The sequence below is a fragment of the Amphiura filiformis genome, chromosome 14 (genome assembly GCF_039555335.1).
Source record: "Amphiura filiformis chromosome 14, Afil_fr2py, whole genome shotgun sequence".
Classification (NCBI taxonomy): Eukaryota; Metazoa; Echinodermata; class Ophiuroidea; order Amphilepidida; family Amphiuridae; genus Amphiura; species Amphiura filiformis.
The window spans coordinates 33,925,241-34,161,420 of NC_092641.1; the positions used below are offsets into that span (position 1 = coordinate 33,925,241).

The 236,180-nt window shown below is 36.7% G+C and overlaps 5 protein-coding genes, 1 long non-coding RNA gene and 1 pseudogene across 6 annotated transcripts in view; 5 read left to right on the forward strand and 2 right to left on the reverse strand.

Moving 5' to 3' along the window:
- Positions 1-18,980: 18,980 nt before the first annotated feature.
- LOC140169373 (uncharacterized) lies at positions 18,981-22,978 on the forward strand. Its single transcript, XM_072192631.1, is given in 6 exon segments — positions 18,981-19,122; positions 19,846-20,205; positions 20,529-20,710; positions 20,712-21,968; positions 21,970-22,454; positions 22,456-22,978. Coding segments are annotated over 6 exon segments (2,949 nt in total).
- Positions 22,979-41,927: 18,949 nt separating this feature from the next.
- Positions 41,928-94,285, reverse strand: LOC140169375 (uncharacterized). The gene is made up of 11 exons (XM_072192632.1): positions 94,154-94,285; positions 89,119-89,203; positions 87,011-87,242; positions 85,874-86,057; positions 85,194-85,464; positions 67,782-67,888; positions 55,873-55,988; positions 48,440-48,612; positions 46,903-47,862; positions 44,911-45,037; positions 41,928-42,101 (listed from the first exon to the last, which is right to left on the reverse strand). Exons 1-11 carry the CDS (start codon positions 94,183-94,185, stop codon positions 41,968-41,970), a joined length of 2,421 nt encoding a protein of 806 aa, XP_072048733.1. The 5' UTR covers positions 94,186-94,285; the 3' UTR covers positions 41,928-41,967.
- Positions 58,777-61,554, forward strand: LOC140170001 (serine/threonine-protein kinase pdik1l-like). The gene is made up of 2 exons (XM_072193313.1): positions 58,777-59,627; positions 60,709-61,554. The coding sequence occupies exons 1-2, from the start codon at positions 58,993-58,995 to the stop codon at positions 61,136-61,138; spliced, it is 1,065 nt and encodes a 354-aa protein (XP_072049414.1). The 5' UTR covers positions 58,777-58,992; the 3' UTR covers positions 61,139-61,554.
- On the forward strand, positions 62,544-65,389 carry LOC140170003 (uncharacterized). Its single transcript, XR_011861454.1, has 3 exons — positions 62,544-63,093; positions 64,080-64,180; positions 64,927-65,389. It is a non-coding gene; the product is annotated as an uncharacterized lncRNA (long non-coding RNA).
- A 7,887-nt stretch (positions 94,286-102,172) lies between the features above and the next one.
- On the forward strand, positions 102,173-186,505 carry LOC140170004 (uncharacterized; annotated as a pseudogene).
- A 23-nt stretch (positions 186,506-186,528) lies between these two features.
- On the forward strand, positions 186,529-202,111 carry LOC140169376 (uncharacterized). The gene is made up of 16 exons (XM_072192633.1): positions 186,529-186,550; positions 187,131-187,303; positions 188,234-188,409; positions 190,044-190,127; positions 191,549-191,569; positions 192,393-192,541; positions 193,562-193,818; positions 194,440-194,544; positions 194,872-195,096; positions 196,080-196,236; positions 197,382-197,553; positions 198,247-198,356; positions 198,852-198,905; positions 199,982-200,221; positions 200,745-201,071; positions 201,997-202,111. The coding sequence occupies exons 1-15, from the start codon at positions 186,529-186,531 to the stop codon at positions 201,044-201,046; spliced, it is 2,247 nt and encodes a 748-aa protein (XP_072048734.1). The 3' UTR covers positions 201,047-201,071; positions 201,997-202,111.
- A 27,234-nt stretch (positions 202,112-229,345) lies between these two features.
- The window catches only part of LOC140170005 (uncharacterized), a 12,949-nt gene continuing 6,114 nt past the window's right edge, over positions 229,346-236,180 (reverse strand). The window contains exon 4 of the mRNA XM_072193314.1: positions 229,346-229,731. Within this exon, the coding sequence (XP_072049415.1) occupies positions 229,601-229,731 (131 nt within the window). The 3' untranslated portion in view covers positions 229,346-229,600. The remainder of the gene's footprint in view (positions 229,732-236,180) is intronic.

The following is a 236,180-nucleotide window of genomic DNA, read 5'->3' on the forward strand; positions in this document are numbered from 1 at the left end:
AAACGCAAAATCGGAATCAATTGAAATTTTGGAAATAAGCTTTTTTCGTGGATAGCTACTGAAAAATGTCATAAAAAGAGGATGCTAGGATCACAAAATCCTCCTTTAATATCACCACAGAGAAGACATTTTATCCTTCCCAGTATCCCTTCCAACATGATATATTGCTTCATTTCATCAAACGATACTCCTACTGAGACTGGTTAAACATTGGTCGATAGTCAAGAAATAAACATATTTTGCAAGATCTAGACGTGCTGTTTATTTAGGTACCTTTAATCACTACCGACCTATGTTGAACTGGATTGCCAATCAGTATACAGCTCAACTGATCATACTTTTCCTACATTCGACCTTTCATGATTTTTGAGTTGACACAGTCATGAAAATAACTATAGATACTTGACAGACCATTAGTAGCCCAGTTCTGAACCTTTACATTGATCATTCATAACAATAGGTATCTGATGGATCAGTGAAAATAAGAAGGGATTATAATATATCCGTAACCTTGATATTATAGTATATCTCGAGGAAAAGTGCAATGGACATGTTTTCATTTTATGTTTCAAATATCCCGCATGAAAATTGAGTATTTAACCCAAAATGGAAAATGGAACAATTTATTGGAAATCTGTTTAACAGATTTTTTGACATCTTTTTCTGCACTGTATTATACCTAAATTAAGAAATTTTTATAAATATTCAAAAAAAAATATAGGTCATCCAAAAAATTGTGATTTTTACACATTTTGGGGCAAAAAAGGAAACATAAGCAAAAATATCAAAATCTGTTTAACAGCTTCATTCATCAAGTCATAACAAATGGCCTACATGCTTAATTTCTAATAAAATATTGAAATTGTGAAAAATATAGGTATTTATTGATTTTCATGTTTTTTCTTGCAAATATGCTAATAATATGCAAATTATGAAATTGCAAAATAAAGTTTCTACATACCATACATCTTTCAAGTGTGATGTTCAAAATGACAGACATCAAAAAGAGATTCGATGAAATGTAAAGGTGTAGTAACAATTTTGGCATGGACTGTCTGGTCAGGAAAAGTACGGTAAGTTGAGCTGTAAAACATTAAAATTGTAGGAATGTACTGAAGGACTTGTTTAATTGTCGGAGTTTGACAGAATTCTGCTATCTACGTAATGCGATAACAACCTACCTGCTATCAGCAGTATGAGCATTGATAAACTGTCTGGCATTGTCAGCACTAGATATAGGCATTGATAAGCTACTTGCTATCAGCAGTAGATGTGGTCATTAACAAACTGCCTGGTATCACCAGTAGCATTGGTAAACTACCTTCTATCAGAAGTAGATATATGGGCATTGATAAAACTACCTGGTATCACCAGTAGATGTGGGCATTGATAAACTACCTGGTATCACCAGTAGATATAGGCATTGATAAACTACCTGGTATTAGCAGTAGATATAGGCATTGATAAACTACCTGGTAATGTATCAGCAGCAGATATGGGTATTGATTAACTACCTTATATATCAGCAGAAGATGTAGGCATTTTTAATCTACCTAGTATCAGCAGTAAGTATGTCAATTGATAAACTACCTGGTATCAGCAGTAGATTGGGAATTGATAAACTACCTGGTATCAGCAGTAGATTGGGAATTGATAAACTACCTGGTATCAGCAGTAAGTATGTCAATTGATAAACTACCTGGTATCAGCAGTAGATTGGGAATTGATAAACTACCTGGTATCAGCAGTAGATATAGGCATTGATAAACTACCTGGTAATGTATCAGCAGCAGATATGGGTATTGATTAACTACCTTATATATCAGCAGAAGATGTAGGCATTTTTAATCTACCTAGTATCAGCAGTAAGTATGTCAATTGATAAACTACCTGGTATCAGCAGTAGATTGGGAATTGATAAACTACCTAGTATCAGCAGTAGATTGGGCATTGATAAACTACCTGGTATCAGCAGTAGATTGGGCATTAATAAACTACCTGGTATCAGCAGTAAGTATGTCAATTGATAAACTACCTGGTATCAGCAGTAGATTGGGAATTGATAAACTACCTGGTATCAGCAGTAGATTGGGAATTGATAAACTACCTGGTATCAGCAGTAAGTATGTGCATTGATAAACTACCTGGTATTGGCAGTAGATTGGGCATTGATAAACTACCTGGTATCAGCAGTAGATATAGGCATTGATAAACTACCTGGTATCGGCAGTAGATTGGGCATTGATAAACTACCTGGTATCAGCAGTAAGTATGTGCATTGATAAACTACCTGGTATCAGCAGTAGATTGGGAATTGATAAACTACCTGGTATCAGCAGTAGATATAGGCATTGATAAACTACCTGGTAATGTATCAGCAGCAGATATGGGTATTGATTAACTACCTTATATATCAGCAGAAGATGTAGGCATTGATAATCTACCTAGTATCAGCAGTAAGTATGTCAATTGATAAACTACCTGGTATCAGCAGTAGATTGGGAATTGATAAACTACCTGGTATCAGCAGTAGATATAGGCTTTGATAAACTACCTGGTATCGGCAGTAGATTGGAAATTGATAAACTACCTGGTATCAGCAGTAGATATAGGCTTTGATAAACTACCTGGTATCGGCAGTAGATTGGGCTTTGATAAACTACCTGGTATCAGAAGTAAGTATGTGCATTGATAAACTACCTGGTATCAGCAGTAGATTGGGAATTGATAAACTACCTGGTATCAGCAGTAGATTGGGCATTGATAAACTACCTGGTATCAGCAGTAAGTATGTGCATTGATAAACTACCTGCTATCGGCAGTAGATTGGGAATTGATAAACTACCTGGTATCAGCAGTAGATATAGGCATTGATAAACTACCTGGTATCGGCAGTAGATTGGGCATTGATAAACTACCTAGTATCAGCACTAAGTATGTGCATTGATAAACTACCTGGTATTGGCAGTAGATTGGGAATTGATAAACTACCTGGTATCAGCAGTAGATATAGGCATTGATAAACTACCTGGTATCGGCAGTAGATTGGGCATTGATAAACTACCTGGTATCAGAAGTAAGTATGTGCATTGATAAACTACCTGGTATCAGCAGTAGATTGGGAATTGATAAGCTACCTGGTATCAGCAGTAAGTATGTGCATTGATAAACTACCTGGTATTGGCAGTAGATTGGGAATTGATAAACTACCTGGTATCAGCAGTAGATATAGGCATTGATAAACTACCTGGTATCGGCAGTAGATTGGGCTTTGATAAACTACCTGGTATCAGAAGTAAGTATGTGCATTGATAAACTACCTGGTATCAGCAGTAGATTGGGAATTGATAAACTACCTGGTATCAGCAGTAAGTATGTGCATTGATAAACTACCTGCTATCGGCAGTAGATTGGGAATTGATAAACTACCTGGTATCAGCAGTAGATATAGGCATTGATAAACTACCTGGTATCGGCAGTAGATTGGGCATTGATAAACTACCTAGTATCAGCACTAAGTATGTGCATTGATAAACTACCTGGTATTGGCAGTAGATTGGGAATTGATAAACTACCTGGTATCAGCAGTAGATATAGGCATTGATAAACTACCTGGTATCGGCAGTAGATTGGGCATTGATAAACTACCTGGTATCAGCAGTAAGTATGTGCATTGATAAACTACCTGGTATTGGCAGTAAGTATGTGCATTGATAAACTACCTGGTATTGGCAGTAGATTGGGCATTGATAAACTACCTGGTATCAGCAGTAGGTGTGGGCATTGATAAACTACCTGGCATCAACATAAATGTGGGCATTGATTTATTATTACTTGACATAATCAGAGATGTGGGCATTATTAAACTACTAGTACCTGTTATTAGCAGTAGATGTGGGCAACAAACACTTACAGAAAGAATTACTTGAGTTCTAAGGAATTATAATAATGCTAACATTGACAATCTTACAAAGAAAACACATACACAAATTTTTGTTCTACAATCAGCTTTTATTTCCTCTCTCAAAATCTCTTCATTCTAATAGAGTATTTGACCATATTAATTAATTATCTCACCAATTAAGCAACATCCACAGCCAGGATTTGCAAACTTTGTCTACCTACTTTGTGAAAATTCACAAAAAGTAACAAAAATATCACATTACACCGTCTGTTATGTTAAACAGATGACAAAGCATCATAACATTACTTTGCATTGTTACAAATGAACAGGCCCTATACCATGTAATACATAACATATTGTTGTTGGCTTTCATGCTGACAAATCCCAGCTAACTATAACTGTCCATTTATATTTATACTGTCTAAAGACAGTGGATGATGCAATGACATTTTTTCAGTGTTAAGCCGATTTAGCCATGCTCCCTGCCCACATGCCACAAATTATGAATAGCTATAGAGACTGTTTGTAGTAATGAGCTATTCCAGTTGAAATCCAAACACCCCTTATGGAAGACATGACCTTAATCTCCCACACAGGGATTAATATTTCATATGTGACATGATCTGGTCCATGGGGGCCAAAGGCGGCAAATTTGAAATTGAGATAAAGGCAAAAATATGAAGTAAAAAACAATAAAATACATAAGAAAATAGACCTCACAAACCGTAAGAACTTAGAACCAAGTATGTTAGACCTTGTGTGTTTTCAGTATATGATAGCCTAATATTATTTTGTGTAAGGTAATAATTATTGTAGCCCTCCTTTGGCCCCCCTGGAGCTGATTGTGTCACATATTGGGTTACCTAAATGGGTGACTCTATTAGAAATCTACACCCCCTGTATATGTACAAGCGATTAAGATCATGTCATCCATAGCAGGTGTACGGATTTCAACTGGAATAACCCATTATGATCTTTACATGATATATTTACTATTTTCAATCATTATTTAGATACATTAAGGCAGGTCGGATGGCAGGAGACATATTTGTCCAAAAAATGCGCTGTACTTCTTAATTTCAAACTTTTAATACAAGCTTTTAATGTGATATAAGCAAATTGGTCTTAGAAGCTAATAATCATAATTATATTTCCATAGGTCTTGTGGTTTTTAAGTTCAGGCTAAAAAATACACCAAAAGTAAAGTTTTGGATGTCCCCCCTCCTGAGAAAAATCATGGAAACAGGGCAGAAATGACACTCGTTATATAAAGCCTTTAGATCTTCTTTACAGAACTCGTCACTTTCCTTCAATTACTTGTCTCAATATTTGAGCGCACACACTGCTAGGCCATGCTTCCCTCAGACTTGCCTTAACCATGTTAACATTGTTGATTAATACAGACCTGACAAGTACCGTAACCACCCGGGTATAAGCCCACCTTCGGCTATAAGCCAACCCCTATTTTTCAAAACATTCTGGGAACAAGGGTGCACTCTGGTATAAGCCCAGTACTAAATTTTGGCCAAGTTCTCAAATCAAATCAATGCTTTGCTCTCATATTTAAGAACAAATAAAAAAATCGGTTGATAATTAACATTCCACACTTATAATTTTAAGAAATTGACATAAATGATAGAAATTTCTGGTACATTGGGCATATACAAATGACAAATGGGGGATGATTGTTCTTATTTTTAAATTCAAGCACTAGCCCTTCCCCGGTTATAAGCCCACCCCCATTTTTGAAGTGAAATCTGCCATCTAGGGGGGTGGGCTTATACCCGAGTGGTTACGGTACTTACATAACAACCTTTAAAACTTACACAATTGGAACAATAACATACATCAAAACAATTATAATTCAACACATTTTATTGGCAAAATTATGAAAGGGTTGTCTCAGTGTCGCATGTGAATAGCTTTTAAATATTCACATTTTATCACATATGTTTTGAGGAAATGTTTAAAGTTGGAAAAAAAAATTGGCAATTGGCCATATGGGAAAATAAGGGGGGGAACAGATGCAATACAAATCGAGGGTTGACAAACATAAGGCCTTAACTCACTTTTGGCCATTTTGAGATTTTGGTACCAAAATAATCTGTAATACCCACAGATTCTTAAAATCATAAGCCTTAACTCAATTCAACTTCCTATTGCATCTATAGCACAATAATACTTGGTCACATCTCAATGCAAAATATTATTTTTACTCATTTTTCTCAAAAAGTGTGTTAAGGCCTTCTGTTTGTCACCCCTCGAAATAAACTTTTGGGGCAAAAATCACAATAGAGACTAACCTCTTTATCTGCTTAATTAATCACACATCTTAGTATTCTTAAAATCTTTATAGAATGTCGTACATACTAGCTTCTTAAGTTTAGTACTGGCTCTACTGACTATAATTAAAGCAATATAAACCTGGGGTGTATTTTGCTTACATAATTTATGTTGGCTGATCCATACACCCCACATGGAAGGCATGACCTTAATCTTCCACATATGAATAGATGGATGCATGACAAGAGTGATTCTTGATTGACACTAAAATACTAAGATACCAAGACTAAAGATCTATGGATTCCTTATTGCCCTTGTTCAAAGATGCATCCCTGTTGAGATTGCGGTCAAGATCCACAAAATCATCAAAATGAAAGTTTAGTACCCCTCCCCAGGATCTTATTCCATAATCTTTAAAATATTAATTCATATGCACATGTCTCTTTTCTACAGTTGCTCCATGAATTTGAAAGGATTCATGGTACCAAGGGCTCAGATGCAAGGGCTCTAACTCTGTTAGAGGAGGGCCTTTCAAAGTATGCTGTATCTATCATGAAATCTACAATTCCAAAACGAATGAAGAGATTTGAGATAAACAAGGAAAGAGGTGAGCATAGCAAGAGACTCCATTTGACATTCACACTCCCTGTGTGGGAGAATAAGGTCCTGTCTTCCATAGAGTGTGTATGGATTTCAACTGGAATAGCCCATTGCAAGTCTTAATCCTATTGTAAGTCCTAATGATTAACAATGGGTTTAGACAGACTTACGATGGGTAAATGACTTATGGTGTGTCATAAAGTGTAGTGAAATGCACCCTGGGATGTTTTGTGAAGATGGGAAAAATTCCAAGATTTTACAGGAATCTGTTAGCATGTCATGTGTACAACAATGCCAATATGTACCTGAGAGTTGATGCAACAGTTCACATTGGAGCTAGGGTCCCTTGTTAACAAGGGCACAGTTTTTAAATGCCAAACGGCTAATGATGATTGGCAAGAAAAAAATGGTACTAAGATGTTTGTACACTAAGAACCAATTCAGTGACCATGATATCAAAGTAGCACAGGATAATTATAGTGCCACAATTTTGGAGCTGTTGAAGAAGCATGCACTTTACAAGGTTATGAAGCACAAAGATTGCCCAGCTGATTGTTAATGCTACACCTGCAACAAGCCTGACCATATATCAAGAAATTGTCCCCAGAAGTCAGGATTGACTTATGAAGTATGCACGATTAGTGTGTTGGTTGTAACATTGTTCTTGTCATTCTTGTCTTTGTATAGGTTCTGAAAGAAACTTTGACTGAAACATACGTACACTGGGTAGGATGGAACAGATATTAGGATTGTTGAGTGCCTAAGAAAGACTTAGTGAACTTCCCGAATTCTCTCAGGCTTTGACAGGTGATCTAGAAGCTGCCTTCTTATTGTATTTTACCCAAACATTTCTATTTTCATTGCCTTTTATCAGCCCAGACTCAAATGTAGGTCATTACAGACAAGATGAAGGAAGAAATAAACCTGGAGTTACGAGAAGAAACTGGTAATCTTAGAGAAGCCAAGAACTTTTTACTGCAGTGAGAAAAAAAACCTACCACTCAGGTATCGTGAATCGACAAGAGGTAAAACTCAGACTGAAGTGCGAAAAGATGATTATGACAAGGTTCATATCACACTACGCATATGACTGACAATGCCCCTGCCAATGCACCTGATGCAGACACAAAACAGAAAAGGAACGTACCGTCCAACATGTCCAAGAAAGTTGAAGATCTGTGGCTAATTGTCACACTTGACAATATCATTGGAATATGTCAAGATATTGATGTTAACGTTCCAGATGGCGAGGAAAGGTTTAAAAAAGACCATTGATGCTAACGTTCCAGATTGTGAGGAAAGGTTCCAAACAGAAAGTTATGGCGCCATGGCAGAATGGCTTTGAGTATGAAACCATCAATGGCGATATATTTCCGCAACTCCAGCAACATTTTTTTTCAGTTCTAAGCAGGGATTTGGCAATTAAGACGTCCTTGCAAAGCATATATGGACCACAAAAAATAATAATAATAAGACAGGCTTCACCAGATGCAGACGACACAAAACAGAAAAGGAACGTCCCATCCAACATGTCCAAGAAAGTTGAAGATCTGTGGTTAGTTGTGACAATATCATTGGAATATGTGAAGATATTGATGTTAACATTCCAGATTGTGAGGAAAGGTTAAAAAAAGACCACAAAGTTATGGCGCTATGGCAGAATGGCTTTGAGTATGAAACCATCATTTTAGAGGTCTGCAATGGCAAAAAAAGGGCAACACAGATGATGAGGGCAAAGAAGCTGAAGAAAAGATATAAGAATCCTAAATTTGAGGAAAGACTTCACATTTGTAATTGACGACAATGTTTACATTTGTGTAACCAAGAACTGAGTACTGAAAGAATTTCTATGAGCAAGAACATAGATTTACTTTCCATTTTGTGAAAATGGAAGGAGTCACTGAAAAGTTAGACACTATATTTAAAAATAAAGTGGTCAGTGTGAAACTTTTTGGACTATTATTTCAAGTAAACTAATCAGAATGCATACAATGTATCAGGAACGTCCCATCCAACATGTCCAAGAAAGTTGAAGATCTGTGGTTAGTTGTGACAATATCATTGGAATATGTGAAGATATTGATGTTAACATTCCAGATTGTGAGGAAAGGTTAAAAAAAGACCACAAAGTTATGGCGCTATGGCAGAATGGCTTTGAGTATGAAACCATCATTTTAGAAGTCTGCAATGGCAAAAAAAAGGCAACACAGATGATGAGGGCAAAGTAGGCTGAAGAAACGAGTAAAAAGAGTGACAAGGGAAGAGCCAACAAAAGAGCACTGACAGATGACACAGAAGATGAGACATCAGTTGAAAAGGATCGTGGGTACAGTTTAAAAAAAGACAACACTAAAAAAACACTCACAATGGAGACAGACAAGCAAAAAGCAGCAACCAAAAAACTGCCAACTGTGACAAAAGTCAAAAAGGATGGGTAACAAAGGCAACTGAGGAGCAAAAAGAAGAGCCCCAGAAGACAAAGACCAAGTTATCAGAAGAAAACTTGACCGTGTTGGGCGGGTATAAATGTGTGTTGCAAGGTGTAGACAATGATGAATATTGGTACAGCATGACGGATTTAGAAATTTAGATATATCTAAAGAATAGGGATTTGGATTGCCTTCTTGGTCATCCACTGGGATATAAGAATCCTAAATGAGAGGAAAGACTTCAATTTTGTTCTTGACGGCAATGTTAACATTTGTGTAACCAAGAACTGAGTACTGAAAGAATTTCTTTCAGCAAGAACCAATGATATTGGAATGGATGGCATGGAAAGCAAAAAAAAAAAAACTGTCGACAAAATGCAGCAAGAAAGACTTTAAAGTCAACCACCATGCCAGAAAGTATGGTAGCTGTATACCAATCAATTTGGGATAATAGGGGTAACAGCTGAAAGGAAACTGTTTGAACATTATTGTTCACTTCAGTGAATACATTATTTGATTGCTTATGGTTATCCTTTCTCTTGCACTTTGAAATTACATGTATACAGAAACATAATTCCTGAATCTTGAAACGGGATGGGTTGATTGGTAGCCACAGGCAGAGAAAAAAATCACAGAAGACATCTACCACAATCTGGCACATTTGTCACAAACATCTGAAGTCACACGGCACATTGTGTTTGCTCCTCCAACAGGATTTTGCATGAGGTGTGGTGATGGAACTTAAATGCTGCACAACAAAGTCATCAACACCAAGTTCTTTGGAATGGATGGCATGGAAAGCAAAAAAAGTTGCCTACAAAATGCAGCAAGAAAGACTGTAAAGTCAACCACACTAAATGATGATGACCACACATTATGGGCTCGGTTTCAGTTACCTACAAACAAGGGGGTTGCCAACTTGACAGAGTTGTGTCAAACCCACCCCTGACAGGCACCAATAATGCTACAAGCACATAATGAACTATTACTTCACACAATCCAAAGGAACAAGCCCCACCTCATTCATAACTGCCCAGCCACAACCACACTAAATGATGATGACCAAACATTATGGGTTTGGCTTCAGTTACCTACAAACAAGGAATCATCTGTATGTAGGGGATTTGAAGAAGATGGTGACCCATTTTAAGTCATATTACCACCCCCTCCCGGGCAAAATTCTGTCACTTCAATCTTCGATTGATCAACCTGAAAGAAGCATGTAGCCAAACGCTTATAATATTGTTATACCACTGAAAGCTTTCAAATTTATACTTAATATTCATAAAGCTGTTGGTCTGGATGACATTGCACCTCGATTTTTGAAAGATGGTGCAAAACAACTCAGCCCAATAATTACCCATATTGTTAACCTCTCCATCGAATCCTGTACCGCTCCTCAAGACCTAAAACTTGCCAAGGTCATTCCTCTCTTCAAAAAGAACAGCCGTCTGGAAGTGGGCAACTACCGACCTGTCAGCCTTCTTAGCACAGTTTCTAAAATTCTTGAGAAAAGTATTTATGTACAATTGGAGCACTATTTGAGCTCAAATAATTTAATTTACCAATATCAATCTGGTTTCCGCCGTGGCTTTTCAACTGAAACATGTTTGTATAGTGATGTGCGCCCTTAAGGTGCAAGCGTTGGATTGCGCATGCGCACTACTTAATAAATGGCCGACATTTATGGCTGACCTCGTGACATGAAATACTCTTCTTCTTCTATATTTATTGACTCAATTATTGACTCTAATGTTCCCAAGAACATATCGTTACATGGTGTCAAGAAGTGGGATTTAATCGTGCCATCACACCGCTAAATCGCAACTCGAAGTGTGGGCTTAATTGCATCTCAAAGTGTCTCTCAAACGCACTCGCAATGTGGGCTTTAATCTTCAAAGGTCAACGCTGCTTGATTCCGCGACAACTAAGACCATCCATACGCAGTAAACTACACGCAGCCCACACCGGTATACAAAGCACGCTACGCTTTGCACGCGAGACTGTATTTTGGCCAGGTATCACAGCTGAATTGAAGGACTTAGTTGCTAAGTGTGAAACTTGTAACATGTATTCCAGCAGCCAGCCAAAAGAACCAATGATCAAACATCCCCTCCCTGATCGCCCGTGGGAAGAGATCGCGTGTGACATTTTTACACTCGACGGAGATGACTACCTCCTAACAATTGACTATTACTCAGACTATTTTGAAATAGATCGTCTGACCAAGAAAGACTCAAATAAGATCATACCATTGCTGAAGCAACATTTCTCAAGACACAGAGTTCCTGACAAACTCTTCTCCGACAATGGTCCACCATTCAGTGGAAACCAATTCAAGGAATTTGCACAAGCATACAACTTAACCCATAATACAAGTTCGCCTATTTACCCCCAGAGTAATGGCAAGGTAGAAAATGGTGTAAAAACAGCAAAAAAGCTGATGAGAAAAGCCAAAACAAGCAATGGAGACCTACATATGAATCTGCTAATATGGCGCAACACGCCGACAGAGGGCCTCGACAGCTCTCCATCACAGAGACTATTCTCCAGAAGAACAAAGACTAACTTGCCTACTGCAAAATCTCTACTTCAGCCAAAAGTAGTACATGATGTAAAAGTCAAAAAAGAGCAAAGCAAAACTAAACAAGAGAACAATTACAATAGAGGATCAAAAGCATTAGAACCTCTAAGAACAGGAGACACTGTAAGAATCAAACCAGTTACAGGAAACAAGTGGGACAAAGCAAAAGTAATTTCTGCATCGGGTTTTAGTTCCTATAGAGTGCTCACGGAAAATAGCCGCGTGTACAGACGAAACCGAAGACATCTAAGAAAAACTGCAGAAATCTTCCAAGAAGATGCAGCGGATGATACGCCAGCGAACTCATCTGACGCGCCCAAAATACCCACTGCTAAGCCAAATGTGACAATCCAAGAACCAACAAGCGAATTACGTCGCAGTAACAGAGAGCGAAAAGGTACCCAAGTACCTGGAACAATATGAATGCTCATAAAAAAAATAAAGGACAAAGACAATCAAGAACAAAGACTACAAATGTTTGAAATTATATGTTTTAAGTGTTGAAATTACATGTATGTTTAACAAGTGACAAGTGATCATAGACTAATTCCAATCAGCCGTCTACACTTCGCATGTACTGTCATGCTTCGTAGTGACGACTGATTATCTTACAGCCCAAATCATGACGGACTTCTGAAAACTATTCAATGCGACTTTGGTTATGCGCCGTGGCGATATTGACTAAGCGGCGCCCGTGTACGGCGATCACTGTACCGCGCCGCTGTGACAAGATCGCGCTTCGAACTTCTAAAAACAACAAACTTCGGTCAAAAGGTCAATTTGGACACAACTGCGCACGCTCTACCTGCTCTATGCCACAGGAATCCTGTTGCAAAATCCGTCACTTTTTTTCCACGTAGTTTTCTCAGTCGTCAATCCAGACGGTTGACGACTGAGGGCAGCAGTCTAAAGTGATCACAAGTGTTTCCAAATTATGGTTTTCATATCTCAAGATCATATGTTTTGAAACTTATGTTTAAGCAATTTGGAAATTTTGGAAATGTAATCACCAATGTTTTGGAAATCAAAAAAAAAATGTGATAAGTAATCACCAATGTTTGGAAAGTTCAGAAATGTGATAAGCAATCACAAAAGTTTTTGAATTCTTTAAATTTGTGGCAAGAAACCACACATGTTTTGAAAATGTTAAGTAAAGTGAAAAGGAATCACATGTTGTGTGTAGACCTTACCAAGTGGTTAAGGTACCAATAGTGTTTAAAATGTTTGTTCTAGTTCAAAGTGCTGAGCACTTACTGTTGTTTATTCAAAGTGTATGGTTAAAGCACTTACTGTTGAAAGTTGTGAAAAAAAGGCAGGATGTCAAATAACTGCAAATTTGAAATGTTTGCAATGTTGCCAGGTAAGAAAACAAAAATGGTATTTGTTTATCTGTACTAGATCCAGTGTACATGTATTTCAGCAGATGCAAATAATCAGTGTACAAGTGAAGTTTATCAAGCAGAGTTGAAAGCAATACTTTTTGTTTTAAAACAGAAAAGATGTATAGTGATGTGCGCCCTTAAGGTGCAAGCGTTGGATTGCGCATGCGCACTACTTAATAAATGACCGACATTTATGGCTGACCTTGTGACATGAAATACTCTTCTTCTTCTATATTTATTGACTCAATTATTGACTCTAATGTTCCCTAGAACATATCGTTACAATGTTTGATTTTTATAACAGACTACATTAGGACTCAACTCGATCTTAGCAAATATGTTGGCATGCTTCTTTTAGATGTCAGAAAAGCATTTGACAGTGTCAACCATAATGTTTTGTGTTATAAGCTAGAGGCTATGGGAATCGAATCTGCTTGGTTCAAATCTTATCTATCTAACAGGCAGCAGCTTGTCAGTGTCTATGGCGTTTAATCTCCTCCGCAGGGGAGCTTGCTTGGTCCCCTGCTATATTTATGTTATAGCAATGACATGGTTACATCTGTGAAAAACAAGTTTCTCATGTATGCTGATGATAGTGTGATCATTTCTTCCAATAAGAACCCAGATGTGGTTGCACATGAACTAAGCATGGATTTGAGTTCCTGTAACAACTGGCGTATTAACAAAAAATTATCATTACATGTTGGTAAAACCAATCTCATTTTATTTGGTTCGCACAGAAAACTTAAAAAAGCTTCTGATTTCCACATCTCATACAATGGTCATACAATTAATCCTGTCCCATCCATAAAATACCTTGGTGTCACACTAGACAAACATCTATCTGGTGAAGTTATGGTTGATTCTCTTGTTAAGAAAGCTATTGGCAGGCTCAAATTTTTATATAGACACACACAATATTTCAACCAAAAGCTTGAAAAAAATCTCTGCTCTGCATTATTGCAGTGTCATTTAGATTATTGTAGCACCTCCTGGTTTACTGGTTTATCAAAGGAAAGTCAACGTAAGCTTCAAATCACTCAAAACAAAATGGTTCATTTTATTTTGAACTTATCCTCGAGATCATGTTGGTCAAATCAATTTGGACAATGTCAAACTGCTTGATACCCAAAACAGGGCTAGACAACTAAGGCTAAATCACATGTTTAATATTTTTCACTCACTGGGCCCATCTTATCTTAATCAATTCTTTACAAAAATATCTCTTGTTCATAATCATACCACTAGGTCAAGTGCTTCGAATTTCCATGCCCCTTTTTTCTATCAAGCCACACTTGATTGGAACAATTTACCATCCCAAATCAAATCTATTCTTGACAAAAATACTTTTAAATATGCCACAAAAAACACCTTGCCAGAAGTGCGATAACCCAAGAGTCAGCTTCATTTGTGTAACCTGTTCCTTTCTGTCCTTTGTGCTTGTTTTGTCCTCCGTCCCAGGCACTGTCTTGTCTTTATGTAGGACCCCATTGGAAATAAGTTTACACATTTGCAGCTAGACTTTATGGGTTATCCTGGCATTTAGGTGTCTTTGCTTGTATCCATGTATTTCATGTTTGCTAAATTTGTAATGATTTGTGTGATTGATTATATTTATTGTTCTTGCTCTGCAAATGAAGAGCTATATTTCCAAACCGTGTTAAGTCCACAAGATTCACTTTGAAGAAAATCAGGAATTTTCTTTATGGCAATGAAATAAAGTTCGATTTATATAAAATTACTGTGAAGTGAAGGTGATATATAAAGGACCATAAATACATGTTAAGTTAAAATCTAGAGACTTTTGATTTTTTTTAATGAATTAATTTATTTTAAAAATAGCATGGACTTAACACGTTTTGACACAAAATGCAATTTCTGGCACGGACTTAACACATTTTGACACAAAACATAGCATCTGTAACGCAGAACTAACCATATTTTTCTCAAACTAGTCTTAAAAGATAACAAATTTATTATAAACATACAAAATGTGATTCCCTCTACTATAAAACACAATTTTGCAACAAAACACCTTGCATTATATGGAACCCCCTCCTCCCGCCCATTTTTTACCAAAATTCGATGTTTAAAATAGTTCAAAATTCAAAACTGAGTTGTATTGCATTTCTCAGAATTGAATAAACATCATTTCACTGACAATAAGTGATGACCCGAAATACCCACTTGTTTTATCACATTATCAGTTATCACAATGCCCCCCTCCCTCATACTGCCACCCTAATCTCATATTGACAGCCGTAAGTTTTTAAGTCTTTAAGTCCGAATTTTTTTTTTATACCTTTAACTTTGAAATAATACCTTGAATTTAGTAGCACATTTTGATAATCATACAAAATAATAATATCAAAAACTAACTCTACCACCATCCTCTAACATTAATTCTACCATCACAACCTCTCCCTCTCCCCCTTCCCACCCTTTTCATGTCTTTCTGGAGGTATCTACCAAATATTTAAGAAATCTCATACAAACTAGGCCTACTAATTTTTTTTTTTTTAAACCAACAGCAAATTCAGGTATACTAGTCTCAGGACCAAACAAGAACGAAGACGCAAAGCAAGGCAATGTTATTAATCATGCAGAACTTAACGATTGACTATTGGAAGCCCTATGCCGTGCTACTTGCCTACAAGCTGCCCACAAGGGCATTGTTCATGGACTTAACACAGTTTGCTACCAAACTGGATTGGACTTAACACGTTTTGGAAAAAAATCGATACTTTGTGTGTCAATATTTCGGGGCTTGACTAATTTTGGAAAAAAACACACACATTGCTGGATAGCCCTAGTTACTCATTACCCATTTTCATCAAAATCTCAATTTTGAAGGTGGGTGGACTTAACACGGTTTGGAAATAAGCTCTTCAAATATTGCCAGGATTTTAACAAGACACCTTTTGGATGTGATACCTGGCTGTGTTAGAATACAGTTGGATGAGACATATGGCTGATAAAGGGGCGCAGACTACCCTTGACACATATTTCACTGAAAAATCTAGCAACTGCAGGCAAAAGAATACCTGCCCCCTCTGTGGTAACTGCCTTGTCAATTACATAGTATATAAAGCTAAGGTTACCACTGATCAAACAATTGCCAGTTATATTGAGCTGGCAAGTGCTAGTTTTAAAACCAGGTACAATAACCACACCAAATCTTTCCGTCTCGAATGCTATGTAAAGGAAACAGAACTTTCAAAATATATCTGAGGTTGAACTACTCGATCTCATGGGAAATTCTCAAGTATTCTAATACCCATAGGCGCAGTTCAGGCCAATGCAATCTCTGTATGGAGGAAAACTTCACATCTTATAATTGCACCTTCATGTCCGCATGCCCTCTAGATGGCAATAGTCTTACACCATCAGTCATTTACCAGGCTTCTAGCTCAGGATGATACTCAAACAAAGGGATCTTATACTGGACTAACGAACGGACCATTCAAGACTATAGATTCTACTGCCATACAAACTCATTCAAGAATGAAAAACAATGTAACGCCACCACTCTCAGCCGATATATATGGTCTTTAAAGGACAAGAATATTAATTACTCAATTGCATGGAGAATAATCACACGTGCCAAAGCCTACTCTCCGAATACAAAGAGATGTAATTTGTGCTTGACTGAAAAATATTATATTTGTAAAAACCACTTATGTCAACTCTTAATAATAGAAATGAACTTGTGAGTGTTTGTAGACATACGAGGAAGTACTTATTGTGTTAACATTTGAAACCTTGACTTTTACCAAGGCCTATGCCTTTTATTGGCACTTATCTTTTGCTATCATTGACTTTTATAGTCGCTCATATTTTATGTCACGCTTTTTATAGACACTTTAAATCAGCTTCAGGATGTGTTTTTGGCCCACCCAGCCAGGTATATTTTGCTTGTGCTCTCATTCGACTGAGGAGTGAAGGTGTCCAACACCTATACAAAACAGTGCTGTATCAAATGATGGTTTAAATACCAAGATTCAGTACATATATTTCTGCTCCTTTTTAGTTGAGCACTTTATCTGTAGTGATGGTTTCATCCAAGTTTACTCTTGTTATATATATATAATACTTTCACAAAACTGTGGATATGGGGATATTTGTGGGCATAGGACATCAACCGATTACTGGGACATTTTAGTGTCCCTGTAGACATGTCCCCTATAAATGTCGCAATATCAACAGTTTTATAAGGTATATAAATTTGGGGAAATGTCCGCACAAAAAACCCGAACTGTGATGCAGTGTAACGTGTAATCTCTAAAGAGGGCGGTATTAATTTTTTTCTGTTCCTGCGCATGCATCGTACCCCAGCCTTTCCGCCATCTTGTCCCGGGTACAACAACACAAACAAGCCAAAGGCGGTGCATTAAAACATATCACAACCAGTGACAAGATCCACGAAAACACCAAATGCAGAATTCACATAGGCTTCAAATCACTCACAAGTAATCGACAAATGAAGAGCAACAACCAGCAAAACTGGAGATAATACCATGCCAGAATCCAAAATCATGTCATCTTCTTGTTTCTCCTAATCTGTCGAAATTCGGAAGCCATCGCAGATCGTTCTATTGCTGGAAAACTGTACATATGTATGTATTATATCTTTGATGTTTGTTTCCTGCATGCATCCCTACCCAATTACTAACTTAACTTCCTGCTTGCTCTATGTTATTACTAATGCTATGGCAGAATGGCTTTGAGTATGAAGCCATCATTTTAGAGGTCTGCAATGGCAAAAAAGAGGCAACACAGATGATGAGGGCAAAGTACATGTAGGCTGAAGTAAAGAGTAAAAAGAGTAACAAGGGAAGAGCCAACAAAAGAGCACTGACAGAAGACGAGACATCAGTTGAAAAGGATTGTGGGGTACAGTCTAAAAAAAGGCAATGGAAATCAACAGTCAAACTATTAACTGGTTTAAGTCAATCAAGAATAAGAAAAATTGCAGCTTTATGGTTTTCGACATAGTAGACTACTATCCATCTATTACAACCAATCTTACAATATTACAACCAACTAAAGCAATTAATTTTGTGATAACATTCGTCCCTATACTAGATTCTGAGATATAATTTTGCACTCGCGCAAGTCCTTAAGTACTTCACAGCAACTTACACACAAACATCGACGCTTCATAATTCTTGTTTAATGACATTTCAGCATCATTTGATCTGAAGAAGAACATTTTAAATGTTTGAAAGCTAATCAATTTCGAATTGTGCCGTTGTTATGATTTTCTGCTACGTTCGCATGCTTGAAATCCAAGAATGCGGTGCCATGTCTCTCATGGTTGAACAGGGGTATTCAAGTTTGGTTTGGGTCAATTTTACAGTGGATCCATCCATATATAAATTTACCCAGAATTTTGGAGCTATCGCTATACCAAAAGTCACAATTTTCTGTCAAATTTAATACAAATTGCCAAAATTTGGCAATATTTCTAGACAAGATTAGGAACATTTTGTAAATGGGTCAGTGATATTCCAAATGGCCGAAAATGCAAACCATATCCGGCACATTCCTGTATGGTCCCATGGTTAGGAACCATGGTCAATCATGGTTCAAAATGTGGTATTTTGGGCACTTTTTGCCAATATCATCAAAATGAATTTGGCCTTATAAAGGCCCATGATCAAATATAATTCCTGCTCTAAACTGATTTATATGTTTGAAGAATATGGTTTCAGACTAAACTGCATCATATATAACTGAAAAACACTGTCTTAATATTATGTTCTATGTCATTGGTTTTTTTTTTATAGATTTAAGAAATGGCAATTGAAAATAAACAGGCTGCTAGTAGAAGGTTGAAAAGGGTGTTAATAGCCCATGATATGGTAGATGGGTTTCACCCTGACGCTACTATAGCTGATAAATCTTTGGAGAACCTCACTGTAGACTGCAAGGTTTCATGTAATAGAACTTGGAAGAATAGAGGGTTTGACTCACACCACTGTGTCACATCAGTTATTAGTATAGACACTGGCGAGATTCTAGACTATGAATACATCACAAATTCTTGTGTGTAAGTTTTCATCTCAACAGCCTTTCCCTCAGCATTTAGAAGGAATGTGCGAAAGCAATGAAGGACTTAACTGAAACTAGTGAAGAACATTCACTGAATGCAGTAGCTCCTGTGGACAGATGCAGTAGCTAGTATTGCCCATCAATCAGCAAGTGAGCATAGGTTCAACAAGAAAGACCTGCTGCCAGTAACCAAAGATTTATATAGCTTGAAGAAAAATTGAAAATAAACAGGATGCTAGTAGAAGGTTGAAAAGGGTGTTAAGGGTGGTCTTAACCCTGGAATTATGGAAACTTTCGGGCTTCATAACTGCTAAATTATTAGTCTAAAGAATATAAAAGTATACATTTTAGACTGGAAATGACTTGCTGAATTCATCTGTGAGGTCCAGTTTGGGCAAAGATGTTCATTTTGAGAAAATCTCAAAAACAGGTTTTTGGCCCAAATTTTTTGTGCAACATAACAAAAAATTAATAAGTTAACCAAGTTTTTATTGCTTGGTTATAGATTTGTCATGTGACTATTATGTTTACCACATGTTTTAATATTGCTCTACACGAACTAGTTTTTACAATGGTATTTTATGATTTATTTTGTTTCTTTATGCACAGGTCCAGGACCACAGACACCCCAGACATCTTCCACTCTGGCCCTTGTTGCTCCCTCTTCCCAATCCCCAGATGCTGCCTCATCCAAGACACCAGATGCTGCCTCACCCAAGACACCAGATGTTGCAGGACCACAGACACCCCAGACTTCTTCCACTCTGGCCCTTGTTGTCCCCACTTCCCAACCCCCAACTGCTGCCTCATCTAAGACACCAAATGCTGCTACATTGCCCAAGATATCAGATGCCACTCCGTCATTGACCACACCAGACACTGCTCCACTGTGTGAAACTCCAGATGCTGTGCCATTACCAAACACGCCAGATGCAGAACAGTTACCCGGACCTTCCAAATGTATGGGAGGTAAGTGTATGCTCTATAAAATTCTGAGATATAGTTTTGTTTTTTTGTGGTGCAGAATTCATCAGACTCCTGACTATAATTTCAAGCAGTGATTCAATTCAGTTTAATACCAGTTTATTCACCTATTGATCCTTTTCACACACAAAAAAAAAAATAAATATGGTGATTTTAGAAATAAAAATTAATTGCATAAAGCTTTCATAAATCAACTAGGATACAACATATGAAAATATATCTCAGAAGAATAACTTTATTGTAGCTACATAATGAAGGAACAAGTTACATGTAAGAAATGGTTACAATTTATTGTTATTATGTTTCAGACTTCAATGAAGAATCTACAGGTACCAGGACTGAGAAAGAAGCGCTATCAATCCGTTCATCCAAGCGAACAGAGCCAGACACTCCACAAAAGAAACAGCTTAAGAGAAGACTGAACTTTGTAACTAAAACCAAATCTGAGATGAAAGCAAAACATACAAAGAAGGTTGAAGAGTTGCAATCAAACAAAAATTGATTACCCAAAAATACACACAGTAAAAGAGCTGAATCGGAAAGTTGCACGTAAAGATAAGTCCGTAAAAAAGAAGGCCATAAAAATTAAGAAGCTGAAATCAAAGTTCAACAGCACAGAACAAGCTAAAGAAATCAATGAACTGACAAAGAAGCTAAAAAATGAGAGGAAAAAACATAAACGTAGTATGAAAAATCTGAAGAAGAACCATGAAGAGTCTATGTTACAACTCAAAAGTGAAGTTGAGAAACTGAAGAATGAAGTACAGGTAAAGAAAGACAAAATTGAAGGGTTAGAGGATGAAAATTGTAAATTGAAAGATCAAATTGAATCTGCTGAATCTCAACCATCTCAATTTCAGAAAGACAGCAAGTCCTACTCAGTACCTACCAGAATGTTTGTTTACGATTGTATCACCAGTAATGTCCCAACCAACAAAGAACCTGGACTAATTCAAAACTTTGCTAAAAGAGCAGGTTGTCAGGTAAACCAAATACCACACAGAAACACGGTTGAATTTATGGCAAAAGAACTGGGTACCGTGTCCGATCTTATGAGTGCAGAGGTTCTTGTCAACGGGGAGAACATAACCTTGGGCTTTGATGCCACAACTCAAGAAGGGGTACATGTGAATGAAATTCACATCACCACACAGAACAAGTGCCATGTTTTAGCAGTAGATGAGTTGGCTGGTGGAACAGCAGATGACTATTTCTCCCACATCAACGACACTATAAACAATTTGACTGATACATATTGCCTATATTACAGTACAGATTTCACTGAAACTAGAAACAAGATTATAGGCAACATTAGTAATACCATCACAGACAGGGCCTCTGTTAATCATGCCACAATTCAGCAACTTGAACTGAACTGGAACACAAAGTTAAACGAGCTGAATTGCCATCTCCACCCATTGGACACCATCGCAAGTTCAGTTCGTAGTTCCCTTAAGAAGACAGAACCAGCTGACATGACACAGAAGCAGTATGGCCACGAATGCATTGCACATCAGTGTATCTTGAACATGGATAAGATGAGATTCAAAGATGGTAAAGGGGATCCGAAAGGATTTAAAAGCGCACTAAGAAGCCATGAGCTCCCGATGGGATTACTGCCAAGATACCGGGGTAACAGACTCCACATCATGTTCGACATCAGTGGAAAGCTAATCCAACATGAAAAGTTCTTCACCAGTCTCCTGACCGAATCACCGCTGACCTGTGGAGGGCTGATACCAGATGTGCTACATGTACATGACTTTTAAGTCACCTGTTGCTCAAATAGAATTTCAGGTGTTTGGGCTTCTTGGGAAGCTTGTGACCGGCCCGTGGATGCACAAGTTTTACACTTCTCACGAGTCGGAGCTAAGCCACGTAGATGGCATCGGCCTGGTAAGAGACGTCGTGTCGGTAGCAAAGGATTTTGCATCTAAACCTGAAGACGCATTGACTACCACTGTCAATTTCTTTGGAGACCAGTTGCCCAATGATGATGCCACACTTAAGTCTCTTCAGGAATCACCGTGTGATGCCTCTTTACTGAAGATGGTGGAGGTGTTGGAGCGACAGTATGAGAGGTATTTTGGCATTGATGTGTCGGAGGTGCTCCGAGCGGAAACCGAGTCAGCAAGATGCCACAACATTGACGCAGAGACTGTCATGGGGATGTTCTCGGCAGCGAAAGACCATGCCCCCAACGCCACTATGTCTTTCATGTCAGCTTCAATCCGGGTATCTTGACAACCTGGAAACAGAAGAGAGAACGAAAGTTGTTAAAGTAGCTGTAACAAGAGGACGGAAAGAAACACTGAAGCAAAGAAAGAAAGCTGCTCAAATACAGAAGGAAATAGCCACAAGAATGAAGCAGACACTTCAGAAGAAGAGAACGACAGACCGCAACAGAGTGGAGAAGCAGGTTAAGGGGTGTAAGGTTGCCGATATCGGTACTGTCTTTCCTGATTTGGAGGAGAAGACGAAACAACAACTCACCGACCTACTGATGGGCAAAGTCACTGGGCAGATCATATACCACATTTGGTATGACGACGACACACAAACCAAGACAATGTACCTCGGAAAACTTGAAGAATGTTCAGAAGTAGCAACAAGAGGCAAGAACCCCTACACCTACAAACAGTACCAAATTGCATACTGGTTAGAGGGAGAGACGTATGAACGTGATGCAGAGGAGTTTGATGTGCGCGCCACAGAATTGGCAGCCGATCTCATTTGTGGCGATTTGACCATGTCCTAGTTATAGCAATGTACAAGTTTTCGACGTATTCCACAAATTGCATATAAATATGTTTCATAAAATTCAAGATTGTGATGCAGAAAGATAACCGTAACAAAATAATATAACATTCTGCAGTGTACAATTCAAAGATCAATATACACTAAGCCAAAAAAGAAAAAGTTCATGATATCACCAAAAGAAAATTTGTGCATGAAAATGTACCAAATTTGGATACAATATTGCTCTAATGCTTAGCTTTAATGTCCTTGAGTTTCCAATTGTTCGCTTCATTGACACCAGAGAAATGTGCACTGATATGGAACAGCTTCTTTTCAACAGTTCACAGTCATAAGATGCAGTTACTGTAGCATGCATATCAATGAATGAAACCAAAAAATGTAAAGAGATTGGCACCCCTAACCATGCGCATGAATGGGTCTGTAAGGCAAGTATGGGTTTGTACTGGGGATTCAGTTTGCAAGTCTTTTTGCAGAGTTACACAGTATAGTCTTTCTGAGTCTGGAAACAGATATGCCACGACTATCAGAAGACCAGTGCGGAAGGGCTGTTGGAATGTTTGAGGCTGGTATGACTCAAGAAGAGATAGCGGAAATCTTTGGATGCTCTCAAGCTGCAATTTCGCAGCTCATTGCCCGTAGGATTGAAACCGGAACTGTAATGATCGTGATCGCAGTGGACGACCAAGAGGTACCACACCAGGTCAAGATCGCTACATTCTCCTGCAACACCTGCGTGACCGCTTTCGACAGCTCCAAGAACTGCATCAGAAACAATTGGTACCCACAACAATCCAGTAACTGGCCAAACTGTTCGCAATCGCTCGACGAGCAGGGGTTAGGTTCTCATCGTCCAAACCGATGCCCGATATTGACTCCAGCACATCGCAACACGAGACGTGATTGGTCTAGGCGTCATAATGATGGAATCAGCGTCAATGGAGCACGGTGTTATTCAGCGATGAGTCCAGATTCTGCGTTAACAGAAGTGACGGTCGGCAACGGGTATGGCGCAGACAAGGCGAACGAAACGCAGACTGCTGCATCAGAGAGACCGACAATTTTGGTGGTCCGAATGTGATGGTTTGGGGTGCAATCTCCCGGAACTATAGGACATCCCTTGTTTTTGTGGAAGGAAACCTAAATGCCCGTCATTACATACACGAGATTCTGCAGCCGCAGCTAGGTGGTACCATTCATGGCAGCTCATCCAGACATCATATTGTTCCAACAGGATGGTGCCAGAGCCCACACTGCACGTCTGACCATCCCCCAGGTCACAATCGCAAACTTGATCGGAAGCATGCGGAGAAGATGTACAGCGTGTCTGGAAGCTCGCGGTGGACATACCCGTTACTAGGGACTCTTTATTATCTGTTTAAACATGTGACATTATCATCTTGGTAAGGTTATTTTGACTCTTTATAATGTTTGTTACTTTGTGATTCACACAAAAGGCACCGTTCTGGGACAGTGCACATTTCTATTGTTTCAAGAAAGGAAACAATTTGGTATTACTTGACATTGAAGCTAAGCATTGGAGCAATATTGTATCCAAATTTGGTACATTTTCATGCACAACTTTTCTTTTGGTGATATCTTGAACTTTTATAAGTTTCTTTTTTGGCTTAGTGTAGTTTATTTATTTGACAAAAAGCTTTGCAAAATTTGGGAATTGCTTTATAATACAAATGTTGGCACAATTTTTCCTCAAGTAAATAAAATGTAAAATGTGTCAAGGTTAATCCTTTAACTATAAATGTTTTGTAAAAGACAATTATGATTTGTTCAAACTTGTGTTAATGTGTGAAGAAACAGAATATTGCAATTTAGTAAATAAATATTTCTGAAAGTATTTTCGTTTAAGTTGGTATGGTTATTTACAAAGTTGTACAAAACCAAAATAAGAGAGTTCTTAATCTAATGGAAGCAGTTAATTTAATAGTTAATTATTAATTAATTTAAAATAATTAATAATTGATTGTTAATGAAGATTGTACATGTAGATTAATTAATTTTATCTACTTGTGTTTACAAATCGGGTTGCATTTTTCAGAACTCATTTGTTGTATCTATGCATTTTCAAAAGGACTCGTCATTGGCAGATTTGAATTATTAATTATTAATTACTATATTAATTACTATTTTTTAATTCTCAAATATACATAAATTTTATTTTATCTTTCCTTTAGTTGTAAAAATCCAATCTGATTTGCTTACACTTTTTTTTAGTCATTTTTACACATTTCGATGAGATTTTCATTCAAATTGCGAATTCAGCTATTAATTATCAATTATTAATTATTAATTATTGATTTTTTAATAATTGATCATTAATAGCAGTCAAAATAATTTTATGTCAGCTTTGTTCCTCAAATATTACACAGTAGTTTGCTTTTTATCCCATCTAAATATCTTTTAAAATAAAGATTTTACAACAATTTATGTAAAATTTGTGACGAAAACTTGGTTAAAATGGTACCACCTTTTTCGTGGTTTCCCATACGTTACGAGGTGCCAATTTTCGACGTAAATTTGGCGTTTCAAAAATCCATAATTCCGCTTCTACTTGTCCTATGACATTGGTTGAGGTGTCATTTTAAAGCATTTTTCATGCTCTTTCCAAAAATACAAACTTCAAAGGCATAGGATGGAGTTGGAATTTTTTGTCACGTACCTACATAATGCATGTCTTTCCCTCCTCTTGGTAAACTAAAAATAACTGAATCAGATGTGATTTCCACAATTCAATGTCTTGTTTTACTGATCTGACTGCGTAGTTCAGGTCGTCTCTCCCCTCAGCAAATGGGGAAAGATTTTGGAGGCCTTCTTCAATGTCTTAGATGACAGTATGTATTCTTTGACATTGGCTGCATGCATCTTGATGCTCACCTTCACACAGCTCTTCGAAGTTTGAATCAGAAATATAACTTGAAAAAAAGTGAACTGTCACTGAAGATGCATTGGTCACATGAACCTGTTTAAAGAGATTAAGTATGCCTGTGGTGTTTTAGCAAGCTGTTGAATCGCATGGAGGCGTACCTGGAGTCAAGGTGTTTGCGTCCCAGGGGGGCCACTTATATAAAAAGTTGTAAGCATGCGTGTGAACAAAAACGCGGAATATGGGTGGTTTTTTCTACTGCAACACGGGCCCGCACCGGCCCGTGTTAAGGGTCTCAAAATCATTGATTATAGCAAATAAGGGTGTCATTTTCTTTTTTGACACCATGTGTCCGTGCTAAGGTAGTTAGATCTAATCACATTCCTACCCCTACAATCGTCATAATAAAATATAGGCCTACTGCCCTAATAATGCAGGCGATAATTATGTTGAATAATGATCACTGAGTAGGCCTAAGCCTACCAAATCCAGTTAGGAAGTATCCAATTAGAGTATTATAATAATAAAGGAAATAAGAAACCTTGACAGTTGATGTCTTTTACTTTTTTCTTCAAAATTCATGCATCCTTGCTAAGGGTTGGATTTAATCCACTTGAAACTTTGTCCTTGTTAAGGGTATGGTTAACAAACCATTATCCTTGTTAAGGGTCATTTTAAAGACACAATGGTTGTCCTTGTTAAGGGTGCTTTTCTGAAGTGCATTCACGCGCATGCTTACAACTTTTATATATGAGTGGCCCCCCTGGGGTTTGCGTGCAAAGTACAAGATAAAGTAGCAGCACCTAGGGCAATTGTTGGCATACGACAGTTCACAAATTGCCAGTATATGGAAGCGTAACTTTTGATGTGGAAAGCCTTTTCAATCGGCAGGGTAAAGCTGCTCAAGCAAGACATGCTGGATAATGTCACACCACCTCAAATGGTTGTAACAACTGGAGCTTCTTCTGTCAGGTTCTGTCAGTGAGTTCAAGCCCATAAAACCCAGGTGCAGAAAGCAAACAGAAACAGTGAAAAGTCAGATGATGATGCAGATGATCTTGAATGCTTGGAATCACAGGCAAGTACTGATATACTGTTCCCAAGCCCAGAAGAAGGTTGTGTAAAGGTTTACACAAGATTCTTCAATCTACAGAATCATTTAACTTATGGAAATCACATGCGAATGAGTGACAAACAAACATTCCACAATAAAGCAAAAACCCTCTATGGAGAACTACTATCCTCTGATGCCAAAGCAATACCAACCCTCAGCACGTCTATTTCTGACATCCCACAAGAGAAAATTCCCTCTAAAGAGTCGAAGGGTGGGCACTATCGAAGAAAAGACCACAGTCAAGATTTATGGAGAACCAAAGGAACTACTTGAACAGAAGATTCAATGAGGGCAAAACCACAGGCTCCAATGTGGGCCCTAATGGTGTATCAAAAGAAATGAGAAGACTATGATGGGAGGAGAATGTTTCTGTGGTTCAATGTTTGGGGTCCACGGATCCCCATTTTCCAATGAAATTCTTAACACAAATTTCGGATAACGCAAAGTTCTGCTGCCAGCCCGGGTGACTTTGTGTTAATGCACAGTTTGCAGCAGAAACTTGTCATCTGGAAAGTTAAGCCAGTGCAACTTATGAATGGTGAACAAGTTATCCCCAATATCGAGATAGAGAAAGATGAGTTGCTTGACTGTACGTTTGCGCAGATGGAGGATATCAACTTCCATGGCATGTGTGCACAAGCCATTGAACTAGTATGCTATGCATTGTTGCTTATCCTTGAATGTCGGCATCATGACAACCAGATGAGGTAACAGAAATGCTAAACTCAATATCATCCAAAACTGAGAAAATCGAGGCCTGCAAAGCACAGTTACGTTTCCGTCAGAATTGCCTACACCAAACCAGCAACCAAAAAGCTTACACCTTTTCAGAAGTAAGAGATGGAGCCAGAGTTCAATATACATGGGAAGAACTTAAAGAAAAGGTACTGATGAACCTAGTTAAAGAGGCATTTAGTAATAGACAGTGAAGCTCACCATACAACGCCTGATGCTGCCAGATCATCACATCCACTTCTTGTAGGAAAAAGGGTGAGCAACACACATCTGTTACATGATCATTTTTCATTTCATGCAGCATGTGTTACTAATTACATTGTTCGGTTCTTAACCTCTTACATCATAAAGGCACCTACTGGCATATTTTCAGCTTCAAAACTTAAGATATTTTGTAACAATAATCACATCTAGTATCCATGAATGTTGGCATCATGACAACTTGCCAGGTGGTAAGTACTGGGATCCATCAACAGCTACCCAAGAACGCTTTGCAAATGTGGCGTCTACGAATCTCATTAGTGAGCGAGACTTTGCAATCCTTGATATGCTAGTCAGACAAACAACTTCTGCTGAGGTCCATCAACAGCCATCCAAGAACGCTTTGCAAATGTGGCATCTACGAATCTCATTAGTGAGCTTAGACTTTGCAATCCTTGATATGCTAGTCAGACAAACAACTTCTGCTGAGGTCCATCAACAGCCATCCAAGAACGCTTTGCAAATGTGGCGTCTACGAATCTCATTAGTGAGCGAGACTTTGCAATCCTTGATATGCTAGGCAGACAAACAACTTCTGCTGAGGTCCATCAACAGCCATCCAAGAACGCTTTGCAAATGTGGCGTCTACGAATCTCATTAGTGAGCGAGACTTTGCAATCCTTGATATGCTAGTCAGACAAACAACTTCTGCTGAGGTCCATCAACAGCCATCCAAGAACGCTTTGCAAATGTGGCATCTACGAATCTCATTAGTGAGTGAGACTTTGCAATCCTTGATATGCTAGTCAGACAGAAACCGTCTGCTAGGACCATTATTTTGGAGGCCCTTGTCATGTGGATGAACAACGGTACAGTAAAGTGGTTGGACAGCCTTGACCAGGAGACAAGGGATGGGTACATGGAAGCTGTAACAAGACACACAGACACTGCAATTGAACATTATAAAGAGCATATGAAGAGCAAGTTGGAGATATGGGAGAAGCTGTAGGAGAATCAGAAGAGTTGAGAAGAGAAGGAACAAAGGCTGTTGAGGACAAGGTGAAATAACTGAGGATGTGGGTTAGGCAGAATGCGTACAAAAAGGGTGAGCCAAACATGGCAGCTTATGACTTCTGTAAATAGGTTAACTGTTAACTTTTACCTACATGAACCTTGAACTAGGGTTTCCAAGATCAATTTCAACAGAAACGCCCCCTGGAGGGAATGTGTAGCTTCATGAACTCGGCTTTACACAACATGATAAATCAAGTAAGACGATGTACACTGAGGGACATGAACGTAACGATTAGGGTGATTCACAAAAAATGAAATTGGTATTTTTCAACGGGACACCCCCTCATTTTGTTCATTTTGATAATAAAATCATACCTGCAAAATATGAAAAAATTCAAAAAAGTTTAGGGGTGCTACCGGTCAATGAACTTTTGTACACAAAGTCAATGGGATTTATGAGCCATTTTCTTTACAACACGAAAAAGCCATGTTAATTTTCCCTGATTGTGCCAAAAATATTTGATCATAGTGTGAGTAATGTCCTTAAAATAAATGCTAAAGAAAATTGTAAAAATGTTAACCCGCTTTCCAGAAAATTGCATTTTGTGAAAACTGTTACATTTGGGGCAAGGCAGTTGCTGGAACAGCCAAAATATTATGAACTGGCCACTATCCAATGTTGTGACCCCAATTTATATACATTTCTTTTCAACCATGGTGAATCTAATCCTTCCTGTGGTCATTCAATTCAAACAATACAAATCTTCATCAGGTATGGGCATAATGACCACCCCTGATACAGATGTATGGATTTTGATAGTTACTATTACATAAGATTTCAAAAGCTGGTATCACCATTGGGGTAAACTAATATGTGAAGAATTTTAATCTTTTTTTATCAACAGTTCAGTTCAATAAGGTATAAATTTGGGGTGCCTGGTGGGATTCCAGGGGATATCCCAGGGTATTCTTTTCTTGAGCTACACTCCCTCTGTCACTTTTGAAACATTTTTTATTATTACAGTCAACTATGAACTTTAATTTGGTAAAAACCCATGTTTTCACAAAGTTAGGTATATCATTGAACATTTACTTCAGTTTTGCAAGCCTGGTAGACTTTTTAGGCCCTGAAATAAGCATTTGAAATTTTTGACAAAAAATCCCATTGACTTTGTGTACAAAAGTTCATTGACCGGTAGCACCCCCTAAACTTTTTTGAATTTTTTTCATATTTTGCAGGTATAATTTTATTTTATTATTACCAAAATGAACAAAATGAGGGGGTGTCCCGTTGAAAAATACCAATTTCATTTTTTGTGAATCACCCTAGTAACGATGTTTTGAATTTCACTAATTTTGCTTTTCTCCTTTGCAGATTTCAATGAAACAGTACCATGTCCTTCAGTGCAAACAATAAGGTTTGTGTTAACTTTCCTCTGAACATTATGTCAGCAGAAGTGATGCGCTATATGTTGGAATACAAAGGCCTTAATAGAGGTAGTATCATAACTGGTTTATCAACACATAACCAAAGAATAGACATATATTGGAGAGATTTTGTGCAGTGTGTTTGTACCATATTTGCTGAAGTGTTTTCCTTCATGAAGATTCAAACAACCGCACTCAACAGTCTCCCGCCAAGGATGCCCAGGACCAACAGTCTCCTTCCATCTTCCATGACTAGGACGAAGGGGACATATGTATCCTGATCCACCACCAGCCAGTCACCAGTACCACTTGACGACCGTGAACATGAATCTGCCACCATTCCTCGTTCCTTCAAAACAAGAAACCCTGACCGATATGCTGGAACCACACCCTGGTTACAGTACATGGCCCACTTTGATACGATATGTTCCATCAATGCCTGGTCAGACGAGCAGGCAGCAAGTCACTTAGCCGCCAGCCTCAGAGGCAGTGCTTGCCGGGTATTATACCCAAACCCAGTGTGCAATGGCAGAGAAAGACCATTCCGTCTCCAGGAGCTAATTGATCGACTCCGTCGTAGGTATTGCCCGGGGGAGATGGCGGATAATTATCTGACCATTTTAAAGCAGCGGTCACAAAAACCTATGGAGACATAGCAGGAATTGGCCGAAGACATCCAGGAGCAGATCTTGAGGCAGCGTGGAAATTTTTGGAGCGGTTAACCATCACACATTTCAAAGATGCCATCAAGAAAGCGGAAGTTTGTGATATGGTCCACCTAGCAAAATCATCGACTTTGGATGATGCCCTTAATGCGGCTCTGGAGGCAGACAATTGGCGACGACTGGAGATGAAATGGAACACAGACTTATATATTTACTACAGGTGCAACAAACCATATTCGCTCCAAGCTAAAGACAATGTTTTGTGTTGGCCAGCTCCAAAACCTGGCAATAGAAGATGCCGGGCCGAGAAAGATCTCACGGTCACTATTAAGTTAGGGAATGTGTGGTCTACTAATCCCAATTGCGGGATTAATAGTACAATTGTAGACTTTTATGTCAGGTAAGAAAACACTCTTTCATCAGCTTTAAATTACTTCAGTTTATGAATTGTTCTTGTTTGTATCTTGGTATCTTCTGAAACACAGACATTTGCTGCCATCTAGGTTATAATATATAATATCATAAGCATAAGTTCATCAGGTTACATTGCTACAGACTGTTTCATGTCACGGTGGCAATCATTAGGCAAATGATCTGTTCTTATCATTTTTTAAGACTTGATATCGCATGTGTGTGATCGAATGCACCACTGAGTGCATATGAAACAGCGTGAAAAGTCTAAAAATTAAAAGAAGAACTTATCTACCTACCCAAGTTGTAGCTTACTTTTAAAAATCCCTGGACATGATTAATTCCACATTTCTCTAAATCTTGTGTTTTCATAAAGCTGTGAAAGCTGTGAAAAATGACAACATCAAGAAGCACTGTCTATCCTCAACTGAAAAGCAACTGGGAAAAACCTATACCTCTAGTTGAGGTAATGAACAGGGGTGTGATTGGTGCTTTCTGAAAAAAAACCCAAGCAAGCAATGAAATTGCGGGCGTAGCGAGCGAAGTTTAGCGTAGCTCTCGCCTGTTGCGCGCGGGGGTCCAGGGGCTCGCTTAAGGGCCCCTGGTGGGTCCAGGGGCAATGCCCGGTGAAGTTGACGGGCCAAGCCCCCAAAGCCAGAGGGTTTTACACACTTGAGCACCACTGGAGATGCAATTTCATGGGGTAAAATGCAAAATGAGAAACTGTTAAAATACTTCACTTTATAGTATCAAAACATTTATTATCTGTGAATAGATACTTCCAGTATCATATCATTCACATACACATGAGAAATTGCATCACCATTTTTGCACAGTACAGTGTGTCTATAAATCATCCAGTCAGGGTTCTAAGGAATTTTCATTTTAAAATTGGAGAATTTCACATAACCAAAACAAAAAATTCTAGAAATGTAACATCTCTGTTAAGCATTTAGCTCTTGGTCCAGGGCCACTCCAAAAGCGGGGAAAAAAAAAAATTAAAAAAAAAAAAATTCGGAAAAATCCCACCCCTGAATGAATGACACCCCAATAGGAAAAGTATAAAAAAGCATGCAGCAAAAGATATAGAGAAGGTAGACAGATTAGTCGACATTGCCAACTCTCGGCACAGAAGGAGAAACCTTTCAAGTTCTTTCCAGATGTGGTGGAACTGGAGAAAAGACATAGCGTTTATCTAGGAAACACATACATCAACGACAAGTATGCAGCTGAATTTACGGACTGCATTGCCCAAGTGAAGTAAACAATGGCATTATCACACCCATTCTTATGAATCTGCACTGGCTTTCCGTAAGTGAAAGAATGGTATTTAAAACTCTTCTTCTCACATGGAAAGGATTAAACAACATTGCACCTTCTTACATCACAGACCTTCTTGTTCCATACACACCTGCACGCACTCTTAGATTGTCAGACAAATGTCTATTAAAAATTCCACAATCTAATTATTCTCTGGGAGACCATGCTTTTTCTACTGTTGCACCAAAACTTTGGAACTCACTTCCCTATAATCTGAGACAATCAATTTCTGTTGATCAGTTCAAATCTGGACTCAAGACTTTCTTATTCAATGTTGCGTATGTCAGTGTTTGATGTATCATGCTTTTATACTGTTCTGTATTTTTGTTTTACATGTATTAAGGATTCTTTGGTTTCATGTTGATTGTATTTTGTATGAAATTGTATTGAGCTAACAATTTGGATAGCTGATTTGTTTTAATCAGCTATACTTTTTTGTTAACTCTGTTTTCATGTTTACTTGTACGTGTATCTTGTTTTTTGTGCCTTGGATTAGATTTAATTTTCTAGATAAATGGCGCATTATAAATGCTTATTTATTATTATTATTATTAAAAGAAGTGTGATTTGATATATATCAGAATAATTCAAAAGGACTTAAACTTTCCAAATAAATTTTTTTTTCATGTGAGTCGATGTGTATATTGGGTGACTTGTTATGGCATTTCTGTGGATTCTTCTACATTGAAAGCAATGGTGGAGAATCAAAATTTTGGCAATGTGCTGTGAAAAATACTTGGGCAAATGAGTCTGAAATCTTTTGGTAGCCTTGATTGACACACACTGGCTAGAGGCGGGGCTTAAGGTGCAGGGATCATGTTACTAAAAGAATTTCAATTCTTCATTTTACATCCTGATATACTCGCACACATGAAGAACAAACATCATCAATGATGCTGATGAGCTTGGCAATACTGCACTACATGCACATTAAACTATCCTAAAAAGGGTAGAGAAGCAGAAACGTTATCGAGAAAAGAAGAAAGCATCAGGAACATATGCTGAATACAAACACTGTAATGCATCACACTCCAGGAAATTCCGCGCAAATTAGTGACAATCTGTTGGACTGTTGCTGGATTGGTTTACCCAGAACAGCAATGAAAACTTCAATGGGAAACTTGCATTTCAAGAATACTCACACACATGAAGGACAAAGATATCAATGCTGATGAGCTTGGCAATACTGCTCTACATGCACATTAAACTATCCTGAAAAGGATTTGGAGGATGCATGTGAATCTGCACATACCTTATACAAGAAGCTTCACCATACGTTATGCATTTCAAAGAAGTCATTAATACTCAGACACATGAAGGACAAAGACATCAATGATGTTGATGAGCTTGGCAATACTGCACTACATGCACAATTAACTATCCTGAAAGGGATTTGTAGGATGCATGTGAATCTGCACATACCTTATACAAGAAGCTTCACCATACGTTATGCATTTCAAAGAAGTCATTAATACTCAGACACATGAAGGACAAAGACATCAATGATGTTGATGAGCTTGGCAATACTGCATTAAATGCACATTACTATCCTGAAAAGAATTTGTAGGATGTATGTGAATCAGCAGGTACCTTACAAGGAGCTTCACCATATGTTATGCATTTCAAAGTCATTAATACTCAGACACATGAAAGGACAAAGACATCAATGCTGTTGATGAGCTTGGCAATACTGCACTACATGCACAATAAACTATCTTAAAAAGAATTTGTAGAATGCATGTGAAACTGCACCATACATTATGCATTACAAAGAAGTCATTAATACTCGGACACATCGAGGACAAAGACATCAATGCTGTTGATGAGCTTGGCAATACTGCATTACATGCACAATTAACTATCCTGAAAGGGATTTGTAGGATGCATGTGAATCTGCACGTACCTTATACAAGGAGCTTCACCATACGTTATGCATTTCAAAGAAGTCATTAATACTCAGACACATGAAGGACAAAGACATCAATGATGTTGATGAGCTTGGTATACTGCACTATATGCACATTAAACTACCCTGAAAGGGATTTGGAGGATGCATGCGACTCTGCACATACCTTACAACGAGCTTCACCATACATTATGCATTGCAAAGAAGTCATTAATACTCGGACACATGAAGGACAAAGATATCAATGCTGTTGATGAGCTTGGCAATACTGCACTACATGCACATTAAACTATCCTAAAAAGGATTTGTAGGATGCATGTGAACCTGCACGTACCTTACAAGGAGCTTCACCATACATTATGCATTTTAATCACTTGCTGAAGGTGTGAAGATGACTCTGCCAACATTTTCAACAGATATTGAGGCTTTACTCCACACAGACCAACTGTGAGCAGGGATGGACCACATAATAGAGCAAACAGCTTACTGGGTTTGGGGACATGGAAACATGAAAGACAGATATGACTATGATGACTTTGGAGCAAGAATGGTTGCTAAATACCTCCTTTTAATTAATTCTGTAAAAGTGACCATGAAATCTAATAACAGTCCAGGGGAATAGCAAGGTGATGAAAACAAGAACAACAATGAAACCTTCAATGGAAAACTCTGAACAAGTACTTGAAGGCATCTACTCAAGGACGTGTCTCTGCAACTCAACCAGAGCAACTCCAACATTTTTATAGTTGTATAATATTTACATTTTTGTGTACAAAGGCCTGCATGTGCTTTGAAGTTATATTAACTTGTAAGCTAGTAAGGTTTCCGTCAGTAGATTAGGTTATTAACTAATTTAAAATCTATTTAATTAGTTTTGCTTTCTTTGGTCAAGCTCTTGCCAAGCTGGTACATGGACTGACACGACTCAAGTGTCAGTGTGTGATTTCTTAAGTGATGGTGCTCAAATTTATTTAACATTTAAATGCACAAGGTCCCGTTAGCGTTGATGCGTAACCGAGAGTTTCCAAGACCCCCCACCTGTTCCTTAGAAGGGAGAGTGTCAACAAATGGTATACATGCATATAATCCTTGATTTGAAGACTTTCTGTGCAATTAGAGCAGTTATTATTCACCGGGACAATTCTTGAAGTATCCAGGTCTGTGGTATGGATGTTATTGCAGCACTGCCCTCTAAATTAGAAGAGGAACATCTAGAGAACCTCTTTACTATGGCCAGTAGCCCTAAGTGGTAATCCAGGGTGTGTCATTGCTTCAATCTGGGCGGACATTCAAAAACTACCAAGGGGTACCAGTAGCCATGGTGACTGATAAGTACACCATAAAGACAGATGATGGTACACATGTATGTACTATACGGCATTTGAAATGTCAAGGCATTGCTATTAATGGCAAGAGATGTGCCGTTTACAATCGATACAAAGATGACTTGTATACGAGGGAACAGCAATAAAAACCCAAATTTATAGGTCATTCAACCTCACATCAGCCATGGTCAAGAAAATTGGAACTCTGAAACAAGACAATATTAATCTCAGGCAACATGTGCAAAAGCTGAAAGAGCATGTGCAAACTGAAATGACCACTGAGTCAGTTGCAATAGATGGGCCTCAGGGACCATTTGCTAAATGACATTTTTCATCAGAATTCCACATGATCTTATCCTACAAGCTGGCTCCCCACAACAGCTTCTTTGGGAACAGCAAAAACAATACTTAGCTCTGTCTGATCCGAGACAAATGCGTTGGCACCCCAGCATCATTCGTTGGTGCCTAGCCTTATATAGTACATTGCCCGTTGCATATAAGACTATGCGTAAATCTGGATTCATCAAGCTGCCACACCAGTCAACTTTGTTTGACTACACTCACTTCACAGAGACCCGTAGTGGTATCAATCCAGATAGTTTGGACAGTTTAGTGTCTGATGAGGCATAAATTCACAACGCTAAAAACTATCAATATATTCTTCTAAATCTTCTCCCTGTTAAAGTCTTCATCACCAACGTAAGCTGCCATATTAAAAGTCCACCTTCAAATATTCAAAGTATGCTTCATGCATCTCGAAGTACTAGTGGTATTTTGTGTGCCATAGTTGCAACAAACATGTTCAGGATGCCGTATCTTTCCACAACTGATTCAAATGTTGCCAAAACATCAGAAGCATGTACAAGTGCATTCAGACATCGCGGTGTGATCTATAGGTTTGTTGCGAGCTATTTCCGACATGTGTGTATCTCCGCTGTGTCACAAAGAACCACACCTCAGAATATCCACTATATGTCTTGTACATGCTTCTGATGTCTTGGCAACGTTTGAAGCAGTTGTGGAAAGATACGGCATCATGTTTGTTGCAACTATGCAGGGATGCCAACCTTGCAACTCAAGAAACTGTACTCACAGACCCCAAAAACTGTATTTTGCCATACAAAACTGTATTTTTTAGGGAGCGGCGACGGTGCATCGCACATGCAGCCGGGGTCCAGGGGCCGATTAAGGCTCCCTTGGTGGGGTCCAGGGGCAATGGCCCGGTGGTGGTCGAGGGAGCGAAGCCCCCCGAAGCTGCAGTTTCTACACTGTAAAAACCCTTTTAAGCCCCTTACAGAAGACAAATTTTATAGTTAAAATGCAATTTTCAAAGAGGCTCCATTTTGGAGTTATAGCACTTTTTAATGTCCACTATCCTATACTTAACCATGTACAAGGCATTTTTGAAACTGCTGCACTGGCTTTATTACATGATTTGCATGGCTGGCCTTCATATATATGATGCACTATTACAAACTGATAATTCATTGATTCAAGTGGACCATTCCACCAGAAGTCAAACACCCACCTCCCCACCCCACCCGGGGCTACTGGTGATTACTATTTTTCACAGCAAGGACAAGGTATGTATCTTCAATAATACGGCGTCCACCGATAACTGAGGCTCCATTTTCGAGTTATAGCACTTTTAATGTCCACTTTCATATACTTAACCATGTACAAGGCATTTTTGAAACGGCTGCACTGGCTTTATTACATGATTGGCGTGGCTGACCTTCATATATATGATGCACAATTTCCTACTAATAATTCATTGATTCAAGTGGTCCATTCCACCAGAACTCAAACACCCACCTCCCCCACCCCCACTGGGGTCACCTGTGTGGCCTACCTCACATCATAGATACATGCTTGAAACGCTGAAGCATGTTTGAAAAAATATTAATGTGCCGGCACTGCCTGCACCTGTGCACCGTTATTTTTTTTAATGTGCATGCATCATCCGAAAGTCGGCAGTTAGGAAACCATCTTGTAGGCCTATTCTTTTGCACAAATAAATAGTTGACTAAATACTTTCAGAAGACATTGCATATGTATCAGTTAGATAGTTAATAAAAATATTAATGTGCATGAACCATCTGAAAGTCAAGAACAAATTATTTCGGAAACCATATTGTAGGCCTATTTAAACATGTTAAATATTTTTTAATGTGCATGCATCATCCGAAAGTCGGCAGAAAAACGCTGTAGGAATCCATTTTGTAGGCCATTCTTTTGCACCAGTAGAGCTAAATAGTTGACTAAGTACCTTCAGAAGACATTACATAGGTAGCAGTTAGATAGTTAATAAAAATATTAATGTGCATGAACCATCTGAAAGTCAAGAGAAAATTATTTCGGAAACCATCTTGATAGGCTTACTAACCATGTTAAATATTTTTTAATGTGCATGCATCATCCGAAAGTCGGCAGAATGCGTGATTAACGGGCAGTGGAGCCCGAACGAAGCCCGATTTTGTTTCAACTTGTTATACGTGAGTGAAATTGACATCAGTCGTTTACGTTTTTTTTTCTTTGATAGGCTAAACGGAAAATCATATTTTTTGAGGGGAAAACGTAAAATCGTATTTTAAACAAAAAATCGTACAAAATACGGCAAAATCGTACTAGTTGGCATCCCTGAACTATGGTACAAAAAATAAAAGATGGTTGTGTGCATTAATAGTATCATTGCTGTGTTGGAGCGTCAATACCACTGGTATTTTGAGATGAACATAACTGATCAACTTGTAGAGGAGACACTTGCAGCAAGAAACCACAACATCAATGCTGAAGAAGTCATGGGGAATGTTCAATGCGGGAAAAGAGAGGGCTAAAAATGTCAACCTTGACTTCCTGATGGCCAGAATGCGTGCCAAGAAAAATCATGTGGTGCTCTAATTTCATGAAATGAGTGAGTAAAAAAGTGAGCAAGATATAACATGAGCTATCAAGAGAGGCAGACAGGTGAGAAAAGTGGACAAACAAAAGCAGGATGATGTCAAAAGGGAACTCTCACAACGAGTCCAGCTGAATATAATTTGATGAAAGGACTAATACACTAGCCCTCAGAAAGTTCTCTGCGACAAAGTATGCCAGAATCTTTTATAGGATTTTTAAAGAATTTTATAGAAAGAGCTGCATTATTATTGATTGTACAGAGATTTTCATAGAACAACCAAGTGATTTGCTGGTCCGGGCCCAATACAATCATCATAACCCAATTAAAATCTGATCGGAATTACGCCGCAAGGTACGGTATTCTTCTTGAGCAAAAGCTGGGGAGGTAGAGTTTCTGACAAGGAAATTACTGAGATTTTCATAGAACCAAGTGATTTGCTGGCCTGAGCCCAGACGTGGTCACAATACAAACATCATAACACAATTAAAATTCTGATCGGAATTAGGCCGCAAGGTACAGTATCCTTCTTGAGCAAATTTTGTGGCGGTAGAGTTTCTGACAAGGAAATTACTGAAACTAGTGGACTTTTACAACATTTACAGCCTGGGGACTTAATCATCGCCAATAGTGGATTCACCATTACCTTCAAAATTTCAGTGGCGTAGCATCATAGGGGTAGGGGGTTACATATCCCCCAATCAATTGCAAAATGTAGAGAATCTAATAGGAAAATTGTCAAAAAATGGCTCATGCCCCCATCATGTTTGGTGCGCCCCACCCCAACATTTCAAATGTCACCACCACATCTCTCGATCCAAGTTTAACTCTCAGTTAGTGTTGCTCCTTATCCCCCTGCAAGAGCCAGTCTACATGTAGCATTTGATACCATAGTGATAGGAAAATGTGATATTTTCATCGCATATTTATAATTGAACAGATTCCATCATTCAATTTTTCATTGAGTAAATTCTATAGAATAATTTACCAAATAAATTATCCTCAAATAAATTCCAACAAATTTAAATTCATAAATTTAACCAACTAAAATTTCATTCACTAAATTTCATTGACCATATTTCATTGCATTTTTGTCCAATCAGCCTTTTTATGTCATTCATACATGTGGGCCTAATAAACACATACATGATTGGGCATACAAACTGCCTTTAGAGAGCAAAACTTTCATCATTAAATGGCGGCAAGTGCATGTACTACAGGTAGTAAATAGTCGGTCTTCAATTTAAAACTTAAACTTGAAGAATAGGAAAACTTATGATATGAAAGCAGCCAGTGTGGGTACTAGTATTCAACAGACAGGTCATAATCCAACATGGCATGCTGTGCAATATCATCACCAGATACAGAAATAATCACCTAAAAATACACCCAAGAATTTGCAGAAATTACACTAGAAATCAGTATAGGGAGGTTCAATTCACTGATGGAAGGCTTATGTAGATAATGTGACAACCTTAAATTTTAAGGATTTCAAAATGCAGTAGAGCCAGTACTAAATTATTACATGGGCACGAGTCATTTTCATCAGGTACATGAAATCATAACTAAACAATAATGTAACAAACATAATTTAGGTAAGAATTTCTTAATCCTCACCATGGGCTTATACTTACATGTACTACTTAGGTTACGTGGCAAATAAAACAATATTTCTTCAAATTAAAATTACAATTTCACAGCTAGGCAATACCTTCGCTTCATATGTAGTGCTAGATTTGTATAACATTTAATATTATGTCATACTTTGAGATGTATAAAATATATAATGAAGATATTGTCAAATGGCTATAGGGCAGCTTTGCCGTAGGGACATCTTGCACTGTATCACAATAGCTCTATTGTGATAGGTCCGTCTTGTTTACCAATCAAAGTAAAGATATTGCCCAGTATTAACTTTACAAAACAAACTTTTTCCTGTGTCTCTCACAAATTTCCATCTTGCTAAGTTTGCATTCCATCAAAGTTGGCTTGCATCATGTAAATGTCAGAGTCTGGCATGGCCAAATATTCCTGTTACAGTTAAAATAACCTGGGGAAGACAAAGTGCAAACAAAAGAATATTATTTATTTGTGCGAAGCTGTATACTTTTCCTTAAACAGTGGTGAAGACAAAACATTTGCTGTTGAGAGGATTAAGTCGTCTGGATGAGCCTATTTCCAGGGATGAGAATGCTTATTTTTTTAACTGCCTGAAAAAGCATGCGAATTTGGCCTTAAGGCCCAAAACAAGCTGAAAAAATAAAATAAACTGCATAAATCTGGACAACAAAACTGCCTGAATTCCAGCAAAAGCCTGAAAATTCTCATGTCTGTATTTCAGATTTGTATACACAACCTTCTGAATTATGACTTTCTGGCACAAAACTGCTATAAAAGTCACAAATAATGCTTAGAAATTCAGCTGGAATTTCAACAAAACCCTATGAAAGACACAGCTTAAATCAGGTAAATGTCCCATTTAAGACAAATGACCCATAAACCTAACCCCTAACCCTAATTTAGAGCATATGGTGATGTTTCTGTCTTAAATGACACATCTACCTTAAATTGTGACTTGCAATCAGGGTTAAATAGTTATATAGTGTCATTTTGGTTCAATATTTTGGACAGACATCACTTTAAAAAAAATTTTTTGAAAGTTACCTTAAATAGCCAAGTGCATCATGTCAGGTTCCCATCTTCAAAACAGGTGGATCTTCTCTCTCCAATTATTATAAGTTACCTGCAATAAATAAACAACAATAATATAATTTGACATGTGCTGTGCTATCATGCAATATTGAAAAAATGTGTATTTGAGATAAGGCTGGCAGAATGTTGTTCAGTTTATCCCAGCAATCATGGTTTTATGTAGGGAGCCAGGTCCCTTCCATCCAGTAACATTTGACACATTTCCCCCATCCCAAACTTGTCCCTGTTTCTGAACCAGAGCTTGTCCCTTTCCATCTGAGATATACATACTTACTTTATCTGATCATATCCATTACAGAGTTGAATCAATGTAAAGTTTAACCAATTTCTCACAACTTACTTGTTTAGCTGTGGTGGCCTGCGTTACAGAGTTGTTCTCTTATTGTGCTTTTTCAATGAGTTGATCAAGATGTTGCAGCTGCTGCTCGTATTCTGCTCGGCGGCGGCGTAACATTTGTAGCAGCTCATCATCTCCAAATGCCCCATCTGATGATGTAGATTCACTGTCATCATCTGTCACAAAATGCAAATATTTGATATACGATTAAAAAATCATAACTGGTGGTTTGATTCTCTTAGGGCTCATATTGAAATTCCCTTACACAGGAAGGTGTGCGCCATCCTGCACCTTTCCTGTGCTAGCCTTCTTTTGTTAAAATCCTGTGTGATTATAACACTGCAATTAGCCACTTAAATTAGAAGCGCGCTTTCCTGGGTTGTGCGATGAGCCGATTAGTTCAATTAGTTCAACAATCAATAAAATTGCCAGTCTTTGATAAACTTTTATTATAATCCTTGTCACCAGACCACTTCAAAAGGCAGGGTGTATCACTGATGCATATAATCCATCCGCTTTTATGACCGAGCTTTCCTGAGGCGCTCGCTTAGCGAGGGGAATCCTGCCTTCTTTCTGTGTGAAAGTAGGTATGTCACAGTGGCTGCACAATAATTCTGCTACACTGTGCATGCAAGCATAACAGTGAATTGAAAAGGGCGCGCTTCAAATTTGGCCAATTTTAGAAAACATCCATGTCATTAAATGAATTTCTTCATATGCTTCATTTATCCAAATTGTTTAAATTTTTAATATATGGTGTGTGAAGCCTTTCCGAGGCTAACATCGGGTCCTCAAAAATTAAAAATTGTTTTGTTTAAGAGCTACTGACTGTTTTTATGGATTTTTGAAGATCGCTCATAAATCAGTAAATATAGGCCTATTGAAATAAAGGAACTAACACCATTTAGCTGAAATACTAATCTTTCTTAGCATGTAAATTAATTCCGTCGACAACGAATGAAACACTTCCCTAAAACTAGTTGAAGCAAAACATTAATCAATGATATTTTTAGGGAGTAATTTTCCAAACCACAATAGCACTAAGCCATTGTGTGTGTCCAAGGCCATACTATTTTTGTATACGCGGTACAGTAAAATGGCTATTGCTTTTACTGATTGTCCTCCCATGTTAATCCAGATGACAAAATGTTAATTTAAAGTCTCATTGCAACTGAATTTTAATTTTTACTTTTCAGACTTGGCTTTGAGTAATGGTGACACATACCATGTTTACAGTAAAAATTAAAATTATATTCCAGACACCGTCAAAATGTCAAACTTTTTATTTTTTTTGTATTGTTTTTAAATAATTAACTGCAGTTCATTTATTCAACCTCATAACAGGATCATACTTAAAAAATTTATGATGAATGAACAGACGTTCATTAAATATTGAAAAAAAAACCTAAAATTACTCATGCCTAATTTGCATAATAAAATCATAAATACATAATTAGCTGTAATTACCTAATTTGAATAATTAATTACTTTTTGTGTATTTTTTGTTATCAATTGAAAGAACTTTGCATACATATGTGTGCAAAAAAACCCGCACCTTTATATCATGTACGGTTTTCTATTGGCATCAATTTTGCATATTAATTAGCTGAACTTAGTCATTTTTTGAGATTTAATTTGTCTGCAGATTGGCCGAAATTGCTAAAATAGTATATTTGGTTAATTTATTATTATTATTCAATGATAGATTTTTTTAATTTTGTTTTCTGTAACGAAGTCAGGAAAGATAGGCATTTAACATGTGATATTTATATTAACGCTGCTTTTTCAAGCAAGCGTCCAAATATACCTTCAAAATCTCGAAATGTGCCAATTTTGTCATTACAGCCATTTGTGGCAGGATTTCATTCCATCTACGAGCATCTTTAAATTGACACTACGTCACAATGCATTGACCGATTTCAATTCTGTTTTTTGATTTTTGATGCTTTAATAAAGCTCAATAATGTAGGAACATTAAATAACGTGTTTCTGCTGCGATTATTTTTGAGGTGATATGCCTAGTGAAAGCGTGGTAGGGTATTTCAATATGAGCCATTACTTCTAGCGCTAAAAAATTGCTCTGATTACTATCACTTGTGAATTGTAAATAAAGAGTATCACATCACATGTATAACTACAATGTCATCATATCTTGGCGTATATTATTCCTCCAGTACTTCAAATATAAATTACTAATTATTAAATCAAAGCTGGAAATGAAATGTCAACTCATGATGCTATGTTGCCTTCTGAAACACCTGACTTCTTCAGGCATCAAACTGATAGTGATGTAATAGATTCAGGGATTCAATCATGTTTCACCATTGTTCATCACCGTTTAACAATGATGCATCCGTGTCGTCTGTGTGGTTTACTTCGTGAGGGCAGCTTTAGCATTTCACCCTACACTACTGCAATGTCATGGGTTTCAAGTATTCATGTTGCGTTTAAGCTTTTAAGTGGCCGATTTGATCAGAAGCAAATTTGAAACTGAACATTAATATTCATCAAACTTTTCTTGTTAAAATGAAAAATAAAATAACAAATAACAAATAAAATTCAACTTCTGCAATTTTTCATGAGCAAACATGCAGCATAAATCTAATGGCCATGGGGGAAATTATACAAAACTATTTTTTATTGGGCCTAAACAGTTTTGAATTCACCCATAACTTGATGGTGAGTAATTTAATACCATTCTCATGCAATTGCTGCATCTTTGATTTACAGGGAATGGAATTCCAAAGAAGTGTATAGGAAGTATTAAAGATAGATTAAAGCTATAATTGAAGACCAAATGAAAAAGTTTGTGTCTGACATCAGGGCAAAGGCGCGATGTGATTGGTTGCTGACCTGCGCAGTACAGCATTTTTGATCTGGTTGACAGGACGTCATACACAAACTAGTCTTTTTAAGTCGGTCTTCAATTATACCAACATCCAACACAGGGTAAGGAAAGTCCACAAAACATAACCTATGTCTTACCATTTGCTGGGATACTACCACTCTGGGTAGAGGGTGAGTGTTGCATGCTGGGAAGAGTATCCACACTGGATTCAGGTGAATGTGTCCCTGGTGTAGGTGTACTTGTGAATAATCTTGATGATATAACCTGGATAGTAGTACAGAGAAAAAATATGTTATTACACTTTGGGTACACTGTTCCACCTGCTGGGCCATATGGAAGAACAGAGGGATACTTATATTTCGCTCTAAATATGGACGCAGGATAAACATAAATAAACAAACAAACAAACAAACCAACAAACAAACAAAAGAAAAAAACTTTGAATGTGTGAAACTAGCCATGTATGGATCACTGTGGCTGGTGAAGTAGTGTTAAGGCAGAATTCAAGAGAGGCATATGAGACTTGAACTACACTAGCTTCCCGAGAAGAACATCACTCTATTGCCCGTAGTGAGCGTACTACACAGCCTAAACGCAAATGTGGGATCCGATTGGCTGATTCAATCATAGGCCGGTATTTGATTGTCCAATGTGTGTCAAAGCTCAGTATGGCCCAGAGTAGCGATTTTAGTGAACATAAATTGTCAACGACATCTTCAAGCACATCTTCCAGGCGTCACTTATTAACAGAGTGCATGCATCAATTAGTGCAAGAGAGTGACCGATTTTCTCTGGAAACTAGTCTAAAGGAGAAAGCAAAGGGAACACCTTATGTTAAAGGAATGACCTTCCAACTTAAAGGTCCGTAACCCGATCGACAGCATCATCCCCCCGATTTTTTTCATTGTTGATGAGGTTTTGATATCACATAATAGATACTATTTTTCTCATTACTATTCTGAAATTTGACGCTCCAAGTCGATGTATTTCCGGAGAAATCATGAAACACAGCGGTTTTTACAGGCTACCAGTTGTTCGCATTTTACACGACACAGGAGTTTTGGGTAGTCATAGAATGAAATCGGAATAGATTCGGAAGACTTCACCCCAGTACCAATTCGTCATCAAAAAATACATCAAATAGGCCCCTAATGTCAAACTATAGATGGCGCTATAATGATATAAAACAAAAACAAAAATAAAGAAATACATAAGAGGCGAAATAAATAAGGAAACATGACCTATATTGTCAAGCATGATACGAAAAAAAAAAAAAAAAAAATTATGAGAGCACCTCCCCCCCATTAAAAAATTAGTTAAAAAATAAAACAAAGAAAAATCATAAATATGTGAAAATGTGCATCATATAGCTAAAAATAAAGAAATAATTAAGCGAAGTAAATACAGCATGGGCTATCTTGTCAAGAATGATAATGAGCGCAGTGATATGTAATGTTTTTTCAGATTAATCAGTATGAATAGAGGGTATAAAAGTGTACAGGGGCGAGCCGGTTTTCAGTGCCAAGGCGAACACTTCCTGTTTCCACCGGGACATGCACTCGGCCGTTGTTTCGGGATGCCTGACCAGAATGCAATTCACACGTACCAGTGTATTGGCTTGCTAATATGCTAATTATTCACATTTATGCTGATATTGTTCCCGTTTTCTCACATACATGGATAAAGGGGACAATATTTGACATTGTATGTAAGTTTGAAGAGAATCCATATCCTAAACCGATAGGGTTACCCCCCTTTAAGGGAAACACTCTCATTTTCAGCACATTTAAGTAGAATTCTTTTGAAAAGTACATATTTTATGAAAATAGTGATCGGTACAAAAAACTGCATGTATTATTATTCTCAACATAAAATCATGACAATAAAAAAAAAAAAGAGAAAAAGTCATGCCACCTACTTTTTAATTTTATTTTAAATATTGAGGGAAAATATAACCAGATGCACCAAAAATAAATGTCTTGGGTGCCCCATGCCTTTGCCTTGGTGGTGCCAAATGTGTAAATTCTTCACCACGTGATTGCCTTGGTGCCCAAACAAGCTTTAGCTTTAGCTGAATTTACCTGGCTGCCCTAGAAAAAGCCAAAATGAACATTTTACCCTGAACATACCTGACCAATAGCTGAACTAACTGGAGATGGCGCCACATGCCTCATTGGTAGCCTTTCATCTCTAACCATTCCATCATCTACACCATGAACTCTGACCTTTGTCAGCCTTTGTGGAGGAGTACTAGGTGATACATCAGCCACATTCTCAAAGTCTAATCTTTGTCGTGGATGATTTTCTAACCTTTTTTGTCTCTGGCTTTCTTCCACGTCATCTCTATCCTGAAATTGTGGATGAATTTTAGCATCATCTTGAAGTACATCAGTCCCTTGTTTCACAGTTTTCATCTTTCTACCATGCTGATCATGTCTAGTTCTTTGATGCTCTAAATCCACACCATGGTGATATGGTTTCTTCACACCTATATCCCCACTCTGTTCTTTATGTGATAAGCCGTCTCTGTCACGCTTCTTTGCCGCATCCTCACCATGCTTGTGAGGATTGCTCTGCTCGCATGGAATAATATCACAAGCCAAATGCCAATGTGGCGCAACAGATGAACTTTGCCCTCTTCCAGGGGCACTAGTTCTCTCAATATGAGGGCTTGCAATAATGTGCTTTCTGCCTCCATGTCTTGCATCAAAAACAGTTTGATCTACTGTCTCAAATTGTGACATTTTGCCTCTTTGTGACTCTGCATTGTCTCTCACAGGCACATCTTGTTCATACCCAACATATTCATCATGTGATCGACCTTTTGCGACTGGCACTGACTGAATGTTATCTGGTGGATTTAGCACATTGTGGCCACTAGAGGGCAGCACACTGGTACCACTAGAGGGCAGCATACCATTAGTCTGTGTTGCAATGGACTGTGGTATGGGGTCCGTTCCCATGTGTCGTACAGGCTCATTAGTTTCTACAGGTAAGGTTGTGATACCTTGACGAGACTGTGACAACATCTGCTGCTGTTTAATACGTCTGCGGAAATCTTCTAACTTGGAGTTGTCATCTTCAGATTCCTGTAACGAAAATATATTTTTAATTCAATACTTCAAAATCATGCACATAAGTACATGTTTCTCTGGCTCAAATCACAGACATGCACAGGACTATGCAAGTGCAGACAATTTTGTTTTTCTGAAACTGAAACACAGTATAACACTACAACATGTTCCCGGTGCAAATCGCTGATTATGAAAGTGCGGATATCCATAGCCAATCAACATATGCCTTTTAGGATTTCCACCATTTTGTATCTCTTCATTTTCACAAAAATTGAAGCACAATATATTACTAAAACAATGGGAGACATAGGGCTCAGATACATGTTTACAGAGTCTCTAGTTAACATTATATGAACATGGACGGTTTGTTGTTGAAAGTGGGTCTGGAGTTGCATATGAGTCTGCGATTACATGTGAGAATGTGCTATCATCCTTGATTGACAGAATTTATCTAAGTACACAATCACAAAGTACACATTACACAGAAGTAAACATTCTGAATTTGTTCAATCATTCTGAAATGTTCTTTTCAAATCAAAATAATTTTGAGTACAGAATACCAATTTCATCAAATACATAAAATCCCCATTACCTTGCTTTGTACTCTAGTAATATGGAGTTCCCCACGGTTCATACCAGGGTCCACATTAGCTTCAGAACGTTGCCTAGCTTGCTCAAGCCGCCTTCTCACTCGCCACTGGTACAGTATATCATCCTCTGGCCTCACAGTGCTTTGGATATCTTGCCTTATATGGCTCTCTGTATCTGAAATTAAAAGTGTTACACGTACATGCAAAATTATATTAGTAACATCAGCTGAATGAAAGTAGTAGCCTTCTAAGAACTCATGGAAGAAAAGTAAATGACAGAGCAAAAATGGGTCGATTCCAGAGACTGAATGTAAATACAAGAAAATGGACCGTGCATGTTACAATCCAGCCATTTCAAGGTCAACTGGTTCACACCAACTACATTCCGAACCATGATCAAAACGATCACAACACACACCAAATGTGTTGCTAACAGGTATGGAAACCAAGTGTACACCAGACCAGTAACCAAGGAATGATGTATTCACTATGGCAATGTATTCACACTGCCTTTGAATCTGACGTTGTTTTTTCCAATCAGATTACTACATGGTACACGCATGTAAAATCAATGCATGATGGTCATATTTTTTTGCCCGATCTCTATACTATGACTCTCTCATGACCATGTTTAGATAGATTGAATGACCATGTTTAGAGTATTTTGGTTATTTTGTCTTGCATTAATGCTTATGATGGTTATTGTACTATATTCTCTATGCATTATTGTTCTACGCTTATACTGTTGGCTTATAATAATCATCTCACCAATGCATGTTTTTATATTAACTAGAAACTTGATCTTGATTGCTCATCCCATTCTCACATGCTGTTTGTGCTACCAATATTGTAAACTCAGTTCATGATGCTCATGTCTTGACTGATCTTGCTATATTTTCTGTAATTGCTCATGCACTGAGTATACCGTTAGTTTCTCATTTCTGACATATTGTTTACAATCCAAATAATATGCATGTATCCATGATGTACTTTCCTACTGTGTTTATTGACTTCAGCAATTATCATCAATCTGAATTTTCATGTTACCGTATTCAAAGTTTCTATTGTGTATGCTTTTTTGACTGAACACATAATTGGTTGTTTTTTTTTTTTTTTATGCTAGCGTTCAATATGCTTTGGTCGTAATCCACTTTGCCAACATGTAGCTATGTTTGTCAACTAGCATAATACTCTCTAATTGCCGTATTTTGTATCATTTTAATACTTTTCTTTTAGCTCATATTGTGTTAGTGTACCAGGGCATAATCACCAGTCATGTATTCTGCATGCATTCATGTTTAGGCACAATGTAATCCCTTCTGTCCACCCATGCGCCAATTATATTATATAGCTGTGAATTGCTTTGCGATTGCCTTGATAACTAAGCACGATATGGGCCTAATTGACTTTTTCTGTTTCCCCATAAATGATTTTTTGCTCTGCTTCGCTTGGATTTAGTATCCCTTTTGGTATTTTCCTATATCATTTAAGCTTATTTGTTTTGTAAGTGTATTTTCTAAGTGTATTTATATGTTCCCCCATGCTGTGTTCCCATTGTTGTAAACATTTTTCAGGATCTAAGGACAACTCCACCAACTGTGCCATCTGTGGTAACCAATCAATTCACGATCATTGTTTAAAAATCCTTGATGAGAATCACACTCTCATCTCCAAACCCTGGTACTGTAAATACTGTATTGGATCGATTTTACCCTTTAATCATATCATTGACGATGCAGAATTTTTGCATGAAATTAATCAGCTAAATCATGATCATACTGTTTCCTTTACATATCTTCAAAAACTTAACATAAATCCCTTTGATCTAAACGACAATAATGATAAAGATGACGAACTAAATAAAAATATGAAGTTAATAATAATAACGATAAATGTAACTATTACTGTAGTGACACATTTAATGAACGCACTAAACATCTTAATAACTCTAATCTAAGTTTAATTCACTTCAATTCCGCAGTTTAAATAAAAACCTTGATAATATCACTGATTATTTAAAAACACTTAATCATAAATTCCCACTTATCGCATTCAGTGAGTCCTGGCTCAATGATAACAATGCCCTACCGCCTCTTATCAACATTGATGGTTATAATATTGCTCATTTCAACAGAGTTGGGAAAAGAGGAGGTGGGGTAGGGTTGTACATATCTGACGATCTCAACTTTAAGGTTCGTGATGATCTAAATCTAATCCCTAGTCAAGATTACGAGTCAATTTTCATTGAAATCGAAAGTGAGACTAAAAATACCATAATTGGAGTCATTTATAGACCTCCTGACAGATGTGCTCAATCCTTCATCACTAATTTGTCTACTACCATCAACTTGATCAATAGAGAACACCTCCCAACCTTCATTTGTGGTGATTTCAACCTTGATTTACTAAATACATCCACTCACTCAGTTTCAAATGATTTCCTCAACACACTTTATGCCTCCTCATTTTATCCACTAATCGATAAACCAACCCGTGTAACCACTAAGAAATCATCTCTAATCGATAATATCTTTTGTAATATTTTGAATCATAAAATAACTCCTGGTATCCTATTTAGCGGCGTCACTGATCACTTTCCTGTATTCCAAATAATAAATAACGATAAAAATAATGTACCTAATTCTAAAGTCAATCGCTACTATACTAAAAGAAATATAACTAAGACCACAATAACATCTTTCACGTCTGAACTAAATCAAACCAATTGGGACGAAGTCCTAAATAACCAATCTACTGATCAATCCTATAACGTCTTCATAGATAAATTTACTAATATATATGATAAACACTTCCCCAAAGTTAAGAAAAAAAAAAAAAATCAAAAAGCGCCAGCAATGTAAACCCTGGATCACTCGGAATTATCAAATCCATTAAAACTAGGAATAAACTCTACAAGTCGTTCATTAAATACCCTAATGAAATAAATAAAACTAAATACGTCAAATATAGAAACAAATTAACTCATCTGATTAAGATTTCCTGTAAGAATTATTATTCAAATAAATTTAACACTTATAAATATAATATCAAAAACACATGGCAAACAATAAATAACGTTCTTGGCAAAACAACTAAATTGAAAAACCCCTCCTATTTTTTTGATGGTACCTCAAAATCTCCGACCCGTAACATTTCCACAAAGTTTAATTCTTTTTTTGCTGAAATAGGTCCTAAACTTGCTTCAAACATTCATTCTCCCTCTTCCTTCTCTGATTTCCTTAAGGACCCACACACTAACTCCATCTTCCTCAATCCCACTCACGAAAGGGAAATCCTAGACATTGTCAAGAAGATTAAGAATGGCAAGAGTTCCGGCTACGATGACATCAGCCCAACCATTGTTAAACATATCATTCCCCTTATCTCCAAACCCCTAGCCCACATTTTCAACCAATCCCTTTCTACAGGTGTCTTCCCTTCAGCCCTCAAGATTGCGAAAGTCATCCCTGTCTTCAACCACACGACCCCCACACCTTCCCTAATTATCGTCCCATTTCTCTTCTACCATGCTTTTCCAAGATCCTTGAACGCATCATTTACAATAGGATTGATAAATTTCTCTCTCACTTTCATATTCTTCACAACAATCAATATGGCTTTCATAAACAGCATTCCACTGATCTTGCTCTTCTAGATATCTACAACAATATTTCCTCCTCTCTTGCTCTTAATCATCACACTATTGGCATATTCCTCGACCTCTCCAAAGCCTTTGATACCATCAATCACAACATTCTTCTTACCAAACTCCAACACTATGGTATTCGTGGAACAGCCCTTAATCTTCTCTCTAGCTATCTGTGTAACAGATATCAATTCACGCCCTTTGACTCACATTTCTCTGATCTTCTTCCAGTCTCTTGTGGTATTCCTCAAGGCTCTATCCTGGGTCCCTTGCTCTTCCTTCTTTATGTTAATGATATCCCCACTTCATCCAAAATCCTCTCTTTTGTCCTTTTCAGCCGATGATACGAACATCTTCTTATCTCACCCAAACCTTAACACTCTCATAAACACATTCAACGTAGAATTAGTCAATGTCTCAAACTGGTTCAAATCCAACAAACTATCCCTAAATGTCAGCAAAACTAACTACATCCATTTCACCAAACAAAAACGAAAGCAAAAGCACGCCACTCCACCAACACACATTATGATAGACAACGTTGCAATTCATCCTGTAGATAACACAAAATTTCTAGGTGTAATAATTGACAAAAATCTTTCCTGGAAAGACCACATCCACAAAATTACAAATCAAATTTCTAGGAACATCGGGATTCTTAGAAAACTTCGTCACATTTTACCCACACATATACTATTCTCACTCTACAACACCTTAATCCTGCCTTACATATCCTACAGCAACATAGCATGGGCGATATCTGACAACACCCTTGACCTTAACCACTGTCCATGGACTTCTCCTAATTCTACAAAATTGGACAAACTATTTAAACTCCAAAAAAGAGCAATCCGTATCATTAACAACTCTGGTTACCTATCCCACACAAAGCAAATTTTCCATAATTTTAAAACACTAAATATCTTTGACATAAATAAATTACAAACAGGTCTCTTTATGTACCGCTATGAGAACAAAACCCTTCCAAAATCATTCTCCAACTTTCTTTTAAAACACAGTGACATTTACAACTACAACACTAGACATGCTGAGCATTTTACTACAGTTAAACACACATCTAATTTAATCAAATACTCGATTAAAGTATCTGGACCTAAAACCTGGAATGGATTAAACAAAGATATAATAAACTCAAAGAATATATTAAGCTTCAAAACTAGCTTGAAGGACCGCCTGATTAAAAAGTACTTATCTAAATAAAATAAACCTATTATATAATTTTCAAGTATCATATATCATTTTCTTTCATCTTATAAATAGTTCAATATGTTTTAAACAAATACTGCCGTCAAATCCCGATGTTGGTTTTGGCTATAGGCCTCGCATTACCGTGCACGCAAGCATATTTTAAATAGGCCTATTTGAAATCGATCCACTACATTGTCAACTTTTTTGGTTTTTGACTGGTACTGCATTGTATTATCCCTGTCCGGATTGATTCTTTCCCGCCCTTCCCTGTCTCGTCTTGTCCTGTCTTGTACTGTTCTGTCTTGTCATGTTCACCCCTCCCTATTCTAATATTTCACTTTCAAATTTGCTAAGGTGGGACCAGCCTTAAAGCCCTTTGGGCTTATTTGGCCTCTCCTTCACATGTTTTTTTTTTCACCCTTTCATATTATTCTCTTTCGCTTTTCAAAATCTACTGAGTTACTGGTACTTTAATTAACTTTTTGTACAAATTAAATTTGTATCATTAATTTATTTGCTATTTAATCATAATCGTGCTGTGTAAATATTTTTATATAAATTTGTCCTACTATATATAATTTCGGAAATTGCGATTGTGATTTGTAATATAACCATTTAATTCTGTATTATCCTTCAGATACATTTCATTATGTTACCAACTTAATTAAATTTGTTTTTGTTATTGATGCTTAAATTTTGTATATAATACATATTATATATATATATATATGATTTTGGAAATATTGTTATCTATATATATGTGAAATCATGTGTGAATAAAATTGAATGAATGAAATTGAATGAAATACAACAGGACATTATAGTCTGTAGAATATCAAGGCAAATACATATATGGGACAAATATCCTATGATTCCAATCAACAAGAATCACAATTATTCTTCCATTGCTCATTGGCTAAAAAATGCTCCCAAATGAAATGAATTCAAATGAATGCATTTTCAATGTTTCAAAAGCTGAGGAGCAGTAAAAATGAAAAATGATCTACAAAACATTTCACAACATTCTTAACCATTTCCTACACAAAACAATACCACAGAATTCCATCCACAAGTATATGCCTCTAAATGAGGCTTCTTATTGATGAAAGAGACAAAAGGCAGACACCCACCACAAAAGCACTTGGATTTGAACAACTATATTACTGATACAAGTGTCTGTACAAACAAGTTTTATTGTAAGATCAATTTCATGTAATGCCTTTGGTTTCTTTCATCAAAAAATCCCAGGCATATATGCTTGTACAGGGTGTCCCAGAAAAAATTACCGGGCGAATGAATTTGGAGGTAAGTCGAGAAATAGACATCGGAAACCAAAATTCTAAACATCAGCGTGTAGCCCATCTTATTCTGCATCTGATACGCCAATTTTACTGGAATCGGTTTATTGATCGTGAAGAAATGAGCGATTACATAACGCATGTGTCAGTTCACTTCATTCCAAGTTTGAAAGAAAGATCATTCAACACAATGCGCACTAGTGGTTAACTTTCAATGGGCTTCATATTTTGTTCTGTGAAATCGCTTTCATTCTTTTTAAACAATCTGTTTCTTGTAAAACATTTCATTACGTTTTGTTCAAATTTGAAAGCCTGCACGATATTGAAAATGAAAGCTTGCATGTAATATGATGCTCAGTACTTGCAAATATATTTTTTCGTTAATGTTGCATAAAGAATTCCAGCTGGCTTAAAATATTTCTCACACTCATTAATGTTTTTGGAATATTTCCAAGAAATTATAATGCAACGTTTAAATCTTTTAAAACTTCAACATTAATGTTGCATGGTATCAAAAATCACACGTAAAGCTGTAAGCACTTCATCATAATGTCATTCTTGGCTCAAATGTTTTTTGGAAAGTTAAAATATAACATATTTGCACAACATAAAGAATTAAAGTTGAAAAGCTTCCAATTGCAGAAGTCAAAGTTTTCTCGGACAAACTGTTATTCATCTTCATGAAAGCATGAATGACATAACACCGTCGGATTATAAAATAAATAATGTGGACTAAATTTGATGAGATACACAAACTTTAGGAAGCGGTGAGCGAGTATGAAAAAAGCGCCTGTTGATCAAACTTGAATGAACTGCATTAATGCACGCATTATATAATCGTTCGTTTCTTCGCAACCAGTCAACCGAATCAAATAAAATTTTCGTATGTGATGCACAACAAAATAGGCTATGCGCCACGTTTTAAATATTTTGATTCTGATGTCTATTTCTCGACTTACGTTCAGTTTTATTCGCTCGGTAATTTTTTCTGGGACACCCTGTAGATGGAATTCTATGATATAACTTACGCTATACTTGCCACAAAATTGTTATGCCAAAAGAAAAACATACTCCCTCTATAAATACCAACTCACCTGCTTGTGTGTGTGGTATCTGTGGTATATAAAAGGAGTCATCTGTAGTGGCTGAGCTAGGAGATAAACCTACTCCCTCTAAATACCAACTCACCTGCTTGTGTGTGTGGTATCTGTGGTATATAAAAGGAGTCATCTGTAGTGGCTGAGCTAGGAGATAAACCTACTCCCTCTAAATACCAACTCACCTGCTTGTGTGTGTGGTATCTGTGGTATATAAAAGGAGTCATCTGTAGTGGCTGAGCTAGGAGACAAACCTACTCCCTCTGAACTCACAGCAGGCTCACTTAACAGGGTCGATTCACTGTAATAAAGCACAGCAAACATCAAATGTTAAATTTTAGTGCTTCAACATAAATTTCCAGTAAAACCAGAATTATGTAGTTCTCGGCTTGCACAGTTCTCAATGCAAAGTGTCTACTTCAATGCCTCCACCTTGCCGTGCATCATCTTAACCGGAACAATTTTCAAAAGGAGCTGTAGAATTTTTCCAAATAAATGAAGACGTCTGTATGCTTCATTACAGCAGGTTTCACTTTCATTGTCATTTTACCAGGCGCAAAAATTTAAAAATAAATAAATTTAAAAAAATATTTTAAAATTTACTTAAAAAGAAATCATTAAGAGATAATCACCAGGGGAGGGATCACTGGGGTAGTGACAAATTTGAAAAATGTCATCAGGTGAGGAAGAGGTCCATATGCCTCATTCCACCAAGTTTCGCTACCATATGCCTTAACAGTTCAAAAAATCATGCTCACAAGTTTAGCTATATGCAAATGAGCTACCAAATTAGATTATTTTGCTACTGAATTTTGAAGCCCACCAATTACCACCCCTTTACCAAGTCGCATCGCTATACACTCATTACATTTTACCAGTTCAAATTGCACTCACAAGCTAGCAAGGATGGAATGAGAAATCGTGCTCACAAGTTTTGAAAATGCAAATGAGCTACCAAATGAGCATATTTTGCAAAAAAATCTTATCTTAAGGATATCAGCAGTGATTAGCAAGCTACATATGACAAGCTTATTATACTTACACCAACATCAAAAACAACCTTTGCTTTATTTATAGTCATATTATACATGTATACCAGTTTGCCTTACATTTTGGCTTTGCACCTGTCAAGTTATTGATTAGTTAGCATTCAATAGCCTGTCTCCACATCACATATCCTTTTTAGCTATTGCCAATAAGATGATTCAAATTCTCACAATAATATGGTTTCATCTATGAATCAAGTGCAGTGGAACAAACATAAAACCAGACAAAAGAAAGCAAATAAATAATAAGAAATAAATAAAATAAGAATATTACCTACATACTTATAAACATAGTACATACAAAATAACACATAAGTGATTTCCAAGCAAGCTGAATGAACAAATATTTAATATTTAAAGGAACCAAAAACGATAGATGTTGGGTTATTATCTACTAATTAAGGGGGCTTGGTGATGTGTTTAGTTTTAACAGAACAGTGCTTAATTAGGGATTCCAGGTGTTCACTGGTGCATGAACATTTATTTTGTTCATTGTTTTCATAATTCAAATGAAAATCAATCACAGTACGTATCTAATTATGGTAGCCATGGTACTATGTATCCATGGTGAACAGGCCATATAGCTAGTGCAGAACAATGGTGGGTTTTCCCCACATTACGTGTACAATGAGATTGCAATGTAATATCTAGACACGTCATCTGCAATGACGTGTACCTTGAGAAAGATATTAATATAGCACGCATCCCATCTTCCTGTTAGTGTCTAAACCGTAGCAATTGATGCTTTTAACAAGAGAGTTACTTGATGTGTGAGAAAAAGTGGTAACCATGAAATGCTGAATTGATGCATAGGCCCTACATGTTTTTATGCAGATAAATACACTTCAATATGAAGACATCAGTTATTGGGTGTTAGCTGCAGTGTGGATTGATGACTTTTTGTTTCTGCCCAGACAGCTATTTCATGTATAGCCAACTGACCAACCAACCATCAACACATTGTTGTGGAGGCCAAAAATGATTTTGGGCTTGCTAAGGAAATTTTGACACGCCAATGCTCAAGCCGACATGGAAGTTAGAATAATTCTTCATTTCTAGTCCTGTTGGATCAAAATACTCTTTTGCACAAAAGAGAATTCACGCATAAGTCAAGCACTCAGTGTACGCTCAGATGAGTGATGTCGCCAGCTCCAAATGCTGTACCGGTGTTGGCCTAATTCAAGCACGCTTAGAAGGCATAGGCATGGAACATTCCAATCTATGTGTTTTAATCTATGAAGCAACCACTCTGCTAATGGTTAATTACTTTGGTGTTTGCACAACTCATGCCAGTAATGAACTTCAAAGGACATACATGTATGACTGCTCAACCATGCATACTTTAACACATTTACATTACCAAGACCAAATGTGCCCATCCACCACAAACTGGTCGTAAAGTCGGCATTTTCCATTTTGAGATACAACCAAAAACAGTAATTGGATTTCTATGTTGAATATACTAGGAATTTGACCTTTCATGAACTATAACTTCACTTCCAGATGTCCGATGAAGCTGGTTGAGGTGTCATTTTGAAGCTGAAAGTGAATTCTTTCAAAATCTGCAATAAACAGAAAATGATCTAGAGCCGACTTTACTACCACTTCGTGGTGGATGGTCACAAATTATAATAAATCTTTGTTTCCAGTTCTCTTACCAACTGTAAAAAAACCCAATATTTTAGCCAGAATGTTCAGATGGTCACTTTATTTAGACATCTGACAGAATTTTGTTGGAACAGGTGCATTGAAAAGGGACCAAGTTAGGTTAAATATGGTAATTAGGTGATATTACGTGCTTAGTGACTGATTATACTTTATATTGACTGTAAATGGTAACAGCTGTAGTATGGAAATCCAAATATCAGCTTCAAAAATTGTATTATGCAGACATCCAATATGATTTGATGTAATTGAAAAAGGAGAAACACATTGCATTATGATAAATAGCTTGCATAATATGAAAGGAAAACGCACATTGTCAAATTGAATAGCAATGTGAATGCTTTTGATTGTTTAAAACAGCACTGCATGTACTATAATGATAATGTTGTTGATGTTAGGGTGATACCTTGGTTTCAGTTTCAGTTTCATTCACCAAGTCATACAAGTCATATGATACAAGTCATATGATGTTGACCGTTGCATTGTTTTGTTGCAGCATTGAAAAGTACCTTTTATCAATTTGACACATGCTGAATTTTTGAACTAATTTCAGACTAATTAGCAACATTACATGTGACAGTTGCCATTTTCACCATGGCAGTGTCCGTTGGTGGATACGCTCCTCTCCAGGAAATAGGCAAAGGTGCTTATGGTGCTGTGTATAAAACTAAAAATCTACAAACAAAAAAACAGTGTGCTCTGAAAAGGATCGAGTTAAACATTGCTGGGGAACGAGAAGTAAAGGCGCTGTTGAAAGTCGGAAAACACCCTCTCATAGTCGAGTACAGGAAGAGTTTTCGGCGCAGAAATTACATTTGGATTGAAATGGAGTTTTACAATGGAGGGAATTTGAATGCACATTTTTGGACACAAAGGCCAAACATTCTTCAGAAGCATAACATCATGGAACAAATTGCACAAGCTGTGGCTTACTTGCACCAGTCAAGGGTTATTCATCGTGATTTGAAGCCCGACAACATATTGATTTCATATCAGAATTCTGATCTGTGCATCAAAATTGCAGATTTTGGTCTCGCAAAGGCAATCCTTTCCAGTCAGTTTTCCGGCGATATACAACAGTTCTTCATGTCTAGCCAATGCGGAACTGAGTATTTTAGAGCTCCAGAGGTATTAGATGGCCGCTACACACTGAAGGCTGATATTTTCTCCATGGGGGTAGTCTTTGCAGCTCTAATGAAAGGAACCAGTCTCTCTAAAGTTAAATCCAGGTAACTTTCTTTTGATATTGAAAATGATTTAAGGTGGTACTACACCCCCTGATAAATTTTGTGACTAATTTTGCATTTTTCTGTTAAGAAATGAAGTACATTCTAGCGGAACCTCTTTTCTTATCATAAATAATGTACCTTTTGTCTTGAGTCACTGAAATTCCAGTAAAGTAACTAGATTCCTTGCCCCTATATAATATACATAACTTTTGTTACCAGTGTGTTATTATTTTTTGAGAAAAATGCAAAACAGTCACAAATTTATCAAGGGGTGTAGTACCACCTTCAGGGATCCTAATTAACCTTATCTCAACAACTTGGAAGATAAATGGAAAAGTTAAAAATATTTGGTTATTTATGATAACATTTTGAAAACTTTGCTGTCAAACTTTTCAACTCTGCTGCCAAATTTTTCCACTTTTCTTAAATTTTTAATTATAGCGACTGTCATCTTCATAAATTCAGTATGATAAAGAAGAAAAAAAAGAAAGAAAAGTAGAATTTTGTTTTCCAGACTTATTTTGGTATTTGTAATTATGAATACTAGATCTGGTGTGGTCGAATTTGGTACAGTTGACCTATGACCTACGACGGAAGTGAGTTATTCAAACATCGCTTATTAGAAATCCATTTGATTGTCATCCTAAAGTTTTTCTCCTTTTATGAATTAAGCAGTACTTTTTGTCTGGATGATCAGGATCAAGTTTATTTCACAATATACCTGTGATGGTATTTCTTAATGTTTTAATTTGAATAATTTAATTGATCAAAAAGGTATTTTCAAGTCCATTATCAATTGCCTACACATGTCTCTTATCTAGATATCTATACACTTCTTTACTTCCTGTGCAATAAATATTGGTTTCATTTTTTACTTCACCTACATATGGAAAGGCAACTGAATGAATGAAAAAGTAAACCCACGTTTCTGCCTTTCAACCATACCAATACTCTCAATATGATCAGGAACAAATATTCAAAACCCACCAACTACCAAAGCCGAGATACAATGTACGACAGCTATTGTTCAGTGATGCTTGTAATATTTTTATGACACATTTTCACTCACTTTTCGTACTAGGTATCTTGCTGCTTATGTCCAATGTGATGGAAAGGAGCTTCCAATTGGACGATATCAACATGACAAACGCAGAGACGTTTCTCTACCTGCTCGAGTTGATATGTCAAAAACTTTGCCACAGCTAATTAAATCAATGATCCGGCTAGATGACAGCCTACGACCAACTGCTGATGAAGTGGCTTCTATACTTCAAGGTATACCAGAAGATGAACTGCAGGAGCTACATGAACACATGGAATCCTGGCAATCCAAGGATCCAAGACTTCAGCAGCTAATACAGGTTTTCTGCATATGGCTTGTCTTGGCCTTTATAGGTGGTTACTTTATTCTTGGAGTATCACTTTGGACATTGCTGGTATTCTTCATTTACCTGTGTTTTTGTTTCTATGTTCTGGTGGAATTATTCGGGCATTTGAGAGCAACTATTTAATGCACATCAGTGTAGCAGTCACAGCGAGTGATCTAACACCAGGAGCAATTCAGTTTTGGCTAGCAACTGTTGCTATGAAGTTGTCTCTAGGTGATTTGAGGATTTATTTTGAAAAAATCCAGTAAAATTATCATTTAAATTTGTTTATAAAATTGAAGTCATATTGTACCATTTCCAATAACAGCTAAACAACTGAGGTATAAAGCAAAGAAAATTGGAATTTACTACCAGTGCTGATAACACTGGTGTGTTTCACTCCATCAGTCGTGCTACGGTACAGTTTTTGATGTGTGTATGACAGTCCCACACGCCATGTACGTACTGTATTATGAACATCGCATAGGCGTTTGAATAATATTTCCATCATAAAAATAAACCACCTTGTTCAGACGGTTTATTCAAAATCTCAGATTTAGACAAAAGTCTTGATTTTTGCTGAACCATGAAATGGTATCAGCCTATATGAGTGAATGTTACTAGCTTACTAAGTTACTAGCTTACTAAGTTACTAGCTTACTAAGTTACTAGCTTACTAAGTTACTAGCTTACTAAGTTACTAGCTTACTAAGTTACTAGCTTAATAACTCACTAACAATTTGGTCTGAAATGGACATATCTCTAAATGCCACGAAGGTATGACCCCATGAGTGGTGTTATATGAAAGAGGAAAACATAAAGAATATAATAAAAATATTTCCAAACGTCAGAGGTCATCCAGTTTAAATAAGAAATAAATAAATAAACCACATGTACATCTGATTACTTGCATTAAAATTATTTCAACTCTTTCAATTCTGTCTCGGATGTTTTTAAAGTAATATATAAAGTGAAAGCCAAAATGATATTGCACAATTTGCCATTTTTTTGCCTTAACTTTGCAAAAATACTGCACCTTAGTTGTGTTAGTGATCAATATTATGAGTACATGTATATTTGAGTAACCATGGGTGTAGATTTGGATTGCATTAGTCATATTCAAAAATTGTAAATTGTTTATTATTAGCAGACTCGATAAATTGGTCTTCTCATATACAAACTTCAAAGAATCAAGAACATGGTTGCATGGCTAATTACATTTTAGACATTTTAGTTTTAGCATTCAAAAGCCTCCACGTCACATTTCCTTTTTCGCAATTGCCAATAAGAGATTCAAATTGTGAAAATAATACCAGTTCATCTATGAGTCAAGTTGGGTGGAACAAGCAAAAAACCAGATAAATAAATAAATGAACACAGACAAACATTTACATATGACCACTGATTAACTTCCAAGCAAGTTGGGGATTCCAAGTGTTCACTGGTGCATGAATGTTCTTTTCATTGAGTTCATAATTCTTTTGAAAATCATTCACTGTAACAAGGAATGTTGTATTTATCCATGGGGAACAAGGTCATAACCAACAGCAATCAAAAGTGGGATTTCCCCATACTATGTGTACAATGAATTTGCAATGTTTATGTAGAAACGTCATCTGCAACGACGTGTAGTTGTGTACCTTGAGAAAGAAAACAAAGCCATTAAAACCAGCTCAACTGATGGTTAATCAGACAGTTTCTTGGTGTGTGAGAAAAAGTGGCAACCATGGAATGCTAAATTGTTGCAATACAAAGGCGAGTTTACATAGGCCCAACATGCTTAATTTTTTAAGACATCAGAAGCTGTAGAGTGGATTTAGATTTTGCTTCTGCCGGAAAGCCACATATGTACTGCCAGACCGCTGACCGACCGACCAACCAACCAACCATCAACGCATTGTTGTGGGGGCCAAAATTTGGAGTTTTTGGTCTTGCATAGGAAATTCTTCATGTTTAGCAGTGTATGTTAGGCCATTGGATCAGAATATTTTTCACTCCTGGAGCATTTGATAGTTGTTATATTATACAAGATGTTTCTTCAATGGATATAACCTTGACTGCTTTTATTAAACCATCAACTCTGCCTGAAGTTAGCTGAGGTAAGATTTTTACGCAATAAAATTAAGAACTATGAAATAAGAAGTAACAATAAACAACAAAGGGGCAGACAGACAGACAGACATACTCACGCAGGTATACTTGTGTGTCTGTGAGACTTGTGTGACTTTTGTTGTGTGTCTTTTTGACCCGATGGACACGTGACGGACGCCTTTTTCCATCTTGTGTGTCTTTTTTGTTGTTCAGACTGGTTGTTGCTTGTGTGCCTTTTTCAATACCTTTAAAAATGACCTCTACACCCCATATACCCCCCTGCAAGAGCTTACTTCTGTGCCTAGACACACAAGAAAAAATCTCCACACAAGCTAGTTTTGTACTAAAAAAAAAGGCACACAAGCATAGCCTCGTGAGAACAGACAGAGACAGACAGAGAGAGTCAAACAGACAAAGACTGAGATTATCTTTGAATAACTTTATTTTTAAGATCTATGAATCTACATTTATGAGTTGGGTATGCACCCATTTAATTGCTCAAATAAAGATTTTAACAAAACTATGATAAACTGAACTCAAAATATATGAGCTACATGTACAGTGTGACATACTATCATTATCTTTCAAACTATTTACGATTCTTGCTGTTTTGTTTCTAGTTTGAAAAAAAAAAAAACTTCATGGTTGTAGGTTAACTGCTATAATTCTTTGTGTTAGTGTTGATGATGCAGTGCAGAGCATACACTATAATCAAATTAAGTATTTCTTGGCCAAATTGGAACACTGTGAACGCTAGTGGCTCCGCGATAATCACACGCGAATAAAGCGCGGTACAGAAGAAAGTATACATGCGTTACGCTGCGTTAACGCTTAGTACACTACATGGACGCTTAACACGCATGTTCCACTTTGGCCTAGAAATACTTAATTTGATTATAGTTGATGTGCTGTTATTTATATGTGATAAAGTAAATTGTCCAACTATATTTACAATATAGAGCAGTAACTCTTGATTTCAATATTTGTCTTGCAGGCTGATCACAAGAAATTTGTTGGGCATTCAGCTCATGTAACCAATGTCAAGTTCACATATGATGATAGACACCTTATAAGCGCAGGAGGAGATGATTGCTGGTAAGTGTATTTGTTTATTGGTTTGTTTATTTCAATGGTAGATATCCCTCCCAAAGGAATTAAGAATGGGAATCAGTTTTCTGGTTGTAGAGGAAAACCTGTGTATAACTTCAATGTAAGTGGTGAAAAACTGTCTCTAAACCTTTGAACATTGTAAGATTTCTGTGTTTTTTCTATTTTGTCTTATTGGCTTAAAAAGTCACAAGTTTCATTAATGGTGGGTGCAGAATGCAGTCAAACGTCCTATTTAGCCATTGGAGCCATTTTCTTAAAATCTACCAAATGTTTGTGCTGCATTAAATAACATGCTTTGATCATCAATGTTGGGTGGGAAGAACCCCTGACTGTAGTTTGATGAAGTTCACATAATGTGGGATCGAAGGGTTATGTAAGGGCACTAAGAGTCATTGAAGACATCTGAATAATGGATCATAATTATAGTGGTAACCCATATTGAAATGTTAGTTTTTTTAAATCATGGTGTATGTAGCTTAATTTGTATTAAAGAGCACATATTGTTAATATGGGACAAATCATAATAATACTTTTCATGCATTAGACACCGATCAGTAACATAGTCAAATCTTATTGACTTCTTAAGTTTGGAGCAATATTTCTGATATCTCAGTTGAATACACAAGGCAATTTTCAAACTATTTACGATTCTTGCTGTTTTGTTTGTTTAAAGAGGATACTACATTCTGGATTAATTGTTGGGTCATTTGTGTTTCTGTTTCTGTCCCCAGGTCTCATCATTCTACGTAATTGCTAATGGTTGCTCTTTAAAACTTCAGTAATGAACTTCAAGGGATACACAGAGATTCATCACATGCACTGCCCAACCATACACAATTTACCATATGGCCAAGATGTTTGTTTACCGTTCTCTTACTGACTGTACAAAAAGTTTCAGACAGAATGTTAAGACACATCTGGTGTATTCAATTAGGCATCTAATAGAATTTGGTTGAACAGGTGCATTGAATTGAATTAAATATGGTAATTAGGATGTTCAACAGGTCACATTAAGTGTTTAATGACTGGCAATGCTTCATATTTACTCAAGAGGTACCAGCTGGCTGCAGAATGGAAATCCAAATATCAGCTTCACAATTGTATTATGCACCAATGATCTGATGTAATTGAAAAGGAGAAATGCATTGCATTTATATGATAATAGCTTGTCAAATTGATTAGCAATGTGAATGGTTTTTTTTTTAATTATCTAAAACAGCACTACATGTAGTATAATATATGTTCTTGATGTCAACATTGATACCTTATTTTATTTTGCAACATGACATTGAAAAGTAATCAATTTGATACATGCTGAATGTTGTAACTAATTTTGCATTAAATAGCAGTTGCCATTTCTCACCATGGCTGTGTCCGTTGGTGGATACGGTCCACTAAAGGAAATAGGCAAAGGTGCTTACGGTGCTGTTTACAAAACTAAAAATCTACAAACTAGAAAACAATGTGCACTGAAACGGATCGTGTTAAACAATGCTGGGGCACGAGAAGTGAAGGCGCTATTGAAAGTTGGAAAACATCCTCTCATAGTGGAATACAGGAAGAGTTTTCGGCGCAAAAATCACATTTGGATTGAAATGGAGTTTTGCAATGGAGGGAATTTTGAATGCACATTTTTGGACACAACGGCCCAACATTCTTCAGAAGCATAACATCATGGAACAAATTGCCCAAGCTGTGGCTTACTTGCACCAGTCAAGGGTTATTCATCGTGATTTGAAGCCCGACAACATATTGATTGTATATCGGAAATCCGTTCTGTGCATCAAAATAGCAGATTTTGGTCTTGCAAAGGCAATCCTTTCCAGTCAGTTTTCCGGAGATATACAAAAGTTCTTCATGTCTAGCCAATGTGGAACTGAGTATTTTAGGGCTCCAGAGGTATTAGATGGCAGCTACACACTGAAGGCTGATATTTTCTCCATGGGGGTCGTCTTTGCAGCTCTAATGAAAGGAACCAGCCTCTCTAAAGTTAAATCCAGGTAACTTTCTTTTGATTTTGAAAACAGTTTTTGGGATCCTAACCTTAGGACAAACAAAAAAATAACATATTTTATTAAAGTTTGAAAACTTTGCTGCCACATTTTTCCGCTTCATAAAATCGGTATATTTGAAGAAAAAAGCTAGAAAAGAAGAATTTTGTTTTTCGGTTGTTTTAGTTTACATTTGAATACAAAATCCCATGCGATGGCCAAATTTGGTAAAGTTGACCTATGACCTAGGATGGAAGTGAGTAATTCAAACATCGCTTATTACGAATCCATTTGAATGTCACCAAAACCTTTATCTTCTTTTATGAAATAAGCGGTACTGTTTGTCTGGATGTTTTTGGATACTTCTTTATTTTTAAGTTGAATGATTCAATTTATCAAAAGGAATTTTCAAGTCCATTATAAATTGTCTACTCTCATGTTTCTTATTTAGATGTCTGCTTACTTCTTTATTTCTTGTGCAATGAATATTTGTTTCATTTTTTACTTCACCTACATACAGAAAAGCAACTGAATGAACGAAAAAATAAACCCACGTTTCTGCCTTTCAACCATGACAATACCTCAACATAAACAGGAATAAATATTCAAAACTGAGACACAACAGATATTTTTCAATGATTCTTGTAATATTATTATGACATATTTTCACTCACTTTTCGTACTAGGTATCTTGCTGCTTATGTCCAATGTGATGGAAAGGAGCTTCCAATTGGACGATATCAACATGACAAACGCAGCGATGCTCCTCTACCTGCTCGAGTTGATATGTCAAAAACTTTGCCACAACTAATTAAATCAATGATCCAGCTAGATGACAGCCTACGACCAACTGCTGATGAAGTGGCTTCCATACTTCAAGGTATACCAGAAGATGAATTGCAGGAGCTACATGAACACATGGAATCCTGGCAATCCAAGGATCCAAGACTACAGCAGCTAATACAGGTTTTCTGCATATGGCTTGTCTTGGCCTTTATAGGTGGTTACTTTATTCTTGGAGTATCACTTTGGACATTGCTGATATTCTTCATTTACCTATGTTTTTGTTTCTATATACTGGTGGAATTATTCGGGCATTTGAGAGCAACTATTTAATGCACATCAGTGTAGCAGTCAGTCACAGCGAGTGATCTAACACCAGCAGCGATTCAGTTTTGGCTAGCAACTGTTGCTATGAAGTTGTCTCCAGGTGATTTGAGGATTTATTTTGAAAAAATCCAGTAAAATTGTCATTTAAATTTGTTTATAAAATTGAAGTCATATTGTACCATTTCCAATAACAGCTAAACAACTGAGGTATAAATTGGAATTTACTACCAGTGCTAATAACACTGGTGTGTATCACTCCATCAGTCGTGCTACGATACGGTTTTTGATGTGTGTATGACCGTCCCGCATGCCATGTACGTACTGTATTATGAACATCACAACATTTACAATATATCCTGACGTACAAAATGCATTTCAGGCCACCTACAGGACACAAATTTTCTATTTTGTGATAGAAGCCAAAGAAATAACTGTTGATGATCCATTGCAAAATGACCAATGTAAAAAGAAACAAATGAACTAACCTTTTCTCCACTAATTTGTCTGCTCTAGCCTGTAATTGTGCTGTGGAATCATCAAGAACAGAACTTGCATAACTTGAAGAACTGGGTGCTATTGTAGTTTTGCCATTCTGCATGGGAGACACATGTAGGGAGAGAAAAATAGTACTGTGCGGTATAATATAAGGAACTTGTACTGATGCATAGGCATGTATTTCTTGAATGTTCCTTTCTCTAGTTCTAAAAAATGAATGTATTCATCTTGTAATACTTACTCTAAATATTCACTTTGAGGGTTTTGACCAAAACTTTTATTTTGATGTTGTCTTGTGACCCCTTAATCTGGAGTGGATCCAAAGATATTATACTCAGATATTACCGACTCAAAATTATACCATACATAACGCTATGGTAAATCCACCATCTTGGTTTTGTCGCTCATGGAGGCCACTTCATGTACCCCAGGCATCTTAAGCCCGGAAACGAACAATAACTTGCGCCTTTAAGTTTGAGATTTACAAATATTTGTGCATAGAGTGCTGAGCACACATTTTTGGCCCATAGAGTACCGAAAATTATCTTTTTAGCATTTCAGCATTTTCATGACCATATTTCAGTAGAACATGATAAAAACATCCACAGTCCAAATTTGGTGGGATCGGATCATGAGGGCCTGAGATATGGCTGCATGAACTCCTAATTAGCCCCATTGAAATTAGTGTAAATTGGCCTGGTTCCAAACAGTTATGAACCAGGCCAATTTACACTGATTTCAATGGGGCTAATTAGGTATTCATGCGGCCATTTCTCGGGCCCTCACGATCCGATTCCCACCAAATTTGACTGTGGATGTTTTTCATCATGCTCCACCGATACATGATATTCAAAACGCCGAAATGCAAAAAAAGTTTTCTGTGACGTCATCACATCGGTACTCTATTGTGTTACACACAGAATGCAAACAACAACACACGTTGAACTGAAGTCTGCCGGTCGTATAGCAAATAATCCAGAGGTACATGAAGTGGCCTCCATGAGCGACACACAAAACATGGCAGAGTCGGTACTCTTTGATTCTACCTCATTGGATGGATCACAAATAATTTGTATCAATTAACTGAAGTTTGCATACTTGAGAAAAAATTGACTTTTATTTTTGATAACTGTGAAGCAACCCAAAATGGTGACCAAATGAAAGATGTTCCATTTTTGAAATGTTGGCACTTTCACTTCACAAAATGAGTCAAATTATATACAGTACCTGACACGTGTAAGTGACCACGTGCCACGCTTTTTTTGCCGTGTTATTTGCGTGTTGAAAATCCTTATTATAACACGCGTGTTGACAATAAGTGGTCTCAAGCGTCTGTCCCGAGAATTCTCGGTGTTTGGCATCTGGCCCAAAGCTACCGCGATCTCACGGTACAACACGCGATCTCACGGTACAACACGCTTTAGTGATAATGTAGCTGCTGACGAAATTACCAAGTGTGAAGTGCTAATTTGCTATGTCAATAAACACTTAAAAAGTTGTTGAGTTTTCGATAACATGATTTACCCGTTTATATGTTTATCATCGCCGGTCACCGACCATGGAAATGCACCAACCATTCATGAATCTTCCATTCATCAAAAAAGGCATACGCCGGTAATTTTTAGTGCCGATTCATATGCATGTATAAATGTTCAGTTTCATAATTTTCACGCAGGGTATTGAATTATGATATTTAATTTCAATCATGTTCACTCGCTACCTTGGAGAAATTCATGTTATCTAGTAGCCAGCGCTGAGTGTAGGGTGCAGCGCTCCCCGGGGAGCGCTACACTCAGTGATCTCAATGCTGTGCAAAACACGGACCTAAAGTCATACACATTATTTTCAGTATTTCACTCTTTTTAGTTTTAAATGATAGTTTAAAACAGTCAATTTAACCATATTATGAACATGATTCTGCGAAATTTAATATTTTTTTCGTAACATAAAAAAGTATTTAAAATAACACGGGCAGTACGCATGCATGGACACCGTCAGTTCGGACTGGGGGAATTTTTAAAAACGGACGTCAATTTCACTCATCATGAACCCTGGTCCCCGAAAACTCGTCACTCGGAAAATCCATATAGTCAAGTCCTTAATTTTAGCTATCTGCAAATACAATCCCTGTTTAATTTAATTGGGTCAAGTTCAAGTAGGGACTATTTCAGTTTACTGCTGATATTATTATGATGCGATCGATATACTGTATAAATTGTATAATAAAAATGTGTGCAAATCTTCTTTCATTGGCCGAGCCGATCCGCGACTTCGGACTCTTGAGACCGCTTGAATGACAGCATCTTACCTTATTATCAAGTCCATTAATTTAACATATCTGCCCGGCTTCAATAAATTATATTCCTGAAATCAGTTGCTACAATGTGTAATATTTCCTTCAATTCTTTGTCGTCCGTTTTTTCCCAACACGATTCAAAATTATCCATTTTGTGAACGTCCGTGATGTTTCCATTCATATTGTTTTTGCCGCTTTTAAATTCCTCTTTTGATTTATTCCAGCATGATTCCAGTATAGTACGCATCATTCCAATTCAATTTTGAAATCCAGAGACCCAATCTCTAGGTCCCGGACTCCCGGCTCTAGATTTCCCCGTGCAATGTTCAAGATTATGCATGCCGATTGTGTGTGTTTCAACTCAAATAGAAGTTAAAACATCTGTTGTTGGACGCAAAGTGCACGAAGATTTATACATCCAAATGATCTATTTGCCAAGTGCACCGAAGCCCAAGAGCCCCAAGAGAAGCTGGATGAGTACCCTTGGTCTTCAGCCCGGTCTTCAGTGACTAACCCCAGCCCAGGATGCTAAGCGGCCGGCAGCTCCCCGGTCCAAACAACACAATGCACCGCCCATGCCAAGATATGAATCCGAGGACTTGCAAGACCGCACCCGGAAAGATCATCCTGCAGACTGTATTGATTTATTGAATGTTATGTTGTCATTGTCATAATTTATGCCGAAAGACCAATTATATTTATTCAATAGCCAAATACAACAGTCGTATCAGCAGATAAAAATATCTCTGAATGCGGTAAAATATCATGCACATCGTATACACAAGGGTGTGATCATGATGATGCATGATGTAAACAATAATATGTCCACTCCCAGCATTTTTGATGTCATCAACCTAAGTGGTAAATTTACCACTTATTATACATTAGAAAAAATACAACTTCGCCGCCATGAAAAAAATTTCCGCCGCATTCGGAGGCAAAAAAACCCAAATTCTGCCTGATTATAACTCCCTAGCCCCTCCTATAATATCTAATGGTGCGTACCTTCAGCTGTAAATCAATGCTGCTGTAGCATAAACCGTACAAATTGTAAAAAAATGTACATGTTTTACACACTTGTTTAATTTTCAAAAGAATAATATTTTCAATTAAAAAAAAATTAATCACTGTTTATTTTTACATCGCAATCTCCGAGTGATTTGACTTTTTGTTTATACTAAGATTTGAGTGCGGGAAGGGTGGGAGAGACAGAAAGAGAGAATGGTATAATGGTACCAAGTCGCCACATCAATGCCAAGCACAACCATAATTCCATCGAGATAAATATTGTTTGCGATAATGTTTGCGACAACCATGACAACGCCGGGGAAATCCCCAGCTCTTGCATTCATGACTGTCGTAAACTAGGTCAATGCTGCATGCATGCTAAGTTTAGGGCCGTGAGAAAGTAAAATGAATAACATAATTTGACCGCTGGGTGAACCCTGGGTTTAATTAATGTTCCTGTGAGCGGGGCGTGGCTATACCAATTGCTATACTGACTGTATGTATGCGTGTGATTGTAAAAAATAGGGGTGGGGGTAAATTTTTTGATGACCTAAAATAGGGAGTCATAAGATGACCAAAGACGGTGTGTTTATTTTATTCAAAAAGACTGATTTCAATACAATTTTAGCTTGTCTAGGGGGTAAGGTGTATCGGTGGTGTGTGGGGGGCAGGGCTGTCAACTCTCACGCATTGGCCGTGAGTCTCACGCATTGGGTCACTTTCTCACGCCAAGGTAGTATAATCTCACGCCAAGGTAGTAAAGCTCACATAAAAACTTGAAAATGAGTACAATCTCATGATCGTCATGAATAATTTGTTGCTCCTACCCCCCCACGCTTTTCACATTCTCGAGCGCCGTGGCTCAAATAATCATGGTACAAAATGAACATTGGAGTCGGCAAATCCATATTGACCACAAAGACCACCGCCCGGCGTTACCATCGTTACAACTCGATGCATGGTACCAGGGATGTGAGAGTAGCCTCAGATCCCTGATGTAAATAACATACTTGACCCGTTGATGACCTATCATCATGATCATAATTATTGGGGAGCGGTTGAGGGACCATGTGCATGTAACCATGGTAACCAGACGGAATGGCAACAACAAAGGTGTGCGTGTAAACCTGGTGTAAACATTATTTTGATATTGACTTTTAAAATTCAATATCAAAATGTTTATCCGCATGCCGCAGTGACGATATCGGGAATTATGGGAGGGGGAGCAGCGAGAGGGAAGGGAAACAGATATTGGTATATAAGGGGGCTGACATTTTCTTCGGAAGAGGGTAGGTCCCAAATATACTGGGGCTCATAAACTTTTGGAAAAAAAGGGGTCATAAAAGTTTTGATGACCAAAATGAATAGGGAGTCACAAGATGACCACAGATAGTGTGTTTTAAGCATGTTTAGAGGGTAAGTTGGGGGGGGGGAGTCATTAAATATTTGTTGTCAAAATAGGGGTCGCAATTTTATTGGCGCTGACTTTTATAAATTTGGACCCCTCACCCTTCCGAAGAAAATGCCAGCCCCATAAACGTGCGGTGAAAAATTGTTGGAAAAGTTTCCTCTGCACCCCAATCTCCCTCCCTTTTTGTTAGATTCTTGAGCTCTGGGCCCCCCAAAATCGGGTTCTGTTGGCAAAACAATACAGCAAGTCTGTGGCCATCCCCCCTTGGAGGGGGCCCCTCGGTCCGTTCTGAAAAACTGGCTATACACCAATGTGTAGTACAACTAGATATTTTAATATTTAAAAATATTGGCCAGCATTATTGTTGGGAAACAACGCGCCCTGCCTCCCCCTCCCCCGTCATAGCTACTGCAATAATAATTTGACAAATTAGAGCGCAGTGAGTATGAATTGAGTATAAAGCATGGAAGGGCTAGTACTTCCATGGTATTACATGCAGTGGCATAGATTTCTTTTTGACATGGAGGGGGGGGTGGAAAAAAGTATAAAATCAGGCCTCAGGCACCTTTTGGCAAGAGAATAAGTTTATGGTACAAATGAAAAATTGTGCCTTATTTTAAGCTATTTAACTGGTGAAAATATGGTGCAAAAGTGGAATAATTTCGCAAAAATTGGCACCAATCGGACCCAACCGGGTCTGATTGGGGGGGGGGGGGGGGGCACAAGCCGTTTTTGGGCATTTTCCTATGGCGTTTTCTAAATTTTGCAATCAATGGGGGGGGGAACACGGCCCCTTTGACGCGACGCCACTGGGAGGATGAATTTATATTTCTAATGGGGTTGGAAAAAATTCTTGGAAGTAAAGTGAATCTGAAAAATTGTTATCCCCCACCCTCGCCCCGCGGCTCATAACTATTGCACAGCCCCTGATAATAGTGATATGAACTCGTTTCCCCACACTGTGATTGGTTATACGTCCAGAGTAATGTTATGTATACCCATGATCACTGTGACCCATGATATACCAGACACCGACCACAAAGACCACCGCCCGGCGTTACCATGGTTACAACTCCATGCATGGTACGGTACCAATGGTATGGACATCAACCACAAAGACCACCGCCCGGCGTTACCATGGTTACAACTCGATGCATATGGTAATGTACCAATGATAAATTAAGGGCTTGTTGGCAATATTCCAGAGAAAATCAGCTGTTGCCCATGCCATCCAAGTAATAGTTATTCCACGAGTGGCCTTCAGGCCACGAGTGGAATAAGTTACTTGTACCAGCCCAGAGTGAGACATGGCCAAAAGGACCACTCTACAAGGACAAAACTCTAGCCAACACCTGTTTTTCATCACAGGAGTGGAATAAGTTACTTGTACCATACATGGCAAAAGAGAGCACTCTACAAGGACGAACCTTTAGCCAACCTGTTATAGCTGCCCTGTGTTAGATTTTCAATTACAATGTAATATTAAATACTTGATAAAGGAAGCAATGATCAAAAGACATGCAACAGCTATTACTATTAAAGCTTAGGTCATGGTTGTGTTCTAAAAGTACAAACCCACATGAAGTAATCTATGTTTACAAACATACTGAGGTCATGGTTATGTCCTATGTTATGTCTGGACATGGTCTGGAGTAGGATCACTCTCTGGGTGGGTCTGTTTATTTTTAAAGTTATGTACTAAAGGGTGTGACAAGTGATCTCCCATGTGACTTGTTATGTCTGGAGTGAGACATGGGAGTGGTACATGGGTTTTGACTCCACTCTAGCCAGAGTGGTACTAGGCAGTAAAATCACCAGGTATGGTACAATACCTATGATGCTATGGTGCTAAATACTAAATTGTACATGTACTGCAAGTGAGGCCTGGTGTACTCGGGTATATTTCAAAATTTCAAGCCATTTTTGCGATATCCGACGATGTACCTGAATCAGATAGTGAACTGGGATTCCATGGCGGGCCCGCCGCGCTGAGCGCTGGCGGGATCTATGTCAAGGTTGTGTTCATTGAATTGAATTTTCTAGTGTGGTCAGCCAGAATATTAGAGATGCGAACTTTTTGGAACAATACCAGCCCGAAGGCGAAAGGCTGCCTTCACCCTGATTTTCACTGATATCTCCGATAGGCTTCGTGTGAGGTTGATGTTTCGGCTCATGGTAGGCATCGGGCAGGCGAGCTGCAGTACAGGGCAATGTCCATGGATCGCGCAAGGGATCACTGATCCTTGAGCGTCCATGCATGGTCCATCATAGACTTTACGGGTCCATTTTTTTGGACAGGATATAATACCAAAGATAAAACGATGACTAGCCTACGTTTTAAAATGGAAATACGATGCAACATTCACTCTTGGGTCTTTGGAAAATGGAAAAGATAAATTAATGACCCTATGCCATCGGTGCGCATGTGTTGTCATGATGAGATGGAGAACAAGCATGACAAGTATCTGACAAGAAAAATGCCGTCATCGGGCGATTGTAAAAAAATGTAGTGGGAATATGTGCCAAAAGTACGAAAAACACTGCTGAAACGTACAAAAATTATGTCTTGAAATGATTTAAAGCAATACACGCAAGATACGTGTAACTGCGTGCCAAACAAAACTACATGTACTCATTGGCACAGCTAGCTAATGCTGCCATTTTATCGCGTTTACCATGTTTAGAGAATACGAAAGCACGCAAATCAATGTGGTTTCTTGTAGGAAATTCCTTCTATCGACGGGGCACCATCAAAGGGTACTAGTTGTATCGGCGGATGTTAACAGTGGCGTAACCCTGCCGTCACTTTTTAGGGGAGGGGCAGGACTACGCCCCGGGACTACGTGTGTATTATATCACAGTGAACTTTCAACAAAGATGAATTATTACCATGTTGACATGTTGTAAAATTTCCTTTATAATTTTGACATTTTAACGAAGAACCATGTTGTAATTTATCTTCTAATTATAGCCTTGTACTTTTGCTATTCATAAACACGCACATGTCTTATATCACAGAACTTTCAAACTAAATAATTTCTTAATGTTGACATTGTATTGAAGAACCTGTCATTTCCTCAGTAGCCTCATATTATTCTGTTATGATCCCAGAGAAGTAAACACGCAAGTTATGACAAGCTGTTTGAGATAACAAGAGTTTGTCCCAGACTGGGCCAGTTTGACCTCTGGATAACGCACGCAAATAAGGTCTTTACCCCGGGTTCTTTACTAGCAAATGGGAGGGGGGGGGTCGGACATAACCCCCGTCTTGATATTTTGAAAAGGGATGATACATGTAGACCATACCATCCGCCATGATGAAGTCTGTTTAGGCCTATGGGTTTCTGACCAACTCAATCCCATATTTAGTCATTTCGTTACTCTAAAAAACATGCTAGGACCTTGTAGCTGCGTACAAACAAAACTACTCTTTAGAACAGCTAGCGAATGCTGCCATTTTACCGCTTTTACCAAGTTTAGAGAATAAGAAAGCACGCAAATCAATGTGGTTTCTTGTAGGAAATTCCTTCTATCGACGACGGGGCACCATCAAAGGGTACTAGTTGTATCGGCGGATGTTAACAGTGGCGAACCCTGCCGTCACTTTTTAGGGGGGAGGGGCAGGACTACGTCCCGGGACTACGTGTGTATTATATCACAGTGAACTTTCAACAAAGATGAATTATTACCATGTTGACATGTTGTAAAATTTCCTTTATAATTTTGACATTTTAACGAAGAACCATGTTGTAATTTATCTTCTAATTAGCCTTGTACTTTTGCTATTCATAAACACGCACATGTCTTATATCACAGAACTTTCAAACTAAATAATTTCTTAATGTTGACATTGTATTGAAGAACCTGTCATTTCCTCAGTAGCCTCATATTATTCTGTTATGATCTCAGAGAAGTAAACACGCAAGTCTTATACTAGAATTTTGATGACAAGCTGTTGAATGGAGATAACAAGAGTTTGTCCCAGACTGGGCCATTTTGACTTCTGGATAACGCACGCAAATAAGGTCTTTACCCCATGTTCTTTACTAGCAAATGGGGGTCGGACATAACCCTCCTCTTGATATTTTGAAAAGGGATGATACATGTAGACCATACCATCATCCCCCCTCCCCATGATGAGGTCTGTTTATGGGTTTCTGACCAACTCAATCCCATATTTGGTCATTTAGTTACTCTAAAAACATGCTAGGACCTGGTAGCTGCGTGCCAAACAAATCTACTCATTGGCACAGCTAGCTAATGCTGCCATTTTACCGCTTTTACCATGTTTAGAGAATATGAAAAGCACATAAATCAATGTGGTTTCTTGTAGGAAATTCCTTCTATCGACGGGCACCATCAAAGGGTACTAGTTGTATCGGCGGATGTTAACAGTGGCGAACCCTGCCGTCACTTTTTAGGGGAGGGGCAGGACTACGTCCGGGACTACGTGTGTATTATATCACAGTGAACTTTCAACAAAGATGAATTATTACCATGTTGACATGTTGTAAAACTTCCTTTATAATTTTGACATTTTAACGAAAAACCATGTTGTAATTTATCTTCTAATTAGCCTTGTACTTTTGCTATTCATAAACACGCGCATGTCTTATATCACAGAGAACTTTCAAACTAAATAATTTCTTAATGTTGACATTGTATTGAAGAACCTGTCATTTCCTCAGTAGCCTCATATTATTCTGTTATGATCTCAGAGAAGTAAACACGCAAGTCTTAGGCCTATACTAGAATTTTGATGACAAGCTGTTGAATGGAGATAACAAGAGTTTGTCCCAGACTGGGCCAGTTTGACCTCTGGATAACGCACGCATAAATAAGGTCTTTACCCGGGTTCTTTACTAGCAAATGGGAGGGTCGGACATAACCCCCCTCTTGATATTTTGAAAAGGGATGATACATGTAGACCATACCATCACCCCCCCAATGATGAAGTCTGTTTATGGGTTTCTGACCAACTCAATCCCATATTTAGTCATTTCGTTACTCTAAAAAACATGCTAGGACCTTGTAGCTGCGTGCCAAACAAAACTACTCATTAGAACAGCTAGCTAATGCTGCCATTTTACCGCTTTTACCATGTTTAGAGAATACGAAAGCACGCAAATCAATGTGGTTTCTTGTAGGAAATTCCTTCTATCGACGGGGCACCATCAAAGGGTACTAGTTGTATCGGCGGATGTTAACAGTGGCGAACCCTGCCGTCACTTTTTAGGGGGGAGGGGCAGGACTATGTGTGTATTATATCACAGTGAACTTTCAACAAAGATGAATTATTACCATGTTGACATGTTGTAAAATTTCCTTTATAATTTTGACATTTTAACGATGAACCATGTTGTAATTTATCTTCTAATTAGCCTTGTACTTTTGCTATTCATAAACACGCGCATGTCTTATATCACAGAGAACTTTCACACTAAATAATTTCTTAATGTTGACATTGTATTGAAGAACCTGTCATTTCCTCAGTAGCCTCATATTATTCTGTTATGATCTCAGAGAAGTAAACACGCAAGTCTTATACTAGAATTTTGATGACAAGCTGTTGAATGGAGATAACAAGAGTTTGTCCCAGACTGGGCCAATTTGACCTCTGGATAACGCACGCAAATAAGGTCTTTACCCCGGGTTCTTTACTAGCAAATGGGAGGGGGTCGGACACAACCCCCGTCTTGATATTTTTAAAAGGGATGATACATGTAGACCATACCATCATCCCCCCCCCCCCCATGATGAAGTCTGTTTATGGGTTTCTGACCAACTCAATCCCATATTTAGTCATTTCGTTACTCAGGGATGTAAGTTTTCAGGATTTTTACAGAATTCAGGTTTTTTTGTAGTCCAGATTTACGCAATTTCTTTTATTTTCAGCCCATTTTGGGGCTTTTTAGCCTGAATTTACGCACCTTTTCCATAAAATTTAAAGGTTTTTTTCTTCAGGCTTACTTACATCCCTGGTTACTCTAAAAAACATGCTAGGACCTGGTAGCTGCGTGCCAAACCCGGGTGCCAAACAAAACTACTCTTTAGAACAGCTATAGCTAATGCTGCCATTTTACCGCTTTTACCATGTTTAGAGAATACGAAGCACGCATAAATCAATGTAGTTTCTTGTAGGAAATTCCTTCTATCGACGGGCACCATCAAAGGGTACTAGTTGTATCGGCGAATGTTAACAGTGGCGAACCCTGCCGTCACTTTTTAGGGGGGAGGGGCAGGACTACGTGTGTATTATATCACAGTGAACTTTCAACAAAGATGAATTATTACCATGTTGACATGTTGTAAAATTTCCTTTATAATTTTGACATTTTAACGAAGAACCATGTAATTTATCTTCTAATAGCCTTGTACTTTTGCTATTCATAAACACGCGCATGTCTTACATCACAGAACTTTCAAACTAAATAATTTCTTAATGTTGACATTGTATTGAAGAACCTGTCATTTCCTCAGTAGCCTCATATTATTCTGTTATGATCTCAGAGAAGTAAACACGCAAGTCTTATTACTCTTATACTAGAATTTTGATGACAAGCTGTTGAATGGAGATAACAAGAGTTTGTCCCAGACTGGACCAGTTTGACCCCTGGATAACGCACGCAAATAAGGTCTTTACCCCGGGTTCTTTACTAGCAAATGGGAGGGGTCGGACATAACCCCCGTCTTGATATTTTGAAAAGGGATCATACATATACATGTAGACCATACCATCACCCCCCATGATGAAGTCTGTTTATGGGTTTCTGACCAACTCAATCCCATATTTAGTCATTTCGTTACTCTAAAAAACATGCTAGGACCTTGTAGCTGCGTGCCAAACAAAACTACTCATTAGAACAGCTAGTTAATGCTGCCATTTTACCGCTTTTACCATGTTTAGAGAATACAAAAGCACGCAAATCAATGTGGTTTCTTGTAGGAAATTCCTTCTATCGACGGGGCACCATCAAAGGGTACTAGTTGTATCGGCGGATGTTAACAGTGGCGAACCCTGCCGTCACTTTTTAGGGGGGAGGGGCAGGACTACGTGTGTATTATATCACAGTGAACTTTCAACAAAGATCATCATGAATTATTACCATGTTGACATGTTGTAAAATTTATAATTTTGACATTTTAACGAAGAACCATGTAATTTATCTTCTAATTAGCCTTGTACTTTTACTATTCATAAACACGCGCATGTGCATGTCTTATATCACAGAGAACTTTCAAACTAAATAATTTCTTGATGTTGACATTGTATTGAAGAACCTGTCATTTCCTCAGTAGCCTCATATTATTCTGTTATGATCTCAGAGAAGTAAACACGCAAGTCTTATAGGAATTTTGATGACAAGCTGTTGAATGGAGATAAGAGTTTGTCCCAGACTGGACCATTTTGACCTCTGGATAACGCACGCATAAATAAGGTCTTTACTAGCAAATGGGAGGGGGTCGGACATAACCCCCTCTTGATATTTTGAAAAGGGATGAAAGTGGGAGCACGTGTGGCCGCGTGGATAAGGCGCCCGACTCATAATGCATAGGTTGTGAGTTCGAGCCCCACTCGTGCCAACGTGTTGTGTCCTTGGGCAAGGCACTTTATCCTCATTGCCTGGGGGATGTCACTGGTTGGGTTGTATTGGATGTTTGTATAGTTGTTGGCTTCAATGTTGCAATATTCGCGCTGATTAAGCTGCTGCCTGCAAATTGCATTGTGTCTGTTTAGGTGTGTTTAATGTGCAATTCTAGCAATTTGACCTGCGGGTCACCATTAGAGTTTGAAATAAAACCTTCCTTTTTTTTTTTTTTGGATGATAGACCATACCATCATCCCCCATGATGAGGTCTGTTTATGGGTTTCTGACCAACTCAATCCCATAATTTGGTCATTTGGTTACTCTAAAAAACATGCTAGGACCTTGTAGCAAATGGGAGGGGGTGGACATAACCCCTCCCCCTCTCGATATTTTGAAAAGGGATGATAGACCATGTCATCATCCGCCCCCCCCCCCATGATGAGGTCTATTTATCATGTGTATGGGTTTCTGACCAACTCAATCCCATATTTCATTTATTTGGTCATTTCGTTACTCTAAAAAAACATGCTACTTACTAGGACCTTGTACCGAACGTTAATTCAAAACGTTTTAATGACTATCATAATTATGCTGGGCTATATAAAGATCATGACATTTTTTTTAAAAATAATATTGAAAAATATTTTGTCAACACTTAGGGTCTAAATAACATCATGTTTATAATGTTTTGCGGCAAGTTTCCTAAAAAGTTTTTGGAATGCTATTTTCGGCGAAAAAAAAATTGCCCACAAAGGCAGCCAAAAAAATATGCCTGAGCCTAACTCTCTAGGCCCCCCCCCCCCAATAATATATAATGGTGCATCCCTTTATCAGCGCATTACACCGTGAGAAAATGCCATCGGATGCATTGCAATAACCCTCAAGTGAGTCAACAGATATCCCTGGTTTAAGATGGACACGCCCTATATGCCCTAATATGGGTGACTTTGACGCGCGCTATTGGTCTTTCTGCAGACCCACGTGGTGCTTTTTACGTCACTGTAATAGTGATCAGTACTGACTTTTATATAATCACGTGGGCGATGGTGGGGAAACTCCAACAATATTGCAAGATCATTAAATCACACAAGAGACGGGAAAATTCAAATGTTTACTCGATAATAAAGCTTTAATTCTGAATGAGTTGCGTCTTTTCTCTTTCTTGTTTTTCATCATGATTGTGTACATATCAATTTCATCATTTATAACATCAATAACAAAGCAAGGCAATGCATAATAAAAAGAATTAAACATGTCTAAAACATGGTGCCGGTTTATTTTTCCCTTTTTCATTTTACAATGTTTTGGCATCCGTGTTCATGGTATTAGGCGGCATATTATAAAATCACAGAGTAAAAAAGTCATGTGCGTGTGTGTGGAAACATAACAAGTTCATAACACGTGGGAACATTTAAAGCTTTAAAAACATGCCGGTATTTTACAACCAAAAAATATGGTTTACATGTCATTTGAATCCCTTGTCTATAAGAAAACAACATTGCATGTAAAATAACAGCAAAATATTCAAAATCATCATGCTATGGAATTCGTCGTAAATTTTATACAACGGCGATTCTTTTCCCTTGTCATGCTTTGGGTTATTTTTGTTATTTAAACCTTAAAAAATACAAACAACTTTCAAAAAACCTAAAATATATTGTGTCAAAGTAGAGAAGCATCCCAAATAATGCCAATATTTTGGTAAATCATTAACATTTCAAACAAAACTAATTTATGCATAAATATAAATATTGTACAACTCTCTAAACCGAGTGCTAAAAATAGACTCGTTGATGTGCAGACCTGGATGCACGTATGGAAAGATCTAAGACATAGAATTTGCGATAGATGTGTGCTCATGCAATGTCTTAGATCTTTCCGCCATGCTAGCCTCAGACGCGGCACGGCGGCAAAAATCAGAAACAAATTTTGTGAACAACATGCACTGTAAACTCACGAACTGAACATAAACATTTTAAACAAAATCCCACGATTTGATGGGCAAAGAAACATGAATAAAAGTAAACATTAAAATTTGTGTTTCAAACGAAAATAAAATTCAGAAACTTAACACAAACAACCAAACATTTTAATTATTTCAGTATTATGTCGAAAAGGGGAACACTTGCACTTGTGGTTTAAAAACAAAATTGGATAATTGCCCGCGTACCATTTATTTTTGACGAGGGGTTTTGAAGATCAAAACATGCATTGTGCATTTCACGTGAAATATCATTATCTCGGGCGTCGCGTCGCCGACTACTATCACCCTGGCTATGCACGGTGTCAGGGGAGCTGAACTTGCGTAAAGCAAGCTTGACTTTGAAAGGCCGTCAACGCAAAAATAAAAGGTAAAATACACTTTCATGATGATTGGTTGTTTATTTCATCTATGGTGAGGGGTTTTAGTCAATTTTAGAGCTATACTTTAAATTTGAAATAAATAGCGATTTTAAAATGCCGAGTTTTGGGGTATTTTCGCCCGCCAGGCGTGTGTGTGTAACTGTAAGTGAGTGTAAACACAAAGGGCAAGCAGTCGTTCAGTCCCAGTGTACTAGAGGCTTCGTTGAGTCTGTCTATCCCTGGTTGAGTTGACCATAATTACATTATTAATTACACAACAATTACGTTAATCGTCATCTTGTTTGGTTTTGAGTACATGCACTTAACAGAACAAACACAACGATATTGATTTTGAGACAAGAATTCACAACACGCTATAACACGATACACGCACGCGATCTCACGCGATCACACGGAAGACCACGGGTAATTTGCCGAGTTGTATCTCCTCGATCGACATCATGCCTCCCAGGCGGATTACAACACGCATTCAACCGCGATCAGTAATTCCCACGCGGGAGTTTTGCGTGGAAAAATTCGCGGGGCACGCGTGTTTTGGTCACTTACACGCGTCAGGTACTGTAATTATATTTTATAATTTTATGATAAGCTCATTAAAAGGGCATTTTGTGATCCACAGCCTCATCCCCCCACTTTTCTCAAAAAAAGTTGAGATTTTTATATAACTGGAAACCTCTGGCTACATAATGTTTATGTACAAAATATTTCTTGCAGATTAATTCGTTTAGCAAAGATATCATGAAATTCGTTCTGGTGCACACCAGAACGAAATTACAACGTATTGTCTATGGAGCAGTTTAATACACATAATCATGCATAACTCGCAAGCGCAATATCGGAATCAACTGAAATTTTGGGAATATGCTTTTTTCGTGGATATGTACTGAAAGCTGTCATAAAAAGAGGATGCTAGGATCACGAAATACTCCTTTAAATTGGCTTAAATCAAATGAAAGATAGAATAATCAAATTCTTATTATGTTTTCCAAATACTTGATTGGTTATGCTCATAATTACCATTGCTTTCAGTTTTATTCACTCACTCTGTGCACAACCATTATACAAGTGGGCAAAGATCCGATACTCCAATCATTATTTTAGCAAATTCTGGTTTTCATGAATTCCATGCCAGAACATCTTATCTTTGGAATAACCATGATACTCATTGAACTCACTCCAACATTGATACTTTGTCACTTGGTCCTTCTCATCCATTCTAGCAGAGCAGTATTTATAATCAGAGCCAATAATAAAGAAACTAGTTTGAGTCTGACATCACCTGTCAATCAAACTCAGAAATGGTTTGTTTACGATTTGTAGTGATGACTGAAATTTCTGAATGTAGAGCTAAAACAGTGTCTTATGGTTAATTTTGCACCCTCAAACATACAAACCATCTCAAATGTTAGGTCTTAGTAATAGGAAACTTTCTATCCTGAAGACACCATGTCCACAATGCCTAGAAAAGTTGCTTTTTGCCAACATCATTCGTCATTTTCTGCGATTCCTTTTCTCTGATGCTGGCACCAGATGAATCAATGTTCCTTTTATTTGCCATAAACCAATCACAGGCTGTGGGAGTTGATTGTCAGATGCAAATCAGTTTCTTTATCTCTGGCTCCAATTAGAATGCTTTCTTTTAATTACACATTGTTATTTATTTATATGTACCCATTAGCTTTAATGTTTTGAACGTTTGTATACCTTCAAATTTGTACCTTTAAGTGTATTAAGACTTACTTTATTTAACAAATTAATTATGGCACAGGGCCCTTATGAGTGCAATTTTCTTTGTGCCTTGTACTGAACGGGCTACCATGTATAAAGAATGCTCAAACAAATGAAAATAAATATGTAAGGGATCGGATAGCAACGTTTGCACAGTATTTTTTGTGGGACACAAGAGCACATCATCTGAATATGAGGAATGTCTTTCTGATATCAAATAATTTTGATTTTTTTGAAATTTGCGATATAATACAAATCTTATGGCAAATTACTAAAAATTTATATTTTTGACATTTAACCATCCACAAAGTAAACTTTAATACTTTAAGTTTATGTAGCTGGGAGAAAAAGCTATTTGAAAATTTTGACCTTTATCCCAAATAGACCTAAAAAAATTAAGGGTGGGGGATGTATTATTTTCAATACAAAAGGTCGAACAAAAGCTACAATCTTGTTTTAAATGACACATTCATATGCCAAGATTGACTTGGCGGAAAAATATGACCCATGTTTGCAGAAATTGCAGCACATCTTCATATGCTCATTTGTATTGAGTACTTTCCCCAACAGGGACCGCATTCTTAAAACAAATCATTAGAATCATTCATAGTTCAATTGAGCAGAAAAGGTTCTTTTTCCGATACCCACTTTTGGATCTAAATAAAGAACCTTTTCTACTTAATGAATAGGGACAGCTTCTGAATTAAACTACAATCCCGCAAAAAGTTCCGCACGCTTGTACAACACACTTGAAATGTGTTCCATATCAAAATCGGGGAGGTGGGTGAAACATGCACATCATCTACTGTATCTCAACTCCCTCACCTTTCAATGTTGGAGTGTTTTATATACCTGCTACAACATGGCTTTGTCCATCATTGAATTAGGGGAGCAAGGGAGAGATTCAACAAAAGATGGTATGAGAGCACCAACATTTTTCCGGTTGTATGATTACATGTTTCTCATGTTTATAGGGTTGCATTGATTTTTTGGTTTGGTCCCTTACCTTTTGTAAAGATGAGGATAACATAGCGCCTTTCCCAATACCTGATCTAGGTAATATGTGCCCCGCTCTATAAGGCGATCTCTGCTGAAAGTGGCTGGATCCCATTTTTCCTGATGATGACCTATCTGTGTGACGCTTTGCACTGTCATCTGTAGGTGTGGAGCTGTGTGATGGCGGGGACATCCACCAGAATTCTCTTGAGGCTGAGGCTTTGTCCCTTGCCCTCTCGTCACGACTCTTTGGTTCCGAGTGCCTGAATCTATGGATATATCTGCATGATGGAAAAAAATCAATAAAGAAACTCATCCATAGCCAGTTTATGGGTTAATTATGTAGGTATCTTTCTGTATTACATGCACAAAAAGAGAACTTTTAACACATTGTAGTGCAGGTAACCATCGTAAAATTACGATGACTCTTTAGTCCATACTTGCCAACATCAGAAAACCAGACACTTCACACGCATATGGCCAGCGCCTTGACGAGAAGCCCCTGTTGGGTGGGGTCCAGAGGCAACGCCTTGGCAGGGTCTGTAGGGCATTTAGTGTCGGCTAATGTTACTATCCAATTAGCAGAGCTACATCCCAGGATACATTACAAGATCGATTTTGACACTTACAATTTGTCTATGGCTATCATATAGGATTACATATATTTTGCAGTCCACACAAAATACTCACTTTGCTAGTGTAGATTCCTTCGATGTTGATTCCTTCTTTGCAAGAGATGACCTCCACTGCTCCACATCTCTTGATATGTCATCACTACCCCATCCTCCTACAGATGATGAGGATGTTGCAGGTCTCTTCAGATAATCACTGAGCTTAACACTGGACTGCTTGGAGGATACATGTGATATATCACCTGGTGGGAGATAAAATTTGAAAGACAATTCCCCAGCGAAGTGGTTACGTAACTCCCTAGTAACTGGATCACGCACCTTTTGACTTTGGTAGTACATGCCATAGATATGTGTTGCGATCATTTTGATCATGGTGCAGAACCTAAAAGCGAGATCCAGTTGACATGGTGATAATCGGATTACACATAACACTTTGCTGGTGAATTGAAAATCAAAAGGGAAAATAAATCAATTTGAAAATAAATCTAACCAAAAAATTAAGGTTTTTCAATTAAATCTGCTTTAGCGATCCCCTTTCAATGTTTAAGAAAGCAAGATTTCTTAGATGTCCTACAGGGCTCCTAATGTCTTTGGCTGAAAATTCTCATGCCTGTGAACATTCGCAAGAATTCATCAAAACATTGTGAGTATTGTGCATGATTGCCTAGTGTTGGCCCACCCTAGTGTTTTCAAGTTCCCCACATGGTCGATAATAGCGTCAATAATTGGCGAAAATCTGGATTGGAAACCTGGAAGTGAGCCAGAAGTCAGTGTTTCTAGTTCATATTTCATTGTTTTAGCGTTTTTTATCGTTCTAAAATTGACCTTGAATAAACGCCCCCCCCCCTTGGGAAAATGTAACGCCCCGGGGGTGCTTTTTGTAGCCAGCATAGATCTCCCCAAATTCTCTTCTACCTGGTCCTCTGTAAAATCAAGTTCCTGTGACTCATGTCTTTCACTTTGAATAATCCTTTTTTTTAAATAGTAACTTAACATCTACATGTAGCCTTATTCTACTTTTGCTTCTTGATGATTAACACTGATCTTCAAGTTATGGTCTACAAAAATTGATGAGGCCCTAAGAATTTCAGACCCATGGGTATAGGGGCCCAAAAAGTTCTTCAAAATTCAGGTTTTTATTAAACCTGATGTAGACCAAAGCTGTATTTCACCCAATAGCATAGATATCACTTACTTGGGCTTTCAATGGTTGACGGCCTTTCGCTAGTTGGCCAAGACTCATCAAATTTTGCTGATGTATCTCTGGGGCTAGGTGTATCATGAGTGGGTAATTCCCTTGCTAACATAGTATTGGTTGCTTGTAGGAATCTCCTTTCACTAGGGCTTGCATGCTTCAATGATTCTACTTTAGATTTTGATGGTGGATTAGTTTTTGATGTCTTTTGATGATTTGCTGTTAACCTCACCTGGAAGATTCAGAAAAACAAATATTAAAAAGTCATCAAGCAAGACGGGTTGTTCAATATTTTTCCTAAATCTAATCAAAATTGGAGAGCTACTGTTCCTGAGATACATGTAAAACATTCCTCCCCCTTCCACGCCTACCATAAAGGTTTCATGGTTGGCCTTATCCTGGGCAAATGAATGCATGAAGAGTTATGAGATGGTAAATATATGTTGATCTGGAGGTGAAATATGTGCAGTAATAATATCACATGGTACAGTCCGCTAGGTAATGCCACAGTGATGACATTACATCTAAAATCCTAAAAAAACTATTGCCACACCCAAACTTATTTCGCTGCACTGTGTCCCTCCCCATATTGCATACATGATTAGGACTATGTCATCAGTATTTTCAGCTAGTTTCCCAACAAGTTGGATTGGGGTACAAGCAATAATGTTAAATTGAAGATGCAGTTTCAAAGATTATACCCATGATCATTGTTTCCACTGGAGCATCTCATGATCTAGGTAGAAGCCACTCTTTCAAAATTGCACCTTACATGAGCTTATACAGTGGAAACTCGTTAATACGAGATCGCCGGGGTCGGCATGTTTAGCTCGTATTAAGCCGAGTTCGTTTTAAAAGTCAGGTACAAAATATGTGTCGGAAGACTGCATGTATTTAAGCCTAAAGTCGGCTCAGTGGGCTGTACAAGCAAAACTTCACTGGTCGAGTCTGCATAGCCATCTTCATTATTTTATACTAGATTTGCAGCCTCCGAGCAATGTCACAGTTCGAAATTCCCTCAATCGGTATGATAGGCTAATAATTGTTTTTGATTTTCGGTAAGAGGCATTTTTCTCACAGCTTTCTGATGAAATTCAGATGATTTTCTCAAGCTGATTATCGTAAACAAATAAAACTGTGATATCGGGATTTCCCCTACTTCCAGCAGCTAGTAAACATGCCTTGAACATGTTGAAGGGTTTCCCACTTTCGATCGAAGGGCGGACTTCCGCGTTTGCGATTGGCTAGTCTGATATGTCGTCAGCAATAATTGGCCTTATATGGCAAATTTCGTCATGACTTGATTTTATAACATCTAAAAATAGGAAAGGGAATCCTCATTTGCCGCTAAAGTGATGTCTCGAGCGAGTATTTTGTCAACTTCTCACATGATTTGCATCATAAATTTACATTTTTACCTTGGGAAATTAGCTTGTTTTATCCATCATAAAAACAATAGAAAACAATAGCTTTGACTGACAGCAAGTGCTCGTATTATGCGGATTTCGTGTTATTTACCTCGTATTAAACAGTTTATTTTGTACAGTAAATAATAGGGGAAAATCGGGACCATGAGTTTCTGTTCGTAGTAAGCGGTTTCTCGCATTAAGCGATCTCGTGATAACGAGTTTCACTGTAATTAGAGAGGCGGCCTATCTGCTGTGTCATAGCATGACATCAGTCAATATGAGACATGTCTCATACATTGTATGTCTCATATTGACTGATGTCATGCTATGACACAGCAGAAAGGCCGCCCTCTCTAATTATAATTAATTTACATTGGCCGTGGGACATTTACGAGAGAATAAAATCATTACATGTTCAATTCGCCGGCTGATCCGCCATGAGCTGTTATGGCGTGTGGTGGTGAGCTGAACGACATGTAATCGTTAGTGCACACTGGTTCGAATCCGAACGGTTCTGATTTTTTCTCTCCTTTATTATAATGCCAGTTTGTCTGAGCTCCATTTCTTTAATTCTTACATGAGCTTGTTTGTTTTAAACTTCACTGAAGGTTTTTGTGCTTGATTTACAATGTATATAACATGTAAACATGGGGGCTCAGGGCAAAAATTTGGTTGTAGTTTCTCCTTTCCAATTCTTACCTCCTTCTGTCCCTTAGTGAGCTGCCTCTGTGTAGAAGGATAATAATGTGCCAGAGGCAAGGCATCATCTGCAAAAGGGTTGTCTCTGTAAAGAAATGATATGAGACAGACTGAAATAATGTGCCAGAGGCAAGGCATCATCTGCAAAAGGGTTGTCTCTGTAAAGAAATGATATGAGACAGACTGAAATAATGTGCCAGAGGCAAGGCATCATCTGCAAAAGGGTTGTCTCTGTAAAGAAATGATATGAGACAGACTGAAATAATGTGCCAGAGGCAAGGCATCATCTGCAAAAGGGTTGTCTCTGTAAAGAAATGATATGAGACAGACTGAAATAATGTGCCAGAGGCAAGGCATCATCTGCAAAAGGGTTGTCTCTGTAAAGAAATGATATGAGACAGACTGAAATAATGTGCCAGAGGCAAGGCATCATCTGCAAAAGGGTTGTCTCTGTAAAGAAATGATATGAGACAGACTGAAACAATGTGCCATGTTCATGTCATGCTGTACCTGGGGGGAATTTGCCCGAATTTCACTAGTTATTGCAGGATTCCCATCCTATTAATAGGAACATTTGGAGAGAAGAATAATCCCAAATACTTTCAGCAAGTCATGTGTCATGTATTGGTACATCAAATAAGGTGGAGTAGTTACCAATATTTTTTGTGTTTGGACATCAATTTCAGTTGGAAATTGGAAGCAATTTTAAGGAGTATTTCGTGATCCTAGCATATCCTCTTATTATGACATTTTTCAGTACATATCTACGAAAAAAGCTTATTCCGAAAATTTCAGTCGATTCAGATTTTGCGTTTGCGAATTATACATGATTACACTGCTCCATAGGCTACTCTTCAAATTTCGCCATATCTTTTCTAAACAAATTGATCTCCAAGAAATTTTTTGTACATAAACATTAATCAATCAATCAATCAAATTTATTCATCCAACAATGTATGTATAATATAAATGTAAGCATATAAATGCAGTGTAATCACAGATTATATGTGGTGTAATACAAAAATATATACTAATCTGTATAGCACAGATTATACTATGCAACATGTTAGGGCCTATACATATTAAATAAATATTATATGCAAAGTATACTGAGAATAAGATAATAAACAAACATACTATAGTATATATTATGGTATATGATAATAATGACATGGTAATGATGAATTGAAACAATGGTTATAAATAAGTTATGTCTAAATACTAGTAAATAGCTAGACTATTTTTGAATGCACATACAATGGAGGATGAGGACACTGCTAAACGCAAAGCGTGAGATTGCAATGCCCTCCTACGGAACAGTACAAGACAAGACAAAAACAAAGTTATCCGACTACATTAAAGAAAGAAAGAAAGAAAGGAAGGAAGGAGAGATAGGATGAGATAATAATAAGACAAAGATAAGGACAGCTAGAAAATGATAAACAAAAAAATTACGGGGTAACGAGTAACGACAGAGCTATAACAATCAATGATGATTTTTTTCATATTATATTTGAAGGAATTAAGTGAACTAGAAGCTTTCAGGTTTGAGGAAAGACTAGTCCAAATAATTGGACCTTGAGAGCGAGATATATTACGTAGCCAGAGGTTTCCAGTGATATAAAAATCTCAACTTTTTTTGAGAAAAGTGGGGGGATTAGGCTGTGGATCACAAAATGCCCTTTTAACCTATTGCATGAAGTAAGGTATCACTTTATTGCTAAAACGTTACGGTATTTATTATTCTTAATCATATGTTTTTTGTTTTGTTTTTCATTTTCTTAGTAATATTTTTGTGAATTATATTCAGCAATCAGCATGTTTAAACAAGGTTATCTACTCAAGGGGGCCAGGATTATACAGGGATCTTCATACAAAGCCCGGCTGGCAGGGGGCCGGGACATAGTGGAATGTATACTATTACAGAATGTGTGGAACTTACTGCTAATTTGTCTCGTTGTAACCCGTACAAAACTCGGGGAGCTGATCCTGGTTGCGATGGTTATTTGTGGAATGCCTAGGGTGTGCGCTCTTGAAGCAGCAAAGTCCCTGAATTGTTGTTTAATGGTTTGTGGAATGATGTGGGCCGTAGTGGTCAGTGACAACCTGTAAAGTGTGCAGAGGCTTGTGGATCAACGTCTAGGCATTGTGCCTGTGCGTAGCGCACTATAAATCACTGCGCTTTTTTTGTGTGTGCCCCACACTGCACTGCCGGGACTATCGCAGGACATGGCAGAGGATACCACACTGGCAAAATGTATTTCCCCGGCTAAATCCCGCTAGTCCCGGGTCCCCCAGAGCAGCTATCTTAGGGACTCAAATTGACTGGCGCATTAACACGGCTGTATACTCTAGACATTGTTTCTTTCGCAAAATTGAGTGTTTCGATATGTTTGTACTTTGTTATGTTTTTTATAAATACAAGGAATGTAAATCCAGATCTGTAAACTCCAACTGCAATATTTTAAGGATTTTATTTCATTATTCCACTCGTGTTTGAAATTGAAAAGGAAAGAAAATTTTTGTTGTACCAGCAGGGTACACGCGCGCAACAACGCATCGCGTTGCGTATTGCACAATTTGTTAACGCACAAATACGCTTACGCATACGCGACCCTTATCTGCATGCGCTGCGCATCTTATGGAAACACCACGGAAGCACTGATTTCACAAAAGCCTAGTATCTTTGTATCTTATTGTTTTTATCAATAATCAATAAAGTTAATGAGCTAAAATGACTAAAGAAGCTCATTAACATATAATTTTTGCCAATATTTTGCTAAAAATCCATGCATAAATGTTCAGGGTACTTTTATTTTGCATACTTTTGCCCTGAAACTTGGTCAAAGTGTTTCTAACATGTGCTAATGTATTATACAGTGAACCCCCCCTAATTTGCATATTTGCATAATTAATTAGCATTTATGCAAATTAGCTCATTAATTATGCAGATATGCAAATTAGAGGGCGGCTTCACTATATATTACCGGTACATTAGAACATACTAGAAACACTTTGACCAAGTTTCAGGGCAAAAGTATGCAAACATTTATGCATGGATTTTTAGCAAAATATTGGCAAATGTTACATTATTAATGAGCCTTTCCAGTCTTTAGCTCATTAACTATATTAATTATTGACACAGAATTAAAACCAGAGAACCAGGACTGCATCGCGCCGTCAGCTATGGGGATAAAATTGGGGGTATTCGGTTTCCCTCGGAATGCGCTCGAGGCATTCGTTGTCATGCAAGCGCGACATAGATGATGTCAGCACCGTCGGCAAGGACCCGAATACCCCCAATTTTCTCCCCATAGCTGACGGCGCGATTGTATGTGGCGGTATAGGGAGTCCCGGTTCTCCTTCTCTAATTCTGTGATTATTGACAAAAACAATAGGATACAAAGAAAATATAAATTGATGTATTATGGAAACCGTAAGTCCGATTTGCTCCAAGCAAGGCATTTTGATCAGTGTACTTTACCCTACTCAATTAATCTGTTTAAAACATGCTCAAAGCATTTTTTAATTTCTAGAAAATGCATCCAATACCACCTTAAGATTTATTGATGTCTTGCCTTTATAAAAATGTATACTTTTATTATGTCTTGCACCATTAATTACAAAGTTATTGCACTTTTAATACATGCATGTCTGGGAGTACACAGCCTCCTTAAAAGCTGGACAACAAGTACTCCTGAAACACATAGTGGAAGATCGGGATGGTCCCCAGTAAGAGATAAATCCGCACAGCATGCTAGACTATAATCAAATGCAGCAAACCTTTGATGAGCGCGACTGCCGTGATGTTGCAAATTCAGCGCTAACAACGCGTACGGCGCACAGTTCATTCATAAATTTCCACTCAGCAACAACATATCCCCTTAGCAGCCAATCAGAGACAAGTGCGTGCAACGCAGTAAATATGTGATGTATCCTTACAATACGCGCTCGTCAAAGGTTTACTGCATATAGCACTAGGAGCCAACATGTAGGTATGCTAGGTGAATTTAAATTTGCCATCAAACTGCATCATTTTATATATCAAATTAAAGCCCTTGAGTAAACAAAGCCAAAACTGAAAACCTTTTTTTCATAGCACTTTCCGTAGCAAAGTTACATCTTGTCAAAGACTGACTTTCATCAAAAAGATTCAGTTAGCAAAATTCCCCAAAACGGCATTTCGGGGTGTTTCTAGATCTTAGTCTCATGGCTTAACGCAGCTTTTTTTTAATGGAACTGCTATCAAAATCCTCTAAAATTCCATGTGCGACTTGATTATCACCATAAAAAATCATATATTTGGGTCAAGTGAAGTATAGAAAACATATTTATGTAGGTTTCCTTCACCGACCTATTCTCGAAAAAAATTCAAATTTCTATGTAAATATGCATTGTGTTTGGGCCCCGGTCTCGGCGAATTTCGCTGACTAGCAAATGTGTTAACTAAAGGTTTGCCTGGGAGTGGGATACCTACAACATGTCAGTCACAGCGCACTGACTGAGCCGAGTTTTATTGTCGCACCCATTGAATTTGTGTGCAACTCGCTATCGGGGAAATGTACGTATAAACCATTTCCAACCGTAGCACTGTACCTAGCAGGATAGGCACCCATATGATGATAAAGGACGCAAGCCAAAGGTGGGCTGTTCCTCAATGTACGTATAAACCATTTCCAACCGTAGCACTGTACCTAGCAGGATAGGCACCCATATGATGATAAAGGACGCAAGCCAAAGGTGGGCTGTTCCTCACCAGGTGAAAGGCTGCCGAATTCTGCAACTTTACCCTAAAAATCAGTTACTTTACAAGTGTCAAATTTGGCCTTCTAATGGTCTCAGTTGTTATGAAGGAAGCAAATACCCGCACTGGGACATAAAAGATATTTAACACAGAAGAGACTTTTCGAATTTTCTCTACAAAATGAACAAATTAAAGCTGAAATTAAAAATAAACATAAAATTGAACTTCAAAAAAATCAAAACATGAAAAAATTAAAATAGCAAAATACAAAAACATGAATTCTTCACTAACCCTGGTTCATTTTTGTCAAATAAAACATCCATCGCTTCATTTTACTTGGTCGATGAACTGAACTGATATTGACATTTTGCCATCATATTTCAAGAAAGTTACCCAAAAAGTTGAAGAAGATTCATCTCCCAGCTCAGCTGCCAGCCAGCCGAAGTAAGCAAAGTTACTAAACCAGCTCGACCTCGATTCTCTCGCCCATCGTGTTTTCAGACCCACTGGAGCAGACCTGGCGCAGACCTGACATAAAACCACATGACATATTTTTTTAAAGCAAAACATCAAGGCATCTATTAATATGAATACAGATTTGGTGTAAAACAACAATGGAGAAAATCCAAGAGAAAAAATCCAGCAAATCACAAAAAAAGTAAAATGGGGGGGAAGGAGTTCTTGGTGAGCCGGGGGGGTTTGGTGAGCCGAAAAGGGGGGGCAAGCAAGTTTTGGCAAGTCGAGATGGGGGGCATGCGATTTTTGGTACACATCCATGGGGCGCCTTTTAAATAAAATGGAGAGGAGCCTGAGAGGCCTGAAGAAAACAGGGGAGAACAGAGTAGAGCAGAGCCCCGGGGGGGGGGGTAAATAATAATAAAATCATTAAAAAAACACGTAAAAAGGGTAGTCACGATACGCGCATATCGTGTTTAGGGTGTCAAAAACATGAAATATTGGAATATGGGGTAACTTTGGGCACTTTTCAGAGTTTTTAAACCACTGCTTCCAAACAAAACCAATTATAATATATCTATAAATTAACTCTTCTTTGTGACATTAATAGGGTTCCCTTCTACACCTTGAAGTTGAAAAAGATAGTTTTTTAATTATTTTGTAAGGGTGCCCTAGGGGTTAAAAATAGCCTGACCAAAGTTATCCCGCATTTGGGGTAACTTTGGTAAGAGTATTATACATTCCATGAAGAAAAAAAAAATCAAAAAAATTGATCTTCGCTGTAGATGGGCAAGTTGTTGTTTTTTGTGACATTTTACCCCTTGCAAAATTAATCAAGCACTCAGGGGCTGTGCAATAATTATGTGTAGGCCTACCCGGGGTGGTGAATTCTCAAAGTGGTCTGCCAAAAATCGCTTCCCCCCCCCCCTCGTTGGCAGTGCCAAAAAATCTTTGCCCCCCCCCCTTTCGAAGTGCCAAAAAATCTTTGCCCCTCCCTTGCACATTAAGATTTTAGGGAACCCGGCCCTAATCTATAACCTTAAATTGTCTTATCATAAATCAGGAAATTTTGCATATTTGAATGTATTCCTAATGTTTTCCTACACATTTTTAGGGCGTAATATAGAAACAATGCTCAAAATATCTGTGCCAAAAATCGCTTGCCCCCCTTTTCGACCTGTGAAAACTCGCTTGACCCCCCCCCCTTTTGACCTGCCAAAAATGCTTTGCCCCCCCTTTTGGCCTGCCAAAAATCTTTTCCCCTATAATTCACCACCCCGGGGGTACACATAATTATTGCACCACCCCTCATCCTTGCTCACAAATATCGATTTTTAGGGAGCGATCGTTATTTATGGCAGGGGGGGGGGTAATGGGTAAATTTAGGGGGAACACAAATTTTTTTGCGGTCTTGAGGGGGGGGAATCTGACATTTTAGTTGAACCAAGAGGGGGATTGTTAAATTTTAAATGGAGAAAATTGGGAAAACAAGGGGAACGCAAAAATTTTGAGCGGACGCGAGGGGGAACGCGAAATTTTTTTGTCGATATTTTTGCCAAAACACCCATTCCCCCCCTGCCGTAAATTGGACATGAGCTACTATTATTTCTTCCAAATATATTTCTTAACAAATTGAAACTTATTATTAAAATTAGAGTTGGGCGACTATCACTTTTTTCCTAGTCGACTAGTCGGCAGCAAATAGTCACGACTACGACTATAGTATTAGTCACGACTATCTGTGGTCAGAATTGGACCAAAAAATCGGGTGAAAGTTTGCTGCAAATTTACAATAACAAGTCAACAAGACCATTTTAATGATGATTTATGAACTTTTTGATTACTTGTTTGTATAGTGTTACCATGGTAGGTATAAGATAATACCTACCATGGTGTTACTATTGGTAAGACAATGACTAACGTTTTTATCACATTTTCACAGTTTATATTTGTAAGTATTTGGTTGGTTTTGGTGCGGATATCTGGCGCTTTTAACGTGATTTTGTAACATTTTAATTTATTTGCGTTTGACGACTTTTGGTTTTCAATAGTCGTAGTCACGACTACCAGTAATAGTCGCGACTAACGAGCCCACAAACTGGTCAAGGGAAATACACGGCCACCGTGGTTTTCTTCAAAACTAAAGAGACTCTGCAGCAAGAAAGAAAAGCATTATAATAAGGCAAAAAACTCAGGTAAAAAGAGTGATTGGGCCAAGTTCAACATCATCATGAAACAAGTCGATAGGGCCATTAGAAAAGCCCATAGAGACTATGTGAATGATATTATGGAATCGGACAACTCAAAAACTTTTTGGCGTTACATCCGAGCCCGTAGGAAAGACAACACTGGTATACAGCCTCTGAAAGTTGATAACAAGCTTCTTACAGATGACCAGGATAAGGCTCAAGCACTGGCCCATCAGTTTGAGAGTGTGTTTACCAAGGAAAACTTGGACCCACACTCCATGCCTTCGATGTCTGGCGAAAGTTACCCTGAGATGCCTCCCATTGCCGTTGATCTGGAAGGCGTCACAAAGCTCCTCCTGAACATTGATGTGTCCAAAGCCATCGGACCAGATATGATCCCAAACCAAGCTCTGAAAATGGCAGCAGTTGAACTGGCTCCAATTCTTTAGCACTTGTTCCAGCAGTCTCTTGATACAGGGGACTTACCACTAGACTGGAGGAAAGCAAATATTACACCAATTTACAAGAAAGGCGCCACCACAGACCCGGCAAACTACAGACCAGTTTCGCTCACATGTACCTGTTGCAAACTACTGGAGCATATCGTTGATAGTAACCTGGTGAGACATCTTTCCAGGTGGAACATCTTATCCGATAACCAGCATGCATTTCGTAAGGCCAGATCATGTGAGTTCCAACTAATTTTGACAACCAACGACCTTACCAAGCAACTGGACGACGGACTTACTACAGACATGGGTATCCTCGACTTTTCGAAAGCTTTTGATGTCATCCCACATCATAGACTGCTCATCAAACTAGACTTCTATGGTATCCGATCTGCCACCAAGAACTGGGTTTCCTCCTTCCTCACAAAAAGGTTCCAAAGGGTCGTTGTTAATGGAAAATCCTCTGCGTGGGTTCCTGTTCTCAGCGGAACTCCACAAGGTACGGTCTTGGGACCTCACCTCTTCCTCCTTCATATCAATGACATCCAAGATGGAGTGACAAGTACAACAAGACTGCCTTATCTACAAGACCATCAGATCTCCCGAAGACGAGTGTGATTTCCAGACCGACCTGAACAGAATGGTAACTTGGTCCACCAAGTGGGGCATGAGATTCAATCCCAGCAAGTGTAAAACCATGCGTATCACAAGGAGAAGAAACCCACCCCGACCTCTTACAATATGATGGGTGTCGACCTGGAGGAAACTAACAGCAGCCAATACCTTGGAATCTCCATCCAAAGCGACCTACGATGGAATAAGCAGACAGACCATGCCAAAACAAAGGCCTTCAGGGTTCTAAACTTCCTGAGAAGGAACTTCTATGACACCTCATCCTCCATCAAAGAAAGGCTGTTTAATACACTTGTCCGTCCACATGTTGACTACGCACCGCCGCCTGGGACCCTTACACATCTAAGAACATCAAAAATCTCGAAAAGGTTCAAAACGCAGGGGCGAGATATGTTACAAACACCTATGGCAAGGACACCAGTGTCACAGCTCTGAAGAATTCCTTAAACTGGCCGCTTCTTCAAGACAGACGCCGTAAAGGAAGACTGACCTGCTTTTACAAAATCCTCAACGGACAGATGGACATCGACCACACTAACTACATCACCCCCAAAATCAACCGCTCCAGAAGAGGCCACAGCAACCAATTTCAAATAAACCAGACCAGGACCGACGCATACTCAAACTCATTTTTTCAAAGAACCGTCAAGGAATGGAACTCTCTTCCACCTACAACAATCAACCAACCTTCCATAGCTACCTTCAAGAATTCCCTGACAAATGACTGTGTTCGACCACGCCTCAAAAACTAGCCCGCTCTCATCACACCTCCAGTTTAAACTCCCCAGGAGTATTTAGGAGGTTTACCAATCCAAGATCCAAGATTGGCGACTTAGTCGCCCAACTCTAAACCAAATATGACTAAGATTGAAAAGATATAGGCCTATTTGACCGACCAAAGTTACCCCGCTAACCGAAGTTACCCCATTTTACGGTAACAAAATTACAATTGCTAAAAATACGTGGAAATGAAATTTAGGGTATGAAATTTGATGCAAGCTGGAATAAAATCCCTGTTTAGGAGCTAAGTTAGGGGTGAAAACACGTCTTGTTTAGGGAGCTTTTAGGGTATCGTTTTAGCCAATGGTTAAATCCTTGTTTAGAGTGCTTTTCCAAAGTTGATTATCGCGGATGGTGTAGGCCTACACGAGCAGAGCAGAGGAGCAGAGCAGAGCAGAGGGGACTAAGAGGAGAGCAGAGGATAACTCGAGAAGAGGGAGAAGAGAAGTGGAGGGGGGGGGGTGTTACAAGTCATTCAATTTGTCATTATTTTTTAAATGAAAAATTTGGCAAAAAACATAGAAAACAGCAGCAATATTGACCGTAAAGTTGAAGCCACATTCAAATACATTAGGCCTAGCTAATTTTTCTACAGGCGTGTATATTATAGGCTTCTATTGGCAGAGTTGTGGTAGATTATAGGCCTATACATTATCAAGCATAATAAAAATATATTTTAAAAACAAGACCAAATTGTACAAATTAATTCTGTTTTCAATTGTCATAATGTGGGGCTACCAGTCACGCTGTAGATCAGATTTCATCTGGGCGAATTTATTTGGGACGAGCAATTAGTGTACCGGCTGGCCACAGTTCAAACTTTACAGCCTCATTTTACGCCACAGTTCTAAATCGTAAACTTCGCTATGTGTGGCTGTACTTGGCAGTTCGACACTCTGGCCTGCGCTCTCTACACTATGATGTTTCGGACTTTCGGTAGCAACAGCAGTCAACAACATGGCGACCTTCTGATGAACGAGTTGACCAAAAATACAACGAAAAATACAGAATATTTTGCCTTAATTTGTTACAATGAATGTATTGAAATGTTAAACGGTAGGTATGATTAATAAAAACGATTTATTTTAGATGCCGTGTCACGAATATGGATGTCACTGTCAGCCTAGAAAAAAATTCAGAAATGAAAATGATGCCAATCAATTATCAAAATTTTGAAGTAAGCTCACAGAGCTTGCATGACTCAATGTGCATGGGTAAGCTTACAGAAAAGGTAACCTTAAACCTACCATAAGCCTTCCACGAGTTGGCATGTTAGGCCAGGGCTACATAAATGAGGCCTAAAAAAGAAGAAGATCCAAAGGCAAAGCATGTGAAGCAGCATGAAACTTGGTCGGACGGTTTATTTAATATCATTTTATAATATTTAAAAAATATTTTGCCAAAACATGTTGCTCGAGAACTCTATAAAAGCTCAAGAGGGAAAGATGACAGGGGTGTCAAGAGTGGCTAACCATCAAATTAGCACACAACGGAAGTTGAACACAAGCATACTTTTGTTTTCATATTTTTTTCTTTATTACTTTATTTATTTTTCTCTTATTTTTTCATAGTTAAACTTATTGCACAAAGAACAAATTGAAAAAATTAATAAAGTACACTGAAAATAAATCAGTTTTAGAGCTTTTAGACTCTTGGTAGTCTTGCCAGCAAGACTTCAGTCTTTATCATAAACATAATGACATCTACGGACCTGAAGTCTTGCAGCGGTACATAGGGATGCACTGTACGCTTAAGAAAAACAAACTTCAAGCATCAAGAAATATACCTTGTATTTGTCAGTTTTACCTCAGAGATGCTGTAGACCCTCTCTACACAGTGTAGAAACATCACAAGTAGAATGCTGCTCAATATGATAAATCCAAATCATGAAAATAATGCAATTTTGCAGAGCAATATTTTGACCACTTTTGCACTAAGTAAATTACTCCATGAAGATTGCAGGTTTTGCCAACTCAGGGGATGTTGAACCCACCCAAAAGTTGAGATCAATGTAGATCAATTATCTCAACTTTGGTATGGTAGTATAGTATAATGGGATTAAAATCATCCATGTACGCCCAAACTCTGGTACAATGGGGATTAAAATCATCCATGCAGGCCAAAACTGTCCTTGAGAGTTCCTCGTCTACATCCTTGGAGCCCAAAATGAGCCCACATATTGTGATGTTTCTTTTTTGTGGTACAGATATGAATAGAGTGCCCTATAACTCAGTATGCTGAGTTATAGTTACTAGAACTAAGACTCTTGGTGGTAACACATTATTCGTTTCGCGTCCACCGCCTGCCTGGGTTTTGTGCCCCGCATGGATTTATTTTAATTTTATTTTTTTCCCATAAGTATGATAAAATGCTGAAAAATAAACTGCTCAAATAAAGAAAGTCCGCAGTCATGTAACCCGTTCTACATCGAAACCTGATCTTGTTATGACAATTTGATTGATAAAGGCGTGTGCAGAATTTTGTTAGCTCCAATTTGATACCACATTTGCTACCCAAAACTCTAAATTCACAGAGATTGATACCTGTATATGAAATTTGGTGCATTTTCACATAAATGCATGGAATGTGGGCTAAATACGCAAGTTGTGAACTTGACATTCACAGAGGTGCCAGTAGAGGATACATAGATTATGTCATTAAAAAAGACATAATGTTGTTAACATTAACTTAAGATTATTAGCAAAAGTCTACATGTAACCTTTTTTTGGGACACCTGGTATGTCAAAAATGGCTATAAAAAGGCAAAGTTTGGAACAAAATAAAGCTTCTTCGACGGAATGAACAGCATGTTTGAACATGTTGAACTTCTTGTGAAAGTTTGATTTGATAAATTAGCAATTTTAACCTTATTGCTTGGGTGGTCTAAAAGTCAGGATTGCCAGAGCTGTGCTATACAAATTATATAATTACACACCAGAAGTGTGCTGTACAAATTACAAACAGACAAAACATTTAACAAATTTTTTACCAAAGATAAGAAAATTCAAATTACAGGAGGGGGATGGGGGGACACGGCCCTATTTTGTCAGATATTTAGGTAGGTCGAAAAGGGCAATGTACAAACTGTAACAAAATATTTTAGGGCCGATACATATTGGCATTGTTTACTTGAACCATTGTCAAATTGAACTTTCCCATCAAGGGTAAACATAAGGCTTGATCAGCTAGGTTTCCAGAAATGGTGTGCTCAATATAAGCTCATGCAAAATAGCTGATTATTGGAATTTCTTGATTTGAGTTTTGAATTGATGGTTTGATCTTTGATGTTGACTGTTAGTTCTTCTGGTAAATTCTTCCACTCTTTGAAAGACATTCCTTTGAAGTTTGAAGCTTGATTAATGATTTGTTATGAGATCTGTGAGTGTGATGCGTACAGCTGGGGTGGCGGATTAGTGTTAGGATAGGGATGGTCAGGTAACAGTGCCATCATCATCATCCTTCAGCTGCGGAGCATGCGACTACAACTTTTCTTCCAGCTACATCGGTCTTGAGCTATTGCTGATAGTTGACCTTGACTCAGCAGGCTGTCCATCATATCCCCATAAAGACACTGGAGGTATTTCCAGAACAGTGCTAAGCTTTCTATAAGTTTAAGTTTCTTGGGCATCTTGTGATTTTGTGGCTTTGCTGAAGTGTACTCCACTTTGAAGATTTCTGAGGGTGGTATATTTATTTATTTAAAAAAGCTGTGTGTAGTTCACAGTTTACATGTTCACTAAATAGCAATAAACTATTGTTTTATTACTATTATTAAGTAATGTTTTATTAACTTTCAAATGCTTGTATAGGCTTGTATATAGTTGTCTACCCAGTCTTCCACAACAACTGAAAGTTAACCATGGAGGTAGATGAAAGACTGCGCTACCTGGAGACCAGGATTACATCTTGTTTACGCCCAAGAAATGATGACCTGAAAGCGTTGTTTTCTAGTGATCAAAACAGGTAGGTGAACTATCATATCTAATCTAAAATGGAGCTGTTGGAATTAAAGGCACTGTCAGTAATTTGCTAAATCAGCAAATCTAAAAAATCATCTAAAATCAGATCTGTTTAAAGAGAATGGATGTGCTAACATGTATACACTGCAAGTGATAAGATCAAACATCACAGCATAATAAGGGTACAATGCAATTGAATGGAGCTTCAAATGATTATCAACACTGCCATTTTCACTGGGATCAGTGATAGAGCCTTTAAGTTACTGCTCTGTTTATACAATAAGCCTGAGTTGTTAAATTCAAAATTTTTAGTCTGAGCTTTTTTATCCTTGCATCCTTGATGAGTCTTCTAAGATGGAAAGCTCAGGCCACAAACTAAAAACTTTGAATCTAATTTTTGGCAGGCTGAGAGGGAGGAGGGGGAGGGGCCCAAGCAATTTTTGGCAGGCCAGGGGGGGATCAAGCATTTTTGGCAAGCCATTTGAAAATGTTACTCCCCCCTGGCTCACAACTATTGCACAGCCCCTAAAGTGCTTAGCGAATAACAACTTGTCCTTTTTTATCCTATTGTTTCTGAAGGCATGCATTCTTGGAGTTCTGCAACAATGAAGACATCCGTCGCCTTTTCGTCTATACCACACCACCAAAATCTACCCTTGTGGCTTCCCTAATCCCACCGACAGACTTACGAAGTAAAGCCGTGTTCTTCCTAAAAACTAATCAGGCTTCCAAACTAACCAAAGACAACATACGCACAGATGTAGTGTTCACTGATTGTGATACTGCAGCACTTAATCAACTTGATCTGTTAGTCAGAGAGGTAAGTGTGTTATAGGAACAGTGGTATGATTCTCTTACTAGGCCTACCAATCAACCAGGCTTACAAACTAACGAAGGACAACATAAAATGCACAGATCTGGTATTCACTAGTTGTGATACTACAGCACTGAGTTAGCTCAAACGGATCTGTTGTGTTAGACACAGAAGTTAACTTTGTTAAATGCACCAATATGCGTAGACTATGCAAAAATACAATATAGGCCCTAATGCTGGAACAAGAACTTGTTGTGACATATTTGCTATATTTTCTATAGGTGTACCTACCACTGCTGTGCACTGATGGCCTACAGACTTACAGCGGTGTCAGTGCTGACAAACTCATGGATATTTTGCATCGGATGACTGGTAATGTAGAAGTAACCAGTGGAAATGTGGAGGTACGTAATAAAACAGCACAAAGTAACAAATCAGCAATCACACAGCCATATCAGTATCATGGTCATGCATGTTTACTTTGATTAAGCATTGATTAATTTCTGCATTGTGGCCACATGAAAACACATCTAGTGTGACAGGTCATAGCCATCTGCAGTTAGCAAGGCCAACATTGATATCACACAGCGGGACCCGATCACAGCTATCTCTGCTAGACTGTGGTCCATTTATGCTCTCACACCCAATAGAATTCTTAATTTGGCATTGAAAATGGTTTGTTAATGAACATGCAGTTCATCTTCATTGTATTCAATACGTCTGTTTGAGGAAACGTTTCCCCTAGTGTTGGGCGACGAAGTCGACTTCAGTCGGAGTCGCGACTGTTAAGAACAGTCGGCGACTCGACTTCTTCTATTGTCAAAGTCGACTTTTTACCAGCTTATAAAATGCTTATTTTGTGCTGTAAAAAATCTCCACTGCCTTCAAAAACAAAAAAGAAAAATGCTCAGAATCATCTAACTATCGTAGAATTTGTTGATATTTATTAGTTTTCTGTACTTACATACTTTGTACTTAAGTGATAAACCGCAGTGCATTTTTATTGGCTTCAAAAAACCTGTCGGAAAACCCCACTGTTTAAGCACGTACGTCATTGTTATTGACATTGCGTTGTTTATTCCCCTCCCTCCGTGTATTGCTCTTCTTGTATAGCACTATCTCTAACATGTGGAGATACAGTCGGGAGTAGTGTTATTTCCTTCAAAATCGTGTTCATTTACATCAAACATTGATAGCGCATGCTGCCATGTGCAGGCGCTGTAAGCTTCCGATAGGGGTGTGTTTGGACAATATGAAGAATGGACTACAAATCAACAGAATGTTTCACGGATGTTATAGTTTGGTTTACATGTTGTCGATGTCTTCATCGATTTATTTAATTAAATAGTTTCATATTTTATTCACATTTCAAAATGTACATTATTATTGTTTAATAATAATATTAAAATCATGTAGTACCCCTCCCCTCTGACTCAATGGAATATCCCCGATCCGAGTGGACGGCCTGCCTTTGAAATTAGGAAACCCGTTACGATGAGTGACGTCAGCGCCGGCCATGTGATTTATTCATCGTGTTTTTAATGTACAATAACAACTTGCGGCGTTTGTGCAGTGGCCATGAGATTTACCCAGCTTCAGAACTGGATATTTTTATGAAGTTGAACGGGAAATGATTTTTTGGATCTCCGATCAAAGTGTAGGGATTCGGTAACTTCATACTGCTGTGCATGTAAGCTTAACCATTAATTTTTATACAAGTTAGGTCACCAAAACATTGCGTATGCATAGTTTTCATGTCAATTTACAACAATCCAGATTCCGAAATTGTTTATCCGCCAAAGTCGCCGACTCAGTGGAAGTCGCGACTTTCAAGCTACTGACTAGTCGACTCCAGAAAAGTGCATGTCGCCCAACGCTAGTTTCCCCTACATATCACAATTTAATGAATAGAGTCTAAAGCTTGGAAGAAATGGAAAAATAATTTCAAAAAACGAATATTTGAAAAAATGAATGAAATATGATATAAAAAAAGGTTGATATAACAACACCCTTATAGGCATGATAAAAGCTTAACTTTTCTGTGTTTTATTTTCCTCTACAGGGTCAAATCATGCTTCCTCTTCCTTCCATAGAGGTTCTAGCAGAAGCAGCCACCCTGCAAACCAGAAGATCAGCTGTCATTCATGTCCTAGAGTCATCAGTAATAGGCTGGATTAAACAAATCAAGGTTTGACATACAATTCCCTGGCTTCTACATGTAAACAGCCCAAAGATGGGATAAAGTTTTGGCAATAACTTGTACACATACAGTATTAAAGAGTTACTTAAATAGCTGTTGGAAACTGGTTTTCCACAACAGTAAGCTGCGTAATGAGATTTTACAAGCATCATGAGTATTGAATCATTACAGAATTTTGTTCAGAAGCAAACAAGCACATAAAGTGTTGTGACAAGTAATTATAGACCATAGTGGAAGAAGTGTTGATGTTCAATTTTTATGTTACCATGGATATGTTTTTTATTTGATACATGTCAAAGAAATGAAGAGCTTATTTCCAAACCGTGTTAAGTCCACAAACCCATGTATCTGATTTCCCTGTGCAATATTGCAATGCTATAGGTATTATAGTTTCAAAGCAAACGCACAGTAACAATACTGTGTGGCCTTTGTTTCCCAAATGAGAACAATATAGTCTGTATATTGTTATGCAGCATTGTATGGTAAATAATAGCTTGTAGAGGGTACAACTCATTGTTCAGGACTTCAACCGGCCCTATATTTCCTATAATTCCTATATTTTTGAACTTTTCCTATATTTCCCTATATAGTTGTAAAATGCCCTATAATTCCTATATTTATTTTATCAAAATTTACGTATTTGTTTTTACATGCACTGATTGACCAAATCATTATTTCTGCTTTATAATATTGTGTCCCAATGAAGACAACTGAAGGACTGTGTGCTCTTTTGTATTTTGGCTTTAAAGTAATAGCACTGATCAAATTAGTTTACATGTAACTTAATTCATTATTATTTATGAAATATTTAATTGATATGAAGTTTTGAAATACCACATAACTTGGTGTATACATGTAGGTGGAGAAATATAATTTACTGACAATTTGTTTTCAAAAATCACTATGAGTTTAATTGACATTCACATCAAATTCTTATTCAGTTTGTGTCTTGTCAAGAATACACACAATTTGATTGGTTTCACATCTCTGGTTTCAGCTATACCTTTATGACACGCTAGTGCATAGATTGTAGTCGCAGTACGCACACTGCGACATGATAGGATCTCTAGTAAAGACTAGTATCAATAAACGCACATAAAGAAAATAACACATTCAAAGTACTTAATAAAATGAAGATTTGATTGCGATATCCAACAAAAGTCTAATTGTTACCTACAAAATACTGAAATGTTACTTACGAATACAGCATAATACATGATATTGTGTAATGAAGTGTCCCTACCAATGAAAATTAATTGTCAAAAACTTTAATTGGTACCCCCGGACAATATTATTGGCCATATACGGCTAGCATTTTCCTGACACCCTGTGGTCTACAATACACGAAAAAAGCATAAATGGGAATATACCATTTGTTTTAGATTGATTAGTATTGCGATAATGAAAGCATCCTAGTGGTATTTGTAAGTAACATTGGGTTATGATGTCACATTTACTATCACACGTCCTGGATTTATTTTTCAAGATTAGTAATGGCACTTTTGGTTCCTATAAGGCCAACATGCCTTCAATCAATGGGCAAAAGGAAAAAATCATGGACTTTTATTTTTGGCCTGTGTACACTTTTGGTTGGATTCGACCGTATACAAGTACGGTCTTACTTTTCTGGGAAACAAAAACAATTTAATTTTTATCCAAATTTGAGCACGGAACACATTTATCCCCAATTCATTGCACATGATCATAGGCTTGACATAAAGAATTTCATCAGATCAAGACCAATCAAAACTTCCGTTTTCTGGACGTTTCATCAACCATTGGTTGACTTCATCAGCAGGAATGCTGCTTTGACACAGGGGCTGATGCTGCTCCAACTTATAGAGTTGCCAGTTCAAATATCACACAGCACTTCAAAACAGCAATACTGCTGATGGAGTCAAACGATGGTTGATGAAACGTCCAGAAAACATAAGTTTTGATAAGATAAAGAATGTCATGGATAATCTATAGGCCTGATGAATTTATCAAAGAATGGCTGAGGGGAAATGGAGGAGGCCATTACCTGTGGAAGTAATGTCCGCATTAGTAAGAAGATACTGGTAAATACAGTAAATATGGGTAAAATATGTCGATAAAAATCCTCTATTCTACATACATATCCATCATTTGCCCTATATTTTAACTATATTTTTCCTAAAATTTTCCTATATTATCCCTATATTTTTTCCAAAAATGGTCCTATATTATCCCTATATTTTTGCAAGAGTTGAGTTGAAGCCCTGCATTGTTGCTAATGTCAAACTTGTCAAGGTAATTGTGATTGTATCACACAGGTACATGAGACACATGGGGTTGTGGACTTAAAGGCCGCTATAAATATCTGGAAAACACATTAAGGTGGCTGTGTACTCTCAGACATGTATGTAGTAAAAGTGCAATAACTTTGTAATTATTCGCGCAAAACATATAAAAGTATACATTTTTATGAAGGCAAGACATCAATAAATCTTAATATAAATAGTGATAGGCTGTATAAGGGTGTAGTTGCAAACAGCTTAGGGTACCAGCTTATTTGATGCAGCTTGTTGTTCTGAGTAATTTGACACCAATTTTATTGAAATCTGCCAAAAATTGAGACAGTGCGGGCCAAATAACGACACACAAGGGGGGGGGCAGATTTGACCTTTATTTTCTAGTTTTAAGGGAATTTTATCACATTAAGGATTATGTAATGCATTTTTGGTATCTAATTACATAGTTTTAGGTACAGGAAAGTCATTTATGCATTTTGTGTCAAATTAAACTTTTTAGTGTCCTTAAAATTAACAGTTTTGGGTAAAATTAGGCAGTGAGGGCGCTTTACCTTTTAGCGACCACTTTCGCAACCATTTTTGATTTGTAAGTTAATCATACTAGAGATAATCATCCATCATCCATATTCTGAAATTTTCAGCCATTTATCACATTTGGTGTGGCCGTGGCGCTAGTTTTTAATACAGGGATAACCTGCCCATAGCAATATACAGGGGTCAACGACCTTTGTATCACATGTAAGTCAATGGAAGCGTCTCTACACATTTTCAAATGGGTACCACGCACAAGTGAAATAAGGTTCGGAGTTCAAATTTGGACAGATGCTATTATTTATCAGTAGCTTTGATTTGATAATAAGAAATGATAAAATTTTAGTAGGGGGATAAACGTAACCGCTATTAGGCTGAACAGCGCCCTCACATCCTAAATTGGCTCTTAAACTTGCATCAAAACATACGATTTGTGTAAAAATTGCGTAAATATATCCAGGGGACCCAAAATCATGTAAATAATCATTAGAATCCAACAAACAGCAAAGAAAACACCCATAATTGTCAAAATAGTGAAAAATAGGGGGGGTCCCAAGAAATCCCCCTTATGCGTAGTTTTTTGGCCCGCACTGTCTCATTTTTCAACCGATTTTTTTTTAAAAGGTGTCAAAATGCTCAGGAGGATTAGCTGCTTCAATTCAGCTGGTACCCTAAGCTTTTTGAAACATCACCCTTTTTTTTGGGCTGTACAGCCTATCACTAATATAAATACAGATTTGGGGTAAAAACAACAATTATGAAGAAAATCACAAAAAAGTGAGTTTTTGGCAATATTTGTTAGGTACATCATAACAAAAAAACACTCTTTCCAAAATATTTTATTTTGTTTTTAGCTCAATCTTGAGGCTCCATTCCAAAAACTTTATTTTTATTTTTTTGATATTGCCCTTATTTTTTGAGATATTGACCATATAAGGCATCAAAATGAACTTTTTAAAATTCAAAAACGCCTATTTGCACAAAATGATGCCCAAAATCGGAAATAGACCAAAATATAAAAAAGTGAGAAAACTGTTTTTTTGAGTCGATCATGCTTTTTACGATGATCATATTTGCTTACCTATAGATGCTGTATTTATTGAGTTATCGTGTACCTAAATCGTCATTTTACCGAGAAAATGAACATTGAAATAATGGCCGTTGAAGTTTAAAGTGGTCACATTTTGCACTTTCATCGAATCTCACAGGAGAATGCGACAGTTTTCGCTTTTTGTAACTTATATTACGTGAACATCGGGTAAATCCACAGCCCCTTGAGAAGTTTGAGCGAAATCCATTCATAACTTGATATTTAAATCGGGGAAAGAACTTGAAAAAACCCCACATTTTATCAGCTAAAACGGAGCCATTTGACCGATAGGTTTTTGTGAAATCAGTGCTTCCGTGGTGTTTCCATAAGATGCGCCACGCATGTAGATAAGCGTCGCGATTTGTGCGTTAACAAATTGCGCGACACGCAACGCGATGAGTTGTTGCGGCGTGTACCTTGCTGGTACAACAAAGATTTTCTTTCCTTTTCAATTTCAAACACGAGTGGAATAGTGAAATAAAATCCTTAAAATATTGCAGTTGGAGTTTACAAAATTTTTATATTCCTTGTATTTATAAAAAACATAACAAGGTACAAACATATCATAAAAACTCAATTTTGAGAAAGAAACAATGGCTAGAGTACACAGCCGCGTTAAGTTGGGAGCTGTACAAAGTTAGGTGGTATAGAGGTGAACATTGACTTGATTATATTTTAAGCCTACTTAATTGGGTTGTCCTTGAAAGTTTGCCTGGTCAACTGGATCCCCCTTTAACACGGTTTGGAAATAAGCTCTTCAAATGTTGATTAAATTCATCATGATTTAATTCATAATTCCATGAATTTTAACAAGATATTTGAAACAAACTGACACATGGCAGTCATAGCACCTGAGCTACAATCATTTGTGTACATCCATATCAAAAGGAAGCATTTGTCAGCTGCTACATGTGTCTCATTTCACATAATAGCTAGGAATAAATACCAGACTCATTTCAAGTGGAGGTCACTTCAAGTCAAATGGTTTAGGAATACAGAGAACATTCCTTAACCATGTGACTTGGGGATGATTTGAAGTGACCTCCACTTGAGATGAATCTGGTATTTATTCCTAGCAATTATGTGAAATGAGACACATGTAGCAGCCAACAAGTGCATTGTTTTGATATGGATGTACACATTTAAGGTTATCCACATTTTGAATTACCCAAGTAAATTCACTACTAAGTAAAATGTCTTTCCTTCCTTCAGCTTTTACTCAAGCATGATCCTTTAATGGACCTCAGAATGACATACGGCAAGAGACCAACACCACTTGATGAGGTCAACATGTGGAAGAAACGTCAGCAGCTGCTGTCTTCTGTGAACAACCAACTGGACTCCACTGTAGCCAGCGATATATTGCTCAATCTGGATGAGGCAAACAGCACATACTCACATTCCTTTCATAATGTTAGGAAAGAGATCACACAGGTAGGGTTTCTTCAATTCATTTAATAGTATTAAAGGGCAAAGATATTGAATTAGTAGAACTTGGACTCTGTATAGCCACATTGCCTATTTTGAACAGTCTGTAATTTAGATGAAGTGCAATTTGAGCAACATTTTTGATACAATCACCCATTGCATTTGGCTGTGTTTACTTTCAAACTTCATTGCTTTACACAGTGTCATGCTTCATTGATTTTTACTATAGGCAAAATGTATAATTCTCGATCACGAAAGGTCGTACTTTTGTGCAACAACACAATCGCTCTTCCTCAGACCGTGATAGGTCAATTCTCAAAAGATGTGCTTGCTCAGTAAGCTTGTGGTCTGGCGTAGTACGCTCAACGCAAATATCTGTGCTTACCCAAGTTGGCTCTCATGATCGAGAATTAGATATTTTGCCTATAGATTTCTTGGGACTCTAGCCTCAAATGTGAAGCTATCGGTGAGCAAATCTGAACCTTGACTTCTCAAGCAAATTATAATACACTACATAGGTAAACATGAAATCACTTTAACTACACAATACTTTTCTTTCCCTTATTTAGGCTCATGCGGAGACCAATGAGAATCTACGTTTCCTGGGTACCTTGTTGCCATGGTTTGAGAAGCTTCATCAAGCCACATATCCAGAGGAGATGTTGAGGGTGTTTCCTCCTCTCATTCATACCATGTTGTTGGTCTGGTCTCATTCAAGGTTGGTATTTTATCAAACAAACATTATTAAGTCCATTTGGCTTCCTGGAAGCAGTAATGTCACTACTTTACAGCAGTTACTTTGCAAGTGTACAGATGCACTGCCTTTGATGGCATGTGTAAACACACCAGTTCTTTGAGTCAATGGATGTGATTTAATACTGCACTCATTGCAGCACAGATCAACATCACTGCCTTGAGGAAGCTGAATAGAACCTTTAAATCTAGTTCCTTTATAGCACCAGCTTTTAATCTTATTTTATTTCAGCTATAATGGAGGAGATAGAGAAGTCCTTATGGATGATTATGAAAAGTAGTTTTCCCAAATGATGAACACAGGCACAAACCCTTACCTTTACTATGTTGAACAAAATATTGGAATGCAGTTAATTGGTTTCCCTTAGTATTACTAACTGGACTCTTCTTCTAGTACTTTTTAATATTGCTAAATCATAAAATTAACTCATTTAAGCAGTCAAGAATCAAGATGCAGGGAGTTGCATGGCATACTGGTTAAGGTCTGTACCTTTGGAGCAAGAGTTCCTGGGTTCAAAATATCATCAGGACAAAAAAAATCTAATAAAATCCACTCTTATTGTGGCGTATCTGCAAAAAGCGGGTCAGATGACCCATGATAAAGACCTTCTTACAGTTGGTTCTAATCAGGGTAACACCTGATCGTCAGCTACACTTGCCTGTCCTGTAAAAATGCCCAGCCTGATATCTAGGGCGACCATCTTCACCATGTCACTTGGCCTGGGTGAAGATTTGTCAGCATTATCTCCCTAATATGCTTGACATAACAAAATTGATAGCTGCAATCTGGTTTTCTACTTCTGTTTATTGTAGATACTACCATCAGATGGATAAGTTTCATAATCTGCTGGAATTGGTGTCAAATGAGGTGGTCATCAGAGCCCAGAGTCTTGTTGGAGAAAATATCCTGAATAACACAATACAGGTATGTCATAGGGTATCAAGTCTTATGTGAAAGGAAAATGTACAGCCATGAATTCCATACTTTGATATATCAGAATGTGATGGGTTATCAAGTGTCAAAATCACATGGTTATAATCAGTAATAAAAATATAAAAACAAATCTAAATAGGTAGTCCTATGACATATTTTGTTTCTAAAAGGTAATAAAACAACCTATGAAAGAGATACTTACTTAGAGCTTCCAGAAAATATGAGAAAAGACGTTTTTATTGCGGTTTCATCTGCTTTATTTATGTCATTGCATAGCTCATTCATGAGGATTTTGTGTTAAGAGTGGTGCTTCTCATAATGTAGTTTTCTCAAATAAAGAAAGTCCGCAGTCATATAACCCGTTCTCCACCAAAACCTGATCTTGTAAAGACAATTTGATTGAAAAGGTCGTGGTGTGCAGAATCTTGTTAGCTGCAATTTGATACCAACTTTGTTACCAAAAACTCTAAATTCACAGAGATTGATACCAGTTTATGAAATTTGGTGTATTATCAAAAGTTGCAAATTAAAAACGGACCACGCAGACCTGTAGAGGTGAAGGCAGAGCGCAACCATTGACATAGCCCGAAACAACCGCTAGGTCATATCGATCGCATCGTGCCCTAGTATTCATCAGAAAAGCACTGCAGTAATCCATGCGTTTTAAATCAACAATAGAATAAACCGCGCACTTGGGATAGTACACATGGGCCCATCGTGGGCAAGCAAGCTTGACCATATTGCCACGCTAAGCAATTTTGACCGCGTGCTTCGTTTTGATTTGCAACTTTTGAAAATGTACCAAATGCCATAAACTGGTATCAATCTTTGTCACTTTTGAGTGTTTGGTAGCAAGTGTGGTATCAAATTGGAGCTAACAAGATTCTGCACACGACCGTATCAATCAAATTGTCATAACAAGATCAGGTTTTGGTGTAGGACAGTTTACATGACTGCGGACTTTCTTTATTTGAGCAGTTTACATTATACATAGTATACCATGGAAGAACATACCACAGAAGATTTAAGTTGTGAATACTCTCAATCATCTGGGAATCATAAACGAGAGATAAAATTAACACTAGTCAACCAGATAAACATACCTTGGAGCAACCAACATGGGGCCAGAACCACTGAATTTCACCTAGGTTGTGATATTAAATACCTTGTCATCAGGAGTCAAGGTGTTTAACATCACAACCCAGCTGAAGGTCAGTGGTTCTGGCCGCAACGTTGGTTGCTCCAAGGTATGTTTATCTGGTTGACTAGAGTTAATCTTATCTCTCGATACCACAGAAGAATTAAAAAATTTACTCTATTACCAGACATGGAAGACTTAATATAAATTGTATTACTTTCTTTCAGTCCTATGCTGGTCTCAAAGATGCCTTGAGAGTAAGTGCTGCTTACAGGGGTACTTACTTAGACATGAAAGACACAGCAGATGATATCAACACAGAAAAAGTCTCAGAGACAGCTGAAGCCATGTAAGTAATGGCACATTTGAGATAGCCAAATTGAGATCACCAGGGGTACAGTTCATTCTTGGAAACAACTGCTGCTTTATTTGCTGCTATATCTAAATAACACTATGGAGGAGTATATCTGACCATGTGGGGACAGTTGATCATTTAATATGTGCATTTATGATACAGAGTGTCTCCCAACAGTTTCATAAAGAAAAATGAACAGAAAGTTAAAAAGAACAAAATTCCAATTGGAAATCGAAGACCCTGTATAACATCTGAAGAATATCTGGGCAATGTAAAGTGTTTTAAGGAATGTTGGCAGCAAACCAAGTACATGAGCTATCAGGTGGTACCTTTTATGTGGATTTATTTGAAATTTATATGTACCTTTTCGGCCCACCCATTATCTTAATTCTTAAGGTTTAAGATTCTGTGAAATATAAAAACAATGAAACATTAATTATATTCCCTAATTTAAAATTAAAGTATAAATTGCATAATACTATCTATGACATTTTAAGGAAAGGACAAAGTTACTTGCGTTGATTTCTTTTCTTTTTCTTTTTCTAATTTTATGGTCTTATTCTTGAATCTCAGGAATTTGAATCCTCCAAAAGGTGTTCTATACACTAGTAAGCTATACAGTACCAGTACCAGACGTAAGGCCAGGTCAGCAGGGGTGTGGAGGGATACAACATCTGCTGATGTTGGTGTGATGAAGGAAGAAGAATGGACAGACTCACCATGGCCACCAAGGAATGCACCATGCTTTAATCTTATGAATAGCTTTATGGAAAGGTAACTGTTATGATGTAAGACTAGGGTAAAGATAGTGGAGTATTGGTACCACTTTGGGTATGTAGTAATGAGGAATGGATAGACTCTTTCATGGCTACCAACAATATACCTTGCTTTAAGGCCAGTGCATAGTATTCCGACCTCTTGCAGTTGTTTTATGCAGGTAAAAAAGCTGCGGTGTCTGTTGCTGCAGACAGTTTGAGAAAGAAAATAAAGTCCCAAACAAAGCTACTCGATGAGTGGAAAATTACAGCCGACGGCCGAAGCTTGCAGCAGAGAACCAAAAGTTGATGTGGTGAACCAAAGTCAGAGAAGAGAAAAATATCTGGAAAAACATTAGGAACAGGAATTTAATCAAACAGCTTAATAGAAATGTAGGCATTGTGGGTATACGACTAGTATAGATAGGGAGAAGAATAGGCCACATGTATTGCAATAGGATTGCAACACCTTGGCATCTTTTAATAGTAGGGATGCCCACTGTCCATACAGTTTCCACTAGAACGATTTTTCATTTACTGTGTGCGTGCACTCACACACGTATTGTCTATGGAGAAACTGATCGATACAAGAAATCCCAGGCCTGTTAGATGGCGTACATACTTGTTTTTGATCCAAATGTAGGCCTATATCAGGGTGTTTCAAGAAATTCCTGATTCCACCGGAAAACATTAACCAAACTTTTTCCTGATTGGTCAGTAAATAGAGAGGACCTTCCTCCATGCAGAGATCAACTTTTTTAATGAAAAATTTAATGAGATGAGAACTACAACAGGTTGAAGTGACACCATTCCGTGCATCAGGTGTTCAAACGCAATTATTTCCGAATTTGGAGTGAATCAGACAAGCAAACTTACATAGTCATAAAATGTAACTATTTTTGAAGACAAAATGTACAGGATGTTAAGAAATTTAAGAATGTTTAAGCCTACATGCCCATCTCAAATCATGCACTTCTCACTACCATGTCCATTTCATATGCTATCCATCATGGCTTCCATGCACACACAGTGTATTGCTCAATGTATTAAAGATAACCTTTGAGTTGGAGCAAATTTCTCTAATTGGTAGTGATTAATATTACCAAACTTATGCCATGATGAAATATAATAATTTTTGAAGATAAAATGTGCTGACCGTAAAAGATTGAACAATGTTTAAGACTACCGCCATTCATTTGAAATAATGCACTTATTGTTCATCTCCTCTATGGAGATATTTTCCATGGCGGCCATCTATGATCATGCTTGCGGTTTCACCAAACAAACCATGGGTTTTGAGGTCTTATATTTTTTGTTGTATGTCAACAAAATCGATTAAATTTTCAGGATGATCTTATTTTCATGTTGTTATAAGCAAATATAATGTTCCAGATAACGCTAGTTAATAAATACATTAAGAAAAAGTACCTTAAAATTGCACTTTCTGTTAGTAATCCTTTTTGGACTTTAACTTTTAACATGTTCTAGCAGCCCTATATAAAACCGTAACACTCAAAAGGCCATATCTCTGGAATGAAACGTCCGATTAAGATTATTTAAACGCCAAAATGTTTCTTTCATCAATTCCCAGCCAATAAGTTAGGTCTGAATCAATTTAAAAGTACTTCAATTTTTAGTGGACATGCCTATTAATAGTTTGAGTCCTTTGCTATGTATTTTTGGGAATGCGCAGACGGTCAATAGGGAGTGATACCATATCAGGTAATGCAATCATGAAAGGAAGGACACAGACTTACCAAGGACTGCACCATGCTTTAAAATTTGAGAGTTACAAGTGGCAAATAAAATGGGACAAAAAAGTGTAAGCTATCCTATCTGTAAATTTGTAGAGAAATATTATTGGTGTCAAGATTCATCTACTTTCTAGAAGTGTATACATATAGACTTTGCTTTATTTCCTTTTAATCAAATTGTTTTAATATTTTGTTGTTGTTAATTGTTATTGTTGTTACTGCTGTTGAAGTTCCAGTAGCATTTGATTGTAATACTGTACATTAATAGGTAATTAACTAATTGGCTTCTTTCATGGACATATTTCATCTTTCTTTCATCTTGCAGGTGCAATGACTTGCTGGAGCTTGTCCAGACCACTCGTCACTTCAACCTCCTTCAGATGGCTGCTGAGGTAGGGGGCGCTGGTACCAAGAGTCTTGATGCCCTTGTCAGAGAGATACATGAAGAGTTCAGCTGTGCTATGGAAGACTTTGGACACCATGTGGCTGATATATTGGATATTACTTCTAGTCAGGCATTTGAGAAGGCTTTCTTTACTTTCAGGTCTATAGTAAAGGTATGTTACCATGAAAAGTTTGTCACATGTTTAATTTTCTTTAGTCACTAATAAAACGACAATCTACTGTAGCAATATGATACACTTAAAATGTGTTTCTATTCAACCTTTTCTAGGATTTAAATAATAAAAGAGCAGAACTTTTGTTTTTACTCTATCGTGTCCTAGAGGAGTAGTGGATGCCGGCACAACTAATAAAAATTGGACCTATCTATCATCTATGCACAATTATTGGATAGTAAAAACAAACATTCCTATCTTTTCTCACCCTTGGTCATTTTAAATATTAATTTTAATTACTAAAAACTAATCTTGTTTCCCAAAAATGTGTACATCCTTATCAAAACAATGCACTTGTCAGCTGGTACATGTGTCTCAATTCACATAATATCTAGGAATAGATACCACAATGATCTCAAGTAGAGGTCACTTCAAATCATCCCCAAGTGGCTGAGTTATTTATTCCTAGCTATTATGTGAAATGAGATACATGTAGCACAAATGAAGTTACCATTTTGAGAACCCCCCACATTCTAAAATGAACAAACTTGTTTACAGCTTCAGTTGATTGTAATACAATTGCATGCACTATTACGTACTTGGACTACATCTACAGTACATGTCTCAAAAGCGTGTTCTGCAATGATACGGTCTCATAGACAACACCCACGAACCAATCAAATTCACTGCTTACAAGCTAAACCGCATCCACCAAATAAGAATATAAATTCACCATGTCACTGTTTTATTTCATTTCTCAGGACTTAGAAAGACGACTAGCAGTTGTCCTACGGCAGAGCTTCCAGCAGTGTCCCACCATAGGCTCCCAGCTACGTCTCCTAGAAGTCTTTGAAGGAGTCAGTGGCAGAGAAATGGTCCAAGAATACCTTAAAGACAAAGACCAGCAGTTGATTAACATGTTCAGTAATGAGCTGATAGCTGTAAGGTCCATGTTTCTTGCAAAGATGAAAGAGTCACCGCTTCACAGGAATCTGCCCCCTATAGTCAGTAGATTGACTTGGGTAGGGGCACTCAAGAGAAGGATAAAGGTTAGCATAAATTATGTATAGAATTCTAGTTTACTGATGAGTTCATAGCTGTAAGGTCCATGTGTCGTGCCAAGATAAAATTGTTACGTCTTCACCGGAATCTAACCCCCCACCCTCTTCCACTCAAGAGGAAGATGAAGGACAGTATAAGTCATTGTATAGAAATCTAGGAAAGGTTACAGATTGTCTCACCACAATTCGTACAGACAGTGCTGGATAATTGCCAGCCTATTTTGTGTTTAAAGGTCTTAAACAAAGGTTTGAAAACTGAAGGGTGGGGGAGCGATAGAGAAAAAAGTCTGCATATTTTTTCAAAGCATTCTGTATTAGTTACCTTGTACAAGTTTGTGATATCATTAGCCATGGAGATCATGTCTGTGGGCAGAAATGGCAAACATGAGAGAAACATTGCAGGCCATTGGGGCAAACACCTGGGTATTAGTCAAAGGAGTTGTGACAACTTGTAACTGGATCTTGTCATGAAATAAGTTGCCATCAATATAACTACAATCTACTGTAAGAATGTAAAGGATTACTTAATCTGTTGTAAAAGTATGATAAATATTGATTTACTTATTGATTGATTCCAGGAGCCAATGGGGAAGCTGAAGCGCATCAGTCCGCATTCCTTGGATGGAGATGCAGGGTGGCATCTGAGAGACATCTTTGCAGATACTGTCAAAGACTTTGATAAATATGAAGAGAAAACTGTTAGAGAATGGCAGAATCAACTCCATGCTGAGCTCAGAGACAGACTCAAACAACCTCTGCTGGTAAGTCAACCTTGTTATTCTCTGCAGCGATGTTTATGACTCAAATAGTAAACATACCTTATTTCCAACACTAAATAACTATTGAAGGCAGTTTACTTACTTATCGTTGTATGATTCACATAGGTAGGCATGTTCATAAAATTTTGAAATTTAACAAATTCATCTAAAATTGCTTTCATTAAAAAGAGAATCATTTAACTTCAAAATTAAGGGGTTGATCATGTATGTATGCCTACAATTGGCAATGTTATGAGGAAAAGTATGCTCGCCGGAATGTCCCAAATTTTGTGTCCCAGCATTATCAATGGCTTCCTGATATCTTAACATGTGTGTATGTATTTTATGGCAAAATGTTTTAGCACTAAGGCCATTTTACAAAATTGCGCTAATGTTTCATGAAATGTGGCTTTCACTACTTGATAGTATCAAATAGTATTCAAATGCAGTTTTACTAAAATTCATGTTAGATTGGAGTTTTGAGGGTCAAAATCTAAATTTTCTTCATTTTCCTATTGGATTACACAGTTAAGACAGGATCTTGGTGCACAAGAAGCTTAATGAAGCCTGCCCTCACATGTTAAAAATTTGATCATATCTAACATAGGATAAAATTGCATTTACTTGCCAGCAGAAACTATGTGAGTGGTGCCATTGAAGCATTTTATCATCCTTTGCAGCTCAAATAAATTTTTTGGTGAAAATTATACAGAAAATGAAAGTTGCGAAACAGAATTCACATAAGCAAGTCTAGCCATGAAATCAACATTGTATGTTTTACCTAACAGACTGCAGAAGAATATGATGAAGAAATTGACTACCGCCCTCAAGCCCTCAATGTGAACCTTGACCCTGAATTGCTCCTCCTACTTCGTGAAGTCCACTATCTCTCCCAACCACCATTCAGCATCAAGCTACCCAAGAATGTGCGGGATCTTCTGCGTCACACAGACGCCACCACGCTGAGAATGACAGCAGCAAGGCTAGAGACTATCGTATCTAAGTATAACTCTGCCATGAGGTCTATGGTGGATTTTGAGAAGCCATTATTTGAGAGGAATATGTCCAAGATTGATCAGGTAAGAGAATGGTAGATCAGATAATACTAAATATGTAGATGCATAGATACTTCAGCATTTGGAGACTACTGTGTCTTGTAATATGACACAGCTATGTACCCAAGGAATCAAAACTCAAACAAAGCCATTTCTCAACATAGACTACATATAATGAGAATTGGCTTTGTTTGAGTTTTGATTCCTTGGTCAGATAAATATAGCCAAGTTTTTCAGGTCAGAACCTTCCAAGCAATCTTGGGAGGTATGGAAATGTATTAAAGGTTATTGGACCTCAGCCATTGCCTAAAATAGTGCCGATTTGACATAAGTATCATTGATCATTTCAAAACTGCACAATAGAATTACTGTATAGTGTGCCGTAAATGAACCCCTCAATTGATAATAACAGCATAATTGTACAAAAGTAAGAATCAATGTGGAATGAATTATAGATGCCTTTCCCAAGTTTGAACATACATGTAAATTCAAAAATAAAATACTAATAAGTGATTGTTAAAAGTGATATTGATGAAGTATCTTCACTTTTGTCTTTTATTTGTTCTTTATTTAACTGCCAAGCTGTACAGAATATTGGTTTAACCAATTTAAACCTACTTAAATGTGATATTGAATTGATCCTGTTTTACTGCAAATTAACCTCATGTTCAAATCACTGCATTTGGTTAGTTGGGCATTTACATGTATCTGCTCAGTAACCAATCAGTCCTGTTTATAATCATATTTCATGTATGTATTGTACTAACCATTCAAATCTGTTTTACAGCTACTTGACCAAGGTTTGAACCACTACACATGGAAAACTTCCCAGAGTGCTGATTTCATTGAGTTAGCGTCATCCCTGGTGGGTTCAGAGCTACATCGCACTTTGGCTATAGTACAAAGCAATTGTCAAGAGATGGTGGATGTTGCACAGTCTTGGTCTAGTGGTTCTTTAGATGTGTTTTCATCAAGAGAGTTAGATAAGAGCTTCCATATGGACGAGTTGATCAAATGGCAAAGGTAAAAGATTGTATGAAATGGGCAGACTATTATTAAAGGTTGTTTTCTGTAAAATGAAAGAAAATTTATTCAAAATAGTATAATTGAGAAAAAAATATTGAAAAGTAATGGTTTGAATTTCTTTTTAAACTTTCAATTACTTTGCTACTCTTTCTGTTTTTAATAATTGATTATCATTTATTCAGTTTCTAAGGTAAGTTATAAGTATGACAAAAACAAGAATGAAAAATTCAAATATTATTGTTCTTTTTTTAAAATTAGGATATACAGTTGACCTACAGTTCTTATATATTGCAAACATGTGTACAAAGTTATCTTACCTTCAATTTTGTAAACTATCAAGGTTTTTTATTTAATGACTGAAATCATGATACATTACGTTAGCAAGCTTGTTCCTTGTTATTTTTTTCATGACAGAAAATTGAATGAGGAGTATGAGAGGCTTGTGAAACCATCAGGACAGAAAATCCACAACCTACTGCAGAATTCATTTGAGGTAAGCTAAATGAGGCTACAGAAGTTTTGGCTCGAAAACTTTGAAAAAGTGAAATCATATGACTAGCATACTTAAAGTTTGACATGTTTGATTTGTACCTTTATTTTTTGTAGCATTAGCTTGGAAAACCTTCTGGTGGGTGTCATTCATGTATTTTTAACACACAAAATTTTGTCTTAAGATGATTGAACAACGTTGCTTTATTGATAAAATAAGTATCAAGATACTTAAATTCACATAATTGAAACAGTACAGAAGGTTGATCTTAATTGATTTGCACTAAAAACTAAATCAGAGAGCTTGTCCTGGACCTTGCAACATATGGTTAATCTTGAAAGCTATTCCCCTATACTTTGATCAACTCATAATCGGCAGGAATTGTTAGGCTTTTACCTGTTAAGAGTGATATAGTTGACCTGTCTGGTCTATATTGTGTGTGTTAAATAAAGTAGGCAAAGTACTTGAATTAATAATTAGTGATACTTCTGCCCTGACATTTTACAAGACAATTCTCAATATAAAATAACTGATATTAATCCGCGATGTTAATCCCATCAGTTACGAGCTGATCAAACTACAGATGCATCTTGGGTTACAGTGATCTGTACATTATATGAGTTTGCTGAGACCCGGTGGGTTGGCTTGCAACACTTTAAATAGACAGTTATTAATTACATGCATCTGATATATTTGCAACATTCTTGTCAAAAGGTTTGCATGAATCAAGGTTAATTAGTTTTGAAACATTTGTAACCATGTTTTTCATGACAATATTTTTACAGAAATATTCTGACTGAAGTGTTATATTCTTATTTCAGACTGTGCAGATCAGTCGTGCTTCACCAGCTTGGGAAGAATATGTTGATCATATTGATGCCTTGGTACTTGATGGACTCAAGAAGTCTACACTCAAGAGTCTGAGAGCTATGCTGAATACACTGGTTTATTCTAATGTGTCAGAGGTAAGTAAAGAGATATATGTAGATCATATTGATGCCTTAGTACTTGATGGACTCAAGAAGTCTACACTCAAGAGTCTGAGAGCTATGCTGAATACACTGGTTTATTCTAATGTGTCAGAGGTAAGTAAAGAGATATATGTAGATCATATTGATGCCTTGGTACTTGATGGACTCAAGAAGTCTACACTCAAGAGTCTGAGAGCTATGCTGAATACACTGGTTTATTCTAATGTGTCAGAGGTAAGTAAAGAGATATATGTAGATCATATTGATGCCTTGGTACTTGATGGACTCAAGAAGTCTACACTCAAGAGTCTCAGAGCTATGCTGAATACACTGGTTTATTCTAATGTGTCAGAGGTAAGTAAAGAGATATATGTAGATCATATTGATGCCTTGGTACTTGATGGACTCAAGAAGTCTACACTCAAGAGTCTCAGAGCTATGCTGAATACACTGGTTTATTCTAATGTGTCAGAGGTAAGTAAAGAGATATATGTAGATCATATTGATGCCTTGGTACTTGATGGACTCAAGAAGTCTACACTCAAGAGTCTCAGAGCTATGCTGAATACACTGGTTTATTCTAATGTGTCAGAGGTAAGTAAAGAGATATATGTAGATCATATTGATGCCTTAGTACTTGATGGACTCAAGAAGTCTACACTCAAGAGTCTGAGAGCTATGCTGAATACACTGGTTTATTCTAATGTGTCAGAGGTAAGTAAAGAGATATATGTAGATCATATTGATGCCTTGGTACTTGATGGACTCAAGAAGTCTACACTCAAGAGTCTGAGAGCTATGCTGAATACACTGGTTTATTCTAATGTGTCAGAGGTAAGTAAAGAGAGATATGTAGATCATATTGATGCCTTAGTACTTGATGGACTCAAGAAGTCTACACTCAAGAGTCTCAGAGCTATGCTGAATACACTGGTTTATTCTAATGTGTCAGAGGTAAGTAAAGAGATATATGTAGATCATATTGATGCCTTGGTACTTGATGGACTCAAGAAGTCTACACTCAAGAGTCTGAGAGCTATGCTGAATACACTGGTTTATTCTAATGTGTCAGAGGTAAGTAAAGAGATATATGTAGATTATATTGATGCCTTAGTACTTGATGGACTCAAGAAGTCTACACTCAAGAGTCTCAGAGCTATGCTGAATACACTGGTTTATTCTAATGTGTCAGAGGTAAGCAAAGAGATATATGTTGATCATATTGATGCCTTGGTACTTGATGGACTCAAGAAGTCTACACTCAAGAGTCTGAGAGCTATGCTGAATACACTGGTTTATTCTAATGTGTCAGAGGTAAGTAAAGAGATATATGTAGATCATATTGATGCCTTAGTACTTGATGGACTCAAGAAGTCTACACTCAAGAGTCTCAGAGCTATGCTGAATACACTGGTTTATTCTAATGTGTCAGAGGTAAGTAAAGAGATATATGTAGATCATATTGATGCCTTAGTACTTGATGGACTCAAGAAGTCTACACTCAAGAGTCTGAGAGCTATGCTGAATACACTGGTTTATTCTAATGTGTCAGAGGTAAGTAAAGAGATATATGTAGATCATATTGATGCCTTAGTACTTGATGGACTCAAGAAGTCTACACTCAAGAGTCTCAGAGCTATGCTGAATACACTGGTTTATTCTAATGTGTCAGAGGTAAGTAAAGAGATATATGTTGATCATATTGATGCCTTAGTACTTGATGGACTCAAGAAGTCTACACTCAAGAGTCTCAGAGCTATGCTGAATACACTGGTTTATTCTAATGTGTCAGAGGTAAGTAAAGAGATATGGGTTAAGATACAGTGGGCTATTTCAGTTGAAAATCCATATACCCCTATGGAAGACACGACCTTCATCTCCCACACGGGGAGTGTAAATTTTAAATGGGGTTTCGTAAATGGGTGTCTTTGTTTGAAGTTATGTCTTCCATAGGGGTGTGTGGATTTCAACTGAAATAGTCCAATGTAGAATGCTGGTACTTGGTGAAATCTAAGATAACATGGAATCTTGGAGCCAGAGGTTAAATGGAGAAGAGATGAACTGCAAAGCTGCAAAATTCCTGTCTTTATGTATGGGTGAGGGTCAATTGCTACAATGTATGCATAGGCAGAAAATCTTTATGTTTACTGTGTATCTATCCAAGTGTGATGTCATTGGAAATTTCTAAAGCATGCAATGGAGCTTTTGGCTATAATGCACAGTTTCAGTTTCAGTTTATTTCACCTTTAAATAATTATTACACAGTAAAGCAAAATCATATAGTAGGAGACCAAACAGAGCAGAGCTCGACAATTTTTGGCCACCCTTTACAATATTAAGTTAAACATTCAGGACGAAACACAATCAAAAGACGTATGAGGACATAATTATGTGCAGACTAGGCCTGGCATTTTCGGAAATCTTGTACCCGGTACCCGCCCGCAATTTTAAGGCGGGTAACGGTACCTGGAATTTTTTTCGGTTTTAGTGTCTCTGGACCTAGACCTAAATGGCAGGATCATTCATGGTTGACCTAAAAAAAAAAAAAAAAAAAAAAAAAAAATTTCAAGATATTTTGTTATTTTTATATGAAAATTGATAATTTGTATTCATGTCATAGTCTATTAATGATTTCAAAATGTATTGAATTTGAATGCATTTTGAAATCATTAATAGACTATGACATGAATACAAATTATCAATTTTCATATTAAAAATAACAAAATATCTTGAAATTTTTTTTTTTTTTTTTTTTTTTTTTTAGGTCAACCATGAATGATCCTAGCATTTAGGTCTAGGTCCAGGGACATTATAAATCGAAAAAAAAAAAAATTAAAATTTTTTTTTTTTTTTTTTTAATTTGGTACCGGGAGGGTATTTCCTACCCGGTAATGTAATCTCGGCGGGTACCCGTTTGCCCGACCGAAAATGCCAGCCTTAGTGCAGACAAAGACCGGACAGGACACGTGAGACAGACAATGTTGGCTATGGTTTAAGATTACTTATTATACATAATAGTAATAAGAATTTTAAAATTACATGAAACATTACACAAACTAACAAGATTATTTATAACGAGATAATAACTCAGATTGTACTTATTTTTGAAGCTTGTCAGAGTAGGTGAATTTTTGGTATTTAAACTAATATTGTTCCATAGTATAGGCCCTTGTCGTTTAACAGTGTTACGGGCTAAATCATTTTTAAAATGATGAGCACATGCAAGAAAGCTACTTGCATAGAGAGCTATACTGAATATGTACTGATCCAATAGGATTATTAATGTTACCTAATCAAATATCATTATTAACATTCATTTGAAGCCCTCAAACTGTATCACAATAATTATCTTGATTTTATGTCTCACTTGATATGGAATTGGTATAAAAACATTGCAGTAGTTGAATGCAAGAAGTTTGTCAGATCTTTGTTGTTATAAAACATTTACCTTGTTACATTAAACTGATGTTCACACCTATATAAACCTGCCATGTGATCAGTTGAATCATACATGTAAGCATGATAATTCACATGCTTTCAAACATATTCATTGTCTTTTTGTGTCATATTTTGCCCTGTACAGCACCAGCAAACCAGTGTACCTATCTTAACTGTGAATATGGAGTTGATAGAGAACACAGTGGTTTTTACACCACCGCTTGACCAGAGCACAGCAATTACCAGTGTATTAGAGAATGTTACCACATGGCTGGATGAGTTTGTAGCCAGAGGGACACTGGTCAAGATGCTCAACCCTGAAATAGAGGTAGGTTTTGTGCAATATGTAGAGAATTAAATTGGAGAACATACATTGCCATATTTGTATGTTGCTCATGCAGGAGGCAGTTCCCAGTCTCCTCTGTTTGGTCCAAAAATCCGAGAAAATCAACTATTTTGAGCCATAATTGCCCAATTTGAGGAACAATTTCCCCCAATTCACTGTGCCAACATGTTGCCAATATATGTTCAATACAGAATATAGAAAGGATGTGTATAAGATGAAGTATTTACAATTAAATTTGTTAGAAAAGTAATAGTTTTAAGCAGCACCATTTTAGAACATGTACATGATACCAATATTACTGTCATATTATTGTACTCGTATTTAAGATATATAATGGAGGTAAAGGAATAGGTATTTATGTCACAGTATTTACCATGCTTTGAACATGATGTAAATCTTACAGTTTTTGTCAGAGTAGAATGGCACTTGTTTACATTTTGAGAGCATGCAGAGCGTAAACACAGTAAGTGGTGTTTTGATTGGCTGAATCAATTGGCTGACAATCATAACAACAGACCGATAATCTAATTGACCTGTTTGTTCGTCAAATCGTTGATCGGCGCAGATTGGCGCCCTTGAAGTGAACACAAAGCTCCGCGTATGTCGCTCATTAACAGGGCGCTTGCGTCAATCTGAGCACGGGACTATTGTTCTTCTCTGAAACCCAGTGTAGTTATTCAGTTTCTGAATGTAAATTTTATAGGCAATACATTAAGTTAAGAAATATGTACATTCATAGGTTAAGTTATGCAGATTCATATGCAAGACTCCAACATTTTACTATAATATTTAGTGTTAAGTTTGATTTGTAAGAGTATGTTTCAGTTTCAGTTTATTTACCATATCAACAACGCAATGTAAAAAGAAGAGTGTGACATGTAAGTTAAGATTAGTGTTTATGTGTATATTAGTTATTAGTGTTTATATGTATATTAGTTATGGTAATGTTGATAATACTCACCAATCTTTGTAGGCATTTCAGCAACTGAGCTCAAGTATGTACAGGTTTCTGATCTTCGCTAGACAGGTAATAACCATAATAGGAATGATAATATAAGAAATAGTTCTTCATAAGAAAAGCAATATGAATTATAATTTCTGTATGTATTTGAAAAGAAAATATTTTTCTGGGGACATTTTACCATTGAAATGGAAGTGAGCAGAAGGTTTTGATTCAGAGAAGATATCATACTCTTCCCAGAATCCTTTGCAAAAAGTTTTTTTTTCTTCATTTCATTGAATGACACTCCCATTGCTTTGTACATGTACAGGTTCCCTTTGTTTTCATTTTGAGAATAGACTGGCTGTACATGGTTTGATAATCAAGAAATAAACACATTTTGCAAAATCTGGACGTGTTCTGTTCATTGAGGTACTTTTTGTCACTGTATATCGACCCATTTTGCACTAGATAGCAAATCAGTACAGAAAAATGAAAGGAAAGAAATGTATTGTGGGAAGTGTAAGATATATTCTCTGGGTTTGATTTTCAGTAGATTTAGTGATAGTAATAAGAATCTTAAGAATAGATGTATGTGATCTTCATTGGAATGTGATAGTTATAGAAATAACCTGAAGATTGATTCTTTATAAGAGATGTAAAGGAATTGTAATCATTGTATGTATTTTGCTATGTGAACAATTATATGTATGCACAATTTTGTGATCTTCAGTACAGTTGTAGGAATGTAATATTCCAGTTGAAATTCATACACTCTATGGAAGACATGACCTTGATCTTCCACACTGGGGGGTATATATTTCAAATGGAGTCGCCCATTCAGGTAACCCCATTTGCAATTCATATTTCTTGTGTGGAAGGTTAATGCCATGTCTTCTATAGGGGTGTATAGATTTCAACTAGAATAACCCAATAACAGTCAGAGGATTTAAGTAACAGGAATTGTTTGCCTTATATGAATTTCTCCTTTAAGAATTATTCTTAGTCAGTAGGAGTGGTCTATTACGTAGACACATAATTTGATTGCACAATTGCATGATTTTGGGTGTCGTCTATCAGGCTGTAGACGACCCCACGTCATCATGAGTGTTGATAATGCGTAACACGCTCATAGAGGTGCGTGTATATCGCGAAGTATGCGTAGACGCAGTGCGGAATACTCGCACACGCTAGCAGTACGCGCAACAAAAGATGTGAAGTTGTAAACAAGTTTCGTTCATTTTAGAAAAAGGGGAGAGTTTATGACGGTAACTTAATTTTTGCTTTAAAAAATAGTTTACAGTTATTAAAATAATATTTAACTGACTAAGAATGAGAATAAACGATAGGAATTTTTATTTTGACTATCCTCTACCTATGGTAGACGACAGGCAGGTCCAATATTTTTATCGTAGTGGATATACCTGGCTGCGCCGGCATCCACTAAAAATATTGGACCTGCCTGTCTTCTATCACACGGTAAAGGATAGTCAAAATAAAAATTCCTATCGTTTATTCTCTAAGTAGTATGTACATGTTTCTGATCTGCAGTATGCAGGTAATACTATATGGATAATAATCTCAGAATGGAATAATAGGAATTGTAATGTATGTAGGTCATTGCCCCAACTAATTATAGATGTGCCTACAGGTTTGATACTCAGGTAGATTATTATACACATAATAACCTGAGGGATAGTATCTTACAGTCAGTCTACTCTGAAGTACAAAGTACAGATGCGGACGCACACATTATGTCGACTTTGAAGGCACGCATACCTGCAGCAGAGACGCAGCACTACGCACTGTTAACGCGCTGTATACACGCGCGTTGTCACTTTGTACTTCAGAGTGGACAAACTGTAGAGGAAAATAATGGTGGTAACATGAATGTATCTGAGATGTGTTTTTTTTCACAAGAATTTGAAATATCTGCTAGGAATGTAATACAAATAATCTGAGCGTAATAAGTATAATCATCTGAATATTGAGTCATTGCAAGGCAACAGAATTAATCTTTGTGAGGAATATTGTAAATATAGAATAAAGTTTTTTGAGAAGATCATATTCTGTAGTTCAGTTATAAACATTCTTTGATATTGATTAAGAAGCTATAACAGCAGTTAGGTAATTACTAATAGGTGTTATGAGTAATTAATTACACAAATAATGTACTTGGAAATAATATCCTCTGTACAAAAAACGTACTTCTAGTTGTCCTGGTCTAACCTATACAAAGCTGATCCTGGATGCAATGGTTTATTGTGGCATGGCTAGGGTGTGCACTTCATAGCTGCAAGTCTCTGAATTCTTAAATGATTTATTGAAATAATTTGGTCCACAGTGATCAACGATAATCTATAAAATATGCAGAAGCCTTATAGGTTTGGCAAGGTGCACTGTGGATCACTTTTTATTTCATGTGGTAGCCATGTTTATGTGACACATGTGCATTTCATGTGATGACCATGAGCTAACCCTGCTTTGTATCTTATTTTCAGGGTGGATATCAAGACTACATAGGGATTGATGAGGAAGTACAGCAGCTGAGTGAAAACATTGTGGGTGTGGTCAAAGAAAATGGAGAGGAATGCACGGTAAGAGAAAACACAATTTAAATTTTATCATGTAATATATTAGGGTTGCACAACATGGGCTTTTTAGCAGCAGATTATAATTGGCGATTGCATTAAAAAAACTAGTCTACTTCTGACAATCAACTCCTCACAGCCTGTCATTGGTAAGTAGTGTGTAAAAAGAAAGGTTGATTCATCTGGTGCTTTCATTGGAGAAAAGGAATTGCAGATAATGACAAAAAATGGTGGTAGGTTTACAAGGCAAGAAACAACTTTTCAAGGCATTGTTGACATGGTACCTTCAGGAGAGAAAATTTCCAGGCGGCGGATGACATGATCGAGCTGGCAACTTGTGAAACCGCCTGGCCGTATGGCATTTTCCAATATAGTCGGTTAGTTTTGTGGGGTTAATTATCGAACCCCAACGGTTTTAGCTTGTATTTATATTATTTATCAACATAGGCCTATTTGTTTGTGATATTTCAAGCGTTTTAAAATTTCAAAATAATCCCATTCAATTACACGGTTGACGATGAAAATTTACTGAATTTAGAGAATGCAATGCGCCACCACCTGAAAATTTCCATCACTAAGGCCTAACTTTTGAGATGGTTTGTATATTAGAAGGAGCAAAAATAACAACAGGGCGCCCTGTTTTACTCCTGTGCTCAAAAATTTCAATCATCATGACAAATCGTAAACAAATCATTTCTGAATTGATTGACAGGTTACGTCAGACACTAACTAGTATTTTTAAGTTAAGGTAACTTAATTATTACTAAAATGCACAAATAAACCAATAAGGTTTAGCATATCAGATTAGATTACTGGTAGTACAAGTAACCTGCTATATAGAAAGTGTGTACTAAAAGCTTACTCCAGGACACTTATCTTCAAAACTTGTTTTATGCCACCATATTTTTTATTCTAATGCTTAATAAGTGGAGATACAAAATAGGGAGTTGGATCTGGTATCTATTGATGTGATTTCTATATTTGTTTACAGAAACTGCTGGGTCTCTTCAAGAACTACACATTCCTATGGCAGCACAACATTCAGGAAACATTTGAGGAATTCCTGCATGGCCGACTCAGTTCAAATCCCATGAGGGCGCTGGACAAACTTGGTCCATCATCAAGACTGAGATCAGCAGCATCTGAAAGGTCACAGAAAAGTGCTCAGAGTGGAAGGTGAGTAGTCAAGCATTCAAATGGAGTGGGATGATAAAGATGAGTTCTACCTCATAAAACATGATCACTGTTCTAGAGGATGTGATTAAAATCACTGCAACATTTTTATGCTACTGTGCATACCATGTATCAATCATGTGGCAAATTATATGATACCATATTATATATTATACCATTGTACAAACCATGTGCCAATCATGTTTTTTCCCCTAATTGTATGTGATTGCTCAAGATCTGGTCCTTGCAATATGTATGCCTGGCTGCATAGTGTGACTATCGTGGGATAGAAAAATGTCAGAAAATCACATTTTTAAAAATGTTACATTTTATTTTGTGTTATGATTTTGATGAAATACAATCTCTGAATCCCATGCCCTCATCAGCTAATTAATCATGCCCTCAATTCTACTAATGAACCACTAAATGCACGACTATTTACTTAAACTGTGATACTGTTGCATGTTTTACAGGGCCAGTTCAGCTTCACATTACAGCATCAGCCATGCAGGTGCCATGGGAACAGCTGAGAAAGCATTTCTGACACCAAAGAGAACAGACGATTGGGATGAAGACATGAATGTACCAGCGTTGGATATGTTCGATGCGGAGATTGATGTCTATAGGGTAAGCAGAACCTTTCATATTATATCATCTGTTTTGAGGCATATCGATAAATGAAATTGGCAGTTTTTAAAGTGTAGTTCAAAATTATTTACGAGAATGTTTCTTTTGATTTTATGTGGACAGACTGCTCGTGATGAAATCGCAGCCATAGTTGACCACAACGACGTTGGCTGGATCCGTGTAGACCTGCAACCCATCAAACAAGTGCTAACCACCTATGCCAGTCGCTGGATGTGGACCTTCACCAAGTACCTGTCAGACCAGGTCACTGAACTGTTGACTGATTTGGATTACTTCCTCAAAAGGATTGAGCCTGAGATTGAGAGTATTACTGGTGAGGAGAGAGATACTGCATCCTTTATGAAAATGATGAGGATTTTCAATGAGGTTAGTAAATCATCACATCAGATTATAAAAAAAATCTTAAACTAGAGTGTAATATGTGACACCATCTGGTCCATGGAGGCCAAAGGAGGCATTTACCTTATACAAACATTAGGCTATCATATACTGAAAAAAACCCAAGTTCTGGCATCCTTTGTTCTAAAGTTATGAAGTTTTGTGATGTCTATTTGCATATGTATTTTACTGGGTTTTTTTTGCCTTTGTCGCAATTTCGAATTTGCCACCTTTGGCCACCATGGACCAGATCATGTCACATATGTCATTTGGATTTAGATTATAGGTCTGTAACTAATTTGAATTACTGAGCATGAGATTGAGTATATTACTTGGATAAAAGGAGATTCTTTGTTACCCATGACAATTGAATGAAGCCCTACTGGCTGGAGGAGACTATTTTTATGCAGCAGGATATATACTTTGATCAGTTTTAATTATCAGAGATGCCCCTTTTCTAGAAATTTTAAAGAAATGTTACCTGTGCAAAAGAATAGGGAAAAGTTAATTTTTAGATTTTTTTTCAGGAAATTTTGACATCACCAAGTGGCATATCTGAATGATGAAAGTCACTTAATTTTTCCGTTTGACAATACCCCAGTATTGAGCCTTGCATAATGATATTGCCTGGCCCTGTTGAATGAAGAGCATGATTTACATCAGTTTCTTCATTTGGTATACATAAAGTGTTTCTTATTTTACATGTGTGGTAACAAAATCCTCACATTTCTTGCCTATTTGGTGCTGAACAAAGTATAGATAGTTATCCTAAAATAAAGCTAAACCATGATTAATATATCATTGTGTTTGTTCTTCTAGGTATCAGCTAAACAGCAGGAGATGGATGGCCAGTTTACTGCCATGAACCGTACTGTGATTCTTTTGAAGAAATACAGCCAAGCATTGCCCAACCATACACAGTCTTTATATGAGGCAGCTCCGGGCAGATGGAATAATCTGAAGACCAAAGTATCCTTGGCAAAGCAGAGGCTGGGACCAAGGATTCAGGAAGAATCAGCTAGTATCACAAAGGTGAGAATAGGCATAAAAAATTGTTTGATTGGTATAAGCTGCCCAACCCTAAAAAAATTCTCTGACCCAAAGCTTTTTATTACATTTTCTGCAAAAGAGTGAAATATTTGTCCTCGAGCCGACTGTATTTTTCAACCATAACAGGAATGAGATATTTTTTTAGTATGATTTTTTAAAATCCAGTTGAGTGTATAATTTCTATATTGCGTTTACTTTTCAGGGGTGGGGTGGGGGTGGGGAGGGAGCATTTTCATATTTTGTGTATTTATGGCATGTCCTTCATATTTCTAACACAGCCCAAACATTGTTCCCTTTAGAAACAACTTTGTTTTTAAAAATTTAACAATCCAAACAGCCCACCCTCGTTTTTGGGCCTGTTAAACCAATCAAACAATTTTTAAGGCCTTAGTAATTTTTTTCTCTGTGTGGTATAGAGTTATTGTACTTATACAGGTACAATAAATTACAGTACCTGAGCGTACTAACATTATATTCAATGGACATAGGTGAAGTATGGTGAAACTTTGTAAATATAATTCGTTGGCTAGAGATTGAACACCAAGATGTACACTCATGTCATTAACATCTTTTTCTCGTCTAGGATCTTGGAGCATTTGGAGAGCGTGTAGAGGCTTTACAAAGAGCACTGACATCATCTGATATCTACAATAGAGATTGTCCACTAGAGAAAGCATTCAGAGAAATCAAGAAGTACTCTCAACTGTTGGAAAACCTGGATGGTGAAGCACAGGTAAAACAGAAACAATTGTAAAAGATTTGGGGGATAGTTATTGCAAGGTGATTGTTAACATGATGTATATATGTCAGTAAGCAATTCTGTGTGAACTACAAGTGTGCCGAGCATGAGATGTCAGGTTATGTTGTTATTACATAATTGATAAATTATAACAGAACCTATCACAGTCTTTGTTCACTTGTTGAAGTCTACCCTAATTATTTTATATTCTGATATATTGTGGACTAACTTTATTAAGTAGGAGACTTTACAATAAGGTGTATGGGTTTAACTTAATTCACACATGCCAAGCATTTGTGTGGTGGGGGTGGGTGTGTGGGCGTGTGTGAGGTTTTTTTTATTGGGGGGGGAGGTTAGTGTGTGTTTTGTTGTGGGGGTGTGTTTGTGCATGTCAGGTGTCAATTTTCAATTTAGGGCATGTGATATACTAACACCATTTCTGTAACTAATGTTTTGATTATCTATATGTATATTCTTGTAAATTATCTATACATCATCATGTTCATTACTAACTCTCACTAACACCTTCATTCTGTCACTCATACCAGGTCATTGTACAATTTGTAAATTATAAAGGAACAAGGGTGAGATATATGAGTTGTCACTCCATTGTCATAATTGTGTAGACTCCATTGTCATATTGTCTATTGTAGTATAGACCTGTTGTCACTAATTGTTGTAGCTGCTACTTTCTTATTATATATCTGTTTTATGCATTTTTTTTAGTCCAATCTAACTTTTGAATAAATCACTTTTTATTATTAGAAGCTTATAAGTTACTTAAATGTTACGTGAAAGGAAAAATTGCTTTACTTCCCACAGATATTCTTTAATATTTATTTACCCCCTATTTTTGTCACATTACATATGAACCCAGTATCTTTGCTCCTGACAATTTTTGTCTACAGCCTTTTGCTTCTTTAAAAAAACAACCTGTGCATGTTTGTAACTCCACCTATTACTGAACCCAGATTATTGAGGCTTGTTAAAATGTATGAAAAAGCTAAGAATTTCATTTTGTTTTTACTCACACTGACTATCTGTTGTGTTTAAATGTATCCCTGCTGGTTCTGTCAATCGCTAAACCATAATTATACTGTCCTGTCTTGTCCTATCTGATTCACCTTGTGTTATTGCTGCATTACATTGCACTCTACAACAATGCCTTGAGATGTAAGTCATGTGTAATAAATCACTGTATTGATTTATTTATTTTACTTTATTTAAGGGGTGATTTTTTTCAAGGGGTAACTTTTCAAATTTGCCAGACTTGTAAAAACTCAAATTAGATGAACTGGACGTGACAAGAATTTGACAGTTTAGTGACATAACTCAACTCAAAGACCCAAGATGTTATTGACACAACTAAACTAAATGACTAGGTTCCACAAATCTGACTTGTCCCTGTGGTGCTATGCCACTGAGTATAGTTGTGTGGGGGTGTGTGTGTGCAATTGGTATTATAATCAATGATTATTGTCATTTCTTACAGGATCTGATAGAGTTACAAGAACTCCTAGAGACAGCTGTAGTTAACTTCACTATATTACCAGAGTAAGTCTACCTTGCTTTTAATAATTTGCAGAAATGCCACTTTTCTGCAGAAAATTTACCGAAATTTTTGATCTACCCTTCCTATGCAAAAGGATAGGGAAAGTTGCTTTTCAGGATTTTTTAATGATGCTCAATCTATCACGGACTTGGGTCATAAATATGATTAATTTTCTTGCTTAGCCAATGAATCTCTAGATCAGCACTCTTACCTGCTGAGCTTAACAAGACAGTTAGGCTTGAGATGTTATCACCTTTATTTCCTTTTGTGGATTCAGCCAGTAGCAACCACAAAATTCCATTCATCATGCATCACCAAGAACGTACTGAAATTTTACAATATGCTGACAAGTATTATAAGTGTCTTGTGTGCCTATTTGATCAGATATCAGAAATTTTTAGCATATTTCAATTGGGCAAAGATTAGCTATAATAAGAATCATTACTTGTGAATAAGAAATTGTTATGGCCATCACAAATTTAAGTTTATCCTTCTAAGTGCTTGGTGTGCTGCAGCAACAATTTGTGCCTCACTCTTTAATAATGTTACAAATCAATGATTTTGTAGGAGTCGCCATGAGCTGAACAACCTGAAGCTTGTATGGGAGACGGTACAGTCCATACAGAAACAACAGAATGAATGGAAACAAGAAAGTTGGCAAAGGATGGACACCAAACAACTGAGAGAAATCACCACAGACCAGTTGCAAACAGTGAATGCTCTACCTGATGAAACACATATATGGGATGTGTACTTAGGACTGCAAGAATCTATTATGGTTATCCAGGTAAGATGCTACCGGCTTGTCTCAGTTTATGAGGAGGTTTTGGCTTAATCATCTTTTTTGGTAAACCCTGAAAGCTTTTGTGATTGGACCCCAGATTACATATCATCAGATGGCAAGTCTTTGGTGCGCAATTCAACAATGTTCACCATGCGCAATGAAGATGTGCATATCAATGAATTGCACAGTAAAGATTGTGTGCATCAATGATTCATCATTGGGTCCAAAGGGTTTGGGTATTTACCAAAAAACTGACCAATTATGGGGTCTATTTTAAAAAGGCTGTCATACATCATACCACAAGAATCTATTATGATTATTCCGGTAAGATGGTAACTCATAGATATGTTGCTTGTTAATCTAGCTGAGTGCACATGGGTTATCTATATTTATGTACGCTGGCCATACTGGGTTAATATGAAAATGTGTACATCGAAAACAAACAGAGTACTATGTGATATATTAAGCTGCAGTCACTGGCAGAGAATAAGGGCACTTATTCACATTTTGAAAGCGTGCACAAAACACAGAAGTGGGGTTCTGATTGGCTGATTCAATTGTCTGACAATCATAACAACAAATCGATAATCTGATTGGCCAATTATGCGCCACAGCATTGGTCGGCGCAGAGTGGCGCTCTTGAATGGAACAAAAAGCTCTGCATATGTTGTCATTAACAGGGTGCTTGTGTCAATTAAAACAAAAGCCTGCTGTACTTCTCTGGAAGGTAGTGTAAGATCGTATCCTCTCATCTTGTTTTATGAGAAACGTTGTCTAATAGCTTACCTATTGTGCATTCAAGATCAGAATGTAGAGTATCTATAATTTGTGGTTATGATTGAAGCAGGTATTTTTAGATGACCGACTTGCTAAAAACAAATGTTTTTTAAAACATGATATGTGCTTTTCTTTTAGGCTCTCCTACCACTGATAGAAGACTTAAGTAACCCAGCAATGCGCACCAGGCATTGGAAGCAGCTGGTGCGTGTCACAGGTGGCGCTTTTCTCACTGATAATGAGAGTCTGAAGAGAATGACACTGGGACACCTGCTTATGTTGGGATTACAAAGTAAGTCATCTTAATCTTATTGTATAGAGGATATCTCAGAGCTGGTTCAGGCCTTAAAATGTTTGGATTTATATGTTTGTATTTGAAAAATACTTGGATTTCTTCAAAGGCCTTGGAAACATCCCATTTTCTATCTCTTTGTCAGTCTGATTGTCTGTCTCTATCTTTTTCACTCCCTTTCTCTTTCCCCTCACCTTCTCTCTGCCTCCCCTTCCATTGCATATTCTCTCTCACACACACACGCATCTTTATATGTTTTGTGGGTTTTGTTTGTTTCTTCACCCTCTATCTCTGCATCCTTAATTATTTGCTCTTTAACATCCAACATTTTTTCATGATGCAGCCAACATACTCCAGCTTCCCATCACTTAACAAGTTTTTATTTATTTCCTGGTCAGGCCCATTTCACAAAACCAAGATTTATGATCAATCTTTCAAACGTTGCCAGTGGTAAATAAATAATTGTAAGATTGATTGCAAGGCTTTTTGAAATGGACCACAACCAAATTTCTGATCAGCATGAGCTTTAAGTGCAGATTATCATGATGAATAGAAATATGAATGAAATCTACTGACCATGCTTATTGTGAATCTCTTACAGATCACGTTGAGGAGGTCCGCACCATTGTACAGAGAGCCGTCAAGGATCTAACAATTGAGAATGCCCTGAAGACCTACGAAGCAATCTGGCTTAGTAAACTATTTGAATTACGCCCTCATGTGCGCACAGTGCAAGTTGCTGGCTCAGAAAAGGCAGATAAAGATGTAAGACATGTACCTTGTTTGCTTTTAATGTTAATAATGATACATAAATTTAATTTGCCTAAAAAGTTTCTATATTTTTTGACAAATATGATTTTATGTATAATTGGGAAAACAAAGCCAAATGCATTTGCATTTTCGAATGCATCCAATATGTGCTTTGTTTTTGGTTCAAATATGTCAAGAGGTGTTGTCATTGTACACTCCAGAACTCTGAATAATGCCACCCTTGATTTTACTCTACAAGCTGATGATAGCAATTGTTTTTACTTGGCATATTTTTGACTTTGCAGCAGGAAGTAAGGGTAACTATGATTTAATGCATGCTTGTCTTCATCGATCTATTCTATCTGTTATTGATCATAAAACCTTAACTTTTAACCTTGAAATATTTCCCCTACAGGAATCTGAGAGCAAAAGTGAAGTATCACAGAGTGATGCTGGGACAGTGAAAACGGGATGCCTGGTGGTCGTACTCGTAGCCGCATGTCAAATTTCACTATGGGCACTGGAGGGCGCACTAAAAGAGCCAGCGTATCGTCACTACCTGCATCACTTCTCAATCTTGGCGAGGTAACAATTTTCCAATTCTGATCAAAATTAGATTCAAGCATTAGCTTCTTTTGGTTTTATGCAGGATTGGCTTAACATTCTGTGTCTTTATAATGTAAAATTGCACCATTTCACATGTCTAAATTTCACCTCCAATTTGCACTTATTGGCACAATGTGTATGAGCAGTTACTTTTTATTGTTTATATGGTGTGTTTTTATCTCTTCTGTAAGTTCGTTGATGGAATTAATTCAATCTATTGCACAAACTTTTATATGTTGGTATTGGGGAAATGTCCTTATATGTCAAGCAAGATTATATGCGACCTGTTTTGATGAATCCAGGAAAATTGTTGAAAATTTAAAACTTAAAATTTTTTTTTTTTTTTTTGATATCAGCAGCAGTAAGGTAGAAGATGGGTTTTAAAATATGCCAATTTATAGCACAAACTTACAAATCTCATTCATAAGGTTTTCTTGTTCTGTTTGAATTTAAGATTTTACATATTAAATAAATTGACACAAAATCTCTACTCTATCACTTCATTCATGTTTAAAAACAGTTTAGAAGTGTAAAGAAAGTTTTAAAAACTTTGCAAGATAAAAACTTTCTTAGAATGTCAACAATTTGCAAAGAAAACAAAAATTTCTGGAATTTCCATTATAGGATAATGGCCAGGATTAGAGCGTGAGTGGCTAAGAATGGCCGTGGGCGGAGGCCCTAGGCCATTCTTAGCCACTCACGCTCTAACCATGCCATTAACCGACTTAATACACACTTATGACGTCGCGCTATTGTTTTACCGCTCCATTATTTTCCACTTAATGGAGTGTTATTGAAATTTGATGCTCTTTACAAATTGATCAATTGCTCACACTGAATACACTATCAAATACACTAATAGAATGATCGTACTAGGTGCGAGTGAAAAATACACGGACTCAGCTTTATGTAAAATTTCTATAGAATTACCCATCATATCACGATCCAGGTGTTTAGTTTAAATCATCCGTATTACCACGTTCTTGAATTATAAAGATCTAAAATGTTTGTTACCCAAATTGAATAAACGTAGATTAGTAAAATCATTAAAGTGATTAGAAGTACAATCAATAGTTCTTTATGCCCACTTCTAATGTGTTAACTATTGACATGATTGAAGTAGTTGCGTTTAGGTCTGTATTTTGCATAATGAAGAAAATTGGCAAACTGGTCATAGGTTAATATGAAATAGTTAAATGCAGATCATTGCAGTTTTGTACCTCAAGAAAGGTAGACCTGCTGCTATCATGAGCAATGATATTCTTCTCTATGAATCGAGTGTTCGATTTTGGACAACCTTGCAATTATGGACACTATTTATTTATCTTGGATACTAGTAATTATAATTTGTGATGGAATCATTCCGAGGATATATATCGTTGATTCGCAGCAAGGACCTAAATCAGGTATGATTCTACTTTAAGTCAAGTAAGGTACGAAAATTTTAAATGTGTAAACTTTGTTTTATTTGGTTGGCCTTATTGCAACCCATTTTACCTAGGCCTATTATGTCCCTGAACTTGGTGGCAAAAAAAAACAACAAACAAACTTCGCCGCTTCATACGCGAAATAAAAGCTCAACTTCCAGTCCCCCTGGAGCGTCCCTAACATTATAATATTTAATTATCGGATAGGCCTACTGATCGATGTAAGTAAATATTCAAACATGCCAAAATACTATCAGATGAAACATCAGATGTACTAAAGTGAAATAAAAATTATACCGAAAATAGACCTACTGTGGCTTTTATCATTATTAAACATGCCCAAAGCAAACGATTTAAAAATAAACAGATACATAGGCCTAAATACATGATACATAATGTGTATTATGTAGCAATGTTGCCCAAAATGTAACAAATTAAACGTTGGTCCCAAGCCACTGAAAACGTATAAAAATATAAAGAACAAAAAAAATGATATCAAAAACACTAAGCGTAGAAAGAAAGGTCCAAATAATTTAAAGTTACGGGCTTACTAAGTTAAGCCTAAATAAGCATTTTCCACCAAAGTGAGGGTAAAAACACATCTTGCATAATAAGTATATACAACTTTTAACCTGCCCGTTTTGATCTTGCCTTACTTTTCACAGATTGCATTGTAAATTTATGTTTAAGTGCTCGGATAGCGACGTTTTCACGTGTAGGCCTATATAATATATTTGAGGGACCTGAGAGCAAATCAGACACATCGAATTGGATTTTGAACACGAGGAATGTCCTTCTGATATCAAATAATTCTGATTTTTATTAAATTCGCGATATATACATTACACATTTTATGGCAAATTATTAAAAATTGTAAATTGTAAAAAAGTAAATTGTATAAATCTAACGATATGCACCTAAAGATTATGAAGTTGGGATGAACAGCTGTCCATCATATGAAAATTTTGACCTTCATTATTACAGATTTTTTTCCTCAAAACACTAAAAATGTAGGTCTTTTTGGAAAAAATGTTTATGTTCAATATGAAAGGTCAAAATTTTCAATTCGCTTTTCATCCCAGCTAGGCCTACATAGGCCTACAGTTTCATTACATATAATTTATTAGATTTATAAAGTTTACTTGAGGACTGTTAAATTAAAAAATATGACATTTTAATAATTTGCCATAAAATTTGTATTATATCACGAATTTCACAAAATCAAAATTATTATTTTTTTTATATCAGAAGGACAATCCTCGTATTCAGTATGTAATTCGATATGTCTGATGTGCTCTCATGTCCCATAACAATAATGTGCAAATGTTGCTATCCGCTTCCTTAATTTATTGTATTAATGAAAATCATAGTTTTGTTGTTTTTCGTATCATTGTTTTGCATGAATGAAGTGATGATAACAATACTGCACTTTACGCAAATACATGCTTTTCGAAAGTGCAATTGTTATTAACACTACATTCGTAAATGCCAGTACTTTTTCCCTGAAAAGTATTTGCTTTTCAGAAAAAAAAGAGAAAGGCATTTACTGAATGGCGTGTTATTGTAATCATCGCTCCATTCGTGGAAAATAATGGAGCGCTAAAACAATAGCGCGACGTCATAGGTGTGTATTAAAAAACAAGAGTTGGTATCCTTTTGTACACAAAAAGCTTTTTTCCAGATTAGGGTCTGTCAGATGAGGGCAATCATATAATTTAGTTTTTTTTGGCCTATGCTAGTTTTGTGGAAATGGGTTCACATATTCATCACATGTATGCCTGTGTTATCACAAGTTCTGTTTTTAACTTTGTCTTTGTACCATTTTTGTATGACTTTTTACATGTTGTTGTCACTTTACTAATCATCCATTCATATTCCTGCAGTATGAGACTCTTGAAGAACTGTTGGAAAACTATGTAAGTATCCATTGACTAATAAAACACTGCACTTCATTTTGCACATCATCAAAATTATATGGCTATATTATTTTGACTTATAAAATAATGTCAGCAATTTTGCCACACTTTTTCAGTGAGGCTGCAGTAACATCTGTCACTCGAAGGCTGAAGGTTTGGTGTAAGAGTTTAGGGTTAAGAATGTAATTGAGCAGAAAACTATGATTACGAATAATGAAGGTTTAGTGTTTTAGGTCAACATTAGATAAGAATATGGGGAAGCAGGTCTTATTCACCTGCAGTATTCTGGGGCACCACATCAAGGGGGGCATTCTTGTCCTCATACAACATATGTGACACGATCTGGTCCATGGGGGCCAAAGGAGGCATTTTTGAAAATTGAGTTACTGTAATTATTACATTACACATACAATAGGCTATCATTTACTGAAAACACCAAAGGTCTAGCATAATTGGTTCTAAAGTTATGAAGTTTTTTGATGTCTATTTTCTTATGTATTTCATTGTTTTTTACTCCATATTCTTACCTTAATCTCAGTTTCAAATTTGCCGCCTTTGGCCCCCATGGACCAGATCGTGTCACATATACAGTAAAACAATCTATAACACATTCATTTTGCTTCCTCGTTGGAAAGATTGCATGGGAAAAAGGATCCCTTCCACAGTCACTTAAAAAGTTTTGCCTTGTGACCCCAACAGGGCCTAAAAGGAGGCCCTGAACCCACGTAGTGAGATGTTCCACTCTTTTCACTCACTCTGTTTTTAAGGAGTGTGGTACATTTTGTCTAATATGGCACCTCTAAGGCAATAAGGCCTGCATTCAACCAGCATTGAAAAAGTCAGATATTGCGATACTGCTACATGTAAGGTTTTGTGTGTTGAATAACTGAGTACATATACTGTATTCAACCAAAGGTAGTCTCAGACCCAGTCATATTACAAGGTACCTTTAAAGCTCTCTATTCTGTACATAACATAATTTTACAATTTGTTTTCTTCATATCACTTCAGGAGACTGGTTTGCTGTTTCTTCTTCATGAGACGGATCCAATCTTTACCGAGCTAGAGTCTCACCAGGTAGCGCTACAGAGTATGCAAAGTAGCAGCGCTGCTGGGTCATTCCTGGATGAGGTCACTAAGTGGCAGAAACGGCTGATGACTATTGAAGCTGTGTTGGCTACTTGGCTAGAGGTGCAAGAGAAATGGGTGGAACTTGAAGAGGTAAGGTTATTTGACAACTTCCCAATAAAAAGGATCAAACAAAACAAACAGAAAAAGCTTATTAAATTAGTAAAATTAAACAACACATTGAAACCTTTCTTTAACAGTTGCTAAACGATATTTCTGAATACTTCATGGCACTTTACATAATACTTCTGTATAACATAGAAGCATTGCATACACTTGGTGTTTGTCATTGACAAACACATGAATGTATTGTTTTGTGTATAAAGTGGCTACCACTCTGAAATCATAACCTCTGTTTTATTATGTTTTATGTGTTCTTTTAGGTTTTCAGTGGTGCTGATGTAAAAACATCTTTATCACATGAAGCAGCGCTGTTTACGTCAGCTAACAGAGATTTTAGACTATTGATGAGAGCATCTGAAAAGAACCCTAATGTATTACAATGCTGTCAGAGAAAAGGTAAAGGAATTGACAAGACAAAGAAATGAATGCCCCATATGTTTCGTATAATGCACAAATGAATCCATTTTTGAGGAAAGCAAAGGATCTCTCAAGCTTGCTGCATCACTTTTCTGTGATGTTAAATAATGTGCAGTGTATAATAATAGCCTACTAGTGTTGCCTAGCATTAGCCAAATTCATATTTATTTTGATAAAACCATTGGTCCTATTTCTGGTGTGTGTAAGGCAAAATCCTCTTGTAAATCATGAAAATGCAACAGCTTCAGGGGACTTTACCCTCTGACCCCCAAGAAGGGCAGTCCCTTCCAACCTCACTGGGGTCAACCTGCTAGACCCCACCCACCTCACTACTTACAATTTCAGTGCTACAGTTCTGCTCCATAGGTAATCCCTAAAATCTTATAGTCGTATCATACTAGGCTATCACAATGAGGGTAGCTTTTGTGAAGTTTTTCACATCTACATTTGTTGCTTGATACGAAAAGTGATTGCTGATATATTGATCACAAGTCACTAGCATGATGTAGCATCAAATCACTACCGGTTTATTTAAGAACACCTTTAGTATGGGTGAAATTTCTTTTCTTTGGGATGGAGATTAGAATGTTGTCCTGCTGAACTCTCAAAATGAATTTACAAGAAACATCATAAATTTTAAACTAATCTGGCCCATAATCAAGGTGAAGTTGGTCTTGAATGTGCTTAAAAAATTGTGCACTATCAGTATCATACCCTGCAGTAAATTCTGTCTTAGTATTTAACTTTCCCCTATCCCCAGATCAATATACAACTGACAATTGCCTTTTGTGAAAAGTGTTTGCCATATACAACCCTCTTTATTTATTAATGAGTCAGTAAGGGGGCATAAATGGAGAGGACATGAGGATTATGATGTGATCAGGTGTGTCTTTTTGCCACTTCAAATGACCATGCATTCAAACATGTTTTGATTCATTGACTTCTAATTAACTATTATACTCTTTTTTTGTTCCCTAGGCATTCTGAATATTCTTGAGAAGATGAACACCAATCTTGAGATTTGTCGCAAGTCTTTGCTGGAACACCTTGAGCGTAGACGACAACGATTCCCAAGATTCTACTTCCTGTCAATGGAGGATGTACTACACATAGTCTGTAATGGTAAGTTGATTACGTAAGATTTATTACGTGGGTTGATTTCTGATTGTTTATCAATATTTTGGAATGTATCTTGATTTTGGAATGTATTTATTTTTTATGGGGTTGGTTTTAGGTCATTGCAAATGCTCACATGCATAAAGAGATCAACAGTTCTATTTGCTGTGGCATCTCCTCATCTATGGATCTCTCTACCTTGTCTGGTACCTCATCATATTTGTGCTTGTTCTTCTCTTGAATTCATTTTAATCATCTCTTAAAAATCACCCCATGAATATTGCTTATGGTTAAGTTCTTGTTTGTTTATTTCTGGTTTTCTTATTTATTGTTTTTTTGGTTTCATTGCTCTTTGCTTGAGCTCTTTTTGTGTCATGATTGCTTATAAGCATATTTGTGCATTATACATTAGAATTATACATTATTGTTATTTGTAGTATTTTTCAAAGAATTTACCAGCAACGCGAAGAAAATATACTGAAATAGATTCCAATCGATATTAGATGGTTACTATCTTTTTCTCCTTGCACAATAGAACTACTACAATGAGCCCTTACATTGTACTAACAGTACTACTTTTTAAATATATTGTTTTGAAATCAAATGAAACAAATCATAAATTGTATTGTCTTTTTACTTTTGCCCATTAGGTTATGACTTGAATCAAGTTAACCTTTACCTGCCCAAACTCTTTGAGAATCTTGGTCAGCTGGAGTATGAAGAGAATCCAACAGAGGCTTGTGAACATGAATATCAAATCACTGGACTCATAAGCAACATGGGAGAGAGACTACCACTTAAGCAGGTAAGGGAATGTAACATCTATAGGATAGCTAGCAATTATGTCAAAATTAAAGAATTATCTTTACAAACTGACTGCTTAAACCTGTAAAGGTACAAATTTTCAGATGTGTAGTGTAGTACAATTACCAAGTGAAGACCATTTATTTACACACTTCATTTACACATTGCTGTTATGAAGTGTCACCTATCAGTTTCCTCTCAGTCACTAATCATGAAATCATGAAAGACAAAGTGGTTAAGGCACAGATTATGTAAATGTGTTAATTTTATGGTTACAGCTGATGTTATTTGCAAAAAATATTTTACCTGTTGTCACCATATAAGATAAATATTTGTTTTTCTCACTTTCCTAATTGTTTCAAAGCAAGAGAAAGTACTTTTGGGGGAGGTCGCCAAGACAAATACAATATCATTGATTAATATTATGATAACATGGCTATGTTCTTAATCGCTTTTCAGCCTGTACTGTGTGATGGACCAATCGAAAACTGGCTGAGTGCTTTACTACCAGCAATCAAAGCATCTCTTCAACAGCAACTAGCCTCAGCACTAAGTCAAGATGGTTCTATAGATGTTAATAGTAAGAAAGGTGCAAGGGAAATCCACAGTGCTGGTGCTAGGAGAGTAAACCTGTCAAGGGAGGAGAAACTCTCTAAACAAGGTATGGATACGTATTGATCACAAACGTAAAGCCATTCAGTTAAAACTGTTTAAAAAGATCACTTACCCTTCTTGTCATTTTATCTCAGTAAAGTAACACATGTATCACTACAGCCGAGCTTCTAAACAGGAAGGAGAGCTCGGGAACTGACATAATAAATATCATTGAGAAAAATCAGAACCGGTGGGTTTTGGTTGTAGTTACAAGTCACCGCCCTCTCGATCTTTGACCTATTAACAGACTGAAGGCAGATAACATTTATTTGCATACCATAATAGGTCAAAAACAATTGAGATCTGTTGGTAGCCAAAGTTACACTGGTGAAATATCAATATTGAGAATTTTAAACAAAGCAAGAATATGAATTGAAAACAAACTTTAGCAGCAGTTGTTTTTTTATTTGGCAAACAAATATTTAAAGTGTTAAGTTAATGTTCATACCTCATTTGTAGCATGACCTTGAAGAAGTAAGATCTGTTCCCAAAAGAAGTGAAGTCAAGTCATTAATTAACAAGATTTTTATACATTGGTAATGTTGTGTTTCAGGCGGTGTATCTAGGTCAGGCAGTCGCCAAGGTAGTCGTTCAGCGAGTCGTAACAGCATGAATCCTAATGCTGCTGCTCCCAGGGAGTCCCAGGATGGATCTGGGAGGTCATGGATGTTGGAACATGTGACAGAAGTGGTTTATTTGGCTACACAGATTCAGATAACAGAACAGATGGAAGCATGTATGAAGTCTGTAGCTGATGGAAATAAAGATGCAATCAAGGTAAGACCATGTGATGCATGATGTGAACATGGAATGAGTGTGTTTGGTTGTATTGAAAAAACATGTGGCTATATAGGTCGAAATAAATATGCTATACAGAGGAGTTTCCAGGGCCGGGTATGAAGTCTATAATATTGCTGATGTCAATAAAGATTTTTTTATTTTATTTCACATAGCCAAAACGGCTTTTATTTCCCTGTGCTCAATGGGAGAAAGACATGTATACAGAAAATGAAAAACTACACAGATTTACATAATGCAGGAGAACATTGAAAATAAAACATTACATGATGTTTGAAAAGAGCGCAATCCATTACAGCTTTTAAAAAGAATGGTGAAAGTTAACAACACATCTGTTCTAAAACATGCCATTTATCAATAAATTTGTGCATTGTATTATTACTAATAGCAATTAGTTTCTCAAGCTTGTAATGAAATTTAATCAATTGCAGAAAAGACACAAAAGATGGCTTTTGGTTTTTAAATCTACTGTCATAAATAACCTTTTTGATTAAAATGACACATATATTCAGTAAAGTCTCAGAACCAAAACCAAAAATAATATGCTTATAGTTTAAATCAATGTTTCCATCAACATTGTCTATATACCATAATCCAAAATCATTCCACATTTTCTTCGCATATTTACAATCCCAAAACAAATGGTTCAAAGATTCAGGAGAGTTATTACAAAAGGTACACATTTCACTGTTCACAAGGTTCATCTTATACAGTCTACTATTTGTCATTAGACAATTAAGATTAATCTTATATTGAAAAATCCTGGTTCTTATATCATAAGTTGACTTGAAAGGCATAAGGTAAATAACACTCCATTCATCATCATTAATATTAAACTCATTCTTATACTTTTTCTGTGATGTTGGAGGCTCTTGTATTCTCTGTACAAAAATACGATTAATACATTGAGATGTCATTTTACTAATATTGATTTCTTTATCTTCATGATACAACACGAAACCTTTAGGAGTACAAAGATCCCTGTCAAAACCTTGTTTCAAAACTTGCTTCCATGAAGAAGGAATTGCATCAATAATGCTCCTCCATTGCAAAAAATACTTCTTAAAAATCCCCCTATCACTCCAGACCTTAAATGGAACAACCGTACCATCAGTGTAAAATAAGTCGCTAACTAACTTCATACCATGGATCAAAAAATGCTGACAATAGATGGACTGGCGATTCACAAGGATGCGACGATTGTTCCAAATGCATTGCTGGTGTGGGTCGACATTATCAGGATTAGTTAAATTAATATACAAAATCAACATATCTTTATAAAAGGATGGAATATGCCATTTCATTATCTGCTTTGGGGAGATATTACAATAAAAGATTAAATCATTACCATATGGGATGATAAATTCATTCAAAATAATTTTCCAAGGTGCTGAAGTGGTATTGTATTTACTAACCCACTTAATTTTCTGAGCAGCAAAATAGATTTTACATCAACCATTTTCAGCCCTCCTTGATCAATTTCACCAATAATTGTGTTTCTCTTAACAAAACCTTTACCTCCATTCCAAAGAAAATTATAAATAATAGTGATGTCAATAAAGATGTTATACAGGGGAAATTTGGTATATCAGGAAACTGAATGTCAGATGTGTGTGTTTCAGATAATTCAAAAAACATTTAAAATTAATTACGACTGGCACTATTGATAACCAGATTTAGTTTAACTTTGTCTTTTGTTAATGATGGGAAACGAATGATGGGAAATGTGCATTTTTATTATTGAGTATATAATACATCCTGAACATCAATATTATCAGTTGTTCCCATTGTGCCATAATTTTTATTTGTTTACAATATATTATGACTTTTGTATTTGCAGGAGACACTAGATAAAGTAACTCAAAGCATCAATGCAGCTGTTATCATGCTGAAAGGAATTGATGATGAGAATGAACGCAAAGCACGCATACTCAAAGAACTCAGAAAGAAAGAAAAAGAAGGTAACTTTATGGATAGACCCTATCAATAACTGACATAATACAAACATTGCTGACAAACATTCTTGTTGAATTAAAAGTCTTTCTACATATTAAGTATTTTTGTCATAAGGCAAAAAACGCAAGGCACGGACAATTGTATGTCTGAAAGCTTATTGTTTTGTGGTGCACGTTTGTCTCAGAGAAATTTGCCAATTTAATATTTGCACCACCTTGTTTTAAATGTTTTAAAAAGAAGTGTTGGCATCCACTACTCAAAATATTGTACATACCTATCATCGATCGTTAATAGTAAGAAGAACAATTCCTATCTTTTATTCTCTAGTTATACAGCAAAAGAGATGATCCTGATCCATTTGACCTAACCTTATTTTTTACGTTCTTTCCACAGCCAATCAGGATGTGAACATCAAAGCAGGAGGCAGTAGTCGTGACACACCTCTGCACTCAGCCCGCCCTGGTTCCCAATCCATCAGAGCTTCCCAATGGAGTCTTAATGAGCCACAGAATGCTAACATGCAGGTCGGAGGTCAAGCTCCAATAGCAGAGGAAGGAAGTGTGATGTCATTGACTCAAGAAGATATGACAGCTACTGGCAGTAGCGAACAAGGTAGCAATATTAAAGTCAATTCTTGAAATGAAAAATATGTTAAAGTATCCTTCTTGAATCTTGGAGCATGAAAAAATACTTTGAAGCATTTATATTGGAACAGCGGTGCATTTTTTAAAACTTTTTTTATATAAATTTTACTGCTTCAGCAGAAGGGTACCCAATAGCAATGCTAATCTTAAGGGCTGCCCATGAACAAACCAGATGGGGCACACTATATACTCACTTCTGACAGGTGGAATATGCATTTTCAAGCTTTTCCAGAATTATTTCCCTGTTCTATTCTTAAGTAAATGTGAGAATATTTTCAGGTTTTTCGGAGGTTTAGAGACTTATCAAGGCTTATTTTGCCAGTGTTTACTTTAATCCTTGTAACACATAGTAGACCTACCAAATATCAAGTACAATGCCATTTTGCTACCCAAGTAATAAAGCCACTGACATTTAAAACACTTCATACATTTATACATTTTTTTGTAAAAATACAATGAGTTGATTTCATAAAGGAGATATATGAATGACACTTATCTTTGTAGTAGGGATTCATTATAGGAACACATGATCAAGTTAGATGAGTACTGACATCTTGTAACTGTACATTAAGTTATTTAAGAGTGGGAAATTTACCCTATGCTCTATACTCCATGCTAATTCGCTTAAATTATGTAACTGTCAACCATATTGTATATCCTGTCTCAACTCAACTTCCATATAATGATTACATTTGTGTGTTTTCTAACACAATTCGCAGCTGGTAATGGTGATGCCAAACCAGGGGGACTAGTGGACACCATGAAGGTCACCTTACCACCAGAAAGGCGAAAGATCAAGGTCAAAGTTGAAGAGGAAATTGATAAGACAGACTTGCACCTGATGTTGTTCCCTGGACAAATCCAGAAGATTAGTAACTTGATTGCATTGATGGCTCATCAAAGAGATCTTATTTATAGGTAGGTCAAAGGTCATGCAACACATGAAAAGGGCAAAGTCAAAAGTTCAAAAGATTTAGATTAAAGATGGAAAAAGAAATTGGAAAACAGATTTGAATCCAGTGTTTTCCAGCACCATGGATAATTCCTTATCAAAGGATCTTGCTTAAATGTTACATGTTAACATTTTGAAGGAGCTAAGAAAGTTAATTTTGAAAGTTGAAGATCAGATCAATCTGTGAATCACAATTTGGTGAACAATTGCAATCAATTCTTTCTTTATCCATTCTGTAAAACTACCAATACATTCACAATGACCCAATAAAAATTTTTAATAATGGAGGGGCATATTAAATAGTCACAATATAATAAATATACATCTTTAAATTCAAATTTCATTAATTTAGCTTTTTTGATAATTGTTTGATAACAGGTTACTTGAGTTACAAGGAGAGAGTTCAAAGCCTCTTACAGAATCTTTTGACTGGCGTACTCATCTCAAGTATGTATGGGATGGAGCAAACAATAACCTATCTGTTCAGGTAAGGATGTTATTCTGTTGTGATGTTTGTAATGTAGGCCTATATGGAGAGGTATTTTAGTTGCTATTAAATTTTTACTAATTTCACAGTTCTGAGCATTTTTCAAGACCAAATCTTTAAACTATTGAGTTTGAAATATTTCTTTGGATTTTAAATTTGCAGTTCTGAAAAGCACCATAAAATAAAAAACCTTGTGAAGATTTTCTTCTTCCTTACAGTTTTCCCAATCCAAAAAAGCACTACAGTTTGCAATTAACGAAGTAAATTGAAAAACAAATAATTTAAAAATGCTGCGGTAACAAAATTGTAATGTTCAACTTATCTGAACATACAAATAAATATTTTGAAGTAATATTAAATTTTGAGAAATTGATACAACAATAGGTCTTCTGTTGTCTATTTTCAAGATGTTAAAAACTGCTTTTAACATTTATTTTCCTTAGTTGTGTACACTTCTTGAATCTTTTTAGATCCATCCAAAGTTCCACTGTGGTCAGTTTGTAGTGTTTTAGTTTGTTTTTAGCTATATTCAAGATGCAATTTAATAACACAAATCTTTGAACCACAAGTCAACCCATTATATACTTTTGCCTTAAAAATGTATACATCAAAGTTTTTGTGAAAGTTCTAATATTTAGGGATTCAATCATGTTTCACCGTTGTTCATCACCGTTTAACAACGATGCGGCTAGCGTCGTCTGCGTGGTTTACTTGCGAGGGCAGCTTTAGCTGCCCGAGCGAAGTAAACCACGCAGACGCGGTGAAACGTGATTGAATCCCTTTCAACAAAGAAGCTAAATATTGTATTATTCACGATTATTTTACGAGGAATGTCAGTTAAATCATTGCCACTCAGCCTTACAAAAACTTCGATGATTTCTCTTTTGATATCAGCAATAAAACTACAGAATAAAACGGCAATGTTTAGCCGCTACCTGAAAAATACTGAATTCAACTTGTAAGCTGGCATACGCACAAAGGTTCCAGGCATGACGAATTTTACGCTCTCGCGTAAGCGTAGTCTCGCTCGCGTTCGCGTATACGCTACAGTAAAAGTATGGGTTCATCACGGTTTAACAACGGTTGGCTCCTGTACAAAGGTATAGGAAGAGTTGTTGAATTAGGTATCAAATCTGGTATGTTAGGATATACAGATGATTGCTTAAAATTTATTTTATTAATATTTTTATTTTTATATTATATTTTGCAGCTGTTTGATACTGAGTTTGAGTATGGATATGAGTACCTTGGTTCATCCAGTAGACTAGTCTTGACTCCAGCCACAGAAAGAGTGTTTGTTAGTCTTACACAAGCTCTCAAATCACATATGGCAGGATTGTGTATTGGACCCAATGTAAGTAAAACAATTTTATGGAGGTGTGCATGTTGTATACCCCATGTTCCTGTTCCATTCATCAACATTTCAAGGTTGGTGTTCTCGGAAAGGTGGTGATACAAAGATGAGTGTATTGTGGGTTTGTGTGTGAGAGAGAACCAAAGATGAAAGTTTTATGTTAGAAAATTATGAGTATCTTCATTTCTTGAACAGGTGTATAAATAAATGCTTTAACCTTGGTCTATGACGTGCTTGTATGGTTTCTTTTTACATCCAGTGGAGTGGTCGTCTGGAGATGATTGGTGAATTAAGCAAAGTACTTGGCCAACCTCTATATCTGTTTAACTGTTCCAGTACTATGGATCCTAATATGTTAGGGGATATATTCAGAGGCTTGGCATCAACTGGTAAGTGCTACATTTATATTCTTTGTGGTGTTGTATCATAAAGAAAAACTGTATTATAAGAAATAATTAATGACTAAGCTTCTGTCCAGTTTTAAAACAAGGATGGCACAGTTATAAAAATGTCAGCAATAGTACTCTTTTCATTCAAACTTGTTAGACTGTTTCTTGGTTTAATTAAGTCTTTAATACTCTACATCCTAAAATTAAAAGTTATGTAATTTATTCAGATTTCTCAGAAAAGGGTTATCAACCAAATCCTCATCCACAGTAGAGAGATGCAAGTCAAATGTAACAAATGTTTACAAACTACATTAATCTTATGTAATATTTTCAGTTTTTTGTGCATCCAAGCTCTTCATTAGGCCCTGTGTAGGTAGTATAGAACATAACAATAGGAGTTACAACCTGTATTTCTGGTATCCGTACTTGTCAACTTACCAATTCGCATCTATGGTAGTGATGATGAATATGAGCACAATCTTTGTTCAAAAATAAGGGTTTTATTTCAGGTGGAAATTTGATATCCTTGTTGAAAGTGTTTTATAGTGTAAATTTCCATTTTAGGATTTCTTTTTTTCCCTTTTCATTTTACCATATTCAATACTTTTCAAAACTCAGCATAATCTTCTATTCTTTACAGGATGTTGGGTGTGCTTCAACAACATCAACCACATCCAGCCATCTGTCCTCAGTGTTTGCACCCAACTATTACAAGTCTATCTAGACTCACTGAGAGCCAACAAACCAACCATTACATTCAGTCAGGGGGAGGATGTTGCCCTCAATCCAAATGGGGCATGTCTGGCAACACTGGATAGCAAGATTGATGTACCTTACATGCCAAAGGCAGATAAATTGCTCATCCTGGATTCAGCCGTAGGGCTGCTGCCGACGGAGCTGAGTCGACAATTCCGTACCGTTGCCGTGGTGAACATGGATTTCAGAATTGCTGCAGAAGTTATGTTGTTTAGTCAAGGTAGGTTCTTAATGAGTCCAAATTGATAAGTAAAAGATAATGTATATTGATAAAAAATTTAATTGTTATGGAAATCACATCACTAAAACTTTACTTCTACTGAGATAATGCTGCTTCAACAAGGTGCACAACTTTATTATGTACTTCAGCTGAATTGACACCCGATCACAGAAGCAAGTTCAGGCATGCATTTTTACATACTTAATTTTTTAGCAGTGTTGAACTATTACTTTTGCAAAAATAACTTTGCAGACTTGAAATTTTGACTCTCATGTGATGTCAGTTCAGTTCAGTTCAGTTTTATTTCATCAAATTCCATCCATGCAAATAATTACAATATAAAAAAAAAAGCTTTTACAAACATTGTATAATATGGTGAAAATGATGAGGATGCCACTGAAACGCAGAACGTGTTGTTGTGGCAACCTTAAAAAAGTTACTAAACATGTGAATCATGTGAATTGGTTTACTATTGCCTATCACATGATCTATTATTTTGAACATTGATTTACTATCCACAATCATCAACTTCTGAAAGTGAATTAATTCACAATAATAAAAATCAACAATAATACATGTCATGATGATGTTAAGTAATGTGTAGTATCTTATATGCTTAATCCATTTTCCTAAACTGTTGTCTGCAAGAGCAGCAACCTTGAGTTTGATAATCACAATTAAAATAAATGCAAAAATGACAAGTGATGTGCTGCTTTTCAAAAGCGAATGGCTTTTAAAAAAACAAAACATTGCTATCGCAAAGCGATCAAGTGTAACTTTAAGCTGTACTTACATTGTCATGACTTAGTGGAAAAACAAATTCATTGTGTTACCTAAGAAGTTACATGGTTGTGCTGAGACTTACAAAGTGAAAACACTATAATAATGAACTCACAGTAATAAGAGCTATGCTAGCTATGATCAAAGATCAAACAACATAATTGTCAATTAAATATTGAAAAATTGATTAACAATCCCTTAAGATGAAAGCTAAATGTTTGATTTCTTTCCTTCAGGTTTTGTACAAGCTGTGGAGCTGTCACACAAGCTGATATCACTGCATTACAATGTGCACTAACATGATTCCCATGGCACTTTCTGTGTCATTTGATATCAAATTAGGTAAGAGTTAGACATTTTGATGCCTGAAACGTTATTTGCAAAAACAACCTTAAGATAACTTTAATGTTTTGTGTTTTGGACTGCCCTTTGTGATGCCAAGTAGATAAGATTTTTTCCATGTTTGAGGGTCGCTCATGGAGTATAAAGTAGTGTACATCTGGATTTTTCACCATGCGTGTGGACACAATGCATTGCATACTTGTACCAATTAGGCCGCTAAGTTCTTACACTTGTTTGATGTCAAGCCATGGTTAAAAGCAGGAGGTGTACTATTTTAGTGCATATAGGTGACAATCCAGTGTGGATTTTCAATAGTATTGTGCAAGGGACTATACAGAGTTAGGACTCTCCCAGACTAACTTCTTTGTATGCATCACAGATATAAAATAATAAATGGACATATATTTGGCATGGGATATTTAGATGCTTCTATCATGGCTAATATTGGCTATGTAGGTCTGTATATGAGCAAATATCAATTATGCTAGTTCTTGGCTACTCAGCTTGATATGTTTGATGTCCTTCAGGTGGAGATTCTAATGAAGGTGCACATGGGTGGAGCTTACAGAACCTACGACGCATCATACTTGAAGCAGGTGCTGTCTTGGACGACTTGGTGGCTTATCATATAGCAGAAGAAACTGAAGGTACTAGAAAATAGTTGTTGTTTCTGCTGTTGTCAGTGCATCTGGTTGTGTAGCTAGTGTCAATCTAAAGCTAAATAACTAAAGCAGCTATGTTAATTGAAAAAAAAACACCACATTTTTTACTAGAATGTGAATGATGTAATTAAGCTAATGGGGAAAATTCTGAGATAAAGATACAGGAAAAGAATACCATGAAGCAAAATACAACCTAATATATTGCAACATTGACATTATAAATCCGGTAACTTTGCAACCATGGATAGCAAGGATGTATTGGACTTCAGCTAAAGTATGTATGTTACCTGGATTAATTGATGTAATTGATGATAATTTTTTTCAAAATTGCCATCTTTGTTTAGATTATGTCACCTATCATTAGTGACTACATCACTCTCTGAAAAGAGGTCAAAGGTTAAATAAAGATTTTGTTAACCTTTGAAAATTGTAAGAAGAGATTTCAAACATCTGAGATAATCAAATTTGAAATTTTAATAAATCAGTTGCAACATTGGGTTACTAGAAGTTGCTAAAAAAATCAAGATATTTATTAATGCTACAACTTTCTTGTTTTAATTCTTTGTATTTTTTAATTGTGTCCAAAGCCTTGATGACAATTGCTGCGCAGAACTACAACTTCAACACAGATAGCTCAGAGAGTGGAATTGATGGATCTCAAGAAAAAGGTAAAACTAAAGCAAATTACCTGTATGTGGGGTATGTTTGCAAATGTGGGGCGGTGTAGGGGGTGTGTTTGTTTTCACCTACAAACATGGACTATACACCCAAAAAATCTGCCATTTTTGTCTTTTTCAATTAAAAACCATTTCAGACATCCTTGTTTGGATGTGTATGACTCACTACTCAAAGCTGCTCAAAAAAGCACCCATTCTTCAATGTTATTATATCAAAGGCATCATATGACACCAATTCACCTTTATATCTACTTTAGGAATCATGGAGGTCCCTGAAGCTCTTATCAAGTATGAAAGTGAAGCACTAGTGATAGCGCTGAGAAACACCTTCATGCCCCGTCTCCATGGTAGCGATGCTGAGATGTTTGTAACCATGGTAGAGGATGTATTTCCTGATGCTGGTGTACCCATGGGATTTGGAGGCGGTTCTACTTCAGGTGAGTGAATGCTGAGATGCTGCAATAAAGAGTCTTGAACACTTGTAAAAAAAATTCAGTATTTGTATTAGTTAAAATAGACAAGGTCTAGAAATACCAATCTCATCTAATCTTACAGTAGACTAGTCTAGTAACTGTAAGTCATAATTATAATCAAATTAAATTTTGCATAGAAACACGCCACCTGTACAAGTTTTATTCAAATATCTTTTGGATGAGTAGTTCTTAGATTGTACAATGCTGATACAAAGAATTTAAATAATGTATAATGTTAGTGATAAAAGTACACAAATGACACAAGCACCATTCAGTTGATGCAAGTACCATTTTGATAAACACATCATTGTTTCTCTTCCATTCTTTGGAAGTAGATTCCAGAGTGCATCTTGAATCTGCACAGCGAAGTTTTTTGTACTGGCATTTTTTCCTCAAAATACATTTATTATATCATATTCTTTTCTTGCAGGTTCATTGGAGCTAAACACACCAGTAGTCAACACCAACCCAGCAGGTAACACACAGAACTTCATGCCAAATGGTTCAGGAGAGCACCAACCTCTTGAAGACGTCAGTTCTGCCATCGCTGTAGCAACCAATGAGCTGGGATTGTTACCTGGTGTGGCATACCAGGCTAGAGTTTCACAGTTAGCACAGCTCACAGACACACACCAAACAGTAAGTAGGCAGCTGCCTCTCTCCCTTCTCTCTTTCTGTTCTCTATCTTTCCCTCTTTGTTTCTCTCTGTCTTTGTTCTTGTCTCTTTTATCTCTCTCTTTCTCTGTTGCATCTGTGTCTATCGCTGTGTCTCTTTCCTTGTTTATCTTTCTCCTCACTTTCTTTCTTTCTCTCCCTCACTTGTTTGCTTTCTCTTCCCCTAGTTGCCGGCGAGATAAGCTCAGAATATTGCATTGACGTCATCCTTGAGAGGTGTGGCAAGTTTTTACTCTCAAAGGATGCTGTGCATATGGTGACCCAGATTCAATAATGTATTAGATCAATTGCCAAGACAAGTCAATTATAGCATGTTTCTACTTTGAGTTACAAAGTCTGCTGGCAAATATGATAGTAAATTGTTAAAACGGATACCTTGTTGTGATGCACTTTCAAAATAGTAATTCTTGCTTGTTTCTGTCTGACACAGGTTATTGTGACTGGCCCAGCTGGTTGTGGCAAGAGTGAATGCATCAGGACATTGGTTGGAGCACAGAGGGAATTAGGCAAGATTGTCACAGCACAAAGAGTGTTCACTGAAGCAGTAGAAACCCATGAGTTGCTTGGCTATGCAGACCCTGACTCAAAGTAAGTTTGGATAAAGATCATTGACATTAACCCATTACATGGATCCACCATCTTTGTGCTTTTCTAGCAACATGTCAGAAGGCTTTTGCAAAGTGTACATAGTAATTAAAGCATGTGTTTGAAAAGCACACACACACAATTTGCAGGTAGAACCTCAGTTTGAGATGACCATGCAAAGGGTGAGTAAAGATCAGGGGTGTGAAATCTCCGCTACAGAGCGGAAATCCGCTTTTTTCATTTTTCTGACCGATTTCAATTTCCGCTTTTCAAAAATCAAAAGTGTGTCTGTGTACTTCTGATAGCATTACATGTGTGTCGCAATAAAAACGACTGGGAAATGAGATTAACGATGCTTGAAAGGTCATGAAACGCAGGTCATAACATCATCGCGATATTCTTTGATTCCTCGTTCTTACTCATTGTGTAATATGTTTGTTTGGGAACTGCGCCCATCGGAATGAGTTAAAATGGCGTCGTGGTACCTGTGGGGAAATACGAAATACGTGATTTTTCGTAAGCGATCTTCAATCCGAACCATCCATCGGAAGTTTCACATTTGATTTCATAAAAATCATATGGAATTAAGAGAAGATACATCATGGCTACCATAAAATGTAATTTTGTCAAGCGACACTCACATTTAGGCCATGAAATGGAAGCTTATAATCTTCAATTTATTGCTGGTGAAATACGCGCGGAATAGCATTGAATTTGTACTGTAGTTTGGTAGGTAAATTTTCCGATAACTAAAATAAAACTTACATAATACTAAGAACATCCATCCTCCAGCAAGGTTAAAGAAATATCAGAAATTAAACAAGTTAATTTAATAAAATAATTTTGCAAAATTGCAAATTCTGATTAAATCACTTGATCTGATGAAGGGTCATAATGCATGGCAGACTTCATGATGATATTATTTTCTGTTCTGTTTACTTCTTGTTAAAGGGAATGGAAAGATGGCCTGTTCACAGCTCTACTGAGAAAGCATTGCCTGGTGCCTACTGCTGACTTCATCAACAGTAAACCACAGATAAAGGTCTTGCATCTGGATGGCAAGGTAAAAATGTGCACAAAATTTGTAAATTTGAAGATGGGAAATATATTTCCACCTCAAATCTTTTAATGGTTTACTTTCATCCAATATGTCAATAAATGACATTAAACAGCAATCAATTTAGTTGGCACTGTGGTGAAATTTTAGAAATCCATACTGTCACCTTGCTTATGAAACATGATTCATAAGTCAAATATAAAGTAGATCAGTTTCACACTTTCTTTCATTCAATGTTTGGTTGATCTTGAGAGCCTAATATCATAACCAATCTAGCTGTAAATGAATAAAGAAAGCAGTAGCTGACCAAAGGTGAGGTGGGAATTAAGGAACATTCACCCAAACAGCCTCCCCTCCCCAGTCAAAACTAAAAAATTGTTGAAAATTCCACTATTTGGGCCAAAATTGCTGAGTTCGCACATTTTCAGATGCCCCCCCCCCAAAAAAAAAACACCCCATCACGTCCCCCTTAGTTTTTTGTGCAAAGGTGATAAAACAATAAACTCTTGTAGTGGTAAGGCATCAATAGTAGGCATATTTAACTCGTATTGCATAGCAAAACACTGCACATCTTCAACAAAAACGAGAGTTTTAACTTGAACAGTAAAAGTGTGCCCTGTTTTATCGAAATACAAGGGAAAGGGAATGCTTGCATCAAATTGACTTGTCGGTATGATAAAATTCTTCTTCAGTACTTCTTCAGTGGAATCTTTATGATAAACCATTTGTAAATTGTGATTATTTAGACACTGCATAATAATCAAGATTTTCTTTTTTTTGTTTGCAATTTGACAGGTTGACTGTGTGCAGATGGAGGTCCTTGGTTCCCTCTTCCACAATGACTGCTCCCTGGTTCTAGCCAATAATGAAAGAATACATATACCAGACAACATCAGGTTTTACTGGGAGGTAGGTACATCGCATCAAAAGGGTGTAAGGTAAAGTAATGCCAGATCAATAACTGCCTGCCAAAATGCAGCGATCCCCCAAGGGATTACTAGTCTCATTAGTATAGCTTTGTGTGGAAGTTTCACCATTTTATACAAGGAGTATGGTCTGCCTTTATACATCAGTTTATGCAGGTACCCATTTTTACTCCTGGGTGGAGAGAGGCAATTAATGATGAAGGGCCTTGCCTGGCACAGTTGCAAAGCTACTGTTTTTTTGATTATGAGCCAAAGCTATATTGCTTCCACACCTTACCCTTCAAGAAAAGAGGGTGAAGGAAACCCACATTTTCCCTTTTGTAACTGAATAATAATTATAGTAAACAATATATACAGAGGAACTGACCAGGTAATAGTATTAAATGAAGAAGGGGTGCAAAGAAAATTTGACTGAAGTGGGATCGAACCGGTGACCTCTGGTTTGCGAGACCAATCACCTACATAGGGGGTGTAGATTTCAAATAGTCACCCATTCAAGTAACCTCACTTCAAATTCATGTGGAAGATTAAGGTCATGTCTTTCATGCGGCTATATGTGGCCAGATATGGTCCAATCAGGCTGAAGTCGGCAATAATGAAACTGAGATATATGCAAAAATGAGGAGGAAAAAAGAACAATAAAAAACATAAGAAAATGGATATATAAAAGGTTCATAACTTTGCAACCAAGTATTTAAGAAACCTTGGGGATTTAACATAGCGTAGGTACTGAGCAAGTTAGTAATGGTAATAACTCAATTTTCAAAATATCTGACTTTAGCCCGAGTGGATCAGATTGGGTCACATATGGATTTCAACAGGAACAGCCCAATTCAATTCCTTTGGATACCTACATTGATGGAATAAAAACTAGAACATTCAAAAGAAAATTTGATATAAGAATTTTGTTATCCTTGATCCATGCAGATGGAGTCAACAGCAAGTCTAAGCCCATCAGTCCTCTCTCGTGTCGGTCTTCTCTCCTTGGACAAAAACGATGTCAACTGGTGTATCATCCTTGCCAGATGGCTCAACTCACAACCAGAATCAGAGCAAGAAGTGTTGCAGAAGTTGACAAAGAAATATGTGGGTCCAACCCTGGAGTATCTGGACTCATGTACTAGGCCTGCTGTCATGGTTGGTACCGATAGAGTTAGTAAGCCAAGGATGAGACGGATGATTGATGTATCAGAGATTAATATGGTGTCAACTTTCTGTCACTTATTGGAGGTGAGTTTCTATCTAGATTGTTTTATTATGACATTCTTATTGTGATGCTCACAGTTGAATGCAAGATTTGAGAATTATAAAATACAAAAATAATATTTATTGGAACAAGTTCAAAGCACAAATTGATTTGTTATCAAATTCACTGATAATATTTCACAAATATACAAATCATGATGCTTCCTCTGATGAAATTATTTCAATAATGTTCCACAAGCAAGTTATCTCATAAGTGAATAACTAATATTCAACAAAAGTATATAATTTCACAATCCAACAAAATAATTATGACTTCTTGTATATTTATTTATATATATATGCAAATCTAAGTTTCAAAGTTCAATAAAGTTGATACCGACAATTTTTGGTGGTTGATGTTCATCACAAATTCAGTTCATACATGTGTGTAGTCTTCATTCCAGTCTTTAAACAGGTTCAGTTGGATGTTCTTGGATGAGTTTGAAAACCATCATCATCACTCCAGACTACCATGGATACATCAGTATTGTACACACGCAGTGGTGGTGTTAATTTAACCAAGACGAAAAGGTCAAGAACTGCAAAAAGATTTCACAAAATATCCAAAATTTTGTAATTTGCAATGTCCAAAACACATTTAGAAAACAAAAAAAGGAATTGTGACTGTGATTTTTTTTAAAAAGTGCAGAATTTATCATTTCTTAATTGTTATTTCCAATTGAGCTGCTCCTTCTCCCTCACAGATGAAACCATGATATATACTGGTAGTACTTACTTGTATACATAAGCCACTGTTCATTGTTCTCTGCAGAGTTTAACCAGCCAACACACAGACCTAACCAGTGAGCAGTATGAGCGATATGTCAACTTTTCCTGCATGTGGGCATTTGCTGGCACCTTGGAAGAAAGATTCAGATCTGCCTTTGGATATTGGTGGAGAGCCAAATGGGAAGATTTACCATTCCCTCAAGAAGGAGAGGTAAGTTCACAGAATAGATATTTTGAGCAAGGTTAAATCTCTCTGATATGTTTTGCTCTCTCAATTTATTATATGTCTGTTTGCCCAAGCCTTCATAAAGTCATTGTAACTTATATATCTGCAGTGCCAATCGTACGTAGTATAAGAGCGTACAAAATCAGATATGTTGTACATTTGGAATTTTCTTTCCAAGCCTTACAAGTACATTCCAGGGCATTCATAACTAAGTTCAGACTTTTATTGCAGAATAATTCCCACACAAAGTATTTAATTTTGCTTATAATGCTGGAGGGGAAACTGTTAAAAAAATTTCCATAGGCCTATATATTTAATGAATTTTGTTTTATTGTGAGGATTTTTTTAAATGTCATTTACTAAACAGCCAGCCAAATTGTTTATTTGTTTATTTGTTTCTGAAGTAAAAAGAGTTGATTCACAGTCTGTGGTGTGTGATTTCACAGGAGTCTGAAATACAAGTGCCACCAGACTGAGTTTACTCTATGTGTGGAAACAGGTTAACACAAATTACCTGACACAGGTAAAGGAGACACATATCTTTTGTGGCCAAGCATGACACCAATACATTCGCCGATATATTGAAATTTAGGAACCTTCATTCATCTATGGTCAACTATATTTTACCTGTAAGTCATCTTCAAAGACACTGTTATTGTGATTGGTTCTAGGGTATCATAATAATTTTTGTCTTTCTCTGTATAGGTATTTGATTACTTTGTGGATGGCGAGTCCCATGAGTTTGTCAACTGGTCAGATGCTGTTCCACCATATAGCATGCCTCCCCATGAAGGCATCCCACCAGATGCATTTGTTCACACTGTCACAATTGAGGTAAGATGAAAGGAATAGGTGGACTGATGCATCATCACAAACTTGGTTGTATTAGGCAAAAACAAAAGGTCTGTCTCAGAACAATGTATGTGTAGCTTTTAAATTTTAAATTAAATCTTAGTGCAATCAATTTTTTACCCCATGTGTATAGGATGCGTAAAGGATGCTTTTTTCCCATTAGTTGTGGGGTGGGGGGAGTCAGAAAATTCAAACGGCCTAACAAAAGTGGGCAAAAACTTTCTTTAGAGACAAACCTTTCTTTTTTTGCTTTGTCTGGTTTTAGGTGTATATATTATTCATTCATGTTGAGGAACAAGAGATGTTGTAAATGAAATAAATTTCATTTCAAATAAAATTAATTTAAAGAAAGCTTTATGCACTGTCATTGTCTCTTTGTCTGTCTCTGTGTTTGTGTGTCTGTCTGTCTGTCTCTGCCCATCTCTGTCTCTGCCTGTGTGTCTCTTTCTCCATCTCTTCCCCTCCCCCTCACTTTCTTTTGCCTTTGCTCTCTCTTTTCATAAAAAGTGCCATTTCTTGTCCTTGGTCTTCTAAAATTCTGTAGTGCGATAATTTTTTCTATCCCCCAGATAAATATTGATTTATTCATAAAAGTATTTTATTATGAAAAGTGATAATGTTAATCATAGAAAGGAGTAACATGTGTATTTTACCTTTTCCTCATTTGCAGCAATTATCCTACCTGCTTGGCCTCCTATCAGATGCAGGCAAACCTGTGTTATTTGCAGGTGAGGCTGGATGTGGTAAAACCTCCATCGTTAATGACCGTATCAGGACAGTGTGCTCAGGGAAGTAGCAGAGGTGTTGGCTCTCACTATATCAACAAACAGGTGAGCTTGTTGCAGTCATGATCACTTTCAATTTAAAACTGTTGGTCTGTAATGGTCAAACTAGAGATGCAAACAGGGTACTTTGCAGGGGTGTGAGAGTCCCTCTTTTCAGCTGATTTCACTCTTTTTTTGTTGCCAACATGTACATGTTTGCTGTTATTTTCAGTCCATATTTGGCATTTTTACCCTGATTTTACACTGTTTTGCAGCTTTTTTGTAGTAATATTCCTCCTTTTTGGTATGTGGCCTCTCACACCCTGATTTTGTGCTCTATAATATTATCACAAACATGAACTGCTGCCCACTGGTCTTACAGTTGCGTGATGATTTATCCTTTCTGTAAACAAAAGTCCATTTTAGATTTGTCAACCATGATTGTCCAGTATGATTGTCTTGTTACAAAAGAAAATGATCCTTTTGAAATTGGACTTTGTAAATGTGGTTTAGGCCAGTTAAAATGAAGTAAAACTTCTATTGTATCCATCTCCAGATAGCCATTGCTTATGTCCATTTTTCTTGTAATTATTTTATTTTTGAACAGGTTTACCAAGAGCCGAGTGTTGTGGCAGCGTCTTGAGGAGAGATTAGAATGGAAGCATGGTAGGACATATATACCCAAGGGTAGCAAGAAACTCATGTGTCTGGTGGATGATCTCAATCTAGCCCATGTAAGTTGTTAGATTTTTTCTTGGTCAATTGGTTGTGACCTTACTGAACTGCTACTATTGAATCAATGTATTAAATATTGTAATCTGTATTAATGTTTTCACTCAATTCTGGGTCATGTCATCAGCAACTAGGAGGGTGTACTTCATATGTTATTATCGAAAAATGAACAAAAAGAATGTCTCTCCACAATGTAAATCCATTAAAATCAGAATTAAGCAGTGTATAATTAAAAAAAAAAGAAAAGAAAATAATTAACTGTATGTATGCATGCTTTAGAAATATTCAAATTTGTGACTTGCTTGCACAAAATGAGCGTCAAGTCGTAAGTTGGTAGGGTTAAGACACACTGGCTGCTGCATTGGTGTTGGTGTATCACATGTACCTATTCAAGTCAATAGTATGTCTGTATGTCCTTTGTGAATGAGGGTACAATGTACAGGTGCATGGCAAACAAGAATATCAACTCAGCGGTTAGGATGTCTCGAACTCCCAACTTGGACTTTCCACTTATTTCATGGTAGCAGGTCACATTTAATAATATGCTGATTACATATTGATAAATATCTTGGTAACTGACTCTTATAAAATATCAGGAGCTTAAAATATGTATCACAGTAACATCTGAAACATTACCATCTTACAGGTTGACAAGTTTGGTCGCCAATCAGCATGTGAGATGGTGCGTCAACATCTGGACTCCGGTGGCGTCTATGAACCAGACACGCACCGACTACGGGAGGTCAAGAACGTGACATATGTGACAACACTAAACCCTCACACACCAGCAAGTGTCCCTCCACCGAGTCAAAGACTTATCAGACATTTTGCTGTCTTTGGCGTGCCATATCCAAAGTAAGTGATGTAAAATGATACTAACAAAAATTTATTCAGACCTAGCAAGTTTATTCTTTGTAACATATGGTGGCATATAATTAGTAGCCTTTAATCATAAATAGGAGTTTGTAGGTAAACCATTGCAGTTCCAATCAAGGAGAAATAACTATGAGAGCTGACACGATCAAGGGGAATGAGTCGGATGTCGCTAACATTGATTTTGAGATATTAGCAAAGAAAGTGTTAACATTTCTTTGTTTTCTATTGTTTTTAGCGATTGATAAAGTGACATAACTTCACAAAGAAAGGTCGTATCAACTCATTCCTCTTGATCGTGTCACATATAGTGTTTCTAAATAAGATTACCAGTGTTTATTATTATTTTTATAGTCCATTTAGCTTCCGCAAGAGAGTGATGTAAATACTTTGTTGGAATATGTTACTTCATGCGTGTAGAGATGCACCACTTTAATCGTGTGTAAACATGCCAGTTCTTTGAGTCAATTTGCACAATTTAATACTACACACGCTGACTCTTGAGGAAGCCAAAATGGACTATAGTCCTGGCCCTCTGCGGCTTGTGGCTCTTTCATCCCGTAAACCTAATGATTTTTTTGGTGGTGAAGGAACAACAAGTAGGACTGAAACTAAACCTACCTACTTACACCCTTAGACTTGTTGCTTTGATAGGCATGCAGGTGTCACATGCAGAGCAGACAAATAGATTAACTGAACAACAAACAGACACGGCAATATATATATATTATATAGGATGTGACCATCATTTCATTTCCTTTTCTATAGAATAATTTTATTGTAGTACAACACTTGATAACTGTTTTTGTACTTTTATGTTTTATTATTAGATGGAGTGAGATTCACAGCATCTTTACCACACTACTCAACACACATTTCTTAACTCCAACCACTACATCATCAGGATCAAGCAAAGACAAGGTACAGTTACTTAATATGCATTATAAGTTCACTTGCTGATTCTTATAGTTGTACTATCTACAAGTAGTGGCTTGGCCAGTGGGAGGGGGGCTGTGCCTTTGTGACCCATCACATCATATCATCACGACTGTTGTAGGAAACTACCATTAAAGATAATAAAGAAAACATGTACGAGAAAATAACAAGGAATTTGTTATGTAAACATTTATATTCTACATTATGTGAAATTGCTTGCCTTTACAGAGACGTCAGATGATTGACAAGGAAGAAGACAGTTTACGCTCGTTGATGTCCATCATGGTGAATGTCACCATTGAGGTACAAGACAGGATGAGAACCATGTTCTTACCAACGGCTCAACGATGTCATTACATCTTTACTCTGAGAGATATGAGGCTGCTATTCAGGTAAAATATGGGATTCACAAAATCCAAAATGGAGACCTTTGACTTTTTTGACCCTGATGTTAATCTGGGTATGCGCACTTTGGTCCGTATGCACAAAAGATTTTGACCGGGTCTAACATTAGACCTGGTCTAAGTGGAATTTAGTGGAGAAAGGACATTTTCCTTTACATTTGCTTAAGTTATTTTGAATTATTATTGAACTTTGCGTTAAAATCTTTAGAATTGGCTAGCTACCATTGTAAGGAAATAATAGTAAAGGACCATTCAGGATGGAACTAAATTCCACTTAGACCAGGTCTAACTTTAGACACGGTCTAACTCTTTTGTGCATACGGACCTTTGAGTTTGCATAGCTAATGAGCTTTACTAGATGTTTTTTTATGATTTGTTGTGATGATTGAAATTTCAGAATGCAGGAAAACATAGCACACCACATGGTTAGTTTTGCACCTTTTAGACATACAAACCATCTCTTAAGATAGGTTTTGCTGAAATATTTGCTAAATGGGGTAGCTCATGTCAAGTTCCAAGTCAAATAGTCTGTCAGCCTTAAGTTACCGAATAATATGACTGCCTGTAACAATTGAATGAATGTAGATAGTAATCATAGTTTGAGGACACAACATGTAAGTAAGTGTAAGTTAAGATTTATCATGTTTGTAATTTTCAATTTTGCTTTTAGAAATGTGTGCTTGTCACTCAAACCTGGTGTCCCTCAAGAACGCCTCCTGTTACTATGGCGACATGAATGTGAGTGGATATATGGTCAGCCATTGGTCAGTCCAGTTGATTTTGATCGCTTCCAGCAGGCGTTTGTCACAGCTGTCAGGAAAGAATTCACCAGTGAAGACCTGGTAAGTTTGATACTGAATTATGAATAATTTATATGAATAAAGTTCAAGTGCAAGAATATTGTCCATTTCATGTAGATGTTTGATTACTTAATTGCTTGCTTATTCTGTTTTAACTATTACTAATCAATATTGTAATTAATCATTTTACAGTTACAACTAGCCATTGACCCAGACCAGCCACTATTCAGTAACCTTGTGCAACAGGACAGTGGCATAGTGACTGCCGGGGGTTATCGCACGGCCTCTACCGGCAGCTCCACGGCAGGTGACAGTGACATCACAGATCAATATGAACCTTGTAATAATGTCAGCCATGTGAGGGCGCTGTTACAGGATGCAGTGGAAGAGTACAACAAGGGTCAGCCAAAAATCAGGATTTCTCTCTACAGGGTGAGTTCACAAGTTAATTTGTGCAGTATAGAACATGTTAATACAACACCATCTGCCTGGAGTTCTGGATATATTTCCCTGAATTTCACTGTAGGCCTTATTAAAATAAATTGCATTTCTCATCCTATATTTGACTGAAAATGCCTTTGAAATCACCTTAAATAAATCACCCAGAAACAGTCTTTATTAAGTTCATAATTATTTCCTAATGATTTATCCCCATTTATTTGCTGCACAATCAATAAGTTTGAGCATTGTTTATTATCCTCAGAGATATGCAAAATAGGAGTATAACGGGTAAGACAATAATAATTGCACACCGTCTGTTTATAGGTCATTGTGTGAAATCTGAGGGGTTGGTTTATTTTGAGGAGGCATGAGTCCATGAAATACACAAACCCCCAATGATTTTATGCAATGACTATCAAATAGATAGTGCAAGTTATTATTGTCATTTAATTACTGCCATTTTAAGAAATTTTAGAAATTTAGAAACTTTTTCTTTCCTTTTCACACTAATGAAGTATTCTAACCTTTGACCTTTTCAGGAAACCATCCAGAGAGTGTGCCGTCTAGCCCGTACCATTATGTCACCACATGATGTAGGCCACGGTCTCCTGGTTGCCGATGGTAACCCAGGATTGAGTGATCTCTTCGCTAGACTGGCAGCAAACCTATGTGGGTTTACAGTATTTGAAGTGAATCCATCACCGATTACTGCAACTACAACATACAAGCTAGATCAGTTTAAGGTTGACATGATATCTGCTTACACAAGGGCTGGTGTCAGGGTAAGTGATCACAGATGCTAACTGTCATCTACAGTGTTTTCATATGTGACATTGTCTCGTCCATGGAGTCCAAAGGCGGCAGATTTGAAATTGAGATAAGGGCAAAAATATGGAGTAAAAATAACAATAAAATAAATAAGAAAATACACATCACAAAACTTCATACCTTTAGACCAAGTATGCTAGACCTTCGGTATTATCAGTATATGATACTCTAATGTTTGTATAAGGTAGTAGTTATAGTAACTCAATTTTCAAAAATGCTTTCTTTGGCCTCAATGGACCAGATTATGCCACATATTGTAGCAACAGATGTTTAGAGGTTAATGGCTGTGCATCAGTTGTTTTGAGGGTATTGTGGAAAATTTAAAATTTTGAGGGTATTGCAAAAAAATTTACAATTTTGTTTTGTGGCCAAGGAATATCCTGAGGGGCACAAATAACGGATGCAAAGTCATTAATCTCATTCATAATCATCTGTATAATAGTATCATTTTTTTTCCAACAAAATACAATTTGCTTTAACTTTATCTCTCATTTTCCCTTAAAAAATTGAATAGCAGATCCACTAGCAAAGCAATTACAAAGGACTTAATCATGCAATGTTTAAGTGCAGTAGTTGTGTGTGTAAATTGTTTCATTCAGGGAGGAAACACTTGCGCAAAAACAGTTATTTTCATACCACACACACGTGGTAGTCATTAATGTTAGGGTTAATATTAGGATTGATTTAATTTATTTTATTATTTGAATCCTATTTTGTGCAGGGAGAAAAGATTCTTCTGCTTCTTCAAGAAGAGGAATTACTGAGTCAAGATTTCTTGGTGTACATCAGTGAGTTTGTAGTGACAGGTGCCATCACACACTTATTCTCTGCTGAGGAACAGACATCAATTATCAACTCTATCCGTACAGAAGTCACTGCTGCTGGTTTGACATATACAAGAGAGACGGCATGGGATTTCTTCCTAAAGTAAGTCTCTAACAAATCTCAGGCCTTTTAAAATTTTACAATGTCCACTTGCCCAGCGGGCAAGTCCACATAGAAATCCGCTTGTGCATCTGAATATTTTACTTACCTGGTCTTTGCTAAGTTTGTACACGTACATTTAAGCCGTACAAATTTATAATACTGGATACAGTAGTCGGCAGACAAATCATTTCATGCGGACTATGCGAGGTATTTCTTTTTGAGGCACACATAAAATAAATACTGCCTCTTTGAGAGTTGGCAATAACAAATATCGAAGCGATGCAATAGTATGCCTACTTTCGCACAATTTGTTTTACTGAATGCATATAATGAAATTCTGCGATAACAAAATGTGGGATTTTGTTTTTCTTCTTCTTGGATGTTCTTGATTTGCATATTTTTTTAATTGAACTTCGTTAAAACGCATAAGTTAAATCACATCTATCATTTAAATCCGGTTACTCACCAGGCATGCCAGTCTGTGTTTTTAGTTGCCCAGCATCAAATTTTGGATGTCCCTGGCAACCAGGCAAGCCATTCTGCAAGCCCTGACTAATCTGTGCTTGGATTCACCATTGTTGAACGCTCTTTTTTTCGTCTTACATTGGAATTTGTGGATGTCTATGATCATGCCCTTAGTGTAACATGATTGAAGTTTTTATAATAGTATTTTTGTCATTTTCTTTCAGAACTGTCTCTGAAAACTTCCGCATTGTTCTGGTGTCATCAACAACCGGTGAGGCCTTCCAACGTCGCATACGTGAATACCCAGCTCTGAGCCAACATCTAAATACCATGTGGTATCAGCATTGGACCAGGGAGAAACTGGTAGACCATGCTATGTTTCACCTCAAAGGTAAGTGTAATTTTGTGAGAAATAAGCTACAATAATATCTAGAAATTGAGATATATTTCTGTAACTTTGATATGGAACTGATCAAAACTATTGCAAAACTACTTTTTCAATTAGGGTCTCTTCACTCCAGGCGCTTGTATTAATATGTATTTTATGAAGGGGACCAGTGGTAATTTGTGTATGTTTCCTTCCACACCAGACTCAAGTCCAAGGAATAAAAGTTTTTGGGAACAAAAAAATCCATGGGATAAAGTTGCTGCCAATATTCTTTTTCTGTTTTGTGATCTTAATGTGTGTAATACAGAGTTACATGTAATCACACACATGTCTGTGTATGGTTGCTATGTGATCTACTATTGCTGACACATTGACAGGTCAACATAGCTCCGCTCATATTGGCAAGGGTTTGGTGGTGTGCTCATACCGACGCAGACCACAGAGGACCATGGGGAAAAACACTATATCTATTATATTATTGCTTTTTGGGAACTGCTCATTACTATTCTTGTGGCATGCTACATTTCAAACATTATTATTATGTTTCATTTATAGGTGAAGACAGTCTTGCTGCCATACAAAAGGAGAACCTAGCCCATTTATTAGCTACCATGCATCTATCTGTCAGACAGTTAGATGGAGGAGAGAGAGGGGCTGGGCACTACCAACATCTCACTAACACAACCTATGAAAAATTTGTAGAAAGGTAAATTATTTGAATGATAATTAATAGTCAACTTTACTGGTCTCCAATTAACCATTTGCCTCTCGAGTAGCAAAAGAACACATAAACTTCTGTTATTGGACTGAAATACATTCTTCTTGAGTTGCAGAACAAATAGGAAGTATACAGCCTGTCTCAAAAAAAATTGTGCAAGTGAAAAGCGCCCTCTGTGGCAATTAGAAAATACCGTTGTGACATGTTGCTTACATCAACGTCAAGGGCGTAGTCTTAGCTCTCAAATACCGTTTGTTCTGTTCAATTTGCTTGTTTTAATCTCGAGATATGCTTAGTTAACGACGAAAGGGTAAAATCACAATTGTGCCACTTTTACTAGGGAAGAGGGCTTTAGATGTAAATCAGTGACAGCATCAAGTTTATCAAGAGTTCCTTCGTGAAATTAAAAGAATGCATCAATTACACAATACAATTTTTTTTACTGTTTTTACTATTTTATTATGATGCAGGAATACTAATTCTACTTTTTCACGGATTAAAAGATAAATAAATATTTCACATTCTGCTGTAAAATTAAATACATATATGCACGTCAATGATTTTATCATGGTACTGTTCTCTTAGTCACAACATGTTAAGAGACAAACAAATATTGTACAGGTCCGTATGCACAAACGAGTTACACAGGGTCTAAAGTAAGACCTGGCCTAACTGGAATTAAGTTCAGGAATGTTCCTTTACTCTTGTTTCCTTCCTAGAGTAGCTAGCAAATTCTAAAGATTTTAATGCAACGTTCAAAAATAATACAAAATAACTTAAGCAAATGTAAAGGAAAATGTCCTTTCTCATGGTACTAAATTCCACTTAGACCAGGTCTAACTCTTTTGTGCATAATGGACCTTATAGGTTTATATTACTTCTTGGGAGAGAAATTAGACAAAATAATGCACTCGCGCTGATGTTGATGCGAATGATGCCTCTAATGCACGAGCCCCGAAGGCGGAGTGCATTAGACGCATCAACATCAGCTATCATTGATTTTACATGGTGCAGCTCTCTTCCCTAGTAAAAGTGGCACAATTGTGATTTTACCCTTTCGTTGTTAAATAAACATATCTCGAGATTGAAACAAGCAAATCGAACAGAACAAACGGCATTTGAGAGCTAAGACTGTGCCCTTGACGTTGATGTAAGTATTATGTCACAAAAGTATTTTCTAATTGCCAGAGAGGGCGCTTTTCACTTGCACAATTTTTTTTGAGACAGGCTGTATTTGTGACAAAGTAACAACATAATTCAAGCAGTTGTGGCACCAGGAACTTTTTCTGGGGAGGGGGGGCAAAGTGATTTTTTTGGTGGTGGGGCACAAATCAGGTAATCAAGTAGTTGTGGTACCAGGAACTTTTTCTGTGGGTGGGGGAGGCAAAGTGAATTTTTGGCGGTGAGGCACAAATCAGGCAATTATGGTTCAAAATAGGTCAAATTTGGTCAAAAAAGTGATTTTGTTGTGGGGTTTTTTTGTCCTGAAGAAAAAAAAAAAAAGGGAGGGGGGGAGTGAAATGGACATTTTGATTTTTTCCCCAAAGTTTAACTACCTACATCTATGAAATTTAGTGTTTATAAAGCAAGAATGTCCTCTTTGTTTGATGTAAAATGTAGAATAATACATCACTGCCAACTGAACCACAGTTATGTAACACATACAAGTAAGTTTGATTTTCTGTTTTGTTTTATTTCCCCATGTTCTGTAGGTTTCTGTCCATGTATAGGCATAGGCACCAGGCAATACAACAAGAACACATTGCTGTAACCAGGGCATTACAACACATCAACAGAGAAAATAAATTGGCTACTAAACTACAAAAACAACTGGAACATGAGCTTGTTGTGTTAGAAGAAAGAAAAGAGGTTAGTTTGTCAACCTAATGCCAAGAGATGTTCATAATAAAAGATTTATAGTGAACTTTTTGTCTATGTTAAAGGGTGTGACCTAAACAGCAGCCTCATCCACCATATTTCTTCATAAAAACCAACATTTTAGTATCCAAAGAAAGCTTTATTATAACCCCAAGAAAATTTGATGCCCAAGATATATGTGTTTGTTGTTGTGAACAAAAACATGGTGAATTGTGGTAACCACAACCGGAAATATATACTATCATATGGTGCATTTTTGTACATGATTTTATTTCAATATCAAAACGGTTTGAGCAATACAATTCAAAATTTGGAAACATATTGTTTCAATGGTTGGCCGCAATGTGAGATAGAGAACATAGCATACAAATATTGGACCATGCACTGTTAAGCTGCTTCATAGCATAATTTCTGTTGATACCTATATTTTGTTTACTCAGTTAAAACTACTATTTTTAGAAAACAGCTATATAGTTTATGCAAAGAGACATTTGTAAAGAAAATGTCAGTGACCCAAACAAGTCTTTATTAACTTTTATGACAAATCAAAGAGATTACAGCACTGTATAGGTGCACTTTTGATATGTTAAGGTGGGTCGGATGGCAGGAGCCATATTTTTACAGTTTTAGCCATGAAATTAAAAAACCACAGTGTACTGACAAAGTAGGTAATGGTGTCTCCAACGGACGAGGTACAAAACACACCAAGGATCAAAAGATGATACAAGAGAATACCTAGAATATATATAAAAACAGAAAAAAATCGGGTATACAACCTTGATGTGTGGAACAAGACAAAGACAAAGAAAATTAAAAATAATAAGTAGACAAAAATTAAAAATACACAACCAATGTTTCAAGCAGGGACACACTTGTTTCTACTTATCTCTGTGTTTTTTTTATGCCTCCACTGTGAGGCATACTGTTTTTGCACTGTCTATGCTTCCGTCGTAGGTCCATTATGGGTACCTTCATATATTGATGGTATCCAAGGTCACATACGGAGGTCAAAAGTCATGTGAAGTTATGTTTGTTTGTTACCACTCATTCAGTTTGACATATTTAGCTGGTATAATATCTTTCCTAATTTAAATCGCCCTATGGTGGAGGCATCCCAATCAATGCGTTGAAAACCGTGACGTTTGTAGTTAATTTTTTACTATTGCAGTATCAGTATAAACTTCCATGGTTTTGCACACTGCATTAGTTTTTATATATCTTTGTCTTGTCTTGTTCCTCACATCAAGTTGGTATATCTGGCTCACTTCTTTCTGTCACAGTTTACTGCTTAATATTAATACATTGATTTTATTCAATTAGTCAAGGAAGCCAATAATATCAATGGCTTTCCCAATATACATGTAGATATTCACATATTACAACAGTTACAGAGCTCATATGTACGTCTTATCTCTCTCACTATATATAGAAATGTGATAATATCACTCCACTCCTGCATAACCTACATTGGCTGCCAGTTTTATAAAATATCAACTTCAATTTCTACTGTTAACTTTCAAAATCCTTATTGGTATGGCTAATATGTCTCAAATATGTTAATTTTTTATTTTTTTTCTTATGAAAGCTTAAGAACCGCCCTTCTTGCAGGAATACATTTTACGCACCATGTAATTTACTAATATACTTGTTTTCATAAAACATTTTAAAATTGTTTTCATGACCTTTATATAACCCAACATTTTAATGCTAAAACATTTGTGTGTTTGCTAGGAAAGGACAATATATAGTCCGATCAACAATCTCATCCTTACTTTTCCTATCTCAATGGATATCAGCAGAAAGGCAATCTCATTGACCCTATGCAATATTTTTAATTATTTTTTTAATTTAAATTTTTGATTGTAAAGCCAAATCGTGCCTAAAATAGGTTAACCCATTTATTATGTACACAGTATCCTATGGGCATTTAAATTCATACTGTTTTGCTCTGAATATCAAATGGGATTGAAATACCAGCATGAAACACTATAGGTTGTTCATGCGTTATTCAACCAATGTAGAAAACCATGACATAAAATATCAGACTATGCTCCTTTAAATGGGGCTGAGCTACTTTTGCAATACATAAATGCCTACAGTCTGTTGCAAGTCACCTACAATTAAGTTTGAACCATTTGCTGTCATTGCAAGGCAGATTGGGTAAACACCATGTATTGGAATACAGCCTAGGTATTGACCTGATACAGAGTAGCAGAGTATTTCACATTTCTGGGATTTGGTTACGAATATTGTATCCCTATAGCAGTAAACACCATAACATGTCCTTTGTTGTAACTCATCTGTAGAATGCTTAAGTGTAAGTAGGACCTGCCCTGTATTGCTTACTATCTGGGGAGGCTTATTCAACTCTCCTACAATGATTGTGTCTTGTGATGTTACAGCTAGATACTGGGGTTGCATGCCTACCTTGATACTAGTTACATAAGACCCATCTTGTTTATGTTTATTTATATACATTGCCGCAACATCCCCTACATACACCTGATCTTTAGCATCTATTGCGAGGCCACATAGGCGTGGAGTATGTGAGGAAGCCTGTCTGTATGAGGATTCCCACTGACCTTTGAACTGACAGTCAATGCTGTACAGTCGTACATAATTAGTGTTATTAGTCACAAAATAAGTGCTTCCATCACAGCTAGTAGTGATTTGAAATGGGTTCGACTTCTGTCCTGGTTGTAGTCCTCCTGTAGTATGTGTACAGCACTTATATACCCCTTCACTGCTGAATACCTTTAGCATTGAAGAAAACCCATATGTAACATCATCAATAATTATTGCGATATCCCCATTAGGGTTAACTGCAATGTCTTGTACATAATGTGTACTTGGTCCAAGTGAACCAAACCTCTTCTCCAGTACCCAAGGACCAGCTAGGATTTGTTGCTGCCAAATATGTGCTGCTGATACCTCTGCTGCTGGTTTACACGCAGATATCTGTTTTAAGATGTATAAAAAATGTGAAGGCATGAAAAAATTATAATTAAGTCGAGAGCTTAGAACCAGAAATGGCTATGTTTAAAATGTTGAGTTTAAAGACTCTTTATGAAAAAATGAGCAATTCCAGCAAGAACGATGATTCTCCGATTCTCCTTAACCCTAACATGCCAGAGTACTGCAAAATACTACATGATATATGCACTGCACGCATATCACGTGATGTGATGATGTAATCAGCTTAAGTGATATGTAGACATAGCCCAGAGAAAGACCTGCGCGGTTAAAGCCATATTATAACATTTTGTAAAAATAGATTAGTATTTATTTTCCATAAAATGTTAGCTTTTACTGTCAGATATGTCCCCTTTTAATTTTGAGCCGAACAAGTGAGGTAAAGCATAGAAAATTGGAATTTACTACTAGCACCCATGCATGTTACTCCAAGGGTCGTAATACGGTACGATCCTCTGAGTGTGTGTGTATGTGTGTCCCGCACGCTGTGTACGTACTGTGCATACGTGTTCGACTAATATTTCCATCGTAATAATAAAACGCCGGTTCCATCGTTTTATTCAAAATCTCGGATTTTGACAAAACTACAGCACTTAAAGTCTTGATTTTTGCAGAGTATCTTTATTGACTAAAGTACATTACAATTGTGTAAAAACCAGCAAATGTTATAATATGGCATATAGTGTCGCTGGCAATAGTGTCGCTGACATGATGGTTGGCATGCGAGGGATCTCGGGTTCAAATCCCACCCAGAGCAAACAACTTCTTTGTTTCTTTTCTCTCTTTATTCCTTCCTTCTTTCCCTTCCAGTTGCCAAAAAGCCCTTTGGGTGTTAGGGATAATATGAATTTGAAACATCAGGGGTGTGATTTCAGGATTTTTTTGTGGCCAAAATGTATGCAGTTGTATTGCTTTTCAGTTTCTTTTGGGATTTCACACTGTTTTTTAGGATTTTCTATTACTTTCAGGATATTTTGCAAGCTTTGAATCACACCCCTGAAACAAGGTTCTGACCATTTGTCATGAAATGAACTCCTAGGTCCGTATACACAAAACAAGTTAATCCAGGTCTAACGTTAAGCATGGTCTGACTTTAAAGGTTATAGACTTGGGGAGGGATCCCTTGAATCTTTACTTTACCTCAGATTTACTCCTAGCAAAGCCCAAAAGTTAAACTGTAGCCATATAATATTTTTATATTATTGTAGATAATACATTATTGTAGATCTTGTTTAATGCTGAAAAGCATTAAACAAGATCTACAATAATGTAGAAGGTATGTAAATACCAAACGGTTCCTTCTCTGTACAACTAATCTCCATAGTTAGACCAGGTCTAAAGTTTGTCCTGGTCGAACTTGTTTTGTACATACGGACCTTAGCATTTGCTTTTGCTAATGATAGTTCAAAATAAACAACAGATCTTTCAGTCAGATACATTTAGTACCACATTCATTGGGGTCGATATGACTTTTGATTTCTTAATTGACCTAGATATTTTTTTTCACAACTATTATCTGTATCAAATCTTGGTATATCTTTGTCCCGGGGATTCTGTGCAAAAGGGAGGGGGGCAGTTGACAAAAATGAAAGAGAAAAGTGCCCCCTGACAAAAAAATGAAAGAGAAAATCAGGAAGGAAAAGAAAAGGGACAATTAGCTTGTTTTCCACTAAAATTTTCCCAGATCATGGGACAAAATAATGTAAAATACCAATTTTTTGTGTGCTGCATGTGCACATTGTCTAAATAAAGCCATTTGTGGAAGATCGCAGACTTTACATGTACAGTTTTTCTTTAAAAAAAACCAGTATATGTTTTTATCCCACTGATAATACCAGGTCAAAATGATGCACCCAGGAAATTCCCCAAAGTTTTTATTTAATTCCCCCTCCCCGACCAAAAAAAGCTGGCTGCGCCCCTGTCAAAGAAGGAAGTCAAATTCAGAAACCATGTTCATGCAACATACATACTCTAGCAGGCAGGGATATGGTAGGTCAAGGGACACTTAAAGGATCACTTGACCTATTTCATGAAAAAGTGGGAATTATTATGTGCTTATTATCTGAAGGGCTTTATGGGGTAATTTTCAAGAATCACTTACCACAGAAATGATGTGTTCAATACTTGGCCTTTTCTTCCAATCTTCATCCCAGCACTGCCTCAGCATGGAAATGGCCTCAGCAAGTCTGCTATTGGTTGGGGCATATCAGCAGGGATTGGTAGCCTCTCTTTCAGAATGCAGACTCGATGCCAGATGACTTGAAATTCCAAATCCTTGAATGGATACATCCCTGTCCATAATTCCCATATCACCACAGCTAATGCGAAGATGTCATAGTTTGGAGAGAGCTTACCAAGAGTAAACAACTCTGGTGCCATCCAGGAATAGGATGCCCGCTCTGTAGCATTGCTAATTGTGTGTGCAATTTTCTTGGCCAGGCCGAAATCGGCTAACTTGAGCTTATTATCTTGAGTTATCAAGTAGTTGGGCGATTTCAAATCTTTGTGCACGATCTCCTTTCCCCTAAGGTATTTTATCGGAATCATTGCTTGCTCTGCCCAATATATGAACAGTTGCAGGTCTGTTGATAGACCCCCATGTGCATCCAAATAGCTACGTAGTGAGCCACCTTCACACAGTTCCAAAATCAACATGAACTCCATTTCTTCATCAACAAAGCCAAGCAGCTTGACAATACTTGCATGATCAAGACTAGCAAGAATGTTCAACTCATGGAGATCAGGCTCATTGAGTCTTTTAGCCGCCACTTACATATCCCCTTGAGGACTCTTCCAGGTCATTTGGAAAACAGCCCCAAATCCTCCACTTCCAATTTGCTTTACTAGTGCGAGCTCATCCTTCTTAATTTTTGGTACATTGGTTGGCATAGATGTAGCCATCCTAGTTTCAGTGTATATTACCTGATGCCAATATAAACAAAGAGGGAAAAAGGTTAGTATAGCCTCACAAAGTTTGCAACTGAAATGTCTTAACTAAGCACCAAACCACTATGCTTTACAAGTGTCCCAGAAATACTTTTTATACCATAACAAACCCTTTTAATAATAATAAATGATGCTTAAATATGCTTGCAGAATACTCCAATTTACCTGAACAACAGGAATTTCAAAATATCTTTATTAATTCCACAGCGTATCAAATGTTGCACAAAATGACAGCAACTGCTTGTGTAAATTATAACGGCATCAAGTACAATGATTTCATATATATGTCACATGATGAAATCAACAACCTTTTATTTGTAGATAAATCTATACAAATTGAATAGATGTTGATCATGTTATCACTAATTGATAATCTTGTGCGCAAATAGAAAATTAACAAAGTTCACACATATCTATAATGAATATATAGGCTGCTGACACAAGAGGTTGTTTACATAAAGATAAGTTAAAAGAAACCAGCCAAAAACGAAACTAGCATCACAAGGGGGGGGCAGTCAAAAAGTGCAATGTTTGTCAAATGGGTAAAATACTATACAGAAATAACACCTGGGCACCTTGGGAGAACAATGCTAGTACATTGAAAAGGTCAACCCAGGTTAAATAAGAATGAAATAAATAAGTAAATTTTCAACATTTCACAATTACTTTATAGGCAGGGAGCGGAGGGGGTCAGGCTTCTAGTAGAACAAATTCCATTTATAGGACGTCATCAATCTTTTGGTTTGTTCCCTAATGCAGTGCTTACAAGATAATATTGTAATTAAAACAACAACAAAATGATAAAACTGACTTAGTAAAATGCAGTATCTCTTTTGTTGTCCCGACCAAACTAAGTTTGGAAAAGTACAGGTCATTTTGAGGTCATTTTGCAAAAGTTTTTTCTTTTCTTTTACTTTTTTAAATGTTAAGCCTCTTCAAGGGATATTTTCAGGGGTCTGTTTCTTTATTTTACACACCGCATAATTTGCTAATCTACTTGTCTTGTGTACAATAGTGTATGCGATTGAAATAAAATGTTAGGCTTCTTGCAACTTATAATGGTCCTGATCAAATATATGTTTCAAGTTATGAATGATCATCATCTCTTTGGCTGATTTTGTAAAGTCTCATGTAACAGGCATCTCTTTTTACAAATTACACATGAATAATTTATTAGCTCTGTGATGGCAAATTATTATGTTATTATTGTATATGTAGGCATTAACACAATCAGTTAAAAAAATTAAAATGTTGAAATAATTTTGAGTTGTCATAACATTATGTTAACTGTGTGCAGTAATGTGTGACTGGCGTGCGCTTTTGTGAATTTACACAAACGTAAAGGCAGAATAAATAGGTATTTGACTGTACATATACCAGTATGACAAACAGTTAACCATAGAATACTTAATTTTGCTATATTTCAGGGTACTGTCAAGTTGTTATGTCAGATAGGTCAAGATAGAGCCATAGCTGAGCAACATGTCAAGATTGTATCCAAACAGATGGAGAAAATCAAGAGTTTACAGAAGGTCAGTAAACATTATATGCAGCATAATATAGGTGTTTCCCACTTTAGTTTAGTTGTTTACCAGATATATATTATTTTAACACTTGATCCTGGAACCTAAGATTGATTGCAGTTATCAGAACCCCTTCTCTTTTCGAATAGCTCTGACACTTAACATGCATAGGGTTTGACTCTTCCTGTACGCGGGACCAACAGCTTTACGTGACTTCCGAGCCATGAGACCTCGCACACAAACTACCTATATCTGCACGTGCTAAGCAGTGTATGGGGGCGAGAAGAAATTCTACAATTTTTCTCTGTAAAATAACTGAACACAATTGTAGGATTTCTGACCTTATAGGAACATTTTGGGAGAGGAAAAGAATTCTTACCTAAGGTAAGCCCAAGGCTCAAACCCTTGCCGATCATATTCTCCCGGCCAGCAGCGCAACGTCTTAACTGCTCGGCCATCTCACTCTGCAATATCTGCTACTTCTATATCTTTTTACATTTCAGGCCTTACCCGAGTATACTTTAGCACATGAGAGAGCGGTATACAAAGCTGTATCTGTAGTGGCTGATACTAAGAAAATGGTGCGGGAACTTAATATTGCCAGCCTTGGTGAGATGAGAGGAATGCAGAAACCTGATGTTGACATAGAAGATTTGATGGCAGCTATTATTATGATATGTAAGCACATAATATTTTATTACTCATCACAACAAATTGTGATTATTGGATCTATTTTTGTTTAGGTCACATTTACAAGCATCTGATCCAGAACAGCTCTGGAACGAAACTGAATTGATTGGTATCAGTTCGTTGGTTGCATCACATACTGATCTACTTCACGTAACATGATTGTTTCACATACAGAGCTATAAGTTTAATACCATTTAAAAAAATTATTGTACTTCAAAGATTGCTCAATTAATATTCCTCAACAGGGTATTTTTTTATGAAGCAGACACTTGAAAGTCTGACACTGTTTTCCTATGATACCCAGGGTATTAGTGTACAGTCAGCTAGGCGTTACCCTGATCGGAACTGGTTATGAGGTTTTTGTCATTCATCACTCACTGCATCTGCCTCACAATTTAAATGTAGTAATGGAGAGAGTGGATAATTGTTTGATACTTGCACCAAGAATTTAAGCAAGGAATCATTTAAGTGCTGGGTAACTCTGTTCTCTGAGCCAGTTTACAATATCTATGTAATTAGTTTGATTAACTCTGTTTTATATTTCTGTTTTTCAACATATAGTGAAGACCCCTTCTTCAGACTTGACATGGAGTAAAGGTGCAAAAAGACAGATGGCTAACATAGAAAGGTATGTAACTTCATCTGAAGCATTTTCCACCTTGATGTGGCAGTTTCTTGCGCGCATCTATGTGGCGTCTTTAAGAGTGCCTTGAGCGAACACTAATGATTTATAGCTGCCCCCAATGAAATGTGCACTGACGTCACTGCCACATCAGGGTGGAAAATGCTTTGTCAAGATGTAGGCGTAGTGCCAATGGTGCAGATTTTGTATAATAAATCAATTAGCATATGTGATTGGATCTGGTCCAACCATGCCAAAATTGTGAAATTGTGATAAAGGCAAAAATAGGGAGCAACAATTCTTGGGATTTCAGCAAGATTACAGTATTTAGTAAGTTATCTATAGGCTATTCCAGTTGAAATCCATACACCCCCTATGGAAGACAGCCTTAATCTCCCACATAGGGGTGTAGGTTTTAGATGGAGTCACCAATTCATGTAACCACATTTGAAATTCACACCCCCTCATGTCTTCCTTTGGGGGTGTATGGATTTCAACTGGGATAACCCAATTTGACCATATTAGATCTGTCAAGATCTGTGAATATACAGCTCAACTGATCATACTTTTCCTACATTCGACCTTGCATGATTTTTGAGTTGACACAGTCATGAAAATAACTATAGATACTTGACAGACCATTAGTAGCCCAGTTCTGAACCTTTTCATTGATCATTCATAACAATAGGTATCTGATGGATCAGTGAAGATAAGAAGGATTATAATATATCCGTAACCTTGATATTATAATTATAGTACATCTCGAGGAAAAAGTGCAATGGACATGTTTTCATTTTATGTTTCAAATATCCCGCACATGAAAATTGAGTATTTAACCCAAAATGGAAAATGGAACAATTTATTGGAAATCTGTTTTAACAGATTTTTTTGACATCTTTTTCTGCACTGTATTATACCTAAATTAAGAAATTTGATAAATATTCAAAGAAAATATAGGTCATCCAAAAAATGTTGATTTTTACACATTTTGGGGCAAAAAAGGAAAAATAAGCAAAAATATCAAAATCTGTTTTAACAGTTTCATTCATCAAGTCATAACAAACGGCCTACATGCTTAATTTCTAATAAAATATTGAAATTATGAAAAATATAGGTATTTATTGATTTTCATGTTTTTTCTTGCAAATATGCTAATAATATGCAAATTATGAAGATGCAAAATAAAGTTTCTACATAGCATACATCTTTCAAGTGTGATGTTCAAAATGACAGACATCAAAAAGAGATTCGATGAAATGTAAAGGTGTAGTAACAATTTTGGCATGGACTGTCTGGTTAGGAAAAGTACGGTAAGTTGAGCTGTACAACACACACTGAATTTTTTTTAAATTTCATTAAATAGACTTAGCGTAATGCCCCTGTCATACTCTCTTGCCACTCGGCAAGCGGCATGACAGTTTCAGTCAATACCAAGCCATAATTGTGTCCGTTTGTCTGCAATACGTATACGAATGCCATTCAGCGGCAAGCAGCTTGTCAGTATAAAACCCAGCATAAGGGTTGAATTGGTACAGGTTGATATTTTCATTTATTGTGGAAAATTAATTGTTGATTACTGTATTTGTCTAGATTTATGGAAGAGATGATATCATTTGATGAGACAGAGCTACCAGAGACCACACTCAACCTGGTTGAACCATACCTCAAGAAGGCATCATTCCAACCTCAGAATCTATTGAGGAAAACTAACAGTGAGGCAGCAGCATCTCTCTGTAAATGGGTGCGAGGAGTAGTCAGGTAGGAATACAAAGAAAGTACGAATATGTGTGCAAATCTGAAAGAAACATTGGACCTCAGATGCTGCAACTTAGAACTGTAAGAAGGCATATCATTCCAGCTTGAGAATCTTCTACAGAGAAACAGCAAGATGTGGTTAAGTTAGGTATATTAAGCACATGATGGGGCTAAGTTACAGACTAGTAGTAGCTTCTCTTTGGAAATGGGCATAAGGTATAGTTAGATAAATAAATGTAAAAATCTGGTTAATCCATTTCATCTCATAAATTCTCTTAGATTACTCAAGCAAAATCTTTATAATAGCAAAGTATTTGTCATGATTTAGGGGAGGTGTTGCAGTATGTGATCAGTGTTGAATTCATGTATTTCAACCTTTTGTTTGTGTTATTTTCACCAGATACCACCGATTGATGATATCCAAAGTCAAACCATTGCATCAGAAAGTCTTGGAGACAACTGCAGAGGTGGAGGAAGCCAATCATAAGCTAGCAACACTTGAAAACAAAAAGAAGGTTGGTATTTGTAGGGATAGTAGTTTGTATCTGGAAAAAAAGGAGCTAGGTACACCAACTTGATGTGGGGAAACAAGTAAAATACAGACTAGACAGTATGCAGGGGGGGGGGCAAAAACAGCAAATGTAGGCATTAGAAGAGGGTAAAGTTTGATAGCCAAAAATCACCAGTTCCAAGACCCACAGAATAAAACTGTTAAATCTGTAGAAACAAAAGTACACTAGAGCATGTGATGAAAATCACTGTGCACATAAACAGATACAATAAATCAAACAACCAATGTAGGCCCAAAACAGGCAAAGTTCGATGGCCAAAAATTGCCAATTCCAGAGCTCACATAAGTGTCAGGAAAACAGTACAAAAGTACACTGCAAGTGATGAAGATCACTGTGCACATAGCAGGCAAACAAAAAAAACAAACAGACAAAAAAGTTTGTATCTGATATTATAATAAAGATATGTTTTATATATATATATAACATTAAAAGAAACAAATTTATTCCATGTTCACTACGGTCTGTTTCGCCGGAAGGCTCCTCACCTGTTATGTACACGCTCTCCTTCACAGGATCGAGCACTCTTTTTAATGAAAGAAGAAACACAACTTTATGTATTTTTATATATATATATATATATATATTAGGAATGAATTGCTTTACATTTGACAAGTATGCTGATTTTTGAGTCCATATATTTTCTGAACAAAACATAATTTAAAACAATGTTTTTCATCATTACTTCTTCAGGCTCTTGAAGCTCGTCTGGATGACCTGTCTCAAAGTTTTGAAAGCGCCACCGTTGACAAGAATGACCAGGATGATTTGTCGCTGAAGATGAGCAAACAGCTGGCCACAGCCAACAAGTTCAGAGAGGTAAGACCTATAACAATAAATGTTCTTTTGATAAGAAATAAAGACACTTTTTTGAAATCATCTTTTGTGGTACTCATACATTGCTGATGTGAGGTGGGTGTAATTTCTTAACAACCAACCAAAGAGAACTTATGCACTTTTCTGAAACAATGCAGAGGCATTTGTTGTGTTAATGTTTAACATCAGTACAATTTTTTGCTCTCTTAAGACGTTTGGTGTGCCAAGTAAGTAAGTGAGTAATTTTTGGCAGAAAAAGGCAAATTTCTTGTGATTGCCTTGGATTGAACAGAGATTTGGAACACTAAATTTATATATTTATTTTATTTATTTATTTTATTTATTACACTTTATCATTGGCACAGAATTACGAAGATATAATATTGCACATAAGTTACATCAAAACAATTGCTTACACTCATCGCAATTTTCATATATTTCTACCTAGATCCTAGCCACAGAATACCAACATTGCATCCAGATTTGTCATTCCCTGCCTCAGAGAGAATTTGCCATCTCTGGCTCTATTGCTGTAGCAGCAGCATTTGCAACCTACATGGGACCGTATGACCCTAAATTCCGCAGAGCTATGCTGACTATACACTGGCCGCTGTGTCTCCAAGAAAGAGGTGTACCGCTGGTTATTGATACTATTGATCCTATCAAAGGTCAGTGATCGATTATTGATATATTAATCAATTTGTTAGGAGTGTGACTACAGTCCATATTGGCATATTGACCCTGTTTATTTTCTTACACTGAATAAGTCATACCTAAGCAGCCAAAAGGGAAGTGGATGATACTTATCATTTGGATGTGAGATATAGGATCCAGGATGCATCATACATGTTATATCCAATGTCTATTTCATATCTATGTTTCTATATCATATCTGTGTTTGTATCCCATAACTGTCACCAACTACTGTCATTGACACATTTGTATTGACATTCCTAAAATTTAAAGCAACTGTTGGGCTATTCCAGTTGAAATCCATACACCCCCTATAAAAGCCATGACCTTAATCTCCCACACAGGGGAGTATGAATTTTAAATGGCGTTACCTGAATGGCTGACTTCTTTCAAATCTGCAAATCCTTGTGTGGGAGATTAAGGTCATATCTTCCATAGGATGTGTATGATTTTCAACTGGAATGGCCCATTGTAATGTACACTTAAATGTTACCTTGCATGTATGTATTAACTTAAAAATTAAACTGCCAAAAGTTCAAGATGCTCACCAGAGTCTCAATTAAAACCCAAACTCTCCTTGATTAAGGGTCAAAATAGTGTGAATTTGATTATGCATGCATGCATGCATGCATACTAACGTGAACATTTGAAGTGCACATTTGGAAAGCAGATTAGCGAGACTTGGCAAAATATTGCCTGTTACACCATTGTGTCTCTGATCTTTAAAAGAAATAGTTTTATGTGCTGGATATAGTTTGTATGTCTTGATTGCTGATTGCATCAAAGAGCATTAAATTGACACATTTGAACACTTTCTTTGTACATTCATTCTCCCCTAGGTTGGATAGTGGAATGGTCCATCCATACTGCACGTCGTGATGAAAGCTCCATTCCTTACAGATCAATACAAAAACGCAGGGGTGCAAGAATACCAATATGAAAATGAGCTATCCCAAGGGAATGTGCAGCAACTTGCTTCCAAGCCACAGTCAGTGGCAATTGAGGTGCAGGGTGAGAAGGAAGGGAATGAGGCAGTGGATGAAGGGAAGGAAACTAGTAATGAAGGAGATGAGAAAGGAGAGATGAATGAAGAAGCTAAACAAGGTAAAGTAAATCTCACTTGTGATATCTGTAAAAGACATGGGGTAGGTGTAGAGCATAGCCAAAATGACCTGAGTATGTTATACATCAAATTGGTCAAATATTTATCTTGGTGTAGATTATTCATCCAGTAATTCAAAACATTATTTTGTAAATGAAATCTAATACTGGAACTGAAATTTGCAACTCACTTTTCTATGCTGCGTCCAAAAACATCGGGCATCTGATTGATGTTGTGACACCAGATGTTGTGACATCAGACTGCAAGAAATGTCTCGCAATGCCGGGTCCCATACGTGTGACAACAGGAAGAGATAAATAGTGCAATCTAGTGTATGGCATTACTTATGCTGCCTCAGACTCTGGTGACTCCTATGTAGCTGAAACTGAACAATCCCTATGAGCACATTTAAATCAACACAGGTGCCACAAGTTCTATCTAAGCTCAAAACTGAAGAAGTCGTTATCCATATGGGAGAGAGTGGAGGAGTCCGCCATTAATAAGAGAGAGGGACTCCGTTTCCAGTTGTTGCTCAAACATTGTTTATTGAAAATCCACTTTTTTCCTCTAAACACAATTCAGATGCAGGCCAGGACAATGAGCAGGCTGGGCTGAATGTAAGCAACAACAACTATCCAATCAGTGATGCAGCAGAGAGCCGATATGCCTTCACAGTGGATGAATTCCCTAATATTGCCAACAATGAGTATTATCGCTACATACAGGCACTCATTAAACTATTGGTTGGTGAAAAGGTATGTACATAACATGCTAAATATATTTACCCCAAACAATGTCCTGTTACTGTTAGCCCATCAGCAATATAACATAGTCATTAGTCATTCTGCAGTCATAGTTAATAGCTCAGATTCTGAGCCTTCATATGAGTCCTCAAAAAAGGTGTCTTGTTAAAAACAAAATGTGAAATCCATGACCTACCCTCTCTGAGCTGTTCTAGATTTGCTAGTGAATCACTTGACTGGCAGCGGTCACAAAATATTTCGCAATTAGAGGGGAGGAGCAGTCTCAGGACCTGTGATGATTTGTGCATGGTTTGTGCATGGTTTGTGCATGGTTTGTGCATGGTTTGTGCATAAGTCACTAGACTGGTCTTACTTGATGTAAGGAGGGCTCTGATTTAGAGCTAGTAATAGTTAATGGAGTTGGTGTGGGTTGAATCAATATGAGGAATTTTTGTCAAACTTTAAATTTGATAATATACCTGATTTGTTGGCTTGGATTTAAAGGAACCCTTTGTGATCCACAACCTCATCCCCCAAACTTACTCCAATAAACTTTTTTACCATCAGAAACCCAGGAGTATATAATGTTTGTGTGCATAAACCTTCTTGCAGGGTCAGTTGTTTGACAAAGACATAATCCAATTTGTATTTTCCATCTGTCAAAAGACAGAAATTACAACAGATGCATGTAATTAAAAAAAAGCCATGGTAAAAGGGGCATTTTATAATTTTGTGATCCACAGCCTCATCCCCCCAACTTGTTCCAAAAATAATTATGCATAACTCGCAAAGTCAATGTCCAAATCATTTGAAGTTTTGGAAATTTATGGATACATATTGAACCATACCCTAAAAAGAGGATGCTAAAATCATAATTTATTTTGCCACCCATATAGTGAATGCCTTGCTCATACTGGTGCTATTTGTTCTTTTCACTTTCAGGTCCTTCAAGACTGGGTCACTAAAGGTCTTAGTGCAAGACTGATGGAGAATCTTGCTATACAGAAATCGTCATGGCAACGACCTCCTATCCTGATTGACCCTGATATGGAAGGTGTACGCTGGATGAGGAAGATCATACACAGTGAGAAACTCACTAACATTGACATGTACACAAGGTCAGTAGAGGGTTATCAACAACATTGTTGGCAGTTATTAAATCTATTCTAAAAAGTTGAGGGGTACATAGTTTTATAAAAGTTAAATTTGGGGTGTCTGAGGTGGCTGTGTTCCCTCAGAAGTTGGATTCTTTCCATAGTGAATTCTCATTTTTACACCATTAGTAGCACAAACCTCAAAATGTGGTGTAGTCTATAATTTCAAGCTTGCTCTAAATAAACCAACAAATAAGACCTCAAAATGTGGTATAGTCCATAATTGCATGCTTGCTCTAAATCAAACAAACATGCTTGTGACTTTATGAATCTAGTTGCTAAGATGTAGGGGTCATTTGATATTGCCCCCTCCTCCTTTGAAACAGGAAAGACATGTCCCCTTCCCCCAGGATTCATACCCTTTGCTTACATCAAATAATCTCATATCTTTTTGAAGTCAAATCTGGAACCTTGGGTCTCTTGGTGAATGCTTTATTTAGGGGTTAGCAAATCAGAAAATGCAGAAATATTTACATTTAAAACTCTACTTTTTGCACACACACAAAATCATTTACAATTATAGGAAAATAATAAGTTCTCTGTAATTCTCTTGTAAGTCCCAACTATCTCTGCTATTATTATTATTTGTTTTTTAATGATTGATTCCAGATTTAACTTCAAAGTTTTAGTTTCTTTCCAATATTGAATTTACTGGAGGAAATATTTTATCATGAGCTATCATGAATTCATTGCATATGTTTAACTTTGATTTTGATGTATGACTGTCATATCGATTTCTTTGTTTCATTTAATAGTTTAAATTGATTTTTTCATTTATCATTTACCTTTTTATTTCATTGCCATGATGTGTTTTGGTTGATGGCTGTTGGTACCATGGTCTATGATTTCATACAATAGATGGTAGGTAGAACAGAACTTCAGATTTTGTTACATATTCTTTTTGTTTTGTTTTGTTATATTTAGTTTATTGTTATATTTAGCATAAAAGAATGAAATATTTTATTTACATAAACTAAGTTTGTAGAATGTAACTTGATCAAACATAAGTACATGGATACAAGCATCTTGCGATAGAGGCTTATAGAAATGCTATTTTTTTGTAATTGTCACGTTTTCAATATGTAAAATATCATATCTAATCACATTCAACATCTCATAGCCAAAAAGTCAAATTTTGATGGAAGTTTTCAGCATATTTTTTAGTAAGTGGTTAAGTTGGAATTTTTTTAGCCAAGGGATTTATTCCAACTTGATAAACCATATGGTTGATGTGCTTTAAAGATATACAACGGTGTTAAGCTCTTTGTCAGAATGGTGGCTCCGAAAAGAGCTGTACACGTGTTGTTAAGAGATGCACAAGAGCAGTAAAATGAAATCGGACTTATCTATGGAGGATAGTGTGTTTCTGAAAATGAGAGACAAAAGAGATAGAAGCAAACATTAGGAAACAGACTATTCATTGATTTTGTAGGAAGTTTCTTTGAAAAAAAAATTACCTTATAGAGATAAGTTTTATTAAAACAGATTGCTCTGGCTACCTTAAAAAATAATGGCCCAAAGAGCAGTTGTGTATGGAGGTATAATATTTTAGCCTTTTTGAGCATATTAACCAGTTTATTTCATGTTTTAATATCTAGGTGTAGGGCATCACATCTTAGATTAAGGGGGGATAGTGGTGTAGCTAGGGTACTTAATTATGAGGGAGAGGGATCTTATGTAAGGTAAGGGGATTATGTATAGGGCAGCTATCAGGCAAGGATCAGGGCAGCCATTTATAGGTAGGTGTTCTCTGCTATTAGGAATTGTTGGAGGTAATAGCAGTTGTTTGTCACTAGGAGAGTGGTTTGGAGGTAAGCTTGTTCTCTCTAGATCACCTATATTCATCAGAAGTAATTTATAAGGTCATAAATATGTAAATATGCATTGTTTTCATCATGTAATGTTTATTCATTAACAGGCGTCATCAGCAGATCAATGTGTATTCCAAAGAAACATTTGAATTGTAAGAAATAGCTAGTAGTCTTACTCACAGGCTTGCATGCTGATTAGAATTGTACACTTAAAAATTATCAAAATCATAATACTGTGTGAGCAACTAATTATCCCCTTGAGTAGATTGTTACACATCCCACATTAGGATTATTTTGCAGTTATAGGCATACAGCACTATAGTTTTTGGCAAGTTTCCTCAGCGGTCTGCCGATTTGGCGCTATTTACAGTGTAAACACGGAAGTGAGGTTTCAATTGGCTAATTGAATCACATCATCATCACATCAGCACCTCATTTGCTAATCAAACTATGTAGCATCACATGACCCAGGCGTGACCTAGTTCTTTTCATGTGATAATCAGGAAGAGTAGTTGGACACTGAGGGTTCTTGCCAAATACTATAACCATTACTAACAATACCAATAGCAGTATGTATTTCCAGCACATATGTATATTTTTTTTGAATAACTGTAGGCCTAACTATATGATATCAAAAATGAATTAATCTTTTTTAAGAGTGAATGAATTCCCTTTCCCATTTTCTAACCTTACCCAAATCTACCCCAAGATTAAGATTTACACCTAAACTAAGCAAAACATTTACTGGAATGATTGACTTGACAACTATATCCTCCCTATTTTGAGTTCAGAAATATCACATTTTATGTTCTTTTTTAGTCCAAATTTCCACAACAACCTATTCGAGAGGTTAGTCCAAATTCACATAACTTTTTTAGGTTTGTTTCAGGTGGAACCGAGCGGGATCCCTGTTTTAGAGATTGTTGATGTGCCGAGGAGAGCATCTACTAACTCTTATCATTTACCTTTTACACAAATAATCCCAAATGAGGTTGATTCCAATACATTAAGTATCAGTTTGGATAGCCAAAAGTCATGCTATAATTTTTTTCTCAGATTGCATCAATTTCCTAAACCAAACTAGCTATATTTACATTTGATGTGATTTGAAAACTAACAAACATATAAAGTGTGATTATGCACACAAATGGTTTAAATGTTACAGCTTTGTTTGATAAATTCATTTTGAGCACAAATAATCAGAATTAAAGCATAATATAAAACATAGAATATTACCATATTCAAGGTGCTAATAGTTTTACCCCATTCCATGCATGCATTCATTACCATAGCCATCTGGAAAACAAACTTGGGTAGGTACTCTCAGATTGATTGTGTTAAAATGTGTACTAGTACTAAGTTATAATAGTAGCATAGTATTAGATGTGTAAATATAGGCCATTGAAACACCCATTGGCTAGAGTAAATCCCAGTAGATCCATCAGATTTGGTAGCATATCAGATCATGTTCTGCAGAATCATGTGCCGGTGCTTCATCATAGTACTTATTGTGATTTTATATATAGTTGATATTGTAGTGTTATGTGAAATGTAGCTTGTAATTGCATGTCTGAGATGTATGATTATTCAATTAGAGTAAAATATGTATCAAGGTTTATGTAGTCACCAGAAAAAAGTGAGGGATAAGTTCATTCCTTGCTTCATTGTGCTACTTTGACTTTCCTAATGTTTGTTTGGCTTATATAAGGTGGAAATTATTTGGCTTTTGTTACTGCGCGCGTCAATAAATTAAAGTCCCAACTCACGCTTGCGTAAATTCACATAAGCATGCGCCAGTCACGCATTACGCAACACACAACTTGCATAAGCATTGCGCCCAACTACGTGCATGCCATTCTATATCAATACATGTGTTATGAGTCTTATTTTGTCCACCTTATATAAACCGAACAAACTGTAGCTTACGTCAATTGAAGAGGCAGCGAAACGGTTGTCTGTATCATTTGATCTATATGACAAAGAAGATAATTTGACTATCAAGGATTACACGCAAGAGGAATTAGCAGAATGAAGAAGGTTATTGGTTAATCCACCACATTGTCAGGTTTGTACCATTGTATAATCAATATGACCTTACCATGGACATAACTAGGTCTCATTTTGTTGCTTTTGTAGGTTTGATCCATCTATAGTGGTACGGATTGAGAAAGCCATCCTCTCTGGGCTGCCATTACTACTGATGAACACAGAGGCGAGTTTAGATAGTATGGTGATGCCGTTAATCCATCATGCCAACCATGGTACTGAACATAAGGGTATGGAAGGTAAGTGACTCAGTGTATAGCGTCCTTCATCCCTGTTCATTTTTCCTAAACCAAACTGTGTATCAAAATTATACAGAGTTATCTGCTGTTGAAAAGCATAGGTGTGTGTACCAGGCCTCAAATATGAAAAAAAATCCAACGTTCCTCTGGACCCTTGCCTTTGAAATTCCAAGGGGCCTCACAAATTTTCAAGGGTCTGATCCCGGACCCATGCCTTTGAAATTTCAAGAGAGAGAATTAGTTACGGCAATGACGGTATGTAGATTGCAGAAAAATTGAAAACCCAGGTTGAAAACTTGATGGGAAACTAAAATGAAAGTGTACTCAGGGAGCTGGACCTATTATGTGAACCAGATTTTCCAGTGGAACAACAAAACTAGGATTTTCTGCTTTTTGCTTGATTCAATTTTTACGGGTCACACGGACCCGTACCGTAGGAAATCTGCGGGTCCGCATCTACTTTTACGGGTATTTGACGCAAGGATGCGCCTTATTTTGAGCGCTGGTGTGTACACGGTTGTATGCGACTGGCTTTTCATGTACATCAGGATTTCATATGAGTCATGTATGACTGTGTTGTGCATGTTTGTCATGCATGGGGCTTGCTTCTGTGAGCCTAATGTGTACCAGAACTCAGAACAATTTTGATACATCATTTACTATGTCATACTGCTAATGGATTCTATAGAGAGAAATTATGTCTGTGATCTTTGTAATAGGAGGCTTACCACATAGCCCTGAACAAAATGGTGAGCTGTCTATCCCATCTTACTTCTTGTACCTCTTTCTTCAGCTCATATCACCCTGCACTGTTATCAGTTCTATTACATTCCACAAACCTTGTAAGCCACCAGTGGTCTCTTTACAGCTTGTATTTGAAATACAGATTATCATCAGAATCACGTAATCATCAGACTTGGTTGGATTCAACCATGATGTCAGCATTAAATATAAGATGTTTGTACTGCTCTCTATATATTAAAATGAATCATGTTTGTTTGTTTTTTCCTGTTCCCACAGATGCTCGTCTCATCAAGTACTGTGGGCGTCGTCTCCTCGGCCATGAGAACTTCCATGTGACTCTAGCAACCGGCCATCCTAATCCACACTTCTCCCCTCGCATTGCATCCAGTACCATGCTGTTGAATTATAATGCTTCACCAGAGACAATGAGAGAGGAACTACTTGATAGAGCATTTGCTAGAGTCACACCTCATCTACATGCTGAGAGAAGTAAAGTGCTTGCTGCACTGCAACAACATAGAAACACTGTACAGGTAAGTGTTGCTGAAATACGTTTTAGGAACTGATAGTTTGCTCAGCCTACTGGTGACTGATTGTCATCATGTGCAAGACTTAAACATCCAAAATGAGAATCCTGCTAATCGCCACAAGTCCAAGTACTTCTCATTTTTTAAATAAAGTGTTTTTCATACTTTACATTTGTATTTAGAAATGAAATCTTCCAAATGTACCTTCAGTCATGTATTAGATGATTGTGTTACACTATAGTGCAATGATTTGTGTCAAATGCACTCAAAAGGCAAATTTTTGTTATTCAGCTACCTATAATCAAAAACCCATGAATATGAATTGCATAACATTGTGAACATTGCAGGAAATTGTGAACATATAGACATTGGCCTGCCCACGAGTAGAAATTTAAGGCCAAACAAAGGCAGTTTGATAAGGAATGTAGGCAATACATTTGATTTAGGCATATTTGCTACCAAGGCAAAATTTTAGGTATCAATACATTGCAGTTGTCAGCAAGTTGATGCAATAGCGAAAAACTGCTGTTCCAACATATGACCAAAATACAAATTTTTTGGTATAAGTTGCCAATATAAGGGATGAGGAGAAAGGAACTGTTATTTCATATATTAACTTTCTTACAGGCTTTGGAAGACCAGCTACTGAAGACCTTAGAAGGTGACGTAGGTTCCAGTGATATAACAGCTCACACTGAGTATGTGTCTGCTATTGTGGACAACAGAGATCAGGTAAGGAAAGAAACTGGTTTCACAGTGTTCTCAGTTTATTTTTCTACAACAATTCATTTGTGGCCAAATTCACACGTTCCTTTCAAAGGAAAAAATCAAAAATTAGTATATGTCTCTTCTTATTACAATTGATGGACAAAATTTGACTCTAAATACAATTATTTTTCATTCTGTGGATATTATTTCTGTTATCCTCTAATTGCAATGATATCATTGTGTGTTGCTCATCCATAAGGCATGGTTCCATGCATCACTTTTATTGAGATGATTTGTTATCATCATAAAGAATATCAGTTATAACTGGCTCTGTTTGAATTTTTATTTTAGGTGTATCAAAAACTTGTTGAAGCAGAAAAGGTTCTAGAATCACTGGACAAGATCTGTGAGGAGTTGATGCCTGTTGCTAAGCGTGGTGCCATGTTATATGCAGTGATTTCTAGCCTGCGTGGCATACAGAGGGAATATCAGTTCTCACTGCCATTCTTCCTGTGGATGTTTGACCAAGCTATTGGGGATGAACCTACTGATTCAGAAGATGCTGAAAAGGAACAGGTACATGTAACTCTTTGTCTCATTGTTATGTTTGGTTATTTGTTTCATACCTGCCAACTGTCCAGAATTTATCTGGACAGTCCTTGTGGCTTTTTATGTCAAGGCATATCTAGGCGCTAACAGCTGAATTTTGGGAGATAACACTGACAAAACTTCACCCAGGCCAAATGACCTGGTGAAGATGGTCGCTGTAGATCACTGACAATCAAGGCCTTTATGGATAATTTTTGGTCAAGCAGAGATTTGAACCCAGGACTTTTGGCACCAAAGGCAAAATACCTTAACAAGTGTGCCACACTACTCCTTTTGTTTGATTTCTCAAAGTGTGTAAACAGGGACTGACCAGATTTCTGAACATTTGAGATGACAAAACTCTTGTCATTCATAGGATATCAATTTCAGCAGCATACAATCAAACTTTGCATTTCAAGAACAATAGTTTATTCTAATATATCGAATAGCCTTTTCTGGATCATTCAAACATTTTAACAGACTGCTCTCAGCAAATCACTGTTTAGATGTCTTTTGACAAACAAAACTGGGCTAAGTGTCCAGATTTTGGACATCTCAATGTTGGCAGGTATGTCATTTGTTTGTTTATCATTTAGCTATTAGTTAACAGTGGGATCCATTCCTCTCAATTTCTGCCTCCTTGCCTCTTTCTTACTCTCGTATTACTTGCTCTAACACTAAATTATTCTCTTTCATTTGCTCATACACTCAATCTTGTTCTTTGTACCCACTTACTCTTATTCTTGTTCCTTACTCTCTTGTTATTTTAGGTTTGGTTTCTCCCTGTCTCAGATCCTTTCCATATTATCTTTCATTATATCCATGTCTGTCTGTTTGATGCTTGTTCTGTTTGTCTGGCACTCCTCATCTTCATACATTTTGCTCTCCCTCCAAAATGTCTTTCTGTTTCTCTCTTAAATATAAATTGTAGGTTGTGTATAAATCTTGAGTGACCTCTTGTGACATTTCAGGTTGGGTCAGAGTATGCTGAGAGTGAAATGGCTGGTGGACGCAGGAGTGCAGTCACCGATGAGCTCCATGAAGAAAAGGTAGATGCTATTGGTCCATCATTAGCAGAAAGGATTATGGGATACGAGTCCAAGAAAATTGATTCACCACAACATGGGGGTGAGTTAAGACTGTGGAGCAATGAACATGTAATATGTATGTACGTCTACTTTGATCAGCTCGTAATAGGCGGGACTCATAACATTGTGGATTTATATAGAATGGCGTACACACAACTGAGCGCAGCACATACGCGAACTGCGCTTTGCGTGTTGAATGAATGATGCACGCTTTTGTGAATTTATGTGTTGAAACTTTATTGGACCTACATGTATGTCTTATTGTAGTAAATTGGTTATGATCTTGGAGTGTTAAAAAATTTAACCTCGATTATTGCTCAAAATAGGGAACAGAATTGCCTTATTGTAGTGGAGTTTAATGAGGTAAGCCCCTGGGTTGAAAGAACACCTGTACAAAAATACTGAATCTCCATATCCATTTGAAATCAATTATAGCTGTGAATGTAACACACCACAGAACAAGCAGATGTGTGTACTCAATAATTATATAATGTTCATTTATGTAATATAGTATATAATAATAATAATAATAATCTTTCTTTATTGAGGGTAATTCCACTTCAGTGTCAAGCACTGCTTTCCAAGCAGGCCCTCATACAATTATAAGATACTGTAATACATATTGATACATTGTACATAGTAAATTTACATCTTATACATGGTAAATCAATAACATAATAAATAGTATTGAACTCATATGGCAAAGATTATACAAAATACAAGCTAAAGCTAAAATGTCCTTATAAAAAGTACAATTTATAAGGGAATAGAAATCCCAAATTATTTAGCAGAAATATTTGTTCGCGCTTTAAATTGATACAAAGACATATTATTTAATTCTTTATGGATTTGAGGTGCAATTTCATTCCAAGTATTAACAGCTCTGGCATGGAATGCACGCTTGCCTGAATTTGAATTACATTTTGGTACAACAAGAGTATTTGATGAATGATTCCTGGTAATATGCATATGACTATCATGAACAAATTCAAATTTAGATGATAGATAAGATGGACCCAGGTTTCTTAAACACTTAAAAACTAAAATAAGAAGTTGATTATTCCATCTATCATTTAGTTTTATCCACTGTAGCGCACTCATTATATAATGTTCATTTATGTAATATAGATTGTTTTAACTTAAAAGTGGTGTCAACACAGTAAAATTACTTCATTTTTCCAACAGTGAGTGGTAGAGCCAAAGAGGAGCCATTACTGCAGCGTATAATGTCAGATATCAGTATCCCAGATTCACCTGAGCTTCCTCCCCCTGGTGTAGCTTACAACAGTTTATCAGTCAACCAAGTTAAGCAACTAGTAGACAGCCTAACACAGACTGTATTCCAGAATATAAGACAGTAAGTCATCATCCCTGATTCATTCATGCGCCCTCCGATATACCTATTTTAATAATGACAGTTTAGCTGTAAAGTGAATTTAATTTCTATTATTTAAATGTTTCTTTTATTGTAATCTCTTACACCCATAAATGAATAGCATACAGATGGCGCAAACACACAAAGTCCAGCATCATGTGTTAATGAAGGCTGATCGTTCTATTAAGTGCTGGAGACAAAATTGCTACAGCATATTTTATGAAGCACAGTCTTGATATCTTTTATGTAAATGCAAAGGCATGTAATGCCATGCTGCCAGTGTGCAATTTGTTAGGCACAGAGGATAGAACCATTTTCCCTCATGAATATGCAAGGATTATCTTTGCATACAAAGCACAGGGACTTTGCCTGTTGGGTGCCATTTGTATGTTATTATCTATGTTTGCCGTACTGAAATGGATAGTCCATATTCTGTGTTGTGAACACTTACTAATTGTATATAACAACATGAGTAAATAAAAAATTACTTTCTTGAAATAACCACTATGTATACCTTGTTTGTTGTTTTTTCCCAAGCATACAGGGAGTTAAAAATAAACCTGGATGACTCTATAAAACAATTTCCAAATAAAATCAATATCAATTTTTTTGCAGTGCCTTAAGTTTATAGTCTAACATTAATAAAACACAATTTCTTATTCAATTTCTGCTAAGATGTCTGTACGAGGAGCATCGTCTACTGTATGCAACCATGCTGTGTCTCAATATAGAGTTTGAAACCACAGAGAATTTCTCTGAGGAAGAAATGGCTCTGCTATTACAAGGTTAGTATGTTGTGCACCTTATTGACTGACTACACACTGATTGGTTTGTGTTGTACATAGTTTATAGTATGATATGCTTGTGAGACACACTCATTGCTTTCAAATAGATGTATATTGTCACAAACCCCTCACGGAAGTATCCTGCGCATTCTCAAAGCCACTTCCGTTCCTGCCGGGACTCGAACCCACAATCTCGGGATAAAGAGGCAAGCATGCTAGCGTATAGACCAAAAGAGGACTTCCCCGTCAGGTCTATAACACTAACACACTAAGTAATACCTCCGTGACAATATGTCATGTCAGAGACTAAATGTAGGAACATAGAAACATGTTTGTGCTAATGTGATCTGATGATGTGAAAACATCCAGAATTTTTTGCACATCTTTTTAAAAAAGTAGTATGCTATTGCACCACTTTTAAACAAATAGTTGTTGTATGTTTCATCTTCACAAGTAGATTGCACCTCTTTCTTTCATATCACTGTCTTCTTACAGGATCTTACACACATATCGCATCTTCTAGACCTCACCCACTCTCACGTATGCCAGGTAGGTATTTCTTACACACCTGCTATTTGTACACACATTCTAGTATACATAGAAATCATAACGATGCTTGTTATTTTGGTCCATGTTATGTGACAGTTCAGTCTGTGACAAGAGGGTGGGATTGGAGAGTCCTTGTTCTTTCTTGAGTCTTTCAAGTTAAGTTGGTATTATGAAAGACAAAGATAAAGAGAATTTATCGTGTCTGACGTCATCTGTCAATCAAACTCGAGCACGGTTTGTTTACAAGTGTCGTGATGATGACTTGCTGAACGCGGATTTATAACCGGGCCTTATTGTTAATTTTGTACCTTTCGACATGCAAACCATCTCAAAAGTTAGGTCTTTTTGTCTTTATAGTAGGAAACTTTCTTAACCGAAAGGCACCATGTCCACAATGCCTAGAAAAGCTGCTTTTTGTCTTGTAAAAGTACGTAATTTTTCGGCATTTGCTGCTATTCCTTTTCTCCGATCAGCACCAGATAGATCGGTTTTCCTTTAACGCGCTAATTAACCTGTGTAAACCAATCAAGGATCGTAATTGACAGTGACATCAGACGCGATAAATTCTTTTTATCTCTGTCTTTAATTATACCCTGTATTGGATGTTCGTAGCTTTACTCTATCAAGTTTATGATGCATGAGTCATGTACCTCTTTAATTATTATGTATCATGTGATGTATCAGGTGCACAGAGCTAGTAAGTGGTGTATATTGACCTATACTGCTCATTTATGAGTGCATGTACAGGATAGTGTAGCTCATTGGCTGAGAGCATTGGAATGTTCTTTCAAAGCCCAGGGGTTAAAGTCTGTATACTGGCAGCAAATGTAGGCTTTTGTGGTTAACTTGGAGTTTCCTGTGCACATTATTTTCAGTGATATTGCACCATACTCAATTCTTCTAGTTCATACTTTTTGCTTAAAATTGTGAGTAAGCATTATGTACCAGTGTTTTGTTTTAATGTTGCTGTTATTCAATATGCATAGTAGATGAGTAGATAGGCCTGTTCACTTTCTTTCATTACTTTAATGCACTTGTCTCCCCTCCCACTGATTTCCATTCCTTTCCATTTGCAGGTAACCCTGGACTTGGTAACATGGAGCTGTCCTTAGCAGACTTTGACTGTGATGCACCTGCTCCTTCATTCATAGCAGATGACAAATGGGATGACATCCTTGCCATGTCTGTATTGCCTGGACCACTGGATGGCTTGTGTGTACAGATAGCAGAGATACCTGATGCATGGGAATCTTGGTATAAAGCAGATGCACCAGAAAATGAAGGATTACCTCTGAAGCCTGGCACTGCTGATGGAGGTAAGAGGGTGGGTTGGCTCACAGAACTGACTTTGTAATGGTATGCCAGATCTACTGAGTCAGTTGTATGTGTAGATAGCAAAGTAATTGTGTGCATTCATATCAAAAGGATGCACTTGTGCCTCTTTTTACATAATATCTCAGACACGTCTCAGACTCATCTCAAGTGGAGGTCATCCCCAAGTCACAAGGTTTAGAAATGTTCTAGCTGTATTCTTAAACCATATGACTTGGGGATGATTTGGATTGACCTCAACTTGAGATGAGTCTGGTATTTGTTCCTAGCTAATTATGTAAAGAGAGACACATATAGCAGCTGACAAGTGCATCCATTTGATATGGATGGACACAATTTCTTATTGGTCTTAAAGTAGCTGGACAGTGATACTGTTCATGAGCTCTTTCGTGATAGTTTTTTTGAAATTTGATGTCCCCCATTTTGTTTTTCATATCACCATCAATAAAAGGAAGAATGATAGTGTTTTTAGAATAATATTAATCTGCTTACAAATTGTATTTTCAGAACAAGAGCGCCAAATAGATGACCGTGGTCAAGTATCCACACAAAGCAGCCCAGACCTCGGCAACTTAACTGATTTCCACCAGCTCATCCTTCTACGCATCATGCGACCAGACCGTCTTCCATCGGCCATGTCGCGATACGTCAACCGACATTTGACCTCCGTCAAGCCATTGGTTAGCTCCATTGGTAGCATCATAGGTAGCTCAGAGAGGTTGCTAGGAGTGATGGTGCTGCTGCCTCCGACACCGGCATTTGGTAACAAGCAGCTGATGAGTAATTTCAGCTTGAAGCAAAAAGCCTAAGAGTGTGCTACAAGCTGTTGCACATGTAAGACAGGTGGATACAGACTGTATCAAAATGATTGGTATCCATCAGTTTCCAGTGATATGGACATGACTGCCACATCAAAATACAACATAGGATCCACATAATTTGTTGATTAATGTCATAAACACTTATATAACAGTAAATTATGGTCATTTCAAGATGATACAATGTTGCATTTGGAAGAAGTAGGCTTTTCAATAACCATCAAAACTGATGGGTACCAATCATTATTGATACAGCCTATATATAATTTTGTTTGTCTATTTATATCTGCTTGTTTGTTTTCAGCTAAAAAGGGATAAATTTTCTTGTTAGGAGTTCTACATCTCTGTCATTTGGGTCAAAAGAAGTTTAAAATCTGTTGATGTTTGTAACTTAATCAAGCAAAATGGGAAGGTGAAGAAAGAATTTTGGATTTTGAAGTTTTTCACATGAAGTCTTTCCTTTATGGTCCAGATATACTTGAAAAACTAATGGTAGTAAAAGAAGAATTTGCCTTTTAGGCAAAAGCTTTGGTGATATTCAAAGGACTTTTACCAGCATAAACTGTAATATATTGCAGATTTCCTTTTACAAATTGAGCGTACTGCTACCATCCAGCGCATATTTTTTTGCACAAGGTCCTATGCACATGCTTGATGTTGTGAATTTATGCGATGGTTAATGCTTGAAAAGAACCTTGCAAAAGATTTTAGTTAAAGCAAAAATGTGCCAGAGCCAATTTACAGAGACCAAACAAAAATGATTAGCAGTATTTGTCATTTTGTCATGAAAAGTATTGACTTCATGTTTATTAAGAAATTAATTACCACACCATGTTGGCTAATTAATCATTGTGCAGACCTCTACAGTGTTTGCTACTTCATTATTGGTTCCTCATGTTGATAATATACTAACATTGAGTGCTGTCATTATTATCCCACAGCAAAAGAGCATATCATTTGAATGTCTCAGCATGGGTGAGGGTGTGGAAACACGCCTGACTATGGCCATAGATACTGCAGTAGATAACGATGGATGGCTAGTGATAGAAAACCTGCACCTTGCTTCAGAGAGCATCCTATCAGCACTCAGGCATCAACTGAATAGAGTGGGCAATACAGGAGGTGAGTGAAATTTATCTGCTGCAATTTACTGATGGTTCTATAGAAAGTGAAATGTTAATAAAAATGTGTCTCTTCACAATACTATGATAAGAAGTAGTTTGTATCCTGCAAAATTTCATGCAAATATTATTTTCTCCATCAGGACCACTTGGTATGATGCCCATCGGCAAGAGCAGCCAATCACGGTTCTGTATCTGGTTGACCACCGAGCCTAGCGCTAAGATCCCAGAAACACTGCTACAATCCATGCGCATAATAGCGTGGGATAACATCACTAACCATCTGCTGCAGACAGAAGCGTCCTCTAGTGGTGGGCAAGATATAACGAAGCACTCACTTTTGGATGATGTCCTTAAAACGGGTGAGTAGCTACAGTGAACTACTAGTACTTGCAGATTTCCTTATACTTTTAGTGGATATCTACTGAAAAGTGTAGGGGTGGGGGGGAGAAGAACAATGGCAAACAGGGACACACACCCCCCCACCCACACACACAAGAAATCTGTACAACAGTCGATAGATGTCTACAATTCCTCGTTTTTCTGGACGTAAAACACCACAAGAAAGCATTACAGCTAATAACCACAGTAATTTTTGTGTGTATACGGCGAGTCTACACTTAATAGTGATAACTTAATTTTGTCCAGATTAAGGCAAACTAAATCAAATGTGTGTCCATCGTTAGATAGTAAAACCTTGGAGTATTTTTCCCACCCTCAGTTGTGGGTTGTTACACATAGATGGTGTGCGGGTATGTGGGGGACTCAGTAAATGGGATTTCTTATCTTCTTAGCCAATTTCAGGTCTGGGTAAAGGATTAGTGGTAAAGTTAGAAGTATGGCTAGTTGTAAACTGTTTAAAAGGGGATTTGAGGAGTAAATGAATCAACAGAGTATAGCATTGTTCATATGATCCACATTCACATCATACAGTTCATATTTAACCTTTGACCTCCAAGTTTCACTCTTTTTTTTCTCAGAAAGACAAAATATCAAATTAATACAGGCTTACAGCATATTACAAAAGTTCCCAAAGTTAAGCTTATACCCACATGGTTAGTGTGATAGTTCGGACGTCCGATCATATTGAAATAAAGAAAAGTGAAGCATCACACATGCAAGGCTCAAATGACAAAAATTAGAATATCCCATTCATCTGGGATGTTAAGTATAATTTTTTAATAAGTTGCCAGAAATCATGTGATGTGAACTCATTTGCACACTTGTCTAACATAAATGAACATATCTTATTTCCTTAATTTCTCTTCATTTTCTGTTTCAGCAATATCATCAGCCCTAAATGCCATTTCCTTGGACACATGGCAAAAAGTTCATGAGCAGCCCATGGCTATTAAGGACATGGTGTTTGGAGCTTGCGTCATACATGGTCTGCTGGTTGCCAGGCAGATGTTTGGTTGCCGTGGTCTCACCCAGTCATACGCTTTAAGTGAGGTGCAACCTAATCACGCAGTGGGGGTCATCTTGAGGTCAAAAGGTGAAGGTCAGAAGGAGCTGAGTGTGGAAGATGTCTGTCAAGTTTTAGTAGAGGCGAGTTACAATATTTTCATTTACTCTTTTTCCCCTGAATAAGTCAAGTCTGTACATTTTGATACAATCTGATCCAGTCATACCAAAGTCAGCAATAATGAAGTTGAGATGTGGGAAAACTAAGGAGTAAAAAGCAATTAAAAAACAAACTCAAGGAAATCAACATGTAACAAGCTTATAACTTTACAACCAAGTATGCCAGGAATTACTCATGGTTTTCTAAAGCATTTTCCAGCCTGATGTGGCAGTGACGTCAAAGCGTTGAGGCAGCTGTTTTGCGCGTGCATCTATGCGGTGTCTTTAAGCGTGTGCATGTGTACGCCAGCATTTTTGGCAAACACTAGCAATTTGTAGCTGCGGCCATGCAATGCGCACTGACGTCACTGCTGCATCAGGGTGGAAAATGATTTACATCAATAAGATTGAGCAAGTTGGCAATGGTAATAACTCAGTTTTCAAAATTTTTGTTCAAATGTCATTTGAGGTCATTTTACAAATGTGTTTATTCTTCACAATTTTTTACATTTTACACACTAATTGACTGCTCTACTTGTTCAAGGGATGAGTGCATTAGTTAAGCATCTAATTCAGGTACATTCAGTGACACTTGTCTTACTCAAAGTATTAAACACAAATGCCAATCAACCTGTCACGATTGACATTTTGTAACATGTTGTTTGTTTCCTTCATTGTACTTACAGATTGTGTATGGTAACATCGTCACCAATGAATGGGACATGATGTACCTGTCCTCCATTGTCCGTTACGTGTTGACAACAACCAGCCGTCAATCAGGCAAGCTACGTCTTGGTGATACCATGCTAGGCACACCACCTGCAAATGTGGACCCGACGGAATATTCCAAATGGCTGGAAGAAAAGTGGGATGATAGTAATAGTGCTGTGAATGCTTTGTCACTGGATAAGGAGGTGGAGAAATTCACTAATAAAGCTAGGTGAGAAAGAAACAGCATATTTATTCAGAGCAGTGCATTCAGATTTGTAGATTTACATCAAAGTTTCTAAAGTAGAAATTCAGATCTTATGCCCACTAAATAGGGAGGGTATTTGATTGTGGTTTCTGGACCATTTTTCTGTGCAAAATCATTTTGGGAATAGACATGCATCACCAAAGTGTTTGGGAGCACAAGTTTGAATACTTTTCCAAATGTTTAGCAAAGTGCCTTTTAATGTAGCACTGTTCTCTCAAAAATATTAATGATTTTTTTTAAAAACTGTTTACCATAAAGTAGTAAAGAATTATTTTTGCAATAGTAAAGGTAAACATTCATGCTTGTGTTCACATGATCAGCTATGACCTATTCAGCAGTGCTTGTAATGAACAATATGATTTTATTAGTGTGGTATCTGCTTTTAAAAAGTATTAGAAACTGTTAGTAATCATTAGAGGGACAGACATGTTTTAACTCTCTCCCCGCGCATGTCGACTGCAGACGACAAGTTTTTTTTTCAATTCAAAATTTTCCGAATATTTAATGTTCATCACCATAATTGAAATTTGCGTGAAAAATACATTAAGATGTCAAACAAGCCTAGTATTAGTTTAGTGGTTCTTAAGATAGTTGTTGATATTTTGAGAAAATATCACAAAACTTGGGACTTATTATGTTGAAACATGGCTAGCATGCAGAACATTAATATTCTAACCTCTTGCAGACTTCTTTGTCCCCAAATCATGTGAAAACCATTCTATCATTCCTTACAGTGGCCAAGACTTCCTGAAGTATCTTGACAACCTATATGAGCTTCAGCATTCTGGACCTCTCAGCGACATCATTGAACAGAAAGATGCCCTCAACCTGACCAAAATCCAGACTGCAATGGATACAGTGTTGGAGCAATTACCTCCCATGTTAGACCTGGGTGAACTGCCATTGCATATTGTGAACGAGACTGAGAAGTACACATTCCCATACCATGCGCCCTCGTTGATGAGTTTGTTGAGTGTTGCAAGCATTGAAATGCCACAGAGCATTGGATTTGTGCTTCTGCAGGTAAAGAACAATTCAAAATAATCTGTTAGGTTTTTAGGCACTAAATGCGAAACAGTGTATTACTATAATACCCTGGTCCCTTCACAGTTCTTTCAAATTATTTTGCAACTGCTGTTTATGAATTTGCAAATATCTTATCTTATCTATAAACAGATATATACTGGGGAATGCAAGGTATTTTAATCACATTACCTCAGTGTTGGCAGAGCATTTGAAGCATATCCATCAAATCAAATCAGTCAGATCAGATCAGATCAAATTTATTTACAAATCACAACAGCAATAGGACTTCAAGGGACCATATTAATATTTTCCTATTTTTCCTATATTTTTGAACTTTGACTATTTTTTCCTATATTGTTACAAAATATTTTTTTTCTCCAAATTTAGGAAATTAAAAAAGTGTTGTTTTTTTCACTTGCACTGGTGAATTCTATGTAAAATTGGCAATTTCTATGCACTTTACGCACAGTTGTCATATATCTTTAACAGGTCAGCAGCTAGATTGTACAGGTCTCTATTTTTTATAGACATCAAACCAGTCCAAAATAATGCACACATCATGCAAAAATTAAAGTATCTTTGAGACTTTTCCCTGTCACAGTTACTAGTCTCTGATACCCTCTTCTGCTATCCTATATTTGTCCTATATTTTTATTCAGACTATTCCTATTTTATTTCTATATTTTTTGCAAGGGAGGACTTGAAGCCCTGCAACAATAAATACCAAAAACAAGTGATATGGGAATGTGATAAGAAGGCCGGCAAATTATGCCTTCGTTCTTATGTCAGTATAACTATTCAAAATCACTCTCTTGTAGTATGATTTTGAATAGTTAGATGGGCATAAGCACCAAGGTGTAAGCCCTGTCATATAAACCCTGTGATACCTCACCCCTTTATAACAGCCTTAATTACATAGTAAAAACAACAACATAAACAAATTGCACAACACATAAAACTTCACAAAAGACATATGTTTCATAGTATGAAATTAATACTTGCAATTTGACTGCTGGTTACAGAGTTTAAAGAATAACTTATCCTTGACTTATTTCACAGGAATGTCACTGGTTCAACTCCCTGCTGTGTCATGTGCGTCAATCCTTACATGAGTTAGAGGAAACTCTGCTGGGAGGAGAGCATGCCATCACACCTGCGTTACAAGAGACAGTGAAGGCTTTGCAGCAAGATGCTGTACCTAAATCATGGCTACATCCTAACCAACAACCAACAGGTCATACTGTCATGTCATGGATTGAAGGTAAGAAAACATTCAATTAATAAGAAAGGATGAACAGTTTTACCAACCCAAAGTGTTACAATTAAACATGACGCCAAATAAACACAAATCTCGACCCGGCATGGGGATCGAACCCACGACCTTCCAATCTCTAGACGGACGCCTTATCCATTTAAGCTACTTTACATTCAATTAATATCTAAATGAAAAATAAAGAAAATCTCATTTTTCTTTAATTTCTCCCATTATCCCTTAAATACAAAGTGACTTTAGCATTTCATTTCACAAAAACTGTTGGTTCTTGATTTATCACACATATAAAGTCCTATTGTTAAACCAAACTTAATGGCAATTGTAAGCATTTGTGAAATGGGGCCCAGCGACCTGTTCCCACAAAATGAGTGTAAAATTGCAAGTTGGTGGTTGTGATTGAGACCATGCAATTATCGAGTGCTGTTCTTTGTTTGAAGACATCTGTATAGTCAGTGGTATGTCCTTTTGTGAATAGGAACATAATATGCTATAATCTGTACTCTGTCCCCATTCACAAAGGACATACCACTGCCAATACAGGTGTCTTCAAGCAAAGAACATCAGTTCAACAGTTGGAATAATTTCAATCCTTAGTTATCTTTCAATTTCAATTCATTCTTTCAATAGGTGTGATCAAGTGTCATGATCAGATGGAGGTTTGGATGAAAGAAGGCAAAGTCCCTAGCTCATCACAAGACCCAACAAGACCACCACCTCCACGAGGACATCTGCTATCTGTATGGATGGGTGGACTTGCCAATCCTAAATCAGTCATCACTGCATTAAGACAAGAGAAGGCAGTACTTGCTAACTGTCTCCTGTCTGAGGTAAGAAAATAAAAAAATTTCTCCCATTTACAAAGTGATAAGACAGTCACTATATGATAATATGAGATACAGTAGGGGGATAGGCACAAGCAAAATTATTTAAATTTCCATGGGAGGATGAAATTAACCAATTTTTGGCAAAATTTAGCTAATCTCCCCCTAAACACCCCATGAAATACAGTTTTTCTCCAAATGCACCCACACCTCTGGGAAATAAAATTATGGTCCTGCCACTGATAAAAAAAATACAGATACTAATACACAATAATGAAAAAGATAACATATTCACAAGGTCAAAAAAGTCCCCACCCCCAATGGGGTTACCTGTAGCTGTCTGGACTTGTTGACATTGCTAACTGCACTATCAAAAAAGCACTGTATGAACCTTGCAAGTTGCAATCCCCTGTGTGTTCATGGGAGGATGAAGGGCTTGAACCATACCCTTCAGAAACAGGTTTGATCCTCTTTTTGCTTTTGGGTTTGAGACTGCAGTTGCAAGCTTGTGAAATCTGTTCAATCAATTTCAGGTTGGTATTGAGTGTGATGTGTCAACTTCCATGACTACCGACACAATGGAGATTACTCATGAGGGCGGTATGTACCTGAGAGGCGTTTGGTTGGAAGGTGCATCATGGGATTTGAAGAACAGCTGCATGACTGATGCTGGGTAAGGACTATAAGATTTGGAAAAAATGAAATAATATTTAGTTTTATAACATGCTTGAAATTACAGCCAGTATTTTATCTTCAAACCATTTTGAGGTGAAAAGATTGTTGGTTGTGCTCTTCTGCAAGAGTTACTTTGAGTTTCCAAAGATAGAGTCTTTCCATTAGAAAAATGGGATCTGTGACCCATTTCACTAAAACATTTGATCAATTTTACGATTGATTTGATAGGGGTTTATGTGTGGTAAATCAATTGTAAAATATCATTCATAAGGCTTGGTGAATAATATATGTAATATGTTTATCTTATTTTAGCTGTTCCCTAGCTGCCATGCCAAGTATCTACATCCGACCAGTCATCAAGTCAGATACAGACAATACTGATGAAACAACCCCTGATGATCCTCAGCCAGATGATGAGGGCGCTTCACAAGATGGAGAGCCATCACCGCCAAAACAGCGCACTGAGATCATAGAATGCCCAGTATTTATGAATAGATCGCGTCAGGTGTGTGTATTTAAACTGAAGTTGAAATGTCCAGAGCCTGCTGAGAAATGGGTCATGGCTGGCGTGGCGTTGATACTTGATCCGGGTAAGATTTTTATGTCAATTTTTGTCAAGCTTAAAATATTATAAATGAAACATGTCTTAACAAACAAAGTTTTAATTAGAAGAAAACATTTTCAAGTCAAATTCAGTAGTAGGGTTAGGTTTTCATCATAATTTACATATTGGGCTATTCTATCAAATTATGTTGGTCTGATATACCCTACATGGAATACATGACCTTAATCTTCCAGAGGGTGTAGAATGGAATTGCCAATTCAGATAACCCTGTTTGAAATTCACATTCCCTGTGTGAAAGATTAAGGTCATGTCTTGCCTTGGGGTGTACTGGATTTCAACTGGAATAGCACAGTGACTGTATCCCTTTAATATCTGGTCATAAATATTCATGATGTTATTGTTGTGTCTGAAAAAAAATCTATAACACATCAAATATTAAAACTCTTTGAAATGTAGAATATAAAGTTCGTTTTTCAAAACCAAGAAAATACTGTTTTTTCACTGACCTGACAGTTTCGAGTGTCTTGGGCGACACTCTTCTTCAGAGTGATCTATGTCCACACACCTCCGGCGGATTTCGCCTGTAGAGGAGCACTACTCATGGAGATGATTGGGTCATAGATGTGACTTAGAAAATGGGCCCCCTCGTCTCTGTTCATGACTTGCGGGGATTTCTTCCTTATCCAGATGGATTCCATAATTCTTCTTGATCTCGCGTCGTATTTGAAATGTACCATAATTCATTCAACTTATCTTTGATTGTTTCTCTTGTACTTACTCCTAACAATACTTCTTTCATTTTCATCTCTTACTCATCAACTAATACCTTCCCTAGTTTCACAGTTCTCTGTACCCATACCAAAACCACCAAAGGCCGTTGAAGAGACTCCTAGTACATCTTTCAAGGGCACAGTGATGTCTGTACAAATTCAGAGCTCATTACTGAAATTGAAAAACAACTTATTTGGTAAATTGGATGTGAAGTAGCCCTATGACCGCAGTCTACCTTCCCTACATGCTTTCCCATTTGTAAGCTAAAAGTCTTGATTTGAACAAGAACAGAACAATCCCAACCATAATCGCAGCCCTAACCATAATCCCAAGCTAATCCATTAATGCTACCCCTAATCCCTAACCCTAACCCTCAGTGTAATCCTAACCCTAAAACATATTCTTAAACACTAGAAAAAGTGCCTGCAATCTTATTGGTTCTTATGACACGACATAACACTGTTCAGCGCATTCGAATTAACATGATATGCGTACACACTATATGAACTAATCGGAGGCGCATAAAAACAATGTCACTGATCGATTTAAGCCTGAGGTAATTCCTTGTAAAATGATTTAATTTGATTAAAATGTGGTATACTTATGATTAATAGTTTTATTTGAATTGAAGTGTTTAAGAATGAGAATAAAGATTTTGTTTTTAGCTGCTGCTGTGCACCTATCATCACCATTATTTTGGGAATAAACAACTCGGCTTTGCCTTGTTGTTCTACTTAAAATAATGATGTCACCCGTGTTATATGAGACTATAGATACACAGCAGCGGCTAAAAACAATACATTTATTCTCTAAATCCTAACCCTAATTCTAAGATGTTGATGTTGCACCAGTTATTCTTAAGTTTTGCCAGTTTTAATTATAAATGCCTTTCCCTTGCTAATCCAGAACCAAGATTCTGCTGCCTTATGTGATCAACAGCTCAGGTCGCCATTAACAAAAAGTGTAACATAGTTCACTTCTTTTTCATACTGTCCATATAGCTCCATATGGTCCTTTTAACCTTTTCTGTGTTGCTTGTTCTTGTTAGGTAGTGTTTATGATGGTCATTTTCACTCTTTTTTTCTTTGATTCACTTGTTTAGTGTAGCTATAATATGTGATGCAACTAAAACAGAATTCATTGAGTTGGTGACAATTATGCTGAAATACTGTCAAAGTTGGAATAATTCCATGTTCCTGAAATGTGATTTATTTTCACATGTATTTCTGAAAACAATGAAGTACAAAAGAATTAGAATTTAGATACTTTTATGTGTAATTCAAAATCAGTTGTTTTCAGCACAAGAGTTCAGTTTGGCTCTAATTTGCATCACATAAAATTTGTTATTATTGTTATTATCAAATATTAATTATTAATTTTTTAGATATATTTGCATACATTTGCCGCATGCTCCCAAGTTTACATGCTGTCATCCATTCCATTTATGAATACACAAGTTACTAAATTATTCCTCAAAACTTTGAAATACTTTGTTAATGTTATTTTGTAAAATGTTGGCACCACCTTCTTCAAGCTCGTAGCCAGGAGCTTTTTGGGGTGGGTTTCATTGAAAAAGTTGACTTTGGCATGTCCGTTCTTGTCTATAGACGGCATGACCTTCATAAATGTATACACAACATTGATTGGTAGCTGAGGAAGGGGATGGAATCATTTGCCATATAGCAAAGCAATTGATAATGGAAAAGTATGTGAAATTGGATTTGCCGCATGGCCCTACGCGATCACCTTTTCCATTTTGAAATCAAAATCAATTTGGCCACAAAGCGGCAAAAAATTGGACCGAAAATGCAATAAAAAAGAAATCTTGCATAGCGCATAGCTTCCCCCCCTCAAAAAAAAATTGCATTGCACATAGCTTTCTGACGAAATGTTTTTGAGACAAACACTTTTGTTTTGGCGTAAGAGATCAATTAGAAGTCATGAATTTACCTGTTTGTAATAGTCAACACTTCCTTGCATGCATCAGTTAATGTCATGTTTACAAGCACTGCATAATTGACTCAAATCTAATGGTATCTTTTCCTTACATTGTCATGTTTACAAGCACTGCATAATTGACTCAAATCTAATGGTATCCTTTCCTTACATTGGCATGTGATTCAAACAAGACAGATAGCCATAATAATATAAACCATGCAAATGTTCCAAATAATTTCAGCAGAGTTTTTAGTAAATAGTGTGTTAAAATCAAATTTGAATAACTGTAACAATATCATGTCACTAATTCTATTAATATTCCTGTTTGTTATAGGAGCACCAGAAGACTTCAAGAAGTCTGTGAAATTTGTCAAACCAGAAACAGCAGCAGGAAAAGATGATTCTAGTGAGCGCACCGGATCCACCGTGCCATCCAAAATGGGCACCCCATTGGTGCAACATGATGGGCGAGACTCGGTGGACAATGTACGCTTATCACGTGCGTCCAAACACTCGGCAAAATCAATGCGCAGTCAGAGATCTCGACAGTCTGTGAGATCTGCGCAGGTGACTGCCAATCACCAGATATTGGAAGAAGCTGAGACTGAAGAGGGAAGTGCCCAAGAAGAAGAGCATGAGGAACCAATCAGAAGTGGAGAAAAACATGAAGATGAAGAGGAGGAGGAACTGGAAGCTTTGTTGACTGCAAGGTCAGAGACATTAGAAAGACAGCGCCATCTAACATCAACATTTGATTATCGCACCGAAAACATGTTGACTGAGTCGCAGGGAATGGCTTACAACATAAATCAAAATGCAGATGACGATGTCCAGGACGATGATGAGAGCTCATATGCGGCGTCATCACAGGCTTCATCAAGAATCAGCGGATTGTCTGCAGACAAGAAGGATAGCTCAAGACCTGTCAGTGCCCGTTCTAGCATTGCTAGTAGACAAGGTGATGATGATGAGAAAGAGATGAAGACATCTAGACCTGGAAGCTCCAGACCAGTGAGTGCAAAGCCTAAGAGTGCTGCATCAAGCAATAGAGACTCTCCACAAGAAGGTAAATTAGTGATGTGATATTGCATGCAGTTACAGGTTTTTACAAAAAAGAATGTTTGCTAGGATATGATTGAGACTAATATCATCTTTTTTACATGGAAAAACAGTGGCATGATGGGAATTATATAAATAAACATAATTTTTCACAAGGTTCGCCATCGCAAATAATGAAGGAGACTTGCGAGGAATATATTTGCGGGGAGTAGATAAGTCAAGTGACCGCTTATGGGTTCGAATTTCAACCAGCCTAATCTTGAAGTTCCTGTGGCCGAGTGGTTAAGGCACAGGTCTCGTAAACCTGAGGTCCTGGGTTCGATTCCCAGATGGGATCACTTTTTCTACTTGTCTCCTTTATTATTTGCGACGGTGAACCTGGTGAAAAATTATGTTTATTTATCATATTTTTTCTTCAAAAATTTCACATGGAGGATTTGAAAATGGGCAAAGTAATAGGGCAGAAAGGTTGAAATTACAGGCTGTTACTATGTTGATTTTCTGATTTTAATGAATGACTGCCTTTACTTATGCCCTTTGGCTCAATCATGTTTGCACCAAACCAGCACACTCTAATACACACATCTACTCAAAGAAGACCTCCACAAGTGCGAACAACTGATGATACATGGAAATCGCGGAATGATAAAGTTATGGATGAATTTTTATGATAGATATTTTTCTTTTTGAATTTTCAGGCAGGTTAGTGCGGCCCATCTACAGCAATGACAGTGATGATAACAATAAGTCAACTGATGAAAGACCAGCTGCAAAAGATGATGAAGATCGCAAGTCAGTGGCTAGTCAGAGATCTGCAAAGTCACAAGTGTCCTTTGCCAAAGATACAAAAATGGATGCAGAAGATGAAGAGAAGAAAAAGGAGGAGGAGGAAGCTAAGAAGAAGGAAGAAGCAGCCAAGAAAAGACAGGAGGATTTCCAACAAAATGCTGCTAGAATGAGATTCAAAAGGTGAAGTTTTTTTTTTAATTTGTCAAGGCTAATCTAGCATTAAACAACAGAAATCTATTTAGGTAATGCAGACAGCTGGTGCAAAGAATGCCCTCCCGCTAGAAGCTCTGCAAATCCTGGTTTGAAACTGCATGTGCTGGTAGGGCATTCCATTCTGTGGGAGACCAAGTTAAATGTTGGGATTTTTACAGGATGGTTAAGTTTGTGTGATCTGATGAGAAGATTTAGGCAGTTTAGGCTTGAACAGACTGAAAAGTTTGTTTTGGTATGTTTGGTTGATATTGTATCACTCTATTTTTAAAGACAAAAATTATGATGTTGTACTTAAGTCACACCCACCCACAAAATGGATTAGTCTTACTGACAGTGATTGCAAACTAGGTCTGAAAATTAGCATAAATGTAATCAAGTGGTGAATGATATTTGTCAGTCAGATGGCCTGGTGCACCCAGTCGGGGAAATTGAGACTTATTCAAATTTATTGTGAATTTTTAAATTGCAACTGAATTGTATATTGTTACACCTGTTTCCATTTATAGCACAAACAAATCAATAACAATCTGGTCAAATCAATTATGATCAACTCAAATCAATTTGTTTTTGTATGAAAATATATGGTTCGCCATAGAACATTTGATTAATTTCTGCAATTCTTACCTCTTCACAGAGTACCTGGTGGAACTACAATAACATCAGCTCCAAGGAAAGAGGCCCCTCCCAAGGACGACTCCCCTCCGAGTCGTACTGCATCGGCACGTTCCGACACCTCCAAGACTTCACAGCGAACAGCAAGCGCTACATCTCAGAAATCCATTGATGACAAAACTGGCGATCCTTACAAGCAAGACCCTAAAAACATGTCTGCATCAAGGACTAGTTTAAGAGATGATAGTAAGACAATACCAGCCAAAGTTGCTGGATCACGGGAGAGTGTTAAGTCTAAACAGAGTGTACAGGGTTCTAAAGCAAGTTTTATATCGGCCCAGTCGCTGTACGGTGCACCAAAAACATCCGATAAACGGAGTATCACCAAGTCGCAAGCATCTCTTCGTTCCAATCGTAGCAATAAAGAGCGCACAGGATCGGCCGAGTCCAGAAAGTCGGTCGCTGCTGCAAACCAGGATGCAGAGGGTAAAAGTGGTTCATCGAGAACGCCATCGGCTAAGTCGGTATCAAAAGCGCCCACTGTTGGTGATGTGAAGGAAGCAACTGATGCAGAGAATGCTACCGCTGATAGTGGTAGCAGACCTGCAAGCAGTAAGTCTCAAAAAGATGGAAACAATCAGAAAGATGATGATGTTGAAGTGAAAGATGAGGACAAAGTGGAAACAGGGGATGATGCGGAGAGTAGGCACAGCAAGGAACAACCATTGTATTAATGCAGACAAATTTTGTAAATTATATATTTTTCTTGCCTGTAAAAAGTCTTTGGGTGCGAGGATTTGTTAGGGGTAAGAACTGTCTTAGGTATGACTAACATGAGGTTATTGTTAGCAATACACGGCGCTTACACATTCAAAATTATTGTACTTGTAGTGAATTATATTTTGTGAGCTTATTTTTGGTAAACCCTAGACACCAGAATTCTAAAAGGGAAAATGTTGTTAAAAGTGTGGGGGTTTCTTTTGATGAATTTTTGCAAACAAGTAGATTTCTTTTTAATATAGTGAATTAGCAAAAATCATATTTTATTATTGTATAGTTTGTATAATATGTATACATGAAGTAAATAAATAGTTATGTTGAACATTATTTAATACTAAATTGAATTGTGATTCAAATAGGACCTCTTATTTGATGTGTTACGATAATATGATTTTTTGTTTGTTTGTTTAGTTTCTTTTGTTTTTATAAAACAAAACTATTTTTCTGTTTGTGCAATTAAATGTGTATTATATCAAATATGAATATGTCCACTGTAAATATGAAATATATTTATGAGGCTTAAAAATAACATGTATTTTGATTCAATTCAAAGAAATATTAATTTTGAACCGTCCAAATTGTTGTAAAATTTGATGCCACTTAAGAGTGAAATTTAGAAAATATTTTGTAAAGTTATTAAGTAATCAAGTTGAAATTGTCTTCTGTGCAAGAGCTTATTTTGTGAGAATCAATTCTAACTCTTGCAAAGTAGTTTTGCAGGCATCGTTTGATTTTCCAAAATTACATTCCAAGTAAGGGCTCATATTGAAATACCCTACCACGTTTTCACACAGAAAGAAGGCAGGATTCCCCTCGCTAAGCTAAGCGCGCCTCAGGAAAGCTCGGTCATAAAACGGATGGATTATATGCATCAGTGATACACTCTGCCCAGGATTTTAACAAAAGAAGGCTAGCACAGGAAAGCTGCAGGATAGCGCACACCTTCCTGTGTAAGGGAATTTCAATATGAGCCCTAATGTTATATGTAAAATGTAAAGGCATTATCCGTGAATCTGGCAAAGGATTTGTTTAGGAGCTTTAAAATTAAAGTGAATAAAAGTCAATAAAGTTGTATTTTAAGAAAAAATTGCAAACTGCAGTGTTGGTAAATGTAAAGCTCCGTTAAATTTTGTGTAGCTATGAGTGTCTGTATGGACAAACTCTTTTTTTAAGTCATGATCGGTCTTATCACCTGCAAGGTACTTTGATACTTTCGTTTTTCCTTTAACTGTTTTTGTATTGTGCCTTGAATATCTTGTTTTGATGGTATGCATATGCGTTATAAATCCATTAAGTTAATTTTAAGTGATTTTCAATGATATTATTTTTAGATTTTTTGATGCAGCGAATCACTGATGCCTTTAAAAATTTGTGCAAAATCAACTTTGATTCACACAAATTCTGTCATGATTGAGATCTCAACAAAATTCTATCCTGGTATTCATGGTAATGGACTATTCCAGTTGAAATCCATACACCCCAATGGAAGACATGACCTTAATCTTTTACACAAGGAGTGTGAATTTCAATAGTGATTACACTGAATTGGTGGGAGATTAAGGTCATGTCTTCCATAGAGGGTGTATGGATTTCAAAATGGAATAACCCGTTGCACTTACCAGAAAACTTAACTAGTAAAATAGATATACCGGATATGATATAATATAGATAAGGTTAATAGTTAATATCAGATATGAAATATGTGATATTGCCAATGAAGCAATTATTATACCCTTAATAGTACCCATGTAAGTGGGAAGAAGAAATTGTGGCATGTACCCTTAACAACCACATCCGTCCATATGAAATCCGTCCATATGAAATCCGTCCATATGAAATCTGTCCAGTACAGTATTGTGCTTACAATATGTTTATTCTAAGTGTATAACAATGTAATTTAGAAATTATTATTATCTTATGAAATTCGTCCAGCCGTGTGGTGCTTACAGTGTTTATGCAAAACCACCAAATCATTACACTTGGTGAATCAAGGTAAAATCACAGATACTTTTATTAGGGTTTGGAGCTCCATGCTAAATACTCCATTTTATGGGAAATTTTTTAGTGGCTTGAAAAGATCATGTTCCCTAGGAACACTGCGTAAGTTTGTTTGGCATTAATTGGTGAAAATTATTTGTTTTTTGTTACTGCGTGCATCAATGAAGTCCCAACTCATGCTCACGTGAGACTTACATAAGCATGCGCCAGCCACACATTACACAACATACAACCTAGCCTAGTGCAACGCCTAACTGTGTGCACGCCATTCTATATATACACAGTGTCAAGGGTCTCAAATTTTTCTCACCAATTATAAGCCAAGCATAGGGATGACAGTTTTCAGGCAATTTTAAGCCCATTTTTAGGCTTTACAGCCCAAATTTGCATGTTTTTTCAGGCTTTTCCTGCAAGCATCCCTGTAAACAAACTTTAGCTACAGTATATTAAATTGTGAAGACCCCGGAGATGGTTTTCAACTCAACTTTTGTGAAGGCCATTGCTTGAGTGAGATGGGGAATCAATTTACATGGGGAATCAAAATTTGCATCCAAGATCAAAGATTTTGGACTTGTATGTTGCTTCATGGGTGTGAGCAACCAACCAATGTCGGACACAATTATGACAATAGGGATTTGTTATGGACAGTGTTTTTCAAATAGGCCATATATTTATAGTATGATCAGTTCGTAATCGGTGGGCCTTATAACATCACAGATATATATTTTATTTTGTTTTGTGACATCTTGCCAGAAGCATCGCAAGCTATTAATTGAAGTCCTATTCTTGGTCTACACTCTTAACATCAGTTTACTTTTCGGCGTAGTGGTAAAAGCTTAACAATTCCCGCCGATTACAAGCTGATCAAAGTATAGAGAACCCTATTATTGAAGATGGTCCCCAAGTGTACTATAGGTATGTAAGATTTTAATGACTTGAGATGTACATAAAATAATTCATTCCGTCCATCCTGTAACATAGCATGTTGTAAAAATGCGCCAAGTGTGTGAAATTATGAATTAAAACTACTTGACCTGAAAGTTGGTAAGTCTTGTATTGATTTTCATTCAAGTTTTTGGTTGGTTTACATTGTTGTCAAATTTTTCTCTTTATCACAATATTTGTGCATTCACCCGTGATGCCAATGTCTCGACTTTTGATATAAAATTGGATGATTTGAACCCATTACACAAATTTATTGGTCAAGCTACGCATTTAAAAATATTATTGGATGAGAATGAGATGTTAAATTATTGGACGAGACGTAGTAGAGTCCAATATTTTAACTCGTAGCGAGACCAATAAATTTTGTATTGCCAAGAAACCATCCAAATTTATCATCATTTTATTGTGTTTTCAAAATCTTTTCTTGGTCAAATAATGTGATTTCGTTTAAAATTTGACTTTTGATCAACAACGATTTTTGGTCAAAAATTGTTGGAGAAAAATGTTGGAATGCCTATCCAACAGTCCAAGTGTTGAATATATTGGACTCTATATAAAGTATATTATAGGAAGGAAGATTCTGAGAACATAAATGTGCCAAATTGGGCTACTTGCTGTGACTAACAGCGACTTGCTTAAAATTGGACTATAGCAATGGGTTTTGTGACCATATACTGCAGGCTTTGTCATTCAAGTGCTCCTCCACCCAATTGGGTGATTTATGTTCTAAATAACTGCCTAAATGTCTGGTATTGGGTGCTTTTTGAGTTGGACTACTCGAGCCAATTTGCAGCATCGGGTACTGAAGTGTTTTGGCAACACTGGTATCATCCAGATAAAGGGCACAAACCAGTGATTTTCTGATCTTGCAATTGCTTTAAAATGAAGCTGCAGGCGCAACTTCAAGGCAGTGCAAAAACTTTTCCTTCTTCACTTCACTCTTGGCGAACCATTCAGCATTCCATTTAATTGGGGACAGCTTAAAATCACAAGTGCTGGCGTACATACAGGCTGAGTCAAAAAGAAGTAAACTCATGTTTGAGAAGCTGTAACTCGAGATCTGTAAGGAGCCTGCTAAAAATAAAAATACCACTAAAAAGAGCAACTTGTACACGTCTACATAAAAAAAGAATTGTTGCAATTGCTCACAGCAAACTAAAGTTATATTCATTTGAATACAACCACCCATTTTTGTAGCTGCACACGGCTGGTTGATTTTCATCCTTTTCAATTTCGACGAATCAGCAAAGTGCTAACAGGATTTATTGTTGAAACTTTTGCTTTTTAAAAATTAATATTCAACAAAGTCCATGACGGCCTTATAGTTTGTAGGGATACCAATTTTTAAATTAATTTTAAATTAATTTTCAAGCTTCTGCGATCGTTCGCAAAGACTTAAAAGTCTTTTGCAAGCGATTCGCAGAAGCTTGATTGGGGAATGTTGGGTAAAGGATTGAGCTGATCTTTGGTCTTGCTGTAACTAACTCTAGCAATGTTCACTTGTGATCTAGCAGTTCATGGTCTGTCTGAAGCTTCCGGCTGTCTGTTCCTTAGTGTCCCATGCACATTGAGCTTATTCACATTCTTTTATACTGCTTCCTTACATGAAACCCGGTTAGCTGTAGGAAATTGGAGACGAAAAAGACGCCGAACTTCAGTGGGACTCGTAGTTTCATGATACTTAGTCGACAGAAACGTGCGCTCCCGTGCGGTAAATTGTGGTGCCATGTTGTCATTTGGCCCGTTTAATTGTAATGTAGTGAAATGAGGTAAAATTCATATTGAAAAGAGCCCTTTAACATGTAGGAATTATTGATCGAAACCACACCTGCCACAGAACTTTATTTGTATTTGAATATCGCGCCTTACCAATCAATATAATAGGTAGGCCTCTACTTGGGAAGTGAAACCGTGTGCAGCTACAAAAATGGGTGGTTGTATTCAAATGAGTATAACTTGAGTTTGCTGTGAGCAATTGCAACAATTTCTTTTTTTATATAGACGTGTAGAATTAGCTCTTTCCAGTGGTATTTTCATTTTTAGCAGATTCCTTACAGATCTTGAGTTACAGCCCCTCAAACACGAGTTTACTTCTTTTTGACTCAGCCTGTATATGCATATATTGACAATTATATAAATACAGAACAAATAGACACAATTGGACCATCAATACTTTTTTAATCAGAATAAAATAATTTATTGTTTTGGCAACCATTATACAATGGTTTTACTAGTTACTTATTTATACATAACAACATATGATAATACTGCACGCTGGGATACATACACATCAAGCAGTTTTCTTGGGCAAATGCTAAATGATACCAACAAAACTACCATAAATAAATTATACTACGACTCATGAATGAAACTAACAGGTTTTCAATATTTTCAGCTGGAGGGAAAATCTCCTGGTGTCTTTAAAAAATTTAATTTAAATTTAAAAAACACAAGCCCAAACATTTTGACCCACTTTAGAAAATAGAATTTCTGAATATATCTTGATTATTCACTGCATTTCCTCGATTCGGACTAATTCTTGGCATCAGCCTCAATTCAGTAACTGATAGTCAAATGTGAATGAATACTTCTTCAAAACTGCTCTGGCTTCAATAACATATGTGGTGTGATTATGCAAAATCAGTCTGATGTCGGACATATTCAATTTTCAGTTTTCTACATGATTGTATAAAGCATTTGCAAAGGGGGCATTTTGCAGAAAATCCCATTAAAATCAAACATTTAGTTCTAAAGTTAAGAACAGTTTCCAAAACAACAAAAGAAAGTTTTTCCTTTGTCAACATGTATATCAGGAAATCAATATTTCCTATTTAATTTCCAACTGATTTTGCTTGATCACATCACATATATTGCTGTCCCCATTCATCACAAAAAAAAATCATGAGGTAACCTCTATCCAGACACTTTCGTGTATCAGGGCTGGAAAAAATGAAAATTCCCTGGAAGATCAAAATTTCCCTTCAAAAAGACAAATTTCCCTCCAAATTCTTTTGTATTTCTTTGTTTTAGGACCTTAATTTTCCTCCAAAAACTTCCAAATTTCCTGGGAAGGAGCTTCCCAATTTCCACATTTTTTCCAGGCCTGGCATGTATATGTGACTGGTTCTCACAAAATAGGTATAAAATTGACAGAACAACTTATATAACAGAATTGAAATCCTTAGTTTACAAAATTTAAAGAATGTACCAAACATGTTGCTTTGGCCTTCAAAAATCAATTAATCATTCCTCCAGAAATTCCTGTATTTTGTATTGAATTTTGCTGTATTTAATTGACTGAATCTTGGAGAGTGCATTTTATGGGTGCAGGTCACTGGTCACATTTACTGTGATCACAGCATATAGCAGAATTTTGTATAAACCTTACTGATAAAATATCGCTAACATCAGTCATTTTAATGGTATGTTTGAAGGCACAATTGTACAAGACTGAGTAATAAAATACATAACATGAATATAAGGCAAACAATGGCACCTCAAAATACACATCATACTAAGTAGTTGCCATATAAAATATAACCAAGACATATTTTTAATCCAAAATACATTCAATCGGATGAAGTTTCTTTTCAAGTACCAAACTCTTTTCCAATATTAAAAATATGACATCTTTCATTAATTACACCAAATTTTACAATTAATTTTATGTTACTTTTTTTAAGGCACATGATAAAATACCATGACTGGGTAAGAAATTAATTGAAATTTTCACAATGAAATATATGCACATTTAGTATACTTTCTTTTTTGGGGGAAATTTCATACCACACTGTGGTGAAACATGTTTTTTTCAACAAGGCGGCCCTTCACACTTTATTCTGAATTTCCCATTATCCAGCCTGTGTATGAAATTCACACGGGTCCGTATTTGAATTCTTGATTGTGATTTTTTTAAGGTGTTTTTGCGGTAAAAAACTTATTTAGGACTCTGAACACATTTGCTTCACATACTACACCCGCTGGAATATGCCTATAGTAAATCCTTCAATACGTAATTAAGCTGAATTCGGTTTGAGGACTGTTTCATTCCTCATATTGACTGATAATGAAACTCGGGAAAAGTGATTAATGAAAAAGTTTGCCGCCTTTGTTTCTGAAAATAATGTGACTGGAAAACTGTGAATCAAGTGTGAAGTGGCCATTAAGCACACTTATACAACTTAAGCTTGCATTTGATATTAATATCAGCGATACAAATGTCAATTGTCAAAACAACAAATCAAACTTACATCTATTTTCTTTATCTAACCAAACAATGAAAGCCTCTCTGAGCAAAGTTCACTTCATACTGTAAAAGTGGAAATTTTTGCGGTGCATTAATTTTGCACTTTTCCCGCACAACACAGCTACCGCGAATATAAAACACACAAATATGTTCTTTTAATGCATAGGTCTATATACACTAAGAAAACATAAATCGCAAAATTAAAAACAAGCAATGTAGTTAAAAAGCACAAAAAATTACACACACAATAATTGGCACTTTTACAGTATGTGTGATTGTCAGACCATCAAAACTCACAATACACTAAATGCTTGCTCACCAGGATTCACAGAATTTTTAAATTACCACTTGCCCATTAGGCAAGTGCATGTAAAAATCCACTGCCGACCTAATATTTTACTTGCCCTGTACATACTTATTCACCTTAAACCTTTAAAATTATGATACAGTCATCAGCCAAGGCCTAGCATACAGTGCATCATATTTCTTTTTTAAGGGGCACCTTTTATACAGTTCATGCAAAAATATCAATTTGCATTTAACTTCACATCTGTCTCAAACATTTGGTTGCCCACTGGGTAGTGGTCCTGGGCTGCTGGGCAAGGGATTCTGTGAGGTCTTTCGTTTATACATGTGTGTACCTCAAAAATTGAGATGGATAATGATATTAAATAAAATGAATCAATGCATATTTTGATACACAACATATTTCTATATAATATTAGCCTCATTTACTTGTGGTAGGTCACACTTCACACAAATATCTATGTACAGAGCACTCTTGTTTTTAATAAAAGTGTTATACATATTTTGATAATTAAACAATAATAGTATGATAACAAACCATTCATTTATCACTTATCTTTTAATATAATGCACCTTGATAAAGAACAAAGTTCATGTCACAGATGTCCTATTGTTTTATAAACAACTTTTTTTCTCACAACCAAATTGTAAACTGCCCAATATATAGATATTGTATCGTATTAAAACATTACAAAAAACATTGCCATTCAGCCAAATCAACTATGTTAAAAACCTTAGAATACCAGGGTTGCTGATTTTTTCCCCTAAGATTCCAAGAACTACTATAATATACCCCATGATAAAGTCAAAAGAGACCAGTGGAATGCTAAATTTCAACACAAAAAAAAGAAGAAAAAAAAAAGAAAAAAAAGAGGTAAAATCATGGGAAAAGCCTGAATTTTGCAACTTGAAGATAAATTTTTATCAATAGATAAAATGACATCATCGAGGTATTTTAATTTTATCCAAAAGTTATAGAAGCATTAGGAATGAAGTAAAACAGTCAATGTAAAAAAGAAATTAACTTTTATTTCTCAAAAAAAGTAAAAAATGAAAAAGTTGATTTAAATCAGTGACTTTTTTTTGTTGAAAAAAATCATGTGATTTGAAGTAACCCTGTTGAATGCCTGTGTAATCTTCTGTATTTAGAGAATCTGTGTACTTACATGTAGGATACATTTCATACAATATTTGGATACACTTTTGTTATTTCTTAAAACTTAGGGAAAAAAACATTCACCTCTCAAATTTTATATCTTGGTATAAAGCATGAATCAAAATTCAGCCATACCTGCATATAGCACATACATGTAAAGGTGGGACACTTCAATGCACACAGCCAAACTTGAACATCAAATATTATATGAATACATAGCAATATTATGTGAAAAGCAAAGGTATGAGAGTACAAAACTATTAAATATCTCTTCACAATGACTGATAAATCAAACTTTCTACAGATAACCTTTTCACATTTAGCCAATAAATATCAAGTGTTTACGATCAATTTACAGAGGTCAAAGTTTAGTGCAATGGAATCAGCCGGATCTGAAGCGTTGTTTTATAGGAAACATTATAAAATGTGCACAAATCATAATTCTTTTTGCTAAACAATAAACTGATAAGACATTTGATGTTTTTTTTGTTATTTTATTTGATTGTCAAATTCTGGTAAAACCAATACATCAAATTTAATCCACAACAATGCACACTAAGAAAATAGACATAAAAGCCTGACATAAAAATCACATTGCAACCGTAATTTCATTACTTACAATCTGCATAAGGGCTTTATAACAACAAAATCTTTACTTACTTAACTTGAAAGTGGTCCAATGAGGACAAAGTTTCTATTGCATTTCAAAAATGACAATCATATTTCACAAATGGGTTTTTAACCAATGTTTCAAAAGCATTTGATTTATGCTTACCCCACCACTGCCATTTAAAACACACACAAGGTTCCTGAAGCCACCAGGGCCCCCAAATCTCTACTTCACCTTCATGGATCACTTGAATTCAATCAAGCTGGGTAATTGAACACTCAAATTGGCCACATTACCAAATACAATGTAATGCTCCAGACAGGGAAACCATTTAGTCTGCACAGCACAGATGCTAGTTGTTGAGCGATGAAGAAATCTCTCTTTTGGATTTCTAGCCTCTGGGTGGGTGTATAAGATCACATGATGCCCCCTTAAGGTTCAAGTCACACATGTGATGTTTACCTCTTTAGGAGGAGCTATGTCCTACTTGGTCTTGATTGAACTTTAAAGCAATTTTCAATACATCAGTGTCATGGATTAATCGGGAAAAGTATCAAATCCATTTAGTTTTTCTTGAAATCCCAGAAAAGGGCAGTGAAAATCCTAATTAAAAATGTTAGAAAAGGTAGGCCTATATAAACATAGAATTTCTTTCTAACCTAAAACAAAAATCCTGTGCACATGAATAGGAAATCATTTGAAAAACCCTCAAATCCAAGAAAAGGTCAACATAAATGCCAAAATGTTCCAAGTGGTGAGAAAAAAATCATGTGCAGTTCATTTTCTTGACTGAAAATGAAAATGTTCCCAAAAATAAAAGGCCTCTGCTTTACAAGCAAGCAATTTATTTTTCCTGAAAAACAGACACACTTTGAAAGTCCTGCCCCCAATAAATCATGGCTAGGGCATGAATTGCAATGGGTGCACTGGTGCTCAAACCATCTACTTTATACCAAAATACATGATACAATAAGCTCTGCAAAAAAATACACAAGTTCACACATAAGATCAGACAGAGTATATTTGGCATCATCACACACTTATAAGAGGTCTTGACACCATCTCTGAATGTGATCAAGTGTTTTCTTTAGCAAGGAGTGTAAATCTTGATCTGAGCTCAGATATCTGACAAACAAAACAAAATTCAGCTGAGTGCAATATCAAGTGTCAGTAGTGTAGTAACACAGTTTTTAAACTTTCTGGATAAAACACTTTTCACCTGCACAACTTTGGTATAATATTAATAATTAAATCAGAATCATGGAGTTTGAATCTCTTTTTTGTTGGGAAATATTTGTATAAAATAATGAGGTAAAGTTTCATTTTCAGTTCATCAAAATTAAAATTGTGTATAAAATAGTAGGTATATTCCTGAATAATAAGTATATAATGCTGATATTAATTAATAAAGTTAGGATAAAAATACATACATGTCTTTATCATACATGTATTTCATTCTATAATTTAGTTTGTACATGTAAGAAAGTTGGGAGACAAAACTAATTTCACTTTCTTGTCTCAAAGAAAACACAATAATCTATAAATAGGTCTAATAAAATGCAATAAGGATTCACTTTTTCTAGAAAATGTAATAAGGCTTCACTTTTTCCAGAAAATGTAATAAGGCTTTACTTTTTCCAGAAAATAACCTATATAAATAATAGAATGGATTTTAACTATATCACAAAAGTTTCAATTTCACAGAAAACTAGTAGGGGATATGGTCAAGTTTTGTGTCTTGAATAGTAATACAAACTTCATCATTTTACTTCCATGAAAAACATTTATGAAATATGAATCTGTGGTATACACAGATAAACAATACAATTTGAATCCCTGGTGCACAATAATTAATAAATCTTATCATAAAGCTCCATTTTACTTTCTCAGAAAACTGGTCTGCCAGACAAGATTGAGTTTCGTTTCTCATCTAACAAAGGCACGATTTCACTGACACCGGAGTCAAAGCACCCAGAGGCATTGGGCTATTCCAGTAGAAATCCATACAACCCCTATAGATGACATGACCTTAAATACACACAACCCCTATAGAAGATGTGACCTTAATCTTCCACAAAGGGAGTGTGAAATTCAAATGGGTAACCTGAATGGGCAACTCCATTTGAATTCTTCACTCCCTGTGTGGGAGATTGAGTTCATGTCTTCCACAGTGGGGGTATGGATTTCAAATTAAATAGCCCTTGTTCCCTTTATCAAAGGATTTTGAACTTTCAGTTGATGACATTGTATCTATGTGTGCTTAATCTAGTTTCTTGGTGTGCTCATAGACTCAGCAATTTCAGGGTTTTCATATATGGTGTGCTTTTACAATACACTGTTGGTCTAAGAGTGTGCATTTTTCAAACTTTGAAAAAACTTCACCAGGCTTTTCTAACACATGTATTTTGAAGGAAAAGGAAAACCAGTGCATGTGTACAAAAAAATGTAGGCCTATGTGGGGCTTCTTTATGTAGCACACAGAGTGATCCTGTAAATATACATGTTTACAAGACTATTTTCATGGCATGTACATGTAGGGGGCCTATTTCTATATTGCAGCATAATTTCCAGGGCTTCAAGGGTCTTCCCACATTTAATTGAAATGATGTTGTTACTTGTTCATTTTTCATTGCCAAATTGTGTTGCATTCTAATTTTGGCACAAAAAAGTGAAAAACAAATTGAATAGGGCTACAAGCACAATTCAAATTTTACTGGTCAGACACTGTTTACTTTTGCTTTTTTTCCACATACCAAAGCATTTGTGTAGGTTGTAGGCCTACACTTGATCCAGTTTGACACACTTTTGATTGCCCTATATAATTTTGCATTTCTTCAGAAACAATTCTGTGTACATGTACTTGTTCTAAAAAGACACGCTTTGCAGACAAAGTGAAAATATTGTACAATTCTTATGCTTCAGTGGGTGCAATGTTACAGTGCATTTTTCAAATTCAGCAAATGTTGCCTTTGTGTGGGCCTTCATTGCACAATTACCCATACAGCAGAAAATTGCAAGCTAAATTTTTGTCACAATTTTTGTGAGTGAAAAATCATGCATGAATATCAAGCCTGTTTGAGCTGTTGGTTTGGCATGGAAAACCCTGTTGGGGATGAGAGGTTTAAAATTCCAAAACCAACCCTTTTTGGCATATCCAATGATACAGTTTTAAGCAAACATACATTTAGATTTATGAGTTAAGTGCCCTTTTCAAATTCATGGCACCAGTGCCCTCAAACCACCTTTCATGTAAAATGTATTTTCATATAGGCTTTAAATATGTCTACCTTCAGTTCCTTTACTGAATGAACTTTCAACAATCCATCTTAATGCATTTTTAAAATTTCAACTATGCAAAATTCTTGTGTATTGTGTCTTGTTGACCAATTTCACACTAAATACAAATAATTATTATGTATTTCTTTACTGTATTTAAACTTCATGCACGACTGCATAAACACCTGCATATACGCACACGCCATACCTGCACCACTGCACGTACTTATGTTAACTACGCAATTTTGTATTTATCCAATGATACTGGCACAGTGGTGCAGAACCAGTTCTGGATCCTAGCCAAATAGTGAACTTGCACTAATTACCCCAATCAACCATATATATATAATACTGTATGCAGATCAAAAATCCTTTTCAAATGCCTTTACAGTATTCCGCCTTAATTCACCAAATTACACAATTTTGAGCAAAACAAGATTTTGAGCTAAAATGTCAACTCCAACCATAGCACCTGTCATTTAAAGCAACAACTGAAATAGGTTTGATCAGTAAAAAGAAATTAAAATTCTTTCATTTAAATTGGAAAATAGGCCTGTTTGTCATGCATCTGTATCATATCATGTGCTCTTCCAGCTTGTAATTTAACAGATAATCATATGTATGAAAGTCTTCTGAAGTCTAAGTAAATATATTATAATCTATAATTAAGTATAGGCACAACAAATCTACACTGTGTAACTTTCTGAGCTAGAGAAAAATGCTACAATTCGGTGGGGTTGATAAAAAGAACCCAATAAAATAGGGTTATATAAACTTGTAAAATCAAACACCTTAAATAGCAGTTAGTCCAATCACAGTAAGGCAAACACGCTAAATTGACACAACATTATTATAAACATGACACCTCATTACTAGTGCAAGCAGATGATTTTCAGTCAGAATTCATTACTATTTTCTTAAAATTTTCACACACAAAAAGTGTGAAGATATTAGTACAGCTTCAATGTAACAAGATATTTTCATTTCATCTCCCAAGGAAATTTGATCCGTTAAATGAAATTGCAGCATCTATTTCCAGCTAGAACAGCGGGCTGCCATCACACATTTGCCATCAAGTATAAATATCTATAACATGGATGATAACTTTATAATTGACATCATGGGCAATCTTTCCTCCTGGATATCAAATATTATCCTTATAATAAAACTTTTTTTTAATTCTTAAATTAAAATCCTGGGTTTAAAACATTTTTGTATAAATAATAACAAAAAAAAGTTGATTTCATTTGAGTAATTACACTTCAATATATGTACTAACGACCTATTCAAAATGCAGCATATATAATTCCTAAAACATATGTCATTTTACCAGATGATAATTACACTTCCTATTATGCATAAGTCGATGGTAGTGATACACTGAGCAAATTGGATTTCTTGTGGGGATGGCAAAACTGATAAATTTCTAGAATCATTTCAAACACAATTTGCGATAAATATGGCTCAGCATCATCAGCGATTAATTTTACTCAAGACAAGCAAGAGTGGTTGCAAATCCGTTTCTGAATAAAACCCACAGCTAACTGTGAAATCAGCAATAGGCCTACCTTGGGTCGGTCCCTCTATATGTAAGAGTAGCCTCTTGGACAGGCCAGCATTGAAACGGTGAGATCACAGTCAGTTAAAAATAAATACACAAGCAAGCCACACAAATATATGTGGTATATACCATCCTGATGGCATTGTCTTGATGTAACAGCTTTCTTTGTCACCAGCAAGACCTTTGACGGATCACTCCAAGATGATATAAAAGTGGTCTCTTGGGCAGGCCGCTCCACGAGAACTGATGACAAAGCGGAGTCCATTTACTTGTTATATGTGGACCTCATGGCATTTTCTTGGCGCACCAGTTTTTCAATCATCTGATGTCTCATCCTCATTTCATGTTTCAGTTCATCTCTCTCTTCAAGAAGATTCACCAGGTCACTGGAAATATCTGCAAAAACAAGACAAAACTTGCATTTAGTAATAATAGTATTCAATATTTTCTCTTTAGTAGTGTAATGATATTAGGTACACTAACTGTTTGCTTTTCCTCAACCGACTGCCCCTAATCTTGAAAATCTGAAAAAGAGATTTTACCCTAATTTCAGAAATCCCAGAAAAGTTTTTTCTTTTAGAATTTTGACATCCTGAAAAGTTCTGTGTAACCCCATCAACAGCCTTATCCCCATTTTCTTCATAAAAGCTGAGATTTTGGTATCAGAAGTAAGCTCATATGATAGTGAAATGTAGTTACCACAACCAGAAGTATGCACTTTCGTCATGCTTTTGCCTCTTGTATCAAACCGCTGCACCCGCTGGGGCAATACAACCCAGGGAATACAACTCCATTTAGCTTAGTTTGCTATTTCCAGGATGGGCAATACCTGTTTAGTACCGTGCTGAAACACTTCAAAGTGCTGCATCACCAAAGCAACAAGTATATTTCTTTATAAATTTTGTGATATCAACTTCAAACATTCAATGTTTGACATATTGATTTGACAACCATTCTCTGATGAACTCAACTACACTGCATACATATCCATCATATCGGAACATGGTTGAACTGGTATAATTTACTCATATAATACGCTAAATAACCTACTGAAAAAAACTCTTTGAATTTGCTTTAAACACCCATTGTATCACCACATGTTATATTATTATTAATATTATTATTGATTTTCATATAACCAGAGGGTCCGTGTAAATATGTAATAATAATCTCACACAATGACAATGCAAATTGCTCTGGGCTGTGAGTGAGGTGAGCACACGTGTTTGCTAGGCTTCTTGCTTGGTTAATTAGCATCATTAATTCTAAAAGCACTTTGCCTTATTTTCATCCACGAGTTTCATACACTTCCTTTTCATTAATAATGTATATATTTCCTTTACAAATTAATGCTGCTTTTTAGACCATATTTTTTCTTATAGTGCAATTTTTTTGGGCAGGCCCCTGTCAACTTTATTATGCTATATATATTTTCTAAAAAGTAATATTTTGATTTTTTCCTTTATTATACAGCAATATTTTGTTGTATTGCTGGTGCATAATATGCCTCAACTCAACCCTCCTGTCTAGCCTTAACTGTGGTCCTTTTCAATATACCGGTATTTGATTTTATGTGTATTATGAATAAAATTGAAATGATGAAAAGTTATAATTCTATATAAATGTGACCTTCGTTTTTAAGATGCCTAAGATCAGATAAGATAATTAATATTAAATTTATTTATTGTCAATCAACTTATGAATTTGTTAACTTCCTTTTTTCCATAAATATGGTAAATTATAAAAATTAAGTTATTCTGTTCCCCTCTGAGATAATCAGTATTTATTATCTGTTCCAACTCAGTGACACCTCATGCATATTTTCCTGGGTGGGATTAGGCAAATGGTCACTGGAGGGGTATGAAAACTGTACTACAGCGCTGCTAATTGATTTTTCTAAGTAAAACACTAATACCTATTATAACAATGCATCCAAATGCCCAGTGAAATTAATGAGGTGTTACTGGAGCTGGAAAATAATAATTCATGTTGCTACAAATAATAATATGTATTATTTTTTTTAATGTGAAATTGAGCATTCTTTCAGGTCACATCGTTTGGGGATATTCTAGTTTGGTTTGAGTAGGTCTGCCTCCAAAAATCAAATTGTGAATCCATTGTATCATAGGGCCTACCAATTTTGGTAAACAAAAAGCCCAAATATTCTGTCAAATTCAAAATGAATTGGCACACAGAGTTCAAGCAATTTTTGGCATATTTTGACAATTTTGACTACAATGAGGCAACAAAAAAGTTAACAGTCTGAAAAATATTGAAAAAAAATCCATATTTATATCAAAATTGATATCTAGAATATGACCCATGTATGTGGCACATGCCCCCCTTGGTCATTTGTTCCCCCTTCCCTTGGCCATATCTCAAAATTAATTTCAAGCAATAAATATTGCCAGTGACCACAGTACCTATCACAATCCAATTGTCACTGTTCATAAATGTACATGTAACAAGTACAATGTAGATACCATACAGGATACTCAAAGGATATCATATTAGGATATTGCTTGAAATAGATAGGCTAGGATAATTAGGTTATATAGCCCTATTAATTATCATAATTGACTTGATAATAGTTTTGAAGTTGACAAGACACAAGTTCAATGTTGCATTGCAGTAATAAATGAGTACTTTTCCTACTTGATATTGCACCAAAAGACCTTTAATTTGTAATTCTTAGCTTGCTCATATCCCCCTGTGTTGTCACAGAATGCCCTCTTCCTTCAAATTTCATCCATATCCATTTCTCCTCTCCAACCCTTCAACACGAGTTGTATCAACCACCAAAACCCTCCTTTAAGGACAAAAATAATGAGTGAAAGCAATGAAGCATTGGACTTTACAAAAATCAAATATTGCGGACTAAGAAACCAAAAACATGTACATTGTAGGCTCAGTTATCCACTATAGCCTTTTATTTTGTAAGTTTATATATAAATTACTACACAACAAGATTAGATTATTATACTTCCCTGTGTTGAGTTTCATCATATCCATGTTAACTATCTCACAAGACCCACATTTGTCTGTACATTACACAATGATCATGACAATAACAAAAAATGTCAAACTTGAATGTACAACATGTTCAACCACTGTCTATGGTTCAACCTGCCTGCACCTTTCTGTCCAGTTTGTTCTATAACTAACATTTTGGTATCAGAACAAATATGTTTCTCACTACCCCAGTAAAATTTAATGCACAAGATATGTTTTGTTCAGATGTTGTGAATAAAAACATGGTGAAGTAGTAACCACTACCAGAAGTACAATAGTACATGTATTCTATAAGGCATTGTCAACTTGTTATACTGTACCCATTTTTTTTCATATCAAAACTGCTGGAGCAATACAACTTTTTGGAAACATTGTTTTAATTTAATGATACTATTATGGTAGGCCTCAGTGTAAGATAGAAAACATTATAACATGAAAACATTGGACCATGCCCCTTTATTCAAATACTAAATCCCTTTAGATAAAATAAAGCAAAACTAGAAACGTCGCGGTTTTCGACGCAAGGCGTCGAATGGGATGCCTCCACCCTGATGACCCAAAAATGACCTTGCACCCTTGGTGACCCTGAAATGACCTTCCAAAAATTTGGCTCTAAATGTTGAGTGTACCCACCAAGTTTCATGCCCATACGACTAATTTGATTAATTTGACCTCAGATGACCCCTTGGTGACCCCGAAATGACCTTCCAAAACTTTGGCTCTAAATGTTGTCTGTACCCACCAAGTTTCAAGCCCATATGACAATTTTATTAATTTGACCTCAGATGACCCCTTGGTGACCCCGGATGACCTTCCAGAAATTTGTCTCTAAATGTTGACTGTACCCACCAAGTTTCAAGCCCATATGACAATTTTAAGTAACTTGACCTCAGATGACCCCTTGGTGACCCCGGATGACCCCAAAATGACCTTCCAAAAATTTGGCTCTAAATGTTGACTGTACCCACCAAGTTTCATGCCCATAGGATTTGAACTGTCCATATGAGACCAAATTTACAAGTTGACCTCAAATGACCTTTGACCTCAGTATATGACCTTGAACCCCACCCAAAAAAAAGTATCCAGGGTTTCTGACCATGACCAACCTATCCTGAAAATCTGAAGTCAATCCGCCCATCCATGCCCGAGATACAGCATCCGGACGGACGGACGGAAGCTCGGACATTGCAAAAACAGTATGCCTCGCGGTGGAGGCATAAAAATACACCTTCAAACACATTTCATATCTGCTCTTGATGAAATCGGGAGGAAGTCACATCTTGCAGTTTCATGATTTAAATATATAAATGTAGGTAGTGGGCACTAGCAAATAAGCTTTTTTTAAATGATACCAATAATTTTCAATGAATTTATCCTTTTTAAGATATAATTTTGTAATGCCACCTTGATATTTTTGCCTCATTGCTACATGCATGTATTCTGAGAAATAGGCTAATTATTTTTCTGCTTTACACACAATTGAATACAGATTCACAATATTCAAGTGTTAATTATTGATTAAATAATCTTCTTTTCAATATAGTATTAAGTACTTTAAGGGTAGACGAGGTATTGTTGGTCGAAGCAACTAAAAAATCAATTTTCATTATCTAGATCCATATATTATAATGGAAAATAACACCTTGATGTTTTGCAAAACTTCATTCTACTAATCCTATACCTTGAAATCTTGCTTAATTTATTGTTGTTAATGAGTTATGTACGTTTTACAAAAGTGTTGTTGTCTCAGCCCTCTTTACAACATAACTCAAGAACCACAGGACCTACCAAATATATCTGTGATATTTCAATTCTTTTACACGTTCGCTATGAAATGAGCAATGCAGTTTTTGCCAAAGCTCACTACCAATTCGCAAGATGCTGTGAATGACCAAATCGCAACAGTTTAAAATAATTAATAACCTTAAAGGATTTGAAAATCCACTTAGTCTCATCAGTTGATATCACGGTCAAATACCAAGAAATTAAGAATTAAAAGAAATTATGGGAGTGTGATCTTTTACAAGCCTGTGCAACTCAAAAACTTGTCAGCGAATTGTACTGGGTTTTGTCTCGGAGTGGGACACACATTTTGTTGCCAATATTATTTTCCTCACAAAAATCAATTTAATCCTTGTGCCTGAAACCTGTGAAATGCGATTATTCATAATATTCACTCTTGTGGGTTGATCTACATTTGCCTGTGTTTCGTAGAATAATCAGGTGAATTTTGTTAAGCTCATGCTGATGCTACGTCATACTACGTATAAAATACCTCATAAGCCACTATTTATAAGCTCTTGAACTGTTTTATATTATAAATAATAGATGAGGCAACCATTTTGAGGCTGGCCACAGAATTCAAAATTTACTTTGCTTTTAGTGTAAAATGCATACAAACATTAATTGTCACACTTTAAAACATTAAGGGCACTATAATAAATAAATTCAACAAATTTGTCATTTTCTCTTGAACACTTTTAATTTTGCATCTCTCATTAAATATATAATATTATTTTTAAAATTTGTGTTTTAATTTTGTTTCAATTAAAAAGCAGGAGTCGATAGCACAATTAATGTCTCAAAGCTGCTGAGTGCATTCGTCTTGGAGAATTGGTTAATTCAATTTTTTCTCTTGATTTCTTTTATATATTTAATTTTGTGTAGAGGTACTAGAGGTAGGCCTATGGAATTTTTAAAAAATGGGGGAAAAACACATTCCACATTTGGATTTTAAAATCAAGTTTTGAGTCATACTATTATTTGATTTTTTCCTTGGGTTGCTTTCAGGTTATCATTTGCAGGATATGTTAGCACCTATGCTTCTTTTATACAGTAATTAATATGCAAACATGGCGATTTCTTTGGATTTTCAGACTTGGCTATCATAGTAACATTTAAATCTGAGACGAAAATTCACAATTCACTTCCTTTAAATTTGTCAAAATCAGCATTGCCATATAGTATATTGAAATAAATTATTTGCAATACTGAATGAGACAAAATCTTGTCTACTACTAGTCAGGGTAATCATGCATAACATCAAGGCCACTCTAATACAAAACCTTCTGCTTCTTTCCATTCATTAGGTCACCTAAAGAATGCTGACAATTATATTGTAGTACTACAAAATATTTGACTAGAAACATCGCATGATTCCAGCAGATCCGGTGTGATCAATTGGGGCTAAATTTGGGGTTATTTGTGGTGAAATAGTTTTGGAATTGGGAATTTTTACAAAGTCCCTTTTGGGTTCACTGTACCAAGGCCCTACATGGTGTTGCAAATAGTGGTATATGGTGATAATAATTATGGAAACAAAATGGCCACAATTAATACAAAATAAGCTAAAATCATCAAAGGCTATTTGAGTCCTTGGGTTTTGAAAATGTATGGGTCATCATCATTTTCACATACAAGCCCATACTCAAATTGTAAAATTTCAAAGTTACACTGGTCCACACTACTTCCCAACATGTATCAAATGAAATAGTCATTTGGTACACACGGGATTCGAACCTATTGACCCCGGGCACTCAACTTTGGAAGTGACGGTATGTGCCTGTCAATAGGCCCCTCTTTTGAAGTAGACTATACCCGATGACCCCCTGTTTAAAAAAGTCATACCCGATGACCCCCCCTTTTTTAGTTGCGGCTACCCAATGACCCCCTTTTTTTTGTTGCGGCTACCCAATGAGCCCCCTTTTTTCTAGATTTTCTAGAATAGCATCATCAAAATGCCAAAAAATAATGCCGAAACTTTCCAATTTTCTCAAAATTATGCAGAAATTTTCAAAATTTTGCTCCATTTTTTCAAAATTTTCTACCCGATG

Coding starts and splice junctions, on each gene's coding strand:
- LOC140169375 (XM_072192632.1), bottom strand. CDS start 94,185: ATGGATGTTTTATTTGACAAAAATGAACCAGG. Junction 55,989..67,781: donor GACAAATTAGTGGAGAAAAG/GTTAGTTCATTT, acceptor GCTTTATTACAG/TGAATCGACCCTGTTAAGTG. Junction 47,863..48,439: donor TTACTAGAGTACAAAGCAAG/GTAATGGGGATT, acceptor TTTTCGTTACAG/GAATCTGAAGATGACAACTC.
- LOC140169376 (XM_072192633.1), top strand. CDS start 186,529: ATGAATGAAGAAGCTAAACAAG. Junction 194,545..194,871: donor TTGTGGACAACAGAGATCAG/GTAAGGAAAGAA, acceptor TTTTTATTTTAG/GTGTATCAAAAACTTGTTGA. Junction 198,357..198,851: donor AATGGCTCTGCTATTACAAG/GTTAGTATGTTG, acceptor GTCTTCTTACAG/GATCTTACACACATATCGCA.
- LOC140170001 (XM_072193313.1), top strand. CDS start 58,993: ATGGCAGTGTCCGTTGGTGGATACGCTCCTCTCCAGGAAATAGGCAAA. Junction 59,628..60,708: donor CTCTCTAAAGTTAAATCCAG/GTAACTTTCTTT, acceptor TTTTCGTACTAG/GTATCTTGCTGCTTATGTCC.